This window comes from Festucalex cinctus, chromosome 19 (genome assembly GCF_051991245.1).
Source record: "Festucalex cinctus isolate MCC-2025b chromosome 19, RoL_Fcin_1.0, whole genome shotgun sequence".
NCBI lineage: Eukaryota > Metazoa > Chordata > Actinopteri > Syngnathiformes > Syngnathidae > Festucalex > Festucalex cinctus.
In genome coordinates this window covers 13,827,416-14,071,208 of record NC_135429.1, presented here as the reverse complement: position 1 = coordinate 14,071,208, position 243,793 = coordinate 13,827,416, and the positions used below count along the sequence as shown (strand labels likewise).

General features: G+C 38.3%; 7 protein-coding genes and 4 long non-coding RNA genes across 16 annotated transcripts in view; 4 read left to right on the top strand and 7 right to left on the bottom strand.

The window, feature by feature from the left end:
- The first annotated feature begins 390 nt into the window (after positions 1–390).
- Positions 391–37,144, top strand: LOC144007830 (uncharacterized). Of its 2 annotated transcripts, XR_013280389.1 has the most exons (9): positions 391–472; positions 6,626–6,696; positions 7,570–7,751; positions 9,647–9,825; positions 10,185–10,329; positions 26,157–26,338; positions 28,755–28,844; positions 36,648–36,691; positions 36,764–37,144. It is a non-coding gene; the product is annotated as an uncharacterized LOC144007830 (long non-coding RNA). The 2 variants fall into 2 exon arrangements; XR_013280390.1 differs by having other exon boundaries at positions 28,755–28,831; positions 36,648–37,144.
- On the bottom strand, positions 4,298–10,984 carry LOC144007829 (uncharacterized). 2 transcript variants are annotated; one of them, XR_013280388.1, is made up of 4 exons: positions 10,720–10,984; positions 9,613–9,811; positions 7,701–7,797; positions 4,298–5,999 (listed from the first exon to the last, which is right to left on the bottom strand). XR_013280388.1 is itself a non-coding variant. In XM_077507745.1 (3 exons), the coding sequence occupies exons 1-3, from the start codon at positions 10,819–10,821 to the stop codon at positions 5,833–5,835; spliced, it is 366 nt and encodes a 121-aa protein (XP_077363871.1). In that variant the 5' UTR covers positions 10,822–10,984; the 3' UTR covers positions 4,298–5,832. The 2 variants fall into 2 exon arrangements, 1 of the variants encoding a protein (XP_077363871.1); XM_077507745.1 differs by lacking the exon at positions 9,613–9,811.
- edn1 (endothelin 1) lies at positions 36,145–39,513 on the bottom strand. Its single transcript, XM_077507744.1, has 5 exons — positions 39,281–39,513; positions 39,039–39,180; positions 38,637–38,795; positions 38,320–38,388; positions 36,145–36,916 (listed from the first exon to the last, which is right to left on the bottom strand). The coding sequence occupies exons 1-5, from the start codon at positions 39,339–39,341 to the stop codon at positions 36,790–36,792; spliced, it is 558 nt and encodes a 185-aa protein (XP_077363870.1). The 5' UTR covers positions 39,342–39,513; the 3' UTR covers positions 36,145–36,789.
- Positions 39,514–41,579: 2,066 nt separating this feature from the next.
- LOC144008032 (uncharacterized) lies at positions 41,580–53,874 on the top strand. The gene is made up of 13 exons (XR_013280536.1): positions 41,580–41,770; positions 41,846–41,883; positions 41,982–42,055; positions 42,212–42,310; positions 42,373–42,574; positions 42,731–42,809; positions 43,193–43,246; positions 44,639–44,710; positions 46,228–46,312; positions 46,702–46,886; positions 51,367–51,456; positions 51,855–52,040; positions 53,786–53,874. It is a non-coding gene; the product is annotated as an uncharacterized LOC144008032 (long non-coding RNA).
- Positions 53,875–54,479: 605 nt separating this feature from the next.
- LOC144008034 (uncharacterized) lies at positions 54,480–56,741 on the top strand. Its single transcript, XR_013280537.1, has 2 exons — positions 54,480–54,627; positions 56,447–56,741. It is a non-coding gene; the product is annotated as an uncharacterized LOC144008034 (long non-coding RNA).
- On the bottom strand, positions 56,169–98,538 carry LOC144008031 (uncharacterized). Its single transcript, XM_077508074.1, has 6 exons — positions 98,476–98,538; positions 98,333–98,396; positions 98,175–98,256; positions 97,421–97,458; positions 97,144–97,275; positions 56,169–56,274 (listed from the first exon to the last, which is right to left on the bottom strand). Exons 1-6 carry the CDS (start codon positions 98,498–98,500, stop codon positions 56,220–56,222), a joined length of 396 nt encoding a protein of 131 aa, XP_077364200.1. The 5' UTR covers positions 98,501–98,538; the 3' UTR covers positions 56,169–56,219.
- Positions 98,539–100,666: 2,128 nt separating this feature from the next.
- On the bottom strand, positions 100,667–104,802 carry LOC144007764 (uncharacterized). Its single transcript, XM_077507641.1, has 6 exons — positions 104,752–104,802; positions 103,821–103,965; positions 103,717–103,751; positions 103,382–103,444; positions 102,638–102,746; positions 100,667–102,109 (listed from the first exon to the last, which is right to left on the bottom strand). The coding sequence occupies exons 1-5, from the start codon at positions 104,800–104,802 to the stop codon at positions 102,672–102,674; spliced, it is 369 nt and encodes a 122-aa protein (XP_077363767.1). The 3' UTR covers positions 100,667–102,109; positions 102,638–102,671.
- Positions 104,803–104,873: 71 nt separating this feature from the next.
- Positions 104,874–161,034, bottom strand: hivep1 (HIVEP zinc finger 1). Of its 3 annotated transcripts, none has more exons than XM_077506490.1 (9): positions 160,898–161,034; positions 158,799–158,930; positions 119,922–119,975; positions 113,011–118,676; positions 112,796–112,929; positions 112,028–112,203; positions 111,344–111,445; positions 109,715–110,232; positions 104,874–106,467 (listed from the first exon to the last, which is right to left on the bottom strand). In XM_077506490.1, exons 2-9 carry the CDS (start codon positions 158,836–158,838, stop codon positions 105,502–105,504), a joined length of 7,656 nt encoding a protein of 2,551 aa, XP_077362616.1. In that variant the 5' UTR covers positions 158,839–158,930; positions 160,898–161,034; the 3' UTR covers positions 104,874–105,501. The 3 variants fall into 3 exon arrangements, with proteins under 3 accessions (XP_077362616.1, XP_077362617.1, XP_077362618.1); XM_077506491.1 differs by lacking the exon at positions 160,898–161,034 and adding an exon at positions 159,731–159,889; XM_077506492.1 differs by lacking the exons at positions 158,799–158,930; positions 160,898–161,034 and adding an exon at positions 131,382–131,484.
- A 9,346-nt stretch (positions 161,035–170,380) lies between these two features.
- LOC144007071 (uncharacterized) lies at positions 170,381–176,458 on the bottom strand. The gene is made up of 3 exons (XR_013280060.1): positions 176,343–176,458; positions 174,483–174,765; positions 170,381–170,588 (listed from the first exon to the last, which is right to left on the bottom strand). It is a non-coding gene; the product is annotated as an uncharacterized LOC144007071 (long non-coding RNA).
- A 7,710-nt stretch (positions 176,459–184,168) lies between these two features.
- Positions 184,169–243,793, bottom strand: part of tmem170b (transmembrane protein 170B) — a 79,329-nt gene continuing 19,704 nt past the window's right edge. For both annotated transcript variants that reach the window (XM_077507974.1, XM_077507975.1), the window contains exons 4-6: positions 194,239–194,664; positions 187,974–188,144; positions 184,169–187,233 (exon numbers count right to left, since the gene is read on the bottom strand). In XM_077507974.1, coding sequence (XP_077364100.1) covers positions 187,103–187,233; positions 187,974–188,144; positions 194,239–194,398 — 462 coding nt within the window. In that variant the 5' untranslated portion in view covers positions 194,399–194,664 and the 3' untranslated portion in view covers positions 184,169–187,102. The remainder of the gene's footprint in view (positions 187,234–187,973; positions 188,145–194,238; positions 194,665–243,793) is intronic.
- Positions 230,791–243,793, top strand: part of nedd9 (neural precursor cell expressed, developmentally down-regulated 9) — a 34,846-nt gene continuing 21,843 nt past the window's right edge. The window contains exon 1 of the mRNA XM_077507960.1: positions 230,791–230,992. Within this exon, the coding sequence (XP_077364086.1) occupies positions 230,981–230,992 (12 nt within the window). The 5' untranslated portion in view covers positions 230,791–230,980. The remainder of the gene's footprint in view (positions 230,993–243,793) is intronic.

Genomic DNA, 243,793 nt, shown 5'->3' with positions numbered 1-243,793 from the left:
ACACAATGATCATCTTTGTTTGATAAACAAAGCAATATGAAATGAGGACAAATTACACTGGCACCACCGCAGGCCCTTGAAGGGGGGGGGAAAAAGAAAATGTTTCAAATTCAAAGTATTGTGCTATTATTCTTGGAAGTGGTGGGCAGCCTTCTCTGCTGGCACAAACACTATCAGAAAACTGACCTAAATTTAGAAGCAATATTTTTAATATTTGTTCCATGAAGTTCGTTTCCCAACAATAGATATATAAAAGACATATATGAACTAAATGTTGTATTATTAATTGTATTTTTGTATAGGTGTAAATGAGTTATGCGAAATGGCCACTGGGTGGCAGTTGTGTGCCGTCAGCCTGGGGTGAGCAGTTAATTAAGTTTCACCTGCTCAGGTGACACAGTCTGCTTCACTGTCGTCGTTTGACATGCCAAACGTGTGCTACTCCATGTGTTCCTGTTGTTTGGATCTCAATGTAAGTTTGCTTGTGACGATTTTCTTGGGTTTTCATGACTGCTGTTGCTGAGCACCTGTTTACGCATTATTTATTGAAATAGGATGTGGACCTCTGAAGTGACTGTTTCAACTCTTTTAGCACCCTTGGTTTGTGGAACGAGGTGCGTTAATTGTCTTGAGTCATTTAATAGATTGTGATGTCTGTTTTATTATTAGATTAAGTGTGTTTATTTCTAGGTAAAAATGATTGGTGTGTATGTATGTTTAATTTTTGGAAAGTGCTTGTATTTTGTTTTATTAAGGTTTGTGTCGTTGATTATGTAGTTTTTCGTTGTAAATTTGATACTGACCCTTTTGCTTTCTTTCTGTACTGTATTTCGTTTTCATAGTTTTCACGGTGTCTTAACATAAATCACCCGTTTGAAACTTTCTACCATGCGTGATCATTGTTGCCAAGGGCAGCTCCAATAGGTATAATGCTTTCTAGTATGACGCGATAGTTTAGCTTTTAAAAAGTGGAGTTAAATTGCGTTAATCCTCACTGGGACCCAGATACAACAGTCATGGACGTACATGGCCCTTCAGTTTGTTTTTGAATGAACCAAAACGCTCCTTGGCTGGTTTGTTTCATAATTCATGTAGCAATACTGCCCTCTATTGGAATGTAAACTCATTGTCTTGTTGTGAGGTACAGTTCAAGTACTATCCAGTAGAGGACGCTCAATGCACGTGGGTTGCTATGCTTTTGGGTCGCTGTTATTCGACATAACCTGCATGAGAAACTTTTTATTTTAATTTTATTTTATTAAAACTTATTTCTGATAAAACAATATTGAAAACATGGCTGGTATGCTAAGTTTGGCAAATTCTGGATAAATTCAGGTGGGCTGCTACTGGCAAATATGCACTTAAACGTTTAGTTTTCATCTCATTGAAACATTTTGCTACTCCATTTAAACACACATTGTCCGTACCATTTATAGAATTGGTACAGTATATTTTTGATGATGATGATGATGTATGATATCAATGAACTATTTGTCCAGAGTCTATTGATATGCATAACATTGTAGCCAGTATTTTTTTAATATAATTTTGCTTTAATTTTAAAATTAGCAATTGTGCCACCTAGTGGCCAATAATTGGTTATTAAGTTAGCACACAGAGTGTGGATTAATTTAACAATGTTTATTGTTGTGAAGGCCTGTATACCCGACTCAAAATTACCCACAATGCACTTGGAAAAGTAACTCAACAGGTTAATATAGACTAGTATGCATTGTGAGCAGCGGAAACAAAATGGCGCAATTGGACCTGCGAGAGATGACTTATGTAACACAAATAATGAATACATTTTGTGTGACTTAAAATATAAATAACAAAAGAAATAAAATACAGCTTAAAATGATTACCCCCCTCCCCCCCACAGTAAATATCTAACATTTAAATATTAACATATTATTTGTCATATAATATTATAATTGATAATTGAATATTTGATTTATTTGTCATTTGTTTTATTTAAATTGTTTTGGGGGGGTTGCTTATTTATTTGTTAAAGCACTTTGACATTAAGTTTTATTTTTAGTATGTACTATGAAAATTTATTTATGTGTAAATATTACTTTTGTTGACAAAATGGAAGATTTTATCACGAAATAGCTAAATCTTGAGTTACTGCTAATAGGTTATGCCAGGGGTGTCCAAACTTTCATTTGAGGGCCACATACAGAAAATCAGAAGGACACAAGGGCCACATAATGTTATGAAGAGAAATTGTTTAAAAATTGAACAAATAATTTATTTGTGCTTTTGCATATTTAGAAAAATGCTACAGTATATAAACCAATTTATTTGTAATATGGCAGTAGGGGTATTATAGTTTTGGAATTTTTCATTTTAGTTAGTTTTGATTAGTTTTCAGGGTGGTTCTGTTGGTTTTTATTAGTTTAGTTCTTTAAAAAATGCTTAATTTTAGTTTAGTTTGTTAGTTTCAGTATTAGTATTAGTTTTTGTAAGAATGTGTATTACTTGTGCTCAATATTTAAAAATCACCATGGAAGTGACGTCATCTGAAGGTGCTTTTCTATTGGCTGACGTCACTTCTGTATGACATACTTTCAAACGTCATTCATCCGGTTTATATCAAAATAAATCTACTAAAAATCACATTTAAAATCATCCCTAAAGGCTCATGCATTAAAATAAATACCAAAAACTAAAACGAAGGACGTTTGCTATAATTATAGTTAGTTTTAGTTAGTTTTGTTTTTCTAAAAAGCATTTCTGTTTTTGTTTTATTTTGGTAACAATATTGTCTTTTTAATTTGAGTTTTTTCATTAGTTTTAGTTAACTAAAATAACCTTTTAATGGCACTTGTTTTTCGATACCTTCCCTTCTTACTTTGACCATCTCCAAACATTTTTGTTGTGTATTTTATTTGAACTGAGTCAAATGCCATTTTTAGCATATGTTGCGGGCCACTGAAAAATGGACGGCGGGCCGCAAATGGCCCCCGGGCCGTAGTTTGGCCACAACTGGGTTATGCATACCCCAAAACTAGTATAGTTTAATTTGATCAAAAATTATTAGTACAAATTACTCATACAAGCAATCAAAGTTGCATCAACTTCACAAATTAAGTTATATGTAGTTTTTATAACTATTATGTACTTAATCTATAGTATTTGATTATTGTGAACATTCGTGTTTCCAGTGTATCATGAATGAGGAGTTGGGAGATAAGGTTGGACATTCGAACACAGCCTGTCTCTTTGACTTGGGGGTAGCGGGGTCAAACCTGTTAACCCCTCCATTGAAGAACACATCATCAGTGGGTGTTCTCTACACCTTTAGTCACGCAAGCACACATCCTGATCCCACAGGCAGAATATGGCTGTCAACGCACAGCAAACATTCGATCCGGCGAGGGGGATCAGCCTACTGATCCTCGCCCCCATTAGCTCAATACGTTTCACCCCATTGCTTGCGTTTTAATGTCTGCACTGGTGGCAACTTGGGGGCATGATTGATAATCATAAACAACCTCAGCTTGGACTAATGTATGCTGTGAAGGAACATTCGATGTTTATAGGGTGTGAATGGGATTTATAGTTCCAGAGAGCGAATCCTTTCAACAAACTTATTTGTTGTTAAAGCGCCGCCCGTGGTGTTAACCTATGACCCCCGCTGCTCCCTGACCCTCGGGAGGACGGCTCCATCCACGCGTCAGGGAGAAGGCCTGTCACGGAGGAAACGTGGAGGCAGGCGGACAATTAGTGGACCGCTGATCAAAAAGACAGCCTGAGTAAAGAATGTCAGGCCAGCGGATGCAGGAAAAGTGTGAATAGACTGCAGAGACGAGGGCACATTAAGAGCTCGGGGCAATAGTGTGCAGTGAGCATGTTACTGCTACATCGATTGTAATTATAGTCATAAAAACACTAATGTGCCACTGCGGTTCAGGTGATGGATAGAAAACACGTTCGCCGAGTCAACAGTTTTAACAAATAACTGAGAAGTGACAAACAAATTATACAACAGGATTTAACGCACAATATCGTGACGTGTGGACTTTGGAAACCTTCAATGAAATGAGATTATTCATTTTTTTCCTTCTAAATTATTATGATTATAACATTTTAAGTTTTTATATACTTTTTTATTTTATTTTTATTTTTTTTAACATTTTTTGTTTGTCGACATTGAGTGCAGTTGGGGAATTAGGAGAAAAAATGTCATCATGACTTCAATGTCATATATTAAAGACAGAGAAAGAATCTATGGCACATAAATAATTCAACTGTGACACATTTTCTGTTTTGTGTGTTTTTTTTTTTTTTAATTACTCATTTCATACTTTCAAATGCATACAAGAGTCGACAATAATACATAAATGTTTTCATATCGCTCAGACTTGATACAATCAAGGGATTGTAAATATAACTCAAATTGTATCAGAAAAACAGCAAAGATGGGAGGCGATTTAAGAAGTCTTCGTTTGTGAATAAAGAATTTGGCTAAACATAAAATTATATTATAGCACGAATATCTGTTTGAGAATAAATAGTTTTGCGGTAATGAAAGTGAATTAATAAAATTGTTTATTATGAAAGATGATTTTTAGGTCAACTTAAGAAGCAGGGGTGTCCAACTGTCCAAACATTTTCCCTTCGAGGGTGCATACAGAAAAATCAAAGGATGCAAGGGCCATTTTGATAGTATCCGACATTATTATTATTATTATTATTATTATTATTATTAAACACAAACATTTAAGTGATTGATTGATTGCCCCCAGCTAAAAAAAAAACTGGTACAAAGGAACTGTTGAAGTGAGTTGAGGAGCCTCATTTAAAGCCAAAGTAGCCCTTTCTTGCCATCTTGTGGCATCCATAGGCAAGTACAACATAATCTTTTTGTGAGGGCGTCAATTAAGTGTTATGTAAAACTGTTTATTATTAGGGATGTAACGATAACCAAACATCACGATACGATATCACGATATGAAGGTGACGGTACGATAATTATCACGATATTGTTGGTGATATTTAAAAAAAGATCACAATATTGTAAACAAAAGAGCTCATACTAAAAAAAACAAAAAACACAATATTGTGCTTTTGTACATAACAGCAATGCATATAAACCACCTACAATCTCTAATAATATTGAGGCACTTACTTGGTAATGCAAGCACACATTGATCGCTTCACAAGCAAATTAGGTTCCCCTTCATCTGACAATTAGCATAATTTGAAACATAGAAAGCCAAAACATCCCGAATAAAAATTAAATTGCACTAATGAACTAGCCACTAGAGGGTGCTAGAACTGCACAAATGCAAATCAACTTGACTTTTTTAACAGATGTGTTCCTTTTAAATATTGTGAACATGACGACGACGATATTGTGGCAGTTTTAATATCACGATATTGCCATGATCGTGACGTCCCTATTCTACTTTGCTAATATATGTTCATGTAGTTTTTTTAAATCAACTAAATCAATTCAATTTAATTAACCAATTTTTGTAAATGAATACAATAAAATAATAATATAAAATATTGGAGGACTCATGCCTCATCTCTTGTTTCCACATCTTGCCGCTGACATGACCTCATGTTTGTGTCTGAGGACTGAATGTGCTGAGGCTGTTTTTTCTTCCATCAATGGCATTTTCGTGCTGTCAAGCAGAATGTGGAAGTGGGTGAGCACAAACAGCCTCACATGCTTCGAACAGGGTCACATTATCTTCAAAGCCCGTCGCCTCCAACGTGATATGACTCGGGCCGAAAAAGGAGAGAGAGAGGGGGGAAAAAAAAAAAAAGACAGACATCTAGCATTCTTGAGCCCATTCCACAAAGTACAATAACTTCCTAGAATTCTTCGACCCTCGACTGCGGAGCCAGGGCACATCCTGTTGTCCACGCGGCGCTTCCTGCCAATGGCGCTGGCTCAAGTCGTCCTGGTTGCCATGGTTGCGTGAACACACTGTAACTTGCCGTGCGCACAAACCGGTAACGCTGGCAGGGAGTGCGTTGACCTGGCAGGAGACCCAAAGAGAGATTATGTGGGGATCAATTAGCTAATGTGTGTGCTATTAGTGCAAAAAAACATCCTACAGTAGCCGTGTTTTGCAATCTAATGTTTTTTTGCGCACTCATTCATACGTCCAGCTGCCTCCGGTTGTCGAGCTGTTCGGTCATTTTCAGATGTTAACGTGCAAATAGGTGCTTCCTCTCTTGTTTGTTGTTTGTTTGGCAGCTTCCGCAGAGTAATCCTGGTTTCTCCTCCGCATTGTTCAAGCAGGTTTTCTTTTGTGAAAAATCTGAAGCTGAACTCATAAGAGGCCATAAAGGAGAACAAATACACACTGAAGCTGTTTAATGAAGTGTTGAGCAGGTTGTAACATGTGTCTTAAGTGGCGGTTGGAGGACATTATTACTTTTGACATGTAGTCTGTTTTGTTTGGTTGCTAAGTTAGTGGAATTATACAAATGTATTTAACTGATTTCCAGGAAAGATGTGAACTAAATATTAGAGCCAGACTGAAAAGGGGAAAAAAAATGAAATTAAATAAAAATATTGAGAACTATAAGTCTGATTTCTTTAGAAAATAATTTTTTAATTTACATTGAATTAAACATTACCCTTGTATTTGTTCCACAGGTCACATGATTACACAGGAAGTTGCGTCATGGAGATATTTGATGGGATATTTGATATTTCAACGTTGACTGGTAGGTTAAAATCTTGTCACATTCCTGTTATCTATTTTTTTAATCATTTGTTTATCTTTAAAATACATGTCAAATCATTGGAATGTGCGTGATGCTAACATGCTACTAGCATAAATGCCACGTGTCTGTACTTAACGGCATACTTCACTTATTTAGCCCATTATAGCAATAAAAAGTTAATATTTTGTCTATAATTAATTTGATACTTTAATTATTTTTTCACGTACAAATAGTACCTTTAAAAAGACATTTTGCAACTTGCTGTCAACTGAAAATGATATCACATGGGCTCAGATAACCAATCACAGCTCACCTGTTTTCTAAGTTTGGTCATGTGACATTCACAAGCTGAGCTGATTGGTTACCTGAGCCCTTGTAATGTCATTTTCAGTCAACAGCAAGTTGCAAAATGTGTTTCTAAAGGTACTAATTGTACATGAAAAATAGTGAAAATATCATTTATTATAGGAAAAATATTAATGTTTGACTGCCGAAAATGGCTAAATAAGTAAAGTATGACTTTAATGTATTTCCTAAATCTATGCTAAAATCTCGAAAGAGGAGATTCAGTACAATAAAACGAAAATGAAGTTGCCTGTAGATTTTGAGTTCACTTTTTGTGTACAATCAGATTTGAAGGTTAGAAAATTACATTTATTTTTGAGTTACAACAAGCAAATGGCCCTGATTTGGTGGAAGGTCCTTAAAAAAAATGTCAGAAAATTAGAAGAAAAATGTAGTTTTGTTATTAGAATCAAGTCAATGGATGAACATGTGACCTCTCACTGTGAGGCAGAATATTATTTGTTTTTCTCGTTAATCTAGATTTCATTTTGAACAAGTGCATTAATTCAACTGTTTTTGTAATTCCAGGCTAAAATTTACGAATCTAGGTAAATCAGCTCACCTGTGACCCCCAATGAGGAAAAGTGCTATAGGAAATGAATGGATGGAAGTATAGCAGGAATGTTACAAAGTCTCATGGAATGCGGATCAGAATTTACCAAGATGGCCAAACGAGATGTTGCCCGACGATGACATCATGCATCCGAAAGGTGATACTGCCTCACCCCCTGCCGTGGTTGACTCATTTGCCAAAACCTGTAAACATGGAAGTTAGCAGGAATGCTCAGACCCTTATTTGGGAATGTGACATCCTTCACCTAAGAGGGACATGAAAAAATGAATAGTTTACTCAATCGCGTTGCATCTCTGACCTCACATTCCTTAGACGTGAGTCAAACCCAATCGGTTATTCAGTGAGAAAACACGCACATTTAAAGATGAGGGTGTTTGGTTTCTATATGACCAATCCCCCTATTTTGTCATTCCTGTTAGATTTCACAGCCTGTGGCTATCAGATGTCACGCCGGATGCCGATTATTATCCGGCTGACCCCCATGCGACCAACCCCAAACAATTGTCAACAGTTTTTACAACGCTGCAACACAAATGCCCGTCCATACTGTTTTTGTTCTCATTAGCGTCGCAGGTGCATGAGCTGGAGCTGATGTTGGGTGAGAGGTTGCCTTAAAAAAGGAATTGAGAATAAATAGTTGGGAATTGATTACAAATTGATGGAACAGATATTACAATTTAGGTTATAAATGTAGGTCAGTACTTTGATAGTAGTAAATATTGTGCACCACACTATCGTGTCTTGCTTCTTCTCTTTTTGCTCTTCAAAGCTCATCAAACGTCACTTAAATATGCTGTGAATCTTCCAAGCGCCTTCCACTGCGGGGCATCGTGTACGGAATGCTGCTTCATGTCAGCGGCTGTCAGTCCATCTTCGTGTGAACAAAATTATGATGTCACGGGGTGGGAGTGTTCCCAGCAAAATCTGTATTGTTGTGGTAGCAAAATGAGAGCGTGTTATTGTCACGTACTAGCTGGCTAAATTGAAGCGCATGTAGAAGATTGAACAATAAGGGCCCCGGGATTGACCCCTGGGGAACTCCACAGGTCACAGACATTTGGTTAGAGAGAGTTATTTTTCAACAATTTATTTTGTTCAGACTTCAATAAGATCAAATGTATGTAATATTAGACAAGGATATCTGTGCCATTGTGGGTGTTCTCATGATTTTTTACGCAAATGAATATGATCTGGACATAGTAATCTATGGTAATTTAGGGGACTTGATTAATAATTACTATCACACAAGTAATATTAATGTAATGTGTCCATCCATTATCTATAGCATTTGTCCTCATAAGGTTTGGGGTGATGGGCTGGGCAGACCATGAGCCAATTGCTTGGCTAATGTAATGACCGTAAAGATAAATAAAGAAATAAATAATAATAATAGGGTTATCAATATTAATGCAATAATTTTGAGTTAATATAAAATTACTAATTTCTTTTAACGTGCCTGGAAAGCCTGTACTGAGGGAATTCCAGTCGCAATGCAGCAGACACGTCCATGTCAGTAATAAATTGTATAATCATGCATATATTTGTGGAGACTTGGGTCAAGTTAGGAAATTGTAAAATACGATTTTAAAAATGTGCAGAATTTCACAAGTTCCGTCATGTTAAAAATTGGATACCTCTTAATATGAAAAGAAAAATGCACTGAGTTGCCGCCAACGTCTAGTGGCAGAAATGTGATTTAAACACAAATCAATATCATACTCGTTTTTTTACAGTACATTACATCTTTTTAAATTTTAACTCAATTTTATGAATTGTTAAATTACTGTATCAGTGACTAAACGAGGCAGCCATAAAATGAATAAAATGCATGCCACTGCTTCTACTTTTCCAGGCATGTAATCCAGGCTGTTTACGTCACATCACGCTTGCATGCTTGCAGGTGCACGTCTTGAACTGAGATTTGAGGTCTTATAACAAGCAAACCACATTCTGTCTATCTAATCATGTGTACCATATGAAATTCGACTTAAACATACCTTCAACTGTGACTGTAGGATTGTTTCTCTGCAGGGCCAAGAGGAGTTTTTCCCCAGACTAAGATAATGATTAACAGAAGCTCAACGTGCCACCCTTGTATGCTTGAGAATGGCTTTTTTTTTTTTTTTTCCTGTCACGTCATCGCTGAAAACGTCAGAACAGCTGGTTCATCTGCCTGGAGGTCAATAGCTGCAGATGCTGCACAGGAGCCGGTAAAGCGTGTTACCTTGGTTGCCGGGCTTGTTTACAAAACACATAATAGCGCTATTACCTTCAGTTAGACACCGACGGTACATTTCTTTTTATGACTCCTGCAATTGCTCTCATTCTGAGAAATGAACTCGGCCAAAACAACCGAGGTACACCTGCACAGTACTAGATTTTTTGCACAATCTTTAAAAAAAAAAAAAACAGAAAGAAAGAAAAAGCTTGAACTACTGTACTGTCTGATTAATTTTGTACATGTTTCAGTTTGTCTGTGTACGAGTACAAAAATAAGTTGTATTATCACATTTCCGTATTATTCTCAACTTAATACCCAAATTGTTCTTGTGTTGGATATATCATGCAGTGATTGTTCGAGCACTGTGTCGTGACAGTAGCGTTCCGTGAGAGATCGTCAGGTGTGCCGCGGGACACGATCCAATTTCACATAATTGGTCTCTTGCAAGAACTCCAGCATCACTTCAACAAAACGGTCCCGGATTTGACTCCAGGTCAGTACATTTGTCAGTAAATCTTATGTAACATTTTTGTGTAACGTTACAAATCCACAATGTCATTTGAAAAGTATCAAGACGTATAATTTATAACCACTAAAAGTGACGTAATAGTTTAACCATTCATTGTGATTTTCATTCTCCATACTTTTTTGCCGCGTCAAAACTCCCACATAATACTTTCAATTTACACTGTTCAAATTTCAACTAGGTTAAAAAAATTGACGTCTCCCAGGGTATATATATGTCGTCTGGTTCCACATTACTTGCAGTATTTGCACAATTTAACATTTAATATAAACTTTTCCCCATTCATTTTCAATGGGACAAACATTGACCTTTTTATAAGTGTCACTTTCCACGCCCACTTCCATACATATAACTTACCATCATTACCAGGTGTACCTGGTGGCACAGTTGGTAGAGTGCATTGTCCAGTAACCAGGAGGTCATAATTTCATAATTTATCTCTCCATTTGTTTTCAGCATTCACACGCAATTTCTCCAGAAATTGCACTTAGTCTAGTTTAATGTGAAATTTCTCATTCAACACCCAAAATTGTTTTTGCCATCTGAGTTATACAAAATCCAATTAAGAAGCATTTGGAGGAAGTGAAAACTGGAAGAACAGGAAGTTGAACCACCTGCAACACGTTCGTGAGTGTGTTTGGTTGTGTCCATAGCAACCGTTGTAGTCACTTTGATTGGTTAAAAGGAGACCACGTGGGTGTTGGAATTCAATCTACCAAGGAAAATACTTAACATGGCGTTGTTTGCTTTGTAAGAACTTAGTATTTTCTTAGTCAGCATGCTATTTACACAATGTTTTCATTTTTATGATTTATTTTCTATTCAGAGACCGTTCTGCCCCTTCCACGGAACAGGTTTGTTGTTGTGATTGCTGGGGAACTCCTCATGAGGAGTGGTGGGAATGTTGCTTTGGCTCATAAAGCAAAAGTCCTCGGGGCATCAAAGTTCACAGAGATTGAATTCCCTCAAATGACACGGCAGAGTGATTATATGGTCTTAAGGATTTAAAAAAAAGAAGCTGTTTGGATCGTCACGTGCGTGTTCGATATGGACTGCCACGTTTGAACGGGATTGAACTAAAATTATTATTCAAATGAACTTTACAGCAATCTAATTTGGTTGCTGTACGTTTTGTTTTTTTTGTCAGCGCTTCAGTCGTCGGCTTATTATGTAAGAGCTTTTATCAGTATTTAAAACAATTAATCTACGTTTGTGATGATTAAAAGTCCTTGAAGTGCAAGTTCGCGCAAACCACAAGCATGTTTGAGAAGATTCATTTTGCTTTTCAGGGCACCGCATACCAGCGTACATTATGATAAACACGCCGACTTGTTTCACAATAATTAGCTTCTTTAATTACACAACACAATGGATGTTTGACAGAGATACTTAAAAAACAAAAACAAAACAATTCTCACAATATTTTCCATGCAGAGGCACGGAAGACGGTTGCCTGTAATTGCCCAGAGTTGTGCGCAATTTTCTTTACATTCGCAAGACCAATTTCTTGCATGTGTGCGTGTGAGGGCGTTCACGTCGAAGGATTTAATGTGAGATTGCATTCCAGGAGTTGTTGTCATATGTTTTCCATGACATCAAAGCTGTGTGGCCACTTTGAAAAGGGCAAAATTGTTGTCAATTAGCGAGAGCGACAAATGTCGTGAAATGCTTGCGTTGTGGAACAAAAATAAGGAAGATTATGCATGGGGTCGCCAACGTTAAAGGGGAAGTCAACCTTAAACATTTCTTGACAATAATATGTTAAATGCGGAGATGGGAAATCCAGGTCCAGAAAGGAAAAACCCAGTTTGGCAGTTTAGCTCCTTGTGCTAGCTAGCTAGCTAGCTAGCTCACTAGCAGGTATCTGAGCACTGGGGAGCTAGCTAGGGAGATCGCTAGCTAGCATCATAGTGACAGGACTACCAAATTCGGAGTTTAAGGATTATGTTACAAATGACATTAAATACACAACATATTACTGAGGTTGAAAATCCAGGTCCAGGTGCTAGCTAGCAAGCTCCCTAGCTAGCTCCCCCGATGTTCGGTTACCTGCTAGGGAGCTAGTTAGCTAGCACAAGGGCCTAAAGCCAAACTGTGGCAGTGTTTTTAATTTCTGGACCTGTATTTGCCACCTCTGGTTATATGTAACCTTACTAGTCTAAACATGGAATTCTGATTAATATTACATTTGTAGAATGAGTTATGTAGCAAAATCCACTGTTAATTCATCTCAGGGGGCGACCATTTTGCCACTTACTGTCGACTGGAGATGACGTCACAGTTGCTTGGGCTCAGGCAACGGGCAATCATAGCTTACCTGTTTTCTGAAGCTGATCTGCGATTGGTTGTTACAGCAACTGTTATGTCATTTTCATTCGACAGCAAGTGCCCAAATGGGCGCCTTCCACTAATGCAATATTAACCAGAATACCATTTAGAGTAGTGGTGCTGCAAAGAACCTTTTGTCGTCTCACTTATTCGACATGCATCTCTTTCCACATACTTCACCCGGTTCACATCATTCCAAATTCAACACATTCCAAAAAGACTCCTCATGGTGGGTATTACTTTTCACATTCTGAAAATACAGTTTACACCAAATTCCACAATGGCACAGTCAGCGAAACAGATTCACATCATTCCAATTTGAACATTCAGATCAATTAATTCACCTTCCTTTCAAAATGCCAGCAATTGCCATGCACCAAAAATTCTAAATTGTCACCACTGAAATTCCCACACCAATAAATCCTGATTGATTCACAATTACACATTCAACAAAACATATCCACATCATTCAATAAGATCATTCAATTCACCTTGGGAGCAATTTTCAACATACCAAATTTCCACTTTCCTCAATCATTCATTCCCAGTGACGCATAAAAAAACCCATCCATTTTATTCAATATCATTTTACATTATTCTATATCTTTGAATATCATTCCACATTTTTTCACTCAGCATTCTCAGCCTTCTCACGCAATTTCTCTATCAATTACATATGTCTAGTTCTAGTAATAGTTAAATGGCAGTTTCTGGCATGTGCAGTATGTATGGATGGCAACTTCTGCATTTACAGTACCTGAAATATGAACTTGACCAGCTTCCTGGAACAGTATGTGTTGAGTTTAGAGGCTCCACTGGACATGTGAGTTTACATTGGTGGGTTATTATTAGGTTTATTCATTACCGGTACTTTTATGAGGCAACTTACGACCCTTTGGTTCCACATTGAGACGAGTTCTTATCTGCTTTGCTGCAGGGGCCACTGTGTGGTTCCTGTTATTGCGGTCCCCCTGTGCTCAGGCTCATATGCGAGCCCGCGCCGGCTGCCGCCTCATTCCTGCTTTTTTCATTGCCTGGCAATTCAGATTGTATGAGCCCCGATGGCAAAAAAATAAGGATTGTTTGTTATTACAATGCCATTCCACAGTGGCTTGAGCTTGTGTTGTTTTGACTCTGAGAACAATCAGCTGTTGCAATAATGTCGTCTGCCTCCCTCCCTGCTTGGCTCACCTCCTCCCTTCAGTTTATTTACCGCGAAGATTCCTCAAAAAATGTCAGGTTGCTGTTCTGAGCTTTTACTGGAAGTGTTAACATTTGCATGTAATTGATTAAGGAATGTTCCTGTTTTACTCGAAGTGATTGCGAAATGCACAAAGCAACCACAGCTAATGAGAGCCCAATACATTACCGGTTAAAAGTAAAATCTGCCCAAGTGAACTATAGCACTCATAAAATTACAGTTTTATGTTAGAGCAGGCGCCTTCCTTATTCACGGCGGACTAACAGAGGGCAAATCTTCCATTTCTGTCAGTGTTTGAAACACTGGATCAACACCAGAATTTGGCTCATGTGACATGACATAGTTACATGGAACTGAGTTATGTTGACTTTGCAAACAAATTAACGAATCAACATCAATAAAATTATAATGGTTGCATATTACAGTGGTGTACAATTTCACTGCCCAATATTGAGAAGGGTTTAATATTGGCTAACTTAGTAAAAACCAATTGAAAGAGTAATTTGCTTTGCTATTGAAAAGCCTTCAACAAAAATCACGCCCATTTATTTTAGTCTATTTCAGGGGTCGGCAACCTTTCCTATCAAAAGACCAAAAATAACCAAAAATGTGTCTGGAGCCGCAAACATTTGAACATTGTGATGAAGGAAACAGTGAGTTAGTGTTGATCTAGCATCCAATATGTAGAGCTACATTTTCTTCTTTCTTTTTGGGATTGAAAAAAAAAAAATGTCATTTAAGACTTAAATTTTTTTTTTTTTTTTTTTTTTTTTTGGCAATTTTATGGACAAATGGTACATTTTTGCCTCTTCTTTTTTTAGACTTTTTTATTTTTTATTTATTTTTTTTTATTTTATTTTTTTTTACATATTTTCTGCCTTTTTTGCTATCAATTTAGGGGCCATTTTATGGTAATTATTGGGATTTCTTCTTTTTGGAACATTTTATGAATATATATATATATATATTTTAACATTTTTTCTACCCATCCATCCATCCATTTTCTTGACCGCTTATTCCTCACAAGGGTCGCAGGGGCTGCTGGCGCCTATCTCAGCTGGCTCTGGGCAGTAGGCGGACACCCTGGACTGGTTGCCAACCAATCGCAGGGCACACAGACGAACAACCATCCACACTCGCACACACACCTTGGGACAATTCGGAGCGCCCAATTAACCTGCCATGCATGTCTTTGGAATGTGGGAGGAGACCGGAGTACCCGGAGAAGACCCACGCAGGCACGGGGAGAACATGCAAACTCCACCCAGGAAGGTCCGAGCCTGGACTCGAACCGGAGACCTCAGAACTGGGAAGCGGACGTGCTAACCACTAGACTACCGTGCCGCCCTTCTTTTCTACCTTTTTTTTATTAATTTGAATGGCATTTTTGGCAATTTGATGGGTTTTTTAATTGCTAATTTTCTGCTTTTCCTCTTTCTTTTTGGACATTTTATAGTCCCTTTTTGGTCATTTTTTTTTTTTTACCTTTTTAATCTACATTTCGGCTTTCTTTTTTGACAAATTCAAAATTTGGACTCTTGACATTTTTTGAATATTTAGTTATTCATTTTTATTCAGTCGTTAATTTAAAGAATATTTTATTTAAAAAAAAATGCGACTTTTTTTTTTTTCTTTCTTCTTCTTTCTCTAGAGCTCCACAGGGAGCCACAGAAGAGGGACTAAAGAGCCACAGATTGCAGACCCCTGGTCTAATTGCTTGTTATTGGTATACCAAAGAACCAAATAGGATTTTGGGAAACAGCTGTACAACAAAAGATGAAAACAGATTTCGAATATGTGAAATAGTTGAAATATGACAAAACACTTCCCATGTACCGTACACTTCCATTCTCATTTCAGCACCACTTGCTCTTTGGAAAGTTTTGGAGTGAACAACAGGAAGCAATGCTGCATGCTATTGGAATTTAGCTAAGTTGCCCATTGAAAACAAGATAAGAAACAAAAGCTGTGAGTGTCTAATCTAAAATGGAAAACTACTTAATGATTACCTGGGAAGCGTTTTCAGCAAGGAGTTGGGTGTCGTTGGAAAGAGGGGAGTCTCTTCTTACAAAAGGGCCCGGGAACAAAACAGGAAACATCCCGTTGTTTTGGTTCGTGGGCACTTACAAGTGTTTGGAATTTTGAGGAGTTGAATTCACATGTTTATGCTCACGTCTGCGCTCAGGTCGGAGCATGCACACACAAACGTTTCCACGCACACAAGCGCGCCACTTTCAATCGCACACAAACACGCGTGGAGAGAATGTCTGGCATGCCTTGATAAGCGGAGACATGAAGCTCGAGAGCCCCCCGTGGATGTTATGAGGCTGAATAGACTAAATAGCTGCCATGCTGCTCGACTGACCTTGGTTAAATCACGACTTGCGTTCTTAATAAAGATGTGTTGATGCTTGGGACTTCTTGATTTTTTATTTTTTTGCTTGGAAAGCATCATGACCTCTTTCAAGTAGAAAGACTTTGCACGTTGACATCGGCTGGTTTATCAGTCGTGTTTGGGAATTTAGTGAGACTTTGGAAGTCACAGAGAAGGAAAGTGGCTTCTTGGAAATATGTCAGGGCTGAATCGGCTTCCCTAATTCAAGGAAATATATTGATCAAATTCTTTCTAAAATATGGGGTGAAAAAACGTTCAGTATTATATTTGAACCCAGTATAATTGACAATTAACTGAGATATTGTGTAACAAAAAAAAAAAAAAAGTAAATGAGTAAATGAAAAACATGAAGAATAATGACATGACGGGGCAAGGCTGTGTTGTGTTTTCCTTTTGTCCCTTTGAACCCAAACTTTTCTCTGATTACACTTTGTTGGCATACAAACGTTGTCAGTCAGGTCCAAAGGCATTGACCTTTAACCTGTGCAGAAGTACTTCCAGGTGGTGCCTCTCTGGTCTCGCCCTGACACCGAGCAGCGATGTCCTGCAGTTACACGCACGCACAGGAGTGCTGATCCTAAACAAGCAATGACCTGGCGGCTCAGAAATGTCGCATGAGCTTCCTCAACTTCACATGAATTCCCGAGCTGGGCAAACCAGTACAGAAACTTTAGAAGTAAAAGTGAGAGATTTGTGAAACTGAGAGTCTGAAACTAATCTGTGCATCCAGCATAACACTGTGCAGTATACCTTTGCAGTTGCTGTCTCTTGAAAGTGTTTCTGGAACTTTGCCCAGCCTAGCTGCCAAGTCATGGGTGGAGAAACTGAGCTAATATGTAAATTAGCTAATCACTCCCGAGACCTGACGATTTATGTTGAAGCAATTAAAAAGGCGATTTTCCATAATATCCCTTCTTTAATTTTACAAAATTTATGATGTTGAAGCAGTCTTTGACCCAATACTAACATCACCAAAAAATACATGCCAGGGGTCACTTTGATTTTTAAACTAGGGGCTTCTTGATCGACAATCACATGTTCTAAACTCCCACGTGTAAAAAGATATTCTCGGCTGTCTTGTTCAAATACGAGAGAAATTGTTCAAAAATATAACTCTCTCCAACCAAATGGCTGTGACCTGTGGAGTTCCACAGGGGTCAATCCTGGAACCCTTATTGTTCATCTTTACATGCTTCCATTTGGCCAGCTAGTATGCAGCAATAATATGCTATGCAATATAAGAACAATCTTAATGAAATTAGAATAAGGCGTAGGCTGACATCCAATCAATTCTCTTATCATTTTATTATACAGATAAGCCAGTAGCATTTTTGGAGACGCACCAAACTGAGCTGCTTAACAGTGGGATATTGATATTGTATCATATATGTAATCGCAGTGCCTAAAGATCATCAGCTTTCTGAAACAAAACCTTCGTGTGTGGTGAAAAACAAAGACCGGTGTGAGTTGCATCAGCGGAACTGCAAATACATCATAGGTCCTCGGTCCAGTGCTTAGGAATGTTGGTGTCTGAACTTGGGGAATCTAGGGAACACTCATGAGAGGAATTTAGTGTTTTACAATTCTTCACAGGTGCCTACGAGCATAACTTACTGTACGAGTCATCTTCCCAAAGGAGACGACGGCGGCCCAGATAGCACGCAGCTCTAGTTATGTCATTCTGCGCTTCCACCGGAGGCCTCCCAGCTTGTCTGTGAAATATTAAACTGCAGTTGGCAAGCAATGCACGAGTCAATCACAGCCATGTCCAACATGCCACCTGTGATGGGAAGTTGAAATATCAATAAAAAAGATTTAAAAAAAAGCGTTCGCTACTTGAGATGGGCAATTCCATTCGCATTTGTCAGCTGAGCCAGTCAGCTAAAACCACATTTCGTGGATTTTCTCCCCCCCTCGGAATTCTGGGAGGTCCGTCACCTGCACAGACGAGTGAAGTGGAATACAACAGTATGTGGCGGAGAATTCTGTTCACTTGTTTGGTGCTGAATGAATGATACCAGGTGCCTCCTGCATTGGACAGACCCCACAAGCTGCGTGGGTCCAGTTCCATCCTGTTTACTCCTTCATTTCTGTCCTTACATTCAACCTGTTTCGTTACAGAGCAACAGTCCCGTCCTTTCCATTCTTCCGTTAGTTTTCTCGGAAAGTAGAAGTAGACATCAAAAGTCTCAACTTTTGGCCTACTTTCAAAAGTGATACTGATCTTCCCTGCGTACACCAGTTGCAACACGATTTTTCTTCAGCCTCTGTTGGGCGTTTCATGTTATTTGTCATTTGACGTAAGCACAGCGATAACATGCAAATTCCACACAATTGACAATCTTGACTGGCAAATATACTGAGCTGTCATTTAAAAAAATAACAAATAAAATAAAAATAGTAGTGGTTCACAATTGAGGCACAATGGATCACTCAAAATCTTTCATTACAACTCAAAATGGCTACTATTCACGATAGGCAAAATAAGAACTTTAGTCTTACACAAATGCATGTGCCTAGCCAATCTTTTGTGCAAGAGGTGGTGGTACATCCTGGACAAGTTGCCAGCCAAACACAGGGCCCATATAGACTCACGCTCAATATAGACTCTTACGGTAATCTACCATTTTTATTTTTGAAATGTGTTAGGAAGTATTGGTAGAACATGCAAACTCCACACAAGAAGGCCAGAGCCCATATTTGAACCCAGAACCTCACAATCCCCCCACACTTTTATAAAATGATTAAACATTTCGTAACAATTTTATGACTTGCCTTTGAGCGCATCATAAACAGCTGCCATCAATCACAAACAGATGAGACAGACAGACGTACGCTGTTGTGCAACAGGCAAAAGCGCCACACATGCACATATTTTTTCAATGTTAGAGTAAAAGTGTCAAAAGAATTGATATTGTAGGCAGGTTATGACAATGAATGGGTTGTGTAAACGTTGTAGTGTCATTATCAGCCCTTTCAGATTAAAAGTTCGGAGCACAAGGAGGAGTACAAGATGTATTCTCCGGAGTTTGTGAACTCAAAAATACTGCGAGAATTCATCTTGCGAGAGCAAGGTTAGTTGCCGATGCACTGTTTGCAAAGAAAAATGGTGTTATTGTGGCAGTACCCCAAGAGTTGCTTGGGCTTGCTTGCTTTATAGCTGCTCGCAGCTCTAGTTATTATTTATGTCAATCGATAAAATCACGTGTTCATTCTTATGCTCACATTGACTTATTCACATTATGTTAGCTTGATATTAGCGAACACTGATGAGTCTCGCGTGTTTAGGTTTTATTGGGCCTCAGAAGATTTTGATATTTCATATTGATCTTTATCAGTACAAGCTGAACACAATGAATACTTTTATTTAGCTCAAAACACAAAGTCAATTTACCGTCATCTGACTATATCTGCGTTGAGCTTTAGGATTACTTGTCTGTCGACGCTTGCGGCACAGAGCTAATGGAGTAGTTGAGTGTTTTGAGGTGTATGTGTGCAGGCCAATGGCTTTTGGGATTAGCGTGACAGAAAAGCCAATGAGCTGTTTCCTCATTTGAGCTGAATGGATGACCTGATTGTCAGAGGAGACACTGCATGCCATTAGCTCATAAAAAAACATTAGTGACATAAGGAAGAATTTCATAGTAGCAGTGTGCAAATTTAGTTGTGTTGTTTCATTAGTGTCTCTGATGGATTTAATCAGACCAACCCCACGAGTCGACCTTTGTGGCCAACTTTGATCTCTGAACATGTCGCCCAGGGCTTGTGTGATGGACAGGTCAAGAATTAAGAGGTTGTCAGGCACCTTCTGACAACTGGAGGTGACACCAACGCACTTTTAAAATATCTCATGCTTAGTTATCAATGCCTTACCAAAGCTCACTTTTGGATGGAGACCATGTAAAAAGAAAAGGGAGACACCAGGCACCTGACACAGACATCAGGCCCAGATGAAGAATGCAGATAAGAGTGTTAGAAAATTTAAGATAGCAAATGTCCAGATCCAAATCTTGGATTTTGAGTCTTCCAGCACGTGCTACCAGGGAACTGCTTACCGGGCACTCCCACTGTTCTGTGGAATGAGGGCAACACTTATTCATTGTTCCTTTCTGCAAGGTTCATGTACCTGTATCACAAATAGAAAATGGAAATCACCTCAGTCACATTAAGTACGGCAACCGCATACCAGCAACTGGAAGTAAGTTTCCGCGAAAGAGGAACATTGCCCTCGCCACGGTCACCTAATGTCTTGTTAAGAAAAACAAACAAGCTGCCAAGATAAATCACGCCATGTTTTTGGCCCCTCCGGTTAAAAATGCCGCCGTTCAGTCATGTTGCTGTCATCCTCACAGCGCAGTTCCTCACGAAGATAAAAGGGTCAACGAGACTAGGGACGTGTGGAAAGTGATGTGACCTTTGGCCTCGCATACACAAAGCCGGCCTCCTATCTGTGCCTTTGTGGCAAATGAGCACAAGGTGGATATTGACATTGATCCGCTGGGATGTCTGCAATACAGCAGACTGCATGTTGGTGTTTTGCTAACCAGATAAAAAGCCCAGACTTGGTCACGCGGCAGAATGTAAGGATATAACACCAGCAGTCGGGAGCAATGGGCAGGATGCACTCGGCTAAATAAATACTGGGAGACGCTTTGATAAATGTGTCCCGGGGCCATTAACCCCCCCCCCCAATTCTCTTGCAACCATGTTCCATGCTTAAAGAAGGCAAAAATAAAAGTCAGTGCTGGATACTAATACTCACAATTATCGAATGATTAGATCTCGAATATATTAAATCAATAGAATCAAGAATCATTGAATGCAAACTTAAAGCCTACTCTTAGCATAGCAGTCACTTCTTCACGTCACTTCGTTTTAATATTCTCTATTCAGCCAGCATAGTTTAACAACAGTATAACGTTTACTATAGAAATGATAAGTATTTTTTTTAAATCAGATTATGTGAATGATTTGCGTCTGCTCGAACCACAGAAACATTTTATTATTATGGAACATGCTGCTCAGTGTTTACAAGCCAACGAGTAACAACAGTCTCAATTCATATCGCCACCAAAGGGAATGATGATGTCGCGAGCCAGTGCTCATCAAATATTGAATTTTTAGACTGCACCCAAACAAGCATGATGCTTATGTTGTTTTTTCTTAATTTAAGACAACATAATGATAGCCCCTTCTTATTCCAATATCAGCATCCAGCTTCACGTCAAAGACCATACTGGAGTTGGGGTCACACCTGCGACGAGCTACTGTAACATCTGCGAGTGTTGCAGGTGGTACAGTAGATGCTTCTGTGTGATGCAGCTGTCAGATGCTGAGCTCAGCGCGTGTCGAGGATTGACGCGTACGTCAGAGAAGATGGCAGATAAGAGCCACAAAGGCCTGCACGTGACTCTTGGCATCTTCACGTTTTTGTTTTTTTTAAGCGCATCTGCTGACCTAACTTGAAGTTTCCCACTGGTTTGCTGCCATAATTTTCAGCAGTGTCAGATAAATGGGAGCTGAAAGTCATCAGAGGCTAAATTGCTTAGACAAGCCTGGTTAGATACTGAAGCTCTGTGGGAAGTGCACAACCCCTGCCAAATGCTTTAAACCTTTTAAAACACAGTTCAACTTGTAAAAACTCTTCTTAAAATATTGATAGGGCAACTGAGTCTGACTGTAAAGAAAAACTATCCTAAAATTTCACTTACATGGAATGTAACGAAGACTTGCACAGTTATCCACATGCATGGTAAAATGTGCCTGTTTCAAGCTGGTTTTGTCACTCAGATTGTTTGCTGTAAAAAAAAAAAAAGACATAAAAGCTAATTTAATATGCTTATTGAAAATATTTAAACACCAAGATGTTAAAAAAAAGCCACATAAACTGGCCTACGAAAGTCTGCTAGCTTAATGCTAACACGTGATTAGCATAACATGAACATGAGTGCCAATGGCAACCAACTGATTTGTGCACCTGTGCCTTAAGTATCTATTGCGCTTAAGATTCATAACGCATGTGCCTGGCCTAGCTTAGCCTAGCCTAGTCTTTCCTATAGCATAAAGAAGACTCGCAGTTCTCCAGCTACGTTTTTGTCACTCTCTTACTGTCAAACTGACACATAAAAGAGAATTGAATATTCGTATTGAATATATTTAAACATCTGTACCAAAATGTTCAATCAAACCATATAAACTGGCCTACGAAGGTCTGCTAGCTTAATGGACACATGATGTGATTAGCGTAACATGAACTCTAGCTCCAATGGTAGGGTGACCAAACGTCCTCTTTTGGAACACACACTTGGGGATGACAGACCACTTTCTTCCGCCCTGTCTGGGCATCTAGGTGTTTTAAAAATTTAATAAAAATATCCGGTTGACATTGCGCGACTAATAGGAGTTGGAGTGCGCCTTGTTACAGCGACTTGTACCGCGATCTGGAGGCCGGGCCGAGTGTCCTCTTTTTGGGATCTGAAAATATGGTCACCCTACCAATGGCAACCAACTGATACTTGTGCGTACAAGATTCATAATGTGTGTGTGCCTTCCTAACCTAGCCTAGCCTTGATGGGACAGAAAGAAAACAATTTGTTGCTTTGCACTTTGAAAAGTGACAAAATGTGCTTGCTTCAAGCTTTTTGTTTGTCACTCTCAGATTGTTTACTTTAAAAATAACACAAAAACAAACAAAAGAGAGTTAAATATATTTATAGAACATTTAACCACCAAAATATTCAACCAAACCACACATGGAACCTGGCCTACAAAAGTTTGCTACCTTTAATGCTAGCGTATTATGCGATTAGCATAACACGGCACACGTTGTAACTTGCACCCAACATAAAACATGTTTGTGTCATCTTGTGTGTTCCGCACAATTAACCTGCTGGTAATGTAAATTTAAAAATACATGATTTATGTTTCAAGTTCACAAGTGTCACTACTGCAAGTGATTGTGATAGTCAGGTTTTATCTTGAAATATTCACGCGTGACGCGTGTCCGTGACGGACAGTGTAGGGGTTCAAAATCCTGCCATATTTAACCATTAAAACAAAAAACATTTTGTGATACCATGGCAAATAAATGCCGCTATTACAAAGCATTTTTTAAGAGAAAATAACAGGGCATGTATTGCAATAATAGTGTGCAAAAATAACTCCTTAAATTTACTTTAATTGCACACAGCATGCAACCAATGTTGCATAACCCACCACCAGCTGCTATAGGAGAAAATATTTTGTGACTCACTGTAAAATAAGTTGTTCAAGGTTCACTTTGGGTGACCCTTGTTTGGGTTACACGTGTGTGACAGCGTATTGTCAGCTGAATCACTAAATGTTGACAGAGTTGCACTTTTGTTTAGGAAAAAAAAAAAAAAAAATCCCCCTCCATATGCTGCAGGTGCTCACAATCTTGTTATGTTTGCCGGAGATAGCAGCCAAGCAGCGAGCCAGAGGGTACAGGGCGAAGCGACATTAGCGGAGTAGCAGAGTTGCAACGTACGCCGTCTCCGGCACAGTAAAATAGCTGACTTGATCGGATAAGATGGGATGATAACATAACGCGTAAACTTCTGCGTGTCTAGGTGTGTGTGTGCGGGTTTATCTGGAAGTAGTAGTCATTGCTTGTTACGACATGCCACCGTGCAAGATTTCTAGTTGGACAATTTTCAGCCTTGAGACACACAAGTCAACATTTTGAAACAAGAATGTATTCACTGCTCAAAAACACGTTCAAAAGCAAAAATACTGTATAAGGCTAATTTTAGATAAAAAGAGATTCTGGGTTTGAAGTTAAGTGCCTTCATTTGTATCAGTGCACTTGTAATGTGTAGTTAACTAACTAGCTAAAAAGAATCTTCATTTTTGGCCGTTTTAGAGTGCCTTGTTGTGTGAAAAAATCTCCTCAATAACATGCTGGGCTATATTCCAGCCATCGTAGCCTTTAGAGCAGGGGTGGCAAACTGCGGTCCTCGAGGGCCGGTGTCCTGCAGGTTTTGTAGATTTCCCTATTCGAAGTGCAGCTGATTCCAATTAACAGGCTCGTTATCAGGTTTCTGCAGAGCTTGCTGATGAGCTGATCATGAATCAGCTGTGTTGAAGAAGGGAAATATCCAAAACCAGCAGGACTGCGGCCCTCGAGGACCGGATCTCGCCACCCCTGCTTTAGAGTGATGTATTTTAGCATATCAAACATATAGCGATATGTACGCGTGAACCCCTTTTCACACTGCACTCACTCACTGTCTGTTATGCATACTAACCCTAGCGAAAAGTATGGAATCGCCAGTCTTGGACGAGCACTCACTCGGACGTTTTATTCTGTAGATCAAACTCAGATAAAAAGCATGACACAGTTGTAAGGTCATTCCAAATTGCATCATCTTGGCTGGAAAAATATGGAATCACTCCATTTTGAGCAGAAACTGAGGACACACCCAGTCAATTTCCTTTCCTTAACTGGGCGCCTGCCTCAAATGACATCTGTTCATTAGTCAGCAGTTACCAACAGTGCAGATATCACACCTTGGAGGGCTGCTGGACCAAGTGGATTGGCAAGAATCATGGCTCCAACAAGGGAGATGTCTCCTGAGACCAAAGACAGGATTATCAAACTTCTTGAAGAAGGTAACTCTACATGTATGGTAGCCAAAGATGTGGTCTGTTCACAGTCAGCTGTATCGAAGATACATAAATTTTCAATAAATGCACAAGTTTACATTGACATTTTGGACATCTTTCTTATCCCTTCAATTGAAAAAATGTTTGGGGATGATGAAATCATTTTCCAAGATGCCACAGAGCAAAAACTGTGAAAGCATTCCTTGGAGAAAGACATATCCAGTCAATGTCATGGCCTGCAAATAGCCCAGATCTCAACCCAATTGAAAAGCTCTGGTACTGGAAATTGGAAAAAAAAACATGGCTCCGACCTGCAAAGATGATCTGGCAACATCAATCAAAGAGAGTTGGCACCAGATTGATGAAGAATATTGTTTGTCACTCATCAAGTCAATTCCTCAGAGACTGCGAGCTGTCATCAAAGCCAGAGGTTGTGCAACTAAATACTAGTGATTATTTTTTCTTTGTCTTTTTTCATGATTCCATATTTGCTTCCTCAGAATGGAGTGATTCCATATTTATTTTACTGCACTTGCTCTATAAAAATAACATTTACTGACCAATGTTTTTTCTTCATTTCTTTGAGTGTTTGTGAAAGCCAAGATGTTGCACTTTGGAATGACCTTATGGCTGTTTCATGTTTTTTTTTTGTTTTTTTGTTTTAAATCTGAGTTTGATCTACAGCAGGGGTGGCAAACTGCGGTCCTCGAGGGCCGGTGTCCTGCAGGTTTTGCAGATTTCCCTACTCGAAGTGCAGCTGATTCCAATTAACAGGCTCGTTATCAGGTTTCTGCAGAGCTTGCTGATGAGCTGATCATGAATCAGCTGTGTTGAAGAAGGGAAATATCCAAAACCAGCAGGACTGCGGCCCTCGAGGACCGGATCTCGCCACCCCTGATCTACAGAATAAAACATCTGAGTGCTCGTCCCCGACTTGTGATTCCATACTTTTTGCTAGGGGTCGTACATGAAATAGTTTCACGCATTTAATGCACTTGCCCCCAGTTTGAGATCAGAAAGGCTGAATTCTTTTTTTTTACAATTTTGAAGCCACATGTGGCCAATTTAAAAATAAATAAATAAATAAATAAATAGTTAACAAAAAATCCATATTTATTTTCCACTTAATCATCACACAATTATATTGTCAAACAGAACAGGATTTAAAACAACAAAAAAACGTGATGGACACAAGTTAGTGTTTCCTAACAGATGTCTTAATGTTTTTGTCTTCTCCCCACACAGAGCGGTGAATCCCTAATGACGCGACCGCAGACTACAATCGTCACTGTTCACTTTTTCCACACGCTAATCAGCATTGCGTGGGGGCATGCAGGGGGCTCTGTGGCGACAGACGCCCGCCATGGGGAAATGGGTCTGAATGGAAATATGTGTGGAATGTGATGCAAAAAGACAACAAAAAAAAGGTAACGTTCCATCAACAGACCAAATGACAATGACTAATACCGGCATCTTATCAGTGATACAACAGGAAGCGCCGCTTGTGGTCACCCGTCTATTCGTCATGTCTATTTTGATGTCATTCACTATTTCCTTTATCAAGGTCTAGTTTGACTTTTGAACTCCATTATGATTTCAAAAGTGAAAGAAAGTCCTGTCTTTGTAGCCTTTAATTAGCAAAGGAACCATATTCAGCAACTTGTCCCTGCATGCAGTGGTGTAGTGTAGGTTGTCAACGCCTGGATCAAATATTTGTGCCTGAAGTGCTCCCTGCTACTCAGCTTTTATTTTCTTCTTTAAAAAAAAAAAAAAAAAAAAAAAAAACCCTTCCATGCCAACATACTTACATACTCAAGCTTAACTTGTGTGGATGTGAGCCAAAAAGTCATAGTCAAATTTGTTTGTGGCGTTGCATGTCACATAGCCTACTTATTCAAGGAAGTTCCAATATTATTGTTGGGCCCTTATTTCCTGCCTCCAGGAGTGATTACTGTAAATCTCTGACCTGCTACTGAACTGCATTGATCTATCATAAAAATAGATAAATGCTTTAGTGTCTGCATTCTTGAAGACCACAGTAATGACAAGCCCAAATATCAGTGTTATGTAATCTGATTGGTCTGGGTCAGGGGTCAGCAACCTTTAATGTCAAAAGAGGCATTTTAGGCCAAATAAATGACAAAAATAACTGTCTGGAGCCACAAAACAATTGAACATTGTGCTAAACGAAACGGTGTGTTAGCGTCTAATGTGCTGAACATTAGTGTTGTTCCGATACCGATACTGGTATCGGCAGAGGTGCCGATACTGCATTAAAACAGTGGTATCGGTATCGGTGACTACTCACAAGTGACATGCCGATACCATTAATTCCAACGCTAATATAGGATTTTGGATGCAGCATCTTGTGTCTCGCTGTTGCATGACATTCACTGGTATGTGACATGTTCACTGCATTCCGATCTAAGATATCCTATTGGCCCTTGAATGCTCTGAACCAATGGCAGGACAGCTTTTTCATGTTGAGGGAAAAAAAAAAAAAAAACTTAAGTATCGGTATGGTATCGGTATCGGCCGATACTGCAAAGCTGGGTATCGGTATCGGGAGCCAAAAAACGGAATCGGAACAACACTACTGAATATCCAAGAGCTAACATAACCAAAAATATGCAGCATCCAATACGTTGAGATTCATTTTCTTTTGCCTTTTGCCTTCTGTTTTTAGATTAAAAAAAATAATAATTCATACTCAGTTTTTCATACGTTTTTAGGCTTTTCTGATTTTCTGTCAAATTTATGAAATTTTTGGCAATTTTATGGACATATTATGGTAATTTTCTGCCTGTCTTCCGTTTTTGGACATTTTATGGCCATTTTTTTACATTTTGTCTGCCTTTTTGCTAGCAATTTTCTGACATGTTTGGCAATTTAGTTTTTCGGAATTTCTTTTATTTTTAGACATTTTATCGTTAATTGTTGTTGTTGTTGTTGTTTTTTTTTTTGTGTTCTTTTTTTTTTTTTAAAAGAATGTTCCGACCTTTTTGGCATTTCCAAAGAAATTTCATGGGAAAGTTCTGCTTTTTTTATTTTTTTTTGGGACATTTTATGATTACTTTTTGACCATTTACTTTCCTGCATTTTAAAAAATACATTTCCTTTTTTTTTTTTTTTTTTTTCCCCCAATTTTGTATACATCATATGGTAATTTTCTGCTCTCCTCTTTCCTTTTGGACATTTTATCATCAATTTTGGACATTTTTAGGTATTCTTAAAAACGTTTTCATCTACCCTTTGACTCTCTTTTTTACTTTTTTTTTTTTTTTTTTTTTTTCTTTAACGAACAAATTTGGACCCAAACATTTTTTTATACTATTTAATTTTTAGTTTTTTTTCAATTCTGAATCATTAATTCTTTTTAAGAATATTTTATCTAAAATTTTAAATACATATGACCAAAAAAATTAATTTTTTGGGGGGGGAGCCTCAGGAGAGGGACTGAAGAGCCACATGTGGCTCCAGGTTGCAGACGCCTGGTATAGATATAATAACATATCAAGTTGCGGTTCAATCACTTTTTTTTTTCTTCCCCACCCTCATGTTGACAATAGTGAGGAATGTAAATTTCCAGGCCCCAACATGAACAATCGTGGAGGCATCCCGTACACAATGACAGGCTTGTGCCACAGAGGACCCTGATGGCGCATGAAAAGACCTGACACAATGAATCCAACGCACGTTTATCAGTTGGCAGTCTTCCTATCAAAACAACAACACATAGCCCACGCTCACACATACACGATACTGTGTGAGGATGAGTTGACACCAGAGTTGCCATTTTCTGTTATGAAATCCATATTATTATTATTTTTTATTTTTCTGCAGCCTTTCAAGCAAGAGAGCAGCTTATCCAGGCGCTTCACAACCATTGTCCCCTTTCAACAGTGACTGACACGACACTGGTATGAATCACAGGTGAAATCATTTTCCATCGCTTTCAAAGCTTTACGCACACCTGCGATGTCCGTCAACATTTACCTTGTGCATCCTTAGTGAGGGATTTGTGTATAGCGAGACCGTGTATATAAAAGGGAAGGACAGAAAAAGCATCTCTGGCAAATGTAAACAAACACAGTTGACAAAAGAGAGCAGAGCAAAACGCACTCGCGTGGCTCTTGACGCATACTTTAACTGTGCGTGCCACTTTAAAACCGTGTCCTCATTCATTTCGCCCCGAGAACCCCAAGGTTTGAACGCTTGTCTTAATATTTAGTCTGATAGTGTGACGATGCGCTAGATTTATTAGGTGCAAAGGCCCAAATGGCCATTTTCATCCCAAGACTTTATTTTTGCAATGAGACATACCAAACAATGTAACATTTTTGAAATAACCAAAGGCAATAGTTGGAATAGCAAGACTCTGTGTAAGACTTTGCTCATTCCCTTGAATTAAGCAATATTTGGAGAAATTAATAATCATGAAAACATATGCATCAGTACTGTGGACATAAAAAGCCCACAAATCCATGTCGATAGGATTTTGTGATCAAGATAAATCAAATCTTTTGTCCACCACTAATCTGACCTGTCGAAATTAGCCCGCGCAACTCAATTGAATTAAGAAGAAAAGTTGCAAAAGTAAAAATAAACAACACAGTCATCATGACGGGCCACCGGGTGGCGCTAGTGTGCAAAGCGCAATAACGAGCAGACAAGGTTGACTTTGATTGGTGGATGAGGGGATTCATCAAGTGATTGAACCCACAACCTTAAGGTTGCAAATTTAAAGGTGCATTGTGGCATTTAAAAAGTAAATGTTAAGATCGTGCACGTACTCGCATGCGCACAATGAACGAACCTAACAAAGATGCTGCAGTTACACTTTGGGCCAGAGGTGGCAGTCGTGAGAAGAAAAAAAAAAAAAAGTGACTAACTGCACAATGATCCGTAAAAAATAAGTTTTTTTTTGTTTTGTTTTTTATCGCCCTATTTTTTCCATCTTTAAACTGTTCATCTTATTGCTGTTTTATCTAATTGCCGCCCACACACACACAAAAAAAAGAACTAAATTTAAATGCCAACAATTAAGATTTGTATGTTTTTCTCCTGTAACCTATAGCTACAAACCATCCCAACTTTTAAGTGTTCATCTTAAACCTGTCACTTTTTTTTTGTTTCAAAATTCCAAAATAAAAGCCAACCAAAATGTTTTTTTTTATTTTTCTACTCTACTTTTTTTTTTCTTTTTTTTTTTTTTATACCAATTTCAGCAATTCCAACTTTAAACTGTTCAGTTTATTCCAGGTCATTGAATATCCATCCATCCATCCATTTTCTTGACCGCTTATTCCTCACAAGGGTCGCGGGGGCTGCTGGCGCCTATCTCAGCTGGCTCTGGGCAGTAGGCGGGGGACACCCTGGACTGGTTGCCAACCAATTCATTGAATATCATTCCACTTAATTTGATATATTCCACAATTTTTTTATTCAGACTCTGTCTTCACACGCAATTTCTGGGGAATTGCATTCTCGATTTTATAATTATTATTAATGAATGTTTGTATGAATGTATTGCATTTATAACCAAAACAATAAATCTGAACTTAGCTTACACTTAAACAAACTATTGTTAATTATAATTAATAAAAAAAAAAAAAAACGTGCAAAAATGCTGCTAAGATGTTCAAACAAGGTCAAACATCATTTAAATGTCAGGATGCATTCCATTGTGAAAGCTGTCTTTCAAATGTAATGTAAAGATGTGGAATGAATGGATATTGTTCCAATGAACATGCCACAGAACACACAAGAAAAAAATGTGAACGCAATTTTGTTTCCAGAGGGGGAAAAAATTGGAGCAGCTTGACATCAACAAGTCTTGTCCAAATGTCTAAACACGTTATGTAATGCGCCTCAAATGTACACATGTGGAGAATGTTAATTTCTCATTTCTGGCATCTCTGAACTACATTTAGGCAACAAGTTCATACGCTGACCCCTTGATGAAATCAAATGTACAATTCCAACTTGCGCGAGCCAGATGTGAAGCGTCTCACATTCACGTCCGTCAGCACAGCATCCGTTCAAGTATGCGAGGGGACGTTCCTGTCATGTTTTGCACCGTGTCGTGACTGACGGGTAGGGAGACACTCGGTTTGTTGGCACGCGGGATTACAAGCGGGCGGAGCGTTGACGGACGCCCGTGCCGCATTCCCAGCATTAGTCTTGAGAAGTGTGTCGCCACGTGATGTCATGCTGCCAAGAAAGTTCACACCAAAAATCTCAATATCACCCACTTTTTTTTTGTGAGTAGCGCGTTGGTGTTCGTGGAATGGAAAACGAGGTGTGTTGAGGCGTTCGTCCATCCGCCCCGCCCCGATGTTCCCGCTCTATTGTAAGCTGCAGAATTCCTGCCGAGCGCTGGAGATTCCTCGCAGCGTAATGGGCTATTATGCTAGCTCGCACGCTATTCAATAGACTAATGACTTGTGTCAAAAGCCAGCGTCCCAGGGGAGTTGCTTGCATTGAAGTGAATAGTTCAGAGGGTGACTGCCATTGTGTTGTGTCGCCGCCTCGCCGGGCCGGCCCGCGTGCACGTTAGCCTCTTTGGCGCGCAAGTGCGTTATGCAAGGAGGGATGTTGGTGCGGCAGGACTGCAAGCTTTTTTTAAGGGCAAAGCTGACTCATGGTTTAAAGGCCATGTAATTGTGTTTTAAATGGAAGGAGGATAATGTCAAAACGATAACATGGAAGCATGTTACTTTGTTTGACGCCTGCCTTAAAAGTAGGAATGTCACGAATATCGTGATATTAAAACTGCCACAGTATCATCGTTGTCATGTTCACAATATTTAAAAGGAACACATCTGTTAAAAAAGTCAGGTTGATTTCCATTTGTGCAATTTAATTTTCATTAGGGATGTTTTGGCCTTCTATGTTTAAAATCTATGCTAATTGTCAGATGAAGGGGAACCTAATTTGCTTGTGAAGCGATCAATGTGTGCTTGCATTAGGAAGTAAGCGCCTCAATATTGTTATAGAGATTGTAGGTGGTTTATATGCATTGCTGTTACGTGTTATGTATGTCAGTATGAGCTCTTTTTTTTTTTTTTTTTTTTTTTTACAATATTGTGATCTTATTTAAATATCACCCCCCCACACACACACAATATCGTGATAATTATCGTATCGTGACCTTCATATCGTGATATCGTATTGTGATGTTTAGTCTTTTCCATACAGTACAGGTACACTTCAATGAATTATAATTTTGTAGAAATGAGAAAACAATAACTTTAATAGTTTAACAATTCTATATCATAAAACACTTATTGTTTCTTGTGTCATATTCTAACTAGCTATTCTAGCTACCATGGTTTTTAGTGGAAGTTGTATCCATAAACAATTGAAATCAGGGTAATGTAGCGACATGAACTTATTGGAGCCTTGGCGAAATAATTAGGCCAAGTATGGAACCTTGAGGCGGCACGGTAGTTGACTGGTTCGCACGTCCGCCTCCCAGTTCTGAGGACTCGGGTTCGAGTCCAGGCTCCGGCCTTCCTGGGTGGAGTTTGCATGTTCTCCCCGTGCCTGCCCCTGTGGGTCTTCTCCGGCTACTCCGGTCTCCTCCCACATTGCAAAGACATGCATGGCAGGTTAATTGGGCACTCCAAATTGTCCCGAGGTGTGCTTGTGAGTGCGGATGTTTTTTTGTCACAGTGTGCCCTGCGATTGGCTGGCAACCAGTTCAGGGTCAGGTGTACCCCACCTACTGCCTATAGCCAGCTGGGATAGGCTCCAGCACCCCCCGTGACCCTTGTGAGGAATAAGCGGTCAAGAAAATGGATGGATGGATGGATGGATGGATGGAACTTTGAATGAAGAATTTTCTGTAAGCCGTAACTACGCCAGAGCACAACAGCTCGCTAACAGTCTGTGTTGCCTTCAAGGCCCGCCCAGACCATGGGAAACTACCCAATCCACAACCCACCCACAAGGGCTGCTACATTCTGTTAAACTGTTTGGTGTACAGTATATACTTTTGCAGCACATAATTCAGAAAATACAGATAAATAGATTGTCTTCTTTTTAGGAAATAAAGGATAAAAACGAAAGTTACCGTGACAGTTTTAACAGTCTGAATTATTACGCTCTAAAAATGTTAATGGTATTTTTATGTGAGAGGTGCGCTGAAAGTTGCATTTATACTCCAAGTAATAACATTTAGGCCTTTCAAAATGCTCCAAATAAAAGATAAGCCATTTATTTTTAAAAGCTCCCATTTTTACACAAGTCAAAATATGCTATGGCTAAGTTACGCTAACACGGCAGTCAAATCACAGTTACAGTAAATATTTCTACGAAAACATTTCAAAGCTTCTAGGAAAAACTGTGCGTGTCTTGTAACGTGTGAAGACGTGTTCTTGTGTGTAACCTCACAATGTCAAACATTTGGTCAAAAACCGCGGACCCCTGTAATTTTACGACTTGTCTTTACTTGCATTTTTCACTATTATGTCCCTTATTACTGTATCTTATTAATCCTCATTACAAGAAAGAACAGCCGCCAATGGTGATCTCAATGATCAGCTTTGGCTGTGTTCACGTCAACAACAGAGAAAATGAAATTTTAAAAAAATTATTTCATGCTTTAAAGTTAATTTTACATTTGTCATTAGTAGCGCATGGGTGAGAAAAGCGATTCTAAGATTTATACTGCAGGTCCGAGTGTTCAAATTTGTTGTTATGAATTCCACTGTATTGTTTAAATGGCTGATAAAGTGAATATTTTCTCTTATATAACTTCCCATCCTGACTGACTCTGCCTCAGACATGTCTACGTTTGTTTTGCAAACAAGAACCGGATTGATCTGGATACTTTGCCATTAGTTGCAGTTAATGTTATTGGCCTTTACACACAGAAACAGTAACAATATTTATTGCTAGCAGCCCCCGGGCACAGTAAAGTCTAATTGGAATACGTTTGCCACACGGCCTGCAGAGTTAAAAGTTTTCCATCAATTTGCACTGGGTTGCTGCCTGCTGCCAGTTCAAACAATTTAGCGATGAGTGATGGGAGTGAATGCAGTCGCACCGCCCTTTGAAGTCAACCCAAGAGCAACTTGTATGACATCCACCACACTGCACGTAAATAGGAGCGAATCTGGAGGACTGATGCAGCAGATGTTGCCATCCTCAAACGTAAAGAAGAATTGAATTCACTTTTTGTTTCGGCTTTTTTTTTTTTTTTTTCCAACATTGAAAGTAATTGCAATAATGTACTTTGAGTAAGGACATAAAAAAAGGCATCCATCACTAACATTCTTTACACAATTAAGAAAACATTACTAGATGTGAACAAAGAAGATATAGAGGCTATCAAAAGTCTACACACCCTATTTCAAATATATGCGGCTTGTGTGCACTGTGGATCAGCGTGGGACATGATGGTTCTCAAAACAAATAATTGATTACACGTCTAGCTGATATCAAAACACATTTGATATTCTACATATCCTCCTGACTACCAGGAAAAATTAAATATTGTCCAATCATGTTTATTTTGATATTCCCCAATCTTTGTGAAGTAACTGGAATACTTCAAAAGAAATTTTTTAATTTTTTTATTTATTTTATTTTTAAGCTATGGTGTGTCCACTACAGAGGACATATTTTTTAAAACTTAAATGCTAAGCTCAAATACAGTTAAAAAAATGTTCAAACAATACTTTGTGTTCTTAAGAGTCTTATAGAAAACATGCTAACAACATTAAAAGCCTAAATTTTGTTCAATAAAAAGTGTTATATACACTTACTTTTCCTCTTCCCTAAAAACTGCTTGCACTTAGGTAAGCCATTTTCTTTTATGATGCAAACAAAGGTAGCAAGGCCCCACCCCTACACATTTGGTATCATTGGAAAGCTCTGAATGTCCTCTATAGAGCACAAAGGGAGTTCATTCAATCATATGCACTGGGTGGAAGATATTCAGGCTTAAAAAGGTCCGCTACGGAGGACAAATTTGAATTGTTGGTAGTCAGGAGGATATGTCAGTGACGTATAATATAAATAATTTCGGACTTAAGATTGACCCCTGTGGTACGCCACATATAATAGCCCTGTACTCAGATTTATTTGCAAAAATAAGTTGCTCCTTTGCAACCAGCTCAATTAGCTGAATAATATGTTCTATAAAGTTGTATAAGTGCCAGAGATGTTTAGCTGTCCTGAATCCATATGGACTGTTTTTTTTTTTTTTAATTTGTTTAATCGCTTAAAAGAAAGAAAGAAAAAAAAAGTAATATTTTGGAGACAAATAGCTGCACTTTTGACTCATTTGTCAAAACAGGTTCATTATTTTTTCCCCGTTCTCTGCAAATGATGACAAAAAGGATGCAAACAGAGAGCGATAAAGGCAATTGACAACATGGAAAAATCAAAGCGATCAAATAAGTGTTAGCAACTGATTGTGAAATAGTTGAATCGTGCACGCAAATGAAATTTAAGAGAACTGTCAAAAGTGCAAGGAGGTGGAGATTAATTTCTGGAAAATAAAAGCTGCACGAATGTGTTTAAAAGGCGATTAAAGCACTGCAGTCATCATCGGTACTGGGATTCTCGTAGCCAGACAGAGAAAGCAGAATACCGTAAGCATGACTCGTGTTTTGATGAGTCACGTCTCAGCAGGTGGTTGATGCAAAAGTCAGAGAGGTGAGAAAGTTAATCATTAGGGCAGAATTCAGTCTCTGTTGGGGTAGATCAGGGGTGTCCAAACTTTTCTTCCCAGGGCTGCACTTTGACGTTCTTCACTTTTAATTTCGTAAATATGCTAAAATCGTGTCGACGATTGCATTTTCGATGGGGACAGAAGTTCATTAAGAAGTCAAGTCAAAGATTGCAGGCTGCAGCACGTTAAGTTAGGTCTTGTTTTGATTCAGTAGCAGCGCAATGGAACCACGTTTACAAGTGTAATAAGGCAAGCGTCAACATGACATCTTAAAGTGCTTTGATGGTCAGTCAACATCATTTGATGATTGATGAGACCTAAAACGGTGAGTAGTATCTAGGCCCATTAGGACATTTCTCGATATCACTGTAGTTTGCATATAAAATACAAATGTGATCCAATGTATGCCATTTTTAAAATCAAATTTAGTTAAAAATAAAATTGGAAGCATTGCACAGTGTTGTCTAGCAGTTAAGTTTGCAGTACTTGCACTCTGTTGCTGTACTGTATTGACAAAATTATTATAAAATAAACACGACATGACTCGGATTTTAAATAAACGTACAAATTTATTAAAATATTTAGCCAGAATTGGGCATCTTGAAATCCAAACATTTCATAGAAATGACAAACCTAATGCATAACCAATATGGCTGTTGAATAAAGGAAAACTATGCAAATAAATATGGCAATATTTAAGACTTAACACATTGAGGAACAAAATACTTGTTTTTTTTTTGTTTTTTTTAAAGGGAGAACCATTAAATTATCATTTCCATGAGCTACAGAGACAGGAAGTGGTTCATCCACAGTGATGTATTCCTGACTACAATCTGTAGTTATTTGGAAATATAATAATCCATAGATGGCAGTGGGTGTCTGATGTTTAAAACAAACAAACAAACAAAAAAGTCTTGAAATGCTACTAAATGTTCTGAAGTGCACACGTGATGATGAACTGTAAAAAAAAAAAAAAGAAAAAGAAAAAGTTCTTGTCTTTGGATCTCATCTCCTTGTCTGTGTTTCCTCTCCCTGCTTGGGATGCAATCAAGATGAAGGTGGTCACGTCGCCAACGTGGAGGTGGTCATTGGCCTGGTAAGGTCTCCCTCCGCGTAGCATCTCCTGAGGTACTGCGTGCCATAGTGAAGGTTCTGAAACCTTTTCCAGCTCCCCCTCTGGTTTGAAGGTCACCTTTAGGGACCCGTCCTCTCGGCCCGCCGCGTTCTCACCCTGTGGCGTCGCGTCCACTTCTTAAGAAGCTGCTGCGTTTTGGTCACGGCTCTGAGCCAGTGAGGCGGCGCCCTTCTCTGATTGTTCATTCTGCACACAAAGACGGAGACAGCAATTAGACGTGAGACAGTCGGGTTAGGGAAAATGTTTCTTCAACGAGGAGGAGGGGTGAGCTGTTAGTCACGTAGAACCTAAAATGCCAAATGCCAAAAAAAAGACACTTGAATCATTAATGTCCCATTATGAGCAGATATAACTTTCAGGCATAATTGCCCCATTTTCACTGTTACAAAATCAATAAATAATATGCCTGCTAAACATTGTTTTTTGTCTTTCAATCAGTGACATGAGAGCAAGAGATTTGCAAGAAATCAAATCTCACTTAATTGGTCAGAAAGTTATTTCATGTATTTGTTCATCTGTCTATGCTAGTGACTTATAGTGATAGACTAAATGAAAAAGTGACGTGTATCTACTTTTGTGACATTTTTAAATATGTGCCTTGGCTCAAGGCAATATGATTTTTTTTTAGATTTTTTTTTTTTTTGCTGGGCAATTGTACTATTGGGATAATAGTTTGAAATCTCTCTCTCTTATGGGATGTAACAAAGTATGAATTTAGTTACTGTAGTAGATTAGTTTTATTAGGTAGTTTTTATTTATGTATTTATTTCTATATTTGAATTTTGTGTACTTTTGTATGTGTGAAAAAAATGCATGTTTTTTTCAGGTATTTTAATATGTATTAATTTATATTTTATTATATCTTATATTTTATTATATCTTTTGTATTTTATTTTTTTTTCTATTTTTATTTTATATACTTCTCTGTTAAAATATGTTTCATGTTTTTTTTTTAGGTATTTACTTTATTTACATTTTATTTATTTTTTTATTTTCTATTATTTGAATTTTAGATACTTTTCTAAGTGTGAAAATATGCCTGTTTTTAAGGTATTTTATTAGGTATTAATTTATATTTTATATTTTTTGTATTTTCATTTTTTTTCTATTTTTATTTTATATACTGCTCTGTTAAAATATGCTTTGTGTGTTTGTTTGTTTTTAGGTATTCTTTTATTTACATTTTATTATTTTTCTATTTTAGATTATTTTCTATTATTTACATTTTAATTTTAGATACTTTTCTATATGTGAAAATATGCTTGTTTCCCCCCCCCCTCCATTATACAATTTTGGTAAAACTTTACCAAAGGTGAAAATCTACCCTGCAGGGATGCCGTTTGCCATGTGTACAGCAAGGGATCTTGGAAGTTTAACTAAAAAACAAAACATTTCCATAAGTTGATGGAGCTGCAAAGTTTAAAAAAAAATATCTGATTGACAGAAAAAACAACAACACTGTTTGTACTTTTTGTATGTATGTATGTATGTATGTATTATTATTATTATATATATATTTTTTTCCTTTGACTGTAGATGGGCCTAATACCAAAACATGAGATCCCCTTTGGAGTTGTATTTTTCCTCACCTGCTCATGTCAGTCCCCAGCTTGAGCCCCTCATCAGAAAGGATTTCATTGTTTGCTGATGTTTCATCCCTGCAAGCAACAGGAACAAGACATGATGACTTCCAATTATATCCCCCATTTAAGAGCATTTAAGCACTCAAACGCAAACTCAAATGTGCCGGTACATGCTTGAAAGGGATTTTTTGTTTTCCCCACCAATTTACTGCATGCTTACAGTAAATACAGGTATTCGTGACACGGTTAAATACAGGTTATGGTATCGTATGTGGTTAGGTGTCATGTTAACAAGCTGTCAGAATCAGGTGCTAATGACCCACCTGAGGTTGCTGTTGTCCAGCCTCTGGCAGAAGTCGGTGCAGGTGAGGTCTCCTTGATGCAGGCACTGGCACCGGAAGCGACTCGTCTCTGTTGCCGTGGCAACCGTCACCGAACGCCTTTTCCTGGGGGCATTGCCCAAGCCATAAGAGACAACGCGCCTGAAGGGAGAACAATTGAGTTTAGATCAAGATAACACTCAACAGTCATCACCTTGACTTGAGTTGAAGATTGTGGACTTATTGTATCCTTTTTTGAGATATTGATCATTTTTAATTTTTACTCAAACTTTTTCCACTATAACAAACTCAGAAAAAAATGATCTCTTTATTTTCCATTCCAGATATGTTATATCAGTCGTTATAATTGTTGGGGGTTGTTTTTCCTCAAACGGAGACACTTACTCAGGCGTGTTGACCCATATGATGTCCAAATGGCAGAAATAGACGCACTCCTTGTCCAAGAAAGTGGCGCACGAGCAGCGCTTTTTGCGCACGTGGCGCACTTGGGAGACGGTGGGAGACGCTTCAACAGGCGCAGAGAACGCTGGAATTACAAACAAATACATTATTGAAACAAGTGTTTTTAAATAGAAAAAATAGCACACTAGCAGAAAATAATCAAATGTTTTAGATATTTTGCTTACCTGTGCTTAAAATCCATGAGTGCATCACAGACAAGACGGAAAGTAAAATGTAAATATCCATCGCTCCAGTTGAAAGAAGTCGTTAAAAAAAAAAAAAGATAATCCAAGTGAAAGCAAAGGAGAAAAAAAAATATTAACGAGTGCCGGTCCTTTGCATCAATGTGGGTGAGCGTGAACACACAAGTTTTTGTTGCTGCTCGTGAATGTGGCCCCACATGTTCACTCTCGGTTTTTATAGTGCTTCAACACCTCCTCCTCCTCCTCCTCCTACTGTGTCCTCTGGCTTTCACCCAGACAAATGTTGTCTGAGAGCTGATAAAGAAGGCGGAGGGAGAAATGACTGCGACTTGACATTCCTGCGAGACACCTCCAGGGGCCGCTTGCACTAACCCGCCACAAGATGGCAGTAAAGTGCCTGCACTCCCTTTTCTGTGCAACGGGACTTTAGACTGAAACGGTTTCGTAATGTTAATTTAATTACAAACAACTTAAATCACCATAAGAAACTAAGTGTTTTCTGATTTATTTGGGGAGGAGACATTTTGTTTAGAAAACATTCTTATTCAATATTTTTAATAACATACATGCAGTGAGCTATTTGGACCCATGAACATTTTATTTTAGCTATATCAAAAATTGCACAAGCTACAGCCCAATGGGGAACTTAAAGGGATACTTCACTTATTTAGCCCATTAAAGCAATAAAAAGTTAATATTTTGACTATAATTAATTAATTTGATATTTTCATTATTTTTCAGGTACAATTAGTACCTTTTAAAAACACATTTTATAACTTGCTGTCGACTGGAAATGACATCACAAGGGCTCAGGTAACCAATCACAGCTCACCTGTTTTCTCGGTTTGGTCATGTGACATTCACAAGCTGAGCTGTGATTGGTTACCTTAGCACTTGTGATGTCATTTCCAGTCGACAGAAAGTTGCAAAATGTGTTTTTAAAGGTACTAATTTTACATGAAAAATAATGAAAATATCAAATTTATTATAGGCAAAATATTGTTTGACTGCCAAAAATGACTAAATAAGTAAAGTATATCTTTAACACATTTCTCCCCTCTTGCTTATATTATTGCTGATACAAAACTGGAGAAGTAGTATGCAGTTTACTTTATCTTTATTTATTCTTCCAATTTCTGCATGACTGAATTAGCATATGAAATAAATGTTAGTTTAAATTTAAATTATTATTATTTTTTTTTTTTTTAACTCTCATTTCTGTCCCTCATGGTAACATTTACATGGTACAACTTGGACTCATTTTCAGGGTCAGAAAAATTGCTGCGACAGACAGCTCTTATTCTTTTTCAGTGTATTTCCCCCCCCCCCCCAATAGTAAATATTCCAAAACGTCTTACGTGACATACATAAATATATTTGTGGTAACTACTTCTGTGACGGACTATTTACTTATCGGAGTGGCTGTGAATCTAAACAAATGAATTCTCCAGCATTTGCAAAGAAAAGACAGAAATAGAATGGAGGCGTAATGTGTTTTCCCAACCCACACGTGAAGAAAATGCTAGATGGTAAGAGTGGAAAATTGACCTTCCTTGTGTGTATTTACAGTTTATGTGAATGTGCTCAGTGCTCACAGTGGGGAAAGTTGTGTGTCAAGTATCTTGACAGGGAGACGATTCGGGGCCTCTAATCAGAGGTCGGCGTTCAGTTTCCACTGGATAGTGGAACAGTTTATGGCACTGGTAGAAGGAGCTGCTCCGTCACAATAAAGCAATTGGGACAGTGAGGCCTATTCATTTGAATGACGACGAACATCATTTCATTTTAGTCCTTTAATAATTATTCGTGACTACATCTTATAATGGAGGTGTGATTACTAGATATAATCGTAGCACGAGACGCAAAGGTGAAAATGGCTCGTTGATTTGTTTTGGATTCCCAGTTGTCCTTGACCGCATTTCTCATACTGACCAGGAGATGGCGAGAGTGTGGCGCCCTAAGACGATCTCGTCTTCTAGAATGATCCGTCTACAGTCTACATTCCACAGCCGCCACTACAAGTGTGGAGACAATTGTTGCTACCGCTCTGTTATTAAATAAATAAATAAATAAATAAATACAAGTAATAATTAATACAAAATAAATCCAATTTGACTTTTAGAGCCAAATTTCGGGTGAACCTCAATGACAGAACCGGCGAGGTGAAAATGAGAAGCAGCCGAGGACGATGTGGTGAAATAGAAGCAGTTGATTATGAAGCATAAAAAGAGAAGTGCAAAACCAAGACCTTTCATTCCCGTTACTCACTTTGAAAAGCAACAATCTCCGCGGTAAACCTAATCTTTCAAGTCTAACGAGTCACCAGGTGGCGCTAGTGTGCGCAAAGCGCCTTTGAACAAGCAGAAGAAGGTTTAGTTGGCTTTGATTGGTGTTTGGTGGTAAGGTAATCAGCACTGCAGGGTATATTAGATGCAGGTGTGCACAAGGGAATTTTTCAAGTGCAGTTCGCAGGTGCGACGACGTGGAAACAGGCAAATGTTTGTTTGTGGTGTGTTGCCATTTCTCACGACGTTTTGTTTGTTGCAGGATTTTCACACTTGAGGCGGGACACGACGGCGTTTGAGGTTTGAGCAGAGCACATCACAATGCCGTTTGCCTGATTTGAGTAAATTTGTTTTTGTGGTACTTCAACTGTGTTTTAATTTGGTATCTTCCATTCTAGGTTATACTTGAACCTACTGCACTGACATTCCTTGTCTGGAGGCTATTAAGATCTCGAAAATTAGAAGGCTCCAGGTGACTTTTTCTGATATTGCTGTTTTAAAATGGCTTTTCAGAATAAAATTACAAAGTACCCTACAGTCAATGATTTTTCATGAGATAAATGTTGACAAAGATCTAATACTTTTGTACTTTTTTTTTTTCCTCTCTCCCCCCTGTTGTCTGAACTAGAATTTTCACAGGACATGCCAAGATGGTCAGGTGGGAGATTTGGCTTTGATTGGCGTTTGGTGATCAGGTGTGCACAAGGGCACCAAGTGCAGTTGGCAGGTGGGGCAAATTGGCGACCAGCAAATGTTTGTTCCGGTTTCTCATGATATTGTTTGTTGTAGGATTTTCACACTTGAGGGACAGGACGGCGTTTTGAGCAGAGCACGTCCCAACTCTGTCTGCTTGAGTACATTTGTATTTTTTTTTTTTGTGGTATTTAGATGTTTTTAATGCTGTACCTTCCATTCTTAGTTATACTTAAACTACACTGACATTCTATTTCTGCAGGCTATTAAGAAGAGATGTCAAAGTGGAAGGCTCAAGGTGACTTTTCCAGATATTGCTGTTTAAAATGGCTTTTTCAGAATAAAATTACAAAGTACCAGCATTCAAAAAAATTTTCTCCATCATGAGAAAAATGTTGACAAATATCTAATACTTTTTGTATTTTTCCTGTTGTCTTTGTTGGAATTTACACAGGACAGACACGCTACGAAGGTCAGGTGGGAAACGGATTTGCTGTCGCGGTCAGAAATGCTTGAGTAGCTCCAAATTTGAGGTACTGCCATTGTAATCTTATTTCAACTTAATGTGGAGGGTTAATCACAATTGTGAAATTTGTTTTTTGAATTGTCCTTGTGAATGTGATGTTGCTGTCGGTCAGTGTTTCTCAAGTCGGTCCTCAAGCCCTCCTAACCAAGCTCTTTTGCAAGTCTCCCAATTCCAATGCAGCTGATTCCAATGACGGCTAATCAGCCAGCTCTGGACAATCCTGGTAACGATCCTCACCTGTGTTGCAATTGAGCGACATGGAAAACAGGCTGGCGAGGGGGGCCTGAGGACGGCAATTGAGTAACACTGCTGTAGGTAAAAATGGATTAGGGTGAAACGTACAAAAGAAGTTGTGGTGCACAACTTAATCTTCCATTTTGTGTTTTGCAGGCTGGAAGATGAGTCAAAGGAACAACTCCTGAAGTTAAGCATCAAGCGATGCAAGTATGTGTAGGGGGTGTAGTGTTGATCTCTGGGGTGTGCTTTGGTTCTGGATGCAAATTGTGTGCTATGCTTAAAAAAAAAAGTTGAATAGAAATTAGATCAGATCTTTATTGTATGATGTAATGTAGCAATAAATGTTTGATTTCCTGACAAAATTATTCAACCCCGTAGTCACATCCATACTTGGTAAGTGGAAAAACCATCTTTTAGATGTGAAATTCTATCTTACAGGCTTCGACAGGTACCATTGTTCATTTTTCATGGGGGAAAAGGCCTCCACTGTTCCCACATTATTGACCTTGTGGTAGTCAACTGTCTTCACTTCCCATCAGGGATTCTCTGTTCTATTTAAGTGGGCTGATGGCCACTTTGGAAACTTCCAACACTTTGTCTGCATCCAAATGACGGTAGATTTGGAGGCATGCTAGTAATTGTCCTGTTGGACCGTCTGCCAAGCTTCAGCTTTGTCACAAATGACACAAGATTTCCTTATTGAAATTGATGGTACCTTGCACATGCTGGAGATTAACAGTGTCGGTAAAGTGCGCTTTTCTTTTTCAGGCCTCTTTCTTCCTTTTCCAGACATATTGATCAACCAAATAGTTGAACTTTTTTTGTCTGGTTGCACCCAAGGAAAACATTCCACGACCTTTGTGCTTTGTCCACGTGGGCTTTTGTGACCTCTTGTACTTTAAAGTCAGTTGGGAGGACCTACAATTCTAGCATGGAAGGCTTGATCTCATTGTGCACCTTTTTTATTGTCAGGGCTGAAAGTTGAGTACAGACAAATCCTATCACACTTGTACAGCTGTCAGCCGGGGATTCACCCACATTTTTCTTGCATCTTTTCTTTTTTTTTTTTTTTTTTTGCTCCTGCGCCCAGGTAATGTTTTCACTGTGCCTTTTAAACTTGCCAATTCTGCCTCCAGTTGTCCCTTAAAATGTCTCAGATTGTTTTTAGTCGTATCCTTTCTTATGAAGCCAACGACCTCCCCCTCTTGACTACTTTGACCATTTAACTTCACCATTTATCAAAGATGTCAGACTGAAGGAGGAAGAATTCAATTTAATTTACATTCAGTGAATTTTAGACGGCCAAGGTTCTGTTGACACCTACACGTGTTCTCAACACAGGATGAAAAAGAATTGGTTGTAAAGATTTAATTTTGAAGGGGTTGATTAAATTTTGTATGTGAAATCACTAAAATGACATTTCCTGGTATAGTGCACTGCACATAATGCATTTTATATTGTAAGTAACATTGGTGTATGACAAATTCTTATTTGCTCTGATTTTAATTAGTGTTAAACATGCTAAAACGGGGTGAGTAGGTTTTAACCTAGTTCTAAGGTGGAGTGTTTTATTTAGTTCCTGTGATTTTTGTGTTGCAGGGCAGAGGTCGGGATCAAGAAAGCAATCAACACCAAATGAATGTTAATGTTGCAGATGAGACACGGGAACAGGTAACACAGTTCATACCCAATTTTTTTCCCCCTATTCCCCCTCCCTCTCTAATCAAATGAAATAAGGACTTGGAAAATGAAGAAATGCAACTTAAGACAAGTTTTTTTAAATTTATTTTTTGTAAACTAGCAGTAAATGTTTGATTTCCAAAGTTCAACTCCTTAGTGGCATCTTTTACATTTCAAATCTTGTTTGACAGAAGGTTCTTGCAGCCATCGACTGGTATCTTTGCCCATTCCTCATGGGGGGAAGGCCTCCACTTCTTTCACATGTTGGACAACTGTCTTCTTCACATCAGTCTATTGAAGTTGGGTGATGGCCACTTCAGAATCTTTGAGCACTTTAACAACCAAACTGAGATTTGGAGGCATGCTTGGAATTGTTTGAAAGGCCTAATGTCTCCTAAACTTCATCTTTATCATCACACTGTATCAAACTTCCACCCCTGCATCTCCTAATTGAATTGATGGTACCTTCCTGGAGCTTGCCTGTCTCTGAAGAAGCAAATCAACCATGGTGGATGTCTGTCCCCTCACTTCGGTTCAGTTGTGAAGATGCACTTTTGTTTGCACGCCTCATTCCTTCCCCATCCTTGACGCAGCAACCAAAGTGTCCAAATGTTTGTCTGATTGCCCCTGAAAAGAACTTTCTATGACCTTCGTGGTTTGTCCATGTGGCTTTTGAGTCGACTCGCCTCTTGTACTTTTGAAGTCAGTAGGGGGCGCACCTCTGATTCTAGCATGGAAGGCTTGAGCACACTATTTTTTTATTTTTTATTTTTTGTCTGAGCTGAAAGTTGAGTATATCCCTCTGACCAGACCAACCCTATTAATTGCTCAGATGTTGTGGATTTTTCCTGTCAGCTTTTGCTTGAGACATTGAAAAGCAGACATCAGCAGCATCCCCTCTCTCTGCTGCGCCCAGGCGGCATTTCCACTTTGGCTCTGAATTAGCCAATTACGCCTCCAGTTGTCACTCTTGAAATGTTTTGATAGTCATGTCCTTGCTTCTGAAGGAAAATGACTTCCCCTCTTGGCTTCAAAAACAATTACCTGGCCTTCATCATTTTTATAAATGTACCCTGATGTTAACTGTCTGGAAGAAGGAAGAATATCACATTTCATTTAAATTTGCTTAATTTTTGACCACAAAGGTTCTATTTGTTCTCATCACTGGATTAAAAAAAATAATTTGTCAGGGTAGAATTTGTCTGTGGAAATGACTAAAAGGCTTTTTTTTCTTAAATTTTACTTTTTTTTTGTTGGGAATAAAGGTGTTGGTATTAGACAAGTTCTAATTTGATCTGATTATAAACCAAAAAAAGTCCAACATGCTAAAATACTTGTCTGCAGAGAGAATAAGTTAGAACGCAACTGCATATTCATGTAGACTATTTACCGGATTTGTATACCGGTGTAAAAATTGTCACAATTCTAAATTATGGCTCTAATAAAATACTGAATTTGTTTTTTTATTTTTTTATTTTATTTATTTTTTGTCCTGTGATGTGTTGCAGGGCAGATGGCTCAAGATCAAGAAGTGATCAGCACCAACCCGGCTTTTGTTTGATGTCGTGGATGAGCTGGCTAACACAAGACCAGGTAACACTAGTTCACACAATCAAATAAAACCTTCCTTCCCACATTTTTGTCCTGGCTCCATTCCCTGTAATGACAGGTGGAAAGGCACCGCTGGCCGGCTGGCAAGCGGGTTAGCCGCCGTTTTTTTTTTTTGGCGGCTGGCCCGCTTGTCGGTCAGTCGGCGGTGCCTTTTCCACCCGTCACCACACGGGGAATGGCGCTAGCTTAGCTTAGCTAAGCTAATCTAGCTATTGCTAAGCTAGCTTAGCTAAGCTAGCATGCTAGCTAGCTAGCCTCCTGGCTAGCTAGACTGCCGCCTAGTTGCGGAGTAAATAAGTTATTTTGTTGCTGTGATCTGTGTTACTACAGCTGCTGTAATTAGTTTTTTGTTCCTGTGATCTATTTTTCAGGGTGAATGGATCAAGAAGCAACCAGCACCAAACTAATCTTCCTACCCAGCCAGTTCGCCACCCTACGACTTTATATTTAATTTAAAAAAAACACCCCCCCAGTAACATCTTGAGCCAAGCAGTAGGTGACAAGTGACGGGAGCCCGAATCATGGCAGTCGGTGACGTGACGACCAACTGTGGAAGGTAAGCCTCGGTCGGTCGGCCTTTCGATGCAGGCACCGCCAGGGCTAACTGTCCTTGAAGTTGACCTTTAGGCACCTGTAGCAGGAAGGTGGCAGCAAAACACATTAACCTCTTCTAAGGTTAGACTCGGCCATGTAATTCAGTTGCTGAGTTCTTTACATAGCTTTCCTCACGTTGTTTGAGTGGGTTAGCCTAGCTAATAGTGATGTAATGATATCTAAACATCACGATAGGAAGGTCGCTATACGGTATCACGATATTGGAGTGAATAAGGTCACAATATTGCGTTAAAAAAAGCCATACTAGGAAAACACAAAATGGTGTGCTTTTGTAAATTACTGCAATGCGTATACGCAATATACATCTCATTAACACTTAACTCATTCACTCCCAGCCATTTTCACAGAAGCAATCCTGTTCGCTCCTGGCCGTTTTTCCTGGATTTTGACTGATTTTGCAAGGCCCACAGAATATCATTTTCAATTGCTATAAAAGCATGGAACCTATCAAAGATTAGTCTTCTTTCATCAGGAAAAAAGTGTTTGTTTCTGTTTTGCAGCAATTGACATTAGAAGAGAGCTAAGTTTCATCAGTTTTCACAAATCCAATTTAAAATTGTTCGTAATTGAGCTTTTTTCTAGATGGCCCTGGTTGATCTCCTTTGCTCTGCTGCCACCTGCTGACATTTTGTGTAATTACAATTTTTGCAACTGTTTTTTGCAGTTGAGAGGCTGCATCAAAGCCTGTGCTCTAGCATAAAAGTATAAATACGTCTTTGGGACACTTAAAACATAAAAAAAAAACATATTTACACGTGAGCAAATGAGTTAATATGGAGGCAGTTACTTCGTAATGCGCATACATATTGACTTGGTTCACAAGCATGTGTTCTTTCATCTGACCAATAGCATAGAAGTGTCGTCACGTTTTTCTTTGTGAAAATTAAACTGCACAAAAAAGTAGCCACTAGAGGGTACTAGAACTGCACAAATAAGTCAAATGTATATATTTAAGACATGCTGCATTTAATATTGTAGCAGTTTTAATATATTGCTGTTATCGTTCCATCCCTACTAGCTAGTAATGTAGTATAGCCTGCCCAGTCAGTTGAGTCAGCCTAACCCAAAGCCACTACCTTGTTTGCCTTGTCATGATACATTTGTGAATGATTCAGCAAGTGAAATGCCATTTAAAGTGACTTATTTATAATTGTGTATTATTCTGTGGAAAAATTTGAATATATTGAAGTACTTGTTCGAGCTCGGTGTTTATTTTCTTTTGGATATTGGAGTTACTGTGCTGAACCGTTCAATATAACAATACTTTATTTAATATTAATGCACACAGATAAGCCCGACATTATTCATACCCCCAGTAAATTTTGATTTAAAGTTGTATTAAACTAGCATTATTTCCTGTATTGGAAATAACATGGGTGATAAGATGTACAACTGGCATCACTGTCAAACAAATTTCAGCTTTTATATAAATCAGAACCAAAAGTGGCACATCCAAAATTATTCATACCCTTCTAAAAAAAATAAAAATAAATAAATCAACAGGGAAAGCTTATTTGAACGTTATTCATTTTTCACAAATAAAATGCAAATGGCCCAACGAAAACAGACACGAGCATGCATCCCTTAACCAAATTTAAATGGTGTATGTACATTCTAAAGGGGAGGGGGAAAAAGCAGTTAGGCCATGGAACACAAAATTTGTATTTCCATTGCATCTCAGAATGTCATTTAATGTTCTTTGTTTCTCCTCAGTCAGGAGGGTCTCAGCCCTCTTTCATATGTAGCATACTCAATGGTTCTTGGTCTTGTCAGTTCACATCAGTTCCAATATGATTGATTTTCTTCTTTTGGTTGGTTTGTCTCAAGGGAAATCTCATTTTGTTCCATACTTGTAGATGACCTGAACTGGTTATTTCCATTTTGTTTGTCCTTATTCAGACATTTCTTCCCAGTAGTTTCTTTTTTGCCATCAGTGAGAAGTATTTCTTGTAAATGTCATGTTTATTTTTTTCTTCTCATCTCAATTATCACATTATGCAGGTATATTGCCTTAAAATGAAAATAAAGTTTAAAGTGGATTATTGAAATCTTTCCTGACAGAAGGTTCTTGCAGCCATCGACTGTCATCTTTGCCCATTCCTTATGGGGAAAAGGCCTCCGCTTGTTTCACATATTGGCCTTGTTGGGCAACTGTCTTCTTAACATCCCATCAGTCTATTCAAGTTGGGCAATGGCCACTTCAGAATCTTTCAGCACTTTAACAACCAAACTGCGATTTGGCGGCATGCTTGGAATTGTTGAAAGGCCTAATGTCTCCAAAACTTAATCTTTATCACACTGTATCCACTTTCCACCCACGGATCTCCTAATTAAATTGATGGTACCTTCCTGGAGCTTGCCTGTCTCTGAAGAAGCAAACCAACCATGGTGGATGTGTCCCCTCGCTTCAGTTCAGTTGTGAAGGTGCACTTTTCTTTGCAAGCCTTGTTCTTCCTTCTCCAGACGTGTTGATGAAGCATCAGAGTTCACATTTTGGCCTGGTTGCCCATGAGAAGAACATTCGATGACCTTCGTGGTTTGTCCATGTGGATTTTGAGTCGACTCTTGTACTTTTGAAGTCAGTCGGGAGCACCAACGATTCTAGAATGAAAGGCTCTCACTTTTTTTTTTTTTTTTTTTTTGTTGTCTGGATTTTCCCCATCAGCTTTTGTTTGAGACATTGAAAATCAGACACCAGCAGCATCTTGACTGCGCCCAACCGTTATTTCCCATTTTGCTCTTAACTAGCCAATTACGCCTCCAGTTGTCACTCTTGAAATGTTTTGATAGTCATGTCCTTGCTTCTGAAGGAAAATGACTTCCCTTCTTGGCTTTAACAATTACCTGGCCTTCACCTTTTTGTCAATTTTGTAAACCCTGAAGTTCCTCTCTGGAAGAAGGGAGAACATCACATTTCATTTACATGTACATTTGCTTAAGTGTTTGACCACAAAGATTCTGACTAGTGTTGTTCCAAACTTCCTATCATTTTTTTGGCCCCCGATTCCGATACCCAGCTTTGCAGTATTGACCAATACCAAGTTTTTTTTTTTTTTTCCTCCAACATGAAAAGCTCTTGCCATTGGTTCAGAGCATTCAAGGGCCAATAGGCTATCTTAGATGGGCATGCAGTGAGAATGTCACATATCAGTGAATGTCGTGCACGAGCAAGACACGATGCTGCATCCAAAATCCTATATTAGCTTTGGAATGAATGGTCTCGTCATGTTACTTGTGAGTACTCACAGATACCGATGTTGATTCGGTATCAGAACACTCGTTCTGACTTAATTTGTTCTCGTCACTATTTAAAAAAAAAAAAAAAAAAAAAAAAAAAAAATTGTAAGGGTAGAATGTGTCTATGGAAATCAAAAGGATTTTATTTTAATTTTTTTTATTGAAGGTGTTGGTATATTAGACAATTTCTAATTTGATCTGATTATAAATAAAAAAAAATGTCCAACATGCTAAAATACTTGTCTGCAGAGAGAATGTTAGAACGCAACTGTATATTTATGTAGGCCAATGGTGTCTAAACTACAGCCCGGGGGCCATTTGTGGCCCGCTGTCAATTTCAGTGGCCCACACCATATGCTAAAAATGGCATTTGACTCAGTCAAAATAAATTAAATGTTTGGAGAGGGTAAGAAGGGAGGGTGTTGAAAAACACAGGTGCCATTAAAGGTTATTTTAGTTAACTAAAACTAATGTAAAAAAAATTCAAAAAAATGTTACAGAAGTAAAACAAAAAAAACTAAAACTACATTTTAACGAAACAAACTAAAACTAATTATAGCAAAGATGCTCTGTTTTAGTCTTTGGTAATTAATTTAATGCATGAGCCTTTGGGGAGATTGTATTTATTTATTTTTTTTAAGTAGATTTTTTTTATATTTATATATTTTTAAGGAACTATACTAATAAAAACTAACGGAACCACACTAAAAAGAAAAAAGTCCCAAACTACAATAACCCTACTGCCATATTACAAATAAATGATATTTGTGGTTTAGCACATTTAGAAATATGCTACAGTATATTTGTACAATTTTTAGGACTAAACACAATTTCTCTTCATAACATTGTGGTCCTTGCATCCTGATTTTCTGTATGTGGCCCTCAAATGAAAAAGTTTGGACACCCCTGATGTAGGCAATTTACCTGATTTGTATACCGGTGTATATCAGGATCACAAAATTGTTTTTTTTGAACACAGGAAGCACAGGCATTTTGTTAAAGTACATTTCATAATTGTTTAAACAAAAGTAACCCTTTTGGCAGATGCAGCCGGTTTGTTTTGATTTTAGTAACTTGTGAATGTAGTGTTGAATATTGAGTATTGTATTTAAATGATTTGTGTAAAAATTGGCACTTTTCTAAATGATGGCTACAATAAAATTTTGTCCTGTGATGTGCTGCAGGGCAGATGGGTCAAGATCAAGAAGTGATCAGCACCAAACTAACCCGGCTTTTGTTTGATGTTGTGGATGAGCTGGCTGACACGAGACCAGGTAACACTAGTTCACACGACCAAATAAAACCTTCCTTCCCACATTTTTTCTTTTGGCTCCATTCCCTGTAATGACGGGTGGAAAGGCACCGCTGGCCGGCTGGCAAGCGGGTCAGCCGCCGTTTTTTTTTTTGGCGGCTGGTCCGCTTGTCGGCCGGTCAGCGGTGCCTCTTCCACCCGTCACCACACGGGGAATGGAGCTAGCTTAGCTTAGCTAAGCTAACCTAGCTATTGCTAAGCTAGCTTAGCTAACCTAGCATGCTAACCAGCTAGCTAGCTAGCCTCCTGGCTAGCTAGCTAGTTGCCGCCTAGTTGCGGAGTAAATGGATTATTTTGTTGCTGTGATCTGTGTTACTACAGCTGTTGCTGTAATTTGTGTTCCTGTGATGTATTTTGCAGGGCAACTGGGTCGAGATCAAGAAGCTACAGCAGCAAACGAACCTTCCAACACAGCCCGTCAGCCACCCTCCAGCTACAAAAAAAATAGAGAAATAAAAAAATCTTGAGCAGAGCAGTAGATGACAAGTGGCTGGAGCCCGAATCATGGGGCTCAGTGAGGATAACGGCAGGCCCCAGCTGTGGATGGTAAGGGGTGGGCGACATATTGGGTCAGTCGTTCCAAGCAAGCACTTTGTACAAAGTTGTCCTGTGGGCACCCGTAGCATGTTAGTCTCTAGTACAGTGGTGTCCAAACTAGGGCCCGGGGGCCGTTTGCAGCCCACCGTTCGTTTTTTAGTATGCTAAAAACGTCATTTGACTCAGTTCAAATAAAATAAAAACAAAAATGTTTCGAGATTGTCAAAGAAGCGAAGGTGTTGAAAAACACAGGTGCTATTAGTTTTTTTTTAGTTAACGAAAAAACTAAAATTCAAACCAATTTAGTTTACAAAATAAAATAAAAATGAAGATGCTTTTTAAAATAAACTAACTGAAACTACATTTTATGTGTATAAAACTAACTACAATTATAGCAAAAGTCCTTTGTTTTAGTCTTTGGTATATTAAATTAATGCATGAGCCTTTGGGGATAAAGGTTTTTCAGTAGATTTATTTTGATATAAAACGTAATGATGTTGCGCCCATGGTGTTTTTTTAAATTGCCCACAAGTAATACACGTTAAAAGCAAAAAACTAAAACTAGGGGCATGATGCAAATTTGGACTCCAATTGTGGTGTTAAAAATAACCATAATTTTCACCTGCACATGCTTTAAGAAATGTTTATGGACAGGAGGCACTACTATGGCTCAATGGCTGCTGCCCCTAATTTTCCTGTAACGTGAAATAATGGAGTGGTCCGGCCAGACTAACTTTTGCTCTGAGCAAGGAGTCATGCGCTTTCACGCTATTGTCCCTATAAAACGGTGGCACTATTTACTTTCTTTGAGGTACCTGATAGCACTTCGGTGTTTTTAAATCTCGCGGTTGCGCTAAAAATAGCTTTGGCATGGATGTTTAACACTGCTGCTGCCTCGGTACAGTTCAAGTAAATACACTTACCAGCACTTGTGTGCTTAAGTCCTTGCTCACCATTCTGTCCGGGCTGGTTGTGTTGCGCTTGTCGTGTTGTGTGCAGATTGGCTCCCGTGAAGCCACGTTTGAAGTCCATTGACTACAATGCAAACGTGCCGCCGACATGCGTCCGCTAACCTAGCTTTTGGTGTGAATGCAGCATGAGTGCTAAGACATGGCATGCTGTAAAACTGTGTCCAGCAAAGCCGACTTGATTCGTTGATTTCCTGCTTTGTACTTGTTTGATTACATTAAAAAATAAAAAATATGTATATCAACGTACTGCTATACTGTCATTGGGTTCACAGGAATGGACGATTGACATCGGGAATGGTGCTTTATTAAACATAAGTTGTAAAAGTGGATTGGCATAGTTCAAGTGTAGTTTACATGTTCAAAGGGAGTACCAGAACTTATGTAGTCTTACTTTGCTATAAATGGGTTATGTATTAAAAATAAAGCATTTTTTTCTTAAATGCATAGATATTAGTGGCTTAAACCTTCATCGTGTGTGAAGTTTCAGAAAAGTGAGAATTTGTTCCTGTGATCCGTTTTGCAGTGCAGATGAAGCTACCAGAGCCAAGCAAATCAAGGTTTTGTTTTACGAAGCACAGCAGCGTTTCAAGTCCAGTTCATCGTTTTTAAAAAAAAAAAAAGAAGCACCCCTTTAACAAACACAGTGGGTTTTAGATTTTACTTATGTAGTGTAGGATATTGTACAGTGCCTTTATAGAAATAGATTTTTGTCACTCTTGTAAAGTATGTTGTCTGTGTAAATAAAAAAACAAACTGATTTATTTCATGTGATCTGTTTTGAAGGGCGAACGGATGGAGACTAAGAAGTGATCTGCACCAGAAGAATCAGGGCTTCTGTTTTACGTTGCCGACGAGCCGGCTGACGCACCAGGTAACACGACGACACCAGGTAACACTCGTTCACATGACAAAAAAAACACAACCTTCCTTCCTCTATTTGAGGACTGGCTCCGTTGCCTGCGCAATGACGGGTGGAAAGGTATCGCTGGCCGGCTGGCAAGCAGGTTTGTCTTGGGAGGGAGGGCGGTGGCTGACCTGCTTGTCAGTCGGTCAGCGGTACCTTTCCACCCGTCGCCACACGGGGAATGGAGCTAGCTAACTTAGCTAGCATGCTAAGCTAGCCTCTTTGCTAGCTAGCATGCTTAGCTACCAAGCTAAGCTAGCCTCGTGGCTACCTAGCATGCTAAGCTAGCCTCTTGGCTAGCTAGCATGTTAAGCTAGCCTCTTGGTTAGCTAGCATGCTAAGCTAGCCTCTTGGTTAGCTAGCATGCTAAGCTAGCCTCTTGGCTAGCTAGCATGCTAAGCTAGCCTCTTGGCTAGCTAGCATGTTAAGCTAGCCTCTTGGCTAGCTAGCATGCTAAGCTAGCCTCTTGGCTAGCTAGCCTTCCGCCTAGTTGCGGTTTAAATGTTCTTTTGTTGTTGTGACGTGTGTTACTGCAGTTTTCTGTAATTGTGTTTGTGAACTATTTTGCAGGGCAAAAGTGTCAGTGAAGCTACAGTCAAGCAAATCTTTCTACCCAACCAAAAAGAAGAGTACAAATCAAAGCCAAGCAGCAGGCGACAAGTGATGGGCGCCCGATTCATGGCACTCGGTGAAGACCAACTGCAGGCACCAGCTGTGGAAGGTAAGCCTCGGCTGGTCTGACTCTTATGGCTTTTCACAGAAATATGGCACAATAGTAATTTATGACTGTGTGGAGAACTTTAAATAAAATTTAATGTGTTGTATTCCAGTCTCTTGGTTGTAATTAGTTTAGATCTTCAAGTTACTCCGGCGATGTTGTCAATATAACCGAAACTAAACACAGCAAATTTTGCTACCTGCTAGAAGCATTTGTGGTAAATGCCCCCTTTTTTATATATCAAGTGGAATATTACCGAGGTAGATCACAGTAAAATTAAGAAAGTTAAAAGTGGATTATTGATGTAATTGTTGTAATCTCCTTCCAGTAGGAGTAAAGTTTGACATCCCTGATCTACATTGAAAATGGGCTTGACTGGTTACACTTCATATATTTAGAAAATGAGAATGGATCATTATCATGCAGCTTGTGCAACATTATTTTAATGTTTGATCATGTTTACACCAGGAAAACAATTGGGCCTAATTTTAATTTGGTTGTAATGAAAAAAAAACAAAATTTGCTAATCTTAAACACTAATGGAAGCACGATTTAATAAACATTGATTGTACTCTGAATGACGGACCTTAGATTAATTTCCTTGTTGACCTTGCGGCTTACCGGTAGCTCGCTCACTCATTCCTGTCTTGACTTTGGATGATTGTTTTTGAACGGTTAACTTAAGGCTGTGTATTTATGGATAGTCAGTAAGGGCAATTTCATTTGTGGAGTTGGATGACTGTGGTCCAATAAAGGTAGAAGTGAACACTTGTCCTATTTATTTTTTTTAATGTTGAGAGAGAGAAAAAAATAGCTTTTAAGATGTTTAATGGCCCCAGTTGGACTAAAGTGTCAAACTAAGCAAGAATTACATCCACTGTGTATAAATGCTAAACATGCTTTGTTTAGGGTGCATTGCTCTTCTTGCGCTGTTAGTCAAGGGAGTTTCCCTCGCCATGGGCTGATATTAGGCAAAAATTGGCATCTGCCTTATTTTATTGTTGATGGCTTAATAGGATACATTTTAAAATGGGTGCTTTTATTCAGTGTTGTTAAATAGACTTTATAGTCAAAACTTATACATTCAAAATACTTTGTCAAAACTTATACATTCAAACCTGATACATTCAAAATACTTTACAGGTCAAAACTTATACATTCAAAATAGTTTATTGTCAAAACTTATACCTTTAAAACTTATACATTCAAAATACTTTGTCAAAACTTATACATTCAAAATTTTTGTCAAAACTTATACATCCAAAATACTTTATTGCTACATTCAAAACGTATACATTCAAAACGTATACATTCAAAACGTATACATTCAAAACGTATACATTCAAAACGTATACATTCAAAACGTATACATTCAAAACGTATACATTCAAAACGTATACATTCAAAACGTATACATTCAAAACTTATACATTCAAAACTTATACATTCAAAACTTATACATTCAAAACAGTTTATTGTCAAAACTTATACATTCAAAATACTTTGTCAAAACTTATACATTCAAAATAGTCAAAATTGCTAATGGCGGATATTCGGCAAATATTGGCATTGCCTTATTTTATTGTTGATGGCTGTTAAATTTTAAAATGGGTGCTTTTATTCAGTGTGCTTTGCAAGTAGACCCCCGACCTGCCGAAGAGGAAAGCAAAGGTAAGACTTGACCCAATTTGCAAATCCCTGACTTTTGTCTCATGACTCAAAATGGCTGGTAAAAATGATTCCTTCAAACCCGAGTGGCAACTCTGCCAACAGATCTGCAAGTGAAAGTCACTCATGTCTGTCTAACTTGTTTCTGCTACAGAAAAGCATCGTCGTGACGACGACGGTTGCATTTGGGCCACACAAGAATGCCGGAAGCAAAGAAGTGAAGACATTCGTTTCTCAGCTGGTCAGTAGTTGCATAGAAGATGCACTTGAAATAAAGTGAAATCAAAGAAGAAAATGTCAGTTCTCCTGCTATTTATTTGGAAAGCCCTTCACTGGTATAAATGTTAAGCAGATATTTGTCTTTATGAAAAGACAAACTAGCGGTCATTGTGTAAGATGTGAAAATCTTTTGACATGCAGCTTTTAAATAAAGGTTGTGCTGAAAGGCATTTAAGCTGCCCACTTGTTGAGCTGTTTTGAAACGGTAAACATTGACGACAACTTTTTGTCCTGAGCAAATCACAATCTGAATCAATCCAGACAAAAATTATATCAGTCGTATCCCCCTCTAATGTTGACGCCAAAAGAATTTTCAAAGATGTTTGTATCATACGAATACTCGGGTAAGTTCACTGAACATCTGATAGAGGTCATTTAATGCACAATTATGACTTGACTAAAAGAAAAATGTTGAATGGGTGGCATGCTATTTACTTGTACACCTTCATCCACACTTACAGTCATACTTTTATACACAAAAAACACTCATATAAACAGAAGAAACTTGTACACTTGAAATACTTAAACAGTCAAAAAAAAATGATGCACTTACAAAACTTTTACACCATCCAAAAACTTATACTTGAAATACTTTTACAGTCAAAAAACTTATACATGCCAAATACTTTATAGTCAAAACGGACACACTCAAAATACTTTGTAAAAACTTATAAATTCAAAATACTTTACATTCAAGATACTTTATAATCAAAACTTATACATTCAAAATGCTTTATTGGCAAAAATTATACATTCAGAATACTTTACATTCAAAATATTTTATATTCAAAATACTTTACATTCAAAATACGTTATTGCCAAAATACTTTACATACAAAATACTTTACATTCAAAATACTTTACATTCAAAATACTTTACATTCAAAATACTTTACATTCAAAATACTTTACATTCAAAATACTTACACATTAAAAATATTCATACATTAAAAATACTTTACATTCAAAATACTTTGCATTCAAAATTTTTATACATTCAAAATACTTATACATTCTAAATACTTATATAGTCAAAATACTTTATTGTCAAAATACTTAGACATTCAAAATACTTAGACATTCAAAATACTTATACATTCAAAATACTTTATTCTCAAAATACTTTACATTCAAAATACTTATACATTCAAAATACTTTATTGTCAAAATACTTATACATTCAAAATACTTTACATTCAAAATACTTTACATTCAAAATACTTATACATTCAAAATACTTAGATATTCAAAATACTTTACATTAAAAATACTTATACATTCAAAATACTTAGTATTCAAAATACTTTACATTCAAAATACTTATACATTCAAAATACTTTATTGTCAAAATACTTGTCAAAATACTTATACATTCAAAATACTTTACATTCAAAATACTTTACATTCAAAATACTTTACATTCAAAATACTTTACATTCAAAATACTTTACATTCAAAATGCTTATACATTCAAAATGCTTATACATTCAAAATACTTTATTCTCAAAATACTTAGTGTTCAAAATACTTAGTGTTCAAAATACTTAGTGTTCAAAATACTTATACATTCAAAATACTTATACATTCAAAATGCTTATACATTCAAAATACTTTATTCTCAAAATACTTAGTGTTCAAAATACTTAGTGTTCAAAATACTTATACATTCAAAATACTTATACATTCAAAATACTTATACATTCAAAATGCTTATACATTCAAAATACTTTATTCTCAAAATACTTAGTGTTCAAAATACTTAGTGTTCAAAATACTTAGTGTTCAAAATACTTAGTGTTCAAAATACTTAGTGTTCAAAATACTTTACATTCAAAATACTTATACATTCAAAATACTTTATTGTCAAAATACTTGTCAAAATACTTATACATTCAAAATACTTTACATTCAAAATACTTTACATTCAAAATACTTTACATTCAAAATACTTTACATTCAAAATGCTTATACATTCAAAATGCTTATACATTCAAAATACTTTATTCTCAAAATACTTAGTGTTCAAAATACTTAGTGTTCAAAATACTTAGTGTTCAAAATACTTATACATTCAAAATACTTATACATTCAAAATGCTTATACATTCAAAATACTTTATTCTCAAAATACTTAGTGTTCAAAATACTTAGTGTTCAAAATACTTATACATTCAAAATACTTATACATTCAAAATACTTATACATTCAAAATGCTTATACATTCAAAATACTTTATTCTCAAAATACTTAGTGTTCAAAATACTTAGTGTTCAAAATACTTAGTGTTCAAAATACTTAGTGTTCAAAATACTTATACATTCAAAATACTTATACATTCAAAATACTTTATTGTCAAAATACTTATACATTCAAAATACTTTACATTCAAAATACTTTACATTCAAAATACTTATACATTCAAAATACTTATACATTCAAAATACTTCATATTCATAATTCTTATGCATTGAAAATACTTAATATTGAAAATACTTTACATTCAAGATATTTATTCTCAAAATACTTAGTGTTCAAAATACTTAGTGTTCAAAATACTTAGTGTTCTCAAAATACTTAGTGTTCTCAAAATACTTAGTGTTCAAAATACTTATACGTTCAAAATACTTATACATTCAAAATACTTTATTCTCAAAATACTTTACATTCAAAATATTTATTCTCAAAATACTTTACATTCAAAATATTTATTCTCAAAATACTTATACATTCAAAATATTTATTCTCAAAATACTTATACATTCAAAATACTTTACATTCAAAATACTTTACATTCAAAATATTTATACATTCAAAATACTTATACATTCAAAATACTTTATTCTCAAAATACTTTACATTCAAAATATTTATTCTCAAAATACTTTACATTCAAAATATTTATTCTCAAAATACTTTATTGTCAAAATACTTATACATTCAAAATACTTTACATTCAAAATACTTTACATTCAAAATACTTTACATTCAAAATACTTTACATTCAAAATACTTTACATTCAAAATATTTATACATTCAAAATACTTATACATTCTAAATACTTATATAGTCAAAATACTTTATTGTCAAAATACTTAGACATTCAAAATACTTAGACATTCAAAATACTTAGACATTCAAAATACTTAGACATTCAAAATACTTAGACATTCAAAATACTTAGACATTCAAAATACTTAGACATTCAAAATACTTATACATTCTAAATACTTTATTCTCAAAATACTTTACATTCAAAATACTTATACATTCAAGATACTTTATAATCAAAACTTATACATTCAAAATGCTTTATTGGCAAAAATTATACATTCAGAATACTTTACATTCAAAATATTTTATATTCAAAATACTTTACATTCAAAATACGTTATTGCCAAAATACTTTACATACAAAATACTTTACATTCAAAATACTTTACATTCAAAATACTTTACATTCAAAATACTTTACATTCAAAATACTTTACATTCAAAATACTTTACATTCAAAATACTTTACATTCAAAATGCTTATACATTCAAAATGCTTATACATTCAAAATACTTTATTCTCAAAATACTTAGTGTTCAAAATACTTAGTGTTCAAAATACTTAGTGTTCAAAATACTTATACATTCAAAATACTTATACATTCAAAATGCTTATACATTCAAAATACTTTATTCTCAAAATACTTAGTGTTCAAAATACTTAGTGTTCAAAATACTTATACATTCAAAATACTTATACATTCAAAATGCTTATACATTCAAAATACTTTATTCTCAAAATACTTAGTGTTCAAAATACTTAGTGTTCAAAATACTTAGTGTTCAAAATACTTAGTGTTCAAAATACTTTACATTCAAAATACTTATACATTCAAAATACTTTATTGTCAAAATACTTGTCAAAATACTTATACATTCAAAATACTTTACATTCAAAATACTTTACATTCAAAATACTTTACATTCAAAATGCTTTACATTCAAAATGCTTATACATTCAAAATGCTTATACATTCAAAATACTTTATTCTCAAAATACTTAGTGTTCAAAATACTTAGTGTTCAAAATACTTAGTGTTCAAAATACTTATACATTCAAAATACTTATACATTCAAAATGCTTATACATTCAAAATACTTTATTCTCAAAATACTTAGTGTTCAAAATACTTAGTGTTCAAAATACTTATACATTCAAAATACTTATACATTCAAAATACTTATACATTCAAAATGCTTATACATTCAAAATACTTTATTCTCAAAATACTTAGTGTTCAAAATACTTAGTGTTCAAAATACTTAGTGTTCAAAATACTTAGTGTTCAAAATACTTATACATTCAAAATACTTATACATTCAAAATACTTTATTGTCAAAATACTTATACATTCAAAATACTTTACATTCAAAATACTTTACATTCAAAATACTTATACATTCAAAATACTTATACATTCAAAATACTTCATATTCATAATTCTTATGCATTGAAAATACTTAATATTGAAAATACTTTACATTCAAGATATTTATTCTCAAAATACTTAGTGTTCAAAATACTTAGTGTTCAAAATACTTAGTGTTCTCAAAATACTTAGTGTTCTCAAAATACTTAGTGTTCTCAAAATACTTAGTGTTCTCAAAATACTTAGTGTTCAAAATACTTAGTGTTCAAAATACTTATACGTTCAAAATACTTTATTCTCAAAATACTTTACATTCAAAATATTTATTCTCAAAATACTTTACATTCAAAATATTTATTCTCAAAATACTTATACATTCAAAATATTTATTCTCAAAATACTTATACATTCAAAATACTTTACATTCAAAATACTTTACATTCAAAATATTTATACATTCAAAATACTTATACATTCAAAATACTTTATTCTCAAAATACTTTACATTCAAAATATTTATTCTCAAAATACTTTACATTCAAAATATTTATTCTCAAAATACTTTATTGTCAAAATACTTATACATTCAAAATACCTTACATTCAAAATACTTTACATTCAAAATACTTTACATTCAAAATACTTTACATTCAAAATACTTTACATTCAAAATATTTATACATTCAAAATACTTATACATTCTAAATACTTATATAGTCAAAATACTTTATTGTCAAAATACTTAGACATTCAAAATACTTAGACATTCAAAATACTTAGACATTCAAAATACTTAGACATTCAAAATACTTAGACATTCAAAATACTTAGACATTCAAAATACTTATACATTCTAAATACTTTATTCTCAAAATACTTTACATTCAAAATACTTATACATTCAAGATACTTTATAATCAAAACTTATACATTCAAAATGCTTTATTGGCAAAAATTATACATTCAGAATACTTTACATTCAAAATATTTTATATTCAAAATACTTTACATTCAAAATACGTTATTGCCAAAATACTTTACATTCAAAATACTTTACATTCAAAATACTTTACATTCAAAATACTTTACATTCAAAATACTTTACATTCAAAATACTTACACATTAAAAATATTCATACATTAAAAATACTTTACATTCAAAATACTTTGCATTCAAAATTTTTATACATTCAAAATACTTATACATTCTAAATACTTATACATTCTAAATACTTATATAGTCAAAATACTTTATTGTCAAAATACTTAGACATTCAAAATACTTATACATTCTAAATACTTATACATTCTAAATACTTTATTCTCAAAATACTTTATTCTCAAAATACTTTACATTCAAAATACTTATACATTCAAAATACTTTACATTCAAAATACTTCATATTCATAATTCTTATGCATTGAAAATACTTAATATTGAAAATACTTTACATTCAAGATATTTATTCTCAAAATACTTAGTGTTCAAAATACTTAGTATTCAAAATACTTAGTATTCAAAATACTTATACATTCAAAATACTTTATTCTCAAAATACTTTACATTCAAAATATTTATTCTCAAAATACTTTACATTCAAAATACTTACACATTCAAAATACTTTATTGTCAAAATACTTATACATTCAAAATACTTTACACTCAAAATACTTTACACTCAAAATACTTTACACTCAAAATGCTTATACATTCAAAAGGCTTATACATTCAAAATACTTTATTCTCAAAATACTTTACATTCAAAATATTTATTCTCAAAATACTTACACATTCAAAATACTTTATTGTCAAAATACTTATGCATTCAAAATACTTTACATTCAAAATACTTAGATATTCAAAATACTTTACATTCAAAATACTTAGATATTCAAAATACTTTACATTCAAAATACTTATACATTCAAAATACTTAGTGTTCAAAATACTTACTGTTCTCAAAATACTTATACATTCAAAATACTTATACATTCAAAATACTTATACATTCAAAATACTTATACATTCAAAAATACTTATACATTCAAAAATACTTTGCATTCAAAAATACTTAGTGTTCTAAATGCTTGTGCGTTCGAAACGCTTACTATTCAAAAGCCGCATGGTCCAAAAGTGCACTTCAAATTCAGCCATTTAGCCGCTCTGGGACTTAACATAGTACACTTGGAATCAGCACAAACACTGAGTAAAAGACACTTAGAATTAGCACAAACACTACGTAAAAGACACTTGGAATCACTACAAACACTTATCAAAAGACACTTGTGATTGGCACAAACCCTAAGTAAAAGACACTTGGAATCACTGCAAACACTAAGTAAAAGACACTTCGAATCACTAAGTGAAAGACACTTGGAATCACTACAGACACTAAGTAAAAGACACTTGGAATTGGCACATACCCTAAGTAAAAGGCACTTGGAATTAGCACAAACACTAAGCAAAACACACTTGGAATCACTACAAACGCTAAGTAAAAGACACTTGGAATCACTACAAACGCTAAGTAAAAGACACTTGGAATCACTACAGACACTAAGTAAAAGACACATAGAATTAGCACAAACACTAAGTAAAAGACACTTAGAATTAGCACAACCACTAAGTAAAAGACACTTGGAATGGGCACAAACACTAAGCAAAAGACACTTGGAATCACTGCAAACACTAAGTAAAAGACACTTGGAATTAGCACAAACACTAAGTAAAAAGACACTTGAAATTAGCACAAACCCTAAAAAAAGACACTTGGAATCACTACAAACACCAAGTAAAAGACACTTCGAATCACTAAGTGAAAGACACTTGGAATTAGCACAAACACTAAGTAAAAGACACTTAGGATTAGCACAAACACTAAGTAAAAGACACTTGGAATTGGCACAAACACTAAGTAAAAGACACTTGGGATTAGCACAAACACTAAGCAAAAGACACTTGGAATTAGCACAAACACTAAGTAAAAGACACTTGGAATTGGCACAAACGTTAGTAAAAGACACTTGGAATCACTACAAACACTAAGTAAAAGACGCTTGGAATTGGCACAAACGCTAATTAAAAGACACTTGGAATTGGCACAGACGCTAAGTAAAAGACACTTAGAATTGGCACAAACACTAAGTAAAAGACGCTTGGAATTAGCACAAACACTAAGTGAAAGACACTTGGAATTGGCACAAACACTAAGTAAAAGACACTTGGAATCACTACAGACACTAAGTAAAAGACACTTAGAATTGGCACAAACACTAAGTAAAAGACACTTGGAATTAGCACAAACACTAAGTAAAAGACACTTGGAATTGGCACAAACACTAAGTAAAAGACACTTGGAATTGGCACAAACACTAAGTAAAAGACACTTGGAATTGGCACAAGCACTAAGTAAGACACTTGGAATTAGCACAAACACTAAGTAAAAGACACTTGGAATTAGCACAAGCACTAAGTAAAAGACACTTGGAATCACTACAAACACTAAGTAAAAGACACTTCGAATCACTAAGTGAAAGACACTTGGAATTAGCACAAACACTAAGTAAAAGACACTTAGGATTAGCACAAACACTAAGTAAAAGACACTTGGAATTGGCACAAACACTAAGTAAAAGACACTTGGGATTAGCACAAACACTAAGCAAAAGACACTTGGAATTAGCACAAACACTAAGTAAAAGACACTTGGAATTGGCACAAACGCTAATTAAAAGACACTTGGAATTGGCACAGACGCTAAGTAAAAGACACTTAGAATTGGCACAAACACTAAGTAAAAGACGCTTGGAATTAGCACAAACACTAAGTGAAAGACACTTGGAATTGGCACAAACACTAAGTGAAAGACACTTGGAATTGGCACAAACCCTAAGTAAAAGACACTTGGAATTGGCGCAAACACTAAGTAAAAGACACTTGGAATCACTACAGACACTAAGTAAAAGACACTTGGAATTGGCACAAACCCTAAGTAAAAGACACTTGGAATTGGCGCAAACACTAAGTAAAAGACACTTGGAATCACTACAGACACTAAGTAAAAGACACTTAGAATTAGCACAAACACTGAGTAAAAGACACTTGGAATGGGCACAACCACTAAGTAAAAGACACTTGGAATTGGCACAAACACTAAGTAAAAGACGCTTGGAATGGGCACAGACATTAGTAAAAGACACTTGGAATGGGCACAAACATTAGTAAAAGACACTTGGAATTGGCACAAACACTAAGTAAAAGACACTTGGAATTGGCACAAACACTAAGTAAAACACACTTCGAATTGGCACAAACACTAAGTAAAACACACTTCGAATCACTACAAACACTAAGTAAAAGACACTTGGAATTAGCACAAACACTAAGCAAAAGGCACTTGGAATTAGCACAAACACTAAGCAAAAGACACTGGGAATCACTGCAAACACTAAGTAAAAGACCCTTGGAATTGGCACAAACCCTAATTAGAGGACACTTGGAATCACTACAAGTACTTGGAAAAGACACGTGGAATCACTACAGGCACTAAGTAAAAGACGCTTAGAATTAGCACAAGCACTAAGTAAAAGACACTTGGAATTAGCACAAACACTAAGTAAAAGACACTTGGAATTAGCACAAACACTAAGCAAAAGACACTTGGAATTAGCACAAACACTAAGCAGAAGGCACTTGGAATCACTACAAACACTAAGTAAAAGACAGTTGGAATCACAAATACTAAGTAAAAGGCACTTGGGATTGGCACAAACCCTAAGTAAAAGGCACTTAGAATTGGCACAAACATTAGTAAAACAGACTTGGAATTGGCACAAACACTAAGTAAAAGACGCTTGGAATTAGCACAAACACTAAGTAAAAGACACTTGGAATTAGCACAAACAATAAGTAAAAGACACTTGGAATCGCTACAAACACTAAGCAAAAGACACTTGGAATCACTACAACCACTAAGTAAAAGACACTTGGAATTGGCACAAACACTAAGCAAAACACACTTGGAATTAGCACAAACACTAAGTAAAAGACACTTGGAATTAGCACAAACACTAAGTAAAAGACACTTGGAATTGGCACAAACATTAGTAAAAGGCACTTGGAGTTGGCACAAACACTAAGTAAAAGACACTTGGAATTAGCACAAACACTAAGTAAAAGACACTTGGAATCACTACAAACACTAAGTAAAAGGCAGTTGGAATCGCTACAAATACTTTGCAAAAGACACTTGGAATCACTACAGGCACTAAGTAAAAGACACTTGGAATTAGCACAAACACTAAGTAAAAGACACTTGGAATTGGCACAAACACTAAGTAAAAGACACTTAGAATTAGCACAACCACTAAGTAAAAGACACTTGGAATGGGCACAAACACTAAGCAAAAGACACTTGGAATCACTGCAAACACTAAGTAAAAGACACTTGGAATTAGCACAAACACTAAGTAAAAGACACTTGAAATTAGCACAAACCCTAAAAAAAGACACTTGGAATCACTACAAACACTAAGTAAAAGACACTTCGAATCACTAAGTGAAAGACACTTGGAATTAGCACAAACACTGAGTAAAAGACACTTAGGATTAGCACAAACACTAAGTAAAAGACACTTGGAATTGGCACAAACACTAAGTAAAAGTCACTTGGAATCAGCACAAACACTAAGCAAAAGACACTTGGAATCGCTACAAACACTAAGTAAAAGACACTTGGAATCGGCACAAACGCTAAGTAAAAGACACTGGGAATCACTACAAACACTAAGTGAAAGACGCTTGGAATCACTACAGACACTAAGTAAAAGACACTTAGAATTAGCACAAACACTAAATAAAAAGACACTTGGAATTGGCACAAACACTAAGTAAAGGACGCTTGGAATCACTACAAACACTAAGCAAAAGACACTTGGAATCACTACAAACACTAAGTAAAAGACACTTGGAGTGGGCACAAACACTAAGCAAAAGACACTTGGAATCACTGCAAACACTAAGTAAAAGACACTTGGAATTGGCACAAACACTAAGTAAAAGACACTTGAAATTAGCGCAAACGCTAAGTAAAAGACACTTGGAATCGCTACAAACACTAAGCAAAACACACTTGGGATCACTGCAAACACTAAGTAAAAGACACTTTGAATTGGCACAAAGCCTAAGTAAAAGACGCTTAGAATTGGCGCAAACACTAAGTAAAAGACACTTGGAATCACTACAAACACTGAGTAAAAGACACTTAGAATTAGCACAAACACTAAGTAAAAGACACTTAGAATTAGCACAAACACTAAGCAAAAGACACTTGGAATTAGCACAAACACTAAGCAAAAGACACTTGGAATTAGCACAAACACTGAACAAAAGACACTGGGAATCACTGCAAACACTAAGCAAAAGACACTTGGAATTGGCACAAACCCTAAGCAAAAGACACTTGGAATCGGCGCAAACACTAAGTAAAAGACACTTGGAATTAGCACAAACACTAAGTAAAAGACACTTGGAATCGGCACAAACACTAAGTAAAAGACACTTGGAATTAGCACAAACACTAAGTAAAAGGCACTTGGAATCGGCACAAACACTAAGTAAGAGACACTTGGAATTAGCACAAACACTAAGCAAAAGACACTGGGAATCACTACAAACACTAAGTAAAAGACGCTTGGGATTGGCACAAACCCTAATTAAAAAACACTTGGAATTGGCACAAACGCTAAGTAAAAGACACTTAGAATTAGCACAAACACTAAGTAAAAGACACTTGGAATCGGCACAAACACTAAGTAAAAGACACTTGGAATCGGCACAAACACTAAGTAAAAGACACTTGGAATTAGCACAAACACTAAGTAAAAGACACTTGGAATCGGCACAAACACTAAGTAAAAGACACTTGGAATTGGCACAAACACTAATTAAAGGACACTTGGAATCACTACAAACACTAAGTAAAAGGCACTTGGAATGGGCACAAACATTAGTAAAAGACACTTGGAATTGGCACAAACACTAAGTAAAAGACACTTAGGATTAGCACAAACACTAAGTAAAAGGCACTTGGAATTGGCACAAACGCTAAGTAAAAGACACTTAGAATTAGCACAAACACTAAGTAAAAGACACTTGGAATTAGCACAAACACTAAGCAAAAGACACTTGGAATTAGCACAAACACTGAGCAAAAGACACTGGGAATCACTGCAAACACTAAGTAAAAGACACTTGGAATTGGCACAAACCCTAATTAAAAGACACTTGGAATTGGCACAAACACTAAGTAAAAGGCACTTGGAATCGCTACAGACACTAAGTAAAAGACACTTGGAATTAGCACAAACACTAAGTAAAAGACACTTGGAATCGGCACAAACACTAAGTAAAAGACACTTCGAATCACTACAAACACTAAGTAAAAGACACTTGGAATTAGCACAAACACTAAGTAAAAGACACTTAGAATTAGCACAAACACTAAGTAAAAGACACTTGGGATTAGCACAAACACTAAGCAAAAGACACTTGGAATTAGCACAAACACTAAGCAAAAGACACTTGGAATCACTACAAACACTAAGTAAAAGACACTTAGGATTAGCACAAACACTAAGTAAAAGACACTTGGAATTGGCACTAACACTAAGTAAAAGACACTTGGAATCACTACAAACACTAAGTAAAAGACACTTAGGATTAGCACAAACACTAAGTAAAAGACGCTTGGAATTGGCACAAACACTAAGTAAAAGACACTTGGAATTGGCACAAACACTAAGCAAAAGACACTTGGAATTGGCACAAACCCTAAGTAAAAGACACTTGGAATCACTACAAACACTAAGCAAAAGACACTTGGAATCGGCACAAACACTAAGTAGAAGACACTTAGAATTAGCACAAACACTAAGTAAAAGACACTTGGAATTGGCACAAACACTAAGTAAAAGACACTTGGAATCGGCACAAACACTAAGTAAAAGACACTTGGAATTAGCACAAACACTAAGTAAAAGACACTTGGAATTAGCACAAACACTAAGTAAAAGACACTTGGAATTAGCACAAACACTAAGTACAAGACACTTGGAGTCGGCACAAACACTAAGTAAAAGGCACTTAGAATTAGCACAAACACTAAGTAAAAGACACTTGGAATTGGCACAAACACTAAGTAAAAGACACTTGGAGTCGGCACAAACACTAAGTAAAAGACACTTGGAATTAGCACAAACACTAAGTAAAAGACACTTGGAATTAGCACAAACACTAAGCAAAAGACACTTGGAATTAGCCAAACACTAAGCAAAAGACACTTGGAATCACTACAATCACTAAGTAAAAGACACTTGGAATTGGCACAAACCCTAAGTAAAAGACACTTGGAATTGGCACAAACACTAAGTAAAAGACACTTGGAATCACTACAGACACTAAGTAAAAGACACTTAGAATTGGCACAAACATTAGTAAAAGACACTTGGAATTGGCACAAACACTAAGTAAAAGACACTTGGAATCACTACAAACACTAAGTAAACGACACTTAGGATTAGCACAAACACTAAGTAAAAGACACTTGGAATTGGCACAAACACTAAGTAAAAGACACTTGGAGTCGGCACAAACACTAAGTAAAAGACACTTGGAATTAGCACAAACACTAAGTAAAAGACACTTGGAATTAGCACAAACCCTAAGTAAAAGACGCTTGGAATTAGCACAAACACTAAGTAAAAGACTCTTGGAATTAGCACAAACACTAAGCAAAAGACACTTGGAATTAGCCAAACACTAAGCAAAAGACACTTGGAATCACTACAATCACTAAGTAAAAGACACTTGGAATTGGCACAAACCCTAAGTAAGAGACACTTGGAATTGGCACAAACACTAAGTAAAAGACACTTGGAATCACTACAGACACTAAGTAAAAGACACTTAGAATTGGCACAAACATTAGTAAAAGACACTTGGAATTGGCACAAACACTAAGTAAAAGACACTTGGAATCACTACAAACACTAAGTAAAAGACACTTGGAATTGGCACAAACACTAAGTAAAAGACACTTGGAATCACTACAAACACTAAGTAAAAGACACTTGGAATTGGCACAAACACTAAGAAAAAGACACTTGGAATTGGCACAAACCCTAAGTAAAAGACACTTGGAATCACTACAAACACTAAGCAAAAGACACTTGGAATCACTACAAACACTAAGTAAAAGACACTTGGAATCACTACAAACACTGAGTAAAAGACACTTAGAATTAGCGCAAACACTAAGTAAAAGACACTTGGAATCACTACAGATACTTGGCAAAAGACACTTGGAATCGCTACAAACACTAAGCAAAAGACACTTGGAATCACTGCAAATACTTGACAAAAGACACTTGGAATCAGCACAAACCCTAAGCAAAAGACACTTGGAATCACTACAAACACTAAGCAAAAGACACTTTGAATCACTACAAACACTAAGCAAAAGACACTTGGAATCACTACGAATACTTGACAAAAAGACACTTGGAATCACTACAAATACTTGACAAAAGACACTTGGAGTCACTGCAACCACTACGCAAAAGACACTTGGAATCAGCACAAACCCAAAGCAAAATACACTTGGAGTCACTACAAACACTAAGCAAAAGACACTTGGAATCACTACAAATGCTTGACAAAAGACACTTGGAATCACTACAAACACTAAGCAAAAGACACTTGGAATCACTACAAACGCTGAGCAAAAGACACTTTGAATCACTGCAAATACTTGACAAAAGACACTTGGAATCACTACAAACGCTGAGCAAAAGACACTTGGAATCGCTACAAATACTTGACAAAAGACACTTGGAATCACTACAAGCACTGAGCAAAAGACACTTGGAATCACTACAAATACTTGACAAAAGACACTTGGAATCACTACAAACACTAAGCAAAAGACACTTGGAATCACTACAAACACTAAGCAAAAGACACTTTGAATCACTACAAACACTAAGCAAAAGACACTTGGAATCACTACAAATACTTGACAAAAGACACTTGGAATCACTACAAACACTAAGCAAAAGACACTTGGAATCACTACAAATACTTCACAAAAGACACTTGGAATCAGCACAAACACTAAGCAAAAGACACTTGGAATCACTACAAACACTAAGCAAAAGACACTTGGAATCACTACAAACACTAAGCAAAAGACACTTGGAATCACTACAAACACTTGACAAAAAGACACTTGGAATCAGCACAAACACTAAGCAAAAGACACTTGGAATCACTACAAATACTTGACAAAAGACACTTGGAGTCACTGCAACCACTACGCAAAAGACACTTGGAATCAGCACAAACCCAAAGCAAAATACACTTGGAGTCACTACAAACACTAAGCAAAAGACACTTGGAATCACTACAAACACTAAGCAAAAGACACTTGGAATCACTACAAACGCTGAGCAAAAGACACTTTGAATCACTGCAAATACTTGACAAAAGACACTTGGAATCACTACAAACGCTGAGCAAAAGACACTTGGAATCACTACAAATACTTGACAAAAGACACTTGGAATCACTACAAGCACTGAGCAAAAGACACTTGGAATCACTGCAAATACTTGACAAAAGACACTTGGAATCACTACAAACACTAAGCAAAAGACACTTGGAATCACTACAAACACTAAGCAAAAGACACTTTGAATCACTACAAACACTAAGCAAAAGACACTTGGAATCACTACAAATACTTGACAAAAGACACTTGGAGTCACTGCAACCACTACGCAAAAGGCACTTGGAATCAGCACAAACCCAAAGCAAAATACACTTGGAGTCACTACAAACACTAAGCAAAAGACACTTGGAATCACTACAAACGCTGAGCAAAGGACACTTTGAATCACTGCAAATACTTGACAAAAGACACTTGGAATCACTACAAACGCTGAGCAAAAGACACTTGGAATCACTACAAATACTTGACAAAAGACACTTGGAATCACTACAAGCACTGAGCAAAAGACACTTGGAATCACTACAAATACTTGACAAAAGACACTTGGAATCACTACAAACACTAAGCAAAAGACACTTGGAATCACTACAAACACTAAGCAAAAGACACTTTGAATCACTACAAACACTAAGCAAAAGACACTTGGAATCACTACAAATACTTGCCAAAAGACACTTGGAATCACTACAAACACTAAGCAAAAGACACTTGGAATCACTACAAATACTTGACAAAAGACACTTGGAATCACTACAAACACTAAGCAAAAGACACTTGGAATCACTACAAATGCTTGACAAAAGACACTTGGAATCACTGCAAACACTAAGCAAAAGACACTTGGAATCACTACAAATACTTGACAAAAGACACTTGGAATCAGCACAAACACTAAGCAAAAGACACTTGGAATCACTACAAATGCTTGACAAAAGACACTTGGAATCAGCACAAACACTAAGCAAAAGACACTTGGAATCACTACAAATGCTTGACAAAAAGACATTTGGAATCAGCACAAACACTAAGCAAAAGACACTTGGAATCACTACAAACACTAAGCAAAAGACACTTGGAATCACTGCAAACACTAAGCAAAAGACACTTGGAATCACTACAAATACTAAGCAAAAGACACTTGGAATCACTACAAATACTTGACAAAAGACACTTGGAATCAGCACAAACACTAAGCAAAAGACACTTGGAATCACTACAAATGCTTGACAAAAAGACATTTGGAATCAGCACAAACACTAAGCAAAAGACACTTGGAATCACTACAAACACTAAGCAAAAGACACTTGGAATCAGCACAAACACTAAGCAAAAGACACTTGGAATCACTACAAACACTAAGCAAAAGACACTTGGAATCACTACAAACACTAAGCAAAAGACACTTGGAATCACTACAAACACTAAGCAAAAGACACTTGGAATCACTACAAACACTAAGCAAAAGACACTTTGAATCACTACAAACACTAAGCAAAAGACACTTGGAATCACTACAAATACTTGACAAAAAAGACACTTGGAATCAGCACAAACACTAAGCAAAAGACACTTGGAATCACTACAAATACTTGACAAAAGACACTTGGAGTCACTGCAACCACTACGCAAAAGACACTTGGAATCAGCACAAACCCAAAGCAAAATACACTTGGAGTCACTACAAACACTAAGCAAAAGACACTTGGAATCACTACAAACACTAAGCAAAAGACACTTGGAATCACTACAAACGCTGAGCAAAAGACACTTTGAATCACTGCAAATACTTGACAAAAGACACTTGGAATCACTACAAACGCTGAGCAAAAGACACTTTGAATCACTACAAATACTTGACAAAAGACACTTGGAATCACTACAAGCACTGAGCAAAAGACACTTGGAATCACTACAAATGCTTGACAAAAGACACTTGGAATCACTACAAACACTAAGCAAAAGACACTTGGAATCACTACAAACACTAAGCAAAAGACACTTTGAATCACTACAAACACTAAGCAAAAGACACTTGGAATCACTACAAATACTTGACAAAAGACACTTGGAATCACTACAAACACTAAGCAAAAGACACTTGGAATCACTACAAATACTTGACAAAAGACACTTGGAATCACTACAAACACTAAGCAAAAGACACTTGGAATCACTACAAATACTTGACAAAAGACACTTGGAATCAGCACAAACACTAAGCAAAAGACACTTGGAATCACTACAAATACTTGACAAAAGACACTTGGAATCAGCACAAACACTAAGCAAAAGACACTTGGAATCACTACAAATGCTTGACAAAAGACACTTGGAATCAGCACAAACACTAAGCAAAAGACACTTGGAGTCACTACAAACACTAAGCAAAAGACACTTGGAATCACTACAAACACTAAGCAAAAGACACTTGGAATCACTACAAATACTTGACAAAAGACACTTGGAATCAGCACAAACACTAAGCAAAAGACACTTGGAATCACTACAAACACTGAGCAAAAGACACTTGGAATCGCTACAAACACTAAGCAAAAGACACTTGGAATCACTACAAATACTTGACAAAAGACACTTGGAATCAGCACAAACACTAAGCAAAAGACACTTGGAATCACTACAAATGCTTGACAAAAAGACATTTGGAATCAGCACAAACACTAAGCAAAAGACACTTGGAATCACTACAAACACTAAGCAAAAGACACTTGGAATCACTGCAAACACTAAGCAAAAGACACTTGGAATCACTACAAACACTAAGCAAAAGACACTTGGAATCAGCACAAACACTAAGCAAAAGACACTTGGAATCACTACAAATGCTTGACAAAAGACACTTGGAATCACTACAAACACTAAGCAAAAGACACTTGGAATCACTACAAATACTTGACAAAAGACACTTGGAATCAGCACAAACACTAAGCAAAAGACACTTGGAATCACTACAAATGCTTGACAAAAGACACTTGGAATCAGCACAAACACTAAGCAAAAGACACTTGGAATCACTACAAACACTAAGCAAAAGACACTTGGAATCACTACAAACACTAAGCAAAAGACACTTGGAATCACTACAAATGCTTGACAAAAAGACATTTGGAATCAGCACAAACACTAAGCAAAAGACACTTGGAATCACTACAAACACTAAGCAAAAGACACTTGGAATCACTACAAGCACTGAGCAAAAGACACTTGGAATCACTACAAATGCTTGACAAAAGACACTTGGAATCACTACAAACACTAAGCAAAAGACACTTGGAATCACTACAAACACTGAGCAAAAGACACTTTGAATCACTACAAACACTAAGCAAAAGACACTTGGAATCACTACAAATACTTGACAAAAGACACTTGGAATCACTACAAACACTAAGCAAAAGACACTTGGAATCACTACAAATACTTGACAAAAGACACTTGGAATCACTACAAACACTAAGCAAAAGACACTTGGAATCACTACAAATACTTGACAAAAGACACTTGGAATCAGCACAAACACTAAGCAAAAGACACTTGGAATCACTACAAATACTTGACAAAAGACACTTGGAATCAGCACAAACACTAAGCAAAAGACACTTGGAATCACTACAAATGCTTGACAAAAGACACTTGGAATCAGCACAAACACTAAGCAAAAGACACTTGGAGTCACTACAAACACTAAGCAAAAGACACTTGGAATCACTACAAACACTAAGCAAAAGACACTTGGAATCAGCACAAACACTAAGCAAAAGACACTTGGAATCACTACAAACACTGAGCAAAAGACACTTGGAATCACTGCAAACACTAAGCAAAAGACACTTGGAATCGCTACAAACACTAAGCAAAAGACACTTGGAATCACTACAAATACTTGACAAAAGACACTTGGAATCAGCACAAACACTAAGCAAAAGACACTTGGAATCACTACAAATGCTTGACAAAAAGACATTTGGAATCAGCACAAACACTAAGCAAAAGACACTTGGAATCACTACAAACACTAAGCAAAAGACACTTGGAATCACTGCAAACACTAAACAAAAGACACTTGGAATCACTACAAACACTAAGCAAAAGACACTTGGAATCAGCACAAACACTAAGCAAAAGACACTTGGAATCACTACAAATGCTTGACAAAAGACACTTGGAATCAGCACAAACACTAACCAAAAGACACTTGGAATTAGCACAAACACTAAGCAAAAGACACTTGGAGTCACTACAAACACTAAGTAAAAGACACTTGGAATTGGCACAAACCCTAAGTAAAAGACACTTGGGATTGGCACAAACACTAAGTAAAAGACACTTGGAATCACTACAGACACTAAGTAAAAGACACTTAGAATTAGCACAAACACTAAGTAAAAGACACTTAGAATTAGCACAAACACTAAGTAAAAGACACTTGGAATTGGCACAAACACTAAGTAAAAGACACTTGGAATTAGCACAAACACTAAGTAAAAGACACTTGGAATTAGCACAAACACTAAGCAAAAGACACTTGGAATTAGCACAAACACTAAGCAAAAGACACTTGGAATTAGCACAAACACTAAGCAAAAGACACTGGGAATCACTACAAACACTAAGTAAAAGACACTTGGAATTGGCACAAACCCTAATTAAAGGACACTTGGAATTGGCACAAACACTAAGTAAAAGACACTTGGAATCACTACAGACACTAAGTAAAAGACACTTGGACTTGGAAAGACACTGCACTGCAAAAAAGGAAGGAAACACCTCAAAAAACATCCAAGCTAGGTGGAGCATAAATAAAAAACAAAAAAATGTAAAAATGTAAAATCTCACTAGAAGTATTTAGCACTGTGATCACTGCAAACACTAAGCAAAAGACACTTGGAATCACTACAAACACTAAGCAAAAGACACTTGGAATCACTACAAACACTAAGCAAAAGACACTTGGAATCAGCACAAACACTAAGCAAAAGACACTTGGAATCAGCACAAACACTAAGCAAAAGACACTTGGAATCACTGCAAACACTAAGCAAAAGACACTTGGAATCACTACAAACACTAAGCAAAAGACACTTGGAATCACTACAACCACTAAGCAAAAGACACTTGGACTCACTAGAAACACTAAGCAAAAGACACTTGGAATCAGCACAAACACTAAGCAAAAGACACTTGGAATCACTACAAATACTTGACAAAAGACACTTGGAATCAGCACAAACACTAAGCGAAAGACACTTGGAATCACTACAAACACTAAGCAAAAGACACTTGGAATCACTACAAACACTAAGCAAAAGACACTTGGAATCACTACAAACACTAAGCAAAAGACACTTAGAACCACTACAAACACTAAGCAAAAGACACTTGGAATCAGCACAAACACTAAGCAAAAGACACTTGGACTCACTACAAACACTAAGCAAAAGACACTTGGAATCAGCACAAACACTAAGCAAAAGACACTTGGAATCACTACAAATACTTGACAAAAGACACTTGGAATCACTACAAACACTAAGCAAAAGACACTTGGAATCACTACAAACACTAAGCAAAAGACACTTGGAATCACTACAAACACTAAGCAAAAGACACTTGGAATCACTACAAACACTAAGCAAAAGACACTTAGAGCCACTACAAACACTAAGCAAAAGACACTTGGAATCAGCACAAACACTAAGCAAAAGACACTTGGACTCACTACAAACACTAAGCAAAAGACACTTGGAATCACTACAAATACTCGACAAAAGACACTTGGAATCACTACAAACACTAAGCAAAAGACACTTGGAATCACTACAAACACTAAGCAAAAGACACTTGGAATCACTACAAACACTAAGCAAAAGACACTTGGAATCACTACAAATACTTGACAAAAGACACTTGGAATCACTGCAAACACTAAGCAAAAGACACTTGGAATCACTACAAATGCTTGACAAAAGACACTTGGAATCAGCACAAACACTAACCAAAAGACACTTGGAATTAGCACAAACACTAAGCAAAAGACACTTGGAGTCACTACAAACACTAAGTAAAAGACACTTGGAATTGGCACAAACCCTAAGTAAAAGACACTTGGAATCACTACAAACACTAAGTAAAAGACACTTGGAATCACTACAGACACTAAGTAAAAGACACTTAGAATTAGCACAAACACTAAATAAAAGACACTTGGAATTGGCACAAACACTAAGTAAAAGACACATAGAATTAGCACAAACACTAAGTAAAAGACACTTAGAATTAGCACAACCACTAAGTAAAAGACACTTGGAATGGGCACAAACACTAAGCAAAAGACACTTGGAATCACTGCAAACACTAAGTAAAAGACACTTGGAATTAGCACAGACACTAAGTAAAAAAGACACTTGAAATTAGCACAAACCCTAAAAAAAGACACTTGGAATCACTACAAACACTAAGTAAAAGACACTTCGAATCACTAAGTGAAAGACACTTGGAATTAGCACAAACACTAAGTAAAAGACACTTAGGATTAGCACAAACACTAAGTAAAAGACACTTGGAATTGGCACAAACACTAAGTAAAAGACACTTGGGATTAGCACAAACACTAAGCAAAAGACACTTGGAATTAGCACAAACACTAAGTAAAAGACACTTGGAATTGGCACAAACGTTAGTAAAAGACACTTGGAATCACTACAAACACTAAGTAAAAGACACTTGGAATTGGCACAAACGCTAATTAAAAGACACTTGGAATTGGCACAGACGCTAAGTAAAAGACACTTAGAATTGGCACAAACACTAAGTAAAAGACGCTTGGAATTAGCACAAACACTAAGTGAAAGACACTTGGAATTGGCACAAACACTAAGTAAAAGACACTTGGGATTAGCACAAACACTAAGTGAAAGACACTTGGAATTGGCACAAACCCTAAGTAAAAGACACTTGGAATTGGCGCAAACACTAAGTAAAAGACACTTGGAATCACTACAGACACTAAGTAAAAGACACTTAGAATTAGCACAAACACTGAGTAAAAGACACTTGGAATGGGCACAACCACTAAGTAAAAGACACTTGGAATTGGCACAAACACTAAGTAAAAGACACTTGGAATGGGCACAAACATTAGTAAAAGACACTTGGAATGGGCACAAACATTAGTAAAAGACACTTGGAATTGGCACAAACACTAAGTAAAAGACACTTGGAATTGGCACAAACACTAAGTAAAACACACTTCGAATTGGCACAAACACTAAGTAAAACACACTTCGAATCACTACAAACACTAAGTAAAAGACACTTGGAATTAGCACAAACACTAAGCAAAAGGCACTTGGAATTAGCACAAACACTAAGCAAAAGACACTTAGAATTAGCACAAACACTAAGCAAAAGACACTGGGAATCACTGCAAACACTAAGTAAAAGACCCTTGGAATTGGCACAAACCCTAATTAAAGGACACTTGGAATCACTACAAGTACTTGGAAAAGACACTTGGAATCACTACAGGCACTAAGTAAAAGACGCTTAGAATTAGCACAAGCACTAAGTAAAAGACACTTGGAATTAGCACAAACACTAAGTAAAAGACACTTGGAATTAGCACAAACACTAAGCAAAAGACACTTGGAATTAGCACAAACACTAAGCAAAAGACACTTGGAATCACTACAAACACTAAGTAAAAGACAGTTGGAATCACAAATACTAAGTAAAAGGCACTTGGGATTGGCACAAACCCTAAGTAAAAGACACTTAGAATTGGCACAAACATTAGTAAAACAGACTTGGAATTGGCACAAACACTAAGTAAAAGACGCTTGGAATTAGCACAAACACTAAGTAAAAGACACTTGGAATTAACACAAACAATAAGTAAAAGACACTTGGAATCGCTACAAACACTAAGCAAAAGACACTTGGAATCACTACAACCACTAAGTAAAAGACACTTGGAATTGGCACAAACACTAAGCAAAACACACTTGGAATTAGCACAAACACTAAGTAAAAGACACTTGGAATTAGCACAGACACTAAGTAGAAGACACTTGGAATTAGCACAAACACTAAGCAAAAGACACTTGGAATTAGCACAAGCACTAAGCAAAAGACACTTGGAATTAGCACAAACACTAAGCAAAAGACACTTGGAGTCACTACAAACACTAAGTAAAAGACACTTGGAATTGGCACAAACACTAAGCAAAACACACTTGGAATTAGCACAAACACTAAGTAAAAGACACTTGGAATTAGCACAAACACTAAGTAAAAGACACTTAGAATTGGCACAAACATTAGTAAAAGGCACTTGGAGTTGGCACAAACACTAAGTAAAAGACACTTGGAATTAGCACAAACACTAAGTAAAAGACACTTGGAATCACTACAAACACTAAGTAAAAGGCAGTTGGAATCACTACAAATACTTTGCAAAAGACACTTGGAATCACTACAGGCACTAAGTAAAAGACACTTGGAATTAGCACAAACACTAAGTAAAAGACACTTGGAATTGGCACAAACACTAAGTAAAAGACACTTAGAATTAGCACAACCACTAAGTAAAAGACACTTGGAATGGGCACAAACACTAAGCAAAAGACACTTGGAATCACTGCAAACACTAAGTAAAAGACACTTGGAATTAGCACAAACACTAAGTAAAAGACACTTGAAATTAGCACAAACCCTAAAAAAAGACACTTGGAATCACTACAAACACTAAGTAAAAGACACTTCGAATCACTAAGTGAAAGACACTTGGAATTAGCACAAACACTGAGTAAAAGACACTTAGGATTAGCACAAACACTAAGTAAAAGACACTTGGAATTGGCACAAACACTAAGTAAAAGTCACTTGGAATCAGCACAAACACTAAGCAAAAGACACTTGGAATCGCTACAAACACTAAGTAAAAGACACTTGGAATCGGCACAAACGCTAAGTAAAAGACACTGGGAATCACTACAAACACTAAGTGAAAGACACTTGGAATCACTACAGACACTAAGTAAAAGACACTTAGAATTAGCACAAACACTAAATAAAAGACACTTGGAATTGGCACAAACACTAAGTAAAGGACGCTTGGAATCACTACAAACACTAAGCAAAAGACACTTGGAATCACTACAAACACTAAGTAAAAGACACTTGGAATGGGCACAAACACTAAGCAAAAGACACTTGGAATCACTGCAAACACTAAGTAAAAGACACTTGGAATTGGCACAAACACTAAGTAAAAGACACTTGAAATTAGCGCAAACGCTAAGTAAAAGACACTTGGAATCACTACAAACACACTTGGGATCACTGCAAACACTAAGTAAAAGACACTTTGAATTGGCACAAAGCCTAAGTAAAAGACGCTTAGAATTGGCACAAACACTAAGTAAAAGACACTTGGAATCACTACAAACACTGAGTAAAAGACACTTAGAATTAGCACAAACACTAAGTAAAAGACACTTAGAATTAGCACAAACACTAAGCAAAAGACACTTGGAATTAGCACAAACACTAAGCAAAAGACACTTGGAATTAGCACAAACACTGAACAAAAGACACTGGGAATCACTGCAAACACTAAGCAAAAGACACTTGGAATTGGCACAAACCCTAAGCAAAAGACACTTGGAATCGGCGCAAACACTAAGTAAAAGACACTTGGAATTAGCACAAACACTAAGTAAAAGACACTTGGAATCGGCACAAACACTAAGTAAAAGACACTTGGAATTAGCACAAACACTAAGTAAAAGGCACTTGGAATCGGCACAAACACTAAGTAAAAGACACTTAGAATTAGCACAAACACTAAGTAAGAGACACTTGGAATTAGCACAAACACTAAGCAAAAGACACTGGGAATCACTACAAACACTAAGTAAAAGACGCTTGGAATTGGCACAAACCCTAATTAAAAAACACTTGGAATTGGCACAAACGCTAAGTAAAAGACACTTAGAATTAGCACAAACACTAAGTAAAAGACACTTGGAATTAGCACAAACACTAAGTAAAAGACACTTGGAATCGGCACAAACACTAAGTAAAACACACTTCGAATCACTACAAACACTAAGTAAAAGACACTTGGAATTAGCACAAACACTAAGCAAAAGGCACTTGGAATTAGCACAAACACTAAGCAAAAGACACTTGGAATCACTACAAATGCTTGACAAAAGACACTTGGAATCAGCACAAACACTAAGCAAAAGACACTTGGAATCACTACAAACACTAAGCAAAAGACACTTGGAATCACTACAAACACTAAGCAAAAGACACTTGGAATCACTACAAACACTAAGCAAAAGACACTTGGAATCACTACAAACACTAAGCAAAAGACACTTGGAATCAGCACAAACACTAAGCAAAAGACACTTGGAATCACTACAAATACTTGACAAAAGACACTTGGAATCACTACAAACACTAAGCAAAAGACACTTGGAATCACTACAAACACTAAGCAAAAGACACTTGGAATCGCTACAAACACTAAGCAAAAGACACTTGGAATCAGCACAAACACTAAGCAAAAGACACTTGGAATCAGCACAAACACTAAGCAAAAGACACTTGGAATCACTGCAAACACTAAGCAAAAGACACTTGGAATCACTACAAACACTAAGCAAAAGACACTTGGAATCACTACAACCACTAAGCAAAAGACACTTGGACTCACTAGAAACACTAAGCAAAAGACACTTGGAATCAGCACAAACACTAAGCAAAAGACACTTGGAATCACTACAAATACTTGACAAAAGACACTTGGAATCAGCACAAACACTAAGCAAAAGACACTTGGAATCACTACAAACACTAAGCAAAAGACACTTGGAATCACTACAAACACTAAGCAAAAGACACTTGGAATCACTACAAACACTAAGCAAAAGACACTTAGAACCACTACAAACACTAAGCAAAAGACACTTGGAATCAGCACAAACACTAAGCAAAAGACACTTGGACTCACTACAAACACTAAGCAAAAGACACTTGGAATCAGCACAAACACTAAGCAAAAGACACTTGGAATCACTACAAATACTTGACAAAAGACACTTGGAATCACTACAAACACTAAGCAAAAGACACTTGGAATCACTACAAACACTAAGCAAAAGACACTTGGAATCACTACAAACACTAAGCAAAAGACACTTGGAATCACTACAAACACTAAGCAAAAGACACTTAGAGCCACTACAAACACTAAGCAAAAGACACTTGGAATCAGCACAAACACTAAGCAAAAGACACTTGGACTCACTACAAACACTAAGCAAAAGACACTTGGACTCACTACAAACACTAAGCAAAAGACACTTGGAATCACTACAAATACTCGACAAAAGACACTTGGAATCACTACAAACACTAAGCAAAAGACACTTGGAATCACTACAAACACTAAGCAAAAGACACTTGGAATCACTACAAACACTAAGCAAAAGACACTTGGAATCACTACAAATACTTGACAAAAGACACTTGGAATCACTGCAAACACTAAGCAAAAGACACTTGGAATCACTACAAATGCTTGACAAAAGACACTTGGAATCAGCACAAACACTAACCAAAAGACACTTGGAATTAGCACAAACACTAAGCAAAAGACACTTGGAGTCACTACAAACACTAAGTAAAAGACACTTGGAATTGGCACAAACCCTAAGTAAAAGACACTTGGAATCACTACAAACACTAAGTAAAAGACACTTGGAATCACTACAGACACTAAGTAAAAGACACTTAGAATTAGCACAAACACTAAATAAAAGACACTTGGAATTGGCACAAACACTAAGTAAAAGACACATAGAATTAGCACAAACACTAAGTAAAAGACACTTAGAATTAGCACAACCACTAAGTAAAAGACACTTGGAATGGGCACAAACACTAAGCAAAAGACACTTGGAATCACTGCAAACACTAAGTAAAAGACACTTGGAATTAGCACAAACACTAAGTAAAAAGACACTTGAAATTAGCACAAACCCTAAAAAAAGACACTTGGAATCACTACAAACACTAAGTAAAAGACACTTCGAATCACTAAGTGAAAGACACTTGGAATTAGCACAAACACTAAGTAAAAGACACTTAGGATTAGCACAAACACTAAGTAAAAGACACTTGGAATTGGCACAAACACTAAGTAAAAGACACTTGGGATTAGCACAAACACTAAGCAAAAGACACTTGGAATTAGCACAAACACTAAGTAAAAGACACTTGGAATTGGCACAAACGTTAGTAAAAGACACTTGGAATCACTACAAACACTAAGTAAAAGACACTTGGAATTGGCACAAACGCTAATTAAAAGACACTTGGAATTGGCACAGACGCTAAGTAAAAGACACTTAGAATTGGCACAAACACTAAGTAAAAGACGCTTGGAATTAGCACAAACACTAAGTGAAAGACACTTGGAATTGGCACAAACACTAAGTAAAAGACACTTGGGATTAGCACAAACACTAAGTGAAAGACACTTGGAATTGGCACAAACCCTAAGTAAAAGACACTTGGAATTGGCGCAAACACTAAGTAAAAGACACTTGGAATCACTACAGACACTAAGTAAAAGACACTTAGAATTAGCACAAACACTGAGTAAAAGACACTTGGAATGGGCACAACCACTAAGTAAAAGACACTTGGAATTGGCACAAACACTAAGTAAAAGACACTTGGAATGGGCACAAACATTAGTAAAAGACACTTGGAATGGGCACAAACATTAGTAAAAGACACTTGGAATTGGCACAAACACTAAGTAAAAGACACTTGGAATTGGCACAAACACTAAGTAAAACACACTTCGAATTGGCACAAACACTAAGTAAAACACACTTCGAATCACTACAAACACTAAGTAAAAGACACTTGGAATTAGCACAAACACTAAGCAAAAGGCACTTGGAATTAGCACAAACACTAAGCAAAAGACACTTAGAATTAGCACAAACACTAAGCAAAAGACACTGGGAATCACTGCAAACACTAAGTAAAAGACCCTTGGAATTGGCACAAACCCTAATTAAAGGACACTTGGAATCACTACAAGTACTTGGAAAAGACACTTGGAATCACTACAGGCACTAAGTAAAAGACGCTTAGAATTAGCACAAGCACTAAGTAAAAGACACTTGGAATTAGCACAAACACTAAGTAAAAGACACTTGGAATTAGCACAAACACTAAGCAAAAGACACTTGGAATTAGCACAAACACTAAGCAAAAGACACTTGGAATCACTACAAACACTAAGTAAAAGACAGTTGGAATCACAAATACTAAGTAAAAGGCACTTGGGATTGGCACAAACCCTAAGTAAAAGACACTTAGAATTGGCACAAACATTAGTAAAACAGACTTGGAATTGGCACAAACACTAAGTAAAAGACGCTTGGAATTAGCACAAACACTAAGTAAAAGACACTTGGAATTAACACAAACAATAAGTAAAAGACACTTGGAATCGCTACAAACACTAAGCAAAAGACACTTGGAATCACTACAACCACTAAGTAAAAGACACTTGGAATTGGCACAAACACTAAGCAAAACACACTTGGAATTAGCACAAACACTAAGTAAAAGACACTTGGAATTAGCACAGACACTAAGTAGAAGACACTTGGAATTAGCACAAACACTAAGCAAAAGACACTTGGAATTAGCACAAGCACTAAGCAAAAGACACTTGGAATTAGCACAAACACTAAGCAAAAGACACTTGGAGTCACTACAAACACTAAGTAAAAGACACTTGGAATTGGCACAAACACTAAGCAAAACACACTTGGAATTAGCACAAACACTAAGTAAAAGACACTTGGAATTAGCACAAACACTAAGTAAAAGACACTTAGAATTGGCACAAACATTAGTAAAAGGCACTTGGAGTTGGCACAAACACTAAGTAAAAGACACTTGGAATTAGCACAAACACTAAGTAAAAGACACTTGGAATCACTACAAACACTAAGTAAAAGGCAGTTGGAATCACTACAAATACTTTGCAAAAGACACTTGGAATCACTACAGGCACTAAGTAAAAGACACTTGGAATTAGCACAAACACTAAGTAAAAGACACTTGGAATTGGCACAAACACTAAGTAAAAGACACTTAGAATTAGCACAACCACTAAGTAAAAGACACTTGGAATGGGCACAAACACTAAGCAAAAGACACTTGGAATCACTGCAAACACTAAGTAAAAGACACTTGGAATTAGCACAAACACTAAGTAAAAGACACTTGAAATTAGCACAAACCCTAAAAAAAGACACTTGGAATCACTACAAACACTAAGTAAAAGACACTTCGAATCACTAAGTGAAAGACACTTGGAATTAGCACAAACACTGAGTAAAAGACACTTAGGATTAGCACAAACACTAAGTAAAAGACACTTGGAATTGGCACAAACACTAAGTAAAAGTCACTTGGAATCAGCACAAACACTAAGCAAAAGACACTTGGAATCGCTACAAACACTAAGTAAAAGACACTTGGAATCGGCACAAACGCTAAGTAAAAGACACTGGGAATCACTACAAACACTAAGTGAAAGACACTTGGAATCACTACAGACACTAAGTAAAAGACACTTAGAATTAGCACAAACACTAAATAAAAGACACTTGGAATTGGCACAAACACTAAGTAAAGGACGCTTGGAATCACTACAAACACTAAGCAAAAGACACTTGGAATCACTACAAACACTAAGTAAAAGACACTTGGAATGGGCACAAACACTAAGCAAAAGACACTTGGAATCACTGCAAACACTAAGTAAAAGACACTTGGAATTGGCACAAACACTAAGTAAAAGACACTTGAAATTAGCGCAAACGCTAAGTAAAAGACACTTGGAATCACTACAAACACACTTGGGATCACTGCAAACACTAAGTAAAAGACACTTTGAATTGGCACAAAGCCTAAGTAAAAGACGCTTAGAATTGGCACAAACACTAAGTAAAAGACACTTGGAATCACTACAAACACTGAGTAAAAGACACTTAGAATTAGCACAAACACTAAGTAAAAGACACTTAGAATTAGCACAAACACTAAGCAAAAGACACTTGGAATTAGCACAAACACTAAGCAAAAGACACTTGGAATTAGCACAAACACTGAACAAAAGACACTGGGAATCACTGCAAACACTAAGCAAAAGACACTTGGAATTGGCACAAACCCTAAGCAAAAGACACTTGGAATCGGCGCAAACACTAAGTAAAAGACACTTGGAATTAGCACAAACACTAAGTAAAAGACACTTGGAATCGGCACAAACACTAAGTAAAAGACACTTGGAATTAGCACAAACACTAAGTAAAAGGCACTTGGAATCGGCACAAACACTAAGTAAAAGACACTTAGAATTAGCACAAACACTAAGTAAGAGACACTTGGAATTAGCACAAACACTAAGCAAAAGACACTGGGAATCACTACAAACACTAAGTAAAAGACGCTTGGAATTGGCACAAACCCTAATTAAAAAACACTTGGAATTGGCACAAACGCTAAGTAAAAGACACTTAGAATTAGCACAAACACTAAGTAAAAGACACTTGGAATTAGCACAAACACTAAGTAAAAGACACTTGGAATCGGCACAAACACTAAGTAAAAGACACTTGGAATTAGCACAAACACTAAGTAAAAGACACTTGGAATCGGCACAAACACTAAGTAAAAGACACTTGGAATTGGCACAAACACTAATTAAAGGACACTTGGAATCACTACAAACACTAAGTAAAAGACACTTGGAATGGGCACAAACATTAGTAAAAGACACTTGGAATTGGCACAAACACTAAGTAAAAGACACTTAGGATTAGCACAAACACTAAGTAAAAGACACTTGGAATTGGCACAAACGCTAAGTAAAAGACACTTAGAATTAGCACAAACACTAAGTAAAAGACACTTGGAATTAGCACAAACACTAAGCAAAAGACACTTGGAATTAGCACAAACACTGAGCAAAAGACACTGGGAATCACTGCAAACACTAAGTAAAAGACACTTGGAATTGGCACAAACCCTAATTAAAAGACACTTGGAATTGGCACAAACACTAAGTAAAAGGCACTTGGAATCACTACAGACACTAAGTAAAAGACACTTGGAATTAGCACAAACACTAAGTAAAAGACACTTGGAATCGGCACAAACACTAAGTAAAAGACACTTCGAATCACTACAAACACTAAGTAAAAGACACTTGGAATTAGCACAAACACTAAGTAAAAGACACTTGGAATTAGCACAAACACTAAGTAAAAGACACTTGGAATTAGCACAAACACTAAGCAAAAGACACTTGGAATTAGCACAAACACTAAGCAAAAGACACTTGGAATCACTACAAACACTAAGTAAAAGACACTTAGGATTAGCACAAACACTAAGTAAAAGACACTTGGAATTGGCACTAACACTAAGTAAAAGACACTTGGAATCACTACAAACACTAAGTAAAAGACACTTAGGATTAGCACAAACACTAAGTAAAAGACACTTGGAATTGGCACAAACACTAAGTAAAAGACACTTGGAATTGGCACAAACACTAAGCAAAAGACACTTGGAATTGGCACAAACCCTAAGTAAAAGACACTTGGAATCACTACAAACACTAAGCAAAAGACACTTGGAATCGGCACAAACACTAAGTAAAAGACACTTAGAATTAGCACAAACACTAAGTAAAAGACACTTGGAATTGGCACAAACACTAAGTAAAAGACACTTGGAATCGGCACAAACACTAAGTAAAAGACACTTGGAATTAGCACAAACACTAAGTAAAAGACACTTGGAATTAGCACAAACACTAAGTAAAAGACACTTGGAATTAGCACAAACACTAAGTACAAGACACTTGGAATCGGCACAAACACTAAGTAAAAGGCACTTAGAATTAGCACAAACACTAAGTAAAAGACACTTGGAATTGGCACAAACACTAAGTAAAAGACACTTGGAGTCGGCACAAACACTAAGTAAAAGACACTTGGAATTAGCACAAACACTAAGTAAAAGACACTTGGAATTAGCACAAACCCTAAGTAAAAGACGCTTGGAATTAGCACAAACACTAAGTAAAAGACACTTGGAATTAGCACAAACACTAAGCAAAAGACACTTGGAATTAGCCAAACACTAAGCAAAAGACACTTGGAATCACTACAATCACTAAGTAAAAGACACTTGGAATTGGCACAAACCCTAAGTAAAAGACACTTGGAATTGGCACAAACACTAAGTAAAAGACACTTGGAATCACTACAGACACTAAGTAAAAGACACTTAGAATTGGCACAAACATTAGTAAAAGACACTTGGAATTGGCACAAACACTAAGTAAAAGACACTTGGAATCACTACAAACACTAAGTAAACGACACTTAGGATTAGCACAAACACTAAGTAAAAGACACTTGGAATTGGCACAAACACTAAGTAAAAGACACTTGGAGTCGGCACAAACACTAAGTAAAAGACACTTGGAATTAGCACAAACACTAAGTAAAAGACACTTGGAATTAGCACAAACCCTAAGTAAAAGACGCTTGGAATTAGCACAAACACTAAGTAAAAGACACTTGGAATTAGCACAAACACTAAGCAAAAGACACTTGGAATTAGCCAAACACTAAGCAAAAGACACTTGGAATCACTACAATCACTAAGTAAAAGACACTTGGAATTGGCACAAACCCTAAGTAAAAGACACTTGGAATTGGCACAAACACTAAGTAAAAGACACTTGGAATCACTACAGACACTAAGTAAAAGACACTTAGAATTGGCACAAACATTAGTAAAAGACACTTGGAATTGGCACAAACACTAAGTAAAAGACACTTGGAATCACTACAAACACTAAGTAAAAGACACTTGGAATTGGCACAAACACTAAGTAAAAGACACTTGGAATCACTACAAACACTAAGTAAAAGACACTTGGAATTGGCACAAACACTAAGAAAAAGACACTTGGAATTGGCACAAACCCTAAGTAAAAGACACTTGGAATCACTACAAACACTAAGCAAAAGACACTTGGAATCACTACAAACACTAAGTAAAAGACACTTGGAATTGGCACAAACACTAAGTAAAAGACACTTGGAATCACTACAAACACTGAGTAAAAGACACTTAGAATTAGCACAAACACTAAGTAAAAGACACTTGGAATCACTACAGATACTTGACAAAAGACACTTGGAATCGCTACAAACACTAAGCAAAAGACACTTGGAATCACTGCAAATACTTGACAAAAGACACTTGGAATCAGCACAAACCCTAAGCAAAAGACACTTGGAATCACTACAAACACTAAGCAAAAGACACTTTGAATCACTACAAACACTAAGCAAAAGACACTTGGAATCACTACGAATACTTGACAAAAAGACACTTGGAATCACTACAAATACTTGACAAAAGACACTTGGAGTCACTGCAACCACTACGCAAAAGACACTTGGAATCAGCACAAACCCAAAGCAAAATACACTTGGAGTCACTACAAACACTAAGCAAAAGACACTTGGAATCACTAAGCAAAAGACACTTGGAATCACTACAAACGCTGAGCAAAAGACACTTTGAATCACTGCAAATACTTGACAAAAGACACTTGGAATCACTACAAACGCTGAGCAAAAGACACTTGGAATCACTACAAATACTTGACAAAAGACACTTGGAATCACTACAAGCACTGAGCAAAAGACACTTGGAATCACTACAAACACTAAGCAAAAGACACTTGAAATCAGCACAAACACTAAGCAAAACACACTTGGAATCACTACAAATACTTGACAAAAGACACTTGGAATCACTACAAACACTAAGCAAAAGACACTTGGAATCACTACAAACACTAAGCAAAAGACACTTTGAATCACTACAAACACTAAGCAAAAGACACTTGGAATCACTACAAATACTTGACAAAAGACACTTGGAATCACTACAAACACTAAGCAAAAGACACTTGGAATCACTACAAATACTTCACAAAAGACACTTGGAATCAGCACAAACACTAAGCAAAAGACACTTGGAATCACTACAAACACTAAGCAAAAGACACTTGGAATCACTACAAACACTAAGCAAAAGACACTTGGAATCACTACAAACACTTGACAAAAAGACACTTGGAATCAGCACAAACACTAAGCAAAAGACACTTGGAATCACTACAAATACTTGACAAAAGACACTTGGAGTCACTGCAACCACTACGCAAAAGACACTTGGAATCAGCACAAACCCAAAGCAAAATACACTTGGAGTCACTACAAACACTAAGCAAAAGACACTTGGAATCACTACAAACACTAAGCAAAAGACACTTGGAATCACTACAAACGCTGAGCAAAAGACACTTTGAATCACTGCAAATACTTGACAAAAGACACTTGGAATCACTACAAACGCTGAGCAAAAGACACTTGGAATCACTACAAATACTTGACAAAAGACACTTGGAATCACTACAAGCACTGAGCAAAAGACACTTGGAATCACTACAAATACTTGACAAAAGACACTTGGAATCACTACAAACACTAAGCAAAAGACACTTGGAATCACTACAAACACTAAGCAAAAGACACTTTGAATCACTACAAACACTAAGCAAAAGACACTTGGAATCACTACAAATACTTGACAAAAGACACTTGGAGTCACTGCAACCACTACGCAAAAGGCACTTGGAATCAGCACAAACCCAAAGCAAAATACACTTGGAGTCACTACAAACACTAAGCAAAAGACACTTGGAATCACTACAAACGCTGAGCAAAGGACACTTTGAATCACTGCAAATACTTGACAAAAGACACTTGGAATCACTACAAACGCTGAGCAAAAGACACTTGGAATCACTACAAATACTTGACAAAAGACACTTGGAATCACTACAAGCACTGAGCAAAAGACACTTGGAATCACTACAAATACTTGACAAAAGACACTTGGAATCACTACAAACACTAAGCAAAAGACACTTGGAATCACTACAAACACTAAGCAAAAGACACTTTGAATCACTACAAACACTAAGCAAAAGACACTTGGAATCACTACAAATACTTGCCAAAAGACACTTGGAATCACTACAAACACTAAGCAAAAGACACTTGGAATCACTACAAATACTTGACAAAAGACACTTGGAATCACTACAAACACTAAGCAAAAGACACTTGGAATCACTACAAATACTTGACAAAAGACACTTGGAATCACTACAAACACTAAGCAAAAGACACTTGGAATCACTACAAATACTTGACAAAAGACACTTGGAATCAGCACAAACACTAAGCAAAAGACACTTGGAATCACTACAAATGCTTGACAAAAGACACTTGGAATCAGCACAAACACTAAGCAAAAGACACTTGGAATCACTACAAACACTAAGCAAAAGACACTTGGAATCACTACAAACACTAAGCAAAAGACACTTGGAATCACTACAAATGCTTGACAAAAAGACATTTGGAATCAGCACAAACACTAAGCAAAAGACACTTGGAATCACTACAAACACTAAGCAAAAGACACTTGGAATCACTGCAAACACTAAGCAAAAGACACTTGGAATCACTACAAATACTAAGCAAAAGACACTTGGAATCACTACAAATACTTGACAAAAGACACTTGGAATCAGCACAAACACTAAGCAAAAGACACTTGGAATCACTACAAATGCTTGACAAAAAGACATTTGGAATCAGCACAAACACTAAGCAAAAGACACTTGGAATCACTACAAACACTAAGCAAAAGACACTTGGAATCAGCACAAACACTAAGCAAAAGACACTTGGAATCACTACAAACACTAAGCAAAAGACACTTGGAATCACTACAAACACTAAGCAAAAGACACTTGGAATCACTACAAACACTAAGCAAAAGACACTTGGAATCACTACAAACACTAAGCAAAAGACACTTTGAATCACTACAAACACTAAGCAAAAGACACTTGGAATCACTACAAATACTTGACAAAAAAGACACTTGGAATCAGCACAAACACTAAGCAAAAGACACTTGGAATCACTACAAATACTTGACAAAAGACACTTGGAGTCACTGCAACCACTACGCAAAAGACACTTGGAATCAGCACAAACCCAAAGCAAAATACACTTGGAGTCACTACAAACACTAAGCAAAAGACACTTGGAATCACTACAAACACTAAGCAAAAGACACTTGGAATCACTACAAACGCTGAGCAAAAGACACTTTGAATCACTGCAAATACTTGACAAAAGACACTTGGAATCACTACAAACGCTGAGCAAAAGACACTTTGAATCACTACAAATACTTGACAAAAGACACTTGGAATCACTACAAGCACTGAGCAAAAGACACTTGGAATCACTACAAATGCTTGACAAAAGACACTTGGAATCACTACAAACACTAAGCAAAAGACACTTGGAATCACTACAAACACTAAGCAAAAGACACTTTGAATCACTACAAACACTAAGCAAAAGACACTTGGAATCACTACAAATACTTGACAAAAGACACTTGGAATCACTACAAACACTAAGCAAAAGACACTTGGAATCACTACAAATACTTGACAAAAGACACTTGGAATCACTACAAACACTAAGCAAAAGACACTTGGAATCACTACAAATACTTGACAAAAGACACTTGGAATCAGCACAAACACTAAGCAAAAGACACTTGGAATCACTACAAATACTTGACAAAAGACACTTGGAATCAGCACAAACACTAAGCAAAAGACACTTGGAATCACTACAAATGCTTGACAAAAGACACTTGGAATCAGCACAAACACTAAGCAAAAGACACTTGGAGTCACTACAAACACTAAGCAAAAGACACTTGGAATCACTACAAACACTAAGCAAAAGACACTTGGAATCACTACAAATACTTGACAAAAGACACTTGGAATCAGCACAAACACTAAGCAAAAGACACTTGGAATCACTACAAACACTAAGCAAAAGACACTTGGAATCACTGCAAACACTAAGCAAAAGACACTTGGAATCACTACAAACACTAAGCAAAAGACACTTGGAATCACTACAAATACTTGACAAAAGACACTTGGAATCAGCACAAACACTAAGCAAAAGACACTTGGAATCACTACAAATGCTTGACAAAAAGACATTTGGAATCAGCACAAACACTAAGCAAAAGACACTTGGAATCACTACAAACACTAAGCAAAAGACACTTGGAATCACTGCAAACACTAAGCAAAAGACACTTGGAATCACTACAAACACTAAGCAAAAGACACTTGGAATCACTACAAACACTAAGCAAAAGACACTTGGAATCAGCACAAACACTAAGCAAAAGACACTTGGAATCACTACAAATGCTTGACAAAAGACACTTGGAATCAGCACAAACACTAACCAAAAGACACTTGGAATTAGCACAAACACTAAGCAAAAGACACTTGGAGTCACTACAAACACTAAGTAAAAGACACTTGGAATTGGCACAAACCCTAAGTAAAAGACACTTGGAATTGGCACAAACACTAAGTAAAAGACACTTGGAATCACTACAGACACTAAGTAAAAGACACTTAGAATTAGCACAAACACTAAGTAAAAGACACTTAGAATTAGCACAAACACTAAGTAAAAGACACTTGGAATTGGCACAAACACTAAGTAAAAGACACTTGGAATGGGCACAAACATTAGTAAAAGACACTTGGAATTGGCACAAACACTAAGTAAAAGACACTTAGGATTAGCACAAACACTAAGTAGAAGACACTTGGAATTGGCACAAACACTAAGTAAAACACACTTCGAATCACTACAAACACTAAGTAAAAGACACTTGGAATTAGCACAAACACTAAGTAAAAGACACTTGGAATTAGCACAAACACTAAGCAAAAGACACTTGGAATTAGCACAAACACTAAGCAAAAGACACTTGGAATTAGCACAAACACTAAGCAAAAGACACTGGGAATCACTACAAACACTAAGTAAAAGACACTTGGAATTGGCACAAACCCTAATTAAAGGACACTTGGAATTGGCACAAACACTAAGTAAAAGACACTTGGAATCACTACAGACACTAAGTAAAAGACACTTGGACTTGGAAAGACACTGCACTGCAAAAAAGGAAGAAAACACCTCAAAAAACATCCAAGCTAGGTGGAGCATAAATAAAAAACAAAAAAATGTAAAAATATAAAATCTCACTAGAAGTATTTAGCACTGTGATCACTGCAAACACTAAGCAAAAGACACTTGGAATCACTACAAACACTAAGCAAAAGACACTTGGAATCACTACAAACACTAAGCAAAAGACACTTGGAATCAGCACAAACACTAAGCAAAAGACACTTGGAATCACTACAAATGCTTGACAAAAGACACTTGGAATCAGCACAAACACTAAGCAAAAGACACTTGGAATCACTGCAAACACTAAGCAAAAGACACTTGGAATCACTACAAACACTAAGCAAAAGACACTTGGAATCACTACAAATGCTTGACAAAAGACACTTGGAATCAGCACAAACACTAAGCAAAAGACACTTGGAATCACTGCAAACACTAAGCAAAAGACACTTGGAATCACTACAAATGCTTGACAAAAGACACTTGGAATCAGCACAAACACTAAGCAAAAGACACTTGGAATCACTGCAAACACTAAGCAAAAGACACTTGGAATCACTACAAACACTAAGCAAAAGACACTTGGAATCACTACAACCACTAAGCAAAAGACACTTGGACTCACTAGAAACACTAAGCAAAAGACACTTGGAATCAGCACAAACACTAAGCAAAAGACACTTGGAATCACTACAAATACTTGACAAAAGACACTTGGAATCAGCACAAACACTAAGCAAAAGACACTTGGAATCACTACAAACACTAAGCAAAAGACACTTGGAATCACTACAAACACTAAGCAAAAGACACTTGGAATCACTACAAACACTAAGCAAAAGACACTTAGAACCACTACAAACACTAAGCAAAAGACACTTGGAATCAGCACAAACACTAAGCAAAAGACACTTGGACTCACTACAAACACTAAGCAAAAGACACTTGGAATCAGCACAAACACTAAGCAAAAGACACTTGGAATCACTACAAATACTTGACAAAAGACACTTGGAATCACTACAAACACTAAGCAAAAGACACTTGGAATCACTACAAACACTAAGCAAAAGACACTTGGAATCACTACAAACACTAAGCAAAAGACACTTGGAATCACTACAAACACTAAGCAAAAGACACTTAGAGCCACTACAAACACTAAGCAAAAGACACTTGGAATCAGCACAAACACTAAGCAAAAGACACTTGGACTCACTACAAACACTAAGCAAAAGACACTTGGACTCACTACAAACACTAAGCAAAAGACACTTGGAATCACTACAAATACTCGACAAAAGACACTTGGAATCACTACAAACACTAAGCAAAAGACACTTGGAATCACTACAAACACTAAGCAAAAGACACTTGGAATCACTACAAACACTAAGCAAAAGACACTTGGAATCACTACAAATACTTGACAAAAGACACTTGGAATCACTGCAAACACTAAGCAAAAGACACTTGGAATCACTACAAACACTAAGCAAAAGACACTTAGAATCACTACAAACACGTAGCAAAAGACACTTGGAATCACTACAAATACTTGACAGAAAACACTTGGAATCACTACAAATACTTTGCAAAAAAACACTTGGAATCACTACAAATACTTGACAAAAAACACTTGGAATCACTACAAATACTTGACAAAAAACACTTGGAATCACTACAAATACTTTGCAAAAAACCACTTGGAATCACTACAAATACTTGACAAAAGACACTTGGAATCACTACAAATACTTTGCAAAAAACACTTGGAATCACTTCAAATACTTTGCAAAAAAACTTGGAACCACTTCAAATACTTGACAAAAAACACTTGGAATCACTACAAATACTTTGCAGAAAACTATTGGAATCGCTACAAATACTTGACAAAAGACACTTGGTATCACTTCAAATACTTGACAAAAACCACTTGGGATCACTACAAATACTTGACAAAAAACACTTGGAATCACTACAAAAACTTTACAAAAAACACTTGGAATCACTTCAAATACTTTGCAAAAAAAGCATTTGGAACAACTTACTTGACTAAAAGCACTTAAAAAAAAGCCTAAAAATCAAGCACTTTAAGCAGGCTTGCCGCCAAAGGTCGGTCGTGACAAGTTGCATTCATTGAGCTACTTCATTTCTGATTTGGCTGAAAAATTGTCAACATTTGTACGCTAGCTTTTCTCGCCATGTCCACATAGTCTATGCCAAAGAGTACAATTATTTTCTTACCTGGTGTGGAAAATGTCTTCAGCGTCTTGTGTGTCGCCTCTTCCCAGACAGCCTCCGCTGCGCACACTTCCGCAGGGCGCCAAAGAAGGATCTTCAGGATGGCCCAGGTCTTCATTGTGTACGTTCACTTCCCTGTGCCACAAAACAATGAGCAGTGACATCGGTGCTGAAAACTACCAGTTTATGAATTGCTCAGCTGTCTATTCCAAAAGAACACACAACAACAAATTGCCTTTATTGGCAAGGTTAATAAATCTTGGCATGGCAGACTGAATGCCATGAATGCTTGACTGGTCCAGACATATCTCCTCCGCCCTGCAAAGCACACATGCATTCAGGTCAGCTGCCATGCGAACACTTGCCTGCATTGCTGCTAGCTGCATGCACACCATAGTCTGAAAACCTCAACATTAGTCTTTCTTAGAAAAGAATCTGCCAAATTCTGTCATCAGCATTGCAATCTACTGATGAGTATTAGCGTTCATTTTCCTCTTACTGTGTCACACATGAATTTGTGCTTTTATAATGCAGAGCAATTAATTGACTGCATAGCTAACTTTGTACACATAACGTGATCTCTGTTGCAAAGACATTTCTCAATGTGAAGAAAACGCTACATCCATGGTTGCGTTCAAGGCTCAAGTGCAGTCAAAAAAAATTAGTGCAATTACTATGCACTACTACGACATTTTTCTGTGATTAGTTAATCTATTAACACTTTAACTTTGACAGCCCTACTTACAATGCAAAGTTGCTAAATGTTTGAACAAAAAAAAAAAAAATAGACACTTTGATGTCTATATTTGTCTTGCAGAGCAGTCTGGGATAAATCATAATGTTGTGCATATCTGTAAATTGAAGCAGAAATTGTTTGCCAATCAGATTTAGAATCCTAAATCATTTGGATCAGGAACCACAAATCTGCTCTGAATCAAACCGTAAACCCAAAATATCATGAGCCGAATCGTGCGACGGCCAAAGACTCCCAACCCTGATACCCACAGTGACATGGTGTTCCCACACCTGCTCACCGTTGGCGGAGCCTTTATGCCTTGTAGCATCTTCGTTTGATAGGTGGACTCGCTCGTCTTGCACATCCCAGCAGGCCAAATCCTGCAAACATACAACAATGGTTCACAACTGCACATAAAAAAAAATAGCCTCTGTTGCTCATGTCTCCACTCCATACCATTTCCCTGCTCGTCGAATCTGCTTGATGTCTCCGACCTCAGGCAACTGCTCCATGCTGCAACCTAAGAATAAACATAGGGAATTTAAATGTATTGCACACTTTTTGCCTTCCCTGTCTCTGTGTATGTGCCAGTTTGTTACCTTCATGAAGATGGCCTCTATTCATTTTTGGCAGCCCAAATTGTTCCTCATCCCCGCAGCCTGAAGCCCTGTAACAATAAGACGAGCTTTGAAGTTGCATGCCACTCCATTCATAGCCTATGTTTCGCTTTGTGCACAATAGCTTGCACGGGTCAATACCAAAATATTATTACTTTCGCAGGTAAAGGTCATCTCATGAGTCTTCACCTAAATACTTCCGTGTTTTGAAGCTACACTAGCCATTCGATTGCAGATTTGTACTAATTGTATTGAAGACAATTACACACAGTACATTATAATAAATACACTGCAAATTTAAACTATCTTGCCTAGACTTAAACGCTTATATCAAACCATAAAGTCTTATTGATCTTGTTATGAGGATTATTTACTATGCAAGGGCAGAATGTCTAAGGTTATTATTCTTGTTTTAAGATTTTCTTTTAGTTTTTGAATCCTAAAATGTGTTAATTTTTTTATGCATAAGCTAAAATTCTCTAAGAGTCTATGTTCACTAAAAAAAAAAAAAAAAAAATAAGAGATCTAACCTAGACTTAAACTTATATCAAGCCGTAGTCTTCTTTGTCTTGAGTATTATATACTTTACAAAAGCAGAATTTCCAAGATCTTTTTTGTTTTTTGAAAGCGTAAAGCACTACTGAAACAGAGTATCAAGTGTCACTGTTTGCTTATACTTCAAGTCGGCTGTCAAGAAGGGAGATGGCGCCGTTTTTTATTGCATTTGGTTTGACTCAACCTGGGATCAAACCCACAGCCCACAACCAAAAAATCTTGCTTTAAGACTAGTTGTCTTATTTCTCACTTAGTTTGTAAATCTTGAATTTGGTGAAATTTTTATGCACAGTAAACTAAAATGCTGTAAGTTATTTTTCCCTTCCAATAAGATTATCAGATACTATTCTGCTTATTTCAAGATACTTATTAGCCTTGAGTGCTTACAGCCAGTTTTAAGGACTGTGAGGCTTAAGACAAATGTTTCCCACATTTTAATATGACTAACCAGCATCAAAGGGTCTGCACTGGGGTTTCATAAATTGCATTTCCTTATTTTAAGATTTTGCAGGATGTACTAACAAGATGAATGGAAAATATAGGTGTGAAAAACAAATGTACAATATAGTAGGGCTGCTCAATTGTGAAAAAATTATTAATCACAATTATTTTGGTAATAATTGGAAACACGGTAAAGAAGATCATTTCTTTTTGGTAGAAAACAAGAAAATGTTTGAATATAAAAAAAATATATATATATATTCAGACAAATAAAAACCTTGGACACTGTAACTATGAAAGTTCCCTTTGGATGAAACTAAACTGAATAGTTATTTCAAAATTTGAAATAAGATGCTAGCGCATACATTTAAACAACTCAAAATTAGTCTTAGCCTTTGTTTTTTTTTACCAATTATGCTGATTTTGTCTATTGTGTGGTATAATAATTAAAATTGTAATTAAGTTTCAATTAATTACACAGCCCGACAACATACAAGACTTTCTCAGAAAATTAAAGTGCTTTGATAGCCATTTATTTTCTGTGATGCAATTAAAAACACCACAACTGTCATGCGTTCTGGATTCATTGCAAATCAGCTGAAATATTGCAAGCCTTTTATTGCTTTAATGTTGCTGATTATGGGTGACAGCTTAAACAAAACTCAAATATCCTCACTCAAAATATTAGAATATCATCAAAAGTGTGCTTTTTTTTGTTACTTAGAATAAGTGCATACAACTTATTTTAGGATTTAATTTCCTTAATTTGTTGTTTAGAATAAGTGTTTAAAGTGTATGGGACAGCTCAGGACATTTTTTAATATAAAGTTAGCGGCTCGTCGAGTCAAAACATATTAAGAGAGTATTTCCTTATTTTTTTAATTACCCGCGCAAAATCTGGCCATTTGGCGCGCTCTAGCGGCCGAATCGGATATGACATCAGCGGGAGAACGGAAGTCAGCGTCTTTGCTTTGCCACTGCAAGCTCATGACTGCTGTGTATTTTATCATCAACTGAATTTCTGCAATGCGGTCTCGTTGCATGGCCGGATTTTGTTGTAGGGAGGGTGGCGTGAGCCTTTTCCAGTTCCCTCAAGATGCAGTTCTTGGCGAAAAATGGACAAAGCAAATACAACAGACGAGAGATGAATGGACACCTGACTCCAACGTATTTTCCCTACTACTTGCTTTATTAAACCAAAGAATAAGTGCAGATCAGGATAATGATTTTTACCAAAATGGAACATATATCAATATACTTATGTACAACACAAAACAAAGACAACACCACTAAACAATTTCGAGGAAGACTCGTTTGACCCGCTCCCGGACATAAAGCTGTCACTTGGCTATAATGTGGGGTAAGAACTACAATTTAGAAAGTTAGCAGCACTTATTTTAGCAGCTCATGGCAAAAATAACCACTGCCAAATTAATATACAGTCCATGAAAAGGTACCGATATCCAACAAGGGACTGCTAACTTTCCATTTGTTGTCTGTTTTATTTTGTGTTATTTATTATACTGTGCATTGTGTTTGCCATGTACATGTGATTTACAAATGTATTGTGCATTTTTCAAAGAATAAAATGGCTGTATATTACCTGCATTTCAGAATAGTTTATTTTTTAGGAGGGGAAAAGAAGATTCATGTCAAGCTTTGCCCTCTACAAGAACCATAGCAGTCTCAATTTGAGCTAAAGGACATAAAAAGGATAAGGAAAGTTATTGGAATACGTAATTGGTTTTGATCATCTCAAACAACGTACTTTGCATTGTACATATGTTTATGGGATCATATTTTCAGGAGTGCAGACAGTTTGTCCAGGCAGAGCTCTTTTGGTGACCGTGGAAACTCAGACCCTCCATGCACACCAGACCCAAGATGTTACAAATACACTGTGTGCTATCCCAAGTACAGTACAGGAAAGGAGCATCTACAGGACTGTCTCAGATAATTAGAATGTTGTAATAAATTCCATTATTTTCTGTAATGCAATTAAATAAGCAAAAATGCCATACATTCTGGATTCATTACAAATCAACTGAAATATTGACCGCCTTTTATTGCTTTAATATTGCTGATTATGGTTTACAGTTTAAGAAAACTCAAATATCCTATCTCAAAATATTAGAATATTTCCTCAGGCCGAGTAAACAAAATAAATAAAAGCCATAATATTCTAATTTTCTGAGACAGTCCTGTATTGTGCACAAAGTCCTGGGGCAGCCAACATTTCACATGTGTTTTGTATTTGAAATATCTACATCCACAATTATAATTCAACAATCTAATCGCAACATAGTGGGAAAAAGTAGGAATAGAAATGAAAGGTAATTCTAATTATTTTACATACATGTACAACACGATTAAATAATTCCATGGGTATATTATTATGTATGTTTCTTTTGTATAATTGCATTTATTTATATAATATTCCGTGGTTTCCTTTGTAGTCATTTGATGGAAATGCTCTCCTTTTTACTGACACTACACAAGAAGGAATCGGTAGGCGGTCTGCAAGACTTCCACACTGAGGCACACAGTTTTGAATGTCCAGTGATGGGTGATGCGCCGGTTCTGCTGTGCTCTGGACTCTGACAGCAAACGCTCTCCTTCACTGTTGACATTGATACACAGTTACCACAGGAACACCTGCAAAGCACAAGCAACTTTTTTTTTTTTTTTTTTTAGCCGTTTATAACATTTACAAAGAATTTGTTCATTATTTGAGGAAATACCTGGATTATCTTTTCCAAGCACTTCAGGAGAAACAAAAGTGTCATGCATCTGACTGGTATGAGGTCAATCTAATTTCCAAAATGCATGTTATAAACTTTTTCCATTGTGAATTGAGTCTCGCAGAGGATGTCATGTGGCAATGGAAAAGGGGCAGTGGTGGCTTCACTTCTTAGGACAGCGAGTAAGCAGCCTTTAGTTTATGGTTTGCATTTTAGGATGGATAAGTTCTATTTTGCTACTGCCAATATAAATTATCTTTTTGCTATACCAAGCATAATAATTTGAGTGTAATGGACTAAACCAAGCTACATTTTGTCCACAAAGTGTTTGCTATTTCACCCATACAAAAATAGAAACAACATTATTAGTCCATAATTTCCATTTTAAAATAGAGAGTAAGATTTACCATTCTGTGTTCTGGAGCCTGCCGATGTCGTCCTCTACCTCGGCAGTTTGAAACTGGTCACAGCCACCTTCGTTGTAACGCAGACTACAGGACACAGTTGCACCAGCACCTTCATCAAGAAAAGGCTCAAACTGATACAGCTGTCCGTGTAGTTCTCCATATCCTCGTATTGTTTTCGCCAACTTCCGTACTCCCGGTGACGTCACGAGTGTCCAGGCTCGGAAAAAGGGGGCGTCGCCAGTGGGCTGCCATGTTTTGGAAATTCACGAAAATATCTCATTTTTACAAGCACTTGTCACTGCGTTTTTAACACAGTAATCATTGAAATCATATTTGTACTTGTACTCTTTTTTGTTTTTGTTTTTTAAAATACTTTTAGGGTGACTTTTTCCCATGTCCCATACACTTTAAAGCTCTTTTTAAGATTAATTTAGACCTACACATTTTTCATATTTCAAGAAATCTAAGTAAAATTATCTTACTGCACTGGCAGATAATTTCACTTGTTTCTAGTAAATTTACACTAAGAACAGGTGTATTTTATCTCATATTAAGCGGATGTGTTTTTGGAGTGTATTGAAGAACTGCATCATTTTCCACTAAACGTATTGTTGAGAAGAGAATTCAACAAGGATTCCTCATTTGCTGCCATTTAGAGGTTTGCTTCACATATTAATCTTTTGTTGCAGCCCTTTAAGAATACGCGATTACACACAACACAACAAACCAATGGGAAATGCTTACCCTCATCTGCTGGTTTTTGATGCCTCTAGTGCAGATCCACCATGACCCTTCTACAGCCAACAGCTTTTCAAAAAGGGGTAAACACATAAAATCATGCCAGATCAGAAAACAACCAACTAGACACAATAAAAACAGCCAAAACTAATTTCAATAGTGATTATCCCTTCACATTTATAAATGATATACCTCAGATTTGAAGGGGAAATTAAAACATACAACTATTACAATGAAAACAGCTGTCCGGGGGGCATTTTAAATACTGGGGAATTTGACCTTAAGGCCCTTATTGGTTAACTACATCAATGGAAGTGATTTATGGCGTGATGTGCACAAACCTCAGACGCTGCTTTGTCCCGTGGATGCGAAAATCCTGCAGCAAACAAAATCCTTGTGAGAAATAGCTTCGTACGGCACCACAAACATTTGCTGGCGTGCTCACCTGACGGTCGCCGCCTTGGCTTGCCGCACCTGTCTCCGATTGCAAAAGGGGTGGGCGTATGCCACGGAAGAGGCGGGACTTCCGTGTTTTTGCTTATGAGGTTTGATTCCGGTTCCGGGTTGCTGTGTGTGGGCCGCCTTCGCCCCTGTTGTCGATGACAAGTTACAGACCGCAAACTAGAGAACCAATGTGAATGGCATTTGTGTGTTATCTGTTTTAAGTCCGTGTTCGGCAATAAAGTTGAACAAAACTGCAACTGACGGAAGACGTGTGTTTTCTCATTAATCGCCGTAGGCTTGTGCGTTGGGCGGTGAAGCCAATAACATGCGCTGCGGAATAATTTGATGCAAATTCAATCCGCGGCTTGAGCGGTGCCAATAGTGACCGCTAGATGTCTCCGTTCGCTTCCCCTTCGCCTTTTGACTGCACTCAACGCGAGGGGAGGTGGTGTTGGTGTGACGAGGGCTTCCGTGTAGACGTATGAGTCATTTTGTGAATGGGCTGCAACACCTGCTTATCACTGCAAAGATGCTTGACACAAGGGCCACATTTTCCTCATTCAGCCCAGATTGCCATACCTGCTCCCAGTCCTCACGGAACCCTCAGCCTTGACTCCAGCCACTGTTGTCAAATAAAAGCAGTTTCATATTTTCCATCAAGTGCCATTCATGGGATTAACAAATGGAGAGTCTAAATTAAGAGTGTTTTAATGGGTGAGAAGAGCACAAGGTTGTATAATATATAAATAGCTATGAAATTACACTACTGGCACATTAGGGAAATGCAGTTTTGTGCATGTTAGCCATTGTTAAATGGGCCTGCCCTTATTGTGGCTAATTTAGGACCTCGTTCTCCAAAAACAAACACTTACGCAGCAATTCAGGATTACTCTATACTTTCCCTACAGGGTACAAATGTGGTTAGTGCATACCTTGAGATATCGGCTGCTGCCTTTCAACACACCGCTACAAACATGAAGCATTACTCTTGCCCTGATTAGAGCCACAGGCTTGGGGGAAAATAGGCAAGATACACGCTGGCAAACCAATCGAGTGTTTGTAAACAAATCTTTACTCATACAGTTCAGATTATCGATACAGCAAAGTAAAGCTACCATAACGCACATACCAATGGGCCAGAAAGTCTGAATGGGCACGAGATGGATTATAATAAATAGTTGAACACAACATTTGTACACATAAACATTTCCCCATTATCCATAGAAATGTACATATACCAGTACAACAATTATGTTGCGATTAATTTACAAATGAGAAATGGTCCAAAAAAAACAACAACAAAAAACAGAAAGAAGTGAGATCCTCCATTGTTTTGCCACTTCCAACTTGGTGTGCAGTATATACAAAGAAAAAGAAACAAGCAACTACTGGATTTATATTGAGTTATATACAGGTTACTAAAGAAGAAACTCCATAAAGGCACAATTGTCTTTACAACATGTACAAAAACATTTTCTGGAGCTGACATCAACTAAAAAATACAATGATTGGTCATCAGAATTGCCACATGATTGCACGTTCAATGTGAATGTCAGCTTGTGTGCTTTGAAAGGTGATTTGTACACAAACAAGCCCCCTGAAAAAAAGTGTTTTCAGCCATAAAGTGACTACAATGACATAGATAAATCAACAAAGGAGAGCTTTTGGCTGGGGGTTTGTTTTCAGGTGGCGATAACCAGTCTGTCTTCATCATCGCTGGAAACCTCATTATAGGCATCAATGACCTTCTGCCAGCTGGGTGATGCTCTCTCGACACCTCGCTTGGGGGATGCCGCGCTATTTGCCAGACTTGGTGATGCTTTCTCCCTTTCTGCCTTGTCCAAAATTTGTTTGCTGTCTGAATCAAGTCCTGCAGTGGTGCTGACTGGCAAAGAGGGCGGTCTCAGGTATGCCATGCAAACTGAGGGACTCTCCGTTTGAGATGGTTGTACTCCAAGCACGTCAGGGCCCCCTTGCTTGTCAGACAACCAAGGTAGAGGACTCCGGTTTGGCAGCGGGCTTAGCGAGGGAATGATGGCAGGCAGGGCGATGTTGACTATCTGCAGGCCCGGCATGTGCGTCTGGGTGCCGGTGCTGCTTTGGGAGGTGGGACTCGCCGCCAAAACCTGCAAAGCGACCCCTTGGCTGGACGCCAGGCCCATTAGGCTGAGCGTCTCCAAACCTACCGGCTGCACCGCCTGACCCTGCACTTGACCTATGGGGAAACATGGCACCACGTTGCCGATCGGTTCCTGTATCACCAGCGACTGGGTCCGCGTGTGATCCGGCCGGGGCGAAAAGTTGGGGCCCGTCCGCGGGCTGGCGTTTCTGTGGATGACGCTCACGGCTGGGATGGTGAGCTGAACGGGGCCGGCCTGAATTGGCACAAAGGTGGAATAAGCTGCCAGTCCAGCAGGCACCAATTGGATGCCGCCGACGGGAAGCAAACTGCAAGGGGGGCGGAAAGGTTGCTGGGAGTGCGTAGGAAGATGACTGAACAGGTGAGTCTGGGTCTCCATCCTCAGGGGGTGGGAAAAACCTTGTAGGGGGGCGTGCGTAGGACTTTGCGAAGTGGACGTCTGTGTGCCTCGGTCCACTGGGAGGCCGCACTCGGTTTTTGCCAAAGGATGAGTGGCAGAAGAGGGATCCTATTGTGGGGGAAAAAAAATGAGAGAAAATGCTATATAAAATATTTTCAAGTAAAATACAATTTATTTCTTATATTATGTATTAATTATTTTATGCTTTTTTCCTTTTGGGCTTATTGCTACAATTTATGTGTTTGTTTTTTTTTATCCTGTTTTGTCCCTTTCAAACATATTACAACAAATTTCTATTTGTTTTATTTGTTTCTCTTTTCGGACTAGTCTGATCCCCCCTCTGACTAGGGATGTAACAATATCCAAACACACAGTACAATATTATCACAATATGAAGGTCACTAGTAGGGGTGTGCTAAAAAATCGATTAATAAAAGAACCAAGATTCTCATGTATTAATCGAATCGATATTACTATCCAGAAATCGATTTTCTTTAAATTAGAAATGAAGAAGAGGGAAAGGCAGTTGTAGCCCACATGCTGTTTTTGTGGAAAAAGGCACTTACGGTACAAAATTAATAAATGTTTAAACAAAACAAAAACAAAAAAGACATTTTAATGTCTCTATTTGCCATTTTGTCTTGCAAAGCAGACTAGAGTAGATCATGACAATGTTGTGCATATCTTAAAATTGAAGCAGAAATCATTTGTCAATCAGATAATTTTGAATCGATTTTTGAATTTTTTTTTTTTTTTTTTAAAGATTCTCCTCTTTGAGTATCGTGGCATAACGACGGTGATATATTGTGGCAGTTTTAATATCGCCATGTCACGATATTGCCGGTATCGTTCCATCCCTACCTCTAACATTAAACACTATTTTTGGTGAAGAATCTCACATTTTTTGACAATAAGCAAGGTGGGGCAGGTCCACAGGACATATTAAAAAATATTAATAAAATAAAAATGTTTCCATGTGCCCTCGCTCTACATCTCTGAAACAGACCCCTGTGATAAACTTCCAAATATAACGCCGTCAGCAGTGCAGTGGTTGCTTTGAAGGGATAAGCGGTGACTCAAAGCTGTTTGGGTTTGTGTCACTCTGTTGACATGGCTGGGGTATCTATTGGCGTCCCGCCTACACACCTTGTGGTCGAAACTGAAGCGTGATCACGGTTTACCATTCCAAGCCGCACAATGGAAAAATAAACCAAGCTGGAAGTGATCGTCGGAAATGAAGTTGCAGCGTATTGGATTCAAAGTAAGGACAGAAATCTTTTCATTATGTTTGCAAAACGAACGCCAGGGAGCGTCCAATGACGTGAAGCTAATTAATGCCATTGACTTGAGCTGAGAACAATGACAACAACTTGCGGTTGGGGTTGCACCAATAGAGTATGCCAAAAGGTTGACGTTTTTATCAATCCACGTTAGAACTTATGGGAACCAAACCTTTACCATGGGGTTTGTAAAAGGCATTATTTGGATATGTGTGAATGAGCATCAGCAGCATGAAATAAACAAACATGATAGCACAGTCTTTATATAAATTGATTGATTTACTTCTATGCACTCAGATATAGAGTATACTAAGATTTACACTGGGAAGAGAGTAAAATAAACTCACAACCTTCAGCTTGGGAGACTGCCACCTGAGCTATGCCCCTCCTACCGTTTGCTTTTCTTCAAGACACCAAAGACATCATTTTGTGTATTTTGTAGTTAGGAAGATTCCATGGAACCAGATGCAACGGGCATGAGCAATGTACTAGCAGAAAGCAGGAGCTGCACGGCTCAGGGAGAAGATCGGCAGTCTCCCAAGCTGATGACTTCATTCCTACCTTGAGTCACTTTGATTTTTTTTTTTAACCTTCTCTTCCAAGTGTATATATGACTCTAAACCTGAGTCTATTTGGCTCCTGCCCAAATAGAATCAAATTCAATTTTCTGTGCATTTATTTTATTCTTTTTTTATGTTGCTTTCACTTTAATTACCATATATTAATTTTTTGCCCTCCATATGAGCCTTGCCTCGTTGTTTTGTCCAATTTTATGTGCATCCATGGCAATGTGAGATACAGGGGCAGTATCCATCATAGTGATGCATACAATAAATCCAATCCTAATGATTTAAACCATTTATATCTCTTCCTATTTGCATTCTTATCTGCATCTAATCGGGTTCCACCATACCGGAACTAGAACTACTTCCGGCTTTTTTTGTCTAAGAATGATGGGAAATGTAGTCTAATATTTGAAAGCGCTATATAAATAAAGATGAATTGACTTGATGCTGATGCAAGCTCAGATTTTCTATGCTGCAATGTGGGACAAGAATAAAATAATGGTGAGTGCATTGTACGTTTACAGCTGTTGAACTGTCAACCAAGATAGCATTTAGCATTACCTAAAGTAATAATTAAAGCTGTCAAACGATTAAAAAATTTTTTTATCAGATTAATCACATATTAGAATTTTGATTAATCATGACTGATCACTGCCTCAAAAAGGCTCCCCCCCCACCCCCAACATATTTTGCCCGCTAATTTTGAAGGGCTGTCTGCCGGATTCACTCAGGAAAATGCACTTTTTAAATACAGGATGTACACACTTTAACTTTCTCTCAGTCAACACATCTGTGTTTTTGTTAACCTTTTGTGGTAATTTCATCCTAGACCCCCCCACCTCCCCAGCCTGTATTTTGCCATTTTGTGTTTGTTTTGTAAACAGCGGGACGTTTCTGGCCCCTTTAATTTTTCCGACATTTACTGTTATGAGGACATCTCCAAAATTTATATCCACTGCACACGCTCATCCTGCTTTTTCTAATCAATTAATTATTTGCACATAATTTAAGATGGGAAAAAATGACCTTCAGCATATGTATACATTTATTAAGTGCTTCACTTTAACTCATGTAGTTATGTTTATTGCTCAAACTCCAACAGCTACCTTTCATGTAACCATCCACTGTCGGCTAAAAAGAATCATCTGCAGTCAAAATTAATAGTGTGATTAATCTGTGGTAATACAATGATTAATGTGATGATTTTTTTTTTTTTATTAATTGCTTAACGCTTTAACTTTGACAGCACTAGTAATAACACAACCATCAGTTAACAGATTGACCAGCAATTACATTTGCGCTAAGAAGTTCCTGGTGAGAATTTATTGTGAATTGGATTGTAGTGTCAAGTATTTAAATTTTGAGTACTCTCATCATAGCTAACATTCCATTTCCATTCCAAGCAATTTATCTCAGGTAGCATCTTTTCTATTTTATTAATTTCACACTTTTGCTGACTTGCTTTCTATAGGTTTCTATAGACAGACCATTTGGATACAAAGACCTCACCTGGCATGGTGGAAAGCCCGACCCCGTCGCTGGGGGGCTTATGGGACAATCGCAGTCAGGATAGTCAATGGACATCTGCCTGCATGGCGACACCGGACTCATCATGTGCACTGACTCCGCGTCGGACAAATTGGACTCCGTTGCGGCGCCGGTGGCAGCGGGCAGAGAGTTGCAGATGGGCGTCAAGCTCGGGCAGTAGCCAGAGATCGAGTACTGCTTGCTGAGCGGCAAAGGGTTCATGATGAGGACCGAGTCCGACGCGTGGGGGTCAGGAGCTGGCGGCTGCACGAGGGAGCTGATTGACATTTGGGCCAGGAGGGCGCTGGGAGGGACTTCGGTCTCTTTTGACGGAATATGCTGCGGGCTGGCGGACACGGAAGGGTTTGTGGACAGGCCGGACTCGGCTTGGCTGTCGTCTTCTTCCTCATCGTTGTCGTCGTTCTCTTCCTCGTCGGGACCTTCGGAGTCGTCGCCGTCTGAATCTTGGCGGTCGACGCTGCTCACTTGACTGCGATCTCCTGTAGATACCAAAGTATTTTTGTTATACAGTCAAACCTTGGTTTTTGAACATAATCCGTTCCAGAAGGCTGTTCCAAAAGCGAATTGTTCGAAATCCCAAACAATTTTGCCCATTATAATTAATGTAAATAATTTTAATCTGTTCCAAGTCTAAAAAAAACATTTTCCATGGGTTTTTTTTTTTTTTTACTATTTTACACCATAAACTACAGTGTATACTGTTTACCATAAATTGAAAACGGTAGAAATAGACACCGTTTTATTTTAAAAGAAGATATCCTATCTAAAATGATGGAGAAACAAAACAAAATACACTTGCTTTCTATGAACCCATGATTAGGGGCTAATACACGATGCAAAAAAACAACAAAAAAAAGCAAAAAAAACAGTCGGATTTGCATAAATAGCAATGAACAGGTCTGCTCCGAACAAACTTTGAACACGAATGTGCTGCAGAGGAAGCATCCTGGGCATTTGAGTTAGCTCGGCTCCCGAGTGAGTCGCGTTCAGGTACGCTCGGCTTTTTCTCCCAAGTGAGTCGCATTCAGGTGCACTCGGATTTTTTCAGTTTGGTCGAAAGCCAATTTTTTGGACAGGTCCTGACACATAAAATTGTCGAATTTTCTGGTCGAAAACCGATTTGGTCGAGAACAGAAGCGTTTGAAAAGCTAGGTTTGACTGTACTTATTCATTTAGAAATAGAAATATCTCGTCAAAAAAGTTCCCTTGTTGGTTTATTTTCATAAAATGCACTCATAAGAGAATAAATCAGTGATGTCTTGCGCTGCGGCAGCAGTGGAGTTTTCCCCTTAGACCATCACACACCTCTAAGCTCCAATGCTTGCAGAGGTGGAAAAACAAATATGCTCTTGGAGACTGGGACCATAGAATGCTTTCAGGCAGCTTGTCTCCTTTTTTTCTTTCCCCCCTTCTAAAATTAGACGTAGCAATTTCCTCTTTGTAAATGTTGTGCTTGCCACCCACATGCACTCGGAGTTAACAGAGGATGAAGCTGCATTTGGAATTTCTAATTAGACCGCAGCAAAGCTCAATGACAAAGCAACAAAGCACCATGCGGACAACTTTTTTTTTTTTTTTAAACAATTATACCTGAATCCTCTGCATCTTGATCTTCGGAGAGTCCATTGGGCACCCCCATCTCCATGCATTTCTTACTGTGCGCCTTGGACTTCATATGCTTGGTGAGATTTCCTGAAAGGAGCAGAAAGGTGTTATGGGTGGGTAGCGTTTGAACCGTAGGATAGGATGCGCTTACGTAAGGCGCGAGTCTCTGGGCAAGCTGCATGTAAAGGGTGAGTAACTGATAAAGACATTTTTAAATGAGCGTGGGCTGTTCTGACAAAGTACTGTTCCGCAGTGTTGCGTGGGAAGGAGGCAAGTTTGATAACGAATGGTGAATCACACCATCTTCATTGAAGGGATGCTGAAACCTCTTTTTTATTACAACAAAGGATGAATGGAACTACGGAGAACTAAAAATGTCAAAATTACAAATAAATCAATGAATAAAAGTAAAGCTATAACCAATATAAAAATATTGGTCATTTAATTTTAGCATCCTTTTATACATTTATTTTTGACTTATTAATTTACTTTATTTATTCATTTTATGGTAGTATGGAGTATCACACAGTAAGTTCAGTCCCTACCTATATTGCCTTTGTAATGCTATAATTTAAGCCCAGACATTATACAATTATTATAATGTTATATTTTTGAAAACCTGACTGCATAAGCCATATTTTTTTACTTGAGAACACAAAAATCTCTCACCTTTGGTCTTGAAGGAGAAGTTGCAGTGGATGCAGTGATACGGCCGAACATCGGAGTGGGTGCGAATGTGTTTGCGCAACATGCTGGGCTTCTTACAGCGGATCCCACATTCCTCACAGATGTATTTACCGCGCCCTCTCCCACGTACATAAACATACTCTTCGTTTGATTTATATCTGTGGGATTGCAACATGAGATAAAATATATTGGAACATGAGATTAAAAACACAAACATGTAGGGTTGTTCCATGCCAAATCATCCACAAAATAAGTTTTTAGCCCAATCTAATTCAGATTTTGATGAAACTTGGTATACATATTGATAGTGCTACCAGAACACTAAATCTAACATTTTATGCCAATCGGAGCATGGGTTTAGGAGCTACAGCCCACTGAATTAATACCTTGATCTGCAAGGTCAATAAACCAAATGCACCAATCGTCTTAATGATTGCAGAACTACAATCCTTGCTGAATTCCCATTCCAAAAATACCTGTTTTGTCAAGATTGACCTAGTAGTTCTTGAGATATAAGGGTTCAAAGGAAGGCTGTCACTTCGCGTTTTGCAGACAATGTCAAAATTCGGCAGGTCATAGTTCCCAAGCCCCTGCTCGCATTGACCTAAAATTTGAGATTCAGTGTTGCGCTGTCGCTATCCACAAGTACACCAAGTTTTATTCAAGTCGAAACCTGCTTCTTTGAACCCACTGGTAAATTTGGCATAGAAAAACCAAGTGCTTAAGTTGAATAATAGCACAAAACCATACCCTCCATCAAAGATTTTGATCCGTCTTGGCTCTGATTTTGGCGCCACCTCCTTATCAGACTCATTGCTGGAATGAGTTTCCACTTGAGCTTTACTTCTAGCTTCAACTGATCTGCTCTTCTGGGGCACCGGCACCTGTAATGATATGCCATGGTTTTTATTGTTTTATATTCATTTGTTACTAAAAAAAAAAAAAAAAAGTAAAAATGTTCTTACCCTTGGCATGACATCTTTCAGCTTGCCAGAGTAAGACAAGATATCAGATTTTCCAGAAGTTTTTATAGCCGAGGTGTAGTGGATTTTCTTTGAACTCTGTTTGGAGTCAAGGAGAGACATGACCACCTTTGTGGACAAGCCAAGTGGGTTTGGGTTGTTTGGTTTGACAGCCCAAGCGGCATACGCTGAAGTTTTCTGGTCAGTCTGTAGGGTGTGAAGTGGTTTCCTCCTCATCAAAAAGCACCAAGTGAAAGTGGTCGTCGTCTTCAGGCTGGGGAAAGACAGCCGATGACCGTCTTTTGTGTTAACCACGGAAACAGATGTGGGCAGTTTTACGTGACCTCCATGGAAACTTGACGGTCTTATGGGCGATTTGACGAGGTTCCGCCGATGTTCTTCCACTTTCACGTGAGGCTTCGGGGAGTGACCGGCTGGCATGGAGGCAGCCTGGCGATCGGGCGAAGTCGCATTGACAACGGAGGGAGCCTCTTCTGAAATAACGCCGCTCGTGTCTTTTCCCAGACCGGTACTGTCAGGTGACATTGGCTTGACATCATCAAGATCCTTCTCTGTGTCTGTTTTAACTTGAGGCAAAGGAGGAGCCTCCGTCTCAATTGGACTATCACCCGGTTCAGTTGTACACACCTGCCTAACGAGCGTTAGTTTCCGCTGCCGGGTCACTTCAGATAAAGTGGAATTCAGGTAATTGACTGATCTGCCATCAGTTAGGCAGGCCACGCCGTTTTCATCCTTAGCACGTTTCTGATGCTTTTCCATGTAGATGTCCAAACTGTTGGCGGGTGACAACATTCTTTTACTCGAAGCAATTGGCTCCTGTTGTGGGCAAAGCGTCACTGATGCAAGTTTCGGCGTGCAGTGTAAAGAACCCAGAGATGACGGCCTCTCAGCTGATTTAGTATGAAGACTAACACTTGGAGTCCAATCCTTTTTAACAATTGGTGAAGCATGAACTTCAGTATCTACGATATGAGCAGTTGGATGGGGACTTTTGCTGGAGACCGAGGGAGCAGTGTGCATCTGCTCATGAGTTATTAGGATCTGTGGCAACGGATTGCCGCCTGCCTGGGTCTGAATGTTTGAGACTCTTTGCTGTTCAACTGCCAAAACAACAGACTTTTTCTCAACGTCTGAATAATGACTGGGTTGATTCGGATAGACGTTTTGGAGTACCTCTGAAAATGTTTGACTTGGCCTTTGAGTAGGACATTGCAATTGGTATTTGGGCACAAGGCATTTACCGTCTCCCATGTCAGCTGGCTTGTTTAGGGCCTTCTCACTTCCGACAACAATCTGGCTCGCGGGTTGTTGTACCTGTTGGCATACTTGGACTCTGGATGTTTGATGCCAAGGGTGAGGAAGGCCATAGACTTGAGGCTGCTGTGTTGGGCTCCCCAGATGAATACTTTGGACCATTTGTTCATTATTTTGCAGGGGTAACTCTTCAGAATGGATGATGAAAGGCTGGGTTGTAAATCTGTTTGAACTTGGGACTATATGAATTTGGGAGCGGTTTTGGTTTATATTTGTAATTGGGGCTTTGTCAAGATTTATGGCAGCTTTCCGAACAGACTGTTGATTATCTGGGCAGATCTTTAGAGACATTTGGCGAACTAATGGCCCCCGCCTCCTTTCAATAAGTGGAACTTGGGCAGCTTGGGTGTTTGGTCCACTTTTCCTATAACCGACTGGTGATTGACCTCTTCTGGGCGAAACATTGACATAGTCAAAAGACTTGCTACGGTAGTCGCATAAAATTTCTACCGAGGGCTGAGTGCAAGTAATCTGTTCGGACGCCGCACGCCTCATCGCTCCCGGTACGCCAAGTGTGCTGAAGACCTTTGGTTGACCTTCTGTAATTCTGCTGGCACATTCGCCTCCTGAAGGACTTTCTGATCTTGACGTTTCTTCTCTGTCAAAAGATGTTGAAATGCTGGAACAGTGCGACAGAGTACTATCTCTGCTCAGGCTTCGCGAGAGACTTGACTCCAAACTTGATTCGGCCGACGAGTGGTCCATTTGAGCAAGACGGATTCTCTTCTTTTTTGGTGGAAGTTTCTCTGCCGGTAGCTTAGACAAACTCTCACTTCTGTGTGGCCAGCTAAATTGATCTGTCGGCTTTTCTGTCTGCTCAGAAGGCTGCGTTTCGTGTTCTCTGTCGGGCTCTTCGGTGACCAAAATTTCAGGAACCTGGATGTTATTTTGACGAACTAGACGACACTGTTGGGCAGGTGTAGAAGTTTCTGCTGTGACTGCCGCAGTACTATCAGTGCATTGCCCCATTCTTTGATTCCTGGAATCGGCTTGTGTAGCCTTGTTTGGTAACTTTTCAAGGTAAACATCAGTTGTTGTTACATCTGCTTTGGATTTCTGGGGGTCGTTTTCTCTACTGTCCAATGGAGAACTCCTATCTGTAGATTCGGTCTCAAATGAACTAGGTCTGCTGAGAGAGTTGGTGTGTCTAATGACCGAAGTACCGCTTCTTTGCCTCTGCATTTCTGTTTTAGCAGAGGTGCTGATCTGAGTCTCTCGAATTGGTGACAGTCTTGATTCTGAAGCGCTTGCACCCCGTGCTACAAGTTGAATTTGAGGTAGCTTTGGCTGGTTGTTTTTGGGTTGTATATCAACCATTACAGTATGCTGGGCAAAAGATTGATTTCCGAAGGTTGTCAGTGACTGGCACGAATCAAAAGTCACTGAACAAGGTGGATTTATGTCAGTTGGCGATTGGTCGTCCTCATCTCCGACACTTTTCATTTTCCTCCTCTTTCTGAATGATGTCTGCTGTTCGATGAATCCTAGGCCACTTGTTGACCTAGGAACTACGTTTGTTTGCATGTTGATATGAAACACGTCTTGATCTGTTTCTTTAACAACATGAGGTTTGTTCTTGGGCCCATGAAGTTCTGAGCAGTAAAATTTCTTGTGCGTTTCAAAGTTCTCTAACTTTCTGTACCGGTTTCGACATGTTTCGCACTCATACATTGTGCCTTTATTTTGCTGAAGTTTTCTTTGCCTTTCCTGACTGTGCTCAAAAGATCGACTTCTTTGCATGTGCTCCGTGCTATTATTTGCACCGTGATATGCGTCATCCATAGAGCGAACTGTAGGAAGTCTGTGCCCGTCGCTGTTGGAAAAATCCTCCACCGCAGCTTGTCTGACCAAGGTCCGAGAATGTATGGCTGGGTTGGGAGTTGATGGTGCGGATGAAAATACGTCGTCGCTGACTGAACTTTTATCATCAAATGAATGACAAATTCGCAAAGGGTGGGGCAGGTGCGGAATATTGAGTGGAAGAGCTGAGTGCCCTGGTGTAGTGGGCATAGAGTTACTCCTCGTTATCGGCAAGCATTCCATTTGGGGGTATTGAGAAGGGACGGAGAGAAGAAACACCGGCTTTGCTTTTTCTGTGGGAGTGAATGGGGACTTGGGAATGTCTGAACTTGAGCTTGACCTTCTTCCAATTGGTTTAAGGTCAAATTGAAAGGAATCTTTAAATATGTAGGATTTTGGAGAATCGATGCTGCCTCTCCTTGACAGAGATGTCCGCCTTGGTTTCACGCTATCCAATTGCTTGTTGTCTACCACCGCCTCATTATCAGAGATCAGCTTTGAAATTCTTTCTTCAAGAGAAAGGGCTTTTGTCTCTAACGGAGGGCGCATCTGTCCCTCTTTGGCTTGTGACCTCTGCTCTGCTGCTACGTGCATTACTGTAGAAACAACAGGAGGGACATTGGGACTATCCTTTCTGGATATGTCTATTTCAGCCAGGGGTGTTATCTTTACAAATGGACTAGGCGGGCTCATTGCTTGGTCGGCACTTTCCGAGCGAGAGAAATAGCCAGAATCTGTACTTCCCAAACTACGGGGGCTAAGTAGACACTTTGCTTGTTGCTGTTGAGAAAAGTCTGTTGCTTGTTGCCTCTGAAGCTGACCGTGCCCACTTATAAGTGGCGACTTACATTGTTGGTCTTCATCTTCGCTCACGGTATCTAGTGAGGGACTTGTACCTACCGCCTCTTTCAGAGATGACAGAACCGTGATGTTAGCTCTCGGGTTAACGTTCGGAAACTCTCGTTGCCGTTGCGAAGCAGCTTGTTCGGGTGCGGCGCCGGTAAACCGAGGGCTGTCTGCCCTCAGGGGTGAAACATTAACTGGGTATACGACAACCTTTGGTAACACAGCTGTCACTTTGGGCTCGTGACCTCTTTGAGCAGGAGCTGGTTTCATTGAGTCAAAAACAGCTGTTGAGTCAATTTCTCCATAGTTTGCTTGGTTTGTTCCAGCACTCTGGATGCTATTTTCCGACAAAGCTGCTGCACTGCCTTGCGATGACTCCGGATCCAGATCGACGGTACTTCCGTCGTCATCGCTGTCTCCGCTCTCCTCCGCCTCCGACTGAGTTCCAAGGGCTTTGTCGGAATCTTGCGATAGCGGCGGACCTCCCGATTCAGAGCGTGCAAAGAGACCGAGTTTTATAGCATGAGCATGTGATTTCTTGTGCTTGTACAAGTTGCTCTTGGTTTTGAAGGAAAAACCGCAAGTTACACAAGGGTATGGTCTTTCTCCTGTGTGAGACCTGATATGCTTGAGCAGCACGCTGGGTTTTGCGCACGCCCGGTTGCAGTATTCGCAAACATATTTTCCCGGCTTCTTGGGCTTTTGGTCTTTGGAAACCTGCTCAGACCCAAAATTCATCACGGTTGTAATCTGAACATGATTGTTTCCAGGTGTAACTGGGACCTGAATGGTGCTGGGCACACTTGCTGAGAGCGACTGGCAGGTTTGCACAATTGGAGGTTGGCTTTTTGGCAATGCGTTTGAGCCTGAGGGAGCCGGCGCATGAGATATAGTAGACAGTCCAGCATTAAAACTCACGTTAAGGCTCGGCTTTTCCGGGCTAGATGCAACAGGAATAAAATGTTGATTTGCAAATGATAACGACTGCAAAGGGTCACCCTGTGTAGATGCCTGTACGCTGTCCTGTAACGGTGCTGCGATGCCAATGAAATTACCCTGTTTGTCAATATAATACGTCTGCATAGGAGACATTTGAGTATGGAGACCAATATTAACAGCTGGCATGTTTGATAATTCGCCCGTGGCTTGAGCTTGAAGGGTAGAAGTTGGTTTTGGAGTAACTGTGACTTGGAAGGTCTTCCTCTCGGTAAGTGTCAGCATGTCAGGCTCCATCGCCTTCAGAAGGACATCGAGGGGAGCGCTGGTGTGGTAAGGATCCTTATCAAATGTGCAAGCTTGGGTTTTATTGTCCTTTGGTTGTACCACTTTTAGAGAACCCTCTTCCTCATCATTGGTTGGTCTGTGTGATGACAGCGTTGATTTGTTGTCCTCTTGCTTTAGCCTTTCATTGTCAGTGACCGATTCCCCTTTGTCAGGGGATTGTTCAACAGGTTGATCATCCTGTGGTTCTCTTTTCTCGCTCGGTGATGTCGAAGGGTTATGGGAAGGACTGTTGGAAGCAGGTGTATTTTCCTTGTGGTCTCCTCCGATAGTTTCAGGAGTTTTCAACTGCACTGTTTTCTTCACTGGCGATTTCGGAATTTTCTTTTGCTTGTTCTCTGCGACAACCTTTTTCCTCTTCAAGCCTTTGACGCTATCTTCGATCCGCCGACTGCTTTCAGATATACCTACAGACAAACAGGAAACGATGTGAAACACATTTGTAACATTTTGCCTCCAAGAATGTGCCAACGTATTTGCATAAAAGTATTTTCAAGTACATTCGAATGTATTTACCAGTCAAATAACATTTACACCACAGCGGCGGTTCCACATTTTCGTAGGTTTCACACTCAATCTTGTTCACGCACTTCCACGCTGGCTCAGTGAAAGCCAGCAGAGTGAAGTACTACACTTTACATTACCGATGACACACAATAATTCATTTCCTTTAATTCAAAATAAAAAGGAATTAAGTCAAGTGAGATAAAGTGTTTGCACACATTTTTTTTCTTCCCCCACAAAAATCTAATCCTATAAGTCACGATCATGAGCAAAATTCTTGAACAGTGTGTTTTGAAGAAGTGATTGATTGTACAATTACCATCATTACCATTCTAAAGTTAACAGCCGTCAACAAAAACGGACTGTAATGAGTTTCATTTTTAATTTTCTGTCAATTATGCAGTTAATGTAAAAACAAAAGTGGTACATCATCATGTTTTACATTTCATGCTAAGTCACAGTCAAAAATCACTTCATAATTCCTGTCCCAATGATGTCTTCAAGACCCACTTCATTCTACTTCAACATAGACCACTCTCTTGTTGAAATGATTACGAGTCACACCCGCACCACAATCCACATGGTGGACCATTTATCATCATTTGTTGGCTTTGAAAAAGTGACTCAGGATATGTTACATAAACCTAATAGTGACCTGCCACAGTTTCCCGCCTTGCAAAGGTATTTCCCAAGGTCATGGCTCCTCCAGGGTATTTGGCATAATTAGACAGAGGAACGCCCTGGCCTTGCTAATCCATTATCCACACAAAAGCTTACAGTAAGCCTTTAAAGCATCATTTATATATATAAGAAATGTTCTTTTGAAAATAGGCCAGCCAAAATAAATGTTGATTTATACTGATGCACCCAATGCTAAGAGACTTAGTAAACCAACTGGCTGTACAAGGTTTTCAATCAGGTGATTGTAAAATTCCCTTGTCATGCACAGAAGTTCATGTAATAAAGTAAGTGTTGTCAACATTTGACTGGCACGCAGGGACAAAAATACGCCTCCTTATTTACATTTTGTCCATTTAGCTCTTCCACGCAAGCTGTTCTCAATCTCATTAAGAACGATAATTCAATCAACACATACCACAGTGTGCGAGTGCACGCCTTTGGCATGATTTGAAAAATAAATCTCTTACCTTTCCTTGAGCTTGTCGGTTCTTTCAGCTCTTTCTGGGCCTCCTCGATTTTATCTGCAATGTGAGAAAAGACACATTTTCAGCACACGGAGAGCAGCGGCGTGTATATGCCCACATACTGTACACAACTGCGAAGGGATGGCAGAATGAAAGTCATGTTGCTGGGGATTCCTCCCACACGGCCGATGAAATGAAAAACAGATATTCTTCCATAGCCGGGAGAGTGCACTGTTCCATAATGGAAAATGCTGCCATGCTTGCGTAATGCAGTCCTTTTTAAAAATGATGTGAATATGCATTATGTATAAGGTACAATTTCAAACTAACATCTGAAGATAAAGCTCAACACATATACTGTATGGAAACCAAACAGTCCTCGGCCCTTCATAGAGTGCTCACACATAATCAGCATTTTTTTTTTTTATGAACTATTCGTATGTGTGGGAGTTGCATCAGTGCTGACAGTGTGATATGTTAATATTAATTACAGTATATAATATACTGCCTCGGTGTGATCTAGTCACAGTGCTAATGAGAATTGGTAGAATTCCTCGGCACTACAGCTGCTAGACGACGCTTGAACAAGAATGCCCATGCACAACTTTTCATACGATTTTCCAGCCGCGATCAAGTCTTAAAATGGTGAACCAGCGTGTGCTGGCGGAAACAGGACATGGGCTACTAAAAGCCAATGAAATTTGAATGTAGGAACATGGTTCAATAAAATATGCTTACGCGGGGTTTCCCCAGCTACTGCAGCTTCCTGCCAACACCCAAAAACATGCATGTTGGGTTAATTTAAGTGCCGAAGTGCCCAAAGGTATGAATCTGAGTGTGAAAAGTTCTTTGTCTATACCTGTATTTTTTATTTTTTTTTAAACCAAGTAACACTGCTACAAATACTTTGCTCTCTCACCAACATGGCCAACATGAAAATACAGTAGTGTTCATTAAAAAAAAGGCAGAGGCTTTATTCCAAAAACTAAACTCACTTTTATTGTAAGTTTTGAAAAAAAAAAAAAAACCTTGGGTAGGAGTGTGCATTCAAGACAGCTTAGCAACCTAGGGTGGAAGTTAAGGATTTTGGGCCCGATTTCTTGGTTCCATATTTTTGTTTCGCAAAATCCTTCTCCCTCCTCTTCCACATGGTGGACTGAGGACCTAGGTGGTTCAATACTTATTAGCTTAAAACCAGCTGAAACTAAGTGTATATTAATTATTATTGTCAGCCACATTAACACTGTGAGTTAACACAAAGTTAACATAAACACTGTGGAATATTATTTAGTAAAATGAACTACAAAATGAAATATATAGCTGGGTTAGTAATTGAAAATTAAAGTAGCGACATATTGGTAGATAAATATGGCATTACAAAACAATGTATTGTAAATTAGAATACTGTGTTTTGTATTTTATTTTTGCTACCGAGATCTATGAATATTCTTAAATACTATACACGGCGGTAGTAATTGATAAGGATGTACTTTCTCCTACTCATTTTCAAACAACAGGTAAGATATTGCCTATGTTTTTCCTATTGATTATTTCTAACTCCACTTTTGCCGTTTTGTAATTATGGAACATCAATTATTATTATTATTATTATTATTATTACAAGTCAAGGACTCCAAATTACTAACCACTTATGTGTTACACAAATATTGATATCAGCAAGGATAAGAAGAAAATATTTTCAGAATTCACATTCTATAATTTAGGCTCATTCAATTTAGGCTTAGCATTCGCTAATAGTCTGTTTTACCAATGTGCATGCTACTCATTCATATAATAAGCTGAAAAGTATGCACTTTCCTCCCATGACCATGAAACTGAATGGAAAAAATACATCCATCACGGATTTTCTGCTTTATATATGACATCATGGTTTGAGACAAATCCTCGAGGACCAATTGCGGCTATTTCGTTTGAGACCGCATAAATGTTATTGGAGGCCGAAAAAGGGATGTTCTTCTGTGGTTGCCAAAAAAAACAACAAAAAAAATCACAGTAATCCCATGCCGGGAATCCGCCGAGAAGAGAGCAGGACGTGAGCGGCTGGTGCAAGAGGTCAGTGGATTATGTCATTGTGTGTGTTACAAGTCACACCCTTTCTCCGTCGCTCCCCGTCTATCCCGGGCACACGCCACAGATTACATAATGTGTTCCCATCCAGAGCTGCCGTGGAGCAAAAAAAAGGCTCCCTGCCAGCAGAAAACACAGCAACAGAGGGCAGCGCGTTTGTTGAGTGCGTCTATCAAAGGCAGAATATATTAGCATGTTCGACGGAGATTGCGGATTCGTTCGCCGCCGCTGTTTAGCTTCTCTCAGGTTAATCGCTAGCAGGCTGCAAGGTTTCCTCGATTAAAACGCTTTGACTGCCAAACATTATGCAAAAACAACCCCGACAGTGCTGGCCTATTTTGAACATTTTCACTCATTTTTCAAGGCAAACAGAATCTTGTACAATGCCATATGAAAGATTGGATTCCATGCTTTCCTTAGGAAAAAAAAAATAAAAAATTACATTTCTACCTTATTCCGTTCTTTAGGAATCCCCATTGAAAATAAGTCATAGAAAAAGATAAGGAGAAAACAAAATCTTGACTTTGACACTAATACCGTTTTATTTAGTGACCCTCTGTGAATTAGATTTAATGCGACAAAGGCTTTGCTCATTCACGTCATTCTTGACAACATTCTATTTCATCAGATCGGTCATGTTTCATTGTAATTTCATACATTTCGAGCCCATTGAAAAGGGGATATAATGCTGCCATCTGCTGGCCATAGTTAGTGGCTGTTTTGGATTTCACAACTCCATTGACCAGGCAGCGCTCCGCAAGACGTTGTACTGCCCATTAATTAACTAACTCATTCACTCCCGGGACATTTTCGCTGTTTTACTGGATTTTGACTGATTTTACAAGGCGCATAGCATATTGTGTCCTATTGCTTATAAAAATATTGGAACCTACCAAAAGAAAGATTAAAGTTTCTTCTTTCATCAGGAAAAAAAAAGATTCCTAGCCGTTTCCATTTTGCATCAATTAGCATTAGAATATGGCTAAGTTTCATCATTATTCATAAATCTGTATAAAATAATGGGGAAAATAGCTTTTTGGTCTCTTATACTTTGCTGCCATCTGCTGGCCGTTTTTGTAATAACTACCAATGCTCCAAGCATTCTCTTCAGTTCAGAGGATGCATCAAAGCCAAAACGTATAATGAAAACTTTGGGAGTATGGTAATATTTAAAATAGAACGTATTTACACGTTTTTTGGGAGCAAATGAGTTTAAAAAATAATAAGAAGAAGAAAAAAATCATAGTTGACGGCGGCATTCATTGGGATTTTAGCATATGTCATTAAACATTTTTGACCGTCAAACAGTTAGCAATGACGCTAACGCAATCCTTTCTTGGATAGCGGTTAGCTGATTTGGCGCTTTACTGTTTGAACAGCTTGCCTTATTACTTATTAGACCGCACTGGCAAAGCGTAGCATAGGTGATTATTATCGCCCAACTCAGCAATTAGCGCTTATGTATGAATCAAACTGCTCTCCTTATATAACTAACCACAAACAAGACCCCTCATGCCAAATGTCACCCATGAAGTGATGCTCACAATACAGGAAACAATGAGTAGAAAGGGACACGACTGCGGTATCTTCATCCTGAATAAGGACAAAATATTCCATCCACGCAAGCCAAGTTATTAAGACGGCAGGGAATGATTATACGGTTCAAATTTCCCTCATTATCTGCGCTCGGGTTTGCTGAAGTGGTCGTCATGATGGTCAAATATGTCACTACAGGGGCTTTGGGACGTTTGTCTTCAGAGTATGTAGCCACAAGAAAGCAATAAAAAGAAGGACATTCATTTTGTAGCTTGCCTGTGAAGAAAATCAGAGCAAGGAATGGAAGGTATCCAGAATTTTAGGCAGGGTGACAACAAGCAACTAATCTTATGCCCTAATTACAATCAAACTGTTCAGGGAATGGCAAAATCTATCATTACGATGACAGGATTTTCTACTTGCCAATACAGTAAATCTAAAAGCTCGGAAGACCACAATCAAATACTTTACTGGCTCTAGAAAATCCATTTGTGTTTTCTTCATCTCCAGAAGCAGCCATTTTGCCACTTTCTGTCGACTGAAAATGACATCAGAGTTGCTCAGGTGACAACCAATCACGGCTCATCTGTGTACTGAGTTTGGTCATGTGACATCCGCAATTTGAGCAGCTATTGGTTGTAACCAGAGCCAACTGTGATGTCATTTTCAGCCAACACCAAGTGACTAAATGGTCAGCCCCTGAGATGTGGGAGAACACAGGTGGATTCCACAAACACAATATTAATCAGAATGCCACGTTTAGACTGGCGGGGTGCATTGTAAAGAAAATTTTGCCGACACTAGAAGTCATGGAAATCTTAAGGTGACAGGTTTTTTGAATCACGCATCATGAAAGCTCAATGGTGATTTGGCTGTTATGGGCCAAAGAGAGCGGCTGCCTGGCAGATGCAAAAGATTGAGAGCAAGGGAGTCTGCCTCCTTTTTTGGTTGCTGTCATGACAACAACATCTTGAATACCTCGCGCTCCCCCCTCCTCCCCTCCTCCCCCCCCTACGTGACTGCACTGTGCTTACTGGGATGAGAGGGAAATGGGATTAGTAGCGCCCCAAAGAAGACTGAGGTCCTCAAGTAAGATGCAGGCTTGAATCCTTAATTTTCATCTGCCGGTTGCAGCTAGAGGGGGCTGCAGAGCAGGATGGGATTCTGATTAAGATTGTGTTTATGGAATAAGCAGCAGATCCAAATCAGGCACTGGCATATATAAATGGAAAAGTTGAGATACTGAAAAATATTTGCTGGTAAGGCTGATTTAATGGAGTGACAATCATTGCAGTAGTCAAAACATTCCCAATTAAAATTAAACTAAAAAAAAAATTATTATTATTATTTTTTAAAAACACCAGGGGGCACTCAAACTGCGCAAACAGAATTCAACATCGCTTTTTTTTTTTAATAGGTATGCTGCTTTTAACTCATTCACTCCCAGCCATTTTCACCGAAGCAATCCCGTTCGCTCCCGACTGGTTTACTGAATTTTGACTGATTTGCAAGGCCCACGGAATATTGTGTTCAACTGCTATAAAAGCATGGAACCTATCAAAAGAAAGATTAGTCTTTTCTTTCATCAGTAAAAAAAAAAGTATGTTTCTATCTGTTTCCGGTTTGCAGCAATTAGCATTAGAAGAGAGCTAAGTTTCATCAGTTTTCACAAATCTATTTAAAATTCAAAGTAATTTTGCTTTTTTTCTAGACGGCCCTGGTTGATCTCCTGTACCCTGCTGCCACCTGCTGGCCGTTTGTGTAATAACTACCATTTCTGCAACCGTTCTTTGCAGTTGAGAGGCTGCATCAAAGCCTTCTGTATGCTCTAGCATAAAAAAAAAATAAGTATAAATACGTCTTTGGGACACTTAAAACATTAAAAAGAAAAACGTATTTACTTATTATTATTGGGAGCAAATGAGTTAATATGACAACATGAGAATATTGCCGCAGTTTTAATATCACAATATTTCCATTATCACTACATTCCAATGATGAGGCAAAATATTGTGATGATACAGTCTGTAGAAGAAAAATAAACTGTCAGTAAAAGTGGCAACGTAAGATGGCTGCCTTCTGGCTTCAACCATGTCAGTGAATCTCAGGGGGTGGCCATTTTACACTGACTGTCAACCTAAAGTGACATCACAGTTGCTCAAGTAACAACCAATCACGGCTCAGTTTCAGAAAACAGGTGTGCCGTGATTGGTCATTATCTGAGCCCTGATCAACCGTGATACTAAATTGGCCGCCGGCTGTGACGGATCGTAACAGGTGGATTATGCTGTTTAACTAATTTTTCACAAACAATATTAATCAGAATGCCATGATTACAGTAGTAGGGGCACAAAGAAGATTTTGTTTTGTTTGACTTCAACCAAAACAGCAATGACAACATGACCTCCTTGGCAGAGGTAATACGAGGAAACGTCAACTTCACCCAACTGTATCTCTTGGCACTGCTTCCCTCAGCCTGCAGACCAACAACTAACCACCGGGCTCAACAATCTCGGCCGTTATAATACACAATTTTGCACGACGGTCTGCACCGTTTGGCCTGGCCACGCCAAATGGACGCCATCAGCTACATAGTGGCAGCTTTTCAAGGCGGCGCCAAGTCTCCGTATGCACAATGTTTACTCGTTTCAGGCTGCACCGTTTCGGCTTTTCTCCGTCAAGCTGCTGCTGCTTTCCCAGCTAGCATCAAAGATACACGCTCTAGTTGTTTTGATATAACAGCATCTGTGAGCCTGCGATATCATTAGCATGCGCAACACCACACCGGCTTGTAACGCTTGCAACCGAGAGCGTCAGCAAATGGCCGGTGTGCAAAAAAAGTAAAAGGACAAGTCAAAAGGTGAAAGGCAAATTTGTTGGATGGAGGAGATCTCCAGACAGGATACGCGACGCAGCGTCCAAATTCAATAGAGAGGAAGAGAAAAGCAGCAGCATGAAGATGACGAGATGGTAGCCGGCAGCTGCCCCCCCCCCCCCCCCCCCACTTCCTTGTCACAACGCGGGAACAGATTATGTAACTCGAGCACCTTCACCGGCTTTGTGCAAAAGACACACACATGCGGCACACGCTCCCCTCACAGACTGCATTCTTTGAACAGTCAAGGGCATTTGGCAATGAGACCGGGCAGCAAGTCCGAGATGCAATCTGAAGGTGCACCTTTAGTTTTGCTAGTTAGATACGATTGCTCAACTTGCCGTTGCAAATCATGGCGAGGACTCCCATCACTCAACTATATTTATAGTGGAGATTTATCGATGCAGAGTGATAAATAAAATAGTGGTCGAATGTACTATTTTTGTTGAGGCATTTACAAATTATCGGTTAAACAAGTGAGGTAAAATCGGGATAGGACTAGATAAGAAGTTGCTTCATCCTTTTCCATTCCAAACAACAACAATAAAACTATTCTTTTGTAAATTAGTTTCTTTGGAAGTCATTATTATTTATGGGAAAAAAGGAGTTAAATATCATCCTTGTTTTGTGGAATCACTTAAATGTCTGTCATTTGTTTTTGACAGTCAAATTATGATCTTTTGTTTTATTGTCATTTTAAATGTTCAAAATAAAGTTGTTTTTAATTTTTTTTGTTTTTGACCAATACTAGTCCTGAAGAACATCGATAACCAATATTTGGAGCCGATATTCAATTTCACTGAAAGGAAAAATATTGGCATCGAAATTTGAAGGGAAAAACAAAAACAAAAACATACAAACTATTTTTATTTTTTATTTTGGGGGGGGGGTTAAAGCCTATGTTTATTGAATCTACTTTTAGTATTCATAATATATTAGAGTTAAAAAACTAAATCTTAGTCAATAGGAATCTTTGTTTTAAAAATCTTACAAAAAGTTTCTGGATTTCTCAGGGGCAGTAGCGTTTTCAAAAGTTAAATGGCTTTCTACAGTAAAAAAAAAACAAAGTGCAGCATCTCTGAATATTTAAATAGCTTCACTTTTAAAACACTTTTTTAAATGGATCTATTATCGGCCATATGATTCATCAAAATATCCGATGCCGATATTGTTCAAAATTCTGAATATCAATGCTGATAAATTGGTCTATCCCGAGTTTAGAAACCACGAAAACTACTGCTGTTTTGTTCAAATGCAACTCAGTGGTAGCAGATACAGTGAAAACAGCAGGGGCCCCGGAATTGAACCCTGCGGAACACCATTAATTAAGTTCTGTTGTACATGAGATTTCATGTTGCACATATTCATATGGCATGTTAAGTACCTGTATATATAAATATAGATGCATTGGAAAACCACATCAGTATATAATTCATTCATTAATGGCCATATAAGTTGATTGTATTTATTCCCCAACAATACAAACTCGACCAGCCTGCAGTAATGTAAGCGATGCAAAAACTCTTTCCAACTTGAAAGGAAGTCTGCTGATTGTATCTCAGCTTTCTTCCTGGAGAATTTTGCAGCCCTCAGCTGCTGACCCAAGCAATAAGTGGTCATAACAGTTTCCTTCAGCTACAGACAATTTTATTTCTCTTCGCAGACATGCCTGTAAAAAAAAAAGAAAGAGAGAGAAACTCCCTCACGCTCCGAAGGGTCATAAATCAACCCGAGAGTGGAGCTCAAAGACTGATGAAGTCTTCTCCTCCCTCCGCGACAATGATGGTGAGCTTCTAAGGAATCCCCGACCAGTGCGGGAGTGTCCCTTTACGCTCAAGTTCATCATCATCATCATCATCATCATCAGTCGGCGGATCTTGGAATTTTTCACATTACCATGGTTGGGAGCTGGAAATGACTCGCTCTGTCTAATCTACGAGACGCAAACGGAACGACGGGACGGATGATTAAGACATGAAAGACTGTGCGTGTGTCTAGCGTCGTTTTGGGAGATGACTTCATCAAGTTATCTGTTGGTTTCTGACAAAAAACTACTGAAATCTCTATTCTTAGAAGTAATAAAAAGATTAGCAGAGAAATGATAGGGTTGCAGACTTTTAAGAATCCCACTAGTGGAGGCTAAAAAAAATAAACAAAAATAAAAAAGGTCGTGGACAGCGGGATGCAAAAATATGGGTTTTTACCCTCCACTGGGGAAGATTGCATAAGTGCCACTGACAGAACACGGCAGGATGAGTTTTGGGCTGGAGCTTTTCCATTGTGTATGAAAAGTCGATATTACTAGGGCTGGGAATAAAAAGTTAAAAAAAACTTTGATATGACAAAGGCTTTGATCATTCACGAAAAGAGATACAATGCTTCCATCTACTGGCCATAGTTAGTGGGTGTTTTTGATTCCACAACCCATTGACCAGGCAGCACTGCACTTAGACGTTGCACTGAGAAAAAATAAAATAAAATAAAAAACTCAGTTGACGTCATTTAACGTTTATGGCGGCATACGTCGTGATTTTACTGATCCTTATTAAGCGTTTTTGGCGGTCAAAGAGTTAAAAATTGGTCGACTAAAAGTCTCTGCCTCAAAGCTCCACTGGAACCATGTTTGGACCATCCATGTTTTATACACTGACTTTTTTTTTTTGCAGAAATACCCTGTATTGCTGTGATCTGATCTATATTTCTTCTGCTAGTGCACGATCTAGTGGCGGATGTTATTTGTCTGCTTAAAAACGTTCACTGACTTAGCACTTCGTGGGGTTTTATTAAACACAATACATTGAGCTTCCTCAAAACACAGGAAAGTTTCTGATTCCTAAAAAAACATTTTGCACGGACAAATTTTGTTGGCGTTTAATAAAGCATATGTAGAGAAGATGTCAAGCAAAAAGAGAAAGTGGTTAGACAAATATATACAATATGAATTCACATGTATAACGGAACATATGGTGTCCCGCATGGTTCAATGCCGGGGCCTCTGCTGTTCGTTGTATATGCTCTCCCTGGGTTCAGAGCACACTAGTTGTTGTTTTATCATCAGACACACTTAAAAATATGGCAGATGTGTGATAAAAGGATGTGCACATTTATGCAACCACATTGTCAGTTTTCACTCCTCTCTATAAAACATATTTTCCCTTACTGAGTTGTAACAAATGACCAGGTCAGACTAATAGTGGAAAAAAAGTTTTGAAATGATTCATCTTGGTCTCTCTCTCTCTTTTCTTACATTACAACAAACCTTGCTTTTGAACAGGGGTATGTAGACTTTTTATATCCACTGTATGTACAGTGCTGCTGCCCCCACAGGAAACTGTAGGTGGCAGAAGCGGCAGACTGGCGGCCACTGATTATCGGGTCTGCGTGGGCACCCTTGTGAAAAATTGATGTAACGAGAAAACTACCAGGTGAGAAGATGCCTGTTTGTGTACAGAGAACTTAATGGTGCAGGCAGAGAGCGCCGCGGCTGAACATAACTTCTTGTATCCTTTTGACTACACCTATTTTATCAAAATATGGACGCAACCAAGCAGAGCAGCGGGAATGCAAATTTACATAAATCTACAATCAACAAGTGAGCACACGTCATTCATCTATAAATGAATGGAAAAGCCACTTTTTTCTGTTTTGTTTCAGATAAGAGATGAAACTGAAGTATAACATCCAGTATGTGCGCAAACACCCACTTCCTCCTTTGCAACACTTTCGAAAACGGACCTAAAACAAGACGTGCGTCAAACCCCGTCCGGTCAGGATCGCAAGTTCCCTCTCGAGGTTGTGCTCAGTGACACATAACACAAGAAAGACATTGGCGATTCCCTCTTCGCTGAGCTCGGTGAGTGACGGCCCGGGTGTCGCCGAGCGGTGCGTTGACAGGAACCATGTGTCGGTGCGCCCAAGTGTGAAAAACAAATTGTGCACGTACAGTCAGTTGTGTTCATGAGCCAAGGAATGGGGGAGGGGTGTGTTGTCATGTCGGACCAGGTTTGAAAAATGTCACTAAGGATTATGTCAGTAATGAATGTATCGAGTATATTTCGATTAATTGGATTAAAAAATATTTTCCATCCCTTCAAAAAAACTAGTGTTCCGATACCTTTTTCTGGCCCCCGATACCGATTCCGATACCCAGCTTTGCAGTATCAGCCGATACCGATATCATACTGATACTAAGGATGTAACGATATCCAAACATCACGATGCGATAATTATCACGATATTGTGGGGGTGTTGGCGATATTTAAAAAAGTTCACAATATTGTAAAAAAAAAAAAAAAAAAAAAAAAAAAAGAGCTCATGCAAAAAAAAAAAAAGCACAATATTGTGCTTTTGTACATAACAGCAATGCATATAAACCACCTACAATCTCTAATAACAATATTGAGGCACTTACTTGCTAATGCAAGCACAAATTGATCGCTTCACAAGCAAATTAGGTTCCCCTTCATCTGACAATTAGCATTTAGACATAGAAGGCCAAAACATCCACAATGAAAATTAAATTGCACTAATAAACTAGCCACGAGAGGGTGCCAGAACTGCACAAATGGAAATCAACCTGACTTTTTTTAACAGATGTGTTTTTAAATATTGTGAACATGACGACGACGATAGTGTGGCAGTTTTAATATATATATATATATATATATATATATATATATATATATATATATATATATATATATATATATATGCATGGTGCCTCGAACTCGAGTGTCGCAAGCTCAACACTTGCTTCTGGCGAAAGTGTCGCCACAGCCAATATCGTCTCAGTTTGACTTAAGTAAGTTGAGATGACGCTAACAACACCTGTACATTCAGGAGTGAAGCAAAGCCAAACAAAAGCGACCATCTAAAGTATATCTGACCTTGCGCAACACAAGGCAAGCTGTATGCGCTTCACAAACAAGGCAAAATGTTCATTTCTTACCGCATACTCGACTCACGTTTCATGGAAATAAACAATCCGTGCCTCCTTTTTGTTCCTGACCAAGAAAAGTCAGAAACATAACATGCTTCTCTGTCAAAACAGTCACAGCTGTGTTTCCGCCCTATCAGCTGGAGCGCTGCAGCGGTTTTGGGGCGTTGCCAGCGGTTTCCTCAGCATAATGTGACGAGGAGGGGAATTCCTGTAAGGCCCAGGAAGGGAAGAGGCGGAGCTAGGAGGTGCATGAGGTGAAAACGGGGGAGGGAGGGAAGGATTGGAATGAGGGCGGAGGGACTCGCTTGAGCATAGCAAGGCAGGTGACGTCACTTAAACCGGCTTTGGCACCCTCCAGGGGATCCTTCGCTTGGTCTCCCTCTCGTCTTGTTTGTCCTGAAGGGGGCGGGACTTAATGTTCCCTGCCAACTGCTGGTTGCCCAACAGCTTACTCACAGAGAATAGGACGGCTTGCTGTTTTTTTTCTCTTCCCTTTTTATAATGATTTCCTAGTTCTGGGAGTTCAGTGCCCACTTTATGCTTCTTGTCGGACCTAAAACCGATTCTGCTTCATTTGAAAAATCTTCTAACCTCACCAGTTTCCTATGCACATTCAACAAACCCCTTTTTATTGATTTTTTTTTTTTTTTTTTCCAAGACATAGGTATTGTGGCAGAGGCCCCAGAATTGAACTCTGTGGAACGCCATACATTCCGTTATGTGAATTCAAATTGTACATATTCTGATTCAGAATCAGTTTTCGATTCTAAATGATTTTGTCATGATCTACTCCAGTCTGCTTTGCAAGACAAAATGAGACATTAAAGTTTTTTGTTTTTTATGGTTTTGTTTTGTTTATCACGTTTTGAATTGGAAGGAAAGTTCTTTTTTTTTTCCCCATAAAAACAGCATGTGGAGTCTGTGGACCACAACTTCGACTCTATGTAGCTAACTATACATTTTATAGCTTTTATAGTAGCCTATATATTCGGCCCTCCCGGACAGTTTGGCAGATAGCAAAAAGTCCCTCATAAAGAGTCCAATGTACTAAACACACAAAACGAAGAGAATTACATAGCGCATGTTTAAATATAAACCCACTTTGTTTAGCCTGTTCATCGAATGTAGCTAGCTCAAAGCTAATGTACACTGGAAAGCGTCACTGACTCATTGCTAATTAGCACGGTACTCGTGTCACTTTTATCACACAAGAGAAGGGCTATTCATACAAAAACCCTGCAGGAATGTATATAAAGAAGCATCTTAACATTACTCACAGGCGTATCCTTTTCCTACATTGCAAAAACAAACAAACAAACAAACGTATTGACATACCTTGGTAACTTTTTTTCTTCTACAATACTAGCGTGTATCTGAGCCACACTGCCCCTAAGTGGCCAAATCGTGTACAACACTAACATCACTTTTCTGAATTTTATTAAAAGAGAATTTGAGAATGATTTTTTTGGCACACCTCTCCCAAATATGTGGCCACTTCATTAGGTACACCTGAACCGAAGTGTAGAATGTGCTGGAAATGGAGCGTTTTTAAAAACATTTTCTTTCTGGCAACATATCATTGCTTGACGAAAAAAAGAGAAAGCAGCGAAGGGCAGCGCAAAGCAGGTGAGACGTCACACAAGCGTCTTCAAGTGCGCTTTGGCCCAACTTCAGAAGGGTCTGTCCTGAAAACAACTTGGCACGGCTTCCCGTGTCTAAACTGCTAATGGAAATGCAAATCAGGGTGGAAAGATTGACTGAAAATACCAACGGAAAAGCTCATTAGGTCACTTCAGAATGGCTCGCCATTAGCTTTTAAAGGGAAAGTACAAGGTCGATATTTCGGGTTTTTGCTTTGCGTGTCAAGTTTAGTAGCCAAGTACAACCTGTCGGAAGCAAATTGGATCCACTGCTGGAATCTTTCCACTTTGCTGAACTGGTGTTGCCCAAGTCAGTCGGTGACCTCCACACTTGAACTCCCACAACCAAATCAAAAAAAAAAAAAAAAAAAAAAGAGGAAGAAGCCTTCTCTTTATTTTAAGATTAGTCATTATGTGAAATTGTGTGGCTTTCAAAAGCAGCCCGCAAAAGAAGTTCAGAAACATTTTCTGGGGCCAGCGTCAAAACAACATGGCTGTTTTGCTGCATCATTGCTAGGAAATCCGTGTTAGCGGAAAAATGTCAGGAGCTAAATTATGCTCTGTTATTATGTTTGTCAAAGCAAGAACATAAGGTTTTTGTTGGCAAACACAAGTCGCAAACAAACGGTGACTCAGAGTTTACAAAAAAAAAAAAAAAAAAAAAAAAACGTTCTTAAGCTCTGTTGATGCTCCGCGCTCGTGGAAACTAAATGGTCGCTAGTGTTGTTTTACCTGAAATGGTAATCACTAGCACGCTAATGCTAATCACGATTGCTAACCATGTAGCATGGGATAAGTTTGTTGGTGTTTAATGCGCATTCACAAAAGGTAATAATTTAGTTACATTTACTCAATCATGCATAATTATGTGTGTAGATTAAATGGTGGTGTCTGTTTGTTTACATTAAAATGGTAGGTGCTAGCACGCCAATGCTAATCGAGATTGCTAACCATGTAGCATGGGCTAAGTTTGTTGGTGTTTAATGCGCATTCACAAAAGGTAATACATAATTTAGTTACATTTACTTAATCATGCATAATTATGTGTGTAGAATAAATGGTGGTGTTTACCTTAAAATGGTAGTCGCTAGCACGCTAATGCGAATCGAGATTGCTAACCACTTAGCATAGGCTAATTTTGATGGTGTTTAATAATGCATATGTTCAGAAGATAAGAAATAATGATGAATGATATCCACTCAATTCAACTCATGATTTGCCTTAGTTGATTATATAAATAAATCAGATAATTGATTTTTAAAGGATTCAATTCGTGACAGCCCTAATCTTGAGGCCAGGCCAAGTGCCCTCTTTTTTTTTTTTTTTTTTTTGAAATCAAAATATGGTCACCTTAAATTTTACAGCTTTTGCATAACTATCAAACAATCCATCAAAACCATTTTTTTCTAATAGTTGCAAAACCCTTAATGCCTCTCATTTGTCTATTGGATCGGAGTCTGAATTTTCTCCAAACTGAAATCTCAAAGCACACTTTGAAACCTGGCAACCCAGCAACAATCGTTGATGATGGTAATTTGTCACTGGCAGATGTATAATTCCGTAGCCATAACGTAACCGTGTACTGTACGGTCCAACGAACACATTTTTGGTCAAGAGATTTCTCCGGTTGACAGACCTCTCTGATCTGGGAATCTAATCGCAGCGCCATCCTCGCAATAGAACAAAGCGACTATTTCGGCTACAGCGAGAGAACTCTTAATTAGATCGGGGGCTTATGAGGCTCAGCGGCGGTGAGAATAAGACAAGGTAATGAGGCTACACAGGAAATAAGGATCTCAATGTTGCCAGGTCATTGATCAAGTTACAAAACAGACGTCAGATCCTGCTCAGGTTCATCTGCCGCATCTTGGCCTCGGCTTCTCCCCAAACCACCTCCACTGACCCCCCTGCTTCCTCCTCCTACTCCTCCTCTCCAGTGTTTAGATTACAAAATGAGACTCTCTCAACCATCAAACTTTGGTCCATCGGTTGCCTCCTGCTACCCGCCCTCAGGGGAAGACCGAAGATGTTCATCAAGGTTGTTACGATGACTACAAATGTAGCGCATGGAAACATGTTACACACGACAACGGCAAAAACCCCGCTAAGATTTCACTGGAGCAAATGTCCTTTTGTTCCTCTCCTTCGGGCTGCTGAAAAGACGTTTTAGACTTTAAAAACAAGAAGCAATGGACATCCTGATTTCACGATTTAGATTTGACTGTGAAATGTCCACTGTGTAATACTATAAAGTATAGTATTAATTAGGGATGTCCAATACCACTTTTTCCCTCAGCGATACGACAATTGATCGATTAACTCGACAGCTAAGTGATTATCACGGTATTTGATAATTATTTCCAATAATCATTGAATTGTTTAGATATCTTTTTTTTTTTTTTATTTGTGTTGTCAAGTTGCTTGGAATTTAACCTTAACAGTAAAATACTCCGATTTCTGGAGTCCTCCACGAAATCGGACTAATGATCTTTGTTTTGAACCGAAATATAACAATTGCTTTTACTTTGGAAAGCAATGTTTAACATTTGTGCCCATTTTCCTCGTGTTACAGACCAAACCAGTAATTGATTAAATTAACTAATGTTTATAATATCCAGCTTAAAAAAAATAAAAATAAAAAAATAATAAAAACGGGATAGACATTTTTACTTTTTGAAATCAGATTCGTTGATGAATCGGGAAAAAAAATACAGACATATTACTGAAATGATCGTTGTTGTTAAAATAAAATTTAAAAAATCTATGACAGGTACGCTTCACTCAAGTGAGTTTGCGATATCCATCTGGTACCTCCACGGTAATTTGGTCTGGAAAGGCGGGACATTCTGTACAATAATTCGAGCTGATTGGACGATGCGTCATTCTCCACGTTTGTTTTAACCAATTACAGCTAAGGGTGAAAATTTTCGTCTTCGTTCTTGCCAAAGGGGTTAAAGCACGAACATCTTACCGGCTAGAAATGTACGAAGCACCTCTCGCTGTTCAACATTCAACAAGGAAACTGAGTAATTCTGCGAGAACAGAATTCATCGCAGCGTCCGTTCATCAATATTAGGTTTGTTTGTTAGCTCCGCCGTCGGCGCTGGCTTCGTCGCAGTTGCATATCCCGCCCCCAAACACAATGTGTGGTTGGTCCGAACAAACGGCGGTTATCAGCGGGAGCGGTACAAGATGCATTCTCCAGGGTTTGTGAACCCACAAATACCGCGATAATTCATCTTGCGAGAGCAAGGTTAAAATTCCCCCCCCCCCAAAATACAATGAAAGAATTTGAAAGAAAGACCTATACTTTTTTTCCTTAAAATTACATCAAGTTTATGGCAATTTCCTATTCTTCTAATTTCTAGTTCCTGATGACAAAACACCCAAAAGATGCTGGTCTGCCGCGAGTTCCAATACCATGAAATCAGGCCTGTATTCGCCGGATACAGATTCCTGGTATCGCTACGCGCCCATTCCTAATATGAATTCATTAGTACGGCTCAAATCAACTGTGATGATCCCAACTGTTGAATGAAAAAGCAAGCGCTTCTATAAAGGGAAAATCCTACGCTCTGAGCATACTTCATCCCTCTGTTATGCATTAACTCCCTCAGTTTGTAACATAAGTTAATGTTACCGATTATAGCCTCAACGCGCAACAACCCCAATGACATCACAATTACATCACCATTTTCCCACTGTTAAAATCACATAGAACTAGAGAGAGATTATTTTCAGAGCATATGGACAAACATCCTTTAAAAAAAAAAAACGATTTAATGTCCATGGAACCAGCAAACTTTTCACTGACAAAGAAGCAGGCAAAGATGTAAAACATAAGGGAGCCTATAGTAATTTTATCGCTATATCTCTATATATAGATCGATCTAGCAGCTAGCTAGCTAGCTAGCTAGATAGATACTATCCTACTAAGCACAGAAGTAGTTTAAAAAAAAAAAAAGCCAAATTTGACCTTTGCTCCTCTTCCTCAGTGATGAAGTTCCCACCCACCTCCGCGCCACTCGCTGCAGCTACTCTGCCATTGCCAGTGGGCATGAGGTAACGTTACATAACGGTGTCGTCGAACAGAGAGAGACATTGCGTTCCCTCGCTGTCTTCATTTTCCTCCCACTCCTCCTTTTTCAGAAAACCAATTTTGACAAAACCATGATGAGGGCCTTTAACGAATTGTCAGTTTGGGGAAAATCCGAAAACAGTTGTGTCTTTTGTTTGACCTACAGTCCAAAATGCTAAATTAGCAACCACCATCAGTCAACAAAGAAGTCAATGAAACATGGTAATGCTGATTAACTCAATCACTCCCAGCCATTTTCAATGAGGCAAGCCCCTTCTTTTACTGGATTTTGACCGATTTTGCAAGGCTCACAGAATATTGTTTTCTATTTTTATACAAACTTGGAACCTACCAAAAGAAAGATTAGTCTCTTCTGTCATCAGGAATTAAAAGTATATTTATATCTGTTTCTGTTATGCAGTAATCAGCATTAGAATATATAAGTTTTATCAAATCTGTTGAAAACACTGGGGAAAAGAGCTTGTTGCAACATGGCCCTGGTTGATCTCTTATGCTCTGCTGCCACCTGATGGCCGTTTTTGGAATAACTACCATTGGTTTAAGCGACCTCTTCAGGTCAGAGGCTGCATCAAAGCCTTCTGTATGCTCGAGCATAAAAAAAAACGTATTATTACGTCTTTGGGACCATGGCAATATTTAAAATAGAACGTTTGTATACGTTTTTTTGGGAGCAAATAAGTTAAACATAATTTTCTCCAAAATGAAAACAACATACACACATATACATAGATACATGCATATATCCATATACTGTTCATAGATTAGGGCTGTCAGTCGATTCCATTAATCGTAATTAATTAACATAGCTAACTTGTGATTAATCATAAATGAATCACACCTTACCAAATACAATTTTGTATTTGTATACTAAGTACATTAATTCAAAAAGTCACAGTCAACAGTTACAGTTGAAAGGACTCTGAAACATAAATTTGTGTTCGGGTAATTTTTCTACCACTAGGTAGCATTAGTGTTTCATGTTGGATGTTGGTGACAGGAACACTACATTTAATGACCTGAATGCTTTTTAATGACCTGGGGAAACCCTGTACATCTATTCTTATATTAAGCCGCCCAGCAGGGAGATGCAAAGTGATGAGCTCACGGAGTACGGAACAAGTCACAAGTGTCTAAGTTCGGATCTGCTCTATCTCTGGTCCAAGCCGTTGCATAACGCCGACAGCTCATCTCCAGCCGCCGCCTCACGTCGTACGTCGGCTGCATCCGCCCGGCCCGGGACGTGGAACACACGGCGCACAGACTGAGGCGGGCTAGCGAGCGGTTGTAGCCGTCAGCCCGCCGGCTGACATTATTGCTACACGGGGGGGGGGGGGGGGGGAGATGAGGCAAGAGGAAGGACGAGTAAGGAGGGGTCATTTCCTGTCTGGTGAATGTCTTCATTTCTCAAGAAGCGAAGACGCTTCATCAACTTTTGTCATTTCATGTTACACTTTTTGATTCTGTTTGGCTTAAAATAATGGACGTGATGAACTGAAGTGGAAAAGAAACATCTAAACAATCATAAATGTTGACGGAAATGTCAATTACAACAGATACTTTAATTTATTTAATTCAATCTCCGGTGTAATAACCTTACTTCTTGATTGAATTTTTATTTTATTTTATTATTAATTCAATCTCTGGTGTCATAACCTTATTTATTGATCTAATTTTTATTTTATTATTATTATTATTAATTCAATCGCTGGTGTAATAACCTTATTGATTGATTGATTGATTGATTGATTGATTGAATTATTTTATTATCTGTTCTTATTGCTGCTGCACATGTAAATTTCCCAGAGGGAGCCATCCCAAAGGGATCAATAAAGTCTAAGTCTAAGTCTAAGATAGTGTGGAAAATTAAATGCAATTAAATGCAAATTAATTGCATTTAATTGCATTTAATTAAATGCAATTAATTTGCATTTAATGCTAAATAAATGTTTATAATTTGATTAATTGGTGAGCAAATTATTCATTGTTCATAAACTACAATCTACCGGTGCATTAATTAAAAAAAACAAAAAAAAAACGACTTGTAACAATAATAGTAGACAACAATAGGGACATAAGCCAAGATCTAGTAAATACTGCAAAAGAATTCCAAAAAAACATGAAGGACAACATATTTCAAAAAAATGGCTGGTGATGCTGCAGATAACATTATGCAAACATACTGAAGTCAAGTTGGGAAATGGAACACAAGACAAACTGACACGATACCTGTTGTCGCTCGCCTGTGTTACGCGTGGCAAAGAAGTGTGGCGTCTCGTCGAGAGCGAGCACCTGCAAGCTGTCCGGCTTTTGCCCCCCAGACTCCAACGTGCTCACGGGGCCCACACCTGACATTCCTCGCCACTTCCCGGAACAATCATCTCGGACATTCCCGGGCACGCTCCGTCTTCCGGCGAGGACGGATCAATTGAAACCAACTTAAGGAAAACGCCACAAACGGTGCTGCGAGACGGGTGCGTGGATGCCGTCTGCCACAAGAGACAAACACTCGCTAATACACAGCTGTGTGTCTGAGCTGAGATTTCACTCCTCACTTCTGCCTACTGTCAGGATAGCAAGCGCACTTTTCTCCTCCCTGTCTGCCTTTGTGTTCCTTCTCACCCCCCTCCTCTCCTCTTCTGCCTCCTCGAACCGCTTTTCTTTTTTTTTCAAATCACTTCCCAAAAATGAGGGAAAGCCCTGCCTGCCTGCCGATGTGCAGACTTCCCCCCCAAGCTGAGAACAGATGATGCAGGATGGAGGCTCTAAAAATAAAATCTAATTTCGCTATATGAATAACTGGCTCTCACCCACTGTCAACATCAGATTAGCCACTAACCTACTTGTTGCCCACAACCTCCCACGCCCTCGCACAGGCTATAAATACTCATCCATCCCCGCGCATTGATCCCACTTGAATGCCAGGGGCCACCGCAATGAGCACATTGGGACTAATACAAGAAAGAATTAGAGGAAGAAACTGAAAGACAAATGATCTAAAGAGTCAGACAGAGAGTAGGAGGTGGAATGGACCGCCTCCACATCAACACAGGACAGCAATTTTTATGACTGTGAAGTTTAGAAGCAGCAAATTTACAGTGGATTTAAAAAAAAAAAAAGTCAACACTGCTGACTAAATGCAAGGATTATGTAATATAAAAAAAGAACAGCAAGATAAATCAATTCCAAACTTTTCCCACCATATCAAATTCAAGACAATAAAAACAGCAGAGGCCCCAGAATTGAACCCTGGGGAACACCATGTTGTGAATTCATATTGCACATATTCAACCAACCACATTCTTTTTTTCTCAACAGATTTAGTGTGAAGGGATTACAATAATAAAGAAATCACACGACATACCGTTACAACAGCCTCAAGTTGACTACTGAGTGCACCAAATTCTAGTGTTGTTCCGATACCGTTTTTTGGTCCCCGATACAGATTCCGATGCCCAGCTTTGCAGTATCGGCTGATACCGATACCATAACGATACCTAAGGTTTGTTTTCCTCAACATGAAAAAGCTGTCCTGCCATTGGTTCAGAGCATTCAAGGACCAATAGGATATCTTAGATCGGCATGCAGTGAGCGTGTCACATATCAGTGAATGTCGTGCACGAGCAAGACACTAAGATGCTGCATCCAAAATCCTATATTAGCTTTGGTATTAATGGTATAATTAATGATATGTTACTTGTGAGTAGTCACTGATACCGATACCACTGTTTTAATGCAGTATCGGCGCCTCTGCCGATACCAGTATCGGTATCGGAACAATACTACCAGATTCTCTGCAGCACTGATAGGCACAAGCAATTAAGTGTGATCTGCAGCCAATGATGGCCAAGCAAGGCCTATCATCATGAATCGTATGAGTCTTGACCTTGTGCAACTCAATTGAAAAGAAAAGGAGAAAAAGAAAAAAAAAAAAGAAATCAGGACAAGGCCAAAAACTCTCACATTCAAATTTTCCGACGTGTTTGTAAGATTTCAGGTGCGTTTTTCTAAAATGTAGTCGGGCTACTGTGTTTTATTTGTAAGGTGAGGCTTCCATATTCACAACCAAACCCATAGGCCAGGGGCTGTTTCGTCATTAGTCGTTATTTCCTGGACAAACTGCAAGAGAGCCTTCCCTTCTCAATCGTACCATCTCTCCACATGGAAACGGCAGCTAAAGGGAGAGTTGACCAATGTTATGTAATTGGACTAAGCCTTGCCAGCAGGCGGGCACCCCTTTACCACCCCCTACCAGTTTCCCTCCACCTGCCTCCTCTTACTTTTTACTTCAGTCAACACGTTTCACGAAAGCTTTCATTTTCTGTGGTCGGTTTTGTGTACTGTGACAACGGTGTCAAAACGCTTTACTGTTCAATTGGACAAAACGGGAAAAAGCTTATGTTGACGCTTTAGGGAGCAAGAAAAACAAACACTGGGGGGGAAGCCCTGTAGCAAAGGCCCAGTCGTCTGCCATTGTTATTTCGTTAACATACACATGCTAAACATCATACACTGAAAACTACCAATTTCCTAACGCCATTAACACAATACTTATTTTTAAAATGAGCTTTCTATTCTTTTCTATTACCCACAAACATGCTTCGCAAGATAACAGAATGATCAGTTTTCAGTTTGCGTCAACAGTCTGACATCATTCGCCTACTCCGTTACGCCTTGGAAGCCGCATCCCCTTCATCCCTGCCGTCCGCCCACTTCCATTCCCTCACATGCACTCTTTTTGCTTGGCTGTTGACGGAGGTGGGAGGCATTTGTCTTGACACACGGTTAGAGAAGCTCTGTGTCGCTCGCGGTGTGCTTTATTTGCGGGTTCGACTATCAGTCAACATGCCAGAAAGATGACTTCAAATAAGTTACTTTCAGTTGGGACAAGTCGGTTGACCATGGCAAAGCTCTATCTCAGGGGTGCCCAAACTATGGCCCGGGGGCCATTTTTTTTAGTGGCCCGCGACGTATGCTAAAATTGGCATTTGGCTCAGTTCAAATAAAAGAACAAAATAATAATAATGTTTGGAGATGGTCAAAGTAAGAAGGGAGGGTGTCGAAAAACACAAGTGCTATTAAAGGTTATTTTAGTTAACTAAAACTAACGAAAAAACTAAGATTCAAAAAACAATTTCGTTAACGAAATAAAACAAAAACGTAGATGCTTTTTAAAAAAGAAAACTAACAAACTATATTTTATGTTTTCAAAATTAACTAAAATGAAACTATAATTATAGCAAAGATGTCCTTTGTTTTAGTCTTTGGTAATTAATTTAATGCACGAGTCTTTGGGGATTATTTTAAATGTGACTTTTAGTAGATTTATTTTAATATAAACAGGAATAATGATGTCGCGCCCATGGTGTGTTTTTTTTTTTTTTATTCCTGCGCAAGAGCAATACACATTTAAAAAAAAAAAAAAAAAAAACTAATACTGAAACTAACTAAACTAACACTAAGCATTTATTAAAGAACTAAAACAAATTTAAAAAAACTAACAGAACCACCCTGAAAAATAATTAAAACTAACTAAATAAAAAAAAAAAAACTCAAAACAAAATAAAAACTAAAATGAAAAATTCCAAAATTATAATAACTCTAGTGCCATATTACAAATAAATTGGTTTATATACTGTAGTATTTTTCTAAATATGCAAAAGCACCAATAAATTATTTGTACAATTTTTAGTACTAAACACAATTTCTCTTCATAACATTACGTGGCCCTTGCGTCCTTCTGATTTTCTGGATGTGGCCCTCAAATGAAAAAGTTTGGACAGCCCTGCTCTATCTTGATAGTGATGGTGAAAGCTGTAGTTTAACTCGCCAAGGAATCCAACAAAGAAGAGGAATGTGACAGTAAACAAATGGAGTACGTGGAGAACTGCAATTGGTCTGTCTAGTATTTCTGTATGTTAAAACTGTGGTTGATACTCCAACCTCATGGTACCAAAAGTTGTACAGTAAGTTTTTGAAGCGAAAACAGAAAATCCAACTGTACTGGATGCGTGCTGTGATCACTATACCAGGCAAAGGGGAAAGAGCACAAGTTTCCCATCGTAAAGACTTCAAAAAACGCATCAAGTTACCCCACCTGACTAGCTACCATCACCGCCGTCGACGGCCCTGAATGGCTAAGGTGACGACTTTTGACCCTGCTCTAAATGCGACTCCGCTTACTGTGAGTACGTCTTTAAAATATTGACCCGACCTCACTGACCCCACTCCGCAACCCCGGTAACTTGTATATGCTGGTCCAATTTCGACGTGTTAGATTCAGATAGGTCTGGACAACCCCAACCCTCCGATCATTTTCCAGAATTTCCACACACGCGCATTTTCACCACCTCCCACTCCTCCGCCTCCTCGCTCGGTCAATAACACACCGATCGCACAGACGAAACAACAGATTTCCTTCTGATGGCAGTGAGCCGACACAAAGAGAGAGGAAATAATCACAGCAGAGTTTGTGAATGAACATGCAGGGGCCTCGTAATGCATTTTTCCCCCCTCTAAGATGCAGCTCTCTGATATGCGTTGCACCTGAAAGACAGTCCCTGTGTAGAGGTCAGCTCCATTATTCCATATCCTGCTCAAAATAACTAAGGAAGCTGTTAAGTGTCGCAGAGAATATCAGTGAAGGACATCTGGATAATGAGAATAAGTGGCAAAGTAGAGCACATTCATGGCACAATTTGTAAAGAGTAATAAAATGTGGTAGAGTTGTTTGAGTCTTCATAAAAATGTGACATCTGACAGTAGGGATGTAACGATATGCAAACATCAGGATACGATATCACGATACGAAGGTCACGAATATTGCGCTTTTGTCCATAACAGCAATGCATATAAACCACCTACAATCTCTAATAACAATTTTGAGGCACTTACTTGCTAATGCAAGCACACATTGATCACTTCACAAGCAAATTAGGTTCCCTTTCACCTGACAATTAGCATAGATTTTAAACATAGAAGGCCAAAACATCCCAAATGAAAATAAAATTGCACTAATAAACTAGCCACTAGAGGGTGCTAAATCTGCAGAAATGGAAATCACCCTGACTTTTTTTTACAGATGTGTTCCTTTTAAAGGGATACTTATTTAGCCCATTATAGCAATAAAAAGTATATATATATATATATATATATATATATATATATATATATATATATATATATATATATATAACTAATTTGATACTTTCATTATTTTTCACGTACAATTAATACCTTTAACACATTTTGCAACTTGCTGTCGACTGAAAATGACATCACAAGGGCTCAGGTAACCAATCACAGCTCACCTGTTTTCTAGGTTTGGTCATGTGACATTCACAAGCTTCTTTTACTCGTTTCTTCCTCTTGGCAAACCACGACACAAGCTACACAACTGTTGTTGTTCCGACACAGACTGCAATCCATTCAAAATTGTGCGTTTTATACAATCACTTATTGACTGAAAAAAAACTTTGGAAGCTGCTATATGACAGAAAATGATTACGTTGTTAAACCAATACTGGCAACGTGATACCTTTGAATCAATTCCCTCCAGGTAACTAAAAGCTGTCACATTTTAAAAGAATAACTTTATTTCATCAAACAGCTGTAGCAGGATTGACTCATGCATTGTTTTACCAAATACCAAACTATTATTTGAACAACATGGTAAACAGCAGGCAAGATGTCACAGTTAGTAGTACCACCATAAACAGCTACTGTTTAAGAGTTTTCACATCAACAAAAACACAGTGCACTTTTCCACCCGTCACACTGTGTAAAAAAAGCCTGACTGCAATTTTCTGTAATCATTTCAAACTACTTATTTTGCTCCTAAATGCGTAACCTTCTTAAGATGTCTACACTGAGTGCCTTCACACTCCAAAGATCACCAAGCGTTTCAAGAGAGGAAGAATATCAAATGAACACCTGAGAGAGGCAGCCAAGTGATGTGATAAGTTATACAACCGCCATGTGCAGATTTTTTCCCACCTCTGCAAAAGCAAATTGACAAGTCTGACAAGACTTTTTAAGTTTGTTTTTTTTTTGTTTTGTTTTTAAAGAGTCCACTTCAAGTGGAACAGCTTCATTTCCCACACGGCCTGAAAGTTCGTCACCTCCCACTGCATGAGACTCAAGAAGTAGCACAAACCACACACCCAGGCCCTGATTGGCTACTGCTAGCAGGAATGATGCCAGACATCATACTCAGAGACATAGCAAGTGTCAGTGTTGATAAATACAGCCCACAACCTGACCTTAAAGGCAGCACTCGGCAACTGTTTGCTTTCTCCCCCACATCTGCACACCTGCACTCAACATCTATTACAGGGGTGTCCAAACTTTGTCAATTGAGGGCCACATACAGAAAATTAGAAGGACGCAGGGGCCACATAATGTTATGAAAATAAATTGTGTTTAGTCCTAAAAATTGTAAAAATAATTTATTTGTGCTTTTGTATATTTAGAAAAATGCTACAGTATATAAACCAATTTATTTGTAATATGGCAGTAGGGTTAAAAAACACCATGGGTGCGACGTCATTATTCCAGTTTATATTAAAATAAATCTACTAAAAATCACATTTGAAATCATCCCCAAAGACTCATGCATTAAATTAATTACCAAAAACTAAAACAAAGGACATTTTTTATTTTATTTGAACTGAGTCAAATGCAAATTTTAGCATACGTCGCGGGCCACTAAAAAATGGATGGCGGGCCGCAAATGGCCCCCGGGCCGTAGTTTGGACACCACTAATCTAGTAGCACAACAACAGTCTCTTCTACTCGAGGTCTCTTGATAACAGACATGCTCACATTAATAATTTCATGAAAGTTTTATGTATCACTATCTGAAATTCATTATGAAAAGGTGTGCCTTGCTCAAGGGCACCTAGCTCCAGTTATGAAAATAATAGCCTTCATATATTGGTTATTCCTAGTTTTTATTCCGCCCACATTTTTTGACATGCATCTTCTTCCACATAATTCAACCGATTCACATTATTCCAATTTCAACATATTCCAAAAATTATCATCATTAGAGGTATTATTTTCCTCATTCCAAAAATTCAGTTCTCTCAAAATTCTACGTTTTCAACAAAAAAAAAAATTCTCCAATTCATTTCCAATGGGACATTCAGCATAACAGATTCAACAGATTCACATTGTTCCAATTTGAAATTCAAGGTCATTCATTTCACCTTGGGAAGGATTTTCAACATGTCAAAAATCTCCCATGCATCAAATATTTAACAATTTCACCACCAAAATTCTCACACACAAAAAAATCCCTATTCATTCACACATTCATCAAATTCGATTCACATCTTGCCTATTCCAAATCCTTCGTCCAGAACCCACTCAGGGGCGAACATTTGTGAATGTTGGCAAAGGTAGCGAATGCAAACGTTCGCCAAATGATCGCATCGTGTTTAAATAGTTGTTCTTTTCGCAAGCAAACTTCGAAACATGCTCGAAATTTCCTTGTGACAAGAAAAATCGGTTAGCAAAGGCTTTATTTACGTTCAGCCCATTCAATTCACCTTGTAAACAATTTTCAGCTTGCCAAAATTTCATCATCCGACAAAAAAAAATCCTCATTCATTTCCATCCATTTCATTCAATATCATTTTTAGCACTTTATATTATTCCACATGCTTCCAGATTTTTTTCTTTCAGCATTCCAGCTTTCACTCACAATTTCTTCAGAAATTGCAAATGTCTCATTTATAAGATTTGTAGCTGTGTATCCTCAAAATTAACATATGATGAGGACAGAAAACAGATTCCCATCAGGGCATCTGTTCAAACCAAATGGGAACGTCTGAATATACATCTTGTCACTGCCACCGCGGTTGACAGCATAGAGCGGGAAGAAGGTGGTTTTCCCCTCTGATCTAAACTGACACGGACACATTTGAGCGATTGTTACAAAGCAGCCTCGGTCGAACCCCAGACCTCATTGCACCGCTCTGTGCCAGCCACTACGTCTTGAATCCACAGTATTGTTGTCGCCTCTATTTATGAGCGTCTTCCCTGAAATTCTGGCGCCGCGAGTTGGCTTTGGCAACGCGACGCATCATCAAATGAGTGTGTCAAATGTCTGTGTGCACATCTCCTCAAACATTCACCACATTTTCATGCGGCATTCCGGCTACAATCTTCCGACACTTCCCTGGAAATCATTTGATAATGCCTTCACTCGTCTTTTAAACCCTCACTCACCCCCAACTTGTAGGAGGTTCCAGCAGTAGGACACAAGGAACAGCACCTGCAGCCCAAGACTCATGCTGCTCTGTTTCCCTGGCAACCCCTTCATTGGGCTTTGCTTGTGCAAGCCATTAAGCAATGCCAGCTCGGTACACACACAAAAAAAAAGCGCCCCCACACAATCACCCTTTAAATCACTGGTGTCCAAACTCCGGTCCGGGGGCCTTTTGCGGCCCGCCGTCCATTTTCCAGTGGCCCGCGACATATGCTAAAAATGGCATTTGACTCAGTTCAAATAAAATAAATAAAGCAAAAATGTTTGGCGATGGTCAAAGTAAGACGGGTGTCAAAAAACACTATTGCTATTAAAGGTTATTTTAGTTAGTTAGTAAAACTAAAGAAAAAATAGTGCTGTCAAAGTTAAAGCGTTAACTAATTAATCACAAAAAATTATCGCATTAATCATTGTATTACCACAGATTAATCACACTATTAATTTTCACCGCAGATGATCCTTTTTAGCCGACAGTGGATGGTTCCATTAAAAGGTAGCTGTTGGAGTTTGAGCAATAAACATAACTACATGCATTAAAGTAAAGCATTTAATAAATGTTTGCACATGTAGGTCATTTTTTCCCATTTTAAATGATGCAAATAATTAATTGATTAGGAAAAGCAGGATGAGCGTGTACAGTGGGTATAAATTTTTGAAGATGTCCTCATAGCAGTAAATGTCGAAGAAATTAACACATAACAGGTGCGCTTCAAATTTAGCGGGCAAAATATGTTGGGGGAAAAAAAGCCTTTTTAAGGCAGTGATTAATCATGATTAATCAAAATTCTAAAATGTGATTAATCTGAAAAAAAAAATTAATCGTTTGACAGCTCTAGAAAAAAAAAAAAAAAAACTAAAATTCAAAAAACAATATTGTTACCGAAATTAAATAAAACCCAAAATGCTTTTTAAAAAACGAAAAATAACTGAAACTACATTTTATGTTTCCAAAGCTAACTAAAATAAGACTAATTATAGCCAAAAATATCTTTCATTTTAGTATTTGGTAATTAATTTAATGCCAGAGCCTTTGGGGATGATTTGAAATGTAACTTTTTAGTTGATTTATTTTTTGATATAAACCGGAATAATGACGTTTGAAAGTGTGTAACACAGAAGTGACATCATCTAACAGTAGCCAATAGGAAAGCACCAAAAGATGACGTTGTTCCCATGGGTTTTTTTTTTGGTTTTTTTTTAAATATTGCGCACAAGTCATACTTTTTTTTTTTTTTTTTTTTACTAATACTAATACTGAAACTAACAAACTAAAATAAAACTAAGCATTTTTTTAAGAACTAAACTAATAAAAACGAACTAAAATGAAAAATTCCAAAACTATAACAACCCTACTGCCATATTACAAATAAAATGGTTTATATACTGTATTTTTCTAAATATGCAAAAGCACAAATAAATTATATGTACAATTTTTAGGACTAAACACAATTTCTCTTCATAACATTATGTGGCCCTTGCGTCCTTCGTATGTGGCCCTCAAATGTAAAAGTTTGGACACCTGCTTTAAAGGGTTTTCACGAGCGTTCCAGCGCTTTTTAAAACTTTTTTTTTATTTTCCCCTCAATCATAAAAACAAAAAAAAATGACCACCTGGATTCAGCAACATCAATCTAACAGAAAGTTTTTGTAAGGGTATTTCTCTGGAGATGACATACAGTATGAGTGCGAGTGTGTAATGAGCCCTCCGCCCCCTCACAAAGCGTCATGCGCACGTCTCCAAATAACGCGACATCCAGTCCCAGCATCGCACCGCGGGGGAGATTTTCCTCCACTAACTCTCGGGCCTCTTTGCTGACGTCAGCGCGGACAAATCCTGTTTGGCTCCCGACTCGATTTTCCCCTCATCGTTCCAACTCCTACGCCAGCGCTCACCTTTCCGACTTGCCAACATCAATTGCGGCTCAAGCGAGTTTTCCAGGAAGTGGCTCTCCAGGCGGGAGCAGCTCACCTGAGGGGGGGGAGAAGGTGCGTGCGTGCGCAAACTCGGGCATACGGGACTAACGAGAATGAGAAGGTCACCCGTTCGTTAGCTCCAATTTGACTCGGCTCGCCTTGAGCCCTTCACTAATGCTTCGCTTTGAAAAGTTTAAGCCTAATAATTTGACTGACTGGGCTGCAGCGCTTTATTACTCACCCGCGAGGAAGCCGAGGACACACACACACACACGAGCGCGCGCACGCACACACTGACCTGACAGGTCATCTCACTAACATTCATGCCTGAGAGGACAAACTCACTCTTACTTCAGTGCTTCTCAAATGTTGGGGCGGGCCCCCCCAGGGGGGGCGCGAGGCTCCATCAAGGGGGGCACATTTGACCTCAGGGAACGTGCTTTTTAATTTTTTTATTTTATTTTTTTATTTTTTATTTTTTTTACTGTCCTAGAATAAAGTGCAATTGCACCTCCGCTACATTAGGGGGCAGTGGCGCTCATTATTGGCAGAGTGTGCGCAGGGATCATTCGCTCGGTGTGTAGGGGTTTTGTTTGCACTTGAGCATGCGCGCTTTGCTCACAGAAAAAAAAACAATCAGCACAAACTATTTTATATACTGTATTTTTGTTTTGCAGGTTAAAGTTTTTTTTTTTAATATTGTGTTCCTGAGTTAACGTTGGTGATCAGTTTGAATGCATTATTATTTATTGATTTTTATGTAATTTTATTTTTTCCGTATCATATGGTTTGACATGATCAGTCAAAAAATGTTTAGAGTTTAATTAAGGATTTAATTTTATTTTTGAATTTCAGATGCACTTTAAATCTTTTCCGTGACAGTTAATAAAGCTATTCTTTGTTGTAAGTTGGTTAATACTTCTTTCTTCTTTTTTTTTTTTTTTTCTTATACGTTAAGGATTCTTCTTACTGGGAGGGCATGACAGAAAATAATTGAGACGCACTGCTCTACTTGAATAATACTTTAAAAAAAAACAAAAAAAACAACAACAAAAAAACACGGTTTTCACACACAACTTATCACACATGCAATACCTTATATGCACGAGCAGGAATGTGGTTTGGCTTCCATATTAGTCACCAGAGTTCAATAACAATAAACAAACGGTCGTTCAAGTTTGTGCAGAGGAAATGTTGCAGGCGAAAGAGAACGGTGACAATTTCACAAACAGAAATTGTAGGTCATATGACTAACAGCCCCAGTGAAACATAATACTGAAAGGGTATCGCAACATTAGTGGTTTTATCCAAAGCATCATGCGGGACACTCAACAGAATATTTTTACCAAACTCAATTATTCTATTAAAAAAGTGGTTGACCACAGAGCAGTCAACATGATGAATAAATGAGAGCTAACCGTTGTTATTTATAGGCAGAATACAAGGAATTAGCTGTTTAAAGTAGAGCTAGACCAATATGATTTGAATGATTATTAGGCCCATATTCATTTTTTGGAAAGGGAAAATATTAGCTTTTAAGTCTTTTACTGTCACATGTTATCCCCCCCCAAAAAAAAAAAAATTGGCTCTATTTAAAAAAACAAACACAAAAAAACACAGTTTTGACATGCACTTTCAAAGAAGAATTAATATTTAAAAAGTATTTGTAGGTATAGTTTACAGTGGTATAGGATTGTACTTCATTGTTTCTAACATACAATACAAACGCAATAGGTACAAGTGAAAGTAAGTGATTAGAATAACGTGAGTAAATTGATACATACTTAAATACCTCTAAAATGATGCATCATGACTTCTGAAAAGAAAGTATTTTGATGTTGTGACTGGATGTACAAACAGTACCTCAAGCTAAAGTGATCAAGCTATTAAAAAAAAAAAAAAAAAAAAAAAAAAAAAAAGAATGACAACTTGCTCAGCTATTTGAAATATGTGCCAGATAGAAAAAGTGAACAAATTAGTTTCCTCGAAACCAGATGTCACCAGGTGTGAAGGAGGTTCTCTCATTCACCTGCATCATCAAGTTACCCTCAGGGCTTGTGGGTAACTCCCCATTTGCAAATCACAATTAATTCACAAAAAATTGAGAATAATAACAATTCCCTTCATCAAAAATGGACGATGTTCAAGCGTCTCAAGTTTATGAGCTGATGTGCCATTTTGAAGGTAGAGCACAGTGAAAAGTGACCGCAAAGTGCCTCAGTTCCATTAAAAAGAACGAGAAGACATTAACCCACATTTCGGAACGGCAAAGTGAGCAGCGGCCTTCCATTTTTCCACCATGTACTCAAAAGTATGGCCATCTAAATTCCAGTCTCCCCTGCCCTCGCTCGGCGTCTCTGTCCAAGCGAAAGCTTTTATATACCTCCGCTCGGCGCAGACTTCCCCAAACGAGTTTCTGCCTGTCTGTTGTAGTTACTGTTGCTAAAACCCAGCTTTATTCCTGCCTCTGGGAGAGAACTTCCCTTTGTGTGAATCTTGCTGCAGTCGCACACTGTAATTTGAAGGGCCCGTACGGAAACACTGGTTTGGCTGCCTGAGCATGACACAACATGTAAAAATCCATTTAACAAGGCCAGGCGGTTAACTCTTTCTCTTCCCTGCTAGCTAAGGGCATTTACATAAGCCAAATGTTTATTTACTTAAATGACTAAAGGTTGTCTCTTTTTCCAGTGGCCTTTGATACACGGCAGAGTCAATGAACGAGACAGAGAAAAACCTGGCTGACCTCCTTCGAGGGGTTAAAGGACACTTATCTCATCAAATGAGGCCAGTTGTGGACAGAATAGAAGAAGTTAGAAGAGTGACTCTTAACCTTGTTGGAGGTACTGAAAGCCACCAGTTTAGAATTGCTCAACTTGGCATTGCGAATCATGCCGTTATAGGATGCCAAGTCCCATCACTCAACTCAAGTCTATATTTATAGAGCACTTGAAAATAACCAGCACTATTTTCTTTAGATAGAATAAAAACAGCAGAGGCCCCAGAATTGAACCTTGTGGAACGCCATATGTTATGTTATACATGTGAATTTATATTGCACGGATTTGGCCAACCACTTTCTTTTTGTTTTGCTCGACATAGTTAGCATGAAGGGATTACAATAATGAAGAAATGACACGATGTACTAGGGCTGCTCGATTATGGGAAAAAATAATCGGCACAATTATTTTGGCAATAACTGAAATCACGATTATTCAAACTATTTTTTGTTGCAAAACAAGAAAATGTTTAAGCATTTAAAAACATTGAGACCAATTAAAAAAAATAGAAACACTACAATTATGTAAATTCAGTTTGGGCCAAACAGAATTTATGTATTTATTTATTTATTTATGTTGGCAAAAACTTGAAGTTGGAGTGCAGCTTGTGCACTGTGCAGAAGGATGATCATTTATTTTTTGATACAAAATAAGAAAATGTGTACACATTTAAAAATATAAAGAACAATTTAAAAAAATAGAAACTATAATAATTACTTAAGTTCCTTTCGGACCGAACAGAACAATTTATTTATGTTGGCAAAAACTTGAAGTGCACTGCAGTATTATTATTATTTTTTTTTTTTGGTACGAAACAAGAAAAAGTTTAAATGGAAAACAACAACAACAACAAAAATATTACGACATAAAATTATTTGAAACACTATAATTATGAAAGTTCCTTTTGGATGAAACTAAATTTATTCAATAAGTTATTATACAATTTAAAAATTTAGTATTAATAGTCTTTTTTTTTTTAACGATTATGCTGATTTTGTAATTGTGGGGCGTAATCATCCATCCATCCATCCATCCATTTTCTTGACCGCTTATTGCTCACAAGGGTCGTGGGGGTGCTGGAGCCTATCTCACCTGGCTCTGGGCAGTAGGCGGGCGACACCCTGGACCGATTGCCAACCAATCGCAGGGCAGGGCGTAATAATTGAACTTGAAAATGAATTTACGATGTACCATCAGTCAAAAGTCGACTACTGAGCGCACCAAACTCCCTGCAGCACAGATAGGTCCACTGGAGTCGATTCAACTTTCTATGCAGCCATGTTCAGCAAAAAGTTCATCATTAACAGAAAAATTACTGAGCCAGAACCTTTTAGATTACAATCTGCATTCTTTTTCCCCCCAATATTGTTGCACCTATGAAAAGCATTCATGATCACATTAACCATTATGAGATGAGTAAAGTTAAACAATTTCTCTCCATAAATATTCTCCAGCGTCTGTGTGCGAACATTTTCCACCTTGTTAAATGAGAGCCCCTTTCACAGCAGTTGTTGTGCATTCGTCACGCAGCATGCACCCTGCTAAAGCTGGGGCCAGACCTGTTGGGCTCCACGAGCTTTTTAGACGACGAGCGGAATGCACATTTCCTTCCATAAACAACAGTCTTGCTAAAAAATCTGCATGCATTTTCAGGTTACTTGTATACAAAAGAAATAAAGATTGCAAAGACGCATGAAAAAAAACACACCACATAGTTGATTTTACAAGGTTAAAGCGGCATCAGGGAAGTCAAAATTTAGACGTGTACTACTACTACTATACTACTAGTATTGTCTTAATACACGTGCCACCACCTTTTGTGACGACAGCCACAGACGATGGGACGGGTCCTAAATTAGACTTTCCAGAATGAAAAGAGCATTCATAAGTGCTCCTCTTCAGCATGTCCGGAAAAAAAGACAGACCACCCAGGCTGACCTGAACCACATCCCGACTGACATTTGGGTCGCAGGATGAAGTCAGAATGTGACCTGAGGTGTCTGCTGGTGTCAGGATACGAAAGGTAAAACTACAAGTCTGGGCTGCTACTCGCAGCTCCCAGAGTTTCCTGAACGCAACATACTTACAGCTGCTCTGCCATTGGCTATTACTGGCATCCTCGTGGCAGCTCATTGGCTAAGAGGTACCTCTACCGTATGTGTCCATAGATAACAGATCTGTGACACATTGTTTTTGTTTTACAACGCTGATAATATACCGTTTTGTATGATACTATCAGAATTATTAATGTAACAGGTCTGCAATTATGGTTGCAGTTAGCATTTGTGTAGAACTTTACTGTATCATCCTGAAAGGTACAGTATATAAAGTGAGATACTCTAATCCACTGCAAACTACGATCACAAAGACATTTTCCACGCATGCTAATGTCGTGCATTCAAGAAATCTTCAATTTATATCCCCACAAACCCACTTACTCGCAGCACAATTTAGCAGAATTTGTCTCTTTAAATAAACTGGAATTTTGTTAAAGGCTCTCAGTGTTTGTTATGCTCACCCACTTAATGTTTGCCTGCCAGTCATGAGCTAAGTGTTGCTGCTAATGTCCACAGTGAGCGAAAGAGAGATAGTCTGGCTAGGGGGGGGAAACCACTGGGTGTTTGGCTTGAGCTGCTTAGAGACCAGCTGTTTGACAAAAGTAAACACAAGAAGGGAGAGAGGGCTTGCAGGAGTTCCGAAATTTCTGCATTGTTACCCGCAAAGTACGTCAGAGGAAAAATACACACCGGAGGGAACATGGATAATAACATTCAGCTGCTGTGAAAATTGTGTTCTGTTACATCTGCTTATTGGCTTGTAAAATTGTTTTAAATGCTCAAATGCAAATTTCGTAGGAAATCGTAAAATAAAATAAAAAATAATAATAAAAAAATAAAGTATTTTTGTTGTTTTTACTAAACTGAGTGTTAGAATGACTCACACTGCACAAAAAAAGAGAAGACATGAAGAATAAAATCTCTATTTAAGGAACACCACTATTATCATCAAATAAATAAATAAATAAATACTGCAGTGGTGTCAAACATAAGGCCTGCGGGCCAGATGAGGCCCACAAAGGGGTTTAATCTGGCCCATGAGATGATTTGATAAAGTTTAAAAAAAAAAAAAAAAAAAAAAAAGAAATACATGTCCTGTCAGACTAATTAATCAGCCGGCCACAATTAAAATATATAACATTTGTAATTTCACAAGCAGTCCTCAGATGAGCAATGCAACTTGTATGGGGGAATCGTCCTGGATGTCATTATTTTACACACATGTATTATTATTATTATTATTATTATTATTATTATTAATTTTCTTTTGTTTATCATAGACCGACAAATGTATTAAATGCGACACAAATTCAATTACTGCTTAACACAAATAGATATGACAAGGATTAGCGTCCTTATAACGTCATTAACTGCGCCACGCAATGCATTCTGGGAACAATATATATGCAAAACAGATCGATTTAACACGTCCAAAACTCAGTGTTGTCGTGTTCCATTTGGATTTGTATTTTTTATTTTTTTGGAACAATACAGCTACAAGCAATACAAGCTAGCAATACAATACAGCTGAGCTCCGTATTTTAGGGCAGGCACACACAGAAATAGCGAAAATCTGCGTATAACTGACGACAATCGTTTTTAAGTTATATACCGTTAATTTACCGATGCGGCCCACTTGGTAATACATTTTCCTCCATGTGGCCCCTGAGCTAACATGAGTTTGACACCCCTGAAATACTATATCTACACCACAAATAATAAATCATAAGAAGTGATTCAATTGTGAAACCGCCCTTGCCATTCCCCCTCTGTTCATCTTTGTATTGTCCAGCTGCTCCATGAATGAATCTCTAAACTCTCTGCTGATTGTTAATGATTCCTTTGTCACCTACGACTCGGATTTTCCTTCCCTTCGGAAAGAAAAACAAACCGAAAAATGCACAGTACTCAAACTCGGCGGGCAATTCCCGTCTTGCTGGTGTTTACAAGTGCGTGATCGTTTATTATGATTCGGTCAGAAATATAGCCGGGAATGCTCTGCTAAACGTAACCAGAGGATTCATCAAAAACAACAAACACAAGGTTCCATCCAATCTGCCAACCGTGCACAGGTCAGCAACTCAAAGTGCATGAGCTACGTAAATCTTGTGCGGGACAAATGGCCTGCGATATGTCAACAAAGGAATGTGAAATGTTGCATTCATGAAGGGTGAATGTGTTTTTACAAACAGTCACCTCTTCGATTAGATACGAGTCTGAAAAAGGGATTCAAACATCACCACAGCAAAATAGCACTCATCTATCAAATCGGTTTATAGTCTTCCCTCGCTATAACGCGGTTCATTTTTCGCGGTCTCGCTGTATCGCGGATTTTTTTTAAGTGCAATTTTGCATATTTTTTTTACAGTAATATACCCATTTTATTAAATTTAGGAAGGGTTGAACATTGTCAATGTTTTAACAAGAGAGAAATGTGAGAACATGTAAATGCCTCAATGAGAAAAGTGTATAAATTGTGCGGTCGGGGATTTTAGAGCCTTAAAACATTTATAAGAGTTGTAAAACATAAAGCTAACTACTTCGCGGATTTCATTTATTGCGGGTATTTTTTGGAACCTAACCCCAGCGGAAAACAAGGGAACACTGTACTTTATATTCCAGATTACAGTTTACAATGCCCTTGAACAACTAAGTTAAAAAAAGTTATTGTCTCATGAAATGAAAAGAGAAACTCTTGCATAACTTTGCCAGTGATGCGGACTAGCAGCAGATTGGTTCCAATAGGAAAGATGTTTCATAAGATGATTGCTTTTCATACAAGTGAAACTTTAATTTATGTGGTCTGGGCGATTGCAACCCCTGTGGTTTATGAAACCACTTAGCGGCCCTCAGACACAGCAGGACTTGTCCTATAACTAGGAACTGGCATGCTCACTTCAGTGGTGGAGGAACCATCAGTATATTGAAAGTCGGGGCTGCTGAGACACAACGGGGAGGTAGCGCTTTATATATACCTGGGAAAAAAGGGTGCAACAAATATGGTCTGAACAGCTGCTGCAAGCTGCCAGCAAATCATCTTACTTTTAGTTGCATGTTGATTTCAATGTCAAATGAGTCGGAAGTATTTATCTATTTTTTTGCTTCCCGTAAGAGGCACTTTTTTTTCTTTTCGTATTCTTCTGCCCTTATATGGACATCAAGTCTCTTTTGTTTTCTAAGTAGAGCTGTTCTGCGAATTAATGACTTCATTTTAGGCACAATTTTCTAATTTTGTGTAACAAATTGTTTTGTTTTTTTCTTCATATAATCAATTGCTTTTTGTTTCTTAAAGGATACTTTACTTATTTAGCTATTTTTGGCAGTCAAACATTCATATTTTGACTATAATAAATTGGTTATTTTCATTATTTTTCATGTACAATTAGTACCTTTAAAAACACATTTTGCAACTTGCTGTCGACTGAAAATTACATCACAAGGGCTCAGGTAACCAATCATAGCTCAGCTTGTGAATGTCACATGACCAAACCTAGAAAACAGGTGAGCTGTGATTGGTTACCTGAGCCCTTGTGATGTAATTTTCAGTCGACAACAAGTTGCAAAACGTGTTATTAAAGGTACTAATTGTACGTGAAAAATAATGAAAGTATCAAATTACTTGTAGACAAAATATTAACTTTTTATTGCTATAATGGGCTAAATAAGTGAAGTATGCCTGTAACGTGGGGGTTCCATCTTGTTCAAATTACCGTCAAACAAACATTTTTTACCAGTCCAGATGAATCACCACCAAATGCAAAAAATACAAGACACTGCAGCAGTTGCAGCGTCACCGCCTCCCTCGTTAGCAACACAGGACGAGCTCACATTAAAATGACATCAAGTACAAAGTTGGCTTGTGCAGCTCCACATTATCATCGTTTCCATTGTTTGGACTGTCTGTTTATATGACAAATCAACAAGAGGTGCTCGGAGGCATCGGCAAATTTCCTGCGCAGATCAACTGTTGGGGAATGGCGACGATGCATACTTTCACACCCGGCATGCAACGCTACCGATTCCCGGATCTGTGAACAGCAAACGTCTGTTGACACGTGAATCTGTCAGTTCACAACATAACACGCGAGCCCTTTCAGCCGATGGGTGGCGAGATGCTGAGGCTTCCATATGCTCCGTCAGCCATATCCATCGTGCATGATGCCGTTGCATGGAATTATCCGATTCAAATTCCAGCATACATTGTTACGTAACAAAAGCCCCCAGAAGGGTGTGAATCTGAATACAGTGACATCTAATTAAGGCAAAGGTGTCCAAACTACGGTATTTGCGGCCCACCGTCCATTTTTTAGTGGCCCGCGACATATGCTAAAAATGGCATTCGACTCAGTTCAAATAAAATAAAAACAAAAATGTTTGGAGATGGTCAAAGTAGGAAGGGAAGGTGCCGAAAAACACAGGTGCTATTAAAGGTTATTTTAGTTCACTAAAACTAACGGAAAAACTAAAATAAAAATAAATAAAAAAATTGTTAATGAAATAAAACAAAAACAAAGATGTTTTCTAAAAAACGAAAAACTAACAAACTACATTTTACGTTTACAAAACGAAGATACAACTATAATTATAGGAAAAACATGTTATTGTCAAGAAAATTTGGGGGTTGACCATGTCGACCGTTCTACAAGAAAGAGACAAAAACATTTGTGATATTCCCAACTCACCTTTCAGATTCTTTGGGTTGTTCTGCTTGGTACGCGGCATCTTTCCTCTTCAGTTCACAAGTGCATCTTGGGAAAACCGAGCACTGTTGTCGGACCTTCGAGAGGAGCAGCGTCGACGGCGTCAGCATACATCTACAAAAAACAAAACAAAACACACGAGTCCCGAATGAGTTGAGCAAAAACGCCACACTATGCCGGCCTTGTATTCCGTCATTTGGGCAGCTGCGTGCTCTTTGAGGACAGAGCTGCCGATTGAGGTTCATCCTCAAACAGGTGCGCCGGTTCTCGCAGGGTCCCTCTGTGCAGTGTCGCGAGGTGCACCTCGTATCTGCATAGGATGCAAACCTGCCGCTGAGTTTTGAGGGGAGTTTTCGATTGAAACCGCTGCTCTTCACTGGTGAACGATGCGAACAATAAAAGCTCTATGTGCTCTAAAAACGGATGCATCATCACGTGTGGCCCCGTTTAAGTTCACAGGACAAAAAAAGCAATACAACTTGAAACGGTTGGGAAAATAAGTTGCAAATTTAGATTTAGGGCAAAAAAAAGAATGTAAGACAAAAATGTACATGTTTAGCCCATTATAGCTACAAAATGTGATGCCTACATAACAAAAAAAGATATCACATTGTTGAAAGCTGTAATAATAAATGGCATGTTGCTGCTTTCTTTCCATTGCATCATCCCTATCAAGTCCAGCTGAGGCATATCAACACCTGCACCATCCTTTGTTTGCCCTCCGCCGTTATTGCATAACACTTACTACAAAGTGGATGCTTTTTTCTCTATACACTTGCTGCTACATGTGGCGCTACAGCAATGACATCATCGGATGAGAACAGCAGTGTTGGCTGCATCGTCCGCCTGCATGCATGCATCCACGTTTATTTACAAGTGCCGCCAGCATGCATGCCACACCACGAGCCTCTCACCTGGACGCCCTCTTGGGATTCTCCAGAGCAGGTTCGACGACGCTGACGAGGAGGAGGAGAGACGCGCACGCCTGTCAGTCTGTCTGTCTGCGAGCCTGTCTTACCCTCTCTCTCTCTCTCTCTCTCTCTCTCTCTCTCTCTCTCTCTCACGCTCTCCCCTACGTGGTGTTGTTTGAGGAAACACCCCGATGCTAACCCGAGAAAAACACCATAACGGCTGCGATGTCCGAACGCTTCTGGTTGGAAAACACCTGACTAATGAGGCATAGCCACGCACACCCGTGAATCGATTTGAGCCACTATGGAGAAAAAAGAAAAAAAAAAGCGTATGCAATTGATTGCGTATGCGCTGCGTATGCACTGCTTTTGATGAAGCGTGCGTGTCAATTTGGAGACGATACACGTTTCAAAGAGAGTTGTGAACATTTCTTCCATCCATCCATCCATCCATTTTCTTGACCGCTTATTCCTCACAAGGGTCGCGGGGGCTGCTGGCGCCTATCTCAGCTGGCTCTGGGCAGTAGGCGGGGGGACACCCTGGACTGGTTGCCAACCAATCGCAGGAACATTTCTTTTCTCTCTCTTTTTTTTTTTTTTGCTCACTCCAGCATGGGATAATGCGAGCCACAGCGCGCCATGAGGAAATCGCGTATGTTGTTGCAACACGTGAACGCCCTGCAAGAGAGGGAGGAGCCAGGGAAAACCCCCTCGCCGTCGCTGCAACAGCTAAATGGAACACTTCCCCTCCAGACAACAAAACCCCCGTGCGCATGCACATTTCGCATAACATCGGCAATCGGCAGTCGAGCGCATGCACGCAAGATGAGGGGGAAATAGCTAGGAGCTTACCTACAATGGGTATAAAAAAAAAACAACACAACGAAGAGTTAAGTTGCCGTAGTGGTCAACCACGCGCTAGTAAATCACACTCGACGTGTCGTCCGGGACAGCCTGGCTTCCACGTGAACTTTTATGTGGTGTCACGCATGACGAGACCACGAGTGTAAGCAGCTTTCAGAGCTTTCAGCGACCCAAAGTCAAAATAAAAACCCACCCGGGAAAGCGTCTCACACCAGGTGAAACACGCAGGAAAACAAAACAAGCGCACCCCGAGTTGGTTTATTTATACTCACGAGTCGCTGTTTAGCTAATTTTGTTGTAACGCACCTTTAAAGCGACGAAAGCGGTGCTTCAGCTCCGGATTTCTGCCTTCACCTTCTCCCTCACTTTCTATTGCAGGAAACAGACAGGCCCACTGACGTCACCGGGGGTCCCGTCTCCGCCTCCCAGCCACGGGGTGTCCTCCAGAGCCAGCGGGAGGTTCGCGACGGTCGCAGCGCCCGTCACTTGAACTCACTCGCCGAACCTAATGCTCACTCGTGTTTCTTATCGGTCTTTAATGCAGAAAAAAAGACACATAGAACGTTACACGCGAGCCTGAAATCACGTGCATTTCGCGTTAGTATAGCGCCGCAGTGACGTCTCGTTGTACGTACACCCCCTTGGCGGAGCCTCATCCTCTCTCTCCTCGGCGCATAGTTTCGGATTGACGGTTTTCCCGGAGGTTCCTTGTTGTCAGGTCACGTTGTGCCCCTCCGCCACCACTGCCCGGGCTTTCCCATGCACTAACCCGCAGCAGGGACACAACAGCGGGCCTTTCTGCCCGGATTGTCCGAAGGAACCGTTTGTAGTCGCTCTTAAAACAAGCACTCGCGTTGAATAAGAGCGTTTTATGGAGAAAGAAAACAAATTAGCGATTGGGTTCGCCCGAGTTGTTTTGGTGTGCTTCCGCCATTTGCTTTCTGGACGTAAAGGCATGATGACGTCCAAAGAGGGCATTTCAGATGGATTTTAAAGTCAACATTTAGGCATTTGTATCCTTTAGGATTTTAAAGTCAAAAAGAGAATTTGTTTAACCTGAAGATAGATAGATAGATAGATAGATTTACCATAGCGATAGATGTGCTCTGTCTATTGATAAATGTGCCCAATCTCTATGTATTGATAAATGCTCTCTATCAATAAGTGCTCTGTTTATCAATTAATGTGCTCTGTCTATTGATGAATGTGCTTTCTATCAAATGTACTGTCTCGATAAATGTGCTCTATCGATAAATGTAAGCTATGTATCAAGATAGATGTGATCTACCTACCTAGGTATTTAATTTTGGTAGAAAATCTGTACCAAAATTTATTTTTTTCCTCTTCAATATGTAAATTTCCCAGAGGGAGCCATCCCAAAGGGCTCAAGTCAAAGTCAAGTCTAAGTTTAAGTCTAACACATATTACAAGCATTTTTTTTTCACCAAATCCCTTATTACAGGAACATAAACCATAATTGTAAATGTATGAGATGCATATATATTTATATACTTTCCACAGTCATAACCGCCCTCTGCCTCGGAGGAACAATGATGTGGTTGGCAGTGAAAATTAATTAGTTTGGCAACTCTGTCAGTCAAAACTGTTGTGTTTAATAAAACTCTTCTATTGTACTCCAAGATGTTATGTAAGCATACCCAATGTTGTATATGGTGATCAGGTACCAAAACTATTGTCTGCTATGAAAATATAGCAGTAAGTTCAGCCATGTCATTGCTCTGAACATTTCAATATTTCTTTGTGGCAAAAAAAGAAAAAGAAAAAAAAGAAGTTATTTACGAATTTTTGCAACCTCGAACTAACCGTAATGAAAAAACTATATTCGCTTCCTATACACCTTCACAAGGGTTCACTGCTCAGTAAGATACGGACTTTAAGGTCACAGGTCAGCTCGATACCATCCCGGTAAGAGGTAGAAAACCTGGACTGCTTGCAGGCACATCACAGGGCACATATAGACAAAACACTCACATCCACACCAATGTCAAGATTTATCCTAAAATATAAGTTAGACTCCTAGCAGACAATAGGAGGCAATGGCTAACATGCAAACTTTGCTTCACCCCCCCCCCCAAATAGAAAGAGAGTCTAGGACTAAAAACACTCGACCAGTGTGCCGGCCCCCTTTTGCGTCATGACGTAATGTTTTTATTTTCATCCTCTGCCAGTATTCCTTGCTTTATGCCCACCGTGAGTTGGCCTGGCTATGACACATCACAGAACTGTAAAGGTCAGACTATTTTTTGCTGAACAGTATGGGGTTCTTGTGAAATGGGTGTAAATATAGTAAATAGATTTAACACATCCTTAACCACAGTGGCTGTTTTTTTGTTTTCATTTATGAATCAAAAGAACTTAGGATGGGCTACATGTAATACCACTATTTAGACCATGTTATTCAAATAAAGATCATTTGAGACTTGTATTGTTATTTTTCATACTCTAGTTGCGAGCAATCCAAACGCAAAGCAAGCGTACCGCGGCAAGGCATTACCATTAATAAGTGATTGTGTGACAGCCACCCACTGTCGCATTACAGGCTTCCTGCAGACTGCAGAGTGGGACTCCTGGCTCACTTTGCACTTTATGACTCACCTGCTTCAGCTACCACGACTTGAAATAGCTCATTTGAATGGAGAAACTTTTTCTTTTTTTTCCCCCCTTCCCCCCAAGCGTTGCAACAAGGTTGTCTTTGTACTGTGAGATCGAAACATGGATGCTGATTTTTATTATGTAAGTCCTAATGAGGGGCGTCGACCTCAAATATGATCAAATATCATCATCTAATACGACAACGGTTTTTGCAGAGTTTTGTCGGTTACGAAAACTGAGCACCCCCCCCCCCCTCTGTCTGCACGCCCACATCATAATGGAGATGTATTTATCACTTTCAATGCTGAAAGAAAAGTACTATGAACAAGATAGAAGAGTGCAATATGGGGGGAAGGGGGTGGGGTGTCCAAACTTTTTCATTTGAGGGCCACATCCAGAAAATCCGAAGGACACAAGGGCCACATAATGTTATGAAGAGAAATTGTGTTTAGTCCTAAAAATTGTACAAATAATTTATTGATGCTTTTGCATATTTAGGAAAATGCTACAGTATATAAACCAATTTATTTGTAATATGGCAGTAGGGTTATTATAGTTTTGGAATTTTTCATTTTAGTTTTTATTTTGTTTTGAGTTTTGTTTTCTTAAATTTAGTTAGTTTTAATTATTTTCAGGGTGGTTCTGTTAGTTTTTTTTAATTAGTTTTAGTTCTTTAATAAATGCTTAGTTTTAGTTTAGTTAGCCTCAGTCTTTTTTTTTTTTTTTTTTAAATGTGTATTACTCGCACGCAACATTTAAAAAAAACACCATAGGCGTGACGTTATTATTCCGGTTTATATTAACTCTTTGACCGCCAAAAATGTTTCATAACGATTAGTAAAATCATGATGTATGCCGCCATAAACGTTAAATCATCCCCAAAGGCTCATGCATTAAATTAATTACCAAAGACTAAAACGAAGGACATTTTTGCTATAATTCTAGTTTTATTTTAGTTAGTTTTGTAAACATAAAATGTTGTTTCAGTTAGTTTTCTTTTTTTTTTAAAGCATCTTCGTTTTTTTTTCCCGTTAGTTTTAGTTAACAAAAATAACATTTAATAGCACCTGTGTTTTTTCACACCTTCCCTTCTTACTTTGACCATCTCCAAACATTTTTGTTTTTATTTTATTTGAACTGAGTCAAATACCATGTTTAGCATATGTCGCGGGCCACTAAAAAATGGACAGCGGGCCGCAAATGGCACCCGGGCCATAGTTTGGACACCCCTGCTTTAAAACAAACACCAGAAGCCCCAGAATTGAAACCTGTGGAACGTCATGTGTTCGTTATACATCGTCACCCTCTTCAAATAATTGTCTTTATAAAAATTGTCTTTTTTTTTTTTTTGCCTGATGGTTCACATATCTTCCTCTCTTCCCGCAGTACAAACTTGAAAAATATTTTCTTGACCGAAAAAAAAAAAAAAAAAAAGTCCCAAACTTGATTCGGCCCGTTCTCAATGTAATAATATCATAAGTGTGAAGACGGGGACTTTCTCTGCTGCATCACAGTGAGTAACTGACAGTCATGCTAATAATATCCCGAAGAACATAAGCGAAGCTGCCCAGCAGAACAAACAGCCACTTGTGTGGGGGAGGGAATGTGATCATAATTTATGTCGTGTTCATTAGAGGTCTGGTGCATTTTTTTAAACTCAAGAATATAAATATAAATATCTAAAAATGTATAAAAATACATAAACGAGAGGCACAAGTCTCCGCCAAAAAAAAAAAAGTCTAACCAGTGATGATATTTCTCATTATTATCATTGATTTGTGAGGGTACGTCAACTGTTATTCATACAATTTGTATTGCTAAAGAATGATTGGGTTAACTAGCGAGAAAAGCGACACCAAGTGAAAACTTGAATTGAACTGAAGCGTTAAAGCCAATTTTTGGTTTCCATCCATGCTGTGGGGGAACACGTTGCTGGATGCCTTGTTTTCACAACACCATATGACGTTACATAACTGAGGCTGTTGCCTTGGTAATGCTCAAGACTCCTCCCTCGAGTCAACCCCTCAAATACACACATGTTGACGCACGGGCATCAGTGCATTCTACATGGCTGGGGAGCTTTGGGAAAGAAACTCTTAACCTTGCAAACTGTTGAAAAAACAAAAACAAAAAAAACAGGAAGGAGCCATAGCTGGGACAACTGCCGATACCTGTCTTTATACAGGGTGTTCCAAAATGGTTGACCCCATTTCTAAATGCCCATATCTCGGAAACTACTTGATGGATCTTAATGAAGCTAAATACACTTTATATTGAAGGTCATAAGTTTTATTGGTTAAACTTACAAAGAAAAGTACAAATATTTGTTGATTCTATGACAGATTTTCATAAATGTTCAACACCAAGTGGCAGGTTATATTTTGGAATTACAGCCCAAGCGCTTTTTAGGACGTTCAGACCTTCCTTTCCTGTGTTTTGTTTAAGCTCAATGTTACACACAAAAACTTGAAACGTTTCTACATAAGCTGTGAAAATTTGAGGTCATTCCAACGAAAATTGTCAAAATTATTGGCTTACAAAATGGGGTCAACCATTCTGTATTATAGTATCGGTACTCGCAATGGATACTAGTATTGGACCCCCTCGTGTGGCCGTTTTTTTACTATCAGGAACTACACATTAGAAGAATAGAACACTGCCATTAATTTCATGCACTTTAAAATGCAATGCAGTATTACAATATATAGGTCTCTCTTTAAAATTAAACAGTAGAACCCATTTTTTTGGCTGGGTTTAAATCGAATAATCAATATCAAATTGATTTTCCTTTTCCCTGATATCGATTCATAAAACCATGAATCAATTATTTTAATCTCTTTTTTCCTTATGAATTCATAAGAAAATTAATTTTAAAGGCCTTTTTTGTGTCTTACTGTTTTGTTTTGTTTTTTAATTTACTGTTCACATGAATTTAAAAGTACATGTATTTTCTTATATTTATGAATGACCTGTCTTATTGCACTTTAAGACAATACAGAATCTTTTTAATTTATATTTACAGTTATTGAATTAAAATGCTTTTGTAATACACTTTCATGCAAAATTAAAATTAATCCTATTAGTCGATTAATCAATAGGTTAATCGATTCTAAAAATATTCGATAGTAGGGATGTAATGATATCCAAACAACATGATACGATATCATGATATGAAGGTCACGATATGATAATTATCACGTTATTGTGGGGGTGTCGGCGATATTTAAATAAGATCACAATATGATAAAAAAAAAAAAAAAAAGAGCTCATACTAAAAAAAACACTATTGTGCTTTTGTACATAACAGCAATGCATATAAACCACCTACAATCTCTAATAACAGTGAGGCTCTTACTTCCTATTGCAAGCACACATTGATCGCTTCACAAGCAAATTAGGTTCCCCTTCATCTGACAATTAGCATAGATTTTGAACATAGAAGGCCAAAACATCCCTAATGAAAATTAAATTGCACTAATAAACTAGCCACTAGAGGATGCTAGAACTGCACAAAAGGAAATCAACCTAACTTTTTTAACAGATGTATTTCTTTTAAATATTGTGAACATGACGACTACGATATTGTGGCAGTTTTAATATCACGATATTGCCCTTATCGTTACATCCCTATTCGATAGTGACAGCACTAAAAGCGTTAGACTGAAAACGTACCACAAATTTATGATTAATCTAAAAAATACTTAACTCAAAAAAATTTGTTTTTTGTTTCAACAAGATGGTCTTGGTTGAACGTCAAAACTATCTCGACAAATTAAACATCTGATCTGGATGTATTTTAACAAGCCACTTGATCCAATTGCACTTAAGAGCATCTTCCGCCATTGTTCAGTACTTAATGTGGTATTTGGGGTTGAATGAGTGGAGCAGAAATGGAAGCACTTTACCAACTGCACCAAGTGGAACAATCTGGTGCCCAGCACAAAGAAAAATCACTTTTTCCCCCCCAATGCCAACCTTAAATGCAGTATTTCTCGGAAAAAAACGGAGCTGAGGTAATTCCATTTGACCAAAGTGGTTCATTCCAGACATTCAAAGTATGCTTGCTTTTAGGAAAGAAAAAAAAAAAAAAAACGATTCCCTTTATGTCAGTGTCCCCAGTTGACCCATATCTACCCATTCATTTTCTATAGCCTCATTATGACCACGGATGGTCACCAGCTCATGACCAGGCACATATAAACAAACCATTCGCACTCAGATTCAAACATATAGGGTCAATTTACAGTCTAAAAGCAACGTACAGTACAAACAGTTTACATCAGTGGTGTCCAAACTACGGCCCTCCGTCCATTTTTCGGTGGCCTGCGACATATGCTAAAAATGGCATTTGACTCAGTTCAAATAAAATATACAAAACAAAAATGTTTGGAGATGGTCAAAGTAAGAAGGGAGGGTATCGAAAAACAGGTGCCATTAAAAGGTTATTTTAGTTCACTAAAACTAATGAAAGAAGTAAAACTAAAATTCAAAAAACAATATTGTTACCGAAATACAATAAAAACGAAAATTCTTTTTAAAAAAACGAAAACTAACTGAAACTGGATTTTATGTTTACAAAACTAACTAAAACTAACTATAATTATAGCAAACATGTTCTTTGTTTAAGTCTTTAGTAATTAATTGTTGGCATGAGCCTTTGGAGATGATTTTAAATGTGATTTTTAGTAGATTTATTTTTATATCAACCGGAATAATGACGTTTGAAAGTATGTCACACAGAAGTGACATCATCTTGCAGCAGCCAATAGAAACGCACCTTCAGATGACGTTGCTCCCATGGTGTTTTTTAAATATTGCGCACAAGTAATACACATAAAAAAAATAAAACAAATACTAATACTGAAACTAACAAACTAAACTAAAACTAAGCATTTTTTTCAAGAACTAAGCTAATAAAAACTAACTAAAGTGAAAAATTCCAAAACTATAATAACCCTACTACCATATTACAAATAAATTGGTTTATACTGTAAAAAAATTTCTAAATATTGTTGGGATTATTATGTATATATTATTCCATATTTTCACTTTTATTACATAGAGTTAATTGTAAAGCATGTATTCAACCTAAGGTCATCTGGAATTTGGGAATGAAGAACTCCACACCAGGACAATAGACAGCCTTCAAGGATTAGTGATCGTAAAAGTTTTATGGTTAAAGGATGTCTCCTGTGTTTATGACTGTTGTATTTGTGATGTCACAACGCTGCTATTTCTCCGCCTCCTTTTGTGACCATTTGTTAGCGAACTCCATTAAAAAGACAAGAAATGTGAATGTGTGTCAGAGTGGGCCAGAGGATTGCGACCAGCACACATCTCTCGCTCATCTCTCCTTGTACAAGAAAGGCCTTGTTTTCTCATTTTAATGTCTGTCTCCTCATTTGTGCAGTTTAAAAATGTCAGATGGTGTTTAAACCTGACAAATATGCAAAAGCACAAATAAATTATTTGTACAATTTTTAGGACTAAAAAAAATTGTTCTCTTCATAACATTATATGGCCCTTCTGATTTTCTGTATGTGGCCCTCAAATGAAAAAGTTTGGACACCCCTGGTTTACATCTTTAGCATTTGCTGCCATTCAGGAATGCCACTAAGCCTGCATATGCATTTGTGAGTCAAAACTGATGATATCTCATCATCATCATCGTCACAGAATGGGACGGATGAGGGAGAGGAGGCAGGGATTGCTCCTCAAGCAGGAAGAGTGCTTTTATTTTTTTTAGGAGCAGCCTCCTTTAGTGTCAACATTTCCAGTGACGTGACCACAGGGAGGAAAATTCCTGCAGTTGGGAAGGCCTGGCTTTGCTAATAAGGGAAAATGCTTAGATGACAAGAGCCCGTTGGCACGCCATTTTTCAGATGAGTGGACGGAGCAAAAAGGAAATCATTTTGAATCCGATTGGAAAAACACAAAGTTGCATTTAATGTGTCGAAATGACAAATGTACTATGATGGTCTTGATGTTTTGGAGTTTTAACTAGCTGAGAGGTGCATTAAAAAATGCATAGTGATCATAAAATACCAACTCAGATTAGATTGGTTAGTATAAATCAACATAACACGATGTGATGCAATGCTATTATAAATTGATTTCTACGCCAGAGCTCTTCCTGTAGCAAATCTTTCTCCATAGGTTTAAATTAGTTCTTAACTCAGTCAACCCCCAAAACATATAAATATGTTTTTTTTAATACGGTTTTTTAATACTTTGTCCTTCACTCCCAAAAAACGTAGTTATACGTTTTTGTTATGATTATTATATATTTTTTTATACTGTAGCATACAGAAGGCTTTGTTGCAGCTTCTGATCTGAAGAGGTTGCTTAAAGCAAATGTAGTTATTACAAAAAAACGGCCAATAGATGGCAGCAGAGTATAAGAGATCAGCCAGGACCATGTTGCAACAAGCTCTTTTTGCCAGTGTTTTCAACAGGTTGGTGAATAATAATGAAACTTAGCTATATTCTAAAGCTAATTGCTGCTAAACGTAAACAGATAAATATACTTTTTTTTCCTGATGAAAGAGGAGACTCGAATCTTTCTTTTGGTAGGTTCCATGTTTTTATAGCAATGGAACACAATATTCTGTGGGCCTTGCGAAATCAGTCAGTAAACCCAGTAAAACAGCCGAGAATGAAGGGGTTTGCTTCAGTGAAAATGGCTGGGAGTGAATGAGTTAATTATTTCTTTGTCCACCATACATCCTCCAGATATAAGAAAAAGCTAAAAAAAAAAAAAACTCTTTGCAGACAGCGCCACTGCCACCTACTGTAGTAGACGTGCAATTATGCTTTATTCTCATACATTAAAAATAAGGCACTTAAAAACTTAAATATATCGCGACTAATCAGTGAAAGTTTTCAATATAGCTCTTGTGTTGGATGTTATTATATTCTGTGGGTGTCCCTAATGATGCATCCAGAGAGTTTAAACCCAGATCATGAATTCATGTAAAGTCTTCATAAAAGTATCAAGTCTTTCTGCTTGTTTACATTTTAAAAGCCTGGAAAACATTTGCAGGAAAGGAAAAATCCCATCAGCTGCATTGTTTCTACTTTAAGACCTTCAACTGGAAAAAGAAAATAGGAGGAGGGAAGTCGCAAGAAAAAAAAAAAAAACACTGGGTTATTTGGAAAAATACCGTATTAGTCGGGGAGTCGAGGAGAGGAGGAGTCGGAAGCAGCTCCCCTGGTGCTTCATCCATCAGCTGATTTATGAGTTACATGCAGCACTTCATAACCTTCTCTGGTCCCCGTGTGCTCAGGCTCTGGGGAACATCATGGCAGCGCGCAGCCCGAGGCTGAGAGGAGAGAGACTTGAGGCCGGCCTTGCATAAGGAGCTTGCCTCACTGTTCTTGTGTGCTGCAAACCAAACACAAAACAATTGGAGTTTTAGATCTTACGCATTATTTGTAGCAGCTGTACCATCACATAACACACAGCAAATTAATTCTAAAGAGTTTTGCGCCCCCTGTGGACAAAATAGAAATATATTGCACCTGACCTTGGACTTAATCCAGATTCTTTCATTTCCTTAGAAGTGTCTTAATTATCGGTAGCAAAATAGCCATAAACTGGAAATTTAATTAGCTTATATTTTGCACTATGAGTTATCTGAGTTATCTGTTATATGAGTTATCTATGAGTTATTTTGTCTTATTGCTGAGCACATTATAGAAACAAAATACATTATAACTGAAAAAAAAAGTGTGTTTAAAAACACATTACGCAACTTGCTGTCGACTGAAAATGACATCACAAGGGCTTCAGGTAACCAATCACAACTCACCGATTTTCTGGCTTTGGTCATGTGACATTCACAAGCTGAGTTGTGATTGGTTACCTGAGCCCTTGTGATGTCATTTTCAGTTGACAGCAAGTTGCAAAATATGTTTTTAAAAGGTACTAAATGTACATGAAAAATAATGAAAGTATCAAATTTATTATAGGAAAAATATTAATGTTTGACTGCCAAAAATAGCTAAGTAAAGTATCCCTTTAAAAAAAAGTTTGTGTTTACTTAACCTTCAAGCAGCAAAATCCACCCGTCTTCATCCATCTCAGGGGCGGCCATTTTGCCACTTACTGTTGACTCAAAATAACATCATGATTGCTCATTGCTCAGGGAACGACCAATCACGGCTCACCTGTTTTCTGAGTTTGGTCATGTGATGCTCGTAAGTTGAGCCGTGATTGGTCGTTACCTGATGAGCAAACTGTGATGTCAGTTGACAGCAAATTGCAAAATGGCTGCCCCCTGAGATAGCCATTTAAAAAAAAAAAAAAAAAAAAAAAAGGTGAATTGTGCTGCTTTATTCATATTCCACAATCACAATATTAATCAGAATAATGTATTTAGACCAATGGTGGCGCATAGAACATACTGTAAAGACCACTTTGGGACATCATGTCATCTGCCAACAGCTCAGTGCCGTCAAGTTTCGGAACGACCTCCGACCTCACACTTCCCCCACTCCACCTAACGGATTTAACACTCAAGTCACACTCTCCAGAGGTGTGATGGAAATCCCACCAAAAATAAGTGATGCGTTCGGGGGCTCTCTGTGGTACAAGACCTACCCCTGACTTCAGTCCCCACATCCATGAATTAAACATGCCTCGCGTCACACCTCCCACGCAGGCTTATGTAATGTCAGCCGCGCGTGTGGAAGCGTATGCATGTGCGCGTGTCGACGTGGATTTATTTATAACCAGACTGGGATTGAGGGAAGGGTGACTCATTCTATTTGCTCTTTATTTTTACCCCACTATCTTGCCACCCCCACACACATCCTATCTCTGGGAAGGAAACATAAATGACTTTCACCGATGTGCAAAGTTGCTTTACAACTTTAGATGATGCCCAATTTATACAGATCGTCCATTTTGCATCGATCAATTAATTGACGGGGAACCAATCACTCTTGGATGCATAACAGGAATACTGCAGTACGATCTTAAAATACACAGATATGTTTGTGTTTTTTAAATTATTGTTGCAAGGTAGAATTGATGTTTTATTGGACATTAGGGATGTAACGATATCCAAACATCACGATACGATATCACGATAAGAAGGTCACGATACGATAATTATCACGATATTGTGGGAGGGTTGGCGATATTTAAAAAAGATCACAATATTGTTTAAAAAAAAAGAAAAAAAAGAGCTCATACTAAAAAAAAAACGCACAATATTGTGCTTTTGTACATAACAGCAATGCGTATAAACCACCTACAATCTCTAATAACAATATTGAGGCTCTTCCTTCCTAATGCAAGCACACATTGATCGCTTCACAAGCAAACTAGGTTCCCCTTCATCTGACGATTAGCATAGATTTTAAACATAGAAAGCCAAAACATCCCTAATGAAAATGAAATTGCACTAATAAACTAGCCACTAGAGGGTGTTAGAACTGCACAAAGGGAAATCAACATTACTTTTTTTTTTTTAACAGATGTGTTCCTTTTAAATATTGTGAACATGACGACGATATTGTGACAGTTTTAATATCACGATATTGCCTTTATGGTTACATTCCTATTAGTAGGAACACTCTATTAAGTTTTATTACATAACACTACACCTGCTAAGTGCTGTTATCCGGTGCTGAGCAACCTGTGGACTCTGCCAGCCATCACTTGCCACATTCTTGCTCACTACAACTTAGCTAAAGCGTTACGTACTTCCAAAGCAACATTTGGGGAAAGGTCACCATTGGCAGCCAGCAGACTGAAAGTAATGGCTGAGATGAAAGTGCCCGTATCCATCACCTGGTTCACTGAAAGCGGCGGGACGGCTGGCGCGCACAAATGAGCGGCGACGTCTCAGCGGTGGCTTGTTACCGCCACCGACCTCGATGTGCTCCATCAAAATGTCAGGCCCCGGGCCAGGGGAGGGGCCGTCGAGATCGGGGGGCCGCCAGGTCGGCATGGGGGGGTTTCGAAAGAGCCGTCATTGTCTCCCCCCCCCCCCGTTTTGAAAAAGGCCAACGTGCCTTTCCGTAGCATTTAGCCTGACATCCAAGCGTTATATAACTGTTCTGGCGTACTATGTCGGGTTTTGACGTGTTCACTGTGAATCCATTATTGATGAACAAGAAGCTTTTTTTTTTTTTTTATATCACAACTCATCTGGATCAAGAAAGCCCCAGACGCCTCACAGTTACAACCGACACAAACACATTACATAAGAGCGCGGCAGAGTGCAAAAAGGAAGAAATCCTTTGGACCTGTGACTTTAAAAGTAGTCGACAACTCGCTGCATGCGGCGTGATGCTATCTGGGCTCTGGACACAAGGCCAGCCTTATCGCGCCAACGTTCAAATGCGTCTGCGCCACCCTCTGTGACTTAGATCGAAGATTCTTATCGCAGAATCGTCGTACTTTCATCCCTTGAAAGGGAAATGGAAGCCTTGTTTCACCAAGAAGGGAACAAAGGGAAAAGCAATTCATTCTACAGACAAAGGATATTTCTCCAGCGTTTTTGCCAAAGTTTGACAAGTAGAGACTCAAAGTTAGCAGGTGTGCTAGCATTCAGGATATACAATACTTTTAATTATCCAGAGTATGTCATATGGTGTTCCACAAGGTTCTGTATTGGGGCCCATACTGTTCTCATTATATTTACTGCCCTTGGGCTCCATCAGAAAACATGGGCTCTCTTTTCACTGCTATGCAGATGACAGTCAGATCTATGTCCCGCTTAGTAAAAAGGACGCTTTCTCATTGAGGCCTCCTTTGTCCTGTCTAGAAGAAAATAAAGCCTGGATGGCTTTAAATTTCTTGAACTTCAATGAAAAGAAAACAGAAGTTATGGTCTTTGGTCCCAGCGGCTCTTCTCATCCTGCAGACTTGGGTCCTCTGGCACACTATCTAAAGCCAACAGTCTCAAACCTGGGTGTCAAGATGGACAGTGACTAAAATGGACCGGCAAATTGCCGCTGTTGTCAAATCCAGCTTTTTTTCATCTTAGGCAGCTGGCTAAGGTGAAAAATCTCCTATCTCAGCAGCACTTAGAAAACAAATTTTGGATCTCATCAGACCGCATCTTTTACCCAAGATGCACAGCATATTGGAACTACAATCATTTATTTAAAAAAAAACAAATAACAAATGAGTGAAACAGAGTATTTGAGTTAACACCTGAATAACCATGAAATGGACATAGAATCTTTCATTTTAACACTTAATGTTCTGTGATATGACATAAGACAGCTATCTTCACACATTCTTTGCAAGATATTAAATTACCTGGCAGTGAGAGATGACTGTCATCACATTTTCTGTCCACATCTGCTCGAGATGCCAAGTTTCCCATTGTTGCAGCATATTGTTCATCCTGTGGAATGAGATCAGGTAATCGTAGTCCTCCTCCAGTTTTCTTCTTTTTCCTCAGGTCTTCCATCCTCTTCTTTGCATCCACTTTAACATCAAACTATGTTTTCTTCACCTGGGCCATGGTGCAGACTCCTGCACTGACAGCTTGTGTGATTGAAGCCCAGGTATACCTATTTTTTTTGGGCCATAAACACTCCTGTGAAAACAATTTAAAAAAAAAAAAAAAAAAAAGTCATTCTCTACATATAACATTACTTTCCATTGTTATTAATTTTTTGAGGGCGTCATCGCTCGAAACTTCAGGGTTTTTTTTTTTTTGCCAATGTCATTTTGATGCATCATTACTGAGAAATAGGGGCGTTGTTTCTGCAGGTTAACAAATCATGAGCACAAGCCCGATTAAGAGGAATTTTGATTCACCAACATAGGTGGAAATGATGGGACAAAATGGCCGTCGCGCATTTGTCATGATGGGGATTACACTAAACTTGTGTGCTTGGAGAGTATTTCGACGTATTTGTTAAAGAATGATACGGAGGCGTGGAATTGCCAAATTTCTAAACATTTTTGGTGTTTTGATTTTTGATTAATGTACTCGAGGGTATGTTCGAACGCTAAATGGTACAAATATAGCAAATTTTCCCATCATGCCACAGGGTATTGTGTATGCACACGTGATAAACATTTTTTTAAAGGGATACTTGACCCATGGAGCCATTTTCAGCAGTAAAAAGTTAATATTTTGTCTATAATTAATGTGGTAACTTCATGTACAATTAATACCTTTAAAAAGTATTTTTGCAGCTTGCTGTCGACTGATGATTACATCACATGTGCTGAGGAAGTAGGAAATGGCCAATCATGGCTCAGTTTGATGACCAAACCCAGAAAACCGGTGAGCCATGATTGGTCGTTACCTACTTCCTTAGCACAGGTGATGTCATCATCAGTCGACAGCAAGAGGAAAAAATAGTTTTTAAAAGGTATTAATTGCACATGAGAAATAATGAAGTTATGAAATTCATTCAGGAAAAAATATTAATTTTTCACTGCTGAAAATTGTTCAATGAGTCAAGTATCCCTTTAAGCATTTGGCCACATTATACTAATATGTTTGAAAATTAAGTTAATAAAAAAACGCATTGTTTAGTCATAATCATCATCTGTTATGATTTATTATTAGCTTTGACATTTTCCCCATAATTACGGGAAAATATTGCTATGTTTGTAGCAATTAGCCTACGAGTATAAACTAGTGCTTTAAAAGTTAGTGTTAACCCATTGATTAATCACAAAAAAATATCGCATTAATCATGTATTAACTCAGATTAATCACATTTTTTGACGGCCAATGATCCTTTAGCTTGATAGCGGATGGTTACTTTAACGGTAGCACAGGTTGTGTTTGAGCAATAAACGTAATGCATTCAAATAAATTATTCAATAAATGCTTATGTATGAGAGGATATTTGTTCTTGCCAAAATATTTGGGTAATGTTTTTCCCCCCATTTCAGATTATGCAAGTAACCGATTAGAAAAAGTCCAGGACGGGTGCGTGCAGTGGGTCAAAAAATGAGGAGGACATCCTCATTCCGTTTGGAATATGCAAGGGGTTATAATGAATCTCTCAAATCTATTTAAACAACAGTAAGTCGCCACTTTTATCTTCAGTTTACGTCAGTGCTGTGGAGCTCCAGTTGAGCAGACCGTGACAACCCTCAGTGCCTCAGGTGAATATGTGACTAATGTCTCGATTTACAAGAGATCATCACCTGCTTGCAACGGATATTGAGAGTCAAAGTGAGTGATGGGGTCTTTGTCCTGTACTTGCTGGAGGCTGAATCGCTGTGGGGTTCCCCGCTGGAGATGGACAGCCAGTCATCGGTGCGAGAGGAGATGCTGACCTCTTGTGGCTTTTATGGGGAACAACAACAAATTAAAAACGCTTCAGCCTCAATTGCCCACAACGATTCAATTCTCTCCGTGTGTTACTGTAAATGATATTATATCAATCAATTACCAGTCTGGTTGCCGTTGCTCACATTTCTTCCCTCAGTACAAAAACAAATCATGTTTGGCCGGTACATGGCGCTTTAGTGGGGGCTTCTACAACTTAATTCACCTCTAAAAGTGGACGTAAACTGAATAATATCCATTACAACATGTATGTGTGCCCACTGGTCTAAACACGGCATTCTCATTAATATTGCGTTATCGAAGGGAGCGGCCGTTTTGCTACTAAATTGCTGTCGACTGAAATAGACATTTCTTCAACCCGGGCAACTGCGACGTCATTTTAAGATGTGACGTCATTTTAAGTCGACACTTAAGTGGTTTAAAAACATTTATTTTGGCAGCAATTTTGAACCTGAAATCATAATTATTTTATTTTGTCACTGCTCTGTTTTTGTTTCAATTTTGGAGTGATGTTTTAAAGAGTTTATTTCCAATAATAAGACTAGACTAGTCAGTGCATAGGTTTTGTAAACGAAAATATATCACGAGCTATGCGATACAAATCTTTTTCTTATATTACTCTTGGGGAAATTTCATACACATAATTCACAATTTTTGAATTTAAAAACAAACAAAAAAATTATCCACACTTGTTAGTTTGTTTTTAGCGGGTTTATATGTTATATAGTATGTCTTGTAATAAATAAATAAATAAATAAAAGAAAAGTGAACGCACAGTCAAATTTTTGCTGTAACCACTGACAAAATTTAGTGTGTTTAAACGTTAACCTGTTTGTTATGGAGCTATGGCTGATAACTGTTTAAGAAAAAAAAATATTTAAAGAAATTTATGGCAATAATTTACCTAAACGTTATGATGATGTGTAGTCTTTGTGATCAATATAACTGAACTGAAATATCTGTCTTGTCTATTTTCATTTGTTATTTTACTGAATTGTTAAAATGAAGGACAAGTCAAAAAAAAAAAAAAGATTGACATGGCAATAGAGGCTGAAATTTGATTGGAAAAAAAAATCGAACATTTACATACACAAATTGGAAGTAGTGCAGTCAACAGAAACACTATGAAATGGATAATAAACTGTTGATAATTAATAAAAACAATTTCCTGGAACAAATAAGAATTTAGGTTGTAAATGGAGGTCTGTTACTTGCAGGTATGGGTGTCGTAAAGGGTAGAAAAGTGATGATTTGAAGGCTCACTGACTCAGTATGACTGACAGGGACCAAGTGATATTTTTTCAAGGGCTCCAATTCCCTGACGACACTCCCATCTGTAGGTATGAATGTAAACATCTCAATTTTAACTCTCTGGTTGACAGGTGGTCTATAAATTATGCCTCATTCTGGTCTCATCCTTTTTTTCTTCTTTTTTTTTTTTTAATCATCAGGTGCTGATGTTCTCACTCTTTCTTTGCACGCGATTGCAGCTCAAGACAATAGTCCCTGGTCACTCGCTAGTCATTGATGAAGGAGGAACCCAGTCGGCTGCCAGAATCTTTCAGTGTTAGTGCAGCGGGTGTTGTGATAAAACAATGGAGGTTATTTTTTCCCAGATTTTGATCGGCAGAAATGAGCATGGGAAGCTGATCTGATTGCGCTCTAGTTGTAAATGAGTGGATACGCGAATAGCTTGTTAGCTGCTGCAAAAGTGCAATGAACATTTTAGTTCATGTTACCAAAAAGGAGGCACATTTACAGATAGACTTCTAGTGGTACCACTAAAAAAAAAAAAAAAAAAAAAAGTTTATATTTTGTCTATAATTAATTTGATACTTTCATTATTTTTCACATACAATTAGTACCTTTAAAAACACATTTTGCAATTTGCTGTCGACTGAAAATGACATCACAAGGGCTCAGGTAACAGATCACAGTTCACCTCTTTTCTACGTTTGGTCATGTGACATTCACAAGCTGAGCTGTGATTGGTTACCTGCGCCCTTGTGATGTCATTTTCAGTCGACAGCAAGATGCAAAATGTGTTTTTAAAGGTACTAATTGTACATGAAAAATAATGAAAATATGAAATTTATTATAGGCAAAATATTCATGTTTGACTGCCAAAAATGGTAAATCGTGTGACTTCAATAGTTAACACGATTAATCACAAATTTTATATGATCCAAATGTCCAATAAAATTGATAAAATATTTTTTTCCAAATTTTCATACTCTTGTGAAATGTTAAACTAATAGAAATATGGCTTCATTTTGTAGTGATTGAACAGTAATTGCATAATTCATAACAGAGTTAAAAAAAAATAAAAAAAATAAAAAAATAAAAAAGAAGTACTGTACGGTAAAAAAAAAACGAGAGTGATATTGATTTGTGTTGAGGTCACTTTTCTGCCAGTAGATGGCAGATTTGCATTTGTAAGACTGACAACTCGGCACATTTTTCTTTTCATATTAAAAGCTGTCGAATCTATAACATGAAGTAACTTGTGAAATTCTGCTGCTAAAAAGTATTTTGATATCAGGTATTTTAGTTCCTGTGAGAATTGTGTACATGGCTGATCCACATTGCACACAAGCGCCCCTAATTAGACAAAGGGTGTGTACACTTTTTACAACCACTATTCATCCATCCATCCATCAGTTTCAGTGACAGCATCACTGAAAAATCTCAATCTCAAAAGACCAAAATTGTCTGATCTAAATTTGGAGCAATGAAAACAAGGTTTGGCCTTCATTTGATCGACCCACCCCCCTCTCCGCCATGACTCCGATTTCATTGTGTTGTTGTCACCGCTGGAAAATGTGTAGGATATTCCATCCCAGGAGGTCGGGACGGAGGTTTTCTCCCAAAGTAAACCCAGACACAGAGATCAGAGTGAGAGGTCCAGACAGCCGGCGCTGCTCTGACAGCGGAGACCGGCCTGCCTCGTGGACTGTTTGTCTGTTCTTTATATACTGGACATGTTGAGCGACTGGAGTCAAACCACAGAACACAAAAGGCAAGGTCAATAATGTGAAGTGATCTGCTGGCCTGTTTCCAGTCATTGTTGAAGTTGTTTTTTTTTTTTTTTTTTAAACAAAGCAGGCATGCAGTCTGCACTCACGCTCAACTCTTGAGTATTTCCTTCGGCGGAAACAATAAGACAATAGCAGCAAGTGGCCCAGCGGTCAGTATCAAGTTTAGCTTCTTTACATTATAATTTGAATATGATCATCAGGAACCCCTCTGGTGTCAGGGTCTGATTTATTTATTTTTTGCTAATCTGTACCCACAGTTTAGTAATCTGTACCCACAGTTTAACAATCTGTACCCACAGTTTAGTAAACCGTACCCATGGTTTAGCACTTCTGTGCCGTTATGTAATACGCATGCGCACGCAACGTTCGAGTGGTTGCTTGACAGCGAACGGCTGCTTTTTTTTTTTTTTTTTTTTTTTTAAATCTTCTAGACTAGTTTTGGCAGCTTGTCAATGCATTTGGATGAATGGATGATGGAAAGATGAAGTTTCTTTCGCCAAGTATGGCGTATTAATTGCAAAGCACAACAAAACACGTCTGCATTTCAACAGCCTTCAGTCTTAACAAGGGGGTAAAAGAAAGAAGAAAAGTGTTCGAGCGCCTCACAGTGGCACAAGTACAACATTACACATCAACGGAATACATATAAGTCTACAGTTTAAGATGAAAAGAAGCTGCCGTTCGCTGCTAATACTGCTGTCAAGCAACCACTTATCAGTTGTGTTCAGCTTTTCTCACTCGCTGATTATTAAACTACCGCCAGCAGTTTTAATGGAGGCCAGACGTCCAAGTCGCACAGGTTACAGACCAAAATAACTAAAGACCTTTGTTCTAATAAATCCTCAAATTGCATCGCATTCATTCAAATACTCTCCAGCTTCTCAGTGCTATAATGTCATCACGTCGCATTGCGGAAGGTTTGGGTGTCTTAGAAAGAAAATTACATCCTGTCTGAGAAATCTCACCCCACTGCTGGAATAGCAACAAAATGTCAAAAAGTTACAAGACAAAACAATTGTGCGTGGTTGGGAATTGTGTTGAGTTCAGCCATGGAGTCTGGGGTGCAATCAAAATGTTTAGGAAGGGGAAGGGGAGGCCGAGTCCGCCTGTCATTACAATGCCGGTCACGTATCGGACGTTTTTTTTTTTTTTGTTGTTTTGTTTTTTAAGTCTCACGCCACCAAATGGAAACAGTCCATTTCCTCTCGCCCGACGAAGACAAAAGCACGACTTTTCATTTGGTCTAAAAATGGTCCGCTTTTGGGCCGGGTGGGCACGTAGAGCTAAATTAGGTTGCCAAGGGGTCGGGGGCCCGGTGAGGATTGCTGGGTTCACGGCTCTGCCTTGCTCAACACGCTCATAAGTACAAGCGTATTTACGTTTTGCGGAGTTGAATTTGACAGCTAGTGCCATTTTATGCTTGGATTATGAATGTGTTGACGAAGATTCTGGATATATGTGAATTTTATTTCATGATAGCATGACAGTGGAAGGTATGATAAAAAAAAAAAGAAAAGAAAAAAAAAAAAGACTCCTCAGCCATTTTGTTTGCTTGCTATGGTGTGAAAATAAGGGATAATATTGACTAAGACTGAAAGTATATAGTCTAAAGACAGATTCTTATAAAAATTGTTATTCAGACACAACAACAAACTAAATTGATTAATTCTTTCACTCCCAGCCATTTTCACAGAAACAATCCCGTTCGCTCCCGGCCGGTTTCCTGGATTTGGACTGATTTTGCAAGGCCCACAGAATATTGTGTTCTATTGCTATAAAAGCAAGCATGGAACCTATCAAAAGAAAGATTAAAGTCTCTTCTGTCATCAGGAAAAAAAAGTATGTTTCTATCTGTTTCCGTTTTGCAGCAATTAGCATTAGAAGAGAGCTAAGTTTCATCAGTTTTCACAAATCTATTCAAAATTGTAATTTAACTTTTTTTCTACATCTCCTTTGCTCTGCTGCCACCTGCTGGCTGTTTGTGTAATAAGTACAATTTCCGCAACCGTTCTTTGCAGTTGAGAGACTGCATGAAAGCCTTCTGTATGCTCCAGCATAAAAAAAAAAAAAGAAAGAAAAAAAATGTATAAATACGTCTTTGGGACACTTAAACAAAAAAAAAACAAAAAACGTATTTACACGTTATTGGGAGAAAATGAGTTAATGGGCTGCTCCCTCTAAATTGTGGGCCAGTCTCTTGGGGTTAAATAGTGGAAATTAGATAGCACCACATTAAAGACACCGGCCACATGCCAGATGGCCAGTCCGACCCTGCACATGGCTAACGAAAATATCCGAAACTCAGCACGTTATGCGTGGAAATGAAATTACACAAATGGTAACCGAACAAAATGCATGACACAGAGACCTTGGCAAAAAAAAAAAAACACTATACAAACTTGGAAGTGGCACAGGAGAATCGCATGTAAAGTTTCAGAACAAAACACGACTGTGGATGTGATTCGATCAAATCAATCTAAATTAAGACATTCGGAAGGTAGGATGGCAATGAAAGACTAGCAGGAATGAAAGATTCAGAGAGTAAGAAGACTGGAGTGTTGTAGCAACTAATAGCACCAGCAGGCATTTGCTTTTATGACCCTCTGATGTAAAGTTAAGTTACATAAAAAAAAAAAATAAAAAAAAAATAGCAGGCAAAAAGCAATCTAACTTAGTGGGTGGATTGTAGAATCTAAGAAACTTTTTTAAATGCGCCTTGGAGGAAGCCTCAGAGTGCTTTAGTTGCTATTGTATATACTTCAATGCTGAGGTTGCATTAATGGAAAGCATCAATCAAATTTGCTTAATTAATCTACGTATATTAAACGTGTTAAAAGCTCCCGAGGCATATCGACCCAATCAGGGAACTATAGAAGAATACATCAGACAATGATAACCAAAGCTTTAGCACTATTTTGTCAAAACATACAGTAATTAGTGACAATATAATATGCAGGCAGTAAAATTCAGACAGATGTACGGACGAAGAGCAGACTCTTAACTGACTCTAGACTGACTAGAAGCAGGTGCTAGCTAGCTAGCATCAATGGCTAAAGCCAAACTGTGGCAGGATTTGGACTTTCTGGACCTGGATTTTCCATCTCTGAACTTTGTTTATTAGCATTTGGCTAAATGGAGTGCCTTGAGTCAAAGCTATGCGGTTTTAAATACACAATAAGCAACTGTTTGTTTAGTTTAGTTTGACAGGTAACTTCAACTGTGGTGAAAGGCAATAAATAGCTTGAAGCATTCTGCCAAAATCTCATATATACATATATATCTAATAATAGCACACATGAAAGTATGTAAATGAAACACCACTCCAACACTGTTTTGTATTCTAAAAACATTTTTATTTCAACTGACAGTTGGTATTTACAAGGACCAATTTGTACATAAATAAGCCATTCTTATAAATATCAGCTGTTTGGCTGGTACAAAACCTGTTTAAAAATTAACATATTATACATTATCTACAAGTGCCACTTTGGGTTTTGGACAACTTCGTCTCTCGTTAAGGTTATCCGTAGTCCGTTCACACGCTAGCACATGCAATCACAGCAGGTAAAGAGGAGTACTCGTCTCATGGGGAGGGGCTAATGTGGCATCCGGGTGGCAGAGTGAGGGGGTATTTTGGACCATGACGTAAAAATGAAGGGAATAACAGAGCTGGGCATCTCGCAGGATTGCAACTGCATGCTCAATGCCTACAGCGGATTTACTGGTTCTGGGTGTCTCCTTAGAAGCTACAGTACACACAAACACACAACTACTACTATATTTCAAAATTGCAGAAGGCTGAGCAGAAAAATAAGTATATTCACATTTGCTAATGGCACAGTGCGAATGTATGCGCGTGCTATTATCATAAAACTATGCGGCAATATCACCCTTTTCTACATGCAGCTCAGGATGAAAGCATTGTCTTGCCCCTTTGCCACAAAAACAAAGAAACATGTCTCCGATTCGACGCTTTGGGCCAGCGATTCCCAACTACTGTGCTCTCGAGAGACCGTCAGGTTGATTTGGTCGGGTTAATTGGTCCAAAAATCATTATTATTATTATGCCAGAGAAATATAGTGGCCACTAGATGGCAACTTTGTGTTTACAAAGTTCACACTGAGCCGAGATCGGCATTATATCAGTAAATAGACTCTCTGTGGCAATTTAAGTAGTAGTAGTAGTAGTATACAGTGAGATTCTTCTAATATACTAAAATATGTGCCTTGACTCAAAAAAGGCTAAGAAACATTGCTTTAGGGCACCCTTTAAACAACTATTACCCTCATAGGACTAAACCACAGCATACTGTTGTTGGTAGTAATCACACACACAGCACCTTTAATAATCATAATCATGAGAAAATGTTCACACACAACTCAACATTGGTCCCTGAAAAAGAGGGCATTGCAGATTTTGGGTGGCTTTCCGATTTTTGTTCTAAATCATGGCAAACAATAATAACTGAGAAAATGTACCATTTGTCATCGCCACACTTCACAGCTCTTTTAATTCAGTGCAGTGGCGCCCCATTGTGTACTAAGATGGTAGTGAAGGTGAGCGTGTCAGTTGCATAACTCATCTATCTTAATAGGTAGTGTTTACCTTGAGAAAAGGCACACCAAAAAACTCAAAATACTGATTCATTGCTGTCATGATATTTTACTAACAATCTTGAAGCAGCAACTCATTCAAAAAAATGTTACATCACTAAACTGAGACAAGATAAATAAAGCTAGTATATCATTGATACTTTGGCATAAATACCCTTATAATTCCTACTTTTGGGTTTGGTGCCATGTGCTGTTTGAATTTCGGGCCAGCAAGAAATTAATTAGAAAACCAGTAAACATTCCTTTTTTTTTTTGGTTTTTTTAATCCAGTGACACAAACTGGTTTATCGCCTACTTGAGCTAAAACAGTATCATTCAAGAAAATATTTCAAGCAGCCAAAAAAAAAAGAAAAAGAAAAGGATATTATCACCCATTTCGGTGCAATGTGTCGCGCTCCAGTCGCATCGTCAAACCACGCTAAAACAAGGCAAGAGTAAATTCAGTGCAAAAGGCAAAGTTAAATGTGGATCTTTGTTACTCCAGCTAATGCTAAGAAAGTTAGTCCGTTTTTTTTGACAGTGCTGTGGGGTCACACTGGCCCCTATGGGTCTGGAGTGAAATGTGATGCACTAGCTTGTTTGGATTTGACAAATCAAACCTTTAGAACTTATGGTTTTTAAAAGCAAACTAAAAAACTAGTGAGGACAGCAGCAGCAGGAGTGTAGAATGATGACTCAAACAAATTAGGTACTCTCCGTCATGTTGAATTGGAGCAGGTGAACGTCAAACCTAAGAGTATCTAAGGGGTAGTAAATGTAAATTTGCATGGGAATCTAAGATGGGGAATTTTGGAAATATTCTGCTAACCAACCTTTAAATTTGGTAAATTATTGGTTCCCATTAATTCCCACAAAACACAGGTGTCAAACTCCCGGTCCTCAAGGGATGGATTCCTGCATGTTTTAAATCAGGAGTCACCAACTCCAGTACTCGAGGACCACTAGCCTGCATAGTTTAGAATAGATATTTACATCCTCCAACACACCTGTTGCCGACCATTTGATTCAAGTGTGTTGGAGGAGGGAAACATGGGAAAACAGGTTGAATTGGAGCTCTTGAAGACCGGACTTGGGCACCCCTGATCTAAAACATGCAGGATTGGGGCCCACTAGGTCCGGATTTATGACGCAACTTTCAAAATTCCCAGAATTTTGTGACGAGATGTTTCCATTGCTCGAGGATGCGAATAAATCCTGTCGAAGGCCATTTGAGCCAATTTGTGTCACCAGGGGCTTATTTTAATTCAAAAGTTTACCTTGAGAATAAAAATAAATAAAAAGAGCATAAAACCCACAGTACAGGTTGTACCGTGAAAACAAAGAGCAGACAATTGTACTCGTATAATGCTCCCAAACTTTCATTCCCAAGCAGTTTTTGGCACTGACACTTGTTCATATTTGCTGAATTCATACCTTTCTTTCCTGCAGAGATGGGAAGTAAAGTACAACTATTTTGTTACTGTACTTGAGTAGTTCTTCAGTACTTAGTACTTTCCTGAGTATTTATTTTTAGACTACTTTTTACTTGTATCCGTTACACATTAACATGAGCATCTGTGCTTTTTATTCAATACATTTTCAAAACATAGTTGTTACTTTTGTTTTTAAATGCATGAAAATGATTAAAATACTTGACCTGGAGAAAAAAAAAAAAAAAAAAAAAAAAAAACATCCTGTGTACTCGTCAAGTACATTTCAGAGCCCGGACTTTTTTACTTTTACTTGAGTAATTATTTCAGTGAGTATTTTTCCTTTTCCCGACATTATATTTGTGGGAATGCTGAAAAGCAGTACAAATGCAATTTTGGATAATAATCATTGTCAAATGAGTTCATCATTAAGTTTTGTTTCGATACTATTGCGCTCTATATTCAAAATTCAAATTCAACGCCTTTCAATATATACTGACGTATTCACTACAATTAATGTCACATTCTTTTATGACAGAAATGGATCAGTGGTGAGAGCAATTGCCTGCTACCATGGAGGAACTGGGTTCAAACCCCACTTGGACAACTCTTTAGTACAAATGCAAATATTGAATACTAATCATTGTCAAATTAGTTCCATTACTTTTGATGTCATTCATCATTAATAAGGTTTTATTCCATTCTATATCCAAAATTCTAATTCAACGCAAGCTTTCAGCTTCATACCTCAATATTCACTACAATTACGTTAAAAACTGGAGGCGAGGGTTCGAATTCCACATTCACCAGATTGCAGTTCACGTGTTCTTTTTATTCATTTATTCTTTCAACTACAATTAGCATTTTGTAATTTTCACATAATTTATCTTTTAAGCATTCAGCTATTAGCATTCAGCTTTCAGCATTCTCACGCAATTTCTCCAGAAATTGCACTTAGTCTAGTGTACACAAGTCATTGTACTTCTACTCAAGAAGAAAATGTTAGTACCTTTCCCATCTCTGCTTTCCTGACAGCTGCAATTGAATAATGCAGCATAGAAGTTGTGTATGGAAAGGAATGATAATGAGAATATGTGCACAGTGGCACAAAAAAAAAGAAGCCTTGGTGTGATTATTAATACTGTTAGCTGATAAGTTTTTTGGGTCATCAGTGCTCAACTTTTGTTTTCAAGCAGAGTCTAAAGAGGAACCCACAGTAGTTTCCCATTTATCCCAAATAGGAGTACCCTTCAAGGGTCAGTGTCCACTAAAGGCATGCGGGACATCCCAGAGAAGACGGTTGGCACAAAGTTACCTCTGGAAACAGCCCCAACATGGCTTTCAGTCCAGAAGAAGAGGATGGCGGCGTTTGCATGCGCTGAATTGAGTTCCCTCTCAATTTGCAAAAGAAGGTGCGCTCACAATTGTGGCAGTAAACACATTTGAGACTTTTGGACCCAGTCCCAAAAGGTCCAGACACCATTTTGAGTGTCGTTCAAGCCTCCGATTGGCTGCCATTCCTAACGTCCGTGTCCTTCGAGGATTACCTTCATTTCATAGTGTGGCCAGGATGCGTGAGATGGATATGACGACGGAGAGGCTGGTCTGGCCGACACCGAGAAGCAGAGCCTCCAGCGGTGTCATGTCCTTCCCTGCCACACGGTACACGCCCGCTATCGCTGCGCCTGATGGCAAGAAAAGATGCCACAAGCATGAGACAATTAAACAGATAGTGGCAGATGGCGATCAGAACCAATTAGTCTATTGTAGGAAAGGGTTAAAAAAAAATAATAATAATTATCAAAAAAATATTTTTTTTTTCTCCAAGCCTCATATTTACAATTATTTGAATTAGAATTATGACAATATTTTCATCTCCTCCTTCCTGATATCAATGTTTGTGTAACACAAGTGATAACACGTGTTAATTCCATTTACCGCCTCCACACATTTTAATGTTTCTGGAGTTTTTATCATGTCCTTGATATATAATTCTTTTACTGCCACACGTTTGCAAAAAAACTTTAATATGACAAAGGCTTTGATCATTTACATCATCCCTGAAAACGTTCAATTTCATCAGATTTCATCATGTTTCATTGTAATTTCATACACAATGAGCCCATTTAAAAGAGATACAATGCTGCCATCTGCTGGCCATAAGATAGTGTTTTTGATTACACAACTCAATGACAGGCTGCGCATGTTGCACTTAGACGGTGCTTGACATCATTTAACGTTTATGACGGCGTACATTGTGATTTTACTAATCGTTATTATTATTGGCAACTCCACCTGTAGCTGACGTAAGTAGGCAAATTTAGCCGAAGCTGTCGTCCCACTGCTGAGCTCATATAAAAATAAAAAAATAATAAAAAAAGATGATGAACAAGCACCGAAAATAATGCATGAAACAACAACTTACTGGTGATGACGCCGCCGGAGAGGGAGGCCAGGAAGCCCACGCTGACCAGCACAACGGTGATGAGGCGGCCCCTCTTGTGGCGCTGCAGCATGACGAACATGAGCAGCCCCACCACCCCGTGGACGAAGAGTGAGGAGAAGAGACACCATAGGAACACCCAGTACCACATCTCTGACAGGGGGGGCAGACAAAACATGGAGGATTAGAAAACACATGCAAATCAGCACCCATGCTAGTGTTTTTACAGAGACGGAAGGTGCCTGGATTGAGAGTGCCTTTACCCAAATGTCCCCTTAGGAACAGGTTGTCGGAATTGGAGATTTAAAAAAAAAAAAAAAAAAAAAAAGTGTAATTATACAAAATCGAAAATGTGTTTGACATTTTGGTACTTGTTTCTTTTCACAAACAAAAATTTTCCCATAAAATGCTGATAATCAAGAGGTTTTTCACAGAAAATGGGGGTAAAGTGACTCTTTTACTGCCACACGTTATCCAAAAAAATAATAAAATAACCCTCGCAGTGCCAGCCCATTTCGAGCATTTTAATGCATCTTTCAAGGCGACTTTGACACAAATGTTTGTTTTGTGCCGCACTGTGAATTTGGTTGTGTGACAAAGGCTTTGATCATTCACATCATGCTTGAAAATGTTCCATTTCATCAGATTTCATCTTTGAGCCCATTGAAAAAGAGATAGAATGCTGCCACCTGCTGGCCATAATTAGTGGCTGTTTTTGATTCCACAACCCATTGACCAGGCAGCGCTGCACTTAGACGTTGCACTGCCCATTGATTTAAAAAGAAAGAAAGAAAAAAAAAAGACGTAGTTGACGTCATTTAACGTTTATGGCGACATACATTGCGATTAAACGTTTCTGGCGGGCAAAGAGGTAACAAAATCTCATTAAAAAATGGGGGTGGGGAAATGAAATATTGAAAAACATATTGGGGGAAAAAAAAAAATTTGTGAGTGCCGAACTGCGACTATGCATTGACTACAGTATAGTTTTTAAGTTGTAATATCACCATTCACCACTAGAAGACAAACACGGCTTTGTTGCACCTACACTGACTATTATACTGCCCGGTACTACAACATGAGTAAACCTAATATTTTTCTTTGTGGATTTGAAAGGATATGTATGACAAAAGTAGTACCTCAATATTCAAATATTGAGTGAGTTGATCTTCGTGAAAAAAAATTGCACAAAATGAATTCTCGCACCAAATGTTCGTTTGCTGTTTTGTGCCATCCTTCAATGGCAACTTGCATTTTGCAGTGGATTTTTTTTTTAAATTTTTTTAAAGCAGCAGCATGTTTAAATTAAGAAGCATCAGCAACTCTAATAATTAGGGTTCCAGAGCTCAAGCCCAAAGGGCAATTTTTGCATATCCGTTTAACCGAACGTCCTGAGCGCTTGCGTCTATTTATTGATCATGCAATTAGCGGTCAGGCCGAGCCGAGAGAGATGTGTCTGCGCAGATGCACACAAGTGGCTCTTTGTCCCGTGTGACAGCACACGTCGCCGTTAAAGCCACTCAGCCAGGGAGGAGGGCAGCGTCCGAGACGGGACGGAGAGAACAAATACAAATCAGATGCACAGAGAGACATTCTGTCATGCTCCATCGGGATCCTTCAACTAGATTTGGCTGCGCAGGCAGTGCATCTGTCGCCCAATTAAGCCTGGCTGGATTTACACGGAGCTCTTTTAGAGAGTGAGAGGAACAAAAGGCGGACCAGGACCACAATCACCTTGACTGCTGCTATATACAATGCAACACTGTTTGAGAACTGCTAACTCTGTTTTGGTTCTTTTATTCTACTATGATCAAGACTTGATTTATTATAAGAAGAACGTACGCTTTAACCAGATGCACTTAAGTCATGCAATTATTTTTCTACTAATCAAGGCTGCGTATGGGGCAAATATTCTGCTTTTGGTGTGTGTACATTTTCCATCCAAGTAGAATATAGGGTTGCTCGATTATGGGAAAAATAATAATCACGATTATTATTGCAATAATTGAAATCATGATTATTCAAACGATTATTTTTTGGTACAAAACAAGAAAAGGTTTTCACATTTGAAATATTAAGACCAATTCAAAAAAAAAAAAAAAATAGTAACACAACAATTATGTAAGTTCCTTTTGGACCAAACAGAATTTATAATATTTATTTGTGTTGGCAAAAACTTGAAGTGCACTGTGCAGTAGGATGATCATTTATTTTTTGGTACAAAACAAGAAATGATTCAAAGTAAAAATAAATAAATAAATCAAATTATTTTATGCAAGTTTCTTTTGGGTGAAAAAAAAAAGAAAATATTTATTTTAAAATTGAAAAAAAAAATGTAAATGTATAAATTTAAACAACTCAAAAATTTGTATTAAAGTGATACTTTACTTCTTTAGCCATTTTTGGCAGTCAATACTTTGCCTATAATAATTTTGATATTTTCATTTTTTTTATGTACAATTAGTACCTTTAAAAATACATTTTGCAACTTGCTGTCGACTGAAAATGACATCACAAGGGCTCTGGTAACCAATCACAGCTCGGCTTGTGAATGTCACGTGACCAAACCTAGAAAACAGGTGAGCTATGATTGGCTACCTGAACCCTTGTGATGTCATTTTCAGTCAACAGCAAGTTGCAAAATGTGTTTTAAAAGGTACTAATTGTATGTGAAAAATAATGTATCAAATTAATTAGACAAAATATTAACTTTTTATTGCTATAATGGGCTAAATAAGTGAAGTACCTCTTTAATCTTTTTTTTACGATTATGCTGATTTTGTAATTGTGGAGTGTAATAATCGAAATTGTAATTGAATTTCGATTAATTGCACAGCCCTCGTAGAATATATTTAAAATGAGGCTTTTACCTCAACTGTCAAGTTCAGAATGGCTTAAATTAAAATTAAAAATATATTTTAAAAAGTAATGACACAATCTCATACACCAGTTTATAAGTCCCAAGTCCCAATGTCCATGTTCTACTTGCGACATATTCTGCATGCAAAATCAGTGGGTACAACCAAGCAGATTTTGATTTTCATGAAACTTGCTGTACTCGTTGATAGTAGTCAAAAAAAGTCATTAAAACGTGCACCAATCTTCTGAATGTTTGCAAGTTATTTGGAATCCTATTTGATTTCCCTTTCCAACAATGCCTGTTTTGTTAAGACTGACCCAAGAGTTCCTGAGCTATATGGGTGCAAAAGGAAGGTGGCCACGCCCCTTTAAGCCCAAAATAGTCAAATTCGGTGGGCCGTAGCTCCAAAACACCTGCTCCAGTTGACTTCAAATTTTAGATTTTGTGTTGTGCACCACCAGGGCTGGACTGGCCATCTGGCGTTCAGGGCAGATGCCCGGTGGGCCTGCGCCTTTTGGGGCCGATGCAGTTCTTTTAATTATCATTTTCCTCCATCTTACAACCAAGAGACTGGCCCATAATTTGGAGGGAATAGTCAATCCATTTGGAATATAGTCAGCAAACTGAACCAATAGAAATATCAGTGGCAGAATTTTGTGTTCGGCAGGAGTCAGGCTGCAGAATGACTCAAGATGTGGACTATGGTTGCACCACTTATCAGTAAGAACACGAATACAAGAGGGCATCCACAAGAAGAGCTGTCAGAAGCTATTAACACAGAACGGTTGTCTTAGTCTATCGCTTGCATTGGATCTCATTACATTGTGCCGGTGTACCAGCGAGTGTATATTGCTGCCGTTTTCCTGCACACACACATTCTCCCTGTGACCCAATTTCATGTCTCAGTAGGTCATTTTTCACCTGGTTGGCTTGGTATGGCGGGAGGGAGATCAGGTGGCGGCTATTCTACACCCTTCTCATCGCCGCTCTCTACGCTGTGTTGCGCCTCCGCTTCCACGCAGCTCTGCATGCGCTCAAGCTTCCTGCTGACTCAGCGTCATCGACTACCTCTTTTTTTTTTCGCTCATGTCCGACACGTTGCTTGCACAACACACAGGATGCAAAGCGAGCGGCTCGAAAGGTGGCAGTGTCGCAATCGGAAATGACTACATCTTTTCATTTTTCTGCTCAGAGAGGTTTCGCAGAATTGTTTATGACAGAATTACCCTCAAGTATATGCTCACTCTAATACCTGCACATTTCCCAGTTTTGTTTTTTGGTGTGTTTTTTTTTTTTTTTATATATATTGTACAGACTGGCGATTCCCAACCAGTGTGTCATGGCACATTAGTAGTGTTGTAAACTATATTTAGTTTACTTTACATAATGTATCTGCTTGTGTAAGCAAAATATTACAATTTCAGAAAGACATCGATATTACATTCGCATGGGTGGCAAGCTAGACAAAATGAAATACATGAGTTAGGGTGCACCCATGCCATGAAACTCACCGACTCGAAAAATCATTAATTTACCTATAGGAGTAATATGTGCCAGTCTGGAACCATGGGAGACCAAATATCATGTTACACATTACGCCTTCATCCCACATTGGAAAAAACATGCTTGTTAGTTTAGTTAGAAACCAAAACAAAAATAAAAGTCAGCTGTGATCGGCTCGAGCTTAGCCACAATCCTTGTGAGGATAAGCGCTGTAGAAAATGGATGGATGAATCTTTTTAGGAATAATTTTTTATTTATTATACATATTTCCGATTTGACCTCTTAAAACCTAAACCATAAAAGTCACAGAAAATGTATATATATTTATTGAGTAACTTTTCAGAACTGCTAAATGTTGGTTGTTTTTAAATTTTGCCTTAATCTGAGACAATATTTTAAATTTTTAACCAAAAGTTAAAGGAGTCTTAAAGTGATACTTCACTTATTTAGCCCATTATAGCAGTGTTTCTCAATTGCGGTCCTCAGGCCCCCCTAGCCAGCCTGTTTTCCATGTTTCCCAATTGCAACGCAGGTGAGGATCGTTACCTGGCTTCTCCAGAACTGGCTAATTAGCCGTCATTGGAATCAGCTGCATTAGGAATTGAGAGACGTGCAAAACAGGCTGGCTAGGGGGGCCTGAGGACCGCAATTGAGAAACTGCATTATAGCAATAAAAAGTTAATATTTTGTCGATAATTTGACACTTTCATTATTTTTCACATACAATTAGTACCTTTAAAAACACATTTTGCAACTTGCTGTCGACTGAAAATGACATCACAAGGGCTCAGAAGACCAATCACAGCTCATCTGTTTTGTAGGTTTGGTCATGTGACATTCACAAGCTGAGCTGTGATTGGTTATCTGAGACCTTGTAATGTCATTTTCAGTCAACAGCAAATTGCAAAATGTGTTTTTAAAACGTACTAATTGTACATGAAAAATAATGAAAACATCTAATTTACTATAGGCAAAATATTGTTTGACTGCCAAAAATGGATAAATAAGTAAAGTATCCCTTTAAATGTTTTGTTTTGTATACAGTAAATAAAGTTTTCCATCCATCCATTTTCTTAACAAAATGTCAAATATCTAGTTCAATTTTTCCATTTTCAATTTTTATCTAGTTTTAATTTCAAACAAAAAACAAAAGTTGCATAGACCTCTGTCGGTGAGCAGCATTTCCTCATATAATGTTAACGGAAAATTCGAATGAATTGTTCCTTTAACACCATTTTAAGTTTTCTCTTAGTGACTGATTTTTTATTTTATTTTATTTTTAAGGTTGATACTGCTATTAGTCAAATTCTGAATAGCAGTGCTGATAAATCAGTCTATCCCAAGCAAATTTTTGGGTTGACAAAACATTAATTTTGACTTATTTGTAATCATTAAAATTGATGAAACCTGCTTGTACATGGAAAGTACACAAAAATACACTTGCTATTCCCTACTACTGTCCATAAGGTATGTGCACCATTTCCAGTTTATTTTACACTAACAATCATATTTCGAAATTGCTCATGGCAATATTGATAGTAATACGCCAGAATTCGTACTAAAGCACACAAAAGCACCGACCACTGAAAATAACACTGCGAAAGGCATCGATTTTTAACTCGCTAATGGCAAGCCAGACAAAGGGGGGGGCACACATTATTCTATTCACACAAGCGTGCACCCACGTCACAAAAATGATACAAATTGGCCAGCAATGACATTTCTCATGTAGCCCACTGCCTGACTTCGAGGTGTCATTCATTCCCCTTTGATAGTAATCCGTGGTCGTGGGTCAGCATGTGAGCACAAATATCACGTTACAATTCCGTTTTGAATGACACTCCAGCGTCCACAGCTGAATAACGGACGGCACCTTTTGCATACCTGTGAAGTGCTGCAACGTCGTCCCTTGCACCCAAAGACTCAGCACTTGCTGCACTGATAGATTGACGGAATAATCCCTGTTTGTTGACATGTTTCTGCCACCGCCCGGGTTCGCACTCTCCTTTATCGAGTAGCCGTACTTGGCTTTAAGCGAAGGCATGGGGGAGACCGGGGTGGCATTGGCTGCGAGTTGAGGCGGCTCTCCCCGGTGCGGCTCGCCTCTACCGGTGCCTCTGTTTCGGCTTCGCGTCCGTCTCCGCGTCGGGAAGGGAAGGGCCGCTGGCTGGTCGCTTCATCCTCGGTTGCGGCGGAGTCGGCGGTGGCGGCGGCGGTGTAGAGGCCATGATGGGGATGGCAGCCGGAGCTCAGACAGGAACGCGCACGCTCGCTCGTCCTACATCGACTAGCCCAGCTAGCCACATAACCCTTAAAGGGACAGACGCCCGGTTTTAGTTCTTCTTCTATAAATACATAAATGAATACCTACATTAAATATTACCTGGACAGTATTTGGACTCTCATAAAAAAAAAAGGCTCTGAAAACTATGGTGATACTTGTTTCCAGTTTGTAAATTTCAAGGTTAATTGTTCTGTACTTGTGTGATTCATTAAAGATTATTTAGACAGCAAAAAAAAAATCATTGGGTCATGTGATTGAGACAGTTGGCGACAAGTGTTTTTTCTTTTTTCTTTTTTTTCCATCCATCCATCCATTTACCGCTTATCCGGATCGGGTCGCGGGGGCAGCAGCTTTAGGAGGGAAGCCCAGACTTCCCGCTCCCCAGCCACTTCAACCAGCTCATCCAGAGTGATCCCCAGGTGTTCCCAGGCCAGCCGAAAGACAGTCTCTCCAGCGTGTCCTGGGTCGTCCCCGGGGCCTCCTGCCGGTGGGACATGCCCGGAACACCTCTCCAGGGAGGCGTCCGGGAGGCATCCGAACCAGATGCCCGAGCCACCTCAACTGGTTCCTCTCAACGCGGAGGAGCAGTGGCTCGACTCTGAGTACCTATATTATATATATATATATACTCTATATTTGTGAATAAGACTACTCAAAAAATTATCTTCGGTTCAAGAGAGACATTTGTGTTGATTGCTCGTTCTGTGAAATGTCCCCTGAAACACTATTCCATGTTTTTGGCATTGCCCTTATACCAACAGATTCTGGAAAGAGGTGTCTCGATTTATTATTGATCATATTGACGCTAATTTCTGTCTTTTCTGGAAAAATGTACTGTTTGGTTTCTGATAATAATAATTTATAGTAAATATAAGTAGGTAAGTATACAAGCAGAAAACTTATTAAAAAAATAAGATGTAGGGAAGTGAATAAGTAAATATAAGTATAAATAAACTAACACAAAATACAGAAGGCACCATAAAACACTGAAATGATGCGAAATCTCATGCTGAGTCAAAGACCAAACAATAAAGATGTCCAGCAAAAACGATATGAAATTTGTCCATATCGTACAGCCTTAAATCCAAAAGAAAATGATTCATTCGGACATAGTTGTTGACAGAAGTGACGAGTGGTTTTGATGTTTTGAGCATTGGCCAGCAGGTGGCGTGGTTGCCTACTGCAGTAATTATGGCTATGACGTCAACAGGAAGAAACGTTCACATTTTGTACAAAATCTGTAATCAGCATTTCTTTTTTTCACAAAAGGAGGTATGTAACCAGTAATCTTAGAGTAGGTTGCACAAGTGTGGACACCGTCTTGTAGCTAGAGGCTGTTTTCAGAATAAAAATCACATTCAAACTCATGTTTGGGTTTCAGCACATACATGCCACCATTTTAAGCGCTTCTTATTAACCCTGAATAAAGTTCGGATGTTCTAGTAGTCGTTTCCTGGCATTTTAGTGGTCACATATGACAGAACAAGGAGAGCTTCCGCGACATGAAAGAGATCAGATTTTTCAGGTATCAGTCAGGAGAAAACTTTTAAAAGGCTTTAAATTTACAATCGTCATCATCAAATATTGCAGCAATTGTGAGATAGAATGACTTGGGAAATCAACCCACATGGCATAACAGTGACTCGACAAGAACTCAACATCCTTCCAAATTGTGTGCGTGAATTATCTCGGCAAAGTAGAAGGCGCTCACTTAACACATTTAGACAAGATTTGTGAACAATATTTGAGTTGAACTCGTGAAACGTGGTAGCAAAAACAAGTGTTGCACGTATGTTTGTTTATTTTGTATATAATTGAGCTCTTTTGATATCCCCCCCCCCCCAGGGAATTTCGTTCAGCTCAAAGAAAACAATTAATACATCAAATGATGTGCAGACTTAATGAGCTCCTTACTGCATCATAAAGTAAAGTTCAAAGTAGAAATAGGACAGACATCTAATCAATGATGGTTGCCGAATAAGCAGACATAAAAGTCATGTAAAATGTCTCCCCTTTTAAAATTGAATTCCAGTCGGCATAACAAATCAAGCTAATGGAGCAATGGCCAGCAGGTGGCGTACTTCCCTCATGTTTGACAAAATAACAGCTTGTCGAATCAGTCACCATTTCCTATTTCACAAAAGGAGGCATGTGCCTGCAAATTTTGTATATAATTTGAGGCTTTGTGAGGTGAGGTCATCTGTGATTCCTCATTTTTGAAGAGACATTGTATTTTTCTTTTTACTATCAAGCCTATTGTGCTTTTACAAATGTAACGGAACCTGTAAGTTGAAACGCTTCCCCCTTGAACCCCTTCATCTCCTGCTGTTTTTTTTCCGCCCTGCCAATCAGTCTCCCAGCATGTTTTGTCTCTCTTTTGTCGCCCCCTTCGACCCCTCGGCAGACGGCCTTGACCTAGTAGGTGAGTCACCAGTGAAGAAGCCCCCTGATCTGGCCGACATCCTTGTCAAAGTCAAGAGCACTTGAACAGGACCCAACCGGTTGAGTGGTGACTCAAGGTGTAAACAGTTTAACCCCAGACTGAACGTGCAATCATGCACCAGCGGCTCCGATCTTTTTATCTATATTTGGTCTAACGTGCCGGATGAGGACAAAGGCTACAAAAGACTGCACAATACAGCATACAACAAAATTTGAAGCAAGCTTTCCTGCAACATCAAATGTAAATGTTATGGGTCATAAGACTCATGTTTAGTATATACAGCATGCAATCTAGAAAATAAAGAAATGCTAAATGCTATTATTTGCTAATATAGGAATAATAGTGTCTGTCAATGGGCAAAGACTGACTGATTGACTTTTCAATTCCTGCACTTCACATTTCCCACCATTTTGTTCCAAAATCAGCATGGCAGCCCATTAGCACCCCAACTTCACTTTTCTATTTTCAACCACACATTAAATTCAGAGTAGGAAAACTGGTGCTAGCGCGCTAACACTCTACTATGCCAGACTAAAGAATACATTTTATTGGGATGGATTTGTACCGCTCTAAACAAACACTGTGACCGCCATGTTTAAATTGGCCAGTCATGGACATAAAAGTGACACGAAAAATATAGATACAAAATCAAGAGTGGTACTTGTTAAAATGCTTGTGATTATCATAGTGAAGTGAAGTTCCCATGACATCATAAAACAGCAGATTTTCTTTTTATCCATTATGCTTTGCACACCTCTAATTACTAGTTTAGGTAACAGTTAGCCACGCTAGTACCGCTACTGCTGCTAATGCTACTACTGCTACTATCCAGTAGTCACCAAATGGCTGTAAGCCTATTTAACAACATAATATATACTATGTTCTGTATAACAAAACAAAAAACACACTTCACCTCAGTCTCTTTTCAAAGTCAATGCTCTGGGAATCCCCTTTGCAAGGATAAAGTGCTGTGAGTGTGATGGCGCCTCACCTGCGCTAGCTTTCTGAAAGCAGGTGGTCACAATTGTAATGTGAACCACAAACGCATTTTCGGTGGACCACACGTTACTTCAGGTGAACAAAAGAGTTTTTGATCTTTCACTGGCTCCACATGAAAATCAGACAGACGTCACAGGCTTGGCAAAAACAAGCCCATGATGACACAATCCAACCTTTCAACTTGCGTATTCATTCCACTTTCGAGTGTCTCTACTTGACGTCTTTCACAAAAACAACATGGCGCAAGAATTTAGTGATCTTCCGGACAAAAAATGTGGAAGGCCAACGGTGAACTATACTCATAAAGTGAACGAAGCTGTTGAAAATTGTGTTGGGTGTTTTTCTGCCTTTGTTTGCATGTTAGTTAGCATGCAAACATTTATGAGATTCGGGGGCTACCAATTTGCATTTTTGGGTCGAAGGAATGGTCTCATTGGGATTCAGACAATTGTCTTTGTCTTATTTTTTTGCTATGAAGGTAAGGCTAATGGAAAATAACAGATGAGGTCATTCTTCTGTGAATAATATATCTATATATATATATATAAAATTTATTTTTAATTCTATCCATGAGACAGAAATTACCAATAGCCCTCTTGTGGCATGCTGGTACCAAGGAATTATGAGTTAATTCTTTTACTGCCACGCGTTATCAAAGAAAAACTTTGATACGACAGAGTCTTTGATCATTGGCGAAAAGAGATACAATGCTTCCATCTGCTGGCCATAGTTTAGAGTGTTTTAGATTCCACAACCCATTGACCAGGCATCGCTGCACTTAGACGTTGCACTGAGGAAAAAAATAAATAAAAATAAAATAATAATAAAAACATTATTGACGTTAAACGTTTATGGCGATATGCGTCATGATTTTACTGATCGTTATTAAACGTTTTTGGCGGTCAAAGTGTTAAGGAGTTTTGGTTTTCCAAATAGTACTTAAGTACTATCTTGTAGTATCTAAAGACAATAGCAAACCTTTTTTTTTTTCAATTACTTGCATTTTTGTGCGATTCATGGCAAATAGAGTATCTTCTCTTGGGTAATACAATGTTGCTGTTCTTAATTTTTCTAACTATCTGTCATCTGGCGTATTGAGAATGCAGATTTGTCATTAGTATTCACCTTTTAAAACTATCTTTTGAAGTCATAACCAGCTAATTTCCCTACAATTTGAACAATTAAGTTGAACCTAATCTTATTTTATGGAGGATGATTTCACAGGGGAATCATATCATAAAAAAAAAAAAAAAAAAAAAATTCTGGTCTTGTGGTCTTTATGATTAAAACACAAAAGACAGCAGTCAGAATTAACGACTTGTTTTCTCTATTAGGACTCTACCATCTGCATTCAGATGCAGGGGTTGTGCTTCCGTATGACTCCATAAAAAATAAAATAAAATAAAAATAAAAAAATAAAAAAAAATCATAGAAATTTTGTCTAGTGTTGCACCATCAGCATGTGGTCATTTCAATGGAAAGTGGTTAGGTTAGGCTAACAAACAGATTAAAACAATGCCTCCCAATTCCATGCATGTCAAACTTGGCTATGTGATGTACTTCGTTGCCATTGACTTATCTGATTACAGGGGTCTTGGCCTCTTTGAAGGGTTACATCAAAAATCATGTTGAGTGATTGCTGATGTCGTTTTTGAACTGTGGGAAAACCAGACGGAGATCCGTATTGCTTCAGGCAACGCGATTCCAACGCAAGACAAGTCCTCTTTACTTCAGGTTAGAACTATTCAGTGGTGAATCACTCCAAAGAGGACAAGTTGCTTCATGATGTTGCCCGTGGGCGTATTTGGTCTCTTATTAAGGAAACGTCACTTCAGGGCTAAGATTTGTTCACGGCGAAGAATAAGTCATTGCTGGTGCGGTCTACAAGAATTCACTTTTCTTTGTAATTAAATTTTTATTTGATGACCTTTTTACTTTGCATGAATTTGAATAACACTTTCATATGCTAGTGTTCTTAAAATACATTATGATTACAGAACTTGAAAAACTTGAGGATGAATGCTATGGAAACAATATGTCCACATTTCAAGTGCAGGTACAACCCAACAAAAGCAACAACAGGATACAAGAAATATTGAAACTGATACTACAAGTTCCGTTTCATTCTACTTGTAGCCACTAAATTCATACTTTGAAACCGTCCAACAATCTGAATCTTCAATTATTACAACTTGACCCTCCCCATGAGGCTTGCATCCCTCCCAGAGCCGCCGTAATTCTTCTGGAGCAGCAGAGTGAAAGGAAAGAAACCGATTCCGGCGATACGCTGATAAAGCTTAAAAGCAACAGCCAAACTTTCCAGCAGCATAAAAGTTCTGGGCACGTTCGGAGGATTCTGGTCAGCAGCCCAAACCATCCAGTCCCAGCAGGCCTATCAGTGTCTAGGATCAACTCGCACCGAGTCTGGAGTTATCACGTGTTCATCGCTGTTGTACTTTGCACGGTCGATATTTATCACTTTAGGTGTGTAAGTTGCTGGGATGTTAGTCACAATAGCCCCATTCAAAACTCTGACCATATATTACTGTAGATCTGGGATGGGCAAGTTAAGTACTGGAGGGGACACAATTTTTCCATCAGTGCTACTTTGCGGAAACAAAGGACCGCACACGTCCTAACCAAATGTGCTGTTATATATATATATATATATATATATATTTATTATTATATATTGGTAAATGTTCCCAAATTACCATTCAAGTACAGCACAAAACAGCAAACCGACATTAACTCATTCAACACTAAAAACGTATAAATATGTTTTTTTAATACTTTATCCTTCACTCCCAAAAACATATTTATACGTTTTTGTTTTGTTTTTAAATGTTTTTATGCCGTAGCATACAGAAGTCTTTGATGCAGCTTCTGATCTGAAGAAGTCGCTTAAAGCAGTTGTAGTTATTACAAAATACGGCCAACAGATGGCAGCAGAGTATGAGGTCAGCCAGGGCCATGTTGCAACAAGCTCTTTTTCCCAGTGTTTTCAACAGGTTTGTGAATAATGATGAAACTGAACTATATTCTAATGCTAATTGCTGCTAAACGGAAACGGATACAAACATGTTTTTTTTCCTGATGAAAGAAGAAACTCTGATCTTTCTTTTGGTTGATTGCATGTTTTTATAGCAATAGAAAACAATATTCTGTGGGGCTTGCAAAATCAGTTATAATCCAGTAAAACAGCCATGAGCGAAGGGGCTTGCTTCAGTGAAAATGCCTGTGAGTAAATGAGTTAAGTGCAAGAACTAATTTTGCACATTTTACCACCAAAACCAACTCTCTCAAAATTGTAATATTATTGTATTATTTGCCCTCTCATTCATTCAAAATGAGTAAGCAGACTCACATTGTAATATAGGGTTGTATGTGTAAGTGTAACGAAGCCATTTCTGCCATCTAGTGCTGATTGGTTATATTACAACTTAAAACTACAATAGACCCCTGCATATTTGCAGTTTGGCACCCGAGGATTTGCATATTTAAGTTTGTTTTTTTTTTTTTTATTTTTCAATATTTAGTTACCCCAGGTTTCCCCCCATCACGCACAACCCCCACCCACAGTTTTGCATCACTTTTCAAATCCAAGTCTGATCTCATCTCTCTCCACCGTTGAAATGTGAAACCGATGTTCACTCTTGTTCTTGCCCGGCGTCGGTCACTATCAATTTTAGATTTTTTCGTGGCACTTGACTTTTTTTTTTTAGCCTTACGCGGAGTAACTGCGGGTCTATGGGGCGCTTGACGTCACATACGCAGACAAAGGGCGGGAAATTCGAACCCGGATGCTTCCTCAAAAATATTGCCGAGACGTTTGTCGGAGAGGCCATTGTGTACAGCTAAGATGTTGATGTACTAATTAGAAGATGTTTTAGTCATAAATGGTCAAATAAAAAGGCTATTGTAAAGATATTTGGAGGGGGAAATCCTACATATTGCAGCTTTAATAAAAATAAAAAATAAAAATGGTTCCTGAACTTCTTCTTGTGGGAAAATACGCACACACTAATATTTTGTCCACGAGGGAATCAAAAGCAGCACATACTATATTTTTTTAAATCTAAATTAATGTATTAATGTTTTAAGCTAGTTTCAAATAATCTGATTAAAATCATAAGATAATTTTTTTGGAATGGGAAAAAAAATAATAATAATCAGCGCCAGGCACTAGGCCTAGCCGGTGTTTATCTTGATTACGTGACAGATGCCAGGCTGCGACAGACGGAGTCACTGACCTGATGCAGTCGTCGCTGATAAGCTCATCAGGGAGGCTGGCTGTGAACGACTCCTTCGCACAACTTCCTGTGTGCTCTTTCTGGGAAATGAGTGAACGTTTTGGGCGTAAATGACACATACAGTACAATGGGAGTGTAGAAATAGTTTGTGTAATATTTGACTTTGGGGCAAATATTTGTTTTATAATGCAACAGGAAGTTTGATCGCACTTTCATTATCACACGAGTCTTGCTGCCCGTCGAGCAGTGACGTCATTCTAGAGGTGGTCCAAATGATTTGTCAATCAAACTCGAGAATGACTTCTAACTAGCTGAGAGAGTGTTAAATATTGTGGTTGAGTTTGTACGGAGATGAATTGCAACCCGGCTCGTGCGATGGAAAGTGATCAAAATGTATTTCTTGGCTCCAAGTAGACATGTACACATGACGTGTGGCAAAATGAATCAAACCATTAAATGGGCATCCATTCAATATAATGTTATCTAGATTTGCTTTGAGCGTTTAAACAGCTACACTGGCAAGTGAAATATTCTTGCGAATGAGCCAAACTGCCTTCCCAGACCTTTGATCGGCTTCACTTTCATGCCTGGGCAGTTTCATCAAAACGGGAGTGTGGGGACACCGCACGCTTTCATTTCAGGTGAGATGAGATTTTGCTCAAGCAAGAATGAAGCAGGAAGAGCTATTAATGATTAAAAAACGGTTTGGGACAGGAGGGAAAGTGACCATGCAGGTGGGTGCTTTGTTGTAAATGTGTACCTGAAATGATAAAGGATACCAAACTAGCATTTAAATGTGATGCATATGAAAATGATTTTAAGTCAAAGTTGCATCCAAACCTTGTTTGATTAACCTCAGTACGTTTGCTTAGAATCAGATGATCCCGTTTAATCCGGCGTTTGCCAAACATTTGCAATCTGCTTCACGCCAAAACTGCCCGATCGCACCCCCCTCAGTCAGAAATAACTTTCTCCAATGAATATTGTGGGTTCTGCTCCTTTTTCAACACGGCTTGAATATTTTACGAGTGATCAGATGCACAACAGATGCTCTCTTTGCCCTTTATTTGGATGCATGCGGTGGGTCGAGTCGCTGGGTCACAGTTCAGCGGTGAAGCTTCAAATGAGGTGGAAGGGGGCCTGGCAAGGTTGAGTGCCTCTTCCAGCTGTATTACCTGCTGCTTTCTAACAGGTCTTCTGTGTCTTTTAAAACTATTCATAGATGCCTCAGCCAAAATGTAATATATCATTTCAAGAAATTAGAATTTGCGCCCCCTTGTGGAGATGCCCTTTGTAGAAGAGATTCGAGAAGAAATGATGGATGAGGGTGTTCATGGGACATGATAAGAAATGTAGGGTTTGATCAAAAACATGGAGGGGAAAAGGTCAAAACCACCTGCTGTGTAAAATTGGAATAAAAGGAAAGATAAAGACAACCGGGTGGTTTCCTTGTGGGACCGTTGTCGGGCTATGGCGGAATGCACATTCATTTCTAGATCCGTTTTTAGAACTGTTAGCCGCTCGTCAAACGCGTTTGAGACATTTACATTTATTGTCATCTACTTGTACAAATGTACCGTTTACATATTTTGCCATTCCTCTAGGCCAGGGGTGTCAAACATACGGCCCGCGGCCCGGATCAGGCCCACAATGCGGTTTAACTTTGTAACGTAAAAATATATATATATAATAATAATAATAATAATACAATTGTAATGTCGGACCAATTAATCAGCCAGCCACAATCAAATATATGAATTTTGAATTTCACAAGCAGTCCTCAGATGAGTATGAGGCTTGAAAGAATATCTGGAAAAATACTAAAAATGGATAATAACAAATGGTAAACACCTCCGACTTGTCAACGTAAATGAAATGGAAACTCGAGCATTGCAGTCCTCATGGTGAATATAACTCCAGTGCAGTAGCTATCTGGCAGATGCCCACATAATTACAGGCTTCCCATCATAAATGTCGTCCTCCCTCCCTCCCATCCACACAAGGATCCACCCTCATGGTTCAGTGGCCAGGCAGCGCATTAGCTCCATGACACTCCTGCTTCCCAAGCCGCAGCACTTCCACCAGTGTGGAAAAATTCAAGTGGACACGGAAAGCCATTCCAGTCCCTTGTGGTCCTGGCAGCGGGAAAAGTGATCAGATAAATATGCAGCAAAGCCTCAAACATGGATGTGATGCAGGCTCTGTGTGTTTTTGGAAGGAGAATGGTGGATGCATTCATTCATTCATCCCATCGATCCTGCAAACAGACGAGCCAGCGCTCACGTCCCCTCCATCCCTTCCGTCTTGTTGATTAGAAACAGGCCTCATTAGCTGTCCGTCCGTTTACGTGCGCAATGAGCAGGTGACGTGCGTCACCGCCAAGCCGGCTGCATGCATGTCCATCACCCCCCCCACTATCCTGAAGCAGGCTCCAACTAGATTTCATTTTGCAGTCATTAGCGTGTCACTTCCTGTTTCAATCATCATTTGTGGATGGGTGCGTGTATGTCATGAAGCCAAGCTGCCAGAGGTCCAAATGTGTCTCGCTAATCATGGCAGGCCTAGGGTGGATTATAGCTACATAGAAAAAAACAATAAAAAAAAACAAAAAAAACACGTATTTATTTATTTTTCATATATACATTAACTCCTTCACTCACAGACATTTTCACTGAAGTAACCCCCTTCGCTCCCGGCTGTTACTGGATTTTGACTGATTTTGCAAGGCCCACTGTTCTATTGCTATAAAAATATGGAACCTACCAAAAGAAAGATTAGAGTCTCTTCTTCCATCAGGACAATATATTTCTATCTGTTTCCGTTTTGCAACAATTAGCACTCGAATATAGCTAAGTTTCATCATTGTTCACAAACCTGTTGAAAACACGGGGAAAAAGAGCTTGTTGCGACATGGCCCTGGTAGATGGATGGATGGATAAGCAGTTAAAACAGAGAAGGTGTAAGAAGTCTACACACCACTGTTAAATTTGTCAAGAGGGGAAATACAAATAAGAAGTGTGCTCACCCTCTTATAAATATTGATGTGGATTGGTTCTTAATCCCATTTAAACTTGTGTTAAATGAGAGTGAGCACATACTTGTCACCATTTAGAGTCTCTCTAATTAACTCCAAATAAAGGTCAGATGTTCTGGTAGGCTTTTGATGACAGCCACATTAATTGGCGGATGAGGGTTTGAAATTGATTTTTTTTTTTTTTTTTTTTTTTAATCGCAAAAACCTGTGATTTGAACAGGGGTGTGTAGACTTTGTTTTAATCCACTGTTTATAATAAGTATATACAGTGCTCAGCATAAATGAGTACACCCCAACAGGTTTGGAAGAACCCTTTTAGTTTCCTGTTAAAATTAACATTTTCTATGGGAAAAATACTCCCACAAATGTGAGCCATTGATTACAAACAAGATTTTTTTTTATTAGTATGCACACAAAAAAAGAAGTCATTTTTTAATTACATTTATTAAAGTACATTTTGTGCAAATAAGCAGACCTTGAAAAAGACTGACTTATTAATTCCAGGCCATGCAGACATTTTGCTATCAGCAACAGTCATGGAGGTCAAAGAAAATACTAGAAGTTGTCGTTTTTGTTGTGGCATGCATGATTTATTTTTTAATTTTTTGCATTAGTTAATTTGATTAAACTGAAGATTTTGTAATCTATGCATTCTATTACAACCTTAATTTCATATTGTTAGTTAAGCGCATATTCTGCAGAAAACATTTTGTCAAAATTTTGGAAATTGTTCTCGCGTTCATTGAGATATTGAATAAAATCTTAAAATTTTTCGGAGGGGGTTTATTCATAGCACTATTACAATCACAAAGTTGTCCTGCTTTACAGGCATGTGGTGTCCATCATTATCATTATTAACAGCACAAGCAAAAGTAGTAGTAGTCGTTTGAAAATTTGTTGAAAATCCTCCCAAAAAAAAACAAAAAAAACAAAACTCCTGTTTTGATGTAATACATATATTCATTAGTTTACTCTGGAACTCTTCCCCGCTCGCTCCATCTGCCTCACCAAAATAATTACCAACACAGAGAGAAAAAAAAACAGTCAATATTTTTCCTTCATATCTTCCTCGAGTGAGCTCATTTGCATGTTATAATCCTGCCATCTGTGAAACCAAATATGGAATTATTTGCACTGTGACCATCAACATGAAAGGATAATAATAATAATAATAATAATATAGTCTGCATTCGGCCAAGGGAAGGAGGGAAGCGAATGTGAAATAATAAATCATTTGTGTGTTGAGCTTCTCCCGCGAGGAATTACAGTACTGTTTACTCTCGGAGGAAAGTTCAAGTCATTAGCAAGTCTTTGCGAAAGTAAACCGGGACCGAGCTACTGGGAACCTGAGATGAAAGTTGTCCTACAGGGTGGCATGGAAATGAAGTGCATGCACACTTCCGCAAACCAATAATTATCATTATGCATTTTGAGAACTTGGTAAAACAGTGGAAGAATTAATTTTAATTATGATAAACTTCCTCATTATTATTCTCAGTGGGGTGTGGTAGGTAAAGAGGCTAATTATAGTATATTTGAGTTCCATATTGGTCAATTTAATGACTATTATCACAACTATACAGTATGTTCATTAATTTATTCAATGTGTTGTAATCTAAATCCATTCAGGACATGTGTAGGATTTTTTTTTATTAATTAAAAATATATAATTCATTTTTAAAAATATAATTAAGTACCTTAAATGAATTTAGCAAAACTCCTCACTTGTAAATTACTTTCCAGCTACCAAAAACTCGTGATTTAATGGCTTCTGCTATTTAGGATTAAATTTAATAATGTTGAGCTCTTTATCATGATTACAAAATGACATTCTCATCACAACAGATGTAATTGGGGGGAGGGGGGTGGGCAGTGTTTGTCAATATTTGCGAGCTGATGACAGAGATGATACGTTAGCGGGCGTTTTGACAGGCTCAGGTCAGCTTTTGCTTTTTCAGGTGGAGCTACAGGCAGTCGCTGAGGTCAGACGGAGACGCTCGGTCTACGGGACTCGTTGCTTCCTGTCCTGCTTGGTCCACCAGTCCTGGCGGAGCTTAACACTATCAATACATCTCTTCACAGGCTGATTGAAATTAGGTCATCATGTAAATACATACGTCATGTACGAGTTCATTTTGGGTGAAAGTCTTGCTATTCTTCACTTTTAACAGATAAACCGTTTTTCCCGCCAACAAATCCTTTCTTAACTATTTATATTTGAATACCACTATTTTATTTGACTTCAAATTTGAAATTATAACACACCAAAGATGTGACACCTCTGATCTGCAGAGCTTTTTGCACTGGTGAAAATATACAGGTTTGATGCTTCCACCACACTACTACACTTGAAAAAAAGAAAATTGTTGACCAACTTAATTGAATTACTCCATGTGGTAACACAAAATGGTTGTTCGTCTCTGTGTGCCCTGCGATTGGCTGGCGACCAGTTCAGGGTGTGCCCCGCCTACTGCCCAAAGCCAGCTGGGATAGGCTCCAGCACCCCCGCGAGCCTTGCGAGGAATAAGAGGTTCAGAAAATGGATGGATGGATGGATGGATGGATGGACGGATGGATGGACGGATGCCTGTCCGTCACATGTATCTACTTTCTTACACTAAACTGTAAAGTGTTCATTGCTACTTTCAGTTACCCAATGAGGTTCCTCAAATGGAGTCACAATATTACCCAAGTCATAAAAAGGATCACAACAAAGCCATACTCAATTTTGCAAACTATTATTTGCTCATGTTTACTGTCGGAAATGTTACATGCCAACAAGCTGGATACAATGAATGGATAAATCTAAACAGAAACTTGCCGTCACAAATCAATGTCTGCATATTTATTTGTTTTCTTTTTCTTTTCTTTTCTTTTTTTTTTCCAGCGTGTGAGCTGGGATGATCCTCTCCCGGCCGGGTGATGACACAACCCTGTGGGTGGTCTTGATGGTCAACAACTGTTCTGTCAGTGCAGCCGCACCGTAGCACTGTAGGTGATGAGACTCAACAGGCAGCGTGAGCTCATGCAGGATTAAGCACAGTTGGGATCAAACAAAACGGCAAGATGAGCTCGAGTTGATGAATAATCATCTTTTGCTCCGACCGCGAATATTTGTCTCTCCGTGACACCATCTTGTTGTTTAGCCTCAGCCTGCTTCCAAGCACATCCCGCTCTGAGCCAATCCCTGATGAATGAACGGGCCTAGACACATTAAATCATCTGTGAAATTCTGGCCGGTATTTGTCATGTGATTAACTGCACATGTGTCATGTCTGCAGCAGAAAGTGGCAGTCAACACAACGACGGGCTGCAAGATGGAGGTGACTTCTGTCGCTCGTCAATACCAGAGCGGATACAAGAAGAAACGATAACTAAGCAGAATTTAAACCTTCATTTCTGTGCATACTCTGTAAAATGAAAAAGTCCATTGGCAGCTAGCAGAGATGGGAAGGTCCAAAGAGTAAAAACCCAGCCACAGTTTGGCTTTAGCCCCTTGTGCTAGTGAGCTAGCTAGCTAGCAAGCTCGCTAGCACGTATCTGAGCACTGGGGAGCTAGCTAGGGAGATCGCTAGCTAGCATCATAGTGACAGGACTACAAAAATCGGAGTTTAAGGATTATGCTACAAATGACATTAAATACAAAACATATTACAGAGGTGGCAAATCCAGGTCCAGGTGCTAGCTAGCAAGCTCCCTAGCTAGCTTCCCCGATGTTCGGTTACCTGCTAGGGAGCTAGCTAGCTAGCACAAGGGCCTAAAGCCAAACTGTGGCAGGGTTTTTACTTTCTGGACCTGGATTTGCCACCTATGGCAGCTAGCCTACTCATCATCAACACTAATGTGCCACATTTTACATGTGGCTGCCACTAACGTGAGGTGACAACAATGCAAAGCGCACCCAGATACACGACCACTAGCACTTCTCTTATTATTCTACACTGGAGGCAGACGTGACTAATCAGATGTTTGTTGAACCTTCAGCAACATGTCGTACTGTCAGTCATTCGATGGATGATACCCAGAGGTCTGTCATGAGATAGGTGTTGAACGCATAGGTCAAAGGTGGCAGGGCATGAGGTGTTTGGTAGTAAACATTCTGCAGTGAGGTGCGATTTTCACAGCAAAGTTAGTCCAATTAAACGCCATATAGTTTCATGAGTGACGCCACATGTTTTTCAAGGTGGACACATTGTCCACAAAATTGAATAATCCTATTTTGAAAAGAGCCAACGAGTGCATATGTCTATTTGTAATCAGAATCAGATTTATTGGCCAAGTAAACACACACGCTGTCAAAGTTAAAGCATTAACTAATTAATTAAATTACAAAAAATTATCGCCTTAATCATTGTATTACCACAGATTTATCACACTATTAATTTTGCAGATGATCCTTTTTAGCCGACAGTGGATGGCTACATTAAAGGTAGCTGTTGGAGTTTGAGCAATAAACATAACTACATGCATTAAAGTAAAGCATTTAATAAATGTTTCCGGTACACGTGCTGTAGGTCATTTTTTCCCATTTTAAATTATGCAAATAATTAATTGATTAGAAAAAGCAGGATGAGCGTGTGCAGTTGATGTAATTTTTTTGAAGACGTCCTCATAACATTAAATGTCGAAAAAAATAACACAATATGTTGGGGGGGGAAAAGCCTTTTTAAGTCAGTGATTAATCATGATTAATCAAAATTCTAAGATGTTATTAATCTGATTAAAAAAATTTAATCGTTTGACAGCGCTACTTCGCAGTCACAACCTGTCCGGGAACCATGAAAAATAATGACAAAATGAGGAGCCCGGAGGTTCGCTAATTAGCGCCCCGAGTTTCTTAGATGAAAGAAAAAAACGAGAAAACAGAGGGATTACGATTAATTTGATATTCACTGAGAAATTATGAAAAGGGTCTACGTATGCGTGCACATTTGAGCGCGCTTTTAGAAATAGTTGTGTGCGCGTGTATGGGAACATTTGGCCAGCTAACCAGCTAATTATATAAATTTGTGTCGCTAACAGTCCTACCATTGGGAATATTTAACTGCCTAACACCTTGCTGTTACCCTCTCATCACTCTCCTAGCAACAAACAAAAGGCTGGACCTGAGAGACAAACTAGCTTAGCGCTAGCTAGTACAGACTTCATGCTAGTACAACACGACAGGGATGTTTTTTAAAAGAGAAAAAATCCCGTGCTCCACTGTTGACTACAACACGTGATCTTGAAGGTTAAAAGTAATTATTTTAAACTGAAAAGGAAAACTGATACTCTGCATCAACAGGCCAGTGTAGTCTCGGATATGTTTGTTGTGTTTCTATGCTACTGCTCACAGCAGTGGCAGAATGATTTGACCGAAACTAAGTCAACTGCTACAAATGGGATTCATTACAAACACATAAAGCCATTTTGCTCACAGTCGTCAACGTCTTCCAGTTAACAGGTCATGCTGTGTACATGTCACTTCACTTATTGTATCCCCCACACTCGTCCCTGAGGACTTTTTTTTTTTTTTTTTTTTTTTTTTTTTTTTTAAACAAGGTGGGAGAATACCTGATCTGATCTGTTGTGCTTTAAGTGGAGGACTCTCAGGTTGCATTCAACTGTGGGTGAGGTTCCTGCATTTTGTTCCCTGCTTTCCCACAGAGGCTCAACACCTTGTAGTATATTCTGTCATGCATGAAACACTGCATGGAAACCAGATACCACCCTCTCCTCAATCCAGCCTGAAGAGGTGGTAACGTGGCGGAAGCTCATCTTTCAGCTCCCACGTCTCACGTAAGGCTTACCCCAATATCAGCTTTGTCTTATTTGTTAAACTCCACACCCCAGGTTATATTTTCTGTATCATTTTTGTTTATATCAAATCCAAAACCAGTCTATTTTGGTGTGATATCAGAGAATGTGTTTTAACAGATGATTCGCAAATTCTCATAGTTGGTCTCATCAGACCACATTATGTTGATTGTGGCAAACCGATTTCCGAGAAACATCATAATTTCCCATGGTAAGCTATTTTTTAGACCAGGGCAATGGGCTACTTATGATCCTTGTTGGTGACTCTTAGATGGTAGACAAAGATTTAGCAGCCGTAGTTGAAAGTGGCCAAAGTTTTTAACTCTTTGACAACCAAAAACGTTTAATAACGATTAGTAGAATCACGATGTATGCTGCCATAAACGTTAAATGATGTCAACTACGTTTTTTTGTTGTTGTTGTTTTTTATCAATGGGCAGATCACCGTCTAAGTGCAGCACGCGCTGCCTGTCAATGAGTTGTGGAATCAAAAACACTAACTATCTATGGCCAGTGGATGTCAGCATTGTATCCCTTTTAAATGGGCTCATTGCGTATGAAATTGCAATGAAACATGATGAAATCTGATGAAATTGAACGTTTTCAAGGATGATGTCATATTAAAGATTTTTTTTGATAACGCGTGACAGAAAAAGAGTTATTTTAAAGGAAGTGACAACATAAACTACATGTATTAAGGTACCTATGAACTTGTTCTTTGAAGATAGTGAATAAAATCGCAGTTAGATGAAAGGTCCCATTAGGCCTACTTTGAATGTGTTCTTCAGGAGACAACACTCAAAAATAGACAAAATAGACAAAATAGAAAAAGAAAAAAACAGAAAAAGACACATTGTAACATTGAAGTAAAAATAATCATTCACATTGAACGGGCAACAATTTTCAAAGGTCTCAACTGATAATGCTTGACCCAAAAATCCTGAGGTGTTGTTTTTACAAATGGGAGTGGGATGGTGCAGTTCATGTCTTGTCAAGTTTTGTTTCACAACTCCAAAACACAGCACAATGCTTGAGTGTTTGGTGCAGCAAGACTTGAGAGGAAAAAAAAAAAAAAAAAAAAAAAAAAGGTCATGGAAGTTTTTTTTTTTTTTTTTCTTTCTTTTTTAAGATGCAGTCATTTCATAATGTAATGAATTTAAAGGTAAAGTAAAGGTCAGTTAAGCATGCAGATGATTAAAATGTACCAAGTTTAAAAAAAAAAAAAAAAAAAAAAAAAAAAAAGTCAACATCCGATTTACCCTAAAACAAAGTTTGTTTGCAAAATAACCTGAACGGGTGAAGAAGTGCCACAAGAATGCCAACTTTATGTAACCTTGATTTGAAAACAAGCATTCGCCAAAAGGCGACATACAACTGCTACTGCAAAAACTCCACTATTAAATTAGAATGAAAAGCTTTTAGATATACAGCAGATTTTGCATTGGCTCATTCAGTTTTGTGGCTTCTCAACAGAAATGTGGGGTAGAAGCTAATATGGCCTGTGACATCTACAGTATGCTAACTTCAGCCAGCCTTTCTATGGCATTTTATATTGCGTTAGTATTCAGTTAGCAGACATTTGTAAAATTGTACAGTTTAGTTGAATATTTTGGTCTAAATATGTTTAATTTAGGTTTCTGTTTTACAGTAAAAATTCAAACACAGACCCCGATGATACTGATCCACAACAGGATTGTTCAGCCTGTGTGCCATGCTCGTCCAATTTCAAAATGTTGTGATATACAAAATAAAAATATTGGGAGTATTGGAATTCATACTTTCCATCTGTCGCACTGATTTTGACTTCACGTAGGACCAAATGAGTCATCAATGACCGCAATGACTCAAGGAGGAGCATTACTGATTGGCAACGTCAAAATAAACTGATTTGCGTGTGTTAATAAATCAAACTTTCCGACCAGGAAATTGCATTCAGATCTTTGTAACTGCTTTTTTTTTTTTTTTTTTTTTAGCCAAATCCTTAGCATCGCTAACCAAACATTTAGGGGTTAAGTTTCCATTAATCACATTAAGTATATTACAGGCAGTCCTTGGTTTATACGACGAGTCTTGTTGCTATGACAACCTGTTTTTGTGAATCAGAACACAAACAGTCTGTCATATGCTCATGCATTTGGAAAGTCAAAATTACAGTAAATATTAAGAAACACTTCTAGGCCATAAAAATAAAATCTAATGAAAAAGGGGAACAAAAAGGAGCATAATTTGCCACCTAACAATTGATTCCTTTGCCACTGCACAAACACATTCATGTCAGCTCAAACACAAAAAGTTTAAACAAGTGTTTCACAAAAGACGATGGGGTTGTGTCATAAGTTTAACCACAGAATGTCATCAGTATGCGCTTACCAAACTAAGCATTGGATACAACACCAAGAAAAATCTTCTGATTATTTTGGATGCTCTGCTAGATTCTTGTGTATCCGCAATGATATTGAAACGACTGCTTGATTCATTTCTAACTAGATTTATAATGACTAACTTAGTATTTTCATTTTTCTTTTCAGGAAGAGTGAAACAGTTCCTGCTTCCTCACAGCGTTTAAACTTTAACTTCTTCTCTTGTGTTAATAATGAATAAAATTGTATTTGCGCAAGACACACTTGCAACAATGAATTAATCAGGTTGGTAAAAATGACTATTTGAAGGCTTCTGCTACCTAATTATACTCGAATTGCATTGTTGTATGAGGCCGTCTCATTATGTTTCACTCAGGTTGCCGTCAGTCAGCTACTGCGTGCGCTCAAGGAAGCAGGAAGTGTCTCTGTGTGCTTGAAAAGACATTAATTTCAAGCCTGGCTTGAAAGTGAAATATTATTTTCACAACGATGGGCCAAAAAAGTAATTGGAAAGCAATGGGAGAAGGAATACAAGAATCAGTAAGTGGAAAGCCAGTCCTGACAAGTCAGAAAAACAAAGCATCATCTGTTTGGCTGTTTTTGATAAAATGAGACATAACAAACTGCAAGGGGGTGAATATGAATCCCTGCGGGATTCCAAACACTCAACCGGCTCCTCTGTTGAAGCTCAGACTAATATTTCATTGATTTTTCCTCAGCGCTGTGACAAGTTCGAGAACAGGTTTAGAAGACATTGGAGCTAAAACATCAGAGGTCCGACTCAATTGTGGCAGGAGAGGAAAAGGGTTTGAGGTTTTCAAGCATGAGGGGGTGCTGTGCAGTCTGGCAGCGCTTTGCTAACGGGGATCGTCTTGTTCGGATGCAGCTGCCTTGACCCACTTCTCTTTTGCTTGCGACTTGGGATTTGATGCGCTGAGATGTGCCAAGCAGACGGGAAACAGCTCTACTTTTTTTTTTTTCTTTTTTAATATATTTTTTAGGGACATCTTACATTGTTGGCCTCGATTTGCAAACAGGCGGGTTGAATCAAATGACATCCACAAGTTCACATTTGGGGTTTTGTAATTTGCCTTTCCAATATAATTTAACAATATGTCTGTTGTGTATGTATATGTATTGCGGTCGTAATTTACAGTGGTGTAGAATTGTGTTGCTACTATTTAAAACATGTTGGCCCTCTTATGAAGCTAAATGAAGAAACTAAAAAGTTGGAAGCAACAGTCAACAGGCCCTCACAAAACAGCAGCTCTCCATTTTATTAGGCGAGTGTTCATATTGTGCGTATTATTTTTCCGAAGCGATAATTTGCGTCACTAACATTGTGTTCTTATTCTTGAGCAATGTTAAAAACTCAAAGACATAACAGGTTTCAACTAGACTACTAATTTAACCTCCATGATGTCAACGTCTGGACAGAAAATGATGTCTGTGAACATGTTCAGCAAAATCAGAGACGACAAACAACACCAGAGGGTGCGTGAGATACAGTGACAAAACACTTTGAGCCAGAAATATGAGTTATTATAGGGATACTTTACTTATTTAGCCATTTTTGGCAGTCAAACTAATATTTTGCCTAAAATAAATGTGATATTTTCATTATTTTTCATGTACAATTAGTACCTTTAAAAACACATTTTGCAACTTGCTGTCGACTGAAAATGACATCACAAGGGCTCAGGTAACCAATCACGGCGCAGCTTGTGAATGTCACATGACCAAACCCAGAAAATAGCTGCACTGTTACCTGAGCCCTTCTGATGTCATTTTCAGCCGACAGCAAGTTGCAAAATATGTTTTTAAAAGGTACTAATTGTACGTGAAAAATAAGGAAAGTATCTTAGTTATCGACAAAATATTAACTTTTTATTGCTATAATGGGCTAAATAAGTGAAGTATCCCTTTAACTCTTTGACCACCAAAAATGTTTAATAACGATAAGTAAGTAGATGTATGCTGCCATAAACGTTAAATCACGTCAACTATGTAATTTTTTTGGTTTGTTTTTTGAATCAATGAGAAGTGCAACGTCTCAGTGCAGCGCTGCCTGTTCAATGGGTTGTGGAATCAAAACCACCAACTAACTTTGGCCAGTAGATGTCAGCATTGTATCCCTTTTCAATGGGCTGCCAGTGTATGGAATTATAATGATACGTGACGGAATTTGATGAAATCTGATGAAATAGAACGTTTTCAATGATGACGATATGCTCAAAGCCTTTGTCACATTAAATTTAATTCATAGAGCGTCACTAAACAATAAAATATCAGTGTCAAAGTCACTGTTGTGGAGAAAATGTATCTTTTTACAAATATCTTGTTTTGTCCTTATCGTTTCAATTTTCGATCAGTGTCACTCACAAATAATGGAATGTGATCTTTCATTTGGTGCCCACATTGTATATGTAGTAAAAGCACAACATATTCTGTTTGACTTGAAAGACGAGTTAAAACGCTTGAAATCGGCTGGCACGATGGGAGTTGTTTTTTGATAACGTGTGACAGTCAAAGAGTTAATCATGTAACTGAAAACTCAAGTATCTAATTTTGAGTATTGTATCTCATATTTCTTTTGCAAAACAGTCCTTTGTGTTTCCCAGCCAAAAAAAAAAAAATCCTACCGTTTTCCTTCTCTGAATTTCCTCAATTGAGTCATTGACATGGAAATAAAAGAGCTCAAATTGCTTGTGTGTTCATTCAGTAGATAAAGTGATGCAAACAAAGCAGGAGAGTGAAAGGTTAACCCCATTGTTTGGAATCAACAACATCCTGTACTCTATAATCCCTAAAAAGAAGTTTGTATTGTATGTGCGGTGGTATTACTGTACAACGCATCCATTTGGCTGTCAGGATGAAATATAGCTGCCTTCACCCTACGCAAACAAAAAACAAAACAAAAAGAAATAGGACACAGGACCTCCGCATTGTGCCACTGCAGTATGATGCAGAGAAATAAAAAGATAAAATCTTTTTTGAAATAAGTTTCCACATGTAGCTAAGGGACATGTATGGCATATATGAGCAAGAAATCTGCATGACTCATTCAATGGGAATTAATACATAAGAATGAATTCAAACCTAAACAACTTCATTAAGTGTTTTAAAGGTCACAAACGAACATCTTTTGTCTTCCTAAGAGTAGAACAGCATTCCCCAGGCTTTCAACGCTGTAGGTTTGTTTATAATGAGATGCAGTGAGGTCTGAGAACGTGTGGGTGGTTCTGGATATGCGGGCGGCTCGGAGCAGAAGCCGAGAAATGGAGGGACGGGGTGGTGGGGGGGTGCTCAGGAGAGCTTGATGCAGGCAGGCAGGTTATATCAGGTCAAAAGTAGAGCTGGATAGCCTGCAGCAGCCAGAGGAGGTGGTAACGTGACCTTTTTTTTTTTTTTTTTTTTTTTTTTTTTCCCCCCTCTAATTCCTGCCCTCTGTTCAGGGACCAGCTCCCGTGAAAGTGCTTTCGCCGCAGGTGGATAAATAGGAAAATAAATAGGAAAAATGTGTTCAGAATCAGTGGGGCAAACAGAGAGGAGTATTTGTATTGTGTATATGGAGAGGGACATTTGTCACAGTATTTATATTACAGTCCTCATTCACAATCCATTTTTAATGGTCTAAAAGCCAGTCTCCATTTTTGTCGATTTCCTTTTGTTCTCAATATAAGCATGTAACAAACATGAAGCTTCTTTAAAGGTTTCTATGAGTTAGCTAAACTGCCATGTTAACATAGCTAGCCTGTCTTTGTGTGGCTTTCATAATGACGTTAGATGTCATAGTTGTGTTGCCATTCTGTTGTTCCTGATTTAAAAAAAAATAAAATAAAAATAAAAATGCAAATTTATGAGTCGTCTTAGCTCACATAATACAGAGGACCAAAACTGCCAAAATTAAGAATAAATTAACACAAAACTAAATAAATAAATAAATGAAAATAAAAACAGATATAAAACCATAAATGAAAAATTAAACCCAAAAAATAAATATAAATGGAAATAAAAACAAAAATATTGTATCCATACATAAATAAATAAAAGTAAAAATATATATAAAAAAAAACGATTAGTAAAGAAGTAAATATAAAAAATATATACATAGAATTAAATGTCAATAAATAAAAACATTCTGCTTTCATATTTATTTCATGCTGTCAGCATAAAATTCATCACGAGTAAATAAATATATAGCAACTTTCAGAGCCAAAAGGGTCACAAAGTGCTTCACAGGTAAAACTGATCACACAGATAAAAAAAAAAAAAAAAAAAAAATCAAACACAAATATAAACTGGCAAACCGTAAACTAAACTGTAAACTACTTGCTAGCGTGAAGTGGCTACTTTACATCAACAGCGATGCGATCAGCTTCGAATATCATTCAATTTGAATTCACTGATTATTTTGACGGTGAAGTTGACAATTCCCAGAATAAATAAACAACTAACTTTATTTGTCACAACAAACTAGATAGATAAACTTAGCTAGCATCACAGTTTAGCTAGCAATACGAAGACTGGTTTGAGACCGATAAAAACAGTGTGAATGTGCACATGTAAACTATGTTTACATGAAAACTGTCCAAATTGTGTATTTCGACTGTTGCGGTTCGGTTAGCATGTGACGAACTCCCACCCCCACTGCTACATATAGTACACATCCGTGTACTGTGTATAACACAAGCGTAAGGACACTTTGCAGTGTCAAATCATTTAGTCTACAACTTGAAATAAATGATTTATAGCAAACCCTTCAAGCCATCAACTAATATAAACACCACCAAACATTCCTCCCTGCAGATGAGCTCAGCAGACAAAACAAATGGTAGTTTTAAGGCAGGCACATTCTTTCAATGATGGGATGTTCATCTGCTGTCTTCTCTTTTGGCTCTTTCAATGTTTACTTGCTGGAAATGTTTGTCCCAGGTGGCAAATGGCTGTAAAATTGCGTTTGGACATACTTGCTGAACATTCTAGAAATAAACTTTATTTTGGTTTTATTAACTGATTGAAACTGAAGCGTTAATGTCAAGTGGTGGCAAAATAAATATAACGAGTGTGATTGTGTTGACTTTTTTTTTTTTTTTTTTTTTTTTTTGTATTTTAACACAAACATAATAAAATACGAGGTGATTCATAATCTGGAAAAGGAAGTTGCAGGTAATTGTTGCCTCAGTAAATATTTGATGAACCATGTAGGAACAATGAACAAAAATGTTGCATCTCATTATGGATAACTAAAGATAACTACTGTATTAAAATTAATTTACAGTATTGTGATTCAGTGATAACACTTTTAACTTTATTAACTTTGCTGAGGAAACCAATCCAAAAGCACAAACATCCATTTGATTTGACTGTGCGAAAAGCACAGCTGTTACTGGAGCAGCCCTGCACATAAATCTGAACAGCTGCATCTAACATCTGCATATGCAGCAGCAGTCTGACAGTGCTGGAATAGAAACGTTGGAGAGCAGAAAACTGCTGACCACAAGTTGGCGGGTCTGATGCATACGTGTGTCACAAAGTGGAGGTTTCAGGTCCCTGCGTGCTTGCTTGCTTTTTAATTTTATTTAATTTTTTTAAGTGCATCCTAACTATCTCCCTGTAACGGCAATATGGCTCACACCGAAAATGAATTTGTTGTTAACATGAAGTGTCATTTTAACATCAAATTTCAGGAACCGAATTTGGCTCCCGGCCCTTTAAAGTGCTACATTGCATGGCTTTTTTTTGTTTTGTTTTGTTATTAGGTTTGCATGTTACTGTTTGACAGCAAACTGAATAACCAGGATGACATGAGACACTAAGGATCCAAAAGACGGAATCTGGATATTATGAGCCTTATAGGAAACTGCTGAGCCCTTTTCACACTGCACTTGCTCAGTATGAAGGAGTCGCGCGGCTACACAAAATGCCCATATTTGGAAGTGTCGGCGCTTCAGCCTACCAGGAAGTAAAAACTGAAATGTTGCCGCTGGTTAAACGGACACCGCTAATAACTGATGACATGCACCTTTTTTTCGCGAGGCTTTAGAATGGATCACCTATTGCCACAGCACAGAACAAAAACCTCAAAAAAAAAAAAAAAGAGCTTGTCCCTTCTCTCACCATGTCTCCTATCCACCCCCGTCCAACCCCAAATCCACATGCAAGCCCAGAGCTCGTTTTAGTTTTCAGCCACAGATCCCTGGCGGAGCTTCGTATTCTGACAACAACGACCGGAGCGCAATCAGGGCGCTGCGACTCGGCCACAATTGGATTTTCTGTGTTGAGCAAAGTGCCAGGCCAGACTACACCCTGCTATGAGTACATTAAGGAACCACTTGTTGGATTCATCTCAGCCGGTGGAGGCTGAAGAGGAACAGAAACCTGTTTTCAGTGTACCAACAAGCGCGCAAAGAACCAAGCAAGGGTTGGAACGGTCGGTGTGCCATTTGTAAAAAAAGTCATTGGTCACAAATCCTCGTAAGTCAATCGAGGGTTTACTTCACATTTTTGGTTCTCTCCATCCGTCCATCCATCCATTTTCTTGACCGCTTACTCCTCACAAGGGTCACGGGGGGTGCTGGAGCCTATCCCAGCTGGCTTCAGGCAGTAGGCGGGATACACCCTGAACTGGTCGCCAGCCAATCGCAGATTTTTGTTTCCCTTTGAATCTTGATTTGTCTGAACAAGTCAATGCATCCTAGTCAAGTTTGTATAACTAAGATCTCAAGATCAGTTTTGGTCTCGAGAGTATTTTTCAAGCTTGTTGGTCTCGTCTCAGAATCGAAGGCATTTTTACTGAGTTTTGTATCCGTCTCGAGCAGAGCGAATTTTTTATCAAGAGCTGTGAAACAAAATTATTTTAAAAGATGCTTGCTGAAAAGAAAGCATGAAGAATTGTTCCGGGCTTTTTCTTTTAAATTTTACTTTGTAAAATTACTTTTATCAAAGCTTGCCAGGACAGTTCAGTTGTATGATTGTGTAATTTGTTGGTGAAACAACAAATTTGCTTAGAGTTCAGATTTGTGTCATTGTATACTGATTAGAAAACAACATAGCATAATTGTTTTTTTTTTGTTGAAATTTGGGGTGTTTTTTGTGGCTTTTTTTGTTTGATATGTTGAGTCTTGTTTCCGTCTCAACTTCCAAAAGTCTTGGTCTTGTCCCAATCTTGATACAAATTTGCTTAGGTTTTAGATGTTTTTCATAGTACTATTTAAAAAAACAATAGTTTTTTGTTGAAAATGTAATTTTAAAAGGTGCCATTTTTGTTATGTTTTTGCGTGTAATTTTTTTTGATTTGTTGAATCTTAGGCTTAGGTCTTCCGCATGCTTTTTTTTTTTTTTTTATAAACGTGACAGATGTTTGGTTTCTACTTTTCGCCAAAATTCTTGAAACTACCTTTAAGCTTTTACAGGAAAGAAAAGAAGTAAAGAAATGGTTTGATTGACTTATGATCAAAACAAGGTGACCATAGATGTGTATATAGTCTGTGACAGTGATAGGAAAACGTACATACTTGACCTTTTAAGAGCAATTCGGCAGTGGGGTCGCAAAGAGACCCTGATTTGGTCCGGATCCAGACCACGGTTTGCTATTTGAGGATGCTCGTGCTAGAAAATACATTATCAGGTCTCTCTTCAGAAACCAAATGTGATGCTGGCATACTGGACAACAATTCCTACAAATACAATTTTGGCAAAATACTTCTCAATACGAAGGGAGTTGCTAAAGCCAGTGTTTTGTTTTTCTTTTAAGCCCATATATTTGCTCTCTGAGGTATTGGCTTTTACTGTCTTTTGATATATACCGAGATGTGCAGGTATGACCACAGGGGGTAAAACCAGCATGAGAATGAAAAGTGATGGATAGGTGGCAGGGGAGGGGTGATGTTCGTGCAGTTTGAAGTCGCGAAAACTAGGTCACTTGGCACAGGGACCTGGCACCAATTTTTTTTTTTCATGTGCTTGTTTTCTTTGCGTTTTTTTTGTTTGTTTTTTGGCATATTTAGGCTCTACTGCACCGTGCAAAGGCCCTGCCATTCTTCATTGCTGCTCACCGAACATTTGAGGCAATTTCGGCGTTATTTATAACGTTGCCTTCCAAGAATTCCCTCCCGCGTCGTCACTGCCCACAGAGCACAAAAGGATGGATGGATACTCACCATAAATAACCAGCAGAGCAAAGCCAAAACCACAATGTTTTCGCTCTGTGCTTTGTTTCAGTGCCTTGGACAGCTCGAGTCGAAACTAGCAGTCCAAATGTGCTGGATGCATCACACAGACAGACCAGTCTTTGGCACGATTTTGACTAAATGGAGGAAGAGGAGACATCGCTATATGGATTTGCGGATTACATCGATTTTTAAACAGAAAAGATGTTTATATGTAAATCCCAACAGGAGAAAAAAAAAAAAAGTAGGCCAGTCATCGAGTAAGTATTATTTCCAATGTCACAAACAAGACAATTTACCGCTCATCTGGTTTATATCAGAGTTTGTGGTCAGAAAATTTAATTGCTAAGCATTTCAAAGCATCCATTGTTTATAGCAATATGACAACATTGAATTGCAACTACCCTAAGTCTGTATTCATTTTTACTTTGAAGCATTTGTCACAAATTACATGCCCTGGGACAATGTCAAATATTATTTGCATTTTGGGGATTTTGGATTGGTTTTATGATGCAAGTTTTTTGTTACATGAAATATCAATCAAACTTTATATAAGGAACGGGGAAGACATGACACGCATAAAAAAATGATACTATTTTTGAGGCTCTAAATTCGTGAAATTTTGCACACAAATCTGACCTAGAATAAAAATCAATCCTTTAGAAATTAGGCCAAGACCTACAAAAAAAAAATAAAAAAAAAATAAATAAAAAATAAATAAAAAAATAAAAATAAAAAAAAATAAAAAGTCTTTTAGAGTCATAAGCTAAACCTAACAGAAAGTCCGCCATTTTTACTTTACCTTAGAATTTGGCGCCATTTTGGGGCTTTTATAAAAGTCAGATTTTAACAAACTCCTCTTAGAAATTGTATCCAATCGTCTTCAAACTTTGGGTGCTTCATCTAAAAACGTTTAAGATGAAAAGTTATTAAAAGCATTTTATTTTGCCGCACACTGTTGCTGTGGCGATGCGCTGTTGACAAAAAAAAATTGTGCTGTTTTTGAGGGTCTAAAGTTCTAAACGTCGGCGAAAACTCATGAAACTGCACACAGAAGTCTGGAGAATACATTTAGATTTTAGGGGGTGTGCCAGTGCAACGGGTATCAGGTGATTAAAATTTTAATCATAATTAATCGCATGACTTCAATAATTAACTCGTGATTAATCCCAAATTTTATATCTGTTCTAAATGTACAATAACATTTTTTCGAAGTTTTCAAACTCAACAAAAAAGTGGAAAAATTTTAAACTAATAGATATATGGCTGCATCTTTTAGTCATTGATACAGTAATTTCATAATTCATAACTGAGTTAAAATTTAAAATATGTACTGCACTGTAAAAAACAAGTGCGATATTGATTTGTGTTGGTCATTCTTCTGCCACTAGATGGCATAATGACATTTGTAAACAGTGACAGCACAGTGCATTTTCTTAACATGAAGCAACTTGTGAAATTCTGTACATTTTTCAAATGTCGCCACAAATAAATGCATTATTATTACATTTATTACTGCTAAATTTTGACGTGGACGTATCTGCTGCATTGTGACTGGAATTCCCCCAGTAAGTAAGGGGTGGCTATTCTTTGACTGCCAAAAACATTTAATAACGATAAGTAAAATCGCGATGTATGCCGCCATAAACGTTAAATGACGCCAACTATGTTTTGTTTTTTTTGTTTTTTTCTTTTAAATCAATGGGAAGTGCAACATCTAAGTGGAACGTTACCTGGTCAATGGATTGTGGAATCAAAAACACTAACTATAGCCAGCAGCCAGCAGCATTGAATCTCTTTTCAAGGGGCTGCCGGTGTACGGAATTACAGTCAAACATGACGGAATCTAATGAAATCAAACGTTTTCAAGGATTGCGTGAATGATCAAAGCCTTTGTCACATTAAACCTAATTTGCAGAGTGTCACAAAACAAAAATATGTTGTGTCAAAGTGACTGTTGTGGAGAAAATGTATCTTCACAAAAAGCTTGTTTTCTCATCTTTTCAATTTTTGCTCAGTGTCACTCAAATGACCTCTTTGCAAATGGTTATTATAACTAACGAACTGAATAAGGTAGAAACATTTTTTTTTCCTAATGAAAGAATGGAATGCGATCTTTCATTTGGTACCCACATTGTATACGTAGTAAAAGTACACAATATTTTGTTTGCTTTGAAAGATGAGTTAAAATGCTCAAAATCGGCTGGCACTGTTTTTTTCTTTTGTTTTTTTGTTGTTTTTTGATCATGTATGGCAGTAAAAGAGTTAATCATGTGTGAAACAAAAATTAGTGGCATTAAAGGAACTTGAAATTAATACACCCCTAGCCAGTACACAAGAAATACCTAATTTTAAAACAGATTTTTGGGTGGCACACTAAAAAAGATGCTCATAGCAAATCGCATTCATCATCTGAAATGAGGCTTAAAGGATCTCATTTCCCTCCCATGGGATCGGTGGCCTGATTAAATCTGCATGCACACAGTAAGCACCACATAATCACGCACTCACATACAAGGTTGAATCAGACCCAAAGTGGATGGGGTTAATATTCTCAGTCTGACACCTCACCAACTGCAGGGATGTGCTGCATGCTACAATCCTGGCAGAGAACATCTTTGCTGCAGAAATGAGAGTGTCAACACGTCATCAAGCCTCACATCACACCTTGGGCTCTGCATTCGAGACGCATTGTCACAGGGATAGTGTTCAGAAGGAGGCGGCACAAGTGGCTGATGGGATCAATTTGTGAGAGGATGACAAAGCTTATTGCTCAGTGAATGAGATGATTGGAAGTATACGAGCCGAGTTCAAGTGGCGCCCATATCGCGTGCACCATCTGCGCACGGCAAATTCAACCTGGGATTTTCAGCCGTCAATAACGCTTGGCTGTATGCGGGGGATCAGTATATCATGAATTTTAAAACTTCTCTTGACACTGAAACATTATCCTGCAGTGGCTGCTGACAGAATGATGAACAGTTGGCTCTGCAGCAATACAAGAGCAACGCACAGGCAAATTACTCACTGGGGAAGAAGGTGTGCTTGCGCTGTACAATGAATGAACAAGTGTGAGCCATTTAAAAAAAAAAAGAAAAAACAGAGTGAACATTGAAGAGCAGAATTTAAAAGATGGCCTTGGCTTTCCAGTTAAATAAGTAAATCATGTGCAGCGCGCATTTACGTTGTATGCATGTTGGTGTAATGCTGTGTATTTATGGCCTTGTTTTTTTTTTCTTCAGTTTGCACCTCAATCACTGCCAAGTTGACAGCCAGATAAAAAGATGCCTTTAGCCCTGTACAAGGAGCTATTCAAGTCACTGAAATACAACTGTGAAAATTACATTTAAATGGAACCCGCCATGTCAGTCAGATTTATTCAAGTGGGGACTTGGAGCGGCTCCTGGGGGCCTCAATACACCACTGCTGTAACAGCTTTAGCTTTTGCCAATTCCACTAATGATATGGAGCATAAAAAAAAAGAAAGAAGAAAAACAAAGGACATTAAGTTTACTTCATGCTGTTCAGAGCAATTTTCGTGATACCAGAACTACTTCCTGTTTCCGTGTCTAACAATCATGGGAAATGTAGTCCTACTAGCCTCTAGAGATGTAACGATATCCAAACATCACAATACGATATCACGATAAGAAGTTCGCGATACGATAACTATCACGATATTGTGGGGGCATTGGAGATATTTAAAAAAAGATCACAATATTGTAAAAAAGAGAGCTCATACTAAAAAAAAAAAAAAAACACAATATTGTGCTTTTGTACATAACAGCAATGCATATCATGTCAACCAATATAGCATTTAGCATTAGTCAACGTAATACGCAAATTTGTTATGAATAGTTCCTGTTGAGAATTTATCGTATAATTGATTTTCAGATAAATTGTAGTGTTCCGGTCGTTGACTGTACATTACTCAACATAACATTGTGGACGAAGATAAGATAACTTTGCACCACTGCCCTCAATCTTCATCCTGCCCAATAATATGCTACTCTTATGGCTTCGCTAGTATAAATCTGTTAAAACATCCCTTATGGCGATCAGACTAGGCAAAGCTAGCAACGCGAGGCTACCTGCTTTCTTTAACCACAACCTATATAGGCACTCGGCAGCGAGGGCTACCATATTTTGTACCCTTTTTGTCCAAAGCCTAAATCCCCTTATTGGCTGAACATTTAGTAGTTCGACAAAGATTTTTTCCCCTAGCAGATTATCTTTTGTCAGTGACCATAGCATCGCCAACCTACGTTCCCAAGGCTAGATTGTTCAGACGACTGGTCCCAAGCTGGAGAGAAGCTGTTGATGACCTCACAACGTCAAACTGCTTCACTGTTAGCATCACAGCGAGCAAACCCCAAACAGGCAGATGTGGCGATGGAAGACTTTAATCTCCCAAGCTAACTCCAGCTAGCTTGACACAAACTAGGACACTTTGGAGCAGGAAATGGTTTTCATGCTGCATACAATTCACAACTCAAATGACGCCTCTCAAGTCCTTCTCATGTTAGGACGTGACTGTGAATATTAAGAAATAGAAGACGCTAGGCTAACTATTAGCTTATAAACGCTAATCATTTTCATTGTGAGAGCGTTATTCAAAAATTCAACACTTGCTCCTGTATTTGTGTTCAGCCACAGCGTGACCTTCAGGTCACTTGCTAATTAGCCATCATTCCGGTCCACGTCAGGAGTCTGTAAATCATAAGGATTTGTGATCGGATATAGTGAACAGGTTTCAAATTTACGATTAGCTTCATTAACATGTCTATAGATATGAACATCTTAATGAGGCAAACCTGTCATAGGAAGATATAGAGTAAAGCATACAGGATACCAAAATCGTTTAGGCAGAGAATTAGCTTCAAAATGTTTGGGGGTTTTTTTTTAGCAACATGAGATGTCAACATTTGTACAGCCTATTTTTGAGGCGCGTATGATGTGCTACAAACAACCTGGAGCTTGCCAAACAATGTAAACATTTTGGTCCAATTATAGTTGCTATGATATTATATTTCCCAATTCTGAGAACATAAACAGGCTCATTTTGTATCGGTTTGGCTGTTTAACTTCAAAATGGCAACTGAAAAAAAAAAAAAAAAAGTCAAGACTTATCAGCAGGACGAGATCTCGTTACCAGGCAAAAACGTTTTACGTGCTGGTGGGATGTAAATCAGTGCTCCTCAAGAGTGTGGCGACCTCTGGCAACAAAACAACATTGTGTCAGACTTAGTCTTCTTCCCCTTTCTTGTATGTTGTGTGCATTCCTCCGTTGCTGCTGCCAGGCCACCAGGTCACAGGGCACAAAGACCGAGACACTGACTGAGGTCTCGTCTGTTTAAACCCGCGCAGAGGAGCTAGGCAACACGGGCAAACGTGGAGGTAAGACGGGGAGGGGGTGCTCCCATAAATATGTCCGAGTTGGTTTGCGAGAAAGTTTGAGGAACAGTCGTTCACAGTGAGCGGTCTGGGGCCACCTCCACGTACAGAAGAGTCGTTGTCCTCCTGCCTGTGTCCATTAAAACTTAGTAGTGTTAATTTCGTCAACGAAAACTAAACAAAAATAATTCCGTCAGATTTTTCACCGGACTAAAACTAGACTAGACTAAAAGCCTCATTAATAAACAAAGACTAAATCAGCACGCATTTGTCACAATATTGAAAATCTGTTAAAAAAAAAAAAAAGTCAGGTTGATTTCCATTTGTGCGGTTCTAGCACCCTCTAGTGGCTAGTTGATTCGTGCAATTTAATTTTCATTAGGGATGTTTTGGCCTTTATGTTTCAAATCTATGCTAATTGTCAGATGAAGGGGAATCTAATTTGCTTGTGAAGCGATCAATGTGTGCTTGCAGTAGCAAGTAAGTGCCTCAATATTGTTATTAGAGATTGTAGGTGGTTTATATGCATTGTTATGTACAAAAGCTCAATATTGTTTTTTGTTTTTTTTTTACAATATTGTGATCTTTTTTAAATATCGCCAAGGCCCCCACAATATCGTGATAATATCGTATCGTGATGTTTGGATATCGTTGCATTCCTAATAAAAACCCGACTAAAATCTATGACATGAACAAAAATGAGACAAAAATGATATGATTTTGTAAGTCTTGGCTGTCACTGTGACACTGTCATGTGACACACAATGACACACCCCCTTTCAAATCTACAGCCAACGAGTGAAACATGCACAAACACGGCACAGACAGACTTGGTGAAAGGTTTTCAAAAAAATAAATAAATAAATAAATAAAGAAGTAAATTATAGATATAACGTCACAATCTACGGCTAGAACGTTCCACCATAATGTTAATCCGACCACTAAGTAATGCTGGCTAACTTACTAGCTTAAAGCATGGAGCCATAGCGCTGATATGCTTTGTGTGTGAAATTGCTTTTCATCAAAAAGATGAGAAAATTGTATGTGAAATAGTTTGATATGTTCAACATTATCTGCTGACGAAAAAAAAAAGTATATACACGGGTAAAATGATTGTCCTGAATAAAACTAGACAATTAAAATTCTGTTTTCTTGGACTAAAATACTGAACTAACTTAAAAAAAAACGGGATGTGCTTGACTATGATAAAAACTAACACGTGTGCTTGAAACTGGACTAAAACTGAGACAAAATTTTAAAATGGCTGATAAAATTAACACTACCGCTTAGCCACCGTTGAACCCAGGACAGGTGAACTTGCGCAACCCGCACGGCGTTGACACCTGGACAGATGAAAGGCGGGCGGATCGTCTTTCACTCGTGCTATTTCCGTGCTTGAAAATACGCCATCATAACAGCCGCGCACCAACTACACCCGCCAACTTGCAGCTCATGTAATCTGCTAGGTGCGAGAGTCAAAGATACCACAGCCATGGAGGCTGTCGTCAAGGAGACTGAGACCTAATACAAATCTTCCACTGGCCGCTGATTGTTTGACTTTGTGTTGAGGTTCAAAAGGAGGATTTTGAGGCTGTAACTCAAGCTGGCAGGAGATTGCGCAGCCGGCTGGATCTCCAAATCTCCCGCTGCCAGAAAACTGATAATGCATGTCAAGCAGGAGTTGAACAAGCTGAAAATGGCACGCCACTGGAGAGCCAGCCACGGAAGGACCTGCCTAATGTTATGGAAACGGCATGAATAACATTGCTCGGCTGTTTTGGTCCCGGCGCTGATATAAACAACGTGAAAAAATATCTGGTGTTTGTCGTAGGAAACAGGTGCTCCAATGCACTTAATCACATACCATAGCCAGAAAAGAATAGCGGCGGTACCCACTTGAATGGGCTCCAGCTGCACAGTGCATGTCGCATAAACAAGGTACCTTGCACGACGCATTCATGTGAGGATATGACTGTTCGCCACAGACAATACGAGCCTGTGCTTGTGAGAAATGAGCCAGCGCACATCAGAGAGTTGTGGAAGAGCAGGTGATATCTTTCTCCTCCTTAAAAATTGTTATCACAAGCAAGCAGCGTAGTCAAAATAGCCCTCGTGGTGGAGGGCTATTAAATTCAATTCAATTCAATTCAATTCAATTCAATTCTTTATTCCGGACTCAGGGTCCACTCTTAAAAAACAAACAGACAAAACTAATTAATTAATTATATATATTTTTTTGCTTGTTTGGTTCTTTACAGCTTCATCATTTCAGTTTAATAAAACTCGTGTACGTAAACATGCATGCAAATTGATTATTCCGAATCTTTCACGAAAAACACAATTTTGAACTTAACCCGAATTTTCACAGCGTGTAACCGTAGTCCGTGAATGGGGCGAGTCAGCCTCTCAAAATTTCCACACTCTCTCCCTTATTGTCGCCCACTTCCTCTCTTTGCGGCAACGGTCTTCTGCCCTGACAATCACCTCATATTTTTGTAGTTCAGTAAAAGTAATACAGTACAATATACAATATGTTGAGCCTCAAAATGTGATGTAGGCTTAGAGACTTCAATTAGTCCAGTGCTTCAATTAATCCAGTGCTTCGCAAGGCTCCATCAAGGGGGGCGCGTTTGACCTCAGGGAACATGCTTTTTTATTTATCGTTTTCATTTATTTTTTACTGTCCTAGAATAAAGTGCAATTGCACCTCCACTACATTAGGGGGCAGTGGCGTTCTCATTATTGGCAGAGTGTGCACAGGGAGCATTCGCTCGGTGGTGTAGGGGTTTTGTTTGCACTCAGCATGCGCGCTTTGCACACAGCAAAATAAAAATAAATAAATCAGCACAAATTATTTTATATATTTTTGTTTTGCAGGTTAAAGTGTTTTTTTTTTGTTGTTTTTTTAATATTGTGCTCCTGAATTAATGTTGGTGATAAGTTTGAATGCATTATTTATTGATTTTATGTAATTTTATTTTTTCGCATCATATGGTTTGACATGGTCAGTCAAAAAATGTTTATATTTTAATTAAGGATTTAATATTATTTTTGAATTTCAGATGCAATTTAAATATTTTCTGTTAAAGCTATTCTTTGTTGTAAGTTGGTATTTCTTTCTTTTTTTATTCTCTTATACGTTAATACGGATACAGTTATGCAGAGGTGTGCTTATAACAATGTTATAGAAATGATACTATTTATAGTCACGGGGGGGGGGGGGGGTTCTTCTCACACTTGACAGAAAATAATTGAGAAGCACTGAATTAATCTCACGTGAGTTTTGGGGATTTGGGAGGAAGCAAGCATTAGATTGGATCCCTCAAAACCATGAGGCGTTTGCCACTAAGCCACACAGTTGGACATGAATTCATTTAAAGGTTAAATTGATTTCACCTTTAAAGGTTAAACCACATTTTAAGTTCGAATTAAATTTAAGTAGGTGACTATCTCTAATGATCACAAGTATTGTCCTAATTATATTGACATTAAATCTAATATCACAAGTCAATAAAATGCCAAAACATAGTCGACATTTATTTCCCCTGCCAAATAGGGTACAAACATTAATTCTTGTCTTGATAATGACGTCACTTCTACAAGAGAAGCAAGCGAGGTGGCAGGGGGGCGGGTCCAGCATGTACCCGGACCAATCAGTGACTCGTATGCAAATGAAGCATTTCGTCAGCGAGCAGAGGAGCGGACAGTCGTCAGTAGACCTTGAGCGAAAAAGGTTCAGTCCGAGTCGAGAAGACCGACAGTCGGCGAGCTACTCCGTCTTCACGGCTCCGGATGGCTGCTTAGCCACAGACAAGTCCCCCTTTCTTTCTCATTGATGCGATACAAGCGGATATTTCTCATCTGTTTTGGAATCTTTTAGAGGAGCAGCAACATGAAATACAAAGTAAGTGACTGTTAACGGCGCCGCGGGTGTCATAACTGTTGTCAGAAGAATACTCGCAGGCGATGAATAACTTTTATACCGGGCTTCAACTTTGTAAGGAAACGGATCGAATGCGAGTAAACAGAGAACGTCATGTCACTTTTGCTCGTTGGACGCGCGGTTGATACGCGACCGCCTGGTTTATGCACGCATGATTTGATTTCTTTTTTCCCCTCAATCTGTCGCCGCTATTTCAACAGTTATTGCAACAGCAGGGGCGTAAGTAGAGCGATAATGTTGGTGGCTTCATCACACTAAACACCCCAGACATATTACATTCCCATTTATTTGATGATGATGATGATTATATTAACAAAATGTAATCAACAATAACATTGTACACGCAAAATATATTTCTTAAAGTGGATATTTGTATTATTTTTGCCATGAATCGCGCAAGAACTACAAATCCAAATTCTATTACACTATACTTTAGATGTCATCAATGCTTTTGCAACATCATACATAGGCCAAAGCTCAAAGTTCGGAGACACACCTTCTCCAATCATTGCCAATGCTCAATTCCCATACTAAAGTAATTGCTTTATACTGCTATAAAACAATCACAGGTTACAATTTAACCCTACAAAATCCAACGTGATCATGATGTGCATGAGGCCTATCTTTGGACAGCCTTAATTAGATTCCACTGAACAGTAAACAAAAAAAAACAAAAAAAACAAAAAATGGGGCACCTCCTGATTTGTTTATAAAGCTTCAAATATTCATATGAAGTGGCTTCAGCAGTGCTACTTCCACTAGCTGTGTAGCGTGCTGTTAAATATGTTGTGACGCAAGACCCAACTCGAGATTATCAGCTGTACAAGTGAACAGTATGTCCAGTTCACCAAACGCTGTCGTTGAAGTGCAGTCACACGCAGCGCTGGTCCTCATTAGATGAGCTCACAGACTATCCGACATGATTCAGACAGAGGCTTCCAAGGACGGACGGGGGCTTGGAAGTTTTGTGGGTTGTTTTCTCAAGTTGCTGTTTGTCAAGCTTCCCCTGTTGCTCAGCGTCGGCCTGCTGTGTCTTTTTTTTTTTTTTTTTTGCGGAGGGGGTGGTGGGGTAGAACGAGACCAGTGGGCGTGCACATGGACTGACTCATTGGTCTGTTAAATATACACTTTAGAGCTGGCGCATGGTTTCAGCCTGTGATCTTTGCAAAGGGGGAGTTTGGATATTTATGAATCAGATCGAGAAGCATTTCAAGACTCTTAAGTGTGTGTAGGAAGGAAACTGACAGTGTGCAACCTCACTAACACGGAATCGTGTCTACACTTCGCTGTTTGCCTTTCAAGATAGTGAGGCAGCCGGTGCTCTTTACTTAAGATGCCCTATTTCCTCCAAATAGTGACCAAGGGCGTTTAGTTATTCAACTACAAACAGCAACAGACATTTCTTTGAAGCAGGCATCTATTTGAGAGGAGGCCTTTATTTGTATAAGGACACAGCTGGCCAAATAGTTTCATTCTGTAAAGCGGCGATGCAACCCCAATCTGTTCGGAGTCAGAATTACAGTGAATATTTGTATGGAAAATACTTCTAGGCCATAAATAGTAGGGATGTAATGATAGCCAAACATCACGATACGATATCACAATATGAAGCTCACGATACGATAATTATCACGATATTGTGGGGAGGTTGGCGATATTTACAAAAAGTCACAATATTGTAAAAAAAAAAAAGGGCTCATATGAAAAAAAAAGCATAATATTGTGCTTTTGTACATTACAGGCAATGCAAATTAAAAACAAAATCTTTAATAAGACTTAATATTGACGCACTTGCTAATGCTATTCATTTCTGGATTTATTTAAATTACCACTTCATTCAAATATGATGATGACACAGGGAAGTCCCTACACTTTTTATTAAAAAAAAAAATAGAATTAAAATTAAGAAATTATGTTGAAATTTTGGGAAACTATTTACAGTTGAAAACTAGGGAACTATTGTTTAGTTTTTAATTTAGCTGAACAAATACTGATGACCCTGGAAGCTCCCTGCAATTTTAGTTATAATTTTTAAACAAAGCTGTCAATTCTTTATACTGAATGTTTAAAATTAAAAGTTTTTTTTTTTTTTTTTTTTAAATGTTCACACTAATATTTTCAATTTTACTGCAAATGAATATCAGCTTGAAATATAAGTTATCGGTCTCCTTGACTACTAATAATAGGTATTGGCCTTGAAAAAACAACAACAACAAAAACAAACAAAAAAAAAACATCGGTCTATCACTAATCAAATGAAAAACATTAAGCTAGGGTGGTAACTGAGTATTCTTGTGCCATTTTGAAGGTATTGAGGAGTTTGATTTAGTCATAAGTAATGCTTTGCAGGCATCCCGTGACATCTCTAAGCAATTACAAACCATGTTGGGCGGCATAAATTACACACAGATTTCCGCTATTCACGACAGGGGTCCCATGAATAGTGAGGGTTCACTGTATACATGTCAACATTATGTAACAAGGGGGAAATGAGGGTGGCATGGACAGGGAAGGAATGTGACACATTTCGCGTCAGCCTCCCTGCTGTTTTTATCAGGATAACTTTCAGGTCAGCTGCCTTCTTTAGAGCTGCTAAATAACCGCAGAGGTGACGGTCTCAGATCGCCATGTTTGCGTTTGATCTTAGTCCCATTGAATGATTTACCACTATATTAAGCAGCAGAGGGGGGTCGTGTTTCAGCCGGACTTTATTTAACTCGGCGCTCAGTCGCTTGTCTGTCAGAGAGGCTTTCCAAACAGGTGCTCAGGTGTAAGAGGAAGGTTTGTCTCCATTGGTTTCTTAATACGTATAATCCCCTTCTGTAGAGTCGTACGTATGCACCTGTGGTACTTTCAAGTGTTCAGACTGTTCTGGTGGAAAAAAAAAATAATTCCACTGACGCTTCCACAGCTGATGTCACAGTTGCCGAAATAGCTTTACAACCACAGTGATTAGGTGGCCAAAATGTGTGTTTTCCTCACGGTTTCATTTTTTTTTTTAATGGGTTCAACTTCCAGGCACTGGTCCAAGGGTAAAGGGAGCTGGAGGAGGGCGAAGCAGACATTGTTCTGAGTGGGAGGAGAATCCCTGATGCTGAAAGGGGCTGCAGCAAATGAAAAGGAGAGGAAGTTGTGGGGGGGTGACGAAAGGGCAAAATTAGATGTGTTTGGTGATGGGGGGAGGGGATGGGAAGAGAGAGGTTGAGGGGCTCCCTGTGAGAATGAGAACATTCCGGGACATTGTGCTTGGGAATGTTGTCCAGAAGATGCACAGGATTGTTTCAAGGTGGCCCTTTAGGTTGGTTATGAGTCTGGCAGAGGTTGTGAATAGTTTGGCCGACCGGGGCACTGTGTTTGCAAGAAACACTTTTCTTTACATTGAAGAAAGAATCCACAGACAAAAACGTGTCTTAGTCCCCTTATGCTTGATTGAAATTTCCACTTTATCACCTTCGGTTTCATGTCTGTTACCATGCATCATTTTAAGCTGAACATGAAGCGCTATTCCCCCAGTGAAAATGAATGCTGGCCCCCCCTCACGATCCCCCTCCACAACCACTCACCCCACTGTGCCCTCACACCGTCAGCCAACGTTCAACATTACAAAAAAAGGCAGATTGTATTGTGAGAATGCACAACACCAGCAAGAATCATCAAGTAAACCCGTCCCCTGAAGAATCCAAATTATTTTGCAGGGTCATCTAAAGATGGTGAGCCCCTTGTCGGCATGGTTTGACCCTGGGGGCAGTTTGACCCTCATGTTAGGAGCAAGCTGGACAGCTGAGAAAAGTTATTAATACCAGGGCAAAAGTTAGTTCATACTAGCGCACGTGTATCCTCCTAGAAAAAGACAAAAGATGGTCTCATATCTCGTTTTTGAGGGGGTGAGATGGTGGTGGTGGTGATGGTTTTGTGGGCGTTTCTTCTGCAAGATCTTCTCTTACCGTGAAATCATAGGGACAGTGCAGTGAATATCCATCTCATTGGCAATTCCTATATGTAAAACCATCCAATGTGGCCCTGCAGTGATACCATGAAAATTATTTCAGATCTTGGCTCATGCCCCCCATGGGAGGGATTAGCTTGTGTCTCCAGGGCCCACAGAGATGCACCCATGTGGCATTTGGCCTTGGCATGGAGCTTGTAAATAATACGGCTCTTGTCTTTCGCCAATACTCTTGCTTGACTCTTGGCAATTCAACAAATCCTGGTGGTGTTTTTGTAAATTCCCTTTCTGGGGTAGAGTTCTCTGTCTGGAGCTAAACAAAACCCATAAAGCTGGCAGAGGTCCAGTGTTACATCCATGAGGGACAACTTTACTCCCTGCTGCTTCACAGTCTTCAGATTACCAAGAACGTCTTGGCAATAAGACACGAGGCAACACTGCTCGATATGCTCATGCGGCACTCCTTCAGATTCACAGAAATAGATGCACTTTTGAGCGTGGCTTGGACACCTAATTATAGCTCGAGCTTCAAAACCCTCATAAGGCAGCACAAGATGGGAAACAGCAAGGCCAGTAGGTCGTAAGCCGCCTGGTTCGCTTTAAGTTCTGTAGAAGACGGGAAGTGCTGCAGGGTAAGGAGTGATGACGGCGCTGAAGGCGGGGTTATGTCAAGCTACCTAGCGGTTTACTAGACAGTAAAGAAATTACTACAATGAATGGAAAGGGTTAAGAGGAATCAACGTAGACATTTCACAATCACTTCCTGTGACTTCATAAAACCTCAAGTGTTACACTCAAGTCCTGCCTACATTGTATTCATCTTGTTTTAGGTTTACTACTGGAAGTGGCTTTAGTTTGTAATCGAATGACATCAGTGCAGTCTGAGTGGTCAAAAGTTGTATCATCACTGTTTTTACGAGTGTTTGGACACGATATCCTGTAGAACATCTGTTTCAGGGAACAATCTAGTTTCCACCTCCTTGAATATCACCTGGCATTTCATTTCCTGAGTCGGCATGTAGTCTTCCTCTTTGTTGTGGCTTTAGGCTGTACCGTCATTGGTCATACAGTTAGGCATGTGTCTAAATACATAGCGCCCGTGATTGGTTGTCAGTCTGTCAATCAAATGAAAGAATTAAGATCATTTGGCAAGTTATTTTCTGGTCCTTGACTGTAACAGATCGTGCGAGTCGTTTTCCTGTAATGTCATCTAGTGTCGTTTGCAGTCAGTCAATAGCAGTGATCACAAGGCTTGAATGAGCTATTGATTTTTTAGATTGTTTCAAAGCGCATCATACTGTAACTCTGTAACTATTCTGAATGGAATTAAGACTTGGTACAGAAAGGTTCACTATCTACGTGAAGCAGTGAGGTTAGATAATGTTTAATTCCACTGCGAAGACTGCGTTGGACATCGATGGTGTGTTTTCCATGCAATGAACCTGCTATATAATTATGCTCGAACACAGCCACTGGCAGAGGTTACAAAGAGGCTATAATCGTGGGTAAACCTTCCTGAAAAATGTCCAAATGAAGAAATTACCATGTACTCCGGGCACTGAACCACTTCCCATGAGACTTTCCTACCCAGAACCCTTCACATGGCCCATTTATTTGAACTGGCTCTCACCCGCAGTAGGCCTCTCACTCTGAGGAACGACTGGTAAAAGTCATCAGGTCCTCATTATCGTCATTACCATAATTATTTTCTATATATAACCATGTGAAATGAGGCCACATGAGTGTGCTGCTTTTCCCATTCGACAAAGAGTGGTGGATTCTCACAGCTGGTAGGAGCACTTTTTTTATGCGTTTGTTTGTCCTCTTTTATTTGGGCAACAGTAGAAGGGGATTTTGAGACTTTATGAGCTTGTTTAGTCAAAGTCCTCTTCATTACCCACCCCAAAGAGTCTGAACCTCACAGAGAGTTCTCCCTGCCGGCAAAGGTGGGGCCCTTTCAACAGGCGGTGAAGTTACGTAAGGGTGATTTTATTTTTGGATTGGTCAGCACAGGCAAGCGAGAGAGGGTTTACACAGTCTGCACTGAGGCCAGACACTGATGGAAAAAGCCTGCATGAGTCATCGATGTCTGCGTACGTAGAAAGAGGTTCAAGGGGCGGCGGCGCGGGTCAGACAGCTGGATCTTTAGGTTGTATACAGTGATCCAGGTGCAGATCCAGACAGTTCCGCTTTGCGCTATTGCATGCATTCAACTGATAAAAACGCGCAAGGCCTTTAAACCAGATGTCGACGAGGGCAGAAGGAATCCTGCCTGGCAAAGCAAAACAAAAATTCTTGCTTTACATCTTACTTTATATCTTGGAACACCAAGTGATTTGGGAGATCCAGATTCCGTCTTTGAAGACAGGGCTAGGGCAGATAGATTATTTGGGCCAAATGTTGTCATATAGCAACTTTCTACTATCACGGTACTAAAGCGTATGTTGCCTTAGAACCAGGATTTAAAAATCAAGGTAGGCTAAAAATTTGTGGGCCACTTTACGTGAAAGGCCTCATGATTTAAGATCAGAGTAGGCAAATCTAGGTCCAGAAGGTAAAAACCCTTCCACAGTTTAGCTTTAGCCACAGGTACTTCTACTCGACTGGCAAGTGAATGAGCATGTTTACCTGTCCGTTGAGTAGTAGCACCTGTGGCTAAAGCCAAACTTCGGCAGAGTTTTTACTTTCCGGACCTGGATTGCCACGTCTTCACAAGATAACAATGCTGATTCTTCCGGCCGTATTAAATGAGTTATTTGGAACAAGATGTGCGAGCAGACACTAACAGAGGAGACCAAGGGTATTGTGCCATTGGTAGTTAAGGAAGCTAGAAAAAGGATCGCAGAACCAAAGTGGAGATTGGGAAGTGGCATTCATAGCTAAGGCGCAGCCGCAGATTAGCATTAGCTTGTTTGCTTCTCATATCTAGCTCTGTATTCCCAAAAGTTAGACTGACAACAGTGGTTAATGAGTCAAAATTGGTTTGGCGGTTTTTACGCGTTTCTTCACATTTCGATGGCTTCTCTGTGCACTTTTGGTAAGGTTACAGACTCGGAGAGCCTTATCTGCTCAGCTTCCTGCAGTTGGCCAAGTGTCGCCTATATTAATGTTGAAGAAGTGTCATAGTCACATTGTTTTTTGTTTTTTTTAGGTCGTCAAGACTAAAAACACATCATAGTTTTCTTGAGGGAGCAGTAGCACGTCTCGCCCCGTCACTGACCTCTAAATGATAACTTCCTGGAAGCTCGCACTCATCGGTGCGAGTCGCACGAGGGGCCCTTCCTTTCCCTTCCCTCCACAACCTGCCCGCCGGGCCCCACATACAAATGGCAAACACGTGCGCTTACAGCATGATCAATGGCAGAGGAGCGTCACCGTGTTGTGACTAATCTGTGTTTATGTCAGAGATGTGACGCCTGGTTAATAGTCGGCTTTATCTGCTCAGATTACAGCCGTGCCCACACAAGTCAAGCAAACAAACACGGAGAAGAGAGCTGCGCGTTCCCTCTTCGCGTCACATCAGAAGGACACGTGGGACGCTATTTTCACAAACAACCCGTTTATGCACATTTTTATGGCTCCTTTATTGCATTTCCCAGACTGGTCATACAGATTTGCATTAATGCTTTTATATTGAGCTTTAAATCTAATCCAACCCGTGGCTGACAGAACATTTCCTGGGTGAAGGTGCAATATAAAACAGTCATTATTCACGAGAAGCTCCCACTGGAGGAAGTCAGTGAGATTTACCACAACAGATGATGAATGAGTTTGTTTTCTTTCCAAGAGCTGATGATCAAATGTGTTTAAAGCAACCTGAAAAACAATCATTATTTACAATAGCATTCATGCTCATTTGTAATAATGGCAACCCTGAATCATTTAAAAGTACTGTTGTAGTTCTCAAACGTTTTAAATCAGGTGGTATCTTTTGTTTGCATGCGACTAATTTAATGTATTTGTAACCTAACATGCAACAATGCACTTAGATATAGTAAAATAAAAACTGTACTGAAATAATGATTCAATTAAAATGTAAAACACATTAAAGTTGAATTAAAATTGTACCGAAATTAATTTTTGCAAAACAGTATTAAATGATTATATGCAAATAGTGTACATAAAAGCTCTATATAACCGATAATGTAACATTATGCACAGTTTGAGCATTTAATTTATTCTTCCTAAAGGGGCATAACAACAAATAAATGAGAACCACATGTCTATAATATTGGTAAATGTATTGTGTTTGTGATAGTGCAAATGTCAATCCTCATGTTATGACCCTGTTCAGCATTGCATGCAGTCTGTACAATTTATTCTGCATGTGTAACGGTTTCAGGTTACAATAAGATTCTACTTCACAACTGTAAGGGGGAGCCCTGGAGTTAAAAAAAAATAAAAAATAAAAATAAAAATTTCTTCCGCTACTTTATGGGGATGCAAAGTGTTGTTCAATATTTGTGAAGTGCATTTACATGGAAATGTTTTTGTTGTTGGCTAAAAGAAAATGCACAGCTACATCATTTTCATTCCGTAGCCACAATATAATTTTCTTGTCAGTTTTGTTTTTTATAAAGAAGACAAATTATGGCAGGCACTGCATGCATTCTGCAATGGATCTTTCAGACCTAAAACAGAAGTACTTTAATAAGCATTTTCTATTTAAAAGAAAAAAAACAAACATCTTGTGACAAGCAATGAGCATGAGGATTACATTAACTTCCATTTTGAGCTATTAAAAAGGGCCCTGTGGCTGAAGTAAACAAACAGCCAAGTTGATGTATGCATTAATCCGCTCTGGGGCTTGTGATGTGATTAGGTTTGCATAAATGTATTGCAGAAGTGTACTCGGCCTTTCAAACACACAGTCACGTGGCATAGGCTTCCCAGTGACGCTGAAAAGGAGAAAGAGTAGAGAATATGGAAGTAGAGATGGTGTTGCGGAGCTGCTTACACCTCCAGAGAGGATTTAAAAGCATTTGCGTGATGTCTCTTGGAGGATGTCTTGTCTGAGCCCGAGTGCTGCAAACCGTGGCTCGCATGGGAGCTTAATACAAGAGTTCCGCATTTTCCGCTGTTGGGAACAATCACTGTAATTAACAGAGACAAAAGAGCAGACAAAGGAGTCTGGTGCCCGCTGCTTTCTCCTCGCTGCATCAATCGCACACAAGCTGACGACTACACAGAAAGCGACCCCTGGCACAAATATAGTCGTAGTAGTAAATCGCAGAAAAGGAGCGTTTCCTTTCCTCATGGATGACTCTGACAGGCCACATCAAATTATCGGAACAGTCACATGGTGGTGACCCCCGAGGTCGCGATCGAACGCGCTGCGGGGTGCACCTAGCGGGTAGCTGCGGGGGGGTGGTACTCGCCGCTGTGGGTGTTACTAGCTAATGGTGCTGACAGTGCACTTAGACAATGGCTGAAGCACAGTGAGAGATAACGACGTTAACAAGACGTGAGACTTTCACGTGGGAACTGTTTGATTCGGGCCAAGAGGAAGGCCAAGGAGGGTGCACAAACCAAAAAAGAACCTCAAAGCCAGCTTCCTGGTTCTCACACGGAGCTACTGTACAATAACGGCTTGATAACAAGCAAGGAAATGTCTTTATCTGATTCAATATAATGACTTGATGACAAATAAAAGCTAAGTAGGAAACAGAGTAGCAATTTAACAAGTCTAGTAGGGGTGTTAAAAAAAATCGATTCAATAGGCAGCCGAATCGATTTTTTAATATCCATTTTTGATGGAAAAATATTCAACAAAATGTCTAACTTTCATACCTTAAGTATGGAAGAATGTTATATTAATGGAACATTAAGTCTTAATATTTTATTTCAATGCTGTTCTAACATGAAAAAGGTTACAACCTGTTTGTTAAAAGTTATAAAACTGAAGTTTCAGATCAATACATCATGCATTTTCATACATCTTACAGTGTACATGTACAAGTTTACTGAATGGTATTTTCTAAAATTGAGTAAAAAAAAAAAATCGCAACAATCGACTTGTAAATTCATATCGGGATTAATCGGTATCGAATCGAATCGTGACCTATGAATCGTGATACGTATCGAATCGTCTGGTACGAGGCAATTCACACCCCTAAAGTCTAGTCAGTTTCATTATATTGGAGGAGAGGACCAATTCCATTTTTTTAATCATTGCTAAATTCCATTAAATAGTTTGCTATTAATGTGTGCATTTTACAGAAATTAGTAAAGGGAGGACTGGAAGTACTCCCAAAAGCGTGACAATCTTGATACCATTTAAAAAAAAAAAAAAAAAAAAAGGCTAATCATTACTGATGTGTTCATTCGAGCCTTGGGACAAGCCTCTTTATCAATTATTTAATCAATAAGTGGATTGGCAGGACCTCTTAGTTCCCCCTGAATTCGTTTTTCATCGACTATCATTGAACAATTCCATTTGGGGGAACGGTTTTGGGAAGCCCCTCCCTTAGCAAGGTCCTGCTTGGAATTTGCGATGGAAAACTGACGCCATCAAACACTTTTGAGGCCAATGATGAGCCAGGCTTTCCCTCACAAATGCTCTTTATTGGACACACAATCTTGTTAAAAGTCTTCCCAAAAAAATGGAAGCTGTAAAGGTGCAAAAGGTCTCCACTTTAACGCATACAAAGTATGTAGTCATAACTTGTTTGTGTGCTTAGCAGCGCCTAATACTGTATTTGTTCATGCGCCAGTGTAAAGCCCCATTCATGCTAAGTTGATTCTTTCCAGGCATAAAAAGCCCTAAAAAGGATAATAGTGCATTTAACGTGGCAATTAGCGGCAAATGCCTCCCTAAAACACTGCAACGGCACACTCCGGGGGCATTTGCTATCGCCAAAATCTGCCTGTTAGACTCATTATACCTCAACCCCCGCTGGCCGGAACGCGCAACTGTGCCCTAAAGCGGGGCGCAAGCTGAGAAAATCCCGTCAAGTTGAGATTTGTTTGAACGACATCTGGCGTAGAGCCGCAGGCTAATGCCATCTGCATGGTCATTTGGAGTGGCCTTCAAGTTCACCAACATGTCAGCGGAAATGTTAACACCGAGGATCCTGATAAACAAGCTTGAGAAATGGTCGTCATCAGCGCTAGGGCTGGACGATTATGGAAAAAAATAGCAATCACGATTACGAAAATGCTTATTAATTGATTTTGAAACTTAGCATTTATTCAACTACTAAAACTTAAAAAAAAAAAAAAAAACTACTCAAAAGTAACATCATAGCCTCATGCCCAACCATCCCTCCACGTTGAACACTATTATTGAACACTATTCGTTTGTCAAGTACAAAATGACCTTGTAAATATGTGAAATTCAAGCCTCATGCATTTTTATTATTCATTTGCCATTCTTAAGCATTACCACTCATCTCTTTACTATATTTATCTTGTTATTTTCACAAGTCTTGGGAATTACTGGGCTAGCCTGGGACCTTGGAGATTGTATTTCATGTCATGTGTGGAAATAAATGTATGTTGGTAAGACAAAAAATAAAAAAAATTTTAAAAAAATAAAAAAAAAATAAAAAAAATAAAAAAAATAAAAAAATAACTTTGGATCTTTGAAACCTTGCATTTTGTGGAAAGGAAAATTCCTTGAATCCTTGAAAACGCAACTTGAAATATAATTTGAAAGGATAGCGAAAAAAATTGCTAAGAAAATAAAATAAGAATTTACGAAAATAGCAATTGGGGAAAAAAATACCAGTTGTTGCTGCACGTTTTGGCCTCTTAGGGGCAGCGTGGTGCCATGTATGGATGGAGTACACACAATTTTAATAGAAGAAAGTTGATATAATTTGTTTTTCACAGATTGGGAAGAACTTATTACTTTGATTATTGTTATCTAACCTGTGCGAATGTATTTCAACAGTGTTTGTGTGTGGATATTGATTATTTGAAGGAATATCACTCCCGAAGTCGATGCTAATGTACCATTAGCATTTCAATGGGATATTACATTGACTTTAGCATTGGCAGCGAGCGACGTTTTAAAAACAAAGCATGTTTTGTATTTAACACATTTGCTCCCAATAACTTATAAATACGTTTTTTTTTATGTTTTAAGTGTCCCAACAACGTATTTATATGTTTTTGTTTTTTTTCCATTTGTTTTTATGCTAGAGCATACAGACTGCTTTGATGCAGCCTTTCAACTGGAAAGAACGGTTGCAGAAATGGTAGTTATTACAAAAACGGCCAGCAGCTGGCATCAGAGCAAAGGAGATCAACCAGGGCTATGTTGAAAAAAAAAAAAACTCAATTACTCACAATTCTAAATAGATTTATGGAAATTGATTAAACTTAGCTATATTCTAATGCTAGTTGCTGCAAAACAGAAACAGATAGAAATATACTTTTTTTTCCTGATGAAAGAAGAGACTTTAATCTTTTGTTTGATAGGTTCCATGGTTTTATAGCAAAAGAACACAATTTTCTTTGAGCCTTGCAAAATAGTCAAAATCCAGTAAAACAGCCGGGAGCGAGCAGGATTGCTTCTGTGAAAATGGCTGGGGGTGAATGAGTCAAACATAGAAGAGCCAAAATATCCCTAATGAAAATTAACTTTGACCGCCAAAAACGTTCAATGACTTTTACTAAAAAACAAATGAATGCTGCCAAAAACGTGAATTGACGTTAAATACACAATGTATGCAATTATTTGTTGTGTTTTTAGTTTTACAGTTAACGCCAACTGAGGTGTCATTAAACAGCTTAAAGCCCATTCAGGGACGGCAGAATCACATACGCTACATAATACACATACTTGCTACACAAGCAACGTGGTGCATTTA

Coding starts and splice junctions, on each gene's coding strand:
- LOC144007829 (XM_077507745.1), bottom strand. CDS start 10,821: ATGCTGAAAACAAATGGAGAGATAAATTATGAAATTATGACCTCCTGG. Junction 7,798..10,719: donor AGGTACACCTGGTAATGATG/GTAAGTTATATG, acceptor CCATGTTTACAG/GTTTTGGCAAATGAGTCAAC. Junction 6,000..7,700: donor CATCTCGTTTGGCCATCTTG/GTAAATTCTGAT, acceptor GTCTCCTGCCAG/GTCAACGCACTCCCTGCCAG.
- edn1 (XM_077507744.1), bottom strand. CDS start 39,341: ATGGATATTTACATTTTACTTTCCGTCTTGTCTGTGATGCACTCATGG. Junction 39,181..39,280: donor CTCATGGATTTTAAGCACAG/GTAAGCAAAATA, acceptor TTGTAATTCCAG/CGTTCTCTGCGCCTGTTGAA. Junction 38,389..38,636: donor CTGGACAACAGCAACCTCAG/GTGGGTCATTAG, acceptor TGTTGCTTGCAG/GGATGAAACATCAGCAAACA.
- LOC144008031 (XM_077508074.1), bottom strand. CDS start 98,500: ATGAATAGAGGCCATCTTCATGAAG. Junction 98,397..98,475: donor TAGAGGCCATCTTCATGAAG/GTAACAAACTGG, acceptor GTTTATTCTTAG/GTTGCAGCATGGAGCAGTTG. Junction 97,459..98,174: donor GCATAAAGGCTCCGCCAACG/GTGAGCAGGTGT, acceptor TGTGCTTTGCAG/GGCGGAGGAGATATGTCTGG.
- LOC144007764 (XM_077507641.1), bottom strand. CDS start 104,802: ATGCTTCATGTTTGTAGCGGTGTGTTGAAAGGCAGCAGCCGATATCTC. Junction 103,752..103,820: donor GCCAAGGCGGCGACCGTCAG/GTGAGCACGCCA, acceptor TGTTTGCTGCAG/GATTTTCGCATCCACGGGAC. Junction 102,747..103,381: donor TCAAAAACCAGCAGATGAGG/GTAAGCATTTCC, acceptor TTCTTGATGAAG/GTGCTGGTGCAACTGTGTCC.
- hivep1 (XM_077506490.1), bottom strand. CDS start 158,838: ATGCCGCGTACCAAGCAGAACAACCCAAAGAATCTGAAAG. Junction 112,204..112,795: donor ATCAAAATCTTTGATGGAGG/GTATGGTTTTGT, acceptor GCAATCCCACAG/ATATAAATCAAACGAAGAGT. Junction 111,446..112,027: donor CTTCTCCTTCAAGACCAAAG/GTGAGAGATTTT, acceptor TGCTCCTTTCAG/GAAATCTCACCAAGCATATG.